Source organism: Oncorhynchus clarkii, chromosome 20 (genome assembly GCF_045791955.1).
Source record: "Oncorhynchus clarkii lewisi isolate Uvic-CL-2024 chromosome 20, UVic_Ocla_1.0, whole genome shotgun sequence".
NCBI lineage: Eukaryota > Metazoa > Chordata > Actinopteri > Salmoniformes > Salmonidae > Oncorhynchus > Oncorhynchus clarkii.
Window position 1 is genome coordinate 58,313,165 of NC_092166.1, and position 288,358 is coordinate 58,601,522.

The window sequence follows — 288,358 nt, forward strand, 5'->3', positions numbered from 1 at the left end:
GCCCTCTCTTTGTGTGTCCAGGAAGCGTTTGTACATGGAGGTGTTTGAGTACACACGTCCCATGATGCACCCTGAGCCAGGAAAGTTCTACCAGGTCAGCCCTGAGGAACACGACCACCCCAATCCCTGGAAGGACAGCTTCCAACAACTGGTGGGTAAAGTGTGTGTAGTTAGATAAACGTTGTGTTAATGTTATTTTAACATTGTTTTAACATTTTTGCAGTATAAAGGAGCCCATGTGAAGCCAGGCTTTGCTGAACATTTTTACAGCAACCCTGGGAGGTACAAAGGCAGGGAGAATATGCTGGTAAGACACGTGCGCGCACACACTCATGGTCCATTGAAAATACATTTTCAATATGGCTGCCTGTCGGCTCCAATTTTGCGTAAATGTGTTTCTGTATTTCCAGTACTATGACACAATAGAGGATGCATTAGGAGGGGTGCAGGAGGCTCATTTTGAAGGGCTGATCTTCGTGCACTCTGGGATCTACACTGATGAGTGGATCTACATCGAGTCCCCCATCACCATGATCGGAGCAGGTATTGTGTGTGGTCTGTCTGTGCGTGTGTCTTGCTCTTTCTAGTCTGTGTATGTATGCTCTACTACTTATGGTAGAAACAGACTTTCTTTTTGTGTGTATGTAGCTCCGGGTAAGGTGTCTGATAAGGTGGTGATTGAGAACACCAGAGACTCAACGTTTGTCTTCATGGAAGGATCAGAGGACGCCTACGTGGGATACATGACTATCAGGGTACGCTGCAAACACAGACCCAGCAAACACAGACCCCATTACACACACACACACCTCCCCTCTAACCTCCTGTGTTTCCTATACAGTTTAACCCAGATGATAAGTCGGCTCAGCACCACAATGCCCACCACTGTCTGGAGATCACTGTCAACTGTTCTCCCAACATAGACCACTGTATCATCAGATCTACCTGCACAGGTAATGCAAACAGTCTGCAGTTGGGCATGTTTGTTTCTCCTGTGAATAATGTAGTTCAGGGTTCCCTTTTTATTTATTTATACACTACCGGTCAAAAGTTTTAGAACACCTACTCATTCAAGGGTTTTTCTTTATTATTTCTGCATTGTGGAATAATAGTGAAGACATCAAAACTTTGAAATAACACATGGAATCATGTAGTAACCAAAAAAGTGTTAAACATATCAAAATATATTTTATATTTGAGATTCTTCTAATAGCCACCCTTTGCGTTGATGACAGCTTTGCACAGTCATGGCGTTCTCTCAACCAGCTTCATGAGGTAGTCACCTGGAATGCGTTTCAATTAACAGGTGTGCCTAGTTAAGTTAATTTGTGGAATTTCATTTTTTCTTAATGCGTTTGAGCCAATCAGTTGTTGTGACAAGGTAGGGATGGTTTACAGAAGATAGCCCTATTTGGTAAAAGACCAAGTCCATATTATAGCAAGAACAGCTTAAATAAGCAAAGAGAAACAACAGTCCATCATTACTTTAACACATGAAGGTCAGTCAATATGGAACATTTCAAGAACTTTAAAAGTTTGTTCAAGTGCACTCACAAAAACCATCAAGCGCTATGATGAAACTGGCTCTCAGGAGGACTGCCACAGGAATGGAAGACCCAGAGTAACCTCTGCTGCAGAGGATATGTTCATTTGAGTTACCAGCTTCAGAAATTGCAGCCCAAATAAATGCTTCGCAGAGTTCAAGTAACAGACACATCTCAACATCAAATGTTCAGAGGAGACTGTGTGAATCAGGCCTTTGTGGTCGAATTGCTGCAAAGAAACCCCTACTAAAGGACACAGATAAGAGGAGACTTGCTTGGGCCAAAAAAACACAAGCAATGGACATTTGTCCTTTGGTTTGGAGTCCAAATTGGAGGTTTTTGGTTCCAGCTGCCGTGTCTATGTAAAACGCGTTGTGGGTGAATGGATGATCTCTGCATTTGTGGTTCCCACCGTAAAGCATGGAGGAGGTGGTGTGGGGGTGCTTTGCTGGTGACACTGTCAGTGATTTATTTTGAAGGCACACTTAAACAGTATGGCTACCACAGCATTCTGCAGCCATCCCATCTGGTTTGCGTTTAGTGGGACTATCCTTTGTTTTTCAACAGGACAATGAGCCAACACAACTCCAGGCTGTGTAAAGGCTATTTGACCAAGAAGGAGAGTGATGGTGTGCTGCATCAGATGACCTGGCCTCCACAACCCCCCGACCTTAACCAAATTGAGATGGTTTGGGATGAGTCAGACCACAGAGTGAAGGAAAAGCAGCCAACAAGTGCTCAGCATACAGTTGAAGTTGGAAGTTTACATACACTCAGGTTGGAGTCATTAAAACTAGTTTTTCAACCACTCAACAAGAAATTTGTGAACTATGGTTTTGGCAAGTCGGTTAGGACATCTACTTTGTACATGACAAGTAATTTTTCCAACAATTATTTACATACAGATTATTTCACTTATAATTCACTATCACAATTCCAGTGGGTCAGAAGTTTACATACACTAATTTGACTGTGCCTTTAAACAGCTTGGAAAATTTCAGAAAATTATGTAATGGCTTTAGAAGCTTCTGATAGGCTAATTGACATAATTTGAGTCAATTGGAGGTGTACCTGTGGATGTATTTCAAGGCCTACCTTCAAACTCAGTACCTCTTTGCTTGACATTATGGGAAAATCAGAAGAAATCAGCCAAGACCTCAGGGAAAAGCCGCCTCAGGCTAGACCTCCACAAGTCTGGTTCATCCTTGGGAGCAATTTCCTCACGCCTGAAGGTACCAGAGAAAAGTGCAAATCAATCCCAGGACAACAGTAAAGGACCTTGTGAAGATGCGGTAGGATACAAAAGTATCTATATCCACAGTAAAATGAGTTCTATATCGACATAACCTGAAAGGCCGCTCAGCAAGAAAGAAGCCACTGCTCCAAAACCGCAATAAAAAAGCCAGACTACGGTTTGCAACTGCACATGGGGACAAAGATCGTACTTTTTGGAGAAATGTCCTCTGGTCTGATGAAACAAAAATAGAACTGTTTGGCCATAGTGACCATCTTTGTGTTTGGAGGTAACAGGGGGAGGCTTGCAAGCTGAAGAACAACATCCCAACCGTGAAGCACGAGGGTGGCAGCATCATGTTGTGGGGGTGCTTTGCTGCAGGAGGGACTGGTGCACTCCACAAAATAGATGGCATCATGAGCAAGGAAAATTATGTAGATATATTGAAGCAACATCTCAAGACATCAGTTTGGTCGCAAATGGGTCTTCCAAATGGACAATGACCCCAAGCATACTTGTAAGGTTGTAGCAAAATGGCTTAAGGAGAACAATGTCAAGGTATAGGAGTGGCCATCACAACGCCCTGACCTCAATCCCATAGAAATTTTGTGGGCAGAACTGAAAAGCATGTGCGAGCAAGGAGGCCTACAAAGCTGACTCAGCTACACCAGCTCTGTCAGGAGGAATGGGCCAAAATTCACCCAACTTATTGTGGGAAGCTTGTGGAAGGCTACCAGAAATGTTTGACCCAAGTTAAACAATTTAAAGGCAATGCTACCAAATACTAAATGAGTGTATGTTAACTTCTGACCCACTGGGAATGTGATGAAAGAAATAAAAGCTGAAAGAAATAACTCTTTTATTATTCTGACATTACCCATTCTTAAAATAAAGTGGGGGGGCTTCCCGTGGCTAAGGGCGCTGTACTGCAGCGGCAGCTGTGCCACCAAAGACCCTGGGTTCGCGCCCAGGCTCTGTCGCAACCGACTGGGAGGTCCGTGGGGCGACGCACAATTGGCCTCCGTCGTCCGGGTTAGGGAGGGCTTGGCCGGTAGGGATATTCTTGTCTCACCGCGCACCAGCGACTCCTGTGGCGGGCCGGGCGCTAACCAAGGTCGCCAGGTGCATGTCGACACATTGGTGTGGCTGGCTTCCGGGTTGGATGTGCGCTGTGTTAAGAAGCAGTGCGGCTTGGTTGGGTTGTGTATCGGAGGACGCATGACTTTCGACTTTCAACCTTCGTCTCTCCCGAGCCCGTACGGGAGTTGTAGCGATGAGACAAGATAGTAGCTACTAAAACAATTGGATACCACGAAATTGGGGAGAAAATTAAAAAAATATATATATATAAAAAAAAAAAAAAGTGGTGATCCTGACTTAAGACAGGGAATTTTTACTAAGATTAAATGTCAGGAACTGTGAATTTGAGTTTAAATGTATTTGGCTAAGGTGCATGTAAACGTCTGACTTCAGCTGTAAATGGGAACTCTTTCAAGGCTGTTGGAAAAGCATACCAGGTGAAGCTGGTTGAGAGAATGCCAAGAGTGTGCAAAGCTGTCATCTAGGCAAACGTGGCTACTTTGAAGAATCTCAAATATAAATTATATTTTGATTTAACACTTTTTTTTGGCTACTACATGATTCCATTTGTGTTATTTCATAGTTTTGACGTCTTCAATATGATTCTACAATGTAGAAAATAGTAAAAATAAAAAGCCTTGAATGAGTAAGTGTTCTAAAACTTAACTGGTAGTGTGTATAACAACAACAAAAATACACTTTTCTGGACATAAGACTTAGAGGAAATCAGCTCCAAATGATTTTCATTTTTGATATCTGTTCTAAAATATTCCCACGCTTAGTTAGATATGGGATTGTATATAAATGTAATCAAGGTTTAAAATGGTGTTTTAGTCAAATATCTGTTTGGGCTTATTGCGGGCAATTTGCATTCTACAAAAAAAATGTAATTATTTTCTGTCCTCCAGACCAGCTGCTCAAGAAGAATTAGGCCTGTGGCTGAATCTAGTTGATGATCCCTGATGTAGGTTGTCTCCAGTGGGGCATGTCGGGTAATGTAGTTTGTCCCTATTCTAGTTGGCTCGGCTGTCTGTGTGAGCGGCCAGGGGGCGTGTCCTAGCATCAAACACTGCAACATCAGCGACTGTGAGAACGTTGGACTTTACATCACCGACCATGCGCAGGTAAATGCACACTTCATCACTGACCATGCACACACATCACTAACCACACTTAAACACCCTCTCTGACTGTGTATCCCTGCATGGTATCTATGACAATAATGATGTGATAATGTATTACAGGGTATCTATGAGGATAATGAGATCAGTAATAATGCATTGGCGGGAATCTGGGTAAAAAACCACGGCAACCCCATCATCAGACGAAACCACATCCACCACGGCCGAGATGTAGGAGTCTTCACCTTCGACCATGGAATGGTATCTCACTTTGACCTTTAACGTCAAACCTCTTACAACTGATATCCACAGCCACGGTCAAAATTGGCTATATTGTAAAAATGTATGAAAACAAAAATTTGCTTTTTGATCTTAACGGAAAAATCCACCCAAAAACACTTGGTATTTGTTTCATTCGTCAATTGCAAAACGCAGCATCATATGATTATTTTGAAAGTAACATATCTTAAACTTGATTGCTGACATGCAAAACATTTTGGGACTATATAAAAAATGGACTAATGAAACAAATGGCAAAACACAGTTTTGGGTGGTGTTTTCCTTTAAGGTTAGGCGTAAGGTTAGCTGTGTGGTTAAGGTTAGGTTTAAAATACAATTTTAAGATGCAGTTCATAAAAATGCATGGTTTATGATTTTGTAGCTGTGGAAGCTAGTGACAGCCTTTACCTCTCACCCATCATTTTGGAGATCTTTACAGTTGTGCTGAACATGGCAATGATGATAGTATCGCTCTCTCTCCTTCTCCCCCAGGGTTATTTTGAGAGTTGTAACATCCACCGGAATCGCATAGCAGGCTTTGAAGTGAAGGCGTATGCTAACCCTACAGTGGTTCGCTGTGAGATCCACCATGGCCAAACAGGGGGAATCTATGTGCATGAGAAAGGACGGGGACAGTTCATAGAAAACAAGATCTACGCCAACAACTTCGCTGGAGTCTGGATCACCTCCAACAGTGACCCTACGATACGGTACACACACACAATCAGTGGTGTAGAATACTTAAGTAAAAATACTTTAAAGTACTAATAAGTCATTTTTGGGGGGTACTTTACTATTTATAGTTTTGACAACTTTATTTTTCTCTACTACATTCCTAAACAAAATAATGTACTTTTTACTCCATACATTTTGAATGCTTAGCAAAAATGGTCAAATTCACCCACTTATCAAGAGAACATCCCTGGTCCTAATGATTTGTATTGCTTTCAAATAGGCACATTCTTCTCCTCTCCCCTGCAACTCCTCCCCAGGTCCTTAGTGTACAAGAGAAAGTATTGCATTATGTTTGCTGTCAGTATACCTGGTAAAATAACGGTTTATAAACCACTCTAAGGGGGCCCTATAAACCCCCAATTCTGTTGTATATTTTCCTATAATATGTTTCCTCTGTTTTGTTTTAGATTCGTTTTTTTACTCTCAAAATTACAATTGTTCATAAAGAAAGAACAAAATGGAATGTTCTGAGTTCATGTCAATGCTTAAATCACATCAGAAGACTAGTTTTCCTCCAGACCCCCACAAATATCAAATAGATTTGAGTGTAATTCCCCTTCAATTCCGCATCTGGCCCTTTTTTAATTGCGCATCTAGTGAGTGAGGAATGTACCATCTGTGAAGGTTCTGTACTGCTGCCCCTGATTTCATGGCAAAGTTTGCAAATAATATATACAGATTATATACACTCAGCACAAAAAAAAAAAAGAAATGTCCTCTCACTGTTAACTGTGTTTTTCAGCTAACTTAACATGTATGAATATAACAAGATTCAACAACTGAGACATAAACTGAACAAGTTCTACACACATGTGACTAACAGGTATGGAATGTGTCCCTGAATGAAGGGGGAGTCTAAATCAAAAGTATCAGTCAGTATCTGGTGTGGCCACCAGCTGCATTAAGTACTGCAGTGCATCTCCTCCTCATGGACTGTGCCAGATTTGACAGTTCTTGCTATGAGATGTTACCCCACTTTTCCACCAAGGCAAGTTCCCGGACAGTTCCCTAGCCCTCACCCTCCGATCCAACAGGTCTCAGACGTGCTCAATGGGTTTGAGATCCGGGCTCTTTGCTGGACATGGCAGAACACTGACATTCCTGTCTTGCAGGAAATCATTCACAGAACGAGCAGTATGGCTGGTGGCATTGTCATGCTGGAGGGTCATGTCAGGATGAGCCTTCAGGAAGGGTACCACATGAGGGAGGAGGATGTCTTCCTTGTAACGCACAGCGTTGAGATTGCCTGCAATGACAACAAGCTCAGTCCGATGATGCTGTGATACATCGCCCCAGACCATGACGGACCCTCCACCTCCCTATCGATCCCACTCCAGAATACAGGCCTCGGTGTAACGCTCATTCCTTCGACGATAAACGGGAATCAGGGACCATCACCCCTGGTGAGACAAAACCGCGACTCTTCAGTGAAGAGCACTTTTTGCCAGTCCTCTCTGGTCCAGCGGCGGTGGGTTTGTGCCCATAGGCGACGTTGTTGATGGTGATGTCTGGTGAGGACCTGGTGCCTTACAACAGGCCTACAAGCCCTCAGTCCAGTCTCTCTCAGCCTAATGCGGACAATCTGAGCACTGATGGAGGGATTGTGTGTTCCTGGTGTAACTCGGGCAGTTGTTGCCATCCTGTACCTGTCCCGCAGGTGGTATGTTCGGATGTACCGATCCTGTGCAGGTGTTACACGTGGTCTGCCACTGCGAGGACGATCAGCTGTATTTGTCATCAACTGGCTACACACGGAGTGATAGAGCAGTGTGCACACCACACAGAGTGGCAATTCATTGGCTTAGGTTTAGCTTTTTAAGACAAAAGTGGCTAACCAGGGGTGGGATAATGTTGATGTTGCGTTGATTAGATAATAGCTGGGAGCTTGCCGTGTCTAGTACTTGTAAGATTTGTTTGACAGTTTGCAGTCAAACACTTAAGCTACTGGTAGTTTGCGATCGACCTGTTGGAGACCCCTGCAATAACTCCTCTCAGTATTATGGGCTGTTTGTTGATGTTCCGTTCTGTTATTCTCCAGGGGCAATGCAATCTTCAACGGTAACCAAGGGGGCGTGTACATATTTGGCGATGGGCGTGGCCTGATCGAGGGGAATGATATCCATGGCAACGCTCTGGCTGGAATCCAGATCAGAACCAATAGCTGCCCAATTGTACGCCACAACAAGATCCATGACGGACAGCATGGTGGCATCTATGTGGTAAAGACACACATAATGTTTAGATTTTTTCAGTCCTATAGATGTTGATTAAACAATCTAATCGTGTGTGTGTTTGCAGCATGAGAAGGGCCAGGGTGTGATCGAGGAGAACGAGGTGTACAGCAACACGCTGGCAGGTGTCTGGGTGACCACCGGCAGCACACCTGTCCTCCGCAGGAACCGCATCCACAGCGGCAAACAGGTAAAACACACTCATCTGTTACCGTTGTTTAAAAAAAATAAAAAAAAACTTTCTGTGAAGATTGGAGGCCTGTCTCATTGTGTCTACATGATATATTCTGTAAAAAGTCAGAGTTAACCCTCTTTCTCCCTCAGGTAGGGGTGTATTTCTATGACAACGGTCATGGGGTGTTGGAAGACAACGACATCTACAATCACATGTACTCTGGCGTTCAGATACGGTACGTCCTGCCTCTTCTGTCAAATGCAGGACACAGTGGTTATGATAACGTTTGACTAACGTTCGATGAAGGCTTCACTAATATTGTTGGTTGTTTTACAGAACTGGCAGCAACCCCAAGATCCGACGCAACAAGATCTGGGGAGGGCAGAACGGAGGCATTCTGGTCTACAACTCGGGTCTGGGTTTCATCGAGGACAATGAGATCTTCGACAACGCCATGGCGGGCGTGTGGATTAAGACGGACAGCAACCCCACGCTGCGACGCAACAAGATCCACGACGGGAGAGACGGAGGCATCTGTATCTTTAACGGAGGGAGAGGTCTTCTGGAGGAGAACGATATTTTCAGGAATGCCCAGGCAGGAGTTCTGATCAGCACCAACAGCCACCCTGTGCTCCGCAAGAACCGTATCTTTGACGGCTTTGCTGCAGGTCAGCTGCCCATGTGTACACTAACTTTACCATGCTGTACTGACTGGTCAGTACTGTTATCTACTCATCCACCTGTGTTGATAATGTCATTTCCTGTCTCAGGTATCGAGATAACCAACCATGCCACGGCGACTCTGGAGGGAAACCAGATCTTCAACAACCGTTTCGGTGGCCTGTTCCTCGCCTCGGGGGTCAACGTCACCATGAAAGGTAACTAGTTCTACTGTAGCGCTAAGGGTCAGAGTATGTGAGGAGTTGGAACGATTGGAAATCTCGCTCATGGATGTTAGCTCCTTGCTTTAGCTACTGTCATGCACATGGCTCCAGCGCTCCACGTCCTTTCCAAACGCCCAGCTGAATACTGCTTCGCGCTCGCAGGAAAGAAAACTGCCGTTCCAAATTCGCACCATTCATTAAAATCACAATTGAACACATTTATTTTTGTGACTACCTGAATGAACATAAAGGTGAATGAAAGAGGCGCATATCATTTCAAATAGGCTACATGTCATAGTAAACACTCTAAATAGGACAGGAGCCAGACAGGGAGCCTAAGAAGGAACGAAAATGAATTATTTAGGCTATATTATTTCAAGGGTAATAGCCTACAAATTAGGCTGGCAGGAACAAAGCGCTCAGCATTTAAACGTTTTGTTGTATTAAATCATTTAGTCTATACATTGCACATATAGGCTGTGACTAACTTAGAATAAAGGAAAAATGCCCTTGAATTTATTTTTAGAAACAAGCGTTTGGCCAGTCTGCGGCTTCAGGCTAATCTAGACAATGTGTCAAGAAGCGAAGGTGCCTGGAGAGCCAGCCAGCAGTAGAGAATATCCTGTCCACACTTGCAGAGCCCCTCGGGATGCTAGACGTCCTTTTGGCCATCCTTGACAGGTTGGGCATGGTTGTTTATCTAATCAGGCCTCCCGAGTGGCATTGCATTGCTTGAGGCGTCACTACAGTCCCGGGTTCGATCCTGGGCTGTGTAGCAGCGAGACACAATTGACCCAGCGCCGTCCGAGTTAGGGCATCGTTTGGCTTGCCCTGGATGTCCTTGTCCCATCGTGCTCTAGCGACTCCTGTGGCAGGCCGGGCGCATGTATGCTGACACGGTTGCCAGGTGTATGGTGTTTCCTCTGACACGTTAGTGCGGCTGGTTTCCGGGTTAAGTGAGCAGTGTGTCAAGAAGCAGTGCGGCTTGGCAGGTTGGTGTTTTTGAGAACACATGGCTCTCGACCTTCACCTCTCCCGAGTCTGTACGGGAGTTGCAGCTATTGGACACGACTAACTACCAATTGGATACCACGAAAATGGGGTAAAAAGTAAACAGACAAATGTCCTGATCGAAACGGAAACCTCCTTGAATCAATTATGGCCTAGTATAGATAATACATCAAAAATGAACAAAACGTTTAAGAGATCTGATTTTTAGTTTAGAAATATTTTGCTACAATGACACATTTAGTTATCTACCCATCTCATTCCTTTTAGCATGTGCAAGTAGTAAGTACACCATGTTTTTGGAATATTTGTCTTTTCATATTCCACTATGATTCTTTAGTTGTGGACACTACATCACCACACTCCCTCTCTTGCTCTTGATCCTCATCTTTATAAGTCACCTTGATTTAGCACCTGTGTTTTATCAGTTTCTTTATGAAAATATTTAGCGAACTCCATGACAGTAGCTAAAGCAAGAGGCACACAAGTAGACTACAAATGCATGCTGAGCCGGGTGTGACGTTAGCGCTATTGGAGCGGGCAAGAAGGCCGGCACTCCAGTCAAATTGTGATCGCTCCGCTCCAGCTCCCTTCCGCTCACATACTCTAAGAGCTAAAAACACTGCTATTACGTTATTGGACATTAGCCTAGCCTGTCAGCGGCACTAACGTAATGTAGCACTTGGGCTAATGCTAATATTATTTCAGTCTGTCAGTTCTTGAAATAGACCAGTGGTAGTCACTAATATTTCTGAAGGAGGCACTTTTGTGAAACAACCTATATATCCTACCCTTTGGAGAAGGGGGGTTGGGGGGGGTCACGAATTCAAACAGATTCATACATGATATTTAAGATACATGGCCCATCAAGCTATTTCAATCTCTATTGTAGGACACTTGAGTATCAAAAACCAATGTGTAAAATACATTTGAGGCATCTTTTGAATATGGCCTTATTTCCATTAACTTAAAAGTTATGGCACAAGATCTGTTAAACCAGGTAATGGAAGGAAGTATAGGCTTTAATCAATTCATTTCCCCAGTCATTCATTCTGTGCAGATTCATCACTCTACCTTCTAACGAGTCTTACACAGCTTGTGTGTGTCAGAGATGGAAACAGAAGACTCGTACGAGTTCCTGATGAGTCTTGGCTTTCGGGAATGGGGTCATATTCGCTAATAGCTTCAACTGTTGAAAAGCTTTAACCACATTCGTATTACCGCTCCGTTTGGCCCAGTTGCTAATAGTGGATATCGAAGGTTACCTACGTAACCACTGTTCTATGAACTAAATCAGTGGCACATTCAGCGACTGAGGAAAATAACTTGCACAACACATTCATTCAGATTGTTGCTGAGAGACGCGCAATGACTGTTTGGCTTAGACTATATAAAATAGGTTCTTGGTCAGAGCAGTCTCTTCCTCTCTTCCAGATAATAAGATATTGAATAATCAGGATGCCATAGAGAAAGCTGTGAGCAGAGGACAGTGTCTCTACAAGATCTCCAGCTACACCTCCTACCCCATGCACGACTTCTACAGGTACACACACTCAACTAGCCAAAGCATGACTTTCAGTTAGTTACACAGCAGTTACATCAGTGCTGATTTTCTGTGACCTATGTGTGGTGTCAAGGTGTCACACCTGCAATACGACAGACAGGAACGCCATCTGTGTGAACTGCATCAAGAAGTGTCACCAAGGACACGACGTGGAGTTTATACGGCACGATAGGTGAGTAGCGCACACCAACCATTTATTACTGACTAGACGCTCCCATTTGTGGCTTGCCATGACTGTGTCTTGACTATAGAATTTTTTCTAGAATACCAGGCTGACCACTCAATTATATATTTTCCTTGTTTTGTCCTGTATTCCATGTTAACCCTCATCTCTCTGTAGGTTTTTCTGTGACTGCGGAGCGGGAACTCTTTCCAACCCCTGTACGCTGGCTGGAGAACCAACGCATGACACAGACACACTCTATGACTCCGCTCCGCCCATAGAGTCCAACACGCTGCAGCACAACTGAACACAACACACACCCACACTACATAAACACACACCCTATAGTCTACACACATACCACACTCTGTCACACACCACTCGCAAACACTCAGAACTGTGGCCATAAGGAGGCAGAATACGGTGTTCTCAGCAGTGACGGTTATAGGGACCCTGAAGCTCAGACACTGCTGTACTGGGGGGGGGGGGGGGGCTCTTCTAAAGGGATTTGTCTGGTCTACTGTAATGAGAAATGGACTCTTAACGGCCACCAAATGGACGGGTAGAGTGAGCTGGAGTGGGTTATGGCTGCTCTGTTGGAGAGTGGCCAATGAGAGACTTCCTTTGCCTGTGGCCCTTCACCTCTCTGCGACTCGCCGCGGTCCTGGAAAACAAACTTCCTCCCCAGACAGGAAGAGGATTATATTTAGCCCTGCCCACTGAGAAAGACACTTCTGGTCCCAAGGCATTGTAATCCTTGTTGCAACTGTTACTCTGCAGTGGATGGCTGATGTACAGCTGTACATGTACAGCTCACGGGAGAGAGACTGATCGAGCACTTCAGCTTTTATATTATTTTAATGCTTTCTCATGTAGTTTTGTATTTTCAAGCAAAAATCTTACTGTACTTGAATGTCTTTATATATTATGTTAATTATTATTTTTGTTAGCCCCAGGCTTGCTGCAGTAGCTCTTCATGTCCCAGTTCTTTCTGTGAAAGAGAATCGCGTTTAACACTAATGAAGACCCTCTCCAGGTTATAGATATATATAGGACCGGTGGAACAAGGTAGGTATGGCTGGCTGTTGTGCATCTGTGTGGATTGTTGTTTAGTGGGTGCATGTGTATGGTTGTGTTCATATTCAGCCACTGGAGAGGGTCAGACATGAGGTATCGGGACATGAGTAATTCTGCAGTCTCCCACCCGCTCCCTACTTCCCTCCCTGTGTATTGTGGTGACTGTGGCTCTTCAGGCAGCCTGGATTGTAAGCATGTGTACCATAACATCTAGACTTAATATATTGTGAAGTATTAAAACCATTATGTAGATGCTAGTATGAATTCAAAAAGGGTTTTAATTTCCTAGAAAGAAAAAAAAGAAAGGAAACTGGTCATTTGTAAGAAAATAAAACTATTAGATCAGTGTTGTGTGTCTGATTAACCTCTACGGTTGTTGCTAATGTGACTGGAATGACTTATGGGCAGAAAGGTTCTTGTTAATTGCTAACTGCACTGTCCAATTTAGTGTGGAAAAAATACCATGCTGTTTGATTTGTCATCATGATGGTCCTACAGTTTGAATCCCAGCTGTCTCCCCACCCGGCCATCGAGATGTGAAGGTTAGTGTTTTCTATGGGGAAGTTAATTACTACCATAGTATTATGTTCTCCAGTACCAATTTAGCAGACACTGATCCAGTGAAGCATTCAACTATTAGACAGACTTTACGCATTTCAAAGATGGAACAAAAAATTATTTACATTTGTGTTATTCATTTCACATTGCCACAAACGGTATCAAGAATATGCAGAAATTTGAAAAGGATTCTGTATCATTTTTAGCCAGAAGCGCTTAAGACAACCATGGTACCTAGAAATTGTTTTGACAGGTGCTTTCATAAAATATTCAGATCCCTAGACTTTTTCCACATTTTGTGATGTTATAGCCTTGTTGCAAATGTTATGTAAATAAGGTGTTTATTTTTTCATAAGTATCCAGATGCTAGGAAACTTGAAATTGAGCTCATGTGAATCTTGTTTCAACTTCATTGGGGAAAGGCAAGTCTATAATTGCAAGTCAGAGCAAAAACCAAAGTCAAAGGAATTGGCTGTAGGGCTCCGAGACAGGATTGTGTCGATGCACAGATCTGGGGAAGGATACCAAAACATTTATGCAGCATTGAAGGTCTCCATTTTTAAACAAAAGAAGTTTGGAACCACCTAGAGCTGGCCGCACAGCCAAACTGAGCAGAAGGGCGACGAAGAACTCAATGGCTGTTCTTCTGGAATGTACTCCTATGCAGCACTCCACCACTCAGGCCTTTATGGTAGAGTGGCTAGACATGTCACTCCTCAGGAAAAGGCACCTAAAGGACTGACCATAAGAAACAAGATTTTCCTGTCTGACAAAACCAATATTGAAACCTGGCCTGAAGGCCAAGTATCACAGTCTGGAGTTAACCTAGCACCATCCCTACGGTGAAGCATGGTGGAGGCAGGATCGAGGGAAAGATGAACGGAGTAATCCTTGATATAAGCCTGCTCCGGAGCGCTCAGAACCTCAGACTGAGGTGAAGGTTCACGTTCCAACAGCACAACAACCCTAAGCACACAGCCAAGACAACGCAGGAGTGGCTTCGGGACAAGTGTCCCAGCCAGAGCCCATCTCTGGAGTGACATGAAAATAGCTGTGCAGCGAAGCTCCCCATCCAACCAGGCAGCTTAAGATATGAAGAGAAGAATAGGAGAATACATGTGTCAAGCTTGTAGCATCATACCCAAGAAGACTTGAGGCTGTAATTGCTGCCAAAGGTGCTTCAACAATGTACTGAGTAAAGGGTCTGAATATTTAAGTTATTTTTTTTTCATTGTCATTCTGGGGTATTGTGTGTAGATTGAGGGGCATAATCAATTTTAGAATAAGGCTGTAATGTAACAAAATGTGGAAAAGGTCTAGGGGTCTGAATAGTTTCAGAACGCTCTGCTGTGGGTGCAGGCTGATCCTCATGGGTGGAACTCTAATCGCTAGGGGCTGGCCCATGTGGTGGGAAAACAATTTCTTGTTTGAAAGCAACGGAGATTAAACTAATTCTGCTCATAGGTTACACATGAACCACACATCAAAATCAAATGTTATTGGTCACATACACTTGGTTAGTGAAAGCCTTGCGCTTCTAGTTCTTACAGTGCAGTAATAGCTAACAATTCCAGAACACCCTAATATACACATCTAAAGGGGTGAATGAGAATATGGCCGAGCAGCATAAAAAGGTGCAATAGATGGTATAAAATACAGTATATACAGTGGGGAGAACAAGTATTTGATACAAAGCATGTAGAGGTCTGTAATTTATATCATAGGTACACTTCAACTGTGAGAGACGGAATCTAAAACATAAATCCAGAAATATCACATGATTTTTAAGTAATTAATTTGCCACATCAGAAAAGCAGAACTTAATATTTGGTACAGAAACCTTGGTTTACAATTACAGAGATCATACGTTTCCTGTAGTTCTTGACCAGGTTTGCACACACTGCAGCAGGGATTTTGGCCTACTCCTCCATACAGACCTTCTCCAGGTCCTTCAGGTTTCGGGGCTGTCGCTGGGCAATACGGACTTTCAGCTCCCTCCAAATATTTTCTATTGGGTTCAGGTCTGGAGACTGGATAGGCCACTCCAGGACCTTGAGATGCTTCTTACGGAGCCACTCCTTAGTTGCCCTGGCTGTGTGTTTCGGGCTGTTGTCATGCTGGAAGACCCAGCTTCAATGCTCTTACTGAGGGAAGGAGGTTGTTGGCCAAGATCTCGCGCTACATGGCCCCATCCATCCTCCCCTCAATACGGTGCAGTCGTCCTGTCCCCTTTGCAGAAAAGCATCCCCACAGAATGATGTTTCCCCCTCCATGCTTCACGGTTGGGATGGGTGTTCTTGGGGTTGTACTCATCCTTCTTCCTCTAAACACGGCGATTGGAGTTTAGACCAAAAAGCTCTATTTTTGTCTCATCAGACCACATGACCTTCTCCCATTCCTCCTCTGGATCATCCAGATGGTCATTGGCAAACTTCAGATGGGCCTGGACATGCGCTGGCTTGAGCAGGGGGACCTTGCGTGCGCTGCAGGATTTTAATCCATGACGGCATAGTGTGTTACTAATGGTTTTCTTTGAGACTGTGGTCTTAGCTCTCTTCAGGTCATTGACCAGGTTCTGCCGTGTAGTTCTGGGCTGATCCCTCACCTTCCTCATGATCATTGATGCCCCACGAGGTGAGATCTTGCATGGAGCCCCAGACCGAGGGTGATTGACCGTCATCTTGAACTTCTTCCATTTTCTAATAATTGTGCCAACAGTTGTTGCCTTCTCACCAAGCTGCTTGCCTATTGTCATGTAGCCCATCCCAGCCTTGTGCAGGTCTACAATTTTACCCCTGATGTCCTTACACAGCTGGTCTTGGCCATTGTGGAGAGGTTGGAGTCTGTTTGATTGAGTGTGTGGACAGGTGTCTTTTATGCAGGTAACAAGTTCAAACAGGTGCAGTTAATACAGGTAATGAGTGGAACAGGAGGGCTTCTTAAAGAAAAACTAACAGGTCTGTGAGAGACGTAATTCTTACTGGTTGGTAGGTGATAAAATGCAAATTAATTTCTTAAAAATCATACAATGTGATTGTCTGGATTTTTGTTTTAGATTCCGTCTCTCACAGTTGAAGTGTACCTATGATAGAAATTACAGACCTCTACATGCTTTGTAAGTAGGAAAACCTGCAAAATCGGTAGTGTATCAAATACTTGTTGTCCCCACTGTACATGTCATGAGTAATGTAAGATATGGTGGCATTATTTAAAATTAATAATGGATCACCAGCCAAAGTGTCCAGTGATTGGGTCTCAATGTAGGCTCCAGCCTCTGAGTTAGTGATTTCCGTTTAGCAGTCTGATGGCCTTGAGATAGCGACTGAAGTACAGCTTCTCGGTCCTAGCTTTGATGCACCTGTACTGACCTCGCCTTCTGGATGATGGCAGTGCCTCGGGTGGTTGTTGTCCTTGATCATCTTTTTGGCCTTCCTGTGACATCGGGTGCTGTAGGTGTCATGGAGGGCAGGACGTTTGCCCCCGGTGATGCGTTGTGCAGTCCACACCACCCTCTGGAGAGCCTTGCGGTTGAGGACAGTGCAGTTGCCGTACCAGGCTGTGAAACAGCCTGACAGGATGCTCTCGATTGTGCATCTGTAAAAGTTGGTCAAGGGTTTTAGATGACAAGCCAAATTTCTTCAGCCTCCTAAAGGTTTGAGGCGCTGTTGCGCCTTCACCACACTGTCTGTGTGGGTGGACCATTTCAGTCCGTCTGATATGTACGCCCAGGAACTTTCCACCTTCTCCACTGCTGTCCCTTTGATGTGGATAGGGGGGGTCCTCCCTCTGCTGTTTCCTGAAGTCCGAGATCAACTCCTTTGTTTTGTTAACGTTGAGTGAGTGGTTGTTTTCCTGACACCACACTCCGCGTGCCCTCACCACCTCCCTGTAGGCTGTCTCGTCGTTGGTGATCAAGCCCACTACTGTTGTGTTGTCTGCAAACTTGATGATTGAGTTGGAGTCCTGCATAGCCACTCAGTCGTGGGTGAACAGGAAGTACAGGAGAGGGCTGAGCACACACCCTTGTGGGGTCCCAGTGTTGAAGGTCAGCGAAGATGTTGTTTCCTACCTTCACCACCTGGGGATGGCCGAGTGGCACAGGGTGGGGTTGGAACCCAGGGCCTCCAGCTTGATGAGCTTGGGAGGGTACTATGGTGTTGAATGCTGAGTTGTAGTCAATAAACAGCATTCTTACATAGGTATTATTTTTGTTCAGATGGGATTGGGCAGTGTGATGGCGATTGCGTCTGTGGACCTGTTGGGGCGGTATGCAAACTGGAGTGGGCCTAGGGTGGGTGGCGATGATATGATCCTTGACTAGCCTCTCAAAGCACTTCATGCACTTCATGATGACAGAGTTGAGTGCTACGGGGCGGTAGTCAGTTCAGTCCTTGGCCTTCTTGGGTACAGGAACAATGGTAGCCATCTTGAAGCTTGTGGGGACAACAGACGGATAGGGAGCGACTGAATATGTCCGTAAACACACGAATGAGCTGGTCTGCGCATGCTCTGAGGACACGGCTAGGGATGCCGTTTGGGCCAGCAGCCTTGCGAGGGTTAACACATTTAAATGTCTTACTCACGCTAGCCACGGAGAAGTAGGGGGGGCGCAGTCTTGGTTAGTGAGCCGCGACAGTGGCAATGTATTATCCTCAAAGCGGGCAAAAGTGTTTTAGTTTGTCTGGACGAGTGACGTCGGTGTCCGTGACGTGGCTGGTTCTCTTTTTGTAGTCTGTGATTTCCTGTAGACCCTGCCGCATACGTCTCGTGTCTGAAGCGTTGAATTGCGACTCCACCTTGTCCCTGTACGCTTGTTTGATTGCCTTGCGGAGGGAACAACTACACTTTCTATTCAGCCATATTTCCAGACCTCTTTCCATGGTTAAATGTGGTGGGATCGCGCTTTCAGTTTTGCACGAATGCCGCCATCCATCCACGGTTTCTGGTTAGGGTAGGTTTTAGTCGTCACAGTGGGTACAACATCTCCAATGCACTTCTTTATAAAAGCACTGAGTCAGTCGTTTTAGGTTAATGTTGTTCTCTGAGGCTGACCGGTACACAGAAAACAGTGTTGAATGGTTCTCGTCACTGGTACATCCTGTTGGGAGTTTCTGCCTATAAGATGGCGTCGGGGTCAGATTTGCTGAGGGGAGGGTTTTGTATGCATCGCGGAAGTTTGAGTAGCAGTGGTCAAGTATTAGCCCTGTGTGTTCTGCAATCAATATGGTCATAGAATTTAGATAGCCTTGTTCTCATTTGCTTTCTTAAAATCCCAGCTACAATAAATGCAGCCTCCGGATATATACAGTCATGGCCAAAAGTTGAGAATGACAATAATATTAATTTTCAAAGTCTGCTGTCTCCGTTTGATGGCAATTTGCATATACTCCAGAATGTTATGAAGAGTGATGATTAATTGCAAAGTCCCTTTTTGCCATGCAAATTAACTGAATCCCCCAAAAACATTTCCACTGCATTTCAGCCCTGCCACAAAAGGACCAGCTGACATCATGTCAGTGATTCTCTCGTTAACACAGGCGTGAGTGTTGACGAGGACAAGGCTGGAGATCACTCTGGCATGCTGATTGAGTTCGAATAACAGACTGGAAGCTTCAAAAGGAGGGTGGTGCTTGGAATCATTGTTGTCATCATTGCTTTGCACAAAAAGGGCTTCACAGGCAAGGATATTGCTGTCACGATTGCAACTAAATCAACCATTTATCGGATCGTCAAGAACGTCAAGGAGAGCGGTTCAATTGTTGTGAAGAAGGCTTCAGGGCGCCCAAGAAAGTCCAGCAAGCGCCAGGATCGTCTCCTAAAGTTGATTCAGCTGCGGGATCGGGGAACCACCAGTACAGAGCTTGCTCAGGAATTGCAGCAGGCAGGTGTGAGTGCATCTGCACGCACAGTGAGGAGAAGACTTTTGGAGGATGGCCTGGTGTCAAGAAGGACAGCAAAGAAGCCACTTCTCTCCAGGAAAAACATCAGGAACAGACTGATATTCTGCAAAAGGTACAGGGATTGGACTGCTGAGGACTGGGGTAAAGTCATTTTCTCTGATCAATCCTCTTGCCGATTTGTTTGGGGCATCCTGAAAAAAGCCTGTCCGGAGAAGACAAGGTGAGCACTACCATCAGTCCTGTGTCATGCCAACAGAAAAGCATCCTGGAGACCATTCATGTGTGGGGTTGCTTCTCAGCCAAGGGAGAGGGCTCACTCACAAGTTTGCCTAAGAACAAACACACCTATGAATATATTATGGTACCAACACATCCTCCGAGAGAAACTTCTCCCAACCATCCAGGCACAGTTTGGTGATGAACAATGCCTTTTCCAGCATGATGGCGCACCTTTCCATAAGGCAAAAGTGATAACTAAGTGGCTCGGGGAACAAACATCAATATTTTGGGTCCATGGCCAGGAAACTCCCCAGACCTTAATCCCATTGAGAACTTGTGGACAAACAGAAACCAACAAATTCTGACAAACTCCACACATTAATTATGCAAGAATGGGCTACCATCAGTCAGGATGTGGCCCAGAAGTTAATTGACAGCACGCCAGGGCGGATTGCAGAGGTCTTGAAAAATAGTCAACACTGCAAATATTCACTTCATGTAATTGGCAATAAAAGCCGTTGACATTTAAATGCTTGTAATTGTACTTCAGTATTCCATAGTAACATCTGACAAAAATATCTTGAGGCAGCAGACTTTGAAAATTTATATTTGTGTCATTCTCTCAACCTTTGGCCACGACTGTATAGTTTACATAGAGTCCAGTGAAGTTCCTGGAGGGCAGTCTTGGTGTTCGCTTGAGGGGGGAATGTCCACAGCTGTGATAACTGAAAAGAACTCTCTTGGTAGGTAAAACGGCCGGCATTTGATTGTAAGGAATTCTAGGTCGGGTGAGCAGGACTTGGGTACCTGTATGTTATGATTACACCATGAGTCGTTAATCATAAAGCATACACCCCACCCTTCCTCTTTCCAGAGAGGTGTTTCTCTGTTGGAGAGATGCATGGAGATTCCGACAACATATCCCGAGAGAGCTATGGTTCCGTGAAACAGAGAATGTTACTCTGGAAGACAACCCTGGCTCGAATTTCGTCTACCTTGTTGTCAAGAGACTGGACATTGGCGAGTAGTATACTAGGGAGTGGTCTACGGAGCCTGACCAGGAGGCCGCTCCATCTCCACCTTCTGCGGCTCCATTGTTTTGGGTCGGCTCCTGGTATTAGATAATTTGTCCTGGGTGGTGGTCCGAACAGAGGATCCACTTCGGGAAAGTTGTATTCCTGGTCGTAATGTTGGTAAGTTGGCGGTGCTCCTATATCCTATAGTTTTTCCCAGGGTAGAAAATGTAAGAAATAGTACAACAAAAATACGGCATGGTCGCTTCGAGTTCTTAGGAAACTATCTGTCGGAGTTATTCTTACTATCCAGCACAAAGAGTGAAAAAAACAACTTAGTTGCCAAAGTTTCAGGCCATGTCTTTTTTTCTGTCAGGCATCCGGAGCTAATCTGGTTGAAGCCAAATTCAGTATTTCTGACTTCCAAGTCTGGAAATGCTCCTTGATGTAGGTGTGAAGCTTCTAATGAAGGGACCTGAGCTTTCTTACTAATTGTTTTGCCCACCCCCCCTCGGTCTCTCACTCGAGCGCTGCCCTATACCAATCCAAAGCATGATAGGTCTTAACCCCACCCCCAGAAAGAAAAACAATTTCAGAGAAAAAAGCTGTGTGTCGCTGGTCATGGCTAGAAGGGTCCAGATCGTCAAACTAAGGGCAAAATTCTACTTTTGCCGTTAATTTGACAAAAGCTGGATCCCTTCTAGCCATGACGAGTCATGTCAGCCAGGCTAAATAAAATCTCACTCAGATTTGATGCGTGTTAAAACCCACACCAACATTATTTATAGCTTGAACTTGATCTGAAAAAAGATGTATTCTGTTAGTGATGTGTTAATGACTTGTCTGTATGATTTACCCAATGTATTTATTCATAGACTTTCAATAAATAGTTTCTTCAAATTTGAACTGAAATGCAGTGTGCCTATAAAACTGGAGGGACCTACCCGAATTAGTTCAATAGAAACTAATGATTTCAGCTACCATCATTACTTTCAAGAAAACACAATGATTTGCACTTATTTAAAGAGGTTTATTTTATTGGTAACATAACGAGAAAGATGGTAAGGGAAAATTGACCAAACTACTGTAGATGACACCTCACTAGGGTATGTGTGTACCGTACGACCGGTCTCAGGTTGTGTGTAGCGTACGACTGGTCTCAGGTTGTGTGGATAGGGGTGGAGCGTGCCAGGAGCTCAGTGATGTAGGCGTTGTTATGGGCAACAAGCTCCTGCTTCATGGCTCTAAGCTCCGCCTTCACCTCCTGGTCAGTCATGGTGACTGCCGGCAGAGATTTCACCTTCTCCAGAAACGACTGGATCAATACCTCTCCCTCCTGGAAAGAGATGGTATTAGAAGGTTGGAGTAATTATGAAGCCAAGTCATTCTACACCGAACAAATACATAAAAGCAACATGTCGTATTGGTCCCATGTCTAATGAGCTGAAATAAAAGATCCCTGAAGTTTTCCATTAGCTTATTTCTCTCTCATTTTGTGCAAAAACGTGTTTACATCCCTTTTAGTGAGCGTTTCTAATTTGCCAAGATAATCCATTCAGCTGACATGCGTGGCATATCAAGAAGCATGATTTTGTGCTGGGGACAAATGTCTCAGGTTGAGGGAGCGTGCAATTGGCATGCTGACTGCAGGAATGTCCAACAGAGCTGTTGCCAGAGAATTGAATGTTAATTTCTCTACCATAAGCTGCCTCCAACGTCATTTTAGAGAATTTGGCCTCAACCACTAACCACGCCAGCCCAGGACCTCTACATCCGGCTTCTTCCCCTGTGGGATTGTCTGAGGGGGGTTGGGGGGGGGGGGGCGGTGGTGCTGAGGAGTATCTGTCTGTAATAAAGCCCTTTTGTGGGGAAAGACAAATATGGATTGGCTGGGCCTATGCCCTCAAGCTACACGCCTGCCCAGTCATGTGAAATCCATATATTAGGACCTAATTGAATTGACTGATTTCCTTATATGAACTGTAACTCAGTAAACTCTGAAATTGTTGCATGTTCCATTTATATTTTTGTTCTGTATAGTTCTACATGCCAAAACGATCTTGTCTTAGTGTGTGCGTTTACCCGTTTATCGCTGCGTCGTTTCTTGGCCTCTGGCCCCTCCTCCCCACTCGGCTCCTCCTGAAACTCCTCCAGTTCTGCAGCCTTCTGCTTTGCCATGGCAACCACCGCCGGCGGGAAACACGCCAACTCCGCCACATGGATCCCAAAACTCTGGTCACACACACCTAAACACACACATACTTTGTCAACCGCTGTTCTGATGTTGTGACGTTTGTGTGTATATACTGGATACTACAGTGTCGTGTGTGTGTGTACCTGGTTTGACCCTGTAGAGCATGGTGAGTGTGTGTTGAGTGGTCAGAGCGGTGACGTGCAGGTTGCGGACGGTGGGGTGGTGTGTGGCCAACGCCGTAAGCTCATGGAAGTGAGTGGCAAACAGACAGAAGCAGCCAATCTTCGAGGCGATGTGTTCACTGATGGCCCAGGCCAGACCAAAGCCATCGAATGTAGATGTTCCGCGACCCAACTCATCGATTATTATTAGAGAGTTCTTCGTGGCAGCGCTAGGGAGAGAAAACAGTGTAACAGTTGAGTCAATGTACAGGCAACTGCCAAAAATAATGGATACAAAGTACATTTAAAACAGGTGTGGTTGCTGAATTAAGCAATTAACATCCCATCATGGTTAGGGTCATGTATAAAAAAATGCTGGGCAGGCTATTATTTTGGCTATGCCCCCACAGGATGACAATGCCTCCTTCCACAGGGCACTAGTGGTCACGGAATGGTTTGAGGAGCATGAAAATTATGTAAATCATTTGCCATGGCCATCTCAGTCACCAGGCCTCAACCTAATTAAAAACATATGCACGTGACAGCATTTTCTACCACCATCAAAAAAAACATACAATTGTGGAACAAATGGTGTCGCATCCCTCCAATAGAGTTTCAAACACTTGTAGAATCTATTCCAAGGTACAGTGAAGCTGTTCTGGCTCGTGGTCCCCCAAAGCCCTATTAATACACTATGTTGCTGTTTCCTTTATTTTGGCAGTTACCTGTACATGTTCATTATCAATGATGCACACTAAGCACTTTGATCATGTAATCAGGGAGCGCAAAGGATTTGACTAAACTAAAAGAGCTGCAGAGATGGTGGCGTGTGCGTGCGTGCTCTCACCGGAGAATAGCTGCAGTCTCCAGCATCTCGGACATAAATGTAGACACGCCCTTGAGCTGGCTATCCCCTGCCCCCACACGGCACAGACAGCTGTCAATCATGCTTAGCTCCGCCTTCTCACAGGGGACAAAGCAGCCAATCTGAGCCATCAGAGAGATCACGCCCACCTGCCTGATGAAGGTAGACTTCCCGCCCATATTAGGACCTGTGGAGGGGAGGGTTAGTGTATGTAAATCTGTACGTCAGGCCAGAGGGGTGTGTGTTTATACTAAAATGAACGTAGTACAGAAGAGCATTGTGCATTTCTCGGGCTAAATGTATCAAGACAAATGCACACGTCTCCATGGTGTGCTCAGTTTATGGGTATTGACCCTTATAAAGTCTATGGTATGGACACTAGTGTTGTCCTGATACCAGGTTGACTATTGGATTTAGAATTTTAAGACTCCTTAAGATACAAAAATAAAAAAATGATTGGATGAAACATTGAATTTGGCATTACTGCCATTAGCCAATACAAACGCAATGAATAACAGATGTCAGTCCAAAACAAAGTTTGTTCTGAAGTGTCTGTCCTATGTCTGAGATAAGATCAGGAAACCATGTGTTTATTTTCATTTACATGTACTTATTTTAGGCACTCATTCATTTTTTAAAATCTGGTACCGGGGATCTTAAGACGAGTTTTGTTGGCATCCTAGAGCAAAATGGAGAACACCATCGTGTTCTTGAGGGTCATCTTTCAATAAAGTGGTCATAAGTTATAGGCCAAACCGTTGTTCAGACGCCACAGACGTTTTCGTGAGAAAATAGATTTTTCGTTATGTCTCACGGTCGGACAAACACTGCTCTAGCTCTGCCACCTTTCACCACAGACGCGGAAAGGCAATATCGGCAATTGAGACGCAGCCATGCAACAACAAAAAAATAAGATTTCCATCTTAAACTGACAGATTTTGATGGCGATTTTTTTTTATGATGTTACTTTGATTTCCGATTGTAGTCCACGGGTTAATTCATCAATTATCCAGTCAATTGACTTTTTACCAATCTAACTCCAAAACATAACGATAATCAATTATTTGAATGGTACATCCCTTGATGAACTGGGTAAATCAAGATGTAGCCTAGGTCTACTCACAATACAGGTGAAGGCATATTATTGAGTTTGTTTTAGCTAATTTCATGGGGCTACAGATGACAAATAGTCCCTTCCATTTAGGATTTATTTAATTGGCAACTGCCAGGAGAACTTATTGTGTTGTCCTGACCAACATCATTTGCATAGAAGAAGCACCCTGATAAAACTGTGCGCCGGCTCTAACTCGGACTTTATGGGAACCAGAAGGCGAGGAAGATTAAGCAAATTTGTTTTTGTTGGCGAGGGAGACCAAGTGAATTAATAACGCTTTTGGTGGCAATCAGCTTTGAAAATCAGCATATGTTGCTGATTTTATGGTTTCACAAACAAAGTACGAGGGTAGTGAATTCAGCTGTAAATTAGCAGAGAAAGTTAGCCTACAATTAAAGCTGGAAGCTACCAGTATCTTCTTGCATTGTGAAAGTGTTTTAGCCAGTGTGAACATTGTTTTGCGAACAGTAATTAACAGTTTCAACATTTCTACATGCCGTGTTGCATTATCCAAGTGTGCCAACTTGCGTGCAGCAGGAGTTGGGGGCTAACAATGCAGCCCAGACAGCTCTAGCAATGAATACGTGTAGCGGGATCTTACCTCTTCGCGCTATAGACTTGATCCTCTCAATCGTGTGAGAGACGCGTGACAGAAGTACCAAACGCAACAAAAATTATAGTACAGAACCGGAGATTGCGAATGGAACTTAGCCCTTGTTTTCAATGTCCTCCGACTTGGTGTTCAGTCAAATCCTGTTTAAACGGGTGAATGAACGGCTTGCAGCCTCCTCTGAAATCCTCTCAAAATAAAAGAGCTGTGCATGTGTACCTGTGATGATATAGAAGCTCTGCTCCCCCTGTATGAAGGATATATCATTAGGTATGAAGGCTGTGTCTGCGTCCGACTCCAGGCAGGGGTGTCTGGCCTGTTGGAGCTCCAGGCGCCTGCGGTCCGCAGCCAGGAGGCGTGGCCTGACGTAGGGGATGGGGGCAGAGACTGACGCCACAGAGAAGCTGACCACCGCATCCAGCTGGGCAATGACGTCACTCAACGACTGCAGGGGGTCCACGTAACCTGGGGACGTCCATGGGTATATTTAAGAAACGAAAAGGGATACTGTTCCAACATTCATTTCTACTAAAAATGCTACATCAAGCCTGATAGGAAGTTGCAGTGTGTGTGTGTGTGTGTGTGTTTGTGCCATCACCCGCGGCGATGCTGATGATCTCCTTAACGATGGCGTTCTGAGCCTCCTCATACTCCTCTCTGTTCCTGGTGTAGTCTTCATTCAAAGAACTCAGCTTACTACACACGCACAAAGAAAGTTAGCTCACCGCGGGGCAAATTGTGTGTATGTGTGTGTGAGCGCGCCAGACCTGTTGGTGAACCGGACTCCATTCTTCTGGACGTCCAGCGTTGTGAACGTTTTGTTGTTCCTCAGACTCTTCTCCTCTTTACAGGTCACCCTCAGGTAATACCCCAACACACTGTTACACTCCAACTTCACCGTCTTACCAGCATCCAGACCTATACACACACACACACACACACACACACACACACACACAATTAAATACACTGGTGTGCATCTATTCTGTGTGTGTGTGTGTGTCTGTCTGTGTCGTGTACCCAGTTCCCGTGCTGCGCTGTTCAGTACGCTCTGCATGCTGTTCTCCAGTGTGTCCATCTTCTCCCTCAGCTCAGAGAGCACCGGGTCAAACGACGCCTTCACCAGGAACTCATGGTGCTCCACCTACAAAAACACACACGGTTGGTTCACATCTAGTGTATTCTAACACGGAACACACACACACACACACACACACACACACCCTACCTGGTTCATATCCAGTGTAGTTTCGATCATCTCCTGGTACTTAATGAAGTCAGCCTGCAGGTCTCTGAGAGGAGAGATGAACACGGCCTCCAACAGCATCTGGTGACTTCCTACAACACAGGATGGTGCTAGGGAGTTAGTGTGCGCGCGCGCATCTTAGTATGTGTGTGTGTGCGTGCGTGCATGTGTGTACCTTGGTGTTTCTCCAGAGCCAACAGAAGTGCAGGGATCTGGCCCACAGCCTGGTAACCGCGGTAACAGTCCTGCAGTGTTGCCGAGAGCCGGTGAAACTTTTTGGACAAGCGGTGGAGATCTGGGAACCGCCGCAACAGATCGTCCTGAAGAGTCTGTCTGGCCTCACCGTCATTCACGAGGCACTCTACCAGGTCCAGTCTACACACACACACACACAATGAGAATTCACAGGTAGTGTCTGCAGTACTAGGAAAGACCAGAAGGTGGAAGCAGAACAGAGGGCTACAGGAAACACTGCTAATACTTCTGGGAACGCCTCGGAGCAGGCTCGACAGACCAGGGGGTTGGGAAGTCAATAGGAGAAGTGAAAAATGTATCCTTAGTTATTTTTCTCTCAAATCTAAAAAGGCACGAGCCAGTAGCTAAGTTTCCATTAACTTGTCCAGTGATTTTTTTTTGACATTTAGAAAGTTTGCATAGGAAGTAGATGCGACAATTGCCTGCCATGGTGCGTTTCCATTGAACTGTTATCAAAACATAAAAAAAATTTAAATCTAGAATGTTGAATAAAATTAAAGTGGTTTAAGTGTTTCCATTTCAGCAAATTGTGCATTATATGCCCTGCCCACCCATCGCAAAAGCCAGCATGGATACAATGCAAGAAAAGCCTAATATTCATGGCGTACCTTGCACTCATGAAGGCCTAGTAAAAATCTAACAATTTGATTGGTGAAACTTTGAAATGCAGTATAAAGCATTTGGAATTAAATGTGGAGCTTCATAGTTACAGTTGAAGTCGGAAGTTTACATAGACCTTAGCCAAATACATTTAAACTCAGTTTCACAATTCCTGACATTTAATCCTAGTAATAATCCCATTTTAGGTCAGTAAGGATCACCACTATTTTAAGAATGTGAAATGTCAGAATAATAGTAGATAGAATGATTTATTTCAGCATCACATTCCCAGTGGGTCAGAAGTTTACATACACTCAATTAGTATTTGGTAGCATTGCCTTTAAATTGTTTAACTTGGGTCAAATATTTTGGGTAGCCTTCCACAAGCTTCCCACAATAAATTGGGTGAATTTTGTCCCATTAAATCCTGACAGAGCTGGTGTGACTGATGTTTTGAGATGTGGATATATTGAAGCAACATAATTTTCCTTGCTCATGATGCCATCTATTTTGTGAAGTGCACCAGTCCCTCCTGCAGCAAAGCACCCCCACAACATGATGCTGCCACCCCCGTGCTTCACGGTTGGGATGGTGTTCTTCAGCTTGAAAGCTTCCCCCTTTTTCCTCCAAACATAACGATGGTCATTATGACAAACAGTTTTTTTTTTGTTTCATCAGACCAGAGGACATTTCTCCAAAAAGTATGATCTTTGTCCCCATGTGCAAACCGTAGTCTGGCTTTTTTATGGCAGTTTTGGAGCAGAGGCTTCTTCCTTGCTGAGCGGCCATTCAGGTTAGGTCGATATAGGACTCGTTTTACTGTGGATATAGATACTTTTGTACCCGTTTCCTCCAGCATCTTCACAAGGTCCTTTGCTGTTGTACTGGGATTGATTTGCACTTAACCCACTAAAGTACGTTAATCTCTAAGAGACACAATGCACCTCCTTGTTGTTTATATTTGCGTACTATTGTTTATACAGATGAACATGGTACCTTCAGGCTTGAGGAAATTGCTCCCAATGATGAACCAGACTTGTGGAGGTCTACAATTTTTTTTCTTGGCTGATTTCTTCTGATTTTCAAATGATGTCAAGCAAAGAGGCACTGAGTTTGAAGGTAGGCCTTGAAATACATCCACAGGTACACCTCCAATTGACTCAAATGATTTCAATTAGCCTATCAGAATCTTCTAAAGCCATGACATACATTTCTGGAATTTTCCAAGCTGTTTAAAGGCACAGTCAACTTAGTGTATGTAAACTTCTGACCCACTGGAATTGTGATAGTGAATTATAAGTGAAATAACCTGCCTGTAAACAATTGTTGAAAAAGGTATTGTGTCATTCAAAGTATATGTCCTAACCAACTTGCCCAAACTATAGTTTGTTAACAAGACATTTGTGGAGTGGTTGAAAAACGAGTTAATGACTCCAATAAGTGTATGTAATAACATCAATTACAAATTGATTTGTCAATCATCAGTCGCAGGGTAGCCTAGTTAGAGCGTTGGACTAGTAACCGGAAGGTTGCATGTTCAAACCCCCGAGCTGACAAGGTACAAATCTGTCGTCCTGCCCCTGAATAGGCAGTTAGTTAACCCACTGTTCCTAGGCCATCATTGAAAATAAGAATTTGTTCTTAACTGACTTGCCTAGTTAAATAAAGGTTAAAAAAAATAAGTAAAAAGTTGGACGATAGAATCCACCGGTCGAACGGATAACAATGTATTCTAGCTTTAGAAAATGTATCCTACATCTGTGGCTTCCATTACAATTGACGCGATGATATTTTGTGACATTGCTTTTGTTGAATAAAACGTGTCAATGTACTAATGTTGGACGTCCACTCACAGCAGGGCGACATGACTTGCTTTGAAGATGTCATATTGAAGGCCATGTTAGCATATTCAAATGCTGCAGTTAACTTGATTTTCCTGTGTTTTATATATTCCACACTATGGAGGTTGGAAGAACGCTGTGAAATGGCGAAAATGCCCTTTTAGTTTAAGAGCCGTTTGAAGAGACAGCCTGAAATGTCAGCCTGTTCAGTTGAGATGCAGTATTGACCTGCCTGGTGACATTAGTTGATAGATCAATAATGCCGCTTTCAAAACAACTGGGCACTCGGGAACTCTCCGACTTTGGTGCTTTCAAGACAACTTGGGAACTTATAACAATTAACTCTGGGAAAAAAATATCACTTTGAACTGTCATCCAACTCGGAAATTCAAGCATCTTTCTAGAGCTCCGACTTTGCAACCTGAAGATCACTGACGTCATAACTTGATGGCACACACCCCTGCATTGGTCCTTAAAAGAAAGATGAACCCATTTTGAATGTTATATCATATGTGAATCTCTGAGTGGTGTTCTATCGATTCCAGGGGTCATTTCATGTGTATTGGAGCTATTCACCATTCAAGCAGGCAGTAAGTTGGTATGATACATTTTTTATCATATGATTAGTCATTACTACAACCTTGACAAAACGGACTCTTCCAGTCAAAAACAACTTCATATCGAAGGAGTGCCTTTTATTTGATGGCTTGCACAACACAACCGTTAGACCTGATGACACATTCATGCGCATGAGCTTAGCGAGCTAAAGTCGCCATGACGCCGCCTACAAACCTGATCAGGGATTTCTATTGTCGAAGCAGTTTCTGGAGTTGTTCATGGACATTCTCTTTGGTACAGTACTGAGATGAGTGAAAGAGAAAGGAAGAGAGGGTTGAAGAGATGTTGGACCTCACCTCTCCTCAATCCTGTTCTTATCCATGAGTGGCTGTTTGATCCACTGGTTGACCAATCGCTGGCCCTGAGGGGTGCGGCACTTATTCAGAAGCCCGGCCAATGAGTGGGCTCCACTGGCGTCATCGGGAGAACCCTGGGGAAAGCGATCCTATCAGGACAGACTCAGACTGCTCGGAATCAAGACAAATACCAGGAGCACAATGTTTGGGGTTCCCCGCACACTGTACTGCAACGTATACTCACTAAGTCGATTAAATAGTATGTAGTAACCATGGCTCGAGACTAACGTTTTTTCCTCAACGTCCCGGTCCCAAAGCGCAATTTCACCTGTCCCCAAATTAAAGTACTTTTTTTATTTATTTTTTATTTTTTTATATGCCAACATGAGTCTATGTCCTTGGCAGTGCTTTTAAAGTAATTGGTGCATTTCTGAGACATCTATATTACATAAACTTAATTTGTTACAAAAAATAAAACTTTTTGCATCTTAACAAAAAAATACATTACAATAATAATTATAATGTACTCATTGAACATGCTGACCACATGTACATCTAAGAGAGAACAATGTTATTGTGAACTGGTTACTGAAGGAAATTAATTTAGAGACCTTACATTCCACCACCAGCTGCCCCTTTAAAACATAACAATATACCATAAAGAACAGGTGTGCGGGTTCCCCACCCTTCAATTTCTCTGCTTCACCCTCCTTCAGTCACTGAAGAATGGTCGCCTTGACCTTTTTGAGCACCACCGCTTGCTAACGGCCAGGGCTTAAAATGTACTTTTTGGTAGACCAGCCACCGTGGCAGATAGATTCAAAAATCTACCAGCCACTCAGATTTTTATCAGTCAAAGAAAAACATTTTGCAAAAATTAGAACACTAAAAAAAGTTGAGCTTTGTAATGTTTCTAAAACAATAAATGTATTACTAGTAAGGAGTAACGTTGTATATTGTTTAATTTCATTTTTTGTGACCTAAGATTTTTATCCAAAATATCAGATGAGACAAATGCTCACCTGCTCACCTGTGGAAGGTTACCGGGGTTGAGCAACTTGTCATGTTTGTGCCCGTGGGATTGAGAATCTGACTAGTATCCGTGTTGCTTCGCTTCTGGAGGTCGACCGATTATTATTTTTCAACGCCGATACCGATTATTGGAGGACAAAAAAAGCCGATACCGATTAAATCGGACGATTTTTAAAATGTATTTGGACTGTGAACACTTATGAACACTTATTTTAACTTAATATAATACATCAATAAATCAATTTAGCCTCAAATAAATAATGAAACATGTTCAATTTGGTTTAAATAATGCAAAAACACAGTGTTGGAGAAGAAAGTAAAAGTGCAATATGTGCCATGTAAAAAACTAACGTTTAAGTTCCTTGCTCAGAACATGAGAACATATGAAAGCTGGTGGTTCCTTTTAACATGAGTCTTCAATATTCCCAGGTAAGAAGTTTTAGGTTGTAGTTATTATAGGACTATTTCTCTCTATACCATTTGTATTTCATATACCTTTGACTATTGGATGTTCTTATAGGCACTTTAGTATTGCCAGTGTAACAATATAGCTTCCGTCCCTCTTCTCGCTTCTCCCTGGGCTCGAACCAGGAACACAATGACAACAGCCACCCTCGAAGCAGCGTTACCCATGCAGAGCAAGGGGAACAACCACTCCAAGTCTCAGAGCGAGTGACGTTTGAAACGCTATTAGTGCGCACCCCGCTAACCATTGCACATCGGTTACCGAATCGCAGGGGTTGATAGGCTTGAAGTCATAAACAGCAGAGCTGCTGGCAAAACGCACAAAAGTGCTGTTTGAATTAATGCTTATGAGCCTGATGGTGCCTACCCATCACTCAGTCCGACTGCTCTATCAAATCATAGACTTAATTATAACATAATAACACACAGAAATACGAGCCTTTAGTCATTAATATGGTCGAATTATTCTTTCAGTGAAATACGGAACCGTTCTGTATTTTATCTAACGGGTGGCATCCATAAGTCTAAATATTCCTGTTACATTGCACAACCTTCAATGTTATGTCATAATTACGTAAAATTCTGGCAAATTAGTTCGCAATGAGCCAGGCAGCCCAAACTGTTGCATATACCCTGACTCAGCGTGCAATTAACGCAAGAGAAGTAACACACTTTCACCTGGTTGATATTGCCTGCTAACCTGGATTTATTTTAGCTAAATATGCAGGTTTAAAAATATTTACTTCTGTGTATTGATTTTAAGAAAGGCATTGGTGTTTATGGTTAGGTACACATTGGAGCAACTACAGTCCTTTTTCATGCATGCGCACCGCATCAATTATTTGCAACGCAGGACACGCTAGATAAACTAGTAATATCATCAACCATGTGTAGTTATTATGCCCAGTGATTATGATTGATTAAGTTTAATGCTAGCTAGCAACTTGCCTTGGCCTCTTACTGCATTCGCGTAACAGACGGGCTCCTCGTGAGGCAGGTGGTTAGAGCGTTGGACTAGTTAACAGTAAGGTTGCAAGATTGAATCCCTGAGCTGACAAGGTAAAAATCTGTTGTTCTGCCCCTGAACAAGGCAGTTAACCCACTATTCCTAGGCCGTCATTGAAAATAAGAATGTGTTCTTAACTGACTTCCCTAATTAAATAAAGATTAAAGGTGTACATTTTTTTTAAATGAAAATAAAAACTTTTTTTTTCCCCCCGGCAAAATTCGGCATCCAAAATGACCGATTTCCGATTGTTGGGAAAACTTGAAATCAGCCCTAATTAATCGGCCATTCCGATTAATCGGTCGACCTCTAGCAGTTGAAACTCAAACATCGAAAAACAACCTAGCTTGTGAACAAAACAATGTAAATAGCCAATAATCACAAGGACAAAGTCTCACTTCAGTATATTAAAAACGTTTATGCCTGTGCACAGCGCTTCTAAAAATGAATCCGTCACTCAGCTCTTCACGTGTGCACGCACAGCCCCCAGCCAGGCAATGTTGCAGCGTGATGCAGAAATACTTAGCACATTTTACAGTGTGAATTCAGTTCAGGGAGATACAACCATATTTTCTACAATACCCTAGTAGCTAGTCACAGCCTACAGCTAATGCAAATGCCATAGCAACTCCCGGCACAAAACCTCAATTCTGGGCCTGCTGGAGGCAGGTAGCCTAGTGGTTAGAGTCAAATCCCGAGCTGACAACGTAAAAATCTGTCCTTCTGCCTCTGAACAAGGAAGTTAACCCACTGTTCCTAGGCCATCATTGAAAATAAGAATTTGTTATTAACTGACTTGCCTAGTTAAATAAAGGTCAAATAAAATAAAGAAATACAGGCTGGGAGAGAGTCAAAAGTGCATTCTAATAGGCCTATTTGCTTAACATTGGAATGATATTCTAAAATTACATTTTTCCATAACCAAAATAATTACATATGCCATGACTAACCAGCCATATCATTGATGGAAACCTGGACATTTTACATAGCCTATAGCATAGCCTATAGCTTCTTCTGTCAGTAAGGCACAATCCTATTGTTACATCTTCAGATATTCCCTCCAAGTTTCTACTATTACGCTGTATATCCATCTCTGACGCATTATTTAAAAAACGTGCGCATCAGGTGCATGTTTGAGAACGGTGTTCGCCCGTAATAGCATTTTGGAACATTGACGCATTTGGCCCGCGCTTGTGAGGGGAATTATTCATAGTTGATCAACTTAAATGCTAAATGTTACCTGAAATGTACCTGAAATAGGTTGAGGGCTTGTACAGCAGCGTTGTCCAGCCTCATGTACTGGCTCAGGTCAAGGGTCGTCAAGCTGAAGGAGCTGAAGTTTGATTGGTCAGACAGCAACTCCAGGTAACGAACCACTGCTGCCAAGCATGACATTGCTACCTGGAACACACAGACATGTCATTTTACTACTAACAGAGTGGGTTGTGTTTGGAAACAGTCATATTATCCCATGTGCGACGCAGTTCTATAAATAACTTTACTAATGGCAATGCACACTGGCATAACAAACTGCTGCAACCCGGACCGACCCACAGCGTTAACAACAATTGTTTATTAAGACTCATCCTATACGAGTAGGTTTGTGTGTGTTACCTGTTTGTCTAGTTCAGGCAGAACGTTGCAGGCGTTGGCCTCCCCTTTCCTGGTCCGTAGCAGTCGGTTGAGGTCCTGGGTCATGTCTTTACTACTGAACTCTGTTCTCTTTCTGTCTGACAGCAACACACCGCCACGCTGCACCACCTACACACATTATATACACAGTGCCATCAGAAAGTATTCAAGACCCCTGGACTTTTTCCACATTTTGTTGGGTTACAGCCATCTCCTCTACAATGGCTCCGAAGGAGATGGCTGTCATTTCACAGTCTCCTAGCCAATTGTGCTTGTGGGTTTTCGCATTATTTGTAACTTGTAACTTGTTTTTAGATAATGTTTCTAATGATGGAAAAGAGCTTCTAGATATCAGGACAGCGATTACTCATCTGGAAGACATTTTTATCCTTAAAAAGAGTGATGCGAAGGATTTACTTCAGACAAAGGCCTTCATCCCCCGTCATTCGCAGGAGAAAGAGAGATATCGGGACATAGGTCGGGGTGCCTTGGAAGGATCCGACGGCGAGTGGTTAATCTGCCTTCACCATCCGTCCTATTAGCCAACGTACAATCATTGGATAACAAAATAGACGAACTACGATCACGTATATCCATCCCATCAACGGGACATTAAAAACGGATATCTTATGCTGAACGATGACATGGATAACATACAGCTGGTGGGTTTTACGCTGCATCCACTACAGCCCCGTCCATGAGAGTATGGGCGTGCTCGGTCCTCCTTTTCCTGTAGTCTACAATCATCTTCTTGATCACGTTGAGGGAGAGGTTATCCTGGCACCACACGGCCAGGTCTCTGACCTCCCTATAGGCTGTCTCACCATTGTCGGTGATCAGGCCTACCACTGTTGTCGTCGGCTAACTTAATGGTGTTGGAGTTGTTCCTGGCCATGCAGTCATGAGTGAATAAGGAGTACAGGAGGGGACTGAGCACGCACCCCTGAGGGACCCCTGTGTTGAGGATCAGTGTGGCGTATGTGTTGTTGCCCACCCTTTCCACCTGGGGCTTTGTACGCGCCTCTGTGTGTGGAGTAAAGGTGGTCTAGAGTTTCTTCCCTCTGGTTTCACATTTAACATGCTGATAGAAATGAGGTAAAACTGGTTTGTGTGCCTGCATTAAAGTCCCCGGCCACTAGGAGTGCTGCCTCTGAGTGTTTTCCTGTTTCCTTCTGGCCTTATACAGCTTGTTGAGTGGGGTCTTAGTGCCAGCATCGATTTGTGGTGGTAAATAGACAGCTACGAAGAATATAAATGAAAACTCTTGATAAAAAGTGTGGTCTACAGCTTATGAGATACTCCACCTCGGGCTAGCAAAACCTTGAGACTTCCTTACTATTAGATTTTGTGCACCAGTTGTTGTTTACACAGACCGCCACCCCTTGTCTTAACGGAGGCAGCTGTTCTATCTTGCCGATGCAGCGTAAAACCCACCAGCTGTATGTTATCCATGTCATCGTTCAGCATAAGATATCCGTTTTTAATGTCCCGTTGATGGGATGGATATACGTGATCGTAGTTTGTCTATTTTGTTATCCAATGATTGTACGTTGGCTAATAGCTGTGCAGCAACGCACCCCATCCAACCTGACAGAGCTTGAGAAGATCTGCAGAGAAGAATGGGAGAAACTCCCCAAATACAGGTGTGCCATGCTTGTAGCGTCATACCCAAGAAGACTCGAGGCTGTAATCGCTGCCAAAGGTGTTTCAACAAAGTGCTGAATGAAGGGTCTGAATACTTATGTAAATGTGATTTCAGTTTATTTTTACTAAATTAGCTAACATTTCTAAACTAGTTTTTGCTTTGTCATTAATGGGTATTGTGTGTAGATTGAGGGGGGGGGTCCCTCCAGAGATGTTTGATCGGTTTCAAGTCCGGGCTCTGGCTGGGCCACTCAAGGACATTGAGACTTGTCCCAAAGCCACTCCTGTGTCGTCTTGGCTGTGTGCTTTGGGTCGTTGTCCTGTTGGAAGGGGAACCTTCGCCCCAGTCTGAGGTCCTGAGCATGTTTTAATTAAGTATCTCTGTACTTTGTTCCGTTCATCTTTGCCTCAATGCTGACTAGTCTCCCAGTCCCTGCCGCTGACAAACATCCCCATAGCATGACGCTGCCACCACCACGCTTCACCGTAGGGATTGTGCCAGGTTTCCTCCAGATGTGACGCATGGCATTCAGGCCAAAGAGTTCAATCTTTGTTTCATCAGACCAGAGAATATTGTTTCTCATGGTCTGAAAGTCCTTTAGGTGCCCTTTGGCAAACTCCAAGCGGGCTGTCATGTGTCTTTTACTGAGGAGTGTCTTCCGTCTGGCCACTCTTCCATAAAGGCCTGATTGGTGGAGTGCTGCAGAGATGTTCTTCTGGAAGGTTCTCCAATCTCCACAGAGGAACTCTGTCAGAGTGACCATCGGGTTCTTGGTAACCTTCCTGACCAAGGCCCTTCTCCCCCGATTGCTCAGTTTGGCCGGGCAGCCAGCTCTACGAAGAGTCTCGGTGGTTCCAAACTTCTTCCATTTAAGAATGATGAAGGCCACTGTGTTCTTGGGGACCTTCAATGCTGCAGAAATGGTTTGGTACCCTTTCCCAGATCTGTGTCTCGACACAATCCTGTCTTGGAGCTCCACAAACAATTCCTTTGACCTTATTGCTTGGTTATAGTTCTGACATGCACTGTCAATTGTGGGACCTTATATGAAACAGGTGTGCCTATCCAAATAATGTCCAATCAATTGAATTTACCACAGGTGGATTCCAATCAAGCTGTAGAAACATCTCAGGGATGATCAATGGAAACAGGATGCATCCAAGCTCAATTTTGAGTCTTATAGCAAAAGAGTCTGTAAATAACATACACCCCAAAAAAACAAAAACAAAAAAATTTAAAAAATTTGCTTTCTGATTATGGGGTAGTGTGTGTGGATTTCAGAGTTGGTTTTATTATCCATTTTAGAATACGCCTCTAACGTAACAAAATGGGGAAAAAGTCAACTTCGTCTGAATACTTTCCGAAGGAAGGACGAACACACACAGGTATATACAGTTCCAGGGAAAAGTTTGGACACCTACTCATTCCAGGGTTTTTCTTTATTTACACTATTTTCCACATTGTAGAATGAATAGTGATTACATCAAAATGATTAAATAACATATGGAATCATGTAGTAACCAAAACAAAAAGTGTTAAACAATTCTAAATATATTTTATATTTGAGATTCTTCAAAGTACCCACCCTGTGCCTTGACAGCTTTGCACACTCTTGGCATTCTCTCAATCAGCTTCATGAGGTAGTCACCTGGAATGCATTTCAACTAACAGGTGTGCCTTCTTAAAAAGTTAAATTTGTGGAATTTCCTTCTTAATGCTTTTGAGTCTATCAGTTGTGTTTAGACAAGGTCCCTAAGCCCCATTTGGTAAAATATCAAGTCCATATTATGGCAAGAACAGTTCAAATAAGCAAAAATAAATGACAGTCCATCATTACTTTAAGACATGGTCAGCCAATGTGGAAAACTTCAAGAACTTCCTTCAAGTGCAGTCGCAAAAACCATCAAGCGCAATGATGAAACTGGCTCTCATGTTACCTCTGCTGCAGAGGATAAGTTCATTAGAGGTAACTGCATCTCAGACTGCAGTGCAAACAAATGCTTCACAGAGTTCACGTAACAGACACAGCTCAACATCTACTGTTCAGAGGAGACTGCATGAATCAGGCCTTCACGGTTGAATTGTTGCAAATAAATCACTACTAAAGGACACCAATAATAAGAAGAGACTTGCTTGGTGCCAAGAAACACAAACAATGGACATTAGACTGGTGGAAATCTGTCCATTGGTCTGATGAGTCCAAATTTGAGATTTTTGGTTCCAACCACAGTGACTTTGTGAGACACAAAGTAGGTTAACGGATGATCTCCGCATGTGTGGTTCCCACCGTGAAGCATGGAGGTGGTGGTGTTTTGCTTGTGACACTGTCGGTCATTTATTTAGAATTCAAGGCACACGTAACCAGCATGGCTACCGCAGCATTCTGCTGCAATATGCCATCCCACCTGGTTTGTGCTTAGTGGGACTATCATTTGTTTTTCAACAGGAGAATGACCCAAAACAAACCTCCAGGCTGTGTACGGGCTATTTGACCAAGGAAATTGATGGAGTGCTGCATCAGATGATCTGGCCTACACAATCATCCATCCAAGAGTGTGCAAAGTTGTCATCAAGGCAGAAGGTTTGAAATAACTAAAAATATAAAATAGATTGATTTGTTTAACACTTGTTTTGGTTACTACATGATTCCATGTGTGTTATTTCATAGTTTGGATGTCTTCACTATTATTCTACAATGTAGAAAATAGTAAAAAATAAAGAAAAACCCTTTAATGAGTAGGTGTCCAAACTTTTGACTGGTACTTTATATAGACTCACACACACACAGACACTTACACACACTCACTCCCTTCCTTCCTTCCTCACCTCACACAATCACTCACTCCCTTCCTCACCTCACACAGTCAGTCACTTTCTCACAGACTTCATTCACCTCCCACAAAGACATTTTCTCTCTGTTGCATAGACACACGCACACCTACCTGTCGTATGTTATCAGTGTTGTCACCCTGTGGTAGCAGACATTCCTTAGGGCTCAGCTGCACAAGCAGAGCCTCCAGGTTACAGAAAGTCTCTCCATCAAGGAACTCGCACACTCCCATGGTCCTTAGGGACGCGTCCACATAGCCCACGCCCACCACGCGCTGTCCGTCACCCCCGACAGCCAACCGTACGGCCACAACCCCCGCTGAGCCAGCCCCTCTTCCCTCAGCCCCGCCAAATAGAACCTCCTCAAACTGGCTCAGATTCCCTGGAGATGCCTGGAGAGAGAAGTAGTGAAAGAGAACTATTACAAGACTTGCAAATGTAACCTTCAGATTGTGTCTATGGCTGTGTTTGTACCTTGTACTCCAGTTGCCAGTTGTGATCCTTGGTTTTGCTTTGGTTCCTGTAGACTTCCACTCTGTATTGTTTCACCAGCAGCAGGTCTCTGACCAGAGCCTCAAAGTTTGTCTTGCTGAGAACCACACTCTCCAGCTTGCGGCTACCTACACACACACACAATAAATACAGGTCTAAGGTCTTCGAAAGCCAAGTTAACAACCAGATTACTGACCATGTTGAATCACATCGTACCTTCTCCGCTATGCAATCTGGTTTCCGAGCTGGTCATGGGTGCACCTCAGCCACGCTCAAGGTCCTTAACGATATCATAACCGCCATCGATAAGAGACACTACTGTGCAGCTGTATTCAGCGACCTGGCCAAGGCTTTTGACTCTGTCAATCACCAAATTTTTATTGGCAGACTCAACAGCCTTGGTTTCTCAAATGATTGCCTCGCCTGGTTCACCAACTACTTATCTGATAGAGCTCAGTGTGTCAAATCGGAGGGCCTGTTGTCCGGACATCTGGCAGTCTCTATGGGTGTGCCACAGGGTTCAATTCTCGGGCCGACTCTTCTCTGTATACATCAATGATGTCGCTCTTGCTGCTGGTAATTCTCTAATCCACCTCTACACAGACAACACCAATCTGTATACTTCTGGCCCTTCTTTGGACACTGTGTTAACTAACCTCCAGACGAGCTTCAATGCCATACAACTCTCCTTCAGTGGCATCCAACTGCTCTTAAACGCAAATAAATCTAAATGCATGCTATTCAACCGATCATTGCCCGCACCTGCCCGCCCATCCAGCATCACTACTCTGGACGGCTCTGACTTAGAATACGTGGATAACTACAAATACCTAGGTGTCTGGCTAGACTGTAAACTCTCCTTCCAGACTCACATTAAGCATCTCCAATCAAAAATTAAATCTAGAATCGGCTTCCTATTTCACAACAAAGCTTCCTTCACTTATGCTGCCAAACATACCCTCGTAAAACTGACCATCCTACCGATCCTTGACTTCGGCGATGTCATCTATAAAATAGCCTCCAACACTCTACTCAGCAAACTGGATGTAGTCTATCACAGTGCCATCCGTTTTGTCACCAAAGCCCCATATACTACCCACCACTGCGACCTGTACACTCTCGTTGGCTGGCCCTCACTTCATACTCGTCGCCAAACCCACTGGCTACAGGTTATCTACAAGTCTCTGCTAGGTAAAGCCCCGCCCTATCTCAGCTCGCTGGTCACCATAGCGGCACACACTAGTAGCACACGCTCCAGCAGGTATCTCTCTCTGGTCACCCCCAAAGCCAATTCCTCTTTGGTCGCCTTTCCTTCCAGTTCTCTGCTGCCACTGACTGGAACGAACTGCAAAAATAAATCACTGAATCTGGAGATTCCCATCTCCCTCACTAGCTTTAAGAACCATCTGTCAGAGCAGCTCACAGATCACTGCACCTGTTCATAGCCCATCTGTATACAGTCCATCTATCTACCTCATTCCCATACTGTATTTATTTATTTTGCTCCTTTTGCACCACAGTATCTCTACTTGCACATCCATCTTTTGCACATCTACCATTCCAGTGTTTAATTGCCATATTGTAATTACGTCGGCCTATTTATTGCCTTAACTCCCTTATTTGCACTCACTGTATATAGACTTTTTTTTTTTTTTTTCCTACTGTATTATTGACTGTATGTTTTGTTCTTTCCATGTGTAACTCTGTGTTGTTGTATGTGTCAAACTACTATGCTTTATATTGGCCAGGTCGCAGTTGCAAATGAGAACTTGTTCTCAACTAGCCTACCTGGTTAAATAAAGGTGAAATACATTTTTAAAAACTAGAGGAAGCACACTGGCTGGCAGAAGATGGAACTAGAGATTTTGGTCGACAATCTTCAAATTCTCTCAACGATTAAACATTTGATCTCGATACAGTTCCGGTCTCAAAAGTACAATCTTATGAACAGAGTGGACTAAGGTTTGTTGACTTTAGCAAAATACATATATTTTTTAAAACGCGTTGTTTAGGAGTGTAACGGCGAATTCGTGCTTCGCTCTGCCCCCCATGGCTCATTTATTCCCATTGGAAACGACAGACTGTGGTCCATCTTGGTTTAGTTATATAAATCTTTGGCTGAAGCACATTTGTTGTAGTGACTTTCACCGAAACGGACTACTGCGGGAATAACGTCTGACGTTAAATGATTTATTTTTATTTTTTTTAAAGCGTCCCAACAATTATGTCAGGCATGTTCCTTGACAAATACTTTGATAAACGAGGCCCCTGCTGTGTAAATTCTCATAACATACTACGAAAAGCTCTATTCCGGTCGTAAAAGTATCGAAGTGGCGTGATTTTAGGTTAGCTCAAATTGGGATTTAGCTAGCGTCATATGTATCAAGCTAACAATAGCCCACGCAAATATTGAAGTAGTTAAGCATCTAGCTATCGGGATTAGCTCATCTAAAGTGGAAAACCATGCAGATGGCTAGCTTTGTGAGCTAAATAAGTGTAGCTACCTGAGCCCAGGGTCTTGATCACTCCGTTGGTCTTGAAAATCTCCTTGGCGGCGAACAGCGCTTCGGTCCCGTGCACCGTGTAGTAGTCACCCCGGTCGAAGACCCTGAAGGTGGTGTCTGGCTTCTCCGGCATGGAAAAGTAGTAGGTAAGGAAGCCATGTTCGGCAGCAGCATCCATGGACAAGCTCTGTTTAGGTTGCACCGCCATGCTGGAATCTCCCGCCACAGACTGGAGAAACGGGAAGTTACGTCAGGGCACAGATAGAACTATGAGACAGATATTTCACCGGATGTATAAATGTGAAGCATCCGGTTGGCGTTTCAACGCAGTACCAAATATGGTAGTGAGAGGAAGCCCAGGCAGTGTGAAAAGATGGAACAAAATATATTTGGGCCGACATTCTGTAAAAAAAAATATATTTTTATTATTTAACCTTTACCTAGACAAGTTAGTTAAGAACAAATTCTTATTTACAATGACCCTAACCCGGACGACGCTGGGCCAATTGTGCCCCGCTCTATGGGACTCTCAATCACGGCCGGTTGTGATACAGCCTAGCCTCTAACCAGAGACAACACCCTTGATAGGCGCCCTGCTTCGAAGATCCACACACAACAAATTCCAATCCCACAACTTCCTGAAACAAAATAAACACACCTCTCTTTACTCTCATCGATGCCACCTCATTCACAATTTTAATAGAGACTTCAAACGGATCTCCCAGGTAACATCATCGATTCAAAACCCTTATTCCAACCAAAAACGACTAGTTTCCACTACCATTTTACTTATCTTATTTCCTTTTGCATTCACCACTGTAATATAATTCTTCTCACTCTCATCTCCACTCGACACGCCATCTGAGTTAAACAAAACATCCGCTTCCGCCACTTTCCCTGGCCCCCGAGTTGGCAACTTTAGTGCCAAAGTGTCGCAAAAAGATTCAATGTGGGCCTTCCGAGTGGCACAGCGGTCTAAGGCACTGCATCGTGGTCTAAGGCACTGCAGTGCTAGAGGTGTCACTACAGACCCGGGTTCGATCGCGGTCGATTCCCATAGGGAGGCGCACAATTGGCCCAGCATCGCCCGGTTTTGGGGAGGGTTTGGCCATGGGGCTTTACTTGGCTCATCGCGCTCTAGCGACTCCTTGTGGCGACCAAGTTTGACTGAGGTAGTCAGTTGAACAGTGTTTCCTTTAACACAGTGGTGCAGCTGGCGGCGCGGTGTTAAAAAGCGCGGTTTGGCGGATCATATTTCGGGGGACGCGTGACTCGACCTTCGCCTCCCTAGCCTGTTGGGGAGTTGCAGCGATGAGACAAGATCAAAATTGGGGAGAAAAAGGGGTAAAATACAAAAAAAGATTACATTTGTTTTTATAGCTACAGTAGTTACAAATCATAAGCTATTCTAAAAGTGTTGTTGGTTGTAAAAGAAAGGGTCCCACACCTGGATTATGGTTGGAGTTAGCCTGGAAATCTGAAGTTAAATTTGATTGGATTCTACAATGAAAATGAGCGTTTTGATCAGGAAAGTTTCCTCTCACCACCTCCACAAGCCAGGATGTTGAATAAAATCATATTTTAACTTACTTTACCGGTTGTCCGTGCGGTTGGTCCTTTTGCAGGTGTGATGCAATATATCCACAGGAAAGTATAATTACATGAACTTTTCAAAGTGCTGGTACGTTCAGATTTCTCTCCTGAAGCATCCAATGTAATTCAACGTTGGTCTTCAGGCTGGGTTGGGGTAAGGCTTGGGCCTCCTTCCTCAGAGCCTTTGTAGTGGTAATATCATCATTAGAACCTTCTTACAATGTATCTAGTAGCCGAGGTGTTTCCCATAGCCTTTGTTAGTAAGGTGGCTCTTAAAAACCTTTGCACATCTACAAGTGCTTTTTTTGCCCTTCCACTTAATTTTATTCATAGAAGATCTCTGCTCAACATAGCCTAAACATCTTGATTCTATCTGTCTGCTGATTATGGGTAATACGGACTTTCAGCTCCCTCCAAAGATGTTCTATTGGGTTCAGGTCTGGAGACTGGCTAGGCCACTCCAGGACCTTGAGATGCTTCTTATGGAGTCACTCCTTAGTTGCCCTGGCTGTGTGTTTCGGATCGTTGTCATGCTGGAAGACCCAGTCATGACCCATCTTCAATGCTCTTACTGAGGGAAGGAGGTTGTTGGCCAAGATCTTGCGATACATGGCCCCATCCATCCTCCTCTCAATACAGTGCAGTCATCCTGTCCCCTTTGCAGAAAAGCATCCCCAAAGAATGATGTTTCCACCTCCATGCTTCACGGTTGGCATGGTGTTCTTGGGGTTGTACTCATCCTTCCTCCAAACACGGCGAGTGGAGTTTAGACCAAAAAGCTCTATGTTTGTCTCATCAGACCACATGACCTTCTCCCATTCCTCCTCTGGATCATCCAGATGGTCAATGGCAAACTTCAGATGGGCCTGGACATGCGCTGGCTTGAGCAGGGGGACCTTGCGTGCGCTGCAGGATTTTAATCCATGACGGCGTAGTGTGTTACTAATGGTTTTCTTTGAGACTGTGGTCCCAGCTCTCTTCAGGTCATTGACCAGGTCCTGCCGTGTAGTTCTGGGCTGATCCCTCACCTTCCTCATGATCATTGATGCCCCACGAGGTGAGATCTTGCATGGAGACCCAGACGGAGGGTGATTGACCTTCGTCTTGAACTTCTTCCATTTTCTAATAATTGTGCCAACAGTTGTTGCCTTCTCACCAAGCTGCTTGCCTATTGTCTTGTAGCCCATCCCAGCCTTGTGCAGGTCTACAATTGTATCCCTGTTGTCCTTACACAGCTCTCTGGTCTTGACCATTGTGGAGAGGTTGGAGTCTGTTTGATTGAGTGTGTGGTAAGGTGTCTTTTATACAGGTAACGAGTTCAAACAGGTGCGGTTAATGAGTGGAGAACAGGAGGGCTTCTTAAAGAAAAACTAACAGGTCTTTGAGAGCTAGAATTCTTACTGGTTGGTAGGTGATCAAATACTTATGTCATGCAATAACATGCAAATTAATTACTTAAAAATCATACAATGTGATTTTCTGGATTTTTGTTTTAGATTCCGTCTCTCACAGTTGAAGTGTACCAATGATGAAAATTACAGACCTCTACATGCTTTGTAAGTAGGAAAACCTGCAAAATTGGCAGTGTATCAAATACTTCTCCCCACTGTATAGATAGATGCAGTTGTGGGTTAACAGGGAGTACAGGAGGGGACCAAGCACACACCCCTGAGGGACCCCCGTGTTGAGGGTCAGTGTGATGGAGGTATTGTTACCTACCCTCACCACCTGGGGCTGGCCCGTCAGAAAGTCCAGAATCCAGTTGCAGAGGGAGGGGTTCAGTCCCAGGGTCCCAAGCTTGGTGATGAGCTTGGAGGGGACTATGTTGTTGAAAGCTGAGCTGTAGTCTATGAACAGCATTCTCGCAGAGTTATTTCCCCTCTTGTCCAGGTGGGAGAGGGCAGTGTGAAGTGCAATTAAGATTGTGTCATCTGTGGATCTGTTGGGGAGGTATGCGAATTGGAGTGGGTCTAGGGTGTCTGGGATGATATAGGCTTTTTCAATCATATTGAAATCAATTTCATGTTCAATGAATTGAGTTCTATTTTGCAAATAGGTTACTGTCTGTAATTTTAGCCTCAATGTGTTTCATGATGTGTGACAACGTGCGTAATGATAGGACCAATCTGTGATTTAGTGCATTATTCTTATTGGGTAATCACAATAAGCCCCCTCAATAGCCTATTTGCAGCCATAGGTGGAAATATGTTGCTAGGATCTAATGCATCTTTAGTATTGTGGAAGAATTCTAATGTTAAGGTAAGATTTGAATGGAGAAAGCTGATCCGAGAGCAGCGCTGCTTTTCTTTCGATACTATCAGTATCGACACATGGTCTAACGACGCACTTAGCCAACCTTCTTCTCACTATGTGCTTGTTTGGGAAACACTTTTAAAAAGTTGGTTCGTAAATAGCGACGCATCTGGTACGATCATCGTAATGCTTAAGTTAGTTACAAGGCAAGTGGGAAACGAGGCCCTGGACATTTCTGCTGATGGCTGGCTCTGTTTTCACAGTTCTCTATTCTTCTTTTTTTTAGTGGTCTCTATATGTCTTGTGTTCTACTTGGTGTGTGTGATACCTATTTACGGGTGAGAAATGACAGATCTCTTAATGTTGCCAGGGCGACCAATGCCATGGCAACACAGATGATATCAGGTGTGTGCGTTTCAACCACCTACGTCTGTGCTGGCTGCAACGCCCTCTTTTATTCTCCCTCTTGCTCTCTCTCTCCCCCATATTGCCCCAGGGTATTGTGGATCACTCATCTCTCTGTTACAGAGATGAGTGACCCAACACTTGCCTTTGTCTAACCAAGACAGAAGTGTGCGTGTGTGCTGGATGGTAGATGTCTGTCTATCATCACTGGACAGCCCAACAGACAGACACACACACATTGACCAGACCTTTTCAAACCGTTTCTATTTCAAACCTTTTCATACAGTGTGCACAACACTTCATTCACTTTCACTCACAGCTAAGTTGTATCTGCATGTAAGGGGATTCTGAAAGTGTACTCCCTGATAAAGGCAGATAACAAGCCCAAAACATGTTTTTAAATACAGTATTTCTACCTAAATAAATAAAGGCATTTTAAATAAATGTGTTCATCCTTTTGTTTTTCCTCAAGAGTGCCTTGAAGGGAAAAGGCCCACAACAAAATGTTCTACATTTGTTTTACTAAGTGGTGGCCATTATCCCCTTTGTTTTTCTGAATGATTTTTAAGTCAACGTTAAAGAACCGTGTGATTGTGCAAGGTCGTTTAAAAAAAAAATGGGCACAGGAACATTGTGGTCTTAGCCTACATTTGATACTATCACTGTAATAAGCAAGCATTGCTTTATCCATTTTCTAGAACATTGTGTCTATTTCCATAGATAAAAAATAATTGTGTCCTTTTATTGCTGAGGGGAAATACAGGCAACATCGTCCAACAACAAAAAATTGGTTGTCAAAATCATCCCACCACTTCCCTTCACTTTTTCGATGTCATTCTTCATTCAAAATAGCAGTCAGTTTCCATTTTGTCAATACACACTATGTGAGGTCACTGCTGTTACACCTAAGATAACCCTTCATACAACACAAGTGCTTTACTCATCAAACATGACTCCAGAAATAGCCTGATGACTATTCTACTATATGACAATACAGTATCCTGCTTTGTTACTTTTGTGGACCCTCACACTGAATTGCAATACAACATAATTTCCCTTACCAGATTAGTGGGAAACTAAATTGAACTGCAACACACACGCACACACTCCGATGCCGGAGTTCTGACAAATATGCCTGTTCTGCTGTTTGATAGATGCCTGAAACTCATATAACGACAGCAAATGTGTTGATTACAACATAGCAGTGATTCACCTGAGAGGCCCAGAGTGACAGACTACAGTAGATTACTACTGCAGCATCACACACAAACACACATACACAAGCTCACACACGCTGACACACACGCACACACATACACTCAGACCTAGGATAACTGTAGTTTTAACTATGCTTTGTGGAAGGTAACTATTTTTAGTGGCGAACAAATAGTTACTTTGGAGCTGACTACAACTATTTGAATACAGATCCCCAAAAAGCACTACTTTTTAAAACTATTTGAATACAGATCTGAGAATGCAACTACTTTATTTTTGTTTATATTTGAATACAGATCTCAGGAAGTGACTACTTTTCAGAAACTATTGGATTGGATACCTTCAACTAATGCCAGGGCTGTATCTGGAACTGCATGTTGAAAACAGAAATACAATGAATAGAGCACACACAATGTCCTATTGTAAGGGATTTCCTCCTCTTCTTCCAAAGATGAGAGGTGAAAAGGATCAGAGGACCAATATGCGCCGGACAGGAGGGGGACTCCGGCAGCGCCGGACAGGCGGGACCACCTGTAGGGAGGAGACAGAGAGACAGCCTGGTGCGTGGGGCTCCCACAGGACAATGAAGAAATACAATGAATAGAGCACACACAATGTCCTTTTGTAAGGGATTTCCTCCTCTTCTTCCGAAGATGAGAGGTGAAAAGGATCAGAGGACCAATATGCGGCGTGGTAAGTGTCCATGGTTCTTTTAATACGAAAATGTACACATGAACAACTGAATACAAAAACAATAACCGTGGAATGAACGAAACCCAAAACAGTACCGTGTGGTGAAAAACACAGACACAGAAACAAACACCCACAAACACACAGTGAAATCCAGGCTACCTAAGTATGATTCTCAATCAGAGACAACTAATGACACCTGCCTCTGATTGAGAACCATACTAGGCCGAAACATAGAAATACCCAAATCATAGAAAAACAAACATAGACTGCCCACCCCAACTCACGCCCTGACCATACTAAATGATGACAAAACAAAGGAAATAAAGGTCAGAATGTGACACCTATGCTATTCCAATCTATCTCACAGTAAATTTGATCTACACAATACATTTCTATCTAAACATTCTGTAAATGCCCATTCTCCTTAAAACCTCTTCAGGATTGGTGGGTCCCTCGTGGGACGGTTGAGCTAATGTAGGCTAATGCGATTAGCATGAGGTTGTAAGTAAGAAGAACATTTCCCAGGACATAGACATATCTGATATTGGCAGAAAGCTTAAATTCTTGAACTGTCCAATTTACAGTAGCTATTACATTGAAATAATAACATGCTATTGTTTGAGGAGTGCACAGTTATGACCTTCAAAAGTTATTAATAAACCAGTTAGGCACACTTGGGCAGTCTTGATACAAAAGTTTGAACAGAAATGCAATGGTTCATTGGATCAGTCTAAAACCTTGCACATACACTGCTGCCATCTAGTGGCCAACATCTAAATTGCACATTGGCTGGAATAATACATTATGGCTTTTCTCTTGCATTTCAAAGATGATGGTACAAAAAATTACAAAAAAGCATGTTTTTTTATTGTATTATCTTTTACCAGATTGAATGTGTTATATTCTCCTACATTCATTTCACATTTCCACAAACTTCAAAGGGTTTCCTTGCAAAAGCCATGACAGGGAGACATAGTGGAGTGGTAACGTGCATGCAAGCAGTTGCTCCCGACGCCACTTGGGTACACTGCAGCATCCACCAAGAGACTCTTGCTGCCAAGGGAATGCCTGACAGCTTGAAAGATGTTTTGGACACTACAGTGAAAATGGTGAACTTTGGTGTTTATTAAAGCAAGGCCTCTGAACTCTTGTGTATTTTCTGCACTATGCAATGATATAGGAAGCGACCATGTAACGCTTTTACAACATACAGAAAGAAGTAATCTGTTTATCAAGGGACAAAGTATTGACACTATTTTGGAATTGAGAGATGAGCTTAAAGTTTTCTTTACTGACGATAATTTTCACTTGTCTGACGTTTGCATGATGGCGTGTTTCTCAAATGACTGGCCTATCTGGGCGATTTTTTTTCTTGCCTGAATGATCTGAATCAAGGATTACATCTCCGCAACTATATTTTATGATTAAGAAGTTGAAGCTCTTCTCTGTCTACATTAACAAGGACAACACACAGGTCTTTCCATCATCGTATGATTTTTTTGTGTGCAAATGAACTCAAGCTTACGGACAATGTCAAATGTGATATAGCAAAGCACCTGAGTGAGTTGGGTGCACAATTACGCAGGTACTTTCCCCGAAACGGATGACACAAACAACTGGATTCCTTATCCCTTTCATGCCTTGCCTCCAGTCCATCTGAACAAGCGGTTCTGTGAAAATTGAATTTAGTCAGAAACCACTGTCAGATTTCTGGATTGGGCTGCGCTCAGAGTATCCTGCCTTGGCAAATTGTGCTGTTAAGACACTGATGCCCTTTGCAACCACGTACCTATGTGAGAGTGGATTATCAAGCCTCACTAGTATGAAAGCTAAATACAGGCACAAACTGTGTGCGGAAAATTATTTAAGACTGAGACTCTCCAATACAACCCAACATTGCAGAGTCATGTGCATCCTTTCAAGCACACCCTTCTCATTAACCTGTGGTGAATTATTCACCATTTTCGATGAATAAATAAGGTTTTATATGTAAGATGGTGAAATAAAGAGCAAAATTATTGATTATTATTATATTATTATTTATACCCTGGTCCTATAAGAGCTCGTTGTCACTTCCCACGATCCGGGCTGTGAATGTCCATTGCCCCAGGTAATCAAGTCAAACCAATTATATTTTTTATTGATAATTAAAAATCAGTTGTGATGCGCAACTACTATACACACACAAAATAATGGTTATATATAGTGTCAAATAAGGGTTATTTGGCTTGTAACCATAGCAGATCCCTTTTTCGTAATATAATATGTTTTTTATAACATTGCTGTTAATAGATCGCAAAGCATAATACAACTGAGCTAACGTTTGGAAATGACAAGTTAACTTTCTCATCCATAGACTAAAAATGCATATCAAGGGCGCTGTTGGGCTCACATCTGAAGACGAGGGGACATTTAGGACGTCTTCTATTGTGGATCGCTAAAATGATCACAATTCCTCAATTCAAATATTATGGCGACACTATCTATACCAACGATTGTTTGGTATGGCTTATATACAACAACAAAAATAAAGAATTACATGGGGCAGTTTGAAAAAAACGAATCCCCTCCGAATCGTTATCTGGAATAACAGACATTCTGGGATAATATTACATAATCAACGTTCTGTACTAATACTCGTTCCGTGCGAATATGGGCTTATTATCGATAATGACCGATGATCAAGTCATGACAATCCTTTTTTTAATCCAATCAAATATTACAATCAAACATTCAGTTAAAGAATTGATAACAACATAACAGACAAGCAAGCTTTTCTAGTCGTGACAATTCATACGAACTAACCCCTTGGAGCGCAGGATGGCGTCACCCAATGTTTTTCATTAGCGTGGCGAAATGGGGAGCGAGGTTTGTTTTAGCACCGTGCGCACGCGGCTGCTGTAGGTCTGGTATATAAACGGAGCGCAGGTCAGGGCCATGGACAATCTGCTGCTGGTCACTGCTTGGCGGACAACAAAACGACAACAAAACGACAATCAGCAACTTATTGAGTTAGAAAGGCTGTATATTGTTTCTCCCTCTGCCAGATCGAAGACCAAAAACCAGCGGCGATGAACAGCCATTGTAACGGGACCGGGAAGCAGCTGGTGACAGATTTCTACTATAATAACGGTTTCAGTGAGCCGAGCCTCGAGACCAAGAAGACCACCGTACAGCAGCGAAAACAGCATGAGACGTCCGGTAAAGACGCTGAGGATGAGTCCCGGTTACCGGCACTCGAAGCAGCGTACAGCAGCATCTTGCGGGGTCTCGGGGAGGACACGGACCGGCAGGGGCTCCTGAGGACGCCTCTAAGAGCCGCCAAGGCAATGCAGTTCCTTACCAAGGGATACCACGAGGACGTGTACGGTAAGACCCGGTGGGGACTCAGTATTTGGTCGATTAATAGTTGGGGGGAATATGCTAAAAGAAAGGGCACATCCAACTTGAATATCAGTACCCTGTTTTTGCCATCCATTTAAAAAGCCGATGCAAAAGCAATGCAAACCTATAGGCCTATAGGTTTTTGTTTTGGATGCAGAAACAAAATAAGAATACATTTATCAAAGATGAGCAGCAGGAGAGTGCCAAACGTAGGATAGAGAGAGAATAGAGAGCTAGGAACACATTCCTTCCTACACTGTAAATTGTAAAAAAAAAATAAACATTTGTTGAAACCAAATATATGATTCGCTGCCAACTGTTATTTGATTATTAGCAAACCTATAGTTCAGCTGCCTACTTCTTTAAACACTCAATTTAATTTTCCCCTTTGGTTAAACCTAATAAATACAAACCTTTTAAAAAAAAAAATATATATATATACATATATATATATATATATATATATATATATATATATATATATATATATATATAAATAAATAAATACACTTTTTATTTAAAAACATATATATATATGTATTTATAAAAAGTTTGTATATATTACAGTTGAAGTCGGACGTTTACATACACTTACATTGGAGTCATTACAACTTCTTTTTCAACCACTCCACAAATTTCTTGCTAACAAACTATAGTTTTGGCAAGTCGGTTAGGACATCTACTTTGTGCATGACACAACATTTTCCAACAATTGTTTACAGACCGATTATTTCACATACAATTTCAGTGGGTCAGAAGTTTACATACAATAAGTTGACTGTGCCTTTAAACAGTTTGGAAATTTCTAGAAAATTATGTCATGGCTTCAGACGCTTCTGATAGACTAATTGAAATCATTTGAGTCAATTGGAGGTGTACCTGTGGAGGTATTTCAAGGCCTACCTTCAAACTCCGTGCCTCTTTGCTTGACATCATGGGAAAATCATAAGAAATAGGCCAAGACCTCAGAAAAAAAATTGTAGACCTCCACAAGTCTTGTTCATGCTTGGGAGCAATTTCCAAATGCCTGAAGGTACCACGTTCATCTGTACAAACAATAGTTTGCAAGTATAAACACCATGGGACCACGCAGCCGTCTCTTAGAAATTAACATACTTTGGTGCAAAAAGTGCAAATAAATCCCAGAACAACCGCAAAGGACCTTGTGAAGATGCTGGAGGAAACAGGTACAAAAGTATCTATATCCACAGTAAAATGAGTCCTATATCAACATAACCTGAAAGACCGCTCAGCAAGGGAGAAGCCACTGCTCCAAAACCGCAATAAAAAAGCCAGACTACTGTTTGCAACTGCATTTTGGAGAAATGTCCTCTGGTCTGATGAAACTAAAATAGAACTGTTTGGCCATGATGACCATCGTTATGTTTGGAGGAAAAAAGGGGATGCTTGTGTAACGAATGTGAAACGGCTAACACTTGCAAGCCGAAGAACACCATCCCAACCATGAAGCACGGGGTGGCAGCATCATGTTGTGGGGGTGCTTTGCTGCAGAAGGGACTGGTGCACTTCACAAAATAGATGGCATCATGAGCAAGGAAAATTATGTTGATATATTGAAGCAACATCTCAAGACATCAGTTAAAGCTTGGTCGCAAATGGGTCTTCCAAATGGACAATGACCCCAAACATACTTCCAAAGTTTTGGCAAAATGGTTTAAGGACAACAATGTCAAGGTATTGGAGTGGCCGTCACAAAGCCCTGACCTCAATAGTATATCAAATGTGTGGGCAGAACTTAAAAAGTGTGTGTGAGCAAGGAGGCCTTCAAACCTGGCTCAGTTACACCAGCTCTGTCAGGAGGAATGGGCTAAAATTCACCCAACTTATTGTGGGAAGCTTGTGGAAGGCCACCTGAAATGTTTGACATAGGTTAAACAATTTAAAGGCAGTCCTACCAAATACTAAATTTGTGTATGGGTTAAAGCTGAAATAAATAATTCTATCAACTATTATTCTGACATTTGACATTCTTATAATAAAGTGGTGATCCTAACTGACCTAAAACAGGGCATTTTTACTAGGCTTGAATGTCAGGAATTGTGAAAAACTGAGTTTAAATGTATTTGGCTAAGGTGTATGTAAACTTCAGACCTCAACTGTGTATATACAACCGTGGGTCTAATCCTGAATGCTGATTGGTTAAAACCACATTCCAGCCTGTGTCTATTCCGCAAGTTAACACACAATGCCTATTTACTCTGACTGAGCAATCCACTGTCTCATCAACCCACTATAAAAAAACATCTAGAAATTATCTCACATTTCTTTTAGACTAACATTTAGATTTCAACAGCGGAGATTTGTATCAACATTGCAACATAACTGTCACTAGAAAACAGCTTAAACAAACGCAAATGCAGCTACTTTTCTGTTATTTTGGCTGCACTCTTTGACGAGACTAAGTTATCCATAGTTTTTTATTTTATTTATCTGTTATTTTACCAGGTAAGTTGACTGAGAACACGTTCTCATTTGGAGCAACGACCTGGGGAATAGTTACAGGGGAGAGGAGGGGGATGAATGAGCCAATTGTAAACTGGGGATTATTAGGTGACCATGATGGTTTGAGGGTCAGATTGGGAATTTAGCCAGGACACCGGGGTTAACACCCCTACTCTTACGATAAGTGCCATGGGATCTTTAATGACCTCAGAGAGTCAGGACACCCGTTTAACGTCCCATCCGAGAGACGGCACCCTACACAGGGCATTGGGATATTTTTTTTTAGACCAGTGGAAAGAGTGCCTCCTACTGGCCCTCCAACACCACTTCCAGCAGCATCTGGCCTCCCATCCAAGGACTGACCAGGACCAACCCTGCTTAGCTTCAGAAGCAAGCCAGCAGTGGTACGCAGGGTGGTATGCTGCTGGCTGCTGACATACAATAGTTGGCTAGCTAGCAAGTATGGTATAAGAACATTGCCAGCCAGTATGGCAATGGAACATTTAGAACGAACGACTAGGTCGCGTCCAAAGATGTAGAACAAAAAAAAACAGGCAACTGAACCGACAGAACGAACGACGAGCCAGTTTGGGACTATATCTTGTGGAAGGATGAAATAGTATGAATTAATACATTTTTTAAAAAAGGAATGAAAATATATCAATAATTATTTGAATATGTTGGTAACCCGTTGTATAAAAGTGATAATGCCCTCAAGCCGGTGTTTGGAAGATATATTGGCTGGCCCTGGCCCTCGATAACACCCATCCCAATATATCCTCCAAACACCGGTTTCTCAGGCATTATCACTTAAATATACATACAAACCATTTAAAAAAAAAATTGTACCAAGTTGATTTTTCACTTTGGAATCACCTATACAAGTGTATTTAATTGGGTAATAAGCAATTCAACAATATCCTGTTAATCAAGATATTACGTTAGATAAACACTTTCTGTACATAAGACATTCACATTAACTGTTTACAATTTTGTAACCAAATGATGACCACCTGATTATGAGCGATGGCAGTACTTAGGCAGATATCAGTGCTGGCAGTGAACATATAAAGTAGTAAATAAAAAATAAAAAAACATATTACCTTGAATGACATTTACGCTCACGGGTGGACTAAAATAACAAACCAAAAGCCAGACCCACAATAGGCCACGCCTTCAACTCTTCTGATAGGCTGCCATCGCAAGATTGCACCCACCATCATGCAATGCGAATGTGCATGAGATGTTGAAAGCAATTTAGAAGCTTTCCTATCATTAAAAAATCACATTGATCTGTCAAATTCGTTTTTTGATTTCTGACAAATTGAATAGAATAGGTTTAATGAACCACAGCGTAATTTTGGATTGTACACATCAGAAAAAGCACTTCAGCTGAACGAAAGTGCTATCCCACTTTTTACAGTGTTTATGTTTCTCTCAAATCTTTGAACAATATATTTTTGGATCCAAATTACATAATTGAATTGAACTCAACAGCTATATGCATAATATGTTATTTATCTCGTTATCAGGCAGTTGCGTGGGTTAATCGAAACCCAACTTTTAGTTATGTGTTAACAAGATGGCCAATTCTCATCAAGACAGATGTTGCTGTTAGCGCTAAAGCCGGTGACTCGTGCTTATCGGTCCTGGCTGTAGGAGCTCGCCAAGACCGCGTGCGTCGTCTTTATCCGCGTGTGGTGCGGTTATATAATCTGACCATTTTTTTTTCCAAAACACCACTCTAACCTGTAATCTAAGAATGTGTGTGTGTTGGTGTTATGTCATTGATACGTATTTTCGTTCACGATCAGTTTTTTGTATTTTTTTGTAATTAGAATGGAGCAGTCTCTTGTTTGTATGGTCTAAATCAGGGGTGTCAAACATACAGCCTTTTTCAGTGCGCCCCCCCCCCCCCCCCCCCCCCAGACCTAGTTGAAGACCAAATGCTGCCTCCGAGGGAAATTTAGTTTGACACCCCTGGTCTAAGTCTTTTCCCCACCTCCAACCACCTGTTACTCAACTGTAGACCAGAGGTTGAACAATACTGATAGACTTTTATAACAATTTGATGAACTTTCTCTCTTTCTCGCTCTCTCTACAGACATCCTGAATGATGCCATATTTGACGAGGACCATGACGAGATAGTGATAGTAAAAGACATTGAAATGTTCTCTCTTTGTGAACACCACCTTGTACCCTTTTTTGGCAGGGTAAGACTGGGGCTCTAAAGACAGAAAGTGGGGTGGGGAGTGGCTGACAGAGAAGAGCAGAGCAAAGAATGGTAGAGAGAGAGAATGTGTTCTGTTGGAAAGAGAGTATGGGGGGGGGGGTTATTGGGTTCTTTGTCCTGGATAGGGAGCAATGGGACACACTCACATGCGCACGTACACACACACACACACACACACACACACACACACACACACACACACACACACACACACACACACACACACACACACACACACACATACACACACACACACACAGAGTGAGTTGGCTTAGCACACAGTAGCTTTGATGCCAGTCTGGTGTTGTGTGTAGAGTTTACAAACAGTATGAAGATGCTGTATGTGTGCTGAGCAGGTCACATTTGAAACTCTGCTCTGGTTGTTTGAACTCTGACCTGTATTTCTACTCTGTTGCATTGACCCAGGTACATATCGGATACCTGCCAAATAAGAAGGTGGTCGGGCTTAGCAAACTGGCTAGGTGAGTATACAGTACAAACACACACACACAACTGACACACAGTCCATACGTAGTGTGTGTATTGTAGAAGCTGGTTGGCTCATGACAGGGGCAGGGAATGGTCGGGCTACCCGAGTGTGTGTGTGTGTTAGTGCTGGGTGGCTGAGTTCTTCTGTTATTTCAGTTCTTTGACCTGGAGGCTTAGACTGTAAGCCCTACTGCTAATATCCTGTCTCACCCCAGACACACACACACACACACACACACACACACACACACACACACACACACACACACACAATACCCAGACCTAGCCGCTCCCAGACCATGAGAAAATCCCTCCAGACCAGTGGGAATCATTCTTCTATTATCACAGGCTCTCTCTGTCTCTCTGTCTCTCCCTTGTCCTCCCTCCCTGTCTCTATTTCTCTCCCCATACTTTATAGCCCTTCAACCCTTTTGTATATTTCACTCCAAACATGCACATTGATCAGATGTTGCCTAACAATTTCAGATAATGTTTTGGCAGGCAGTGAATGATTGACAGGTTGATAGAGTGATCGACAGGTTGATAGAATGATTGACAGATTGTGTATCGGGTCATCTCTCTATTTATGAAGACATTAATCATTATCAAACCTGATCACCAATTAGCTATATGTTTGATGGTCTTCTACTGTATTATATTATTGTTCTGTGTGTGTGTGTGTGTGTGTGTGTGTGTGTGTGCGCGCGCGTCAGCGGAGGCTGTTGGGAGGGGGTATAGGAGAACAAGCTCTGTGTAATGGCTGGACTAGAATAAATGTAAACGGGATCAAACATATGGAAACCACATGTTTGACTCCGTTCCATTTTTTTTCTTTCTCCCAGAGCACATCCTCCTATAGCTCATTCCACCAGCCTCCACTGGTGTGTGTATGTTCTTACTGTGATAGTAACTGTTTGTTTGTTGTGTGTGTCTGTAGGATTGTTGAGATGTACAGTCGGAGGCTCCAAGGTAAGAATGGCAGAGGGCTTACTCAAATATACATACACAGTACGCATACTGTAGTTCAAAGGACATATACGAAACATTACTGTAAGAAATAGGCAACATTCTGTGCGTGTTTCTCTCCCCAGTCCAGGAGCGTCTGACCAAGCAGATTGCCATGGCGATATCAGAAGCTCTACAGCCAGCTGGTGTGGCTGTGGTTATAGAGGCAGCGTGAGTACTACACACTCTCACCCCCTCTGAATGTTTATTAGGTGCTTGAAGTTCCAGACTTAAAAATCACATGTTAATCATGAGAGTAAAGCGGGGCATTCTTGTGTTGGCTTGTATTTAATAATGTGTTCCAGGCACATGTGTATGGTGATGCGTGGGGTTCAGAAGATGAACAGTCGAACTGTGACCAGCTGCATGTTGGGGGTGTTCAGAGAAGATCCAAAGACTCGAGAAGAGTTCCTACGACTCACCAAGACTGCTTAGCAACCATCTCTGACCCCTGACCTCTAGCCCCTGCCCTGACCCTGTAAAGCACATGTTCTAGGGTAGAGTTCCTAAGACTACTCCACACACCTCACAGAAGCCTTATATACACAAAAGGCAATGCAGGCTATAATTATGAGAGGCTATAATTATGGTGCCTTCAGCTAACCTCAGCTGGAAAACCTGACAGTCTTAAAACATGATCTCTGCTGTATAGAAATGTATATATATACACTAGTTATACACTAGTTATAAGCACTAGATAGGACTTGTTAAGACTGAGATTTATTGTGATACTGCGAGCAGGAAAGTGCCCTACCTCTTATCTTTTTTAATGCAACTCATGAACCAGGTTTCCACTCAACATTTTTATGTGAGTAAAGTACATGTCGGATAAAAAATGTCACAACAGACCTGATGGAAATAGCAAATTTGTCGGTAAACTTTCCAAATGTCGACAAAACAAAATACGCTAGACAAGGTGGGGTCTTTTTGTGGCTGTAAAAATAGTTATGTGAGGAGTTGCGGTGGGAAACGCCTTTATGCGCAAATATTGATAGAATAACCATATTATCTCAAGTAAATTTGGAGTCACGCAATATGTTGTGTGGTACTCCCACTACGTCTCAGGAAATCATGCAGTTTATTAGGCTACAGATAAAATAAGTAATGAAATTCACTCCTTTATATTAAATATCAAGTCTTATTCTTGTGATATGACCAGAGTGGGCACATACCGGATATAACCTAGCAGTTTTGTGACAAGCATCAGTAGAGTTGAAAATGCAATGGAAACCCATTTAACTTGTATTTTTTTAACTTGTATATTTAACCACAAAAGTTATTTTGATGTGCACTACGTCATCATGCACAGCCTTTTATCCGCAACAAGTACATTTGATGGAAATACATCTCTGGTGGGAAAATGTGCATATTGTTTATATGCAGATTTTTGAATATTCACATGAAAATCTGTCACACCGATTGGGTGGAACCTAGTTACTGTCATCAAGTTGCACTTTTTTAGGACCTCTTATTTTACTTACAGAATGTAGAAACAAGCTGTTTTCACATATGTAGACACTGGTATGGTGCTGGAGATTTTTTATTTTTTATTTACTTAACCTTTATTTTGACAGGGAGTCAATGTTAAGACCGAGGTCTCTTTTCCAGATGAGCCCTGTTTAGCACAACAATGCACATTAAACTACACAACAATTAAATACATGTTATTATACACAAAAAGAAAAACACAATCATAAAAAACAGACATTCTTCAGTAAAAAAGTTCCGGAACAACCATCTGAAATGCTCTAGAGGTATCAATTCCTCCAAGTTTGAAGTGGATTGTATGTAGATCATTCCACACTTAAGGTGAAAGGAAATTAAAGGCTGATTTACCTAACTCTAAAAGCCAAAGGAATCTCCAGAGTTAACCAACCCTGTGAATGGGTTTGATAACCTTTCATTTATAGACATAATGACTGAGGTTGAAAAGTGGTGGAATGTCCCTTTTTAAAGGGACAATCTGCAGTCACTACATACATTTTTGGACTTGTAAATTAATTATTTTTACCCATTGATTCTTGAGAAATATAACTTATATGCCTAATGAGCTTAGTTCAACTGTTACACCCAATCAGAACCCAACATATATGCTTGTTTTACTCCAATGTTTGTAAATATAAACAAACACTGTATAGTCTCAAAACAACCTATTAAGGATCTGCCCCTTTTTTTCAATTTTCACCTTAAATGACATACCCAAATCTAACTGCCTGTAGCTCAGGCCCTGAAGCAAGGAAATGCATATTCTTGGTACCATTTGAAAGGAAACACTTTGAAGTTTGTGGAAATGTGAAAAGAATGTAGGACAATAACACATTAGATCTGGTAAAAGATCATGCAAGAGAAAGGCCATAGTGTATTATTCCAGCCCAGGTGCAATTTAGATTTTTTTTCCCACTAGATGGCAGCAGTGTATGTGCAACGTTTTAGACTGATCCAATGAACTATTGTATTTCTGTTCAAACTTTTGTGTCAAGATTGTCCAAATGTGCCTAATTTGTTTATTAATAACTTTTCATGTTCAAAACTGTGCACTCTCAAACAATAGCATGGTATTATTTCACTGTAATAGCTACTGTAAATTGGACAGTACAGTTAGATTAACAAGAATTTAAGCTTTCTGCCAATATCAGATATGTCTATGTGCTGGGAAATGTTCTTGTTACTTACAATCCCATGCTAATCGCAATAGCCTATGTTAGCTCAACCGTCCCGCAGGGGACCCACCAATCCTGAAGATTGATTTTAAAACTATAATTGTGATATCGTGGATGGTCAGTCCTTGCATACATAGCTCGGTCTATACATTTTTAGAGCGGTTTGATTTATCCAGCCCCATCCCTCATCTTTTTACCGAAAGTTATTTTTCCAACAGCAGATTAGCCTGTTAAGACTCCATAATGTTTCATCTGTATGTAAAATAAAGGAAAATATCTGTTACCAACATTTGAAAAAAAGTGTATTTCAGCACTGGTCAGCAAAAGCATCTCTACAGTTTATAAGCCAACACCTGTTCTAGATCTATATTTCCTAGTATGTGTCTAACAGTGTTTTACTCTGTCTATGTTGCCATTTGTTTTCATGAATCATCATTATGTTGTGTGTTCTCTCAATTAAACTAGATCACCACAATAGAGTGGCTCTTTGTTTCTGTGTAATGGGCTGGGTGTGTGTTTGCTGGGGTAGAGCCTGAGGGGAGACGGTGCCTTTAAATGTCAGTGGGCAGCTGCAATGACTCAGCCAACCTCTGTTCTCCTGCCGCGTTCACATGCTAGTCAGAACTCTGACATTTCAGACTTGCTAACTGGTTGAAGTTGTACACGTGCCATTGTACACGTGCCACGTTCAACCAGTTAGCAAGTCGAACATTTCAGAGTTTCCAAGTTCCGACTAGCACGTGAACACGGCATCTAACCTGAATCCTGGGTCACACAGGAAGTTACAGCATGCCGTGTCACATCATGATGATGTCAGAGGTTCTAAACCAATCACTGCAGCATGTACAGGTGACCGAGCGATACAGAGAACAGGGTCGTGACTTGTCTTCAAGCCTATTGAATAAGACCATGTACAAAACAAAGTTGATGAACAATAATTTAATTGCCATTACATATTTATTATTTTAATGCACTCAAAAAACATGACACTTGATATAATTCCCAATGAATTGATAAAAGGAAACTCCTGTATCAGAGCAGGTTTGACACGACCGGAGAGAAACCATCAGTCCAGGTATTAAAACTAAAAGTAGTCTCGGATTTGGTGTGTGGAACAGTACTGGCCACTTATTGCTGAGGGTTATAGGATCTGTACAATAGGGAGGGCTCCATCTCTCACACACACACACACACTCACACACGAGAGAGAGCTGGAAAGAGTAAGAACCCTTTGACTGTATCTCTGCTACGAGAGATTTAGACGGGGTCCAAGCAAGCCTGCTACACAATAAAGCGGTCATTTCTCGTGCCCGCCCTCCTTCCCCTTTCCCTCATTTTCTTTCTCACTCCTCCCCTTCTTTCTCTGGTTATACTGGTGGCCTGTCAGAAGACTATCAGACGGAGGTCTGCTTGTAGTTCTTGGTGTCCAGAACCTTCTTCCCACACATGGCACAGATCCCTAAGAGAGAGTGAGAGAAAAAGGGGGAGAGAAGGGAGATTGTGAACATTATTACATCTTCACTGAATGACAATTTGCTTCTTAGAGAGTGTTGTGGAAATATTGAATCAAATATTTCTCAGATACCGGAACTTGTAAATTCAAATAGACTTTATTACAAATTAACAGAAGCCGAGCAATTCCATGGAACAAGTTAATTTTCTTGTTACATTCAAGCTTTATAGGTTTCCAACTTCAAATAACACACATGGTCATTCCCCTCTATGTAGATGATTAACTCCCCTTGGCCTTGAGCCACCATTATCTTGCTGTCCCAATAATTGTTTGTTAATGCCCACATCTGCTCAGTTTAAATTATATTGGTGGCGGCGCCATAGTGTTAATACAAATAAATAATACATTTATTGCATATATACACTTTCTTAATATAACTTATTTTCTAAAAATACTTGATTAGTACAAACATATGTTATTTTTACAGATACATGGCTTTTGGTGCCTATATTAATTAAGGTACACATTTTCTGCTTCAGTTCTGTTTTTATCTAGTGATTAACTCCATGTTGACCCAGTCTGTACACTCCCATGGATTCTGCTTCCGTTCTGTTTTTACATGTCCAATGGTTAACTCTTTGTTTATCCAGCTCTGTCCAATTACTTGAGCTCAGCCTTTATTCTGCTTACACATGTCTATTAATTAACCCTATGTTTTCTGTTTTCCCAGAAGTATTGAGACAGTCTAGATACTGGAACATCAAACATTGTCATGAATTTTCACCTACAAGAGCAACCAAAATGGCAGACAAGATGGGGTGTGTAGTAGTGATGCGCGGGTCAGCTGTTTGTTCATCCACACCGCCCGACTATATGTGATAAACTGAAAATCTGAGGTCCGCCCCCGACCTTAACCCGCAAATATAGAAAATGTGCTGTACAGTCAGAGATGCGCTAACTATTTTTTGACAGGGGTTGCAGGTTGTTGATTTTTTTAAGCCCAATTAAAGACACGATTCTGCTTATAATTTCCGACATTTTGGTAGGCTATTTGTTAGTCAACTTGTTTAGATACATGCAGCTTCTCATCTGTAATTACTTGTTGCCCTAGAAGACTAAATAAACCCTTGCTCACCAGAAAATGTCATAAATCGATAGAATGAATGCATCAATCTAGTTTGATTTTTAATGCATCTAGTTGACATTGGTAACGTTCACTTTCATCTCTGCTTCTCTCCTGCAGCAAAGGCATTTAGGGAACGGGGAGAAAATGAAAAAATGGGAATGATTTTGTGTGTAAAATTGACAAATGACATCAGTTTGACTGGTTTTAATAGAATTAAAAGCTGTGAAAACAACCCAACATGTTTCTGATAAGATTTCCCTTCAGCTTGGATGCATATTTTATCAGCTTTTACGATGGTGATAAAGATAGCACCTTTACAGACGGTCCCTAATCGCAAAATTGAATAATTTTGCACGCCCAATTTTTCAGTTTTTGATTTGTTAAAAAAGTTTGAAATATCCAATAAATGTCGTTCCACTTCATGATTGTGTCCCACTTGTTGTTGATTCTTCACAAAAAATACAGTTTTATATCTTTATGTTTGAAGCCTGAAATGTGGCAAAAGGTCGCAAAGTTCAAGGGGGCCGAATACTTTCGCAAGGCACTGTATAATACTTCTGCAGGAGTTAGTATTATAATAGGCTATGTGAGAGGTTATAGACCTAAAGTCAGTGTCCAGATTTCAGTTAGGACTACTATTCCATTTAACCCATCTGAACTTTTCAGTTATATTGATGTGCCATATTTGAAGTCCCTGTCGAATTTGTATAGCGCCTCACAATCAACATATTTCCCAAACATTAGGCTACTGTTCTGGCCCTCCCTTCTCTTTATTTTCAACTCTCCATTTTGCAGCTTTTCTCTTATTGAATTAAACTACGACATTGTCCTTTTTGCCTCAGTGGATCAACTTGAATTTTTTCTGCCCAAGTTCCCAAAAGCATTTGGCAATTGGTGTGTATTTGGCAAGTGTACAGTTAGTGCGTAAGCCTAATTCAGGGCCTAACGCCTGATAAATATAATTAGAATAAAAACCTCAATGTAGCCTATAGAATTGTACAAGTATACATTTTTATTTTTATTTTACCTTTATTTAACTAGGCAAGTCAGTTAAGAACAAATTCTTATTTTCAATGACGGCCTAGGAACAGTGGTTAGTTAAGGGGCAGAACGACAGATTTGTACCTTGTCAGCTCGGGGATTTGAACTTGCAACCTTCCGGTTACTAGTCCAACGCTCTAACCACTAGGCTACCCTGTCGCCGCATTTATGGATTTTTAATGCATTGTTTTCTCTTTATACATCGCGCCCACCCTTCATCCACACAATATTTTATGACCCCAAACCCGCTCGACCCGCACATATAACCCTGGGGGCTGCAGGTTATGAGTCAACCCACGCATCACTAGTGTGTAGGCAGATATAGTACCTTTCTTGTAGGCACAGCCCTGGCAGTAGTGAGATCCTGATTGGTGAACAGAGCTCTTGCAGATTCGGCAGATGCCAAAGCCCGACTTTCCTGATTTTCCTGGCTTCCCATAAGGATCAAACCTGTTGACAGAATCATATTATCGTAACATAACCATCATCTGACCATATACAACATCAACTGTCTTACCTAGCCTTCTTAGATGTCAGAGCCTTGTTCTCATTCAGCTTCCTCCCACCGCTCTCTACAAACATAATACAGTATACTGTTGTGAATACATAGTTGTGAATAGTTTGATACTATGTGTAATACACAATTCTGTATCTATAATACGAGTCCTATATCTCTACCTGTAGTGTTCCTTGCTCCATCCTTCCAGGTGTCTGGAGTTATCACCCTGCCCAGCTTCTTCTCACCTGAGATAGAAAGAGAAGCAATAGAGGCCGAGGGTGAAGAAAGAGAGAAGGAAAGGTCCGAAATAGGAGTAGATGTTGAAAGGAGATGGGGAGAGATGAGAGATAGGAATTCATTGTTAGCTGCAGGACTCACACAAACACTTACCGTTCGGTCTGTGATACACAATAGGGCATGTTAACTAGGTAACGTTAGACTAAACAACAAAACAAGCCTTCTGCAACACAACAGTTAGCTGAGATAAACACAATTAGACAGCTAGCCAGTTAACGTTAGTTATCTTCTTACAACTTCTAATTATCCAGAACTTACTTACAATTGTCGCAAACCATAGTTTCTTTGTTTTGTACAACACTTTTTGCTAACACCACTAATAAACTGGACCTAAATGTGTAGCTAGTCAGTTGTAAACTTCCTGTTTCCGTTTTCAACCTCTGGGACCTCAGAACCTGATTGGTTGGTTTCGCAGGAGTGGTAAACCGTTATTGGTTGACAAATATGTTAGTCAACGTAAGCGTCTGACCTTGCGCGGCTGAATGTTTACGGAAGGGAGTCTGATGAATGACCACCACAATATCGGTGTGAAATCTTGAAAAACAGCCACGCAGGCCTCTAGTTGACTTGTCTCATTAAGAATAGTAAACTCCTGTATTATTTCGAAGGATACAGCTAGCTAGGCTACAAAGGCCGTAGCTAGCTAGACAGCAAAACTTGACTCAACGTCATATCTCAGTACGAGGAAGGGGTTCTCAAGGTAGGCTATTCAGACTATCCACCCGAGTAGTTGGTTTTGTGCTAAAAAATAGCTGTTGGGTTATTGCTAGGGGTTTTAGTGGTTCAGACTATTATGATGATGATTAACAATGCATCCAGCCTGGTCTGACATATTTATATATTTTAGTAATTTAGCAGACCCTCTTATCCAGAGCGACTTACAGAAGCAATTAGGGTTAAGTGCCTTGCTCAAGGGCACATTAACATATTTTTCACCTAGTTGGCTTGATGATTTAAGCTAGCAACCTTTCGGTTACTGGCCCAAAGTGCTTAAGCACTAGACTACCTGAGTGTCTGTATCTGCTAACCATGCCTTTATAGCACAGTCAGGTGGTAGTGCACTCGCCCTGTAACTGGGGTTGCTGGTTCAAACCCTGCTACGGCTTTTCCTCTCAAATACTGCAACAGGATACTATGTTTCCAATTTCAGTACAGGTAGTCCTGACCAGACCTCTCTCCAGCACCATGTGGGACGAGGAGATCAGACATATGGCGTCCAGCCACGCCATCATGGCATCGGGGGTATTTATGGCGACAGTGGTGCCGGCGGTGCTAGTGCCGGGTTTCTCTGTGTATGGGACACACCTGCTGTGGCAGTACTCTGTTGCCGGGGTTGTCGCTGTGGTCAACATCTCCCTGTTCTGGCTGCTGGGGGTCAGCCCCCCTACCAAGAAACACACTATCACCTACAAGGTACACACACAGTCACCTAAAGAAACAGAAACGCACACACTCACCTACAAGGCATACTCACTATGAAGATATGATCAGTTTTATACGAGAACTGAATGGTATGAGGTGATCATCTCCCCCCCCAGGTGTCTAGGTTGGTGCGTTCCTGTCTCTACTTGCTCCTCTCCTGTCTGTTCTTCCACACTGTAGTGGTCCTGTATGGAGCACCGTTACTGGAGTGAGTTCTGCCAAGACAGTGTGTTTCCACCTGCCAATATTGAGTGTGTCAGATTGTGTTGTAAGTCGTTGTGTTGAAAGTCTTTGGAAGTCTTTGTTTTTGAATCTTTCACTGTGTTTGTGTGTTAGGTCTGCGTTGGAGACGTTCTCTCTGGCGGTGTTGTTGACCAGTCTAACCACTCTGAGGTGTGTGTGTGTCCTCGGGCCCAACGTCCAAGCCTGGATAAGAGTCTTCAGCCGACATGGGTACTACCTCTATCTACGTCTACCTCTGTCTCTCTTGGTCTCTCTTTAAGTCTCGCATTTCTGTATTCTCTTATTCTCTCTCACATTCTAGTCAAACTCTCTCTCCAACTACTTCTTTATCTACTCTCTCTCTCTCTCTCTCTCTCTCTCTGACAGAGACAGTATGTCTGTACTGTATGTCCACTGGGAGACAGTCTCTACCACTATGTCACAAGCTTCACAATGTCGATGCTATGTGTGTGTGTGTAAAATGTGTATATGTATACATGTGTGATTTGTTTTAGGGCCATGTCGGTGTGGGACACTTCTCTGCAGATGGTGGTCGGCTGCAGTGTTGTGGGAGCCTGGCTGGGAGCCTTCCCTATCCCTTTGGACTGGGACCGACCCTGGCAGGTCAGATCACACACACACACACACACAGAAAGGCAATGAGTAGAGCTGACACAACTCCTTACTTTGTATATCAGTAAGCCGTGTTTGTTCTACACAATATATTTATATCACAACGTTGTTTCCTGTAGGTGTGGCCTGTGTCCTGCAGTCTGGGTGGAGTGATTGGTTACCTGACTGGGCTAGTCGTCGCCCCCGCCTGGATACACTGGCACCGGAAACACCTCACCTACAAGAGCAAGTGATGGGCAGGGAGGGAGGGAGGGAGTGTGGGTGGGTGTGAGAGAGTATGTTGTATGTATGTATGTATATTGTATTTTTTATTTATTTTAACTAGGCAAGTCAGTTAAGAATAAATTCTTATTTACAAAGACGGCCTACCAAAAGGCAAAAAGCCTCCTGCAGGGACGGGGACCCGGGATACATTATTTTTTTAATAAATATAAATACAACACTACATAAAGAGAGACCTAAGACAACAACATAGCAAGGCAGCAATACATGACAAAACAACATGGTAGCAACACAACATGGTAGCAGCACAAAACATGGTACAAACATTATTGGGCACAGTCAACAGCACAAAGGTCAAGAAGGTAGAGACAACAATACATCACACAAAGCAGCCACAACTGTCAGTAAGAGTGTCCATGACTGAGTCTTTGAATGAAGAGATAACTGTCCAGTTTGAGTGTTTGTTGCAGCTCGTTCCAGTCGCTCGCTGCAGCGAACTGAAAAGAGGAGCGACCCAGGGATGTGTGTGGGGACTTTTAATAGAATGTGATTGGCAGAACGATTATCTCAGATAAGGGGGAGTGAGGCCTAAGAGGGTTTTATAAATTAGCATCAACCAGTGGGTCTTGCGACGGGTATACAGAGATGACCAGTTTACAGAGGAGTATCGAGTGCAGTGATGTGTCCTATAAGGAGCATTGGTGGCAAATCTGATGGCCGAATGATAAAGAACGTCTAGCCGCTCGAGAGCACCCTTACCTGTTGATCTATAAATTATGTCTCCGTAATCTAGCATGGGTAGGATGGTCATCTGAATCAGGGTTAGTTTGGCAGCTGGGGTGAAAGAGGAGCGATTACGATAGAGGAAACCAAGTCTATATTTAACTTTAGCCTGCAGCTTTGATATGTACTGAGAGATGGACAGTGCACCGTCTGTCCATACTCCCAAGTACTATGTATGTGTATTGTATGTATGTGTATTGTATATTGGGGTGAAAGAGGAGTGATATTGTATGTGTGTGTGTGTGTATTGTATATGTGTATGGAAGTGTGTATTGTATATATGTGCATGCTTGTTATGTCACTCCTCCAGGCTGCTGTTAAATTATCCAAGTAGTAATCCTGCTGTATTCCTTTGGTATCTGAATATGTATTGGGCTGTTGGTGGACAGGCCCTCTCCTGTAAAATATGATGTTGCCATGTAAAAATATTCCAGATTTCCTCTTTTTTTGACAAATAAAGTCTTAGTTTCTTTTTATTCTTCTGATTGTTTTTCCCTATAGGCTTCTAATAGGGTTTTTACAGACAGAAACCACAGAGCTGTACCGCCACAGCTGTGCATTTCACACACACACACACACACACACACATATACACACACACTGACACTATACCATGAATTCCAAGGAACTGGCTGTAGATCTCTGAGATAGAAATTGTTTTATAACCATCCCCAGATATATGCCTCATCACAATTTACCAAGAGCACAGTGTTCTCCATCATTGGGAAATGGAATGGCCCAGCCAAAGCTCAGACTTGAATCGCATTGAAAATCTGTGGAAAGATTGCTGTTCACCACCACTCCCCAGCTAATTTAAGAGGTTGATCAAATCTGCCGATACAGATTGCTGTCAAAGGTGCTTCTATGATTTGTTTAGCACAGCAACGTCGAATGAATGTAATTATTATAATTAACGACTTGGTCAAAACATGAGAAATTAACTTAACGACCAGCCCGCTTGGGTAGCAACTTAAGAACGCAAAAATCAATTTACTAATTTAAAATGTTTGGAAAACAAGACCTCCGATTTGACACACTGAACTCTATCTGAGAAGTAGTTGGTGAACCAGGCGAGGTAGTCATTTAAAAAACCAATGCTATTGAGTCCAGTGTTGCCAACTCCTCAGTAAGGAAAGTAGCTATTGGCTGTCCTAGAAGTCGCTAAATTATGTCATCGCATAATTGGCCATGTGCATGTAATTGTGATGGATGCTGTAGGAAAGAGAAACAACGTCGTGGGAGAGACAAAACGTGAGTAAAAAACACCCTAAATATGTTTAGAACTACAAATTAACTTTCTTCTGACGATTCTTTTTTTTTATGGCACAATTCCAACCCTCCTTTATCCGGGCTTGGGATGGCAAAAGTTTAGTTTTATTCATTTGGTTTGGTTTTTAACCTTATGATCCACTTAGGAGCCTACAACAAGTCACAGTAAAACATGAACATTTTTAACCATTTTTTTTTTTTGTATACAATCTACATTAACAATCTAAATGGACCAAAAAGAGACAATAGAAAAAACTGTCATTGGCAATGTGAGAAAATTATGGTAACTAGTCTGGCCCTAGTTCGGGTTAATTGTTTTTTTAATGTAAGCCAGGGCGGCATCAGCCAGCGGTGGCTTCCCGCATGCGCGATTCATTTGCAGTCTGGACGCGGAGGGGTGAACATCTGCTCTGACTGCAGCTGGGAGGGATTTCTGCACGAGGACTGGGCCGCCTGTGAGTGCTTTGGGACAGGGTGGGGCCCACGGCCTCGCTGCTTGTTGAGAAGAGTAAGAACGATACATGCTTTCATGTCAGAGTCTCCAATAACACCAGAAAAAGTTGCTAGATTTGTTGCTAGTTGCTTTTTTGAAAATGTGTCGCTAGAGGGGTCTAAATACTCGCTAAATATAGCAACAAAGTCACTAAGTTGGCAACACTGATTGAGTCTGCAGATAAGAATGTGGTGATTGACAGAGGCGAAAGCCTTGGCCAGGTCGATGAAGACGGCTGCACAGTACTGTCTTTTATCGATGGCGGTTATGATATTGTTTAGGACCTTGAGCGTGGCTGAGGTGCACCCATGACCAGCTCGGAAACCAGATTGCATAGCGGAGAAGGTACGGTGGGATTCGGAATGGTCGGTGATCTGTTTGTTAACTTGGCTTTCGAAGACTTTAGAGAGGCAGGGCAGGATGGATATACAGTGGGTCAAAAAAGTATTTAGTCAGCCACTAATTGTGCAAGTTCTCCCACTTAAAAAGATGAGAGAGGCCTGTAATTTTCATCATAGGTACACTTCAACTATGGCAGACAAAATGAGAAAAAAAATCCAGAAAATCACATTGTAGGATTTTTTATGAATTTATTTGCAAATTATGGTGGAAAATAAGTGTATGTCCAGGGCATAGCTGTGGGCTGAGGGGGGTCTATAACAAGCAGCAACAGTGAGAGACTTATTTATGGAAAGGTGGATTTATAAAAGTAGAAGCTCAAATTGTTTGGGCACAGACCTGGATAGTATGACAGAACTCTGCAGCCTATCTCTGCAGTAGATTGCAACTACGCCCCCTCTGGCAGTTCTATCTTGACGGAAAATGTTGTAGTTGGGGATGGAAATTTCAGAATTTTTGGTGGTCCTAAGCCAGGATTCAGACATGGCTAGGATATCAGGGTTGGCGGCGTGTGCTAAAGCAGTGAATAAAACAAACTTAAGGAGGAGGCTTCTGATGTTAACATGCATGAAACCAAGGCTTGTACGGTTACAGAAGTCAACAAAAGCACCGCCAGCATTCAAAAGTGACCAAAACATCAGCCAGGAAGCATAGGAACTGAGAAGTGGTCTGTGGTCACCACCTGCAGAACCACTCCTTTATTGGGGGTGTCTTGCTAATTGCCTATAATTTCCACCTGTTGTCTATGCCATTTGCACAACAGCATGTGAAATTTATTGTCAATCAGTGTTACTTCCTAAGTGGACAGTTTGATTTCACAGAAGTGTGATTGACTTGGAGTTACATTGTGTTGTTTAAGTGTTCCCTTTATTTTTTTGAGCAGTATATAACATTCTATTGGTTCCAAGAATTTTGTATAGTAACTTAAATTGGAAATTTCGAAGTTTTGAATCCGTCGTTGTTTTGCGTATCAATTCATAAACCATGTGCCATGGAATGGGTACATCAAAAATCTCTTCCCAACTATTTTGCCATTTATATGGCACAGCTGTCTGTTTTCTGGTCCTTAAATGAAATTGGTATATGTTTGTGTTTATCACACTTTTCTTTAACCATTTATGTTCTTTAATACAGGGCCGACATACAACTTCCTTACTTTTTTCCCCTTCTACTTGCCTCTTCCATTTTTGTGGTAATGCTGCAATTCATTTGTTGTAATTTTGGGAAGAGCAGACATGTCCATATGTCTGTGTTAGCTGTATGTGTGACATAACTCCACCAGTCCTATTTATGATATCATTCACTAAAATTATATATATATTTTTTTATTATTCGAAAAATATGTTTTTTTAAATCAATTAGTAGTATATTTGAGTTTAACCACAATATTTGTTGTATTATTTGTTCTGTCTTTTCAGGTGGATTAAACTGAAAGTGCAACCAACTTTCTAAGGCTTGTAAAAAATAACGATATTTTGGAGATTATTTCCTTTTCAAACAATCGAAAGTGGGCCGGTGTAATCTGAATAAAGGGGAAAAGGCCCTTCTTGAACATAGGATGAGACATTCTTACCAATTTACTAGAGAACCAGTTTTGATTTAAGTATAACTTTTGTATGACTGATGCCTTTAGTGAGAGGTCTAATGCTTTAATATTTAATAATTTCTGCCCTCTGAATTCATATTCGTTATATAAATAGGCCCTTTTAATTTTATCTTGCTTGCCATTCCAAATAAAATTGAATATTTTTGGTTCATATAATTTAAAAAGCAGGTCACTCGATGTAGGCAAAACATTGAGCAAATAGATAAACTGTGATATGACTAAAGCGTTAATCAGGGTTATTTTTCCACAAATAGACCGGTATTTTCCTTTCTATGGTGGCAAGATCTTATCTATTTTTGCTAACTTTCTATAAAAATTATTGGAGTGAGATAATTTCTTTCTTTTGGGATTTGTATACCGAGTATGTCCACATCTCTGTCATACCATTTAATTGGTAAACTACATGGTAATGTAAAATTAGCATTTTTTTTGTGATCCAATACGTAGTATCACTTATCATAATTTGGTTTTAATCCAGAGAGGATAGCAAAAGTATCTAGTTCCTCTGAGGCCGTGGAGAGATTCTAATTGTGTTTTTTAAAGAAAGCATGAATCATTGGCGTACAATGGTACCTTAGTTTTTAAGCCACGGATTTCTAATCCCTTAATATTATTGTTTGATCTAATTTTAACAGCTAACATTTCGATTGCAATAATAAATAGATATGCCGATAGTGGACAACCTTGTTTTACCTCTCTAGATAGTTTAAAACTTTCTTAGATGTAGCCATTATTTACTATTTTACACCTAGGGTTACTATACATAATTTTAACCCATTTTATAAGAGATTCCCCAAAATGTAAATATTCTAGGCATTTATATATAAACTCCAGTCATACTTTATCAAAAGCCTTTTCAAAATCAGCTATGAAAACCAGGCCTGGTGTCCCCAATATTTCATGGTATTCTATTGTTTCCAGTACTTGTCTTATATTATCTCCAATGTAAAAAACGTCCATGTAAAAAACCTGTCTGATTAGGATGAATAATATCTGACAATACTTGTTAATTCTATGCGTCAAGCATTTTGCTAGGATTTTTGCATCACAACACTGAAGCACGTTGTGTTAGCTAATCCAAGTTTATCATTTTAAAAGGCTAATTGATCATTAGAAAACCCTTTTGCAATTATGTTAGCACAGCTGAAAACTGTTGTTCTGGTTAAAGAAGCAATAAAACTGGCCTTCTTTAGACTAGTTGAGGATCTGAAGCATCAGCATTTATGGGTTCGATTACAAGCTCAAAATGGCTAGAAACAAAGACATTTCTTCTGAAACTCATCAGTCTATTCTTGTTCTGAAAAATGAAGGCTATTCCATGTGGGAAATTGCCAAGAAACTGAAGATCTCAGTGTGGATTTAACACTCAGAATTTGCTGTGTGGCTCCCTGATGAGAAAAAAAATAACATTCATTACTGTAATAACATTCATTACTGTAGTTTTAGTCCTCACGTGATTACGTGAGTGAGACAGAGAGATTATTCATAAGGAGGGATTGAATAGTAATAGAGAGATATATGGGTGGTGCTAATTGTTACAGCAGCTCTTACCTCCCCAAGTATCTAAGCCTGCTTCAGACTGGGTGGGGACAGCAGTAGTTGACAGACAGTTTAAACAGCACAGTCTGACTACCACAGAGGAAGATACCTGGTCCTGCTCTTCTACCGCCTGGACCTGTAAGTCTTACCACTGGCCTGCTGGTTTCAGCTCATCTCCTCGAGACGAAGTGAAACCAGAGTCCCAGATAACATTCATGAAAGTTGAGGTGTAATGGTGCTTCGATAATTCCCTGTCTCTATACCCTTTTTTCAATAGTTTTTATTGAATCATGTCAACGGCAGTACAATTAATAAGAAGCAGTAGTTGTTGTTGTTGTTGTTATGTCTCCATTTATGAATCGTTTGGTTCCATTTTGTATGATAAAGCATTTGCCTTTTTTTTTTCATAATGTTACTAAGTCGTTTTTTTTGTGTGATAACATAATTAACTGCAGATGTGATTATCTTGTATTTAAAGCACACAAACGGACAGGCAGAGCAGGGATTTTGTATTATGTTTATTGAGGTGAATATGTGCATGTCCTACAGACTATTCTACTATAAATGCTAACGATATTCATAGAATAAAAACAAACGAAACATTCCACAAGGTCTAATGATATTGCTTTGGAAATCATCTAGACAGTTACAAAGTGAGAAAAGACGTTCTGTAAGATTGCTTTAAAAGTTACTCCAAAAGCTCATGTGGTATCCCTAAAGAGTGAGGTAACAAAATGTAAATAAAAAAAATAGTATCGGGAGCCTGGGTTGTAATCATTAGCGCACTGCGCACACCGTAGCAAACTAGCGAAACATTTGCAACGGAAACTGTTAACTCCAAACGCTTTACAACACGACACAATTCCATTGAAACACATTTCACTAGTCTACACTAATGAATATGTCCCTGGAGTAGCAAGTTTGTTTACAGCTCATGAGGGTATTGGTAACCGACAAAAAAACAAATGCAGTGGTAGAGTAACCTTAATACACTTGGGCCCTGGTCAAAAGTAATACATTTTTATAGAGAATAGGGTGCCATTTTGGACACATCCATGGCTTCATTCTAAGTGGTATGATAGTGTGGATATTGGAGTAGAGCCTATATGTGCATAGATGAAGGAATGAGAGGTAGAATGCCAACTCTGGTTCCTTGGCAGTGTCACATTGCAATGGGGTTGAAAGATGACTAACGACGATGTAATGATGAGAACAAAGAACTAGGCCAGGAAATTTTTCTGGTCAGGTCACATGGTCTGGAAATGCTCGTCGCCCGTTAGCGTAAATGTCATTGCTGTTCATCATGTTAAGTTTGTACACCGCAAATTAAAATGTTCCTTGAATATTTATACATACTACATATTTTAACATAATTAATATTCATATATTAATATAATTCATATTAACATGGCTGATTATATACAGTAATAAAGTGGTAACTATTCCAACTTTGTGATTTGCATAGGCTCTTGTGGAACTCATAAGCCTCTGTTAGCCTTGTTGACGCTACAAAACTGTCCGTGTTCAACCTAACGTGATGACAATACAAGAGAACAGATGCACAGGAATGACATTTACTCGGGTCAAAAGTAGTTCACTATGTAAGGAATAGGGGGCTATTTGGGCCTAATAGAATAGCACCCGCTTCCCAATTGTTTTTAATCATAAGCTGCCAAAACAGTTAATTAACTCTGCATACCCGGTTGAAATGACAGTAGTTTCATATAAAGTACTAAAATGGTCCATCATGCATATAATGACAAACTAAACTTTGGAACATAAAGGCATTTGTGATTGTATTTACATGTATATACTTGTTTATAGAGAGCTTTGCTTTGTCTATCCAGAGTGATGATGAGTTTTCCTGGTACCATCTGATTGGATCATGGCTGGGTGTGATGTAGGTTCTCTGGTTGGATAATGATCGTGTTTGTTTTTTTGCGAGATGGTTGGCAGTTGGAGTGTTTCATAGATACCATCTTTACTGTTGAGTTTAAAAAAAGACAAGTTAGAAAAATCTAAGGCTACACGATTAAAACAATAAATGTAACATAACCAACCTTTTCTACTGCCTTCCCAACCCTCGCCCCTAGACTCTGGCTACATTCCAATTTTCTACCCTTCTCCCGAAGTGTGCACTCGTACAATCCCCCTAGTATATTTAAAATAAATGGACAGGGAATATGGTGGTAACTACCTTCAGCCATTCTTGCACCAATCCCATGCTTCCATTGTCCGTTTCAGCCATTTTGACAGGCTCTGTATCACAGCTAATGGACACTTCCTGTCCCTATACAGGAAATAGGGGCATATTCCAATTGCCTACTTTCCTTATCTCCTTTCCTTCACTAATACCCCATTTACACAGAGACAAAACCCCTTATTTTTACATTTTGTTACCTTTGTTTGTTTATGTGAAAGGGGTAGGGGGTAAAAAAAACCACAGTGAATAAAAACACAGCCCTAGTTATGTCAGCTGTTTTTTGTTGTTGTTGTGAGAATGGATCACTGCATTTTCGTTGGTAAATTCATTAGCACTTCTCTTGTTTAACACCTCCCTAAATTGAATCGCAAACAGCCCCCATGGTTTATACCTCCCATTAATATCAGTGGTCACACAGGGAAAGCAACGAGGAAAGGAGACGAGGAAAGGAAGCAATTGAGACGTATTGGGACGAGCCCCCATTACGTTGAAAAGGCCGCTCACTCCTGATTGGGCCATTGGGTGGTGTTCTACAGGAAGTTGGTGGTGTTGGTGGTGGTGTTCTTTCCTGTGTCGATGTTAAACTGGTAGGCTCTGTCCGAGGAGTGGAGGACGTCAGAGGCAGGCACGGGGGCGGAGGGCGATGACGCCTAAGGAGTGAAGGTTGAGAGTTGAAAACCATGTATCGATAAAGTAAGCAAGTGTGTATTTGTGGGACGGAGAGAGAGCGAGCAAGAAAAAGACAGAGAGAGAGAGAGGACTGACCTGGGGGGGTTGTGGGGGGTGGGCGAGGAGGGGATCAGCAGGAGACATGTTCTCCATCTTTATCTCCTCCTTCACTGGCTCACCTGGAGGCATGGCACTATACATCACTGGAGCATACCCCTGAAACACACACAATTAGTCACACAAATACAGGTCATGTACACACACACACACACACACACACACACACACACACACACAAACTACACACTGAGATGAGAAGGATCCAAACCGGAGCAGCGTATGACAGATACAGATGTCAGTTCTTAACTTGATCACTCTTTTGTCGCTAAGAATTTTCCTGCTGCATCAAAAAATTTGAATGAGCCTCGACAGTCCCTGAAAAAAAGAGCAGTAATCTTTCCTTCCATGAGGGGACAGTCCAGTCATTGGGATCAGAGTTTGCTATCAAAATCATTTTCTCTCTCTCGCTCAAACGCTAGACCTAGGCCCTGTTACTACAACATTCAAATGTAATGAAGCCATACACATCAACATCTGTCGTTTTATATAGCCTAATAACACAAGATAGATATTGGTCTCTACTTGGCGACGACGTACAAGTGTCAAGTTTATCAGGTCAACATTTTTAATTGTGCCCTGGGGTGGTCTAACGGTTAGGGCTGCTTTCTTCAGTGCGTACATAAATGTCTATGGTGTCGGCTTGGGTTTGATTCCCGGCCCACACTCTGATGGCACAAAGAACTCAATCCCCCCGATTGACTTGATTTATTTACCCATTTCAAGGACAGTCGATCGTGATAACAAATGACCATACCAGACACTTTTGGATAACCTACATAGGAAACAAATAAAATAATAGCAGTCGGCTACACCAACATTAGTTTTCCGTTCATTCAAAAAGTGTGGGGTAAAATGCCACAGTAGATTTGCCGTGGTAAACTATGAAATACTTTCTTTTTATCGTACGGAATGCTCGTTAAATAGATACATCGCCCTTAGTCTGTTCAAAAATAACTCAATTGTTCCGATTACAATACCAACCAGAGGGAAACATATCTCGAAAGACTTTGATTGCAAGCAGGACTAAGGACCACCGATCCTTTAGGGAACAGTAATGAGGTGACTACTAATGGTTGCAATTGCGATCAGCTGTGCGGGGGAATTTAGCGCATATTGATGGTATAACAAGACATCCGCTGGCGATAATCTAGTGCCATTGACGGTTGCAATAGGATTATATTCCAATAGGCTACATTCTGTAGACTACCCATTAGCCTATCCATTATCACATAATGAAAGAGTGGAGTGGAGTGGAATGGAGTGGAATGGAGTGAGAACTGATAACAGGCTTCTGTGTTTCCCTGGCTGAGTTGATCAGCTGATTTGGGCCATCAGTTGATTGACAGATGTAAGACTACCTACCGTATGTTCGCCCTCTCATCCACGTTTTATAGTTAAGCTATGTATAATTTGTCAGTATAGTTCTGGTCTTTGGTGTGGTTTGAAAGCCTGTATTGTGTGGCTTTAATATTTAACTTCGTAAAGCTGTCAAGATGTTTAGGCATTTGAGCCTATCCAAAGATGATTTTTGTTGAGCTGAGATACTTTTCTATAATATGTAAATGATTAGACTATTTGCTTTACTTATTGAAATAAATGCAATTCACTTGTGGGCCTAATGTAGGATCAGGTCACTATCTCACCCAGCACTGGGCACAAACTCATTAGGTTCAGAGTTGGAGCATGCTGCTTAGACCACTGCAGTTCACTATACTTTCACAGGCACGAAGAATACTATAAATACTGATGAAACATCGCCGCGTAGTTTTTCATTTTTTTTGTTCTTTTAAGCCTTTCCTCAACCATAGCCCTAACCGTAACCACTCAGAAAGAATGCCTAAACTGGTAACCTTTGAATTATTTCTGCTTTAACGTGTCAAAAATAGACATTCATCCATTTTTTTACCTTTATTTAACTAGGCAAGTCAGTTAAGAACAAATTCTTATTTTCAATGACAGCCTAGGAATGACAGCTCAGGGGTTTGAACTTGCAACCTTCCAGTTACTAGTCCAACGCTCTAACCACTAGGCTACCCTGCCCCATATGCAGCGGGCCGGATTAAAACCCATGCCGACTCTGGCATATGTGTGCTATGGTCAGTGGCTGTGACCTCTGGACCACACAGACACTGAGGAAATGTATAATTTATTCTGCCTATTGCTTGCCTTCAACATATAATAAAACAATTAATCTGAAAAATGATTTTCCCAAACTAAAAATACATCTACCCCCTACAAATGTCAATTTATTATAATTCACATAAGAATTCACACGAGATGCCCTGTAGCCTGTACGTAGCCTACATAAGGTACAATGTAGGTACGTACGGTAAGGCATTGCTCACAAACACCGCTTCCAGCTGCCCCCTGGTGGCGATTCTAAATATTTATTCAGATATTCAAAACCTACTGCTGGATTATTTTCCTCCAGCGACGAATAGAGTCAAATTAAGATTTGACATCTGTTGACACAGAGGACAAGGGTGATGGGGAGGACTGGGAAGAGACACTAGACTATGGTTAAGTAGAGTAGATATATACCATCGGAGCCATGGGATACTGATACTGGTTAGGCGGCCCACTCCACTTAGGGGTCAGAAGGAAGGCAGCGTGAGATAGATTGTAGAATAGAGGGAATAGGAGTAGAGGCTGAGTAGAGTTTTCAATAATATAACCAAATATGGTAGAATAGGGTATAGAAAGTAAAGTAGAATAGAACGGAGTAGAGTAGAAAAGATTAGAGTAGAATAGAACAGAGGTAGAATAGAATAGTAGAATAGAATATAGTAGGGTAGAATAGAACAGGATAGAAAAGATTAGAATAAAGTAGAACATAACAGAGTAGAGTAGACTAGTAGAATAGAATATAGTAGGGTAGAATAGAACAGGGTAGAGTAGAAAAGATTATAGTAAAGTAGAATATAACACAGTAGAGTGGAATAGAATATAGCACGGTAGAGTAGAATATAACAGAGTAGAGTAGAAAAGATTAGAGTAGAGTAGAATAAAACAGAGTGGAATGGTACAATAGAATATACACTGCTCAAAAAAATAAAGGGAACACAAACAACACAATGTAACTCCAAGTCAATCACACTTCTGTGAAATCAAACTGTCCACTTAGGAAGCAACACTGACAATAATTTTCACATGCTGTTGTGCAAATGGAATAGACAACAGGTGGAAATTATAGGCAATTAGCAATTAGCAAGTTCTGCTGCCTGCAACATCCTCCAGCATGACCAGTTTGGTGGTGGGACAGTCATGGTGTGGGGTGGCATTTCTTTGGGGGGCCGCACAGCCCTCCATGTGCTCGCCAGAGGTAGCCTGACTGCCATTAGGTATCGAGATGAGATCCTCAGACCCCTTGTGAGACCATATGATGGTGTGGTTGGCCCTGGGTTCCTCCTAATGCAAGACAATGCTAGACCTCATGTGGCTGGAGTGTGTCAGCAGTTCCTGCAAGAGGAAGGCATTGATGCTATGGACTGGCCCGCCCGTTCCCCAGACCTGAATCCAATTGAGCACATCTGGGACATCATTTCTCGCTCCATCCACCAACGCCACGTTGCACCACAGACTGTCCAGGAGTTGGCGGATGCTTTAGTCCAGGTCTGGGAGGAGATCCCTCAGGAGACCATCCGCCACCTCATCAGGAGCATGCCCAGGCGTTGTAGGGAGGTCAGACAGGCACGTGGAGGCCACACACACTACTGAGCCTCATTTTGACTTGTTTTAAGGACATTACATCAAAGTTGGATCAGCCTGTAGTGTGGTTTTCCACTTAAATTTTGAGTGTGACTCCAAATCCCAATTTTTTTGAGCAGTGTAGTATTGTAGAATAGAACAGAGTAGACTAGAACAGATTATAGTAGAATAGAACAGAGTAGAGGAGAATAATATAATAGAAGAGTGTATGGTAGAGTAGAGAGACATACCATAGGAGGAACACCAGGGTTATACTGTGGCTGGTTGGGCGGCGGGCCGTTCCACTGCAGGGGCTGGGCGGGGGGGTACATAGGGTCCTGTGGGTGGTAGCCTGGGTTGAACCCCTGAAACAAAACACAGCAAAACAACACCGTCTCACACACACAGAGGAATATTGCTTGTTGATGAATATTGGCCAATTGAGAGTATTAATCAACTGGGACAGACAGAACCTTATTCCTGGAAGGTTAGTGTAGAGTCACAGCCCCTAACTCAGCCCCAATCCTCCTGTACAGAGAGTGGATGTGTCACAAATAGCACCCTATGGGCCCTGGTCAAAAGTAGCACACTATAAAGGGAATGAGGTGCCATGAGGCCAGACATTTTCTCCCCAGCTCCTTTGTTTTCAGACCTTACAGTTGTGCTGCTAAGTGATCAAATGTACAGATGGAGAGAGAGAAGGCGTGAAGGAGAGAGAGGAGAGATGAATGGATTGACTCACTGGTTGGAATGGGGGTCCAGTCCACTGAGGCTGGCCAGGCATCCCAGGGTTGGGGGGAGAGTAGACCTGGGGGTAACCTCCCTGTACATGGAGGAGCACCACAGTTCCTACAGTTAGACAGAGGGACTGAAATCTACTTTTATATAATCATATTCAGGGATGGAATTTAACGATTTGGGGTCCAAATCTGTGCCATGCAATGTTTGGCCTATTTACTACTAGCCCAGTCTGAAAAGTACTAGACTCGGGCTAGCTTAATTTCCATCCCTGCTTAGACTACATATCCATGACAGTATATACTCATACACAACCTGAACATACACAGATACTGTACATGGATACCCACAGATAGACATAGGGACTTCTACTCCAATACACGCATGCTACACGCACAGTGCTCATGACATGACTAAGACGGAAATAAGAAAATGATGTACATACGGAAGGCATTATTGCTTGTCGTTCAGATTAGTGACACAAAGCCGATAACCAACCACACACACACACCACAGTGTAGTTAATTGAGTAATAATAAATTGCATCACGTACCATGTTAGGATCTGGGCCTGGGCCATGATAAAATACCTGCAACCATCACAACAAAAACACAATTTATGTTATTATCGACCGTTCATTCACAAAACCTTACTGCGATCGTACATCAAGGAGTGAGAGGGGAGACATGAGGAACATAAAGGCAACGTGTGGTCCTCTGTAGCTCAGTTGGTAGACCGTGGTGCTTGCAACGGCAGGGTAGTGGGTCTGATTCACGACACCCCCCCCCATACCTTAAAATGCTTTGGATAAAAGTGTCGGTAACACTTTACTTGACACCCAGTGTCATAACACGTTGTGTCATAACACGTTATGACACAGTCATAACAGATTACATAACTTGTCATATGGTCATAACACTTTCATGACGCATATATTTACACCTGTTCTGACAAGTATTTATTTCAATAATTTCCCCCCCTGCCAACAAGTTTCCCTTCGTTTGAAAGCTTGTTCCTTAAATCATTTGTTGTTGTTGTACTCAATTCTTTACAGTCGTGTTTTTTTCCAACATATTTTATATAACTAGATAATACACTGTATGACGCTGTCAAAAAAGCATTATGACCATCCTGTGTCACTTTACTTGGACTAAGAAAATACACTTTATGACACTGTCCAAGAAGCATTATGACATCATAATCATGATTAACCAGAGAGGCCTATCACGTACATGCCCTTATATCAATTAGTATTCAGTCAAAAAGAGAGTCTTGTCCTGCTCCTGAAATCTGCTACTGCATTCATCCTAGTCATCATTCATGTGTGCGCAAGAACAATGATCATTTAATATGGTCAAATAAAAACAATATATATATATATATATATATATATATATATATATCACATAAACATACTGTTGACATGTAGGCTGTGGTGTAATGGAATGTTTTGCCTTGTGTGGTAGGTTTTGACACTCTTATGTAGGTGTCATAACCAGCCATAAAATAACGCAGTATATGTCACAACAAGTCTAAATATATGGATCATGACATACAAACAGTGTTCCATACATGACAGTGTTATGACCATATTATAATGTGTTATGACACATAACGTCAGTTGTTATGACATGGTTATGACCATAAAGTGTGACCAAAGTGGGTACTACATGGCATGTAGTATTATGTACAGTGCATTTCAGAAAGTATTCACAGCCCGTGACCTTTTTCCACATTTTGTTGTGTTACAGCCTGAATTTAAGATGGATTAAATTGAGATTGTGTGTCACTTGCCCACACGTCAAAATGGTATTATGTTTTCAGGCATTTTTACAAATGAATAAAAAATGTATTCAACCAATTTGTTATGACAAGCCGAAATAAGTTAAAGAGTTCAAATGTGCTTTAACAAGTCAAATAATAAATTGCATGGACCCTGTGTGCAATAATTGTGTTCAACATACTTTTTAAATGACTACCTCATCTCTGTACCCCACATCTACAATTATCTGTTAAGGTTCCTCATTCAATCTGTGAATTTCAAACTCATATTCAACCACAAAGACCAGGGAAGTTTTCCAATGCCTCGCAAGGTAGGGCACCTATTGGTAGATGGGTAAAAAAAAAAAAAAAAGCATAAGTTGAATGTACGCTGGGGCGGCAGCGTAGCCTAGTGGTTAGAGTGTAGGGGCGGCAGCGTAGCCTAGTGGTTAGAGTGTAGGGGCGGCAGCGTAGCCTAGTGGTTAGAGTGTAGGGGCGGCAGCGTAGCCTAGTGGTTAGAGTGTAGGGGCGGCAGCGTAGCCTAGTGGTTAGAGTGTAGGGGCGGCAGCGTAGCCTAGTGGTTAGAGTGTAGGGGCGGCAGGTAGCCTAGTGGTTAGAGTGTAGGGGCGGCAGCGTAGCCTAGTGGTTAGAGTGTAGGGGCGGCAGCGTAGCCTAGTGGTTAGAGTGTAGGGGCGGCAGCGTAGCCTAGTGGTTAGAGTGTAGGGGCGGCAGCGTAGCCTAGTGGTTAGAGTGTAGGGGCGGCAGCGTAGCCTAGTGGTTAGAGTGTAGGGGCGGCAGGTAGCCTAGTGGTTAGAGTGTAGGGGCGGCAGCGTAGCCTAGTGGTTAGAGTGTAGGGGCGGCAGCGTAGCCTAGTGGTTAGAGTGTAGGGGCGGCAGCGTAGCCTAGTGGTTAGAGTGTAGGGGCGGCAGCGTAGCCTAGTGGTTAGAGTGTAGGGGCGGCAGCGTAGCCTAGTGGTTAGAGTGTAGGGGCGGCAGCGTAGCCTAGTGGTTAGAGTGTAGGGGCGGCAGCGTAGCCTAGTGGTTAGAGTGTAGGGGCGGCAGCGTAGCCTAGTGGTTAGAGTGTAGGGGCGGCAGCGTAGCCTAGTGGTTAGAGTGTAGGGGCGGCAGCGTAGCCTAGTGGTTAGAGTGTAGGGGCGGCAGCGTAGCCTAGTGGTTAGAGTGTAGGGGCGGCAGCGTAGCCTAGTGGTTAGAGTGTAGGGGCGGCAGCGTAGCCTAGTGGTTAGAGTGTAGGGGCGGCAGCGTAGCCTAGTGGTTAGAGTGTAGGGGCGGCAGCGTAGCCTAGTGGTTAGAGTGTAGGGGCGGCAGCGTAGCCTAGTGGTTAGAGTGTAGGGGCGGCAGCGTAGCCTAGTGGTTAGAGTGTAGGGGCGGCAGCGTAGCCTAGTGGTTAGAGTGTAGGGGCGGCAGCGTAGCCTAGTGGTTAGAGTGTAGGGGCGGCAGCGTAGCCTAGTGGTTAGAGTGTAGGGGCGGCAGCGTAGCCTAGTGGTTAGAGTGTAGGGGCGGCAGCGTAGCCTAGTGGTTAGAGTGTAGGGGCGGCAGCGTAGCCTAGTGGTTAGAGTGTAGGGGCGGCAGCGTAGCCTAGTGGTTAGAGTGTAGGGGCGGCAGCGTAGCCTAGTGGTTAGAGTGTAGGGGCGGCAGCGTAGCCTAGTGGTTAGAGTGTAGGGGCGGCAGCGTAGCCTAGTGGTTAGAGTGTAGGGGCGGCAGCGTAGCCTAGTGGTTAGAGTGTAGGGGCGGCAGCGTAGCCTAGTGGTTAGAGTGTAGGGGCGGCAGCGTAGCCTAGTGGTTAGAGTGTAGGGGCGGCAGCGTAGCCTAGTGGTTAGAGTGTAGGGGCGGCAGCGTAGCCTAGTGGTTAGAGTGTAGGGGCGGCAGCGTAGCCTAGTGGTTAGAGTGTAGGGGCGGCAGCGTAGCCTAGTGGTTAGAGTGTAGGGGCGGCAGCGTAGCCTAGTGGTTAGAGTGTAGGGGCGGCAGCGTAGCCTAGTGGTTAGAGTGTAGGGGCGGCAGCGTAGCCTAGTGGTTAGAGTGTAGGGGCGGCAGCGTAGCCTAGTGGTTAGAGTGTAGGGGCGGCAGCGTAGCCTAGTGGTTAGAGTGTAGGGGCGGCAGCGTAGCCTAGTGGTTAGAGTGTAGGGGCGGCAGCGTAGCCTAGTGGTTAGAGTGTAGGGGCGGCAGCGTAGCCTAGTGGTTAGAGTGTAGGGGCGGCAGCGTAGCCTAGTGGTTAGAGTGTAGGGGCGGCAGCGTAGCCTAGTGGTTAGAGTGTAGGGGCGGCAGCGTAGCCTAGTGGTTAGAGTGTAGGGGCGGCAGCGTAGCCTAGTGGTTAGAGTGTAGGGGCGGCAGCGTAGCCTAGTGGTTAGAGTGTAGGGGCGGCAGCGTAGCCTAGTGGTTAGAGTGTAGGGGCGGCAGCGTAGCCTAGTGGTTAGAGTGTAGGGGCGGCAGCGTAGCCTAGTGGTTAGAGTGTAGGGGCGGCAGCGTAGCCTAGTGGTTAGAGTGTAGGGGCGGCAGCGTAGCCTAGTGGTTAGAGTGTAGGGGCGGCAGCGTAGCCTAGTGGTTAGAGTGTAGGGGCGGCAGCGTAGCCTAGTGGTTAGAGTGTAGGGGCGGCAGCGTAGCCTAGTGGTTAGAGTGTAGGGGCGGCAGCGTAGCCTAGTGGTTAGAGTGTAGGGGCGGCAGCGTAGCCTAGTGGTTAGAGTGTAGGGGCGGCAGCGTAGCCTAGTGGTTAGAGTGTAGGGGCGGCAGCGTAGCCTAGTGGTTAGAGTGTAGGGGCGGCAGCGTAGCCTAGTGGTTAGAGTGTAGGGGCGGCAGGTAGCCTAGTGGTTAGAGTGTAGGGGCGGCAGCGTAGCCTAGTGGTTAGAGCGTTGGACAAGTAACCGAAAGGTTGCAAGATCGAATCCCCAAGCTGATAAGGTGCTAAATCTGTCATTCTGCCCCTGAACAAGGCAGTTAACCCACTGTTCCTAGGTCTTCATTGAAAATAAGAATTTGTTCTTAACTGACCTTCCTAGTTAAATAAAGGTTAAAAAAAGATATAAGAAAAATGTCCCTTTGAGCATGGTGATATTAATTACACTTTGGATGGAGTATCAATACACCCATTTTCTTCAACGGAATGGAGCTAAGCACAGGCAAAATCCTAGAGGAAAACCTGGTTCAGTCTGCTTTCCAACAGACACTGGGAGATGAATTCACCTTTCAGCAGGACAATAACCTAAAACACAATGCCAAATATACACTGGAGATGTTTACGAAGACGCCATTGAATGTTCCTTAATGGCAGAGTTACAGTTAACTTGAAAATCTATGGCAAGACTTGGCTGATCTATGGCTGTCTAGCAATGATCAACAACCAACTTGACAGAGCTTGGAGAATTTTAAAAATAATAATATGGTAATATTGTACAATCCAGGTGTGTAAAGATCTTAGACTTACCCAGAAAGACTCACAGCTGTAATCACAGCCAAAGGAGATTCTAACATGTATTGACTCAAGGGTGTGAATACCACAATATGTAAATTAGATATTTTTGTATTTCATTTTCAATAAATGTGGAAAAATGTCTAAAAACATGTTTTCACTTTGCCATTATGGGGTATTGTGTGTAGATGGGTGAGAGAGAAAATAATATATATTCAATCCATTTGGAATTCAGGCTTTAACACAACAAAAGTCAAGGAGTATGAATACTTTCTAAAGGGGTATATAACAAGGGTTGTGTCCCAAACGACGCCATATTCCCTATAAAGTGAACTACTTTTGACCAGAGCCCATCGGTGCAGTACTTTTGACCAGAGCCCACTAAATAGGGAATAGGGTACCATCAGCCATGGTCAAAAGTAGCGCACTACAGTATATAGGGTAGCATTTGGCACTATTCCCTACATAGTGTACTACTTTTGACTAGAGCCCTATGGGGTGCTTGGTCAAAAGTAGTGCACTAAATAGGGAATAGGATGCCATTTGGTATTTCGCCAAGCCACCATCAAACTACCCCTTACCGGGCCACCAGGTCCAGGGGACACCCCTCCAGGGATATTGTAGCCGGGAGGAGGGTGCAGAGTCTCGGGGGTCCCCTGGAGGACGGCTGTGGGGTGGGGGGCTTTCTTCTTGAAGATCTTCTTCTGGCAACAGCAGCAGATACCTGCGGGGATCCCCAGCAGGAGGAGAAGTGCCATGAGGGGGTTAGCCGCTTCATAGTCATGGTGGTCTGGAGGGGGAGAGAGAGGGGACAGAGGAGGGAGGGAGGGGGGAGAGAGGAAGGTGGGATGAAATGAGAGTAGGAGGCAGGAGAGGGAGGAGGACAGAGAAAGAGTGCGACAGAATAAGAGAGAGTCGGTGTGAAAGACAGGGAGAGAAAGGGGAGAAATCAGGAAAGCAAAAATAGAGAAAGAGTTCAGAGAGTCAGTTACTGTAGGTGCCTATGAGGTCTTTCTCAAATAGCCCCAAAAGCATACAACTAAAATACAGACTGTGATAATTTAGCGCAAAGGACACAACAAGCATGTTTATTAGAAGACTATGCTTGATACATGCTTGGGGGAGGCAGGTAACCTAGTGGTTAGTGTGTTGGGCCAGTAACCTAACGGTTGCTAGGTCGAATCCCCGAGCTGACAAGCTAAAAATCTGTTGTTCTGAACAAGGCAGTTAACCCACTGTTCCTAGGCTGTCATTGTAAATAAGAATTTGTTCTTAACTGACTTGCCTAGTTAAATATAAATAAAATAAATACAAGTACAGAAACACAGTAGAGACCAGTAGAAGTGAGACTGGTGGCCATTTGAAGTGTGTGTAGGTGCCTTATCAGAAACAACCACTTGGGTTCCAAAAGGCTTCTTCAGCTGTCCTCATAGAACCCTTTTTGGTTCCAGTTAGAACTCTTCGGGTTCCGTGTAGAATCCTCTGTGGAAAGGATTTTACATGGAACCCAAAAGGCTTCTTACCTGCAAACAAAACAAAAATGTTCTTCAAAGGGCTCTCCTATGGGGGCAGCCGAAGAACCGTTTTAAGGTTCTAGATAGCAATTATTTTCTAAGAGTGTAGGGTTGTAGGGTAGTTAAAATAGGTTGGAATTCCATGTCACTCATGGCATGTTTCTGATGTATGCATGGTTTTCTTACATGACCAGCAAAACATATTGAGATTAAACTGAGCCATACATAAATACTTGACTCTTTATATGCACATTGTTGAAGAAAAGTTTCAAATTAAAGCACGCTCATTGGTCCTGCTTCGTAGTATACCCTTCAGGGCCCATAGGGACGCAGACGAAGTGAAAAGTGATGGCAGAGTGAACAAGCATAACAGGAGAATAGGAGTGCTCAGTCAGAATGAATTCAGCTCTTTGCTATCCTTTTTGTATGCAGAGCAGACCTACTATAATTAAGCAATAAGGCCAGAGGAGGTGTGGTATATGGCCAATATACCATGGCTAAGGGCTGTTCTTACGCACAACGCAATGCGGAGTGCCTAGATACAGCCCTTAGCCGTGGTATATTGGCCTAAACCACACCTCCTTGTGCCTTATTGCTTAATTATACCAGGCATTTCAGCCTATCCTGTACGGCTCAGTTGGTACAGCATGGCGCTTGCCACGTCAGGGTTGTGGGTTTGATTCCCATGGGGGACCAGTACGGAAAAGTATGAATATGTATGTACTCACTACTGTAAGTCGCTCTGGATAAGAGCGTCTGCTAAATGACTCAAATGTATTCAGGGCTCTAACTACCCAGTTCATAATAACAAATAAACCCCTGCCCTTTGGCCCTATCCCTTCCCTGCAAGTCAGCAGATGGAATATTCAAAAGATTTGGAGGCCTGCTGGTGGGCAGAAGGAGTGAAGATGGCAAATTCTATGGAATTCTGATTCCTGCGAATGGACACAGTAGTTGAGTCAATTCCAGAATGGATTCCTTGTCCCTCTATTTCAGTTTGTACACTCATGGAATGTGTCCCAAATGTAACACAATTACCTATGTAAGCATTACATTTGACCAGTAGTGCACTTAATAGGGAACAGGGTGCCATTTGGGACACATATTGCAGTCTGAGTGGTGAAGACCATTGACAGGGTAATAAGATACTTGGATAGCCACTTAAAGCCAGCCAGTGTCTGTGGAGACCAAATGGCACCCTTTTGCATATTTAGTGCACTCCTTTTGATCAGGGCCCATAGGGCTCTTTAGAGGAAATAGGGTGCCATTTGGGACATATCCAGCGTATATGCAGACCAAGGTTTGGAGAAACTAACAATGCCAATAATTCTTTCAGAACTATCCGTAATCATGGTAGCATCCACATTAATGTAGAAGTTTCATCGTTGTATCATTTCAAATCCAAAGTGCTGGAATACAGAGCCAGAACAACAGAAAATGTGTCACTATCCCAATACTTTTGGAGCTCACTGTAAATAGCACAATTTATATTCTAGAATAAAATCCCTTCTATGTCTATGATGAGAACCATATATACACACACCCTACTGTTGCTGCTCCCAGGCAGGGTTGAGGTTAGGTATGTGGGGCTAGGCCATTTGGGAAACAGCCAGCATATATGCAGACCAAGGTTTGGAGCAACTAACAACGCATGGTGACACAGCAAAAAAAACACACACACACACACACACTCCCCTTACACACGCCCCCCACACACACTCCCACCTGTGAGTTCCATCCTGATGATGGAGACCACCCTGTCTCTCCTGTCCCTCAGCGTGTAGTAACCCACGTCCGTGGTGTTGACGTTCTCGATGGTGATCTTGGTGGAGTAGGTCTTGACCCGGTTCCAGTAGTCCGGGTGGTCCTGGGCAACCACGGCCCCATCATGCACCAGGGTGACATTGGCGTCGGCGCCAGAGAAGGAGAGTTGGGCGTCGGCTAGGTCAATGCCCTCCAATGAGATGTAGAGGTCCTCGCCCGCCACACACTTCGGGTACTCATGCCTGGCTGGTGGGGCGAGAAAAGGTGTGAGAACGTGTTACGAGTGAGAGGGGTGTTGGAAACAGAGATGGGGCAGGCACATGAAGGGGTGAGAGGGGTGTTGGAAACAGAGATGGGGCAGGCACATGAAGGGGTGAGAGGGGTGTTGGAAACAGAGATGGGGCAGGCACATGAAGGGGTGAGAGAGGTGTTGGAAACAGAGATGGGGCAGGCACATGAAGGGGTGAGAGGGGTGTTGGAAACAGAGATGGGGCAGGCACATGAAGGGGTGAGAGGGGTGTTGGAAACAGAGATGGGGCAGGCACATGAAGGGGTGAGAGAGGTGTTGGAAACAGAGATGGGGCAGGCACATGAAGGGGTGAGAGGGGTGTTGGAAACAGAGATGGGGCAGGCACATGAAGGGGTGAGAGGGGTGTTGGAAACAGAGATGGGGCAGGCACATGAAGAAGGGGTGAGAGAGGTGTTGGAAACAGAGATGGGGCAGGCACATGAAGGGGTGAGAGAGGTGTTGGAAACAGAGATGGGGCAGGCACATGAAGGGGTGAGAGGGGTGTTGGAAACAGAGATGGGGCAGGCACATGAAGGGGTGAGAGAGGTGTTGGAAACAGAGATGGGGCAGGCACATGAAGGGGTGAGAGAGGTGTTGGAAACAGAGATGGGGCAGGCACATGAAGGGGTGAGAGAGGTGTTGGAAACAGAGATGGGGCAGGCACATGAAGGGGTGAGAGAGGTGTTGGAAACAGAGATGGGGCAGGCACATGAAGAAGGGGTGAGAGAGGTGTTGGAAACAGAGATGGGGCAGGCACATGAAGGGGTGAGAGAGGTGTTGGAAACAGAGATGGGGCAGGCACATGAAGGGGTGAGAGGGGTGTTGGAAACAGAGATGGGGCAGGCACATGAAGGGGTGAGAGAGGTGTTGGAAACAGAGATGGGGCAGGCACATGAAGGGGTGAGAGGGGTGTTGGAAACAGAGATGGGGCAGGCACATGAAGGGGTGAGAGAGGTGTTGGAAACAGAGATGGGGCAGGCACATGAAGGGGTGAGAGGGGTGTTGGAAACAGAGATGGGGCAGGCACATGAAGGGGTGAGAGAGGTGTTGGAAACAGAGATGGGGCAGGCACATGAAGGGGTGAGAGGGGTGTTGGAAACAGAGATGGGGCAGGCACATGAAGGGGTGAGAGAGGTGTTGGAAACAGAGATGGGGCAGGCACATGAAGGGGTGAGAGAGGTGTTGGAAACAGAGATGGGGCAGGCACATGAAGGGGTGAGAGAGGTGTTGGAAACAGAGATGGGGCAGGCACATGAAGGGGTGAGAGAAAGTAAGGAGGAAAATTAGCATTAGAGGAAGAGAGTGAAAGAAAGAGAGGGGTAGTACATGAGAGACGAGAGAGGGGGGTGGGTGAGAGCGAGTAGGTGGAAAGAGAGAGAAAGAGTGAAGGAGCAAGCAAGAGTGAGAGCGAGAGAAAGGGAGAGACAAAAAAGGCAAGAAGGATCTGTACACCAACTGACAACAACAAAGAAGGATCTGTACACCAACTGACAACAACAAAGAAGGATCTGTACACCAACTGACAACAACAAAGAAGGATCTGTACACCAACTGACAACAACAAAGAAGGATCTGTACACCAACTGACAACAACAAAGAAGGATCTGTACACCAACTGACAACAACAAAGAAGGATCTGTACACCAAAGGATCTGTACACCAACTGACAACAACAAAGAAGGATCTGTACACCAACTGACAACAACAAAGAAGGATCTGTACACCAACTGACAACAACAAAGAAGGATCTGTACACCAACTGACAACAACAAAGAAGGATCTGTACACCAACTGACAACAACAAAGAAGGATCTGTACACCAACTGACAACAACAAAGAAGGATCTGTACACCAACTGACAACAACAAAGAAGGATCTGTACACCAACTGACAACAACAAAGAAGGATCTGTACACCAACTGACAACAACAAAGAAGGATCTGTACACCAACTGACAACAACAAAGAAGGATCTGTACACCAACTGACAACAACAAAGAAGGATCTGTACACCAACTGACAACAACAAAGAAGGATCTGTACACCAACTGACAACAACAAAGAAGGATCTGTACACCAACTGACAACAACAAAGAAGGATCTGTACACCAACTGACAACAACAAAGAAGGATCTGTACACCAACTGACAACAACAAAGAAGGATCTGTACACCAACTGACAACAACAAAGGACAATATTTCAATAACATGCAAAAGAAAAAACTCCCCACCACCCCACCGTGCACCCCCTCCTGCACTCACTGTTCACGGCCACTTTGAGTGAGGAGATCTCCTTGTTCCAGTGGTCTCTCTGGACGTAGGTTCCCTGGTCCTCGTACGTCACCTTCAGAGGGCAAAGATCAAATCTAAGTGCATTTAAAATTGCTTCACAATAAAAACAATGCAATTAAATTAAAGAGATAGATAGAGGATGATAATCACATTAGCGGAGGTTGTGTAAATGTATTACTAATGGTCAAAATCAAGTGGACCTTTTTGTTAAGAGGCGGACACCCCCTCCCCCCCCTTCCCCTCTCTCAATTGGACGTCTGGTAGTATGATATGATATACTTTATTGTCTCCTTGGGAAGATTTGACTTGGACAATTGAAGAGTCAGTCAGTCACCTTGTCCAGATACCAGCGCCTGTCAGTCCCTGTCCCAGACACCCGGCCCTTGTTGGTCCGGGCACCATGGTCCCAGTACAGGTAGGTCTTCGCAGGCTCTGCAGCAGGGGTGAACTCCAGCTTTGAAGAGCTCTTCGGGAGGTAGATCTTCAGCTGACGCCCGTGGGACAGACGCTCGTGCAGGTCGTGCATCGCATAGCCATCTGAGAGACAGAGAGAGACGGTGGGGAGATAGGGAGGCAGAGAGAGATGGTGGGGAGATAGGGAGGCAGAGAGAGATGGTGGGGAGATAGGGAGGTAGAGAGAGATGGTGGGGAGATAGGGAGGTAGAGAGAGATGGTGGGGAGATAGGGAGGCAGAGAGAGATGGTGGGGAGATAGGGAGGCAGAGAGAGATGGTGGGGAGATAGGGAGGCAGAGAGAGATGGTGGGGAGATAGGGAGGCAGAGAGAGATGGTGGGGAGATAGGGAGGCAGAGAGAGATGGTGGGGAGATAGGGAGGCAGAGAGAGATGGTGGGGAGATAGGGAGGCAGAGAGAGATGGTGGGGAGATAGGGAGGCAGAGAGAGATGGTGGGGAGATAGGGAGGCAGAGAGAGATGGTGGGGAGATAGGGAGGCAGAGAGAGATGGTGGGGAGATAGGGAGGCAGAGAGAGATGGTGGGGAGATAGGGAGGCAGAGAGAGATGGTGGGGAGATAGAGAGGCAGAGAGAGATGGTGGGGAGATGGAGTGAGAAAGACAGGATTAAAACACTGTAAATTGAAACCCTTTTAATTATGTATTTTCTCTGTTTCCAATATGGACCCTGGATAAAAGTAGTGCATTATACAGACCCTATGAGCCCTATGCTGCTGACTAATGCCGAATGTGAGGTGAAAGTTAACAGGTACAATAATGGTGTAGGTTAGGCCTTATTGTACACAGTAGTTTACCTTTTAACATTGCAGCCTATTCATCTTGAAATGTCAACAGACCTCCTCCTTGGCTATGTACCATACCCCCTCGGGCTTTATTGCTTAAGGAATTTGTTCATCGACGTGTTTTCTGGATGACATTTCATTGGAATGTAAAAGAGCTAATACAGTAAGCTAAAACTTCCACATACGTCTTTAGGTTCGAAACTTGTACCACATTTTGTACTTCAAAAATAAAACATTTTAAATTATGGAAAATAAATGACTCACCCACACCGAGAGTTCCCAACAGGATCCACAGACTCCACATCATCTGCGTGGGAAATAGAGATTTTTTTTGTGAACAAATTACCAGAAATATAATTAATTATAGTGTGAACGGGTCGTTGTGGGGGTATAACACAGACAGATGATGAATCAATAAAGAACGACCAAATGAAGAAATCAGTGAAAAGAACACGCTCTGGGGTTGTTTGCTGCCTCTGGTACTGGGGACCTTGAACATGTGCAACATACAGCCCTTAGCCGTGGTATATTGGCAATATACTACAAACCTCCGAGGTGACTTATTGCTATTATAAACTGGTTATAAACGTAATTAAAAGAGTCAATCAGCATTCAGGGCTCGAACTACCCAGTTAATAAAATATTTTATAAACAACTTTATAAACTGGGTTGTTCGAGCCCTGAATGCTTTTGGCTGACAGCCGTGGTACATCAGACCGTAAACCAAGGGTATGACAAAACATGTGTTTTTCTGCTCTAATTATGTTGGCAACCAGTTTATAATAGCAACAAGGCACCTCGAGGGTTTGTGGTATATGGCCAATCAGTATACCACAGCTATGTCATCATGAATTCAGCAGATCATCAGGTGTTTTGGACTCCAATGTTCAACACAGGGTCCGAAAACTGGGTCTCCATTGAACGTTGTGGGTCCAGCAGGACAATGACCCCAAACACATGACAAAAAAAGAGCAACCAGGAATGGTACAAGATGAAACACTGGACTGTTCTGGAGAGGCCAGCGTCTAGTTCAGACCTGAATCACATTCAAAACCTATGGCAAGATCTGAAAACAGCAGTAGGTGGAGGGCAGCCCTCAAACGTGGAAGAATTCAAGCAGTTCGCTGCTTAAGAGTGGGCCAAATTACCAGTAAAAAGGTGAAGCAAGCTCATCAATAGCAACAATAAGCATTTGACTGCCGTTATCTTGGCCAAAGTGCTCCGGGTGGCAATCATTTTGTCCATGTCATTTGTCTTTATTTTCTAAAATAAAACGTAAGTTTACAAAATAGTAGTGCACTACTTTTGACCAGAGCCCATAGGTCCAGGAGTTCGGCTACCTGGTTAACGTTGGCCAGTCAAACAACTACCTCCCCTCCACTGTCTCCGACCAGACTTTACAACCATTCATGTTATTGTAATGTTGGTGGTCCTTTCTCTCACACAACCACCTTGCGCGCACGCGATCCGCATCCTTTTGAATTTGGAGCGCATCCGTCAAGTCAAGGGCGGTGTGGGGTCGTGCGCGTTTCATAAATGTGTGGGCCACAACAATCGTTTAATAATTGTCACACAAGGCCCGCCATTCAATTTTACATGCAATTGAGATTTGTTATTTAACTAGGCAAGTCAGTTAAGAACCAATTCTGATTTACAATGACGGCCGAGGAACAGTGCCTTGTCAGCTCGGGATTTCGATCCAGCAACCTTTCGGTTACTGGCCCAACGCTTTAACCACTAGGCTACCTGCCGCACCGATTAGAGATAATGATTAGAGATAATGAAACAATGATTCCATGATTACATAAAATTCTACAATAGGCCTACAGGGCCACAACAGCCCATGCAATTTATAACGTTATATATATATTTTTTTTTACAATTATTACTATGTATTCATTTGTATTATTATTGTAAAGCCATACATACAGCTAGCTATTCTTTGGCATCTCTCGCGCCTGATAAGCCTATATGAAACATTTTCAACCTGTTGAGGATCCACAGAATATCAGGCTACAGTGAGGAGCCTAACGGCTATCTCTCCAGAGAGCTAGCGGTTCACGTGGGGCCGTAAAATCTACGGAGGGTGCCGCGCCTTTCATTTGGGAAGGGGAGAACGACGACAATAACTCTCGGGAAAAAAAACAATAACAAAAAAAATAACAAGGATGAACCATATCGAGATGATTTATATAAAATAAGAACATCTACTATATGATGATCTTTTCAGCAATGAAAAGCTAAACATGATGTTAGGGGTAGATAGAATACGATTAAATCGCTGTGTGACTCGGTGCAACCGGTAGAAAGCAATCCCAACACAAAATAATATGCACACGCATACGGTATATAACCGCACACACCCACAACCACCTCTCTCCTCTCCTTGCTAGACAGAGGCTCGCACGCAAGCGCCCAGACCACAAATCACCATGCGACAAAAATAACAAACATCACTAACCGAGGCAATGCAACAACAAAACATGATCAACGGAGGAGAGTTTATTGTTCGCCTGTGTTGCCAAAAAAAAATAGACAAAATAAAACTAAAAGCCGCTACTGCTGCATGGAAAAAGCAGACAGCTGCAATGAAAAATCGAATTATGAGCCATGAACATGGCCATCGCACAAACATTCTTATTGTGCATGCAGACGATATGTAGTAGGCCTATAGGCTACATACCTTGATAGGAAAGAATGTAGTTGATTATTTCCCTGTTTTTCTCCTCGTAACAATGTATCTATGACGGGAGTGTCACGCGGTGACTCGATAGGCAGCGGATAGTAAGTAGTAGGCCAAGTGTACGATTGATGCCGGAGCTCTGATGCTCCGAAGCGGTTTTCAAAGCACTTCTCATCCGACCAACGAAACTATAAACCCTAGATGACAATCCACTGTTTTGAAGCAACTGCGCTGCCAGTAGGTTATATATTGGGGTTGTAACTCGTCTAGGCAGTATTATATATTACTGTTTTTTTAAACCACACAGCTGCACATTGGTGTTAAATTAATTTGTTTTATGTGCTATAATGTTAAGCTATTCGTCTTTATCATGCAATAGATCCACAGAAGCTAGGTGGTAGTTTAACTAAATTCAAATCTCCATAGTATTTTCATTAGCTAATTACTTTTTTGCCATGTAGCATTGTAGCTAACTACTTGAACTACCCACACAATTGTTAACCCCCAAAGAATAAAAAACTACAATCATAATTTTCGCAAAAAAACGATCCCCTATTTTTCTCTCTCTCCCTGACAACTGGGCTAAGCCAATTGCACTCACTCTATGGCTGTCACTGATACCTCACTACACTGTTAACATCTGACTCCAGAGTGATGTGTTCGGTTACACTTTATTGTAGGGTACACATATTAGCCACTAATTTGTAATTTATGCCATGACTCCACTTTCATTAATCTGATGACAGTTAGTTAATTAGATAAATAACAATGTTTAATTGTTACCCGGTTAAATTAATCATGTAACAATTAACCAGGGTTGGGTAGGTTCATTTCTAAATGTAATCCATTACAGTTACTAGTTACCTGTCCAAAATTGTAGTCAGTAAAGTAACTTTTGGATTATCCAAACTCAGTAGCGTAACATTCAGTTACTTTTAGAAAAAAATGTATGTCACCAATTGAACGACATCTATTGCAGGATCAATCAATGTTAAAGTTTACATAGCTGGCCATATATGGATGTTAAATTTTACTTTATGGGTTGGTTATGTAGGCTTCTTCCAACCCATCACTTTCTACTACATATAATAATACGATTAAATTCTTTCTTTACATTAAAAACCAAAGTCTATCAGAATTCTAATACATTTTATACCCCTTGATGTTCAAGAATAGGACGTGGAAATATGGAAGTATAGATTAGCCAAATTGTTTTACCTGAACATAACCTCAAAACTAAGGACTTAATGTATTTATTGTCATCTCCCTATCAGGCCACTGCATGCTGTGACAAGGGCCTGGATGGTGATACACATCTGCTTCAAGCTGCCTGCCTGAATACTGGGGCCTTCAGTAGTACCTTCCCTTTGATTACAGCAAGAGTTTCCTTATCTCTGTCTAATAGCCATTTAACATGTGGTGTATGTAACCACTCAAATTCATGGAAACTGCTACGAACACAAGAACTGATTTGTATTCACTTGTCCCTGGCTGCATTTAGACAAGCAGCTCAATTCTGATATTTTTTTCCGTGAATGGACTCGTAAATGGACTTACTATACTTGAAAATCGTATTGAATGTATTCAAATGTCAAGTTACAAGTTTGCCGCCGTTGTTAATCATGATACAAGCTTGCAAAAATAAATTACACGTTTGCAAATCGTACTTGCAACCACAAAACTCAATGTGCGACCACGTAATTGAATATACAAACTCACGTAGTTCTGTCATCATTATAATCCCATAATAGAATGGTACCGGAGGGGATGGCTGCTGGAGGGAATGACTCCTAACCAATTGTGCTATTTTGTGTGTTTTTTCGCATTGTTTGTAACTTATTTTGTACATAATGTTGATGCTACCGTCTCTTATGACCGAAAAGAGCTTCTGGATATCATAATAGCGATTACTCACCTCAAACTGCACAATTATTTTTTCTTTAATGAGTCTGACGCGAAGGATATAATTATTGTCCTTCGCATGAAGAAAATAAGGAAATACAAGGGGCACAGATCACGCCCTGACCTTAGAGAGCCTTTTTATTTCTCCATTTGGTTAGGTCATGGTGGGATTTGGGTGGGCATTCTAGTTTTTCTATTTCTTTGTTGGCCGTGTATAGTTCCCAATCAGAGGCAGCTGTCTATCGTTTTCTCTGATTGGGGATCATACTTAGGCAGCCTTTTTTCCACCTTTAGTTTGTGGGATCTTGTTTGTGTGTAGTTGCTTTTTGCACTGCATGTAGCTTTACGTTCGTTTTTGTATTTTGTTGTTTTTTCGGTGTCATTTAATAAAAGTAAAATGTACGCCTACCACGCTGCACCTTGGTCCAATCCATCTCTAAACGATCGTGACAGAACATCCCACCACCCATGGACCAAGCAGCGGGCCCAGGAGGAGTGGAGGACACCCTGGACATGGGACGAAATCATGGCAGGAGACAGATGCCTGCCATGGAAGTAGGCGGAGGCAGCGAAGGAGCAACAGCGACGACGCTGGGGTTCACGGCCACAAAGACAGCCCGAAAACATTTTTTGGGGGGATGCACACGAGGTGGTCGGCGGTCCCGAGGTGTGAACAAGAGACAACCTGGGAGGAGGTAGAGAGATGGCCGGTTGACCCTGAGAGAGTGCCAGAGCCCGCCTGGGATTCAATAGAACAGTGCGAGGAGGGATACCGGAGAATGGAGTTGGCGAGGAGTATGCGGCAATGTAGGCGTTTGGAGGAGCGTGTCACCAGTCCAGTGCAATCTGTGCCGGTCCCACGTATCAGGCCTCCAGTGTGCCTCCCCAGTCCGGTACGTCCAGTGTCTCCTCCTCGTACTCGCCCTGAATTACGTGTCCCCAATCCGGTCCGTCCTGTGCCTGCTCCCCGCACTCGCCCTGATGTACGCCTCCACAGCCCAGTACGTCCTGTGCTACCACCAGCACTCGCCCTGAGGTGCGTGTCACCAGCCCGGTGCCACCTGTGCCGGTCCCACGCATCAGGCCTCCAGTGCGCCTCCTCAGTCCAGTACGTTCTGTGCCTCCTCCCCGCACTCGCCCTGAGGTGCGTGTCACCAGCCCGGTGCCACCTACCGGCCCCACGCATCAGGCCTCCAGTGCGCCTCCCCAGTCCAGTACGTCCTGTGCCTGCTCCTCACGCTCGTCCTGAGGTGCGTGTCACCAGCCCGGTACCACCAGTGCCAGCCCCACGCACTAAGCTTCCGGCAACAGTTCCTAGTCCAGAGCTTCCGGCGACGGTTCCCAGTCCAGAGCTTCCGGCAACGGTTCCCAGTCCAGAGCTTCCGACGACGGTTCCTAGTCCAGAGCTTCCGGCGACGGTTTCCAGACCAGAGCTTCCGGCGACGGTTTCCAGACCAGAGCTTCCGGCGACGGTTCCCAGACCAGAGCTTCCGGCGACGGTTCCCAGTCCGGAACCTCCAACGACGGTCCACAGTCTGGAACCTTCTGCGACGGTCCACAGTCCGGAACCTCCTGAGAAGGTCCACAGTCCGGAACCTCCTGAGAAGGTCCACGGTCCGGAGCCTCCAGTGATGATCCACGGCACGAAGCCTCCAGTGATGATCCATGGCCCGGAGCCTACAGTGATGATCCACGGCCCGGAGCCTCCAGTGATGATCCATGGCCCGGAGCCTCCAGCGACGGTCTGCGGTCCAGAGCCTCCAGCGACGGTCTGCAGTCCAGAGCCTCCAGCGGGGGTTCCCAGTCCAGAGCCTTCAGCGGGGGTTCCCAGTTTAGAGCTTCCGGAGACGATCTACGGTCCGGAGTCCCCGGCGACGATCTACGGTCCGGAGTCCCCGGCGACGATCTACGGTCCGGAGTCCCCGGCCACGATCTACGGTCCGGAGTCCCCGGCCACGATCTACGGTCCGAAGTCCCCGGCCACGATCTACGGTCCGGAGTCCCCGGCGACGATCTACGGTCTGGAGTCCCCGGCGACGATCTAAGGTCCGGAGCATATGGCAACGATCCACAGTCTGGTTCCTCCGGCGACGATCCACGGTCTGGTTCCTCCGGCGACGATCTACGGTCCGGTTCCTCCTGCAACGATCCATGGTCTGGAGCCTCTGGCGACGATCCACAGTCCGGTTCCACGAAAGCAGAGGGATCAACGAGCGGAGCGGGGTCTACGTCCCGAACCGGAGCCGCCTGTCTATCGTTGTCTCTGATTGGGGATCACACTTAGGCAGCCTTTTTTCCTCCTTTAGTTTGTGGGATCTTGTTTGTGTGTAGTTGCTTTCAACACTGTATGTAGCTTTACATTCGTTTTTGTATTTTTTTTGTTTTTTTTGTGTCATTTAATAAGAGTAAAATGTACGCCTACCACGCTGCACCTTGGTCCAATCCATCTCTAAACGATCGTGACAGGTGCCTTGTGAGAATTCGTCAGCGAGTGGGTAACCCGCCTCTACCATCCTTTCTATTGGCCAATGTGCAATCACCGGAGAATAAACTCGATGAGCTCCGTTTGAGACTGTGCTACCAACGGGACATTAAAAACTGTAATATCTTATGTTTCACCGAGTCGTGGCTGAACGATGACACGGATAATATACAGTTGGCTGGCTTTTCCATGCATCGGCAGGACAGAACAGCTACGTCCAGTAAGACGGGGGGGGGGGGGGGGGGTCTATTTGTCAATAACAGCTGGTGCGTGATGTCTGAGGTAGAGTAGCTCATAATAAGCTGTTGACCACACTATCTACCAAGAGAGTTTATCTATTTCGTAGCTGTCTATTTACCACCACAAACCGACGCTGGCAGTAAGACCACACTCAACGAGCTGTATAAGGCCATAAGTAAACAAGAAAAATGCTCATCCAGAAGTGGCGCTCCTAGTGGCCGACTTTAATGCAGGCAAACTTAAATCCGTTTTACCTCATTTCCTCATGGGTGGCAGGTAGCCTAGTGGTTAGAGCGTCGGGCCAGTAACCGAAAGGTTGCTAAAGCGAATTCCCAAGCTGACAAGGTAAAAAAATCTATCGTTCTGCCCCTGAACAAGGCTGTTGTTGTAAATAAGAATTTGTTCTTTCCTGACTTGCCTGGTTGAATAAAAAAATACATAATAATTTCTACCAGCATGTCACATCTGCAAACAGACTCTTGACCACCTTTACTCCACACACTAAGATGTGCATTTGGCAAATCTGACCATAATTCTATCCTCCCGATTCCTGCTTACTAGCAATAACTAAACAGAAAGTACCAGTGACTCGCTAAATATGGAAGTGGTCAGATGACGCAGACGCTATGCTAAAAGACTGTTTGGCTAGCACAGACTGGAAAATGTTCCAGGATTCATCCAATGGCATTGCGGAGTTGTTCAGTAATTTTGTAATCAATGTTAATAAATTCCAATTATCTTTATCTGTCTGATACCCAGAGGTTGTAAAGTTATGGTCTTAAATAAAACAGACAGAATTCCCAGCTCACAATTGATCAGATCCAGGTTAATTTGCGAGAGCTCTCCCGTGCATACACAAATACATTCCTTTCATACCATTCTAACCTAAGCACATGCATACACACCAACATAAGGATTTTCTCATGAGTCACACCACAGTTTATAACCACTCAGCTGACAGTTCCAGTCTCCCCCAGATACTAGAGTTCAGGGGAGGGGCTCTCCCTGTCTGTCACGCCCTGGCCTTAGTTATCTTTGTTTTCTTTATTATTTTGGTTAGGCCAGGCATGCAGAATACCTGCTGTTAACTTTTAAATGATTGGAATGAATTATCCAAAGAGAGTATAAAGTTTTTCATGGGTGATTTATGTGTTTTGTCTTGTCTAGGGTTTTTTGTAGATTTATGGGGTTGTGTTCTTTTAGGTGTCTAGGTAAGTAAGTCTATGGTTGCCTGGATTGGTTCTCAATCAGAGGCAGGTGTTTATCGTTGTCTCTGATTGGGAGCCATATTTAGGCAGCCATATTCTTTGGGTATTTTGTGGGTGATTGTTTCCTGTCTTTGTGTTTTATGCACCAGTTGGGACTGTTTCGGTTTTCACGTTTATTGTTTTGTAGTTTGTTCATGTTTGAGTTTTCTTATTAAAGAACCATGAACTATAACCACGCTGTGTTTTGGTCCGCCTCTCCTTCCCAGGAAGAAAGCCGTGACAGAATCACCCACCACAACAGAACCAAGCGGCGTGGTGACAGACAGCGCCAGCAGGAGCAGCGCAATCAGGACTTCTGGACGTGGTAGGAAATCCTTGACGGGAGAGGACCCTGGGCAAAGCCAGGGGAGTGTCGCCGCCCCAAGGTGCAGCAGGAGAAGCGGCAGCAGGAGCAGCGCAAGGAGGAATGGACATGGGAGGACGAGTTGGACGTGATGGACCCTGGACACAGTTGGGGGAATATCGCCGCCCCAAGGCAGAGCTGGAGGCAGCCAAAGCGGAGAGGTGGCGGTTTGAAGAGGCAGCACGGAAGCAGGGCTGGAAACCCGAGTGTCAGCCCCAAATATTTCTTGGGGGAGGCACACAGGAAGTATGGCGAAGCCAGGTAGGAGACTTGCGCCAACTTCCTGTGCTTACCGGAGAGCGAGAGAGACCGGGCAGGTACCGTGTTATGCTGTGGAGCGCACGGTGTCCCCAGTGCGGGTGCATAGCCCGGTGCGGTACATACCAGCTCCTCGCATCGGCCGGGCTAGAGTGGGCATCGAGCCAAGTACCATGAAGCCGGCTCTACGCATCTGGTCTCCAGTGCGTCTCCTTGGGACGGCGTACATGGCACCAGCTTTACGCATGGTGTCCCCGGTTCGCCTGCACAGCCCAGTGCGGGCTATTCCACCTCGCCGCACTGGCAGGGCGACCGGGAGCATTCAACCAGGTAAGGTTGGGCAGGCTCGGTGCTCAAGAGCTCCAGTGCACCTGCACAGTCCTGTCTATCCAGTACCACCTACATGAACCAGCCCACCGGTGGCAGCCCCCCACACCAGGCTTCCTGTGCGTGTCCAGAGCACAGTACTCCCTGTTCCTCCTCCCCGCACTCGCCCTGAGGTGCGTGTCCTCGGCCCAGTACCACCAGCGCCGGCACCACGCACCAGGCCTACCGTGCGCCTCGCATGTCCAGCGCTGCTAGAGCCTTCCTCCTCTCCAGCGCCGCTAGAGTCTCTCGTCTGTCCAGAGCCGCTAGAGTCTCCCGTCTGTCCAGAGCCGCCGGAGTCTCCCGTCTGCCCAGAGCCGCCGGAGTCTCCCGCCTGTCCAGAGCCGCCGGAGTCTCCCGTCTGTCATGAGCCGCCGGAGTCTCCCGTCTGTCATGAGCCGCCGGAGTCTCCCGTCTGTCATGAGCCGCCGGAGTCTCCCGTCTGTCATGAGCCGCCAGAGCCGCCAGTCAGCCAGGATCAGCCAGAGCCGCCAGTCAGCCAGGATCAGCCAGAGCCGCTAGTCAGCCAGGATCCGCCAGAGCCGCCATTCAGCTAGAAGCTGCCAGAGCCGTCAACCAGCCTGAGCTACCTCTCAGTTCTGAGCTACCTCAGTCCGGAGCTGCCCCTCAGTCCAGTGGGGCCATTTAGTAGGGTTGCCAATCCTAGGTCGGAGGCGGGGGTCGCCGTTCCTAGGATGCTACAAAAACGGACTAAGACTATGGTGGAGTGGGGTCCACGTCCCGCGCCAGAGCTGCCACCGTGGCCAGAAGCCCACCCAGACCCTCCCCTATGGGTTTAGGTGTGCAGCCGGGAGTCCGCACCTTTGGGGGGGGGGGGGGGGGTACTGTCACGCCCTGGCCTTAGTTATCTTTGTTTTCTTTATTATTTTGGTTAGGCCAGGGTCTGACATGGGTGATTTATGTGTTTTGTCTTGTCTAGGGTTTTTTGTAGATTTATGGGGTTGTGTTCTTTTAGGTGTCTAGGTAAGTCTATGGTTGCCTGGATTGGTTCTCAATCAGAGGCAGGTGTTTATCGTTGTCTCTGATTGGGAGCCATATTTAGGCAGCCATATTCTTTGGGTATTTTGTGGGTGTTTGTTTCCTGTCTTTGTGTTTTATGCACCAGTTGGGACTGTTTCGGTTTTCACGTTTATTGTTTTGTAGTTTGTTCATGTTTGAGTTTTCTTATTAAAGAACCATGAACTATAACCACACTGCGTTTTGGTCCGCCTCTCCTTCCCAGGAAGAAAGCCGTGACACTGTCTTATCTTATCTCCCCAGATAACACATAACACATAGCCAGGTCGGTTCAAAAATATGTTAATGAGCCCCTTCATTCTCTTTCTACACCCACAAACATTCCTTTCTTCATAGATCTATGCTACATGACCCCTTCCTAATGAACAAACATTATTTAACACTGCTAGAAAGACAGGGTAAAATTCTGTTAGTTATAATTCTACGTTAAATGTATACATAATTTAGTCATTATTCATAAAAATCCCATAACAGGAGTATACCACCTTAGTTACCGGCTTCATGATTAAGTGCATCGATGACGTCATCCCCACAGTGACCGCACGTACATATCCCAACCAGAAGCCATGGATTACAGGCAACATCCGCGCCGAGCTAAAGGCTAGAGCTGCCGCTTTCAAGGAGTGGGACACTAATCCGGACGGTTATAAGAAATCCCACTATGCCCTCAAACGAACCATCAAACAGGCAAAGCGTCAATATCGGACAAAGATTGAATCCTACTACACCGCCTCTGACACTCGTCGCATGTGGAAGGGCATGCAAACTATTATGGACTACAAAGGGAAACCCAGCCGCAAGCTGCCCAGTGACACAAGCCTACCAAATGGGCTAAATTCCTTTAATGCTCGATTCGCAACAAGCAACACTGAAGCATGCATGATAGCACCAGCTGTTCCAGACGATTGTGTGATCACACTCTCCGTAGCCTATGTGAACAAGACCTTTAAACAGGTCAACATTCACAAGGCCGCAGGGCCAGACGAATTACCAGGATGCGCGAACCAATTGGCAAGTGTCTTCACTGACATTTTCAACCTCTCCTTGACTGAGTCAGTAATACCTACATGTTTCAAGCAGACCACCATAGCCCCTGTGCCCAAGAAAGCAATGGTAACCTGCCTAAATGACTCTGCCCCGTAGAACTCACGTCGGTAGCCATAAAGTGTTTTGAAAGGCTGGTCATGGTTCACATCAACAGCATCATCCCAGAAACCCTAGACCCACTCCACATCTGCCACGCTGATCCTCAACACGAGGGCCCCTCAGGGGTGCGTGCTTAGTCTCCTCATGTACTCCCCGTTCACCCACGACTGCGTGGCCAAGCATGACTCTAACATCATCATTAATTTGCTGACAACACAACTGTGGTAGACCTGATCACCGACAATGATGAGCCAGTCTATAGGGAGGAGGTCAGAGACATGGTAGTGTGGTGCCAGGACAACAACCTCCCCCTCAACGTGAGCAAGACAAAGGAGATGATCGTGGACTACAGGAAAAGGAAAAGTTCCTTGGTGTCAACATCACCAACAAACTATCAAGGTCCAAACACACCAAGAGAGTTGTGAAGAGGGCACGACAACACCTTTTCCCCCTCAGGAAACTGAAAAGATTTGTCATGGGTCTCCAGATCCTCAAAAAGTTCTACAGCTGCACCATCGAGAGCATCCCGACCGGTTGCATCAGCGCCTGGAATGGCAACTGCTCGTCATTTGACCGTAAGGCGCTACATATGGTAGTGAGTATGGCCCAGTACATAACTTGGGGCCAAGCTTCCTGCCATCCACGACCTATATACTAGGTGGTGGAAGGCCCAAAAAATTGTCAAGGACTCCAGTCACCCAAGTCATTGGCTGTTCTCTCTGCTACCGCACGGCAAGCGGTACCGGAGCGCCAACTCTAGGTCCAAAACACTCTAGGTCCAAAACACAAATTACATCGACTAACCTGTACCCCCGCACATGGACTCGGTACCGGTACTCCCTGTATATAGCCTCATTATTGTTATTTAAAAAAAATGTTTTTAACTTTAATTTATTTTGTAAATGTTTTCTTAACTCTACTTTCTTAAAACTGCATTGTTGTTTAATGGCTTATAAGTAAGCATTTTATGGTATGTTGTATTTGGCGCATTTGATAAATACAATTTGATTTGGATCATATTTCAACACTGTGTAATCAGGCAAATTTGCAGAACTGCTAAACCCAGAACCAATCAGAACTCCCATACAAACCCCTGGTGATGAAGGAAGCTAATGGCCTGCTTCTATATAGGATGTAAACACAGCCTCAAATGAAAACTGGAGCCTGTTTCTGTATCATGTGTGATGAGCTCCCAAAGACTGAAATAAGATACCTGTTTTTGAGTGCACTTGAAATATACAGCATGTGTTACCAATTGTCTTGATCATATGAAGAGGTAACTCCGTTAAAACGATCATATGTCTCATTTCAAGGCTTAAAGAAACGCTCAATCATATACTTTGTATATAAAACCAAATAAAAGCATGTAGATAGAAAGATGTGTGTGTCATGTATGCTGGAATGGAGGTTTAAAAACTACAGCTGCATATACATATTAGCCAACACAGCATATCCTACACATATAGCGTACCTTGCAATACAATCTTCTCTTAAAAACAGCTCAGCAAAAAATGATACAATGTGCTCTGCAATACGATGACCAGCTTCCTTTCCCTTTTAGTTTCTAGACCAGATGAGTTCTCAAATGTCAGAAGCTGCCCAATAGCATGGTGGGCATGCATAATGTTGGATGCACTGGAATATAAGGTATGGAGAACGATAAAGAGTCTGCAGGAAAGATGATAGAAAAAGCAGCTGAAGAATTCATGTTTTGCGTTCCAAAATACTAAATGTTCAGTGAATGTGAATATATTTAGGTGGTTAAAATGATGAACTTTCCTACTAACCTTCTAAAAGTTGCCTGTGTCAAATTCTTGCCAATCCATTATTCCGACTACCAAATAGGAAGAAGAATCTTGAAGAATCTACAGCAGCGTTTTGTATAGTTAAACCTGTAAGGTCCCGCAATGGATACCAATAATCTTTGGTTATATCACATTATCAGGTGTAGCTACAATCTGTAGCTAACTCCAACTAGACCTATTGGCAGGGATAAAGTGGCATTTCTTATTTGTCAGGATAAATACAATTTGTGAGTCCTGTCTTGATGACTGTATGAGCTATGAAATACCAATACCTAGCTAAAGCTTCCTGTCCCGGAATGACATGCTAATGATAAAGCCAGATAGAACAATGAGTAAGATACGCTCAGTGTTTCCATTCACTACTAAATATGGTAGTGAGAGGAAGCCCAGTGGCCGGTAGTGGGAAAAGATTGAAGGAGATGGATTTTGGCCGTCATTCTGCAACTTCTCATCGATGAAACATTTGATCTCAATACAGTTTTCTGTTCCCAAAATTAGAACCTGTTATTTAAACATAGTGGACTAAGTTTTATAGTACTTTACCCATTGCTCTATGTCTTTAATGATGTTGTACTCTTTCAACTAATTTCCTGCATTCCCTTCTCCCTCATACTAGATCTCATCCTCTCTCTTTCCCTCTGATACTGCCCACACTGTAGCAATACATGCTCCACGGTCTCTGTTTCCTGGCAATAATCACACTTTCCTGTTGGATGCTTTCCTAACACATTTAAAGTATTACTCAAACGGCTGTGTCTCACCCTCAACCTTGTAAAAAAAAGCCTCCTCTCTTCTGTCCCTTCCTGCCGTACTCCCCTCCCCCGACTTTCCTCTGCACTTGAAATAAATGCCTGCCCTTAGTATCTCTATTCCACTGCTCCTGCCATCTCTGCACCATCATGGTACATGGCAGGTGCCTTGCTCATTGAAACTACAACATCCCCACTACTAAGTGCCTTTTGAGCCAGTATATCAACTGCCTTGTTCCCCTCCTCCCCCACATGGCCTGGGACCAAAGTAAATCTTATCTGTGTACCCATCTGTCTAATCCTGCCATGGGTTTGTAGTACATCATAAAGGAAGTCTTGTCTGCTACGTGAGCTAAAGGACTGGAGACTCATCAACACTGCACATGAATCAGAGCAAATAACTACTCTGTCTGGCTTCCTTCACCCACTGCAAGGCCAACAGTATGGCCATCAGCTCTAACGTACAGTATATACAGTCAGATGATCTGTCAAACGGTTCCTGACTGACACCCCACATTCCTGCACTACAAATGCTGACCCAGTACGTCCTGTCCTTGGATCTTTTGAACCATCTGTGTAAATGGCCACAAAATCTTGATACACAGTATCCAGATGTCTCTTAAACCAATCAGATGGATCTACACCCTCCCAATCTTTCCGTAGTCCCTCCAACACTTCTAGATCAACTAGGGTATTACCCACCCACCCAAAGCTTGTGTTCTGTCCTCGCTCATGTACCCAGCAAGCCTGTAAAATTATTTTTGCAGGATGAGGCACACCATGTCCCTGTAGGTTGACCCAATCATTCTTTGCCAGCTGCTGTCTCCTAATGTGCAATAGCATATCCCCCATCTCCACCTGTAGTGCAGCCACTGGGGAGAGACGAAACGCCCCACTATATATTCTGAGTCCTTGGCTCTGTATGAGCCTATCCAATAAGGTTGGGGCTGCGGAACCATATGCTATACTGCCATAGTCTATTACAGATCAGATCAATCTAACATTCATGGTCCTCAATGAAGAACGCCCAGACCCCCACTCCTTCCCTGTCAGACAGCACATCACATTTAGTACCTTCGTACACTTTCCCACCACTCTCTCAATGTGTTCTGCTCAGGTCAGCCTAGTGTCAAAGTATACCCCAAGGAACCTGAAGGCCCCCACCCTCTCCAAGTTTCTCCCATATAACCTCAAGCGTACCTCATCTCCGACCTTCCTCCTGGTAAAGAACACTGTCTGAGTTTTCTCTACAGAGAACCTGAATTCCCACATTAATGCCCACCACTCTACCTCATCAATTGCTTCCTGTACCTTCCTGATTATGCATGGCACATTTCTTCCTCTTTTCCCCTTCATTAGGCCCCATCATCTGCAAATAACAACCTTCCAATATCCGTCCGGACCTGAGAGTAAACATCAACGATCATGATTGAGAACAACAGAGGACTAATCACGCTCCCCTGCAGTGTACTGTTATCCACCAGGTAGCTAGCTGCCTGATAGAGACTTCCCCACACTCACCTGGATAGACCTTCCAAACAGGAAATCCTTTATCCAGTTGTACGTTCTTACTCCAACCACCATAATATCAAGCTTGATTAACAACCCTCCTTCCATATCATATGCCTTCTCCACATCAAAAAAGACAGCTACAACAGTCTCCTTCTTGACCTCTGCTTCTAAGCAGAGTGCTGTGTCCATAGTACCCCTCCCCTTTCTGAACCCACACTGATGTGGCGATAATAGCCCTCTGCTTCCTTGTCTAGTGCCTCATCACTAAGATGGGCCAACATAACATCGCACACCTCATCTTTCTCAGGTGAAGTTAACCCAGCGTTACCTATTGAACTTATCTCTGCCATGGTAAAGGGTGCATTCAATGCATCATTTACATCCTTCCTCCTATCCAGCACTCAAGGGTGCTCCTCTCTCATTCTCTCTCTCCCCCCTGCCCCTCCTCTGACAAATTTGCTGAGCTATGCACTTCTACAAACGCTTCGGCCTTCATCTCTTACTGCCACATCCTCCCCACTCGTCAACACTGGATAATCCCACTCCCTTCTGACCCCACTCATCCTCTTAATCATCCCCCACACTTCTCCCACTGGTGTCGCCCTTCCAATGGTGTCACAGAACCGACGCCAAAGTGACCTCTCTGCCTGACAGATAGTTCTCCTCACCAGGGCCTGCTCATACTGAATCAGATGTTGGAAGTTGTAAATGCCCTGTTCCTACTCCTCACCATTGCCCCAAACTCCTCCATCCACCATGGGACTGCTTTCCTCCTTCTCCTCCCTGAACTATTAGGTATAGCCTTAGTAGCTGCCCCCACTAAAGCTGTTATCACAGCTCCTGAAACTGATCGCTCTATGTGCATTCGAAAGTGTCACATAAACTTAAAAATGTAATGCTCAAGGGGGGCCGTTCTTGCAGGAACCAATTGGGTGCTGGGAGGGAGGAAGAAGGGGGGGTGTTCCTGCAAATAAAATAATGCCCACATGCAGGAACGCCCCTAATTGCGGGCTGCATTTGCACACTATTGGTCCAGCTAGCGAACATACAAGTATTTTGAAAAAATGGGAAAGAATTGACATTGCCAGCAAACGGAAACGTGTTAAGAAGAAATACATATACACAATATTTAAAAACCAGCTCTTCCCTCTCCAGGGACCGATCATCTCGAAAACTAAAGCATATACGATGCTTCGGCCCACAAACAATGTGGTTTCGGGTTGATCAGAGTCTTTTGGCTGTGTGTTGGGCTGTCTGCCTACTGTATTGTACTGTGAGAAGGCAGGCAGATAGGGGGCACCTCACCAAAATCTCCCGCTCAACTCCACATTCAACCCCCCCACCAATTTACCTTCTAACGTCAACGCATTTTAAAACCGACCACAGCATTTAAACATCTGATTGCTTTATTTATTGATTCTATTTTCGGTTAGTTTATGGTTTGTGTTTTTACACTCCGGGAGGGCAGAAATGGCCGCCAACATGTACCGGGTCGGAGGTATGTCACATTGTTATTTTTTTTTTATGAAGTCGAAACATGCAGATTTATCAATGCAGCAAATGTGTTATTTTATCTTATATATATATACCTGTGGTGTCATTTCTGATATTATACTTGCAAACGTGTGCTGTCATTTCCCGGAGAAACGCATGGATTTCCCAATATTTGCGATTCTAATGGGTCAGGCCTCGCGACTATCGTGGCCATACCAGTTAGCCCTTAGCTCGCATGCTACACCATAAACATGTACTATTTTCTTCTTTAGCTTTATGCACGTAGTTTCACTTTATATCCCATTTAATCCACACATGCACGGGCCATGCATTGCATGATTTGCTGTGTGGGTGTTTGATTTACTTTGTTATCTGGAATAGGTGCCTTTGTATTTGGCTCCTTTTTGGCACGCATCCATGTATTACGGCTCCTTATTGCGTTAGCTAGCAACTAGCCAACTACCCCCCCCCCCCCCCCCCCTGGTTAGAAGTGCAGGCTTTGTTGCCAATGCAATTAATTATCGTAACCGTTATAATAACGCTCTATTGTTTGACAGTGTGAAGGAAATGTCCCATACATCTTTATTTGGTCGTCTTACTGTTGCTCATATTCAGATGGCTACATAACTAGCTATGTGGTTAGCTTTACCAGGTTAGCCACCTAACAGTTAGAAAGCTGTTGATGGCATCCGACATTGTCTCATGATGGCGTCGCGGGAATGACTCTTTCACGTTTGCGAGGATAGCCAGCTACTGTTTTATGATACTTATCCCACAACATCTGTGCAACAAAAGTCGGCGGTAAAGGAAATTGTATTTCATGTATATATATATATATATACACACACACACACACACACACGCTTCTGGGTGAAAAGATTTACTGGCAACAATGTAACGATTTTTTTTCTACTTGGCTACAGAATATTGGAATGTGTCACGTGATGTCTAATTTGTTGTCATCTTGAAGCTAGTTATTGGTGATATGTTTTCCACCGGATGTCACTGTGTATTTTTCATATTGCATCAATATGATTGCTATGATATCAACTCTGTTAATATGTAATCTGGCTATGGGTTGAGAGTGGTTGTCTGTGTATGGTCTGTCTTTCTGAGTAGAGATGTGAACTGTGTGTGTGCAGTATGGTAGCAAGCCATTTTGATAACGGTTGACAGGCATCTCTATAGGTAGAGGTGCCGCTCAGATCTGATTGACTTGTTTAACTCTGACCTGAACCACCAACTCTCGGAAGTAATTCGTGTGTGTGACTGTGTACCCTGGCTCCCAACATTTGACTACTGCAGCCTCTGCCAAGGGTTCTGGATCTTTATGGCACAGACAGGACACAGTGGCCTGGCCCCTTAACTGCAGGGTCACTGGTTTAAGCCCCATTAGGTTTGTTCCACCCTGTTGTTGAATTTGGTGTTAGAACAGGGCTGGAATAAAAGCCTGCACACCTAGTAGTTGTAATGGATATATGTAATGGTTATATGGCAGGCTGTGTGTTAATGTGATGTTATTCTGTTCTCTTCCAGACTATGTATTCTTTGAGAATTCCTCCAGCAACCCTTACCTGATCCGCCGGATAGAAGAGCTCAACAAGGTACTGCTCGCCCTGGAGTGTGTGTTTGTGTGTGTAATTCAAGTACTCTGGCCGATGTGCCTGAGGAGGGAATAGGTGGAATGCCTGTCTGTTTTGTGACTTTCCCTCTCCTCCCCTGCGCTAGTGTGTGTGCGCATGTGAGATTGTGTGTGTAATATGATGCGTAGCAACAGATGTTACCTGTCTACAATTGTCATTTTCAATCGGCAGGTGAGAATGGGCACACTTCCTCCCTTCCCCCTCGCTCTCCATCAGTATTAGAGATGTGACCAACGGAAACATTTTATTAACACTTAAACCTCCATTTTCCTATCGGTTTTCCGCTAAAACGATACAAATTCATAAAATTCCACGTGAATTCACAATGTAGATGGGCTACATCACGCTTCCCTTAGAGAGAGACAGATTTATAATATATGCTGCTGGTGCTCTTGCTTTTAATGAGTGTAGCTTGTTTGTAATCACAAGTCATCAAACCGGCACTGGGCTATGGTCATAGAGCCTCCGGGTGGCAAGTTATTAGGAGATATCTAGGCTAATAGATGGAATTAAAATGACAGAACTAAAAGTTAAAACAATAAGGACAAGCTACAACACCAAGAGCCAAACAGGTAGGCTGCTATTGAATAATCTGAACGTAGTTATTTACTGTAGGAGAAGGTGCACAGTTCAAGTTACAATATGTTGTCTCAATTAGCCTGGCTAACGCTAGCTAGCTTAACTAGCACCACTCCGTTTGATGCGGTCAAGACGGGTCCTATGTATTGAGATGATAAATAACTAGCGATTAATTAGTCTACCAGCGTGAGTCAATTTTGTTGCAATCTCTCTCTCTCTCTCCCCCCCTTCCCTGCTCCCCTCGTCACTCACAATTGAGCTGCTTCTCTGCTTCAAGCCTCTCACTCTACCTTGTACATTACAACTCTGGTTAGTAAAGTAGCTGAACATACACTGCTCAAAAAAATAAAGGGAACACTTAAACAACACAATGTAACTCCAAGTCAATCACACTTCTGTGAAATCAAACTGTCCACTTAGGAAGCAACACTGATTGACAATAAATTTCACATGCTGTTGTGCAAATGGAATAGACAACAGGTGGAAATTATAGGCAATTAGCAAGACACCCCCAATAAAGGAGTGGTTCTGCAGGTGGTGACCACAGACCACTTCTCAGTTCCTATGCTTCCTGCCTGATGTTTTGGTCATTTTTGAATGCTGGCGGTGCTTTCACTCTAGTGGTAGCATGAGACAGAGTCTACAACCCACACAAGTGGCTCAGGTAGTGTAGCTCATCCAGGATGGGACATCAATGCGAGCTGTGGCAAGAAGGTTTGATGTGTCTGTCAGCATAGTGTCCAGAGCATGGAGGCGCTACCAGGAGACAGGCCAGTACATCAGGAGACGTGGAGGAGGCTGTAGGAGGGCAACAACCCAGCAGCAGGACCGCTACCTCCGCCTTTGTGCAAGGAGGAGCACTGCCAGAGCCCTGCAAAATGACCTCCAGCAGGCCACAAATGTGCATGTGTCTGCTCAAACGGTCAGAAACAGACTCCATGAAGGTGGTATGAGGGCCCGACGTCCACAGGTGGGGGTTGTGCTTACAGCCCAACACCGTGCAGGACGTTTGGCATTTTCCAGAGAACACCAAGATTGGCAAATTCGCCACTGGCGCCCTGTGCTCTTCACAGATGAAAGCAGGTTCACACTGAGCACATGTGACAGTCTGGAGACGCCGTGGAGAAAGTTCTGCTGCCTGCAACATCCTCCAGCATGACCGGTTTGGCGGTGGGTCAGTTATGGTGTGGGGTGGCATTTCTTTGGGGGGCCGCACAGCCCTCCATCTGCTCGCCAGAGGTGGCCTGACTGCCATTAGGTACCGAGATGAGATCCTCAGACCCCTTGTGAGACCATATGCTGGTGTGGTTGGCCCTGGGTTCCTCCTAATGCAAGACAATGCTAGACCTCATGTGGCTGGAGTGTGTCAGCAGTTCCTGCAAGAGGAAGGCATTGATGCTATGGACTGGCCCGCCCGTTCTGGGACATCATGTCTCGCTCCATCCACCAACGCCACGTTGCACCACAGACTGTCCAGGAGTTGGCGGATGCTTTAGTCCAGGTCTGGGAGGAGATCCCTCAGGAGACCATCCGCCACCTCATCAGGAGCATGCCCAGGTGTTGTAGGGAGGTCATACAGGCATGTGGAGTCCACACACACTACTGAGCCTCATTTTGACTTGTTTTAAGGCCATTACATCAAAGTTGGATCAGCCTGTAGTGTGGTTTTCCACCTTAATTTTGAGTGACTCCAAATCCAGACCTCCATGGGTTGATAAATTTGATTTCCATTGATAATTTTTGTGTGATTTTGTTGTCAGCACATTCAACTATGTAAAGAAAAAAGTATTTAATAAGAATATTTCATTCATTATTCAGATCTAGGATGTGTTATTTTAGTGTTCCCTTTATTTTTTTTGAGCAGTGTATATATATATATTTTTTTTTTCCTCCTGCTAAGGTCACAGCATTATTGCATTAGGTATTTGTCCATTTTTTTAATGTTCCCTCTGATGATGATTGGGACCTGTTAGTGGTAGTTTTGTGATAACTGCACTGTGATTTTAATTTGTGAAGGGGGAAAAAACAGTTTTTCGGTTAGGGAATTTGTCGTCATGTTAAGACTCCCAATTTTGTTTAAAGTTCACACCCCTAATCCGTACCTCCCTCCCCTCTCTCCTCCTCCATGCTTTTCCTCCAGTGTGTTTAATCTCAGAGGAGACAAAACATCTGTCTGACCAATCAGGCAATCAATCAATGTATAGTATCGTTTTTTGTATATAATGTATGTAAACCTTTGTGTAAATTCCTCTGTCTGTTTCTGTCTCTTTGTTGTCTTTTGCTAGTAGCGCCATATTACCGGGTAACATTCTGGGTATGCGTAAATGTAAAATGTACTTTGCAAATAAATCATCTTTCAGTCAGTGTTGTGGCTCCTGGGCCAGGGAGCAACGTCTCAGACTTGTTACTTAGTCCCAGCCCCTCTCTCATTTCAAATCAAGACACTGTTTTTAAAGTGTGTATACTCTCTCTCCCCCTCCCATAGACAGCCAGTGGTAATGTGGAGGTGTATCATTTAATTGTGATAAATCTGTTGTTTTAAGAGTTCACTTTACATGTCTCTCTCCCTCTCCCTCTCCCTCTCCCTCTCTCTCTCTCTCTCTCCAGACGGCCAGTGGCAATGTGGAGGCCAAGGTGGTGTGTTTCTACAGAAGGAGAGACATCTCACACAGCCTCATACAGTTGGCTGACAAACATGCGAGTAAGTGGCTCTGTGCGTGGGGCCGGTCCGTTCGTCCATATGTGTGCTTTTGTGTAGTAGTGTAACAACTGGCGGTAGCTGAATGTCTGGAGAGTTTCCTGATCCTTACAGCAGGGGTCCAGGTTCAGACGGTCGTGTTTAGTGTGTGTGTGTGTGTGTGTGCGCAGAGGACTTAGAGGAGGAGAAAGAGGAGGAGAAAGAGAGTCCGTTGGAGGCAGAGCTGACAGACAAACAGAAACATCAGTTACGCCACAGAGAACTGTTCCTCTCCCGTCAGTATGAGAGTCTACCAGCCACACACATCAGGTACACACACACACCCTACTGTAACAGGCAGTACCCCTGCATACCCACTCACCCAGCCATAAAACCATGTTAACACAGACAACGGTGCTCGTTTTCTCTCCTTTCACTCCCCCATCTCTTTGTCTCGCCCCTCGCCATCCCTCCTCTTTCTGTCTTTTTTTTTTTTTTTCCAGGGGGAAGTGTAGTGTGGCATTATTGAATGAGACTGAAGCTGTCCTCTCCTACCTGGACAAAGAGGTAAGAGGGCTTGTGTGTGTGCACCATGCATCCACATCTGCCATTAAAATGCCTACCATGTGTCATCTGTGTGTGTGTGTGTGTGTGTATAATGTAAAACGTGTGTGTGTTTTATGTAGGATACGTTCTTCTACTCGCTGGTCTATGACCCTACCCAGAAGACACTGTTGGCTGATAAAGGAGAGATCAGAGTGGGACCACGCTTTCAGGCCGATGTACCTGACATGCTACAGGAGGGTAGGCACACACACACACACACACACAGACATACTTACCATACGTTCTTTACACACACTCACACCCTCTGACTGTATTCATCTCTTTGTAGGGGAATCAGATGAGTGGGACCAGTCAAAGTTAGAGGAGAAGCTGTGGGATCCTGATTGTCCTCTCTCCAGCAAACAGATTGACCAGTTCCTGGTGGTCGCCCGGTATGACATTTATCCCCTGACCTCTCAGTTCCTTGATCTCCTTGATCTCTAGCCCCTGACCTCAAAACTGTGTTTGTAGGGCGGTGGGGACGTTTGCCAGAGCGCTGGACTGTAGCAGCTCGGTCAGACAGCCCAGTCTACATACGAGTGCAGCTGCCGCCTCCCGAGACATTACACTGGTAACACACACACACCATTTTTAATTGTCCTGGGTTTGGCTGTTCGTCTACGGCGGTAACCTTCTCTCACATCCACTGATCAACTCTATAACGGTCGATCTGCCTGTGTGTATGTGTGTGTCTAGTTCCATGCGATGGACACGCTGCATCGTCATGGTTACGACCTGTCCAGTGCGTTGAGTGTGTTGGTGCCGTCCGGTGGGCCGGTGCTGTGTCGGGACGAGATGGAGGAGTGGAGCGCCTCGGAGGCAGCCATGTTTGAGGAGGCTCTGGAGAAATACGGAAAGGACTTCAACGACATAAGACAAGACTTTGTAAGTGTGTGTGTGTGTGTGTGGAGGTCAGGTGCTCATGAATAGCCATACATGTGAGATTGCCTGTGTATATAGTAAACTGTGTTTTGCGTCTGACACGTTGGGTTCAGAATTACCCTGGTCAGCCTGCTCAACTTTTTTTTGAGGGTTCTGACCCACAGACATCAAAAACACGAGTTAATAGTACTTTTCCCCCACTTTAGCTACCGTGGAAGTCTCTGACCAGTATAATAGAGTATTATTACATGTGGAAGACAACAGACAGATACGTACAGCAGGTAAGTCTCGGTATCTCTACACCACTCCTGCTAACTAACTAGCTAGCTTAGCTGTTAGCCACAACGTAGCATCCAGTGCCAAGCTATCCTCTGGTGTTTCCTTGGCTTGCAGTCTAACTCTCCTCTCTGTTTCTCTCCGAGCAGAAGAGACTGAAGGCAGCAGAGGCAGAGAGCAAACTGAAACAGGTTTACATCCCCACATAGTAAGTGTATGTTTTAGAGGTCGACCGATTATGATTTTTCCAACGCTGATACCGATTATTGGATGACCAAAAAAAGCCGATACCGATTTTTATATATGTGTAATAAATGAAAATTACAACAATACTGAATGAACAATGAACACTTTTATTTTAACTTAATATAATACATAAATAAAATCAATTTAGTCTCAAATAAATAATGAAACCTGTTCAATTTGGTTTAAATAATGCAAAAACAAAGTGTTGGAGAAGAAATTAAAAGTGCAATATGTGCCATATAAAAAATACTAACGTTTAAGTTCCTTGCTCAGAACAAGAGAACATGTGAAGGCTGGTGGTTCCTTTTAACATGAGTCTTCAATATTCCCAGTTAAGAAGTTTTAGGTTGTAGTTATTATAGGACTATTTCTCTCTATACCACTTATATTTCATATACCTTTAACTATTGGATGTTCTTATAGGCACTACAGTATTGCCAGCCTAATCTCGGGAGTTGATATGCTTGAAGTCATAAACAGCGCTGTGCTTCAAGCATTGTTAAGAACTGCTGGCAAACGCAGTAAATTGCAGTTTGAATGAATGCTTACGAGCCTGCTGCTGCCTACCATTGCTCAGTCAGACTGCTCTATCAAATATCAAATCATAGACTTAATTATAATATAATAAACACACAGAAATAAATACGAGCCTTGGGTCATTAATATGGTCAAATCCGGAAACTATCATTTCGAAAAAAGACGTTTATTCTTTCAGTGAAATACGCAACCGTTCAGTATTTTATCGAACGGGTGGCAACCCTAAGTCTAAATATTGCTGTTACGTTGCACAACCTTCAATGTTATGTCATAATTATGTAAATTTCTGGCAAATTAATTACGGTCTTTGTTAGGAAGAAATGGTCTTCACACAGTTCGCAACGAGCCAGGTGGCCCAAACTGCTGCATATACTCTGACTCTGCTTGCACGGAACGCAAGAGAAGTGACACAATTTCAGGCACCGCATCGATTATATGCAACGATGGACAAGCTACATAAACTAGTAATATCATCAACCATGTGTAGTTAACGAGTGATTATGTTAAGATTGATTGATTGTTTTTTTATAAGCTACGTTTAATGCTAGATAACACCTTACCATGGCTCATTGCTGCCTGCGCTCTCGTAACAGGTGGTCAGCCTGCCACGCAGTTTCCTCGTGGAGTGCAATGTAATCGGCCATAATTGGCGTAAAAAAATGCCGATTTGTTATGAAAACTTGAAATCGGCCCTAATAAGTCAGCCCTTCCGATTAATCGGTCGACCTCTAGTATGTTTGAGTGTGTGTGGGTGCACAATGTCCATATACACTACGTGACCAAAAGTATGTGGACACCTGCTCGTCAAACATCTCATGGGTATTAATATGGAGTTGGTCCCCCCCTTTGCTGCTATAACAGCCTCCACTCTTCTGGGAAGGCATCCCACTAGATCTCGGAACATTGCTTTGGGGTCTTGTTTCCATTCAGCCACGAGCATTAGGGCACTGATGTTGAGCGATTAGGTCTGCCTCGCATTCGGTGTTCTTTTCATCCCAAAGGTGTTGGATGGGGTTGAGGTCAGGGTTCTGTGCAGGACAGTCAAGTTCTTAGATTCCCAGATTCGTGCCAGATAGCGAAGCTTGATTCATCACTCAAGAGAACGTGTTTCCATTGCTCCAGAGTACAGTTGTGGCGAGCTTTACACCACTCCAGCCGACACTTGACTGCTCGGCCATGGAAACCCATTTCATAAAGCTCTGAACGAACAAATCTTGTGCTGAAGTTGCTTCCAGAGGCAGTTTGGAACTCTTTAGTGGTTGTTGCAACCGACAACAGGCGCTTCAGCACTCGGCGGTCCCGTTCTGTGAGATTGTGTTTCCTACCACTTTGTGGCTGAGCCGTTGTTGCTCCTAGACGTTTCCACTTCACAATAACAGCACTTACAGTTGACCGGTGGCAGCTCTAGCAGGGCAGACATGTTTGTCTTTAGTCGTTACATAGGATTGAGAGATTGTAAGCTTTGTTGTCTCCACTTTCCTCTCGTTTCGCAGCAATAAGCCCAACCCTAACCAGATCTCAGTGACCAATGGGAAGATGGCGACGGTGAATGGGGCGGGGCCTGGAGCTTACCATGCAGCGGGGGGAGGACGGGCCTGCGAGAGCTGCTACTGTAAGTACACTTTCCTCCCTTCATCCATCCATCCATCCAGCTCTCCATCCCTGATGAGAGACTGATGAACAGTGTTTAAGAGGAAACCATATTGATGGACTGTTAGATATTGATCATGTTTATTGATTATGCATTGATAAGGTGTATGAGTCCTTATATACGTGTGTGTGTGTGTGTGTACAGCAATGCAATCAGCCCAGTGGTACTCGTGGGGGCCGCCCAACATGCAATGTCGCCTGTGTGTCTCGTGCTGGATGTACTGGAAGAAGTACGGTGGCCTTAAGATGCCAAGCAGAGCGGAGGCGCCTGAGGAGAAGACCCCACCAAGCCCAGTGCCCAACGTAAGACTTCACCTTTAACTACCCCCACACGTCCTCTTTAACATTGTACACCACTCAACATAAAACCAAATTCTGCTTATACAATGTTACTGAAAGTTCAGAACAGTTGATCTTCTTGGTCATGGAGAACAGGTATTCATGTGAGCCTTCTCTCCTTCTCTAGGAGCCTCGGTCGCGCGGCCATGGCCCCCGCCAGTCCAGTCACATGGTGCCGGTGCGTAACAGCGGCAGCCCCAAGTCCTCCACAAAGACCAAGCAGGCCTTCCTGCTGCAGGCCACCCGCCTCACCAAGCTGGCACGCCACATGTGCCGCGACATCATCAGACTGCGACGCGCTGCGCGGCGCCCCTTTGTGCCCATTAACTGTGGCGCCATAAAGGCAGAGTGTAAGAGCTCCTTCAATTCCTAACTTCTGCCTCATGACACACACACACGCACGAACACACACCGCCCCCCTCCTTCACCTTGACACCCCCCTTTTCACCCCACCTCGCTGTCTCCACCCCCCCCCCCCCTCCCTCCCTGTCTCTCTCTCTGTTTTTGTTATATTGTATTATATTATTATTATTATTTTGGTTTTTGTATTCTCCCCGGTTTCAATAAAGACTGCCTGTCCTCATGACTTTTGGGTTTCATCATCTGTTCGTTTGTCTGTTTTTGGTTCGTTTTTAATTTTAATTTTTTAAGCCACTGAGCCTTTTAGAGCCGTTTGGAATCCATACAAGCACACAATCTTCTCCACACCTTTTCTCAGAAGTCATTTTCTATACATGCATGCCATGCACTATTACATGCCCACCCATAGACAAACATGGATGCATATAATTGATGCTCTTCCTACTTTCCAGGCCAGGGTACATGATGGTTGTCGAATGTACGCGTATATTTAAGGTTGGTTAGAAGTAGAGGAGACGTATTTTACTAAGAGAAGCTCTATTTTGCACAGTGCGTGTTACACTTAATGAGCCTTTTTGTATGTGTGCTTTTCTGCGTGTGTCGGTGCCTTTTTCGGGACAGTAATTGTGTGTGTGATTTGCTTGAGAGCAGTTTGATTTAGAGCTCAACTGACGACCAAGGAGGGCGATAAAGCGGAATTGGACATAAAGGAGGGAGGGGGAAGTTCAGGCAGTAGTGGATTCTATGAAGATGGTGGTAATCAGATCTCCATTCTCTGCTTTTCTTTCTGAGTTTGAAGCTTGTTTATCATTTCCTGTTTCTGTGTTGCTCAGCCTACTCCCATTCCCGTCCTATAAGCAACTCTCACATGCCCATATCGGGACTTTCCTCTGTCCCAGTCATATGGACTCATCTCTATTTCTCCTACCTTGTCTTCCTCTCTCTTGCTCTTCAACTGTCTCTCTCTTCCTCTCTCCAGCGCTCTCTCTCCATCTCCCTCTATGAATGTGACGGTGGTTAACTAATAAAGTCACAGCTGAAACCATCCTCTCTTGAGTCCTTGTGCTTCATGTGTCTGTGTGCCTGTCCATCACGACACCAAACATACCGATTGGCCAGAGGACCCGACGAGGCCTGCCCCAACAGCATGGACTCAGCCTCCCTGCCTGCTTCCATCACACCCTCAACATGCTGTGTGTATGTGCATGTATGTGTTTTTTTTTTTAGGTGTTGTGTTTATACTTATTCAGTTTGTGGTAGCAGTGCTTTCTCTCACACGTCTCCCCATAACCATCTTATTCAGAAAGTTGTCTATAAAACACGCGTTTGTCTCAAACTGACTGCTCTCAACTCGGACGGAAGCTAGATAGTTGTGTTAGCAGATCAGTAGTTGCACAGCTATTATTGGTGGGCTACAGTTAGTTTCGAAGCCTTCAGGTAAATTCCGCCTTAAGAGATGAAACAATACCAGGAAACTGCACCGCTTGCAACAGGCACTGGTAAATAAACTGATGTTCACACCTTTAGTCTCTGAACATGTCTCCATATTCCTGACTGAATGACAGTACAGCTGCTTTGTTTGTCACTGGCGGTGTGGTTGGTCAGTAGATGAGCTGCTGTTTGGTGATTGGTCTAGATATGTTGCGGGTGTCGGAGGGGCAAGTCGGGCGACCACCTAGAATCCGGACTGCCCAGAGGAGCACCCTGGCCAGCGTCTTGCAGTTTCTGGGTAACACACACACACACCGACTCACAATACCTAAATGATGGAGCAAATACGTCCCACGGCGTGTTCCTATGACATGAAGTAATCCGTAAGGAATGACACACTCCTATGATAACAAGAACCTAAAATAGTTGGTAATATGGGTGTCAAATCTGTGATGTAATGTGTTCCAGAGTCCCGCCCCGCGATACACGCGCCCCGTTCTCACCGAACCCTCGGCTTGCAAGCCCCTCCCCCACGCCGCCTCCTCTCTTCTCTCCCTTACGGTCCCCACGGCCTTCTGGGTAAACGCAGCTTCCACCACCACACCAGAGCCGAGCCGGAGAAACGCCCAGGTACACACTCACACACTTACACGCACACAAACAATCGCACACACTCCTATTCATCTCTATCGTTTTGTCTCCTGTGTCCTTCTGTAGAAAACCCAGGGCAGACAACGGGACCAGTGGTGAGTAACAGTCTTTCTTTTACGTAACACTTTACATACTGTAGGTGGCGCTCCTACTTGACTTCATTGCAGACTCATCCCAGATCTCAAAACACCTGGAAAGGTTTTTAATATATCTGCTAATCACATCATATGACATACCAATCTGCCCAATTGCTGCCAAGTTGATGACGAAGCAACTCAACCATTGGTTGATGATGCAATGCAACGTCTGCAATGTCGTCGGGCGGCAATTCAACCACAGACTTCAAATACAGCCATTTAAGGTTGTCTCCGCAATATTACATCATTTAACATGGTAGTTTTTTCTTGGATGATTATGAGGTGCTTGTATTTGATTGGCTCATTCTAATTGTTTATGATTGGTTCTTCCCAGCACAACGGCCGCAGCAGTGGTAGCGGAGGGACCAGGGGCAGTGCTAGGGGCGGAGTCATGATTAGGAAGCGACGCCCAAACTTGATCGATGCCCCTGACGACAGCTTTTTCGTCGTCTCCCGGGAGACCAGGTAGGCATGGCCTCTGATTGGCTGCTGGGCTAATGATACGTTAGACTGTCTTATATGTGATTAGAGCGTGACGGCTGATTATGCCTGGGACTGACAGCTGATTGGGTTGAAGAAGCCATGTCCTGACAAGCTTCGACAACCATGACTCACCGAGCACAGAAATAGAATAATAGAGATCAGGACGTAGAAATGAAATGAATAAACAGGCCACTGCTGAGGGTTGAGATGCATCAGAAGTTGAGTCTGGGTCAAAATGGGTCAAATTGGTCTGTAGATGCACACTAGGAAATGAGGGTTCCTCAAGGGTTCTTTGGGAAGGGTGATGGTTCTATGTGGAACCATACTGACCGAAAGCACCCTTTGAGCTCTTCAATGGTTCTTTGCACTTCAAAAAAGGGTTCTTTCCTCTTTTAGTGATAATTCAAATGTAGGGGTGGCGGCTCATTCAAATATTTTGGGTCGAGGTTTGCGCACACAGCTATTTTTGTGCAACCGTGAGTGAGTGTCATTACAGTTTATCTAATCTGTTATGTTATGCTATTTCATTTTGACTTATGACTATGGCCAATGATGGTGTCGTGTGAAAGACTCACATAAAACTCACGGTTGACTACACCAGTAGTTCTCAATTCTCTCCTCAGGGACCCCCAGCCGTTCCAGAGCTAGCTCACCTAATTCAACTTGTTCATGCACACAATAATAAAATGTGTGGAATTTTAACAATTTAATATGGCTAATAAACCAGAATTAAAACCCTGCATGGTTCTACAAAAAAACGTTTGTATTGAGAAAGGTTCTTTATAGAACCGTTCTCCATAAAGGTTTTATAAAGAACCATAAAAAGGGTTATTTTTAGCTCCCAAAAGGGTTGTACCCATAGCGGAACCCTTTTTTAGTGCTCTACAGAACCTTTTTCAATTGTTCTTTATAGAACCTTAGGAAAGGGTTCTTTATAGCACCATACAGGTTCCATTTAGAACCTTACGAGCGGGGTTCTTTATAGAACCTTCAAAAACCTTCCGCTATGGTTACAAGCCAAAGAACCCTTAGTTGCCACTATATAGAACCATTTGTTTTTAGTGTGTGGTCTATGGAAATGGTTTTGCTATGCATCAACTTGCTAGGTTAAGGGATAGTTAGTTGAACATCCTTTACAGGGGATCATAATTGTAGGGTAGACAGGGCTGAGACTGAGGCCACTGCCAAGCTGATGAATGGGACTCCACAGGTAACCAAATAGGCTCATCTCATACAAAACACACTCACATAATGTTATGTATCTTAATGTACACACACACACACACACACACACACACCTGGGCCCGTATGCAAAAAGTATCTCAGAATAGAAGTGCTGATCCAGGATCAGTTCCATATAAAGTTGTTACGACCTCAAATGCAAAATCCTACTCTCTTAAGAAGAAAAGGGTTCCAAAAGGGTTCTTTGGCTGTCCCCATAGGATAACCCTTTTGGATTTCATGTAGAATCATCTGTGGAAAGGGTTCTACATCGAACCAAAAAGAGTTCTACCTGAAACCAAAAAGGGATCTTCAAAGGGTTCTCCTATGGGGACAGCCAAAGAACCCTTTTAGGTTGTAGATAGCACCTTTTTTACTAAGAGTGTACATTAGCACTCCTGCTCTGAGACTCTTTGGGAATACAGGCCCTGACCTCTCGTGCCCTGTTGCATCGTGGGTCGGCGTGTGTTTCCCTTCGTGTCAGTGACTGGCTGCTTGTTTCATTTCAGTGCTGCAGCCGTTACACACCTGCTCACGGTAAGCCCCCCCCACACACACACACACTCACGTACACACGCACGTGCAAGCACACACATACACACGTGACCTGGGTTACCTGTGGAGTCTGTTTCTCACTTGTGGATCGTACAGTCCAGTCAACGGGATAATGCACTCACACACAGACAGGCACACACACAAACAGGCACACACACTCACTGTGTTCATGAAAAATTGCCAACCGCATCACCCCCCTTGTTCCCTGGATGAAGGGTTATTTTAGTCTAACTGTCTGAAATTGACCAGGCTTCAGTGGAAATATCATTACTGCACCACTGGAGCATCCACTTACATGCCACTGTGTGTGTGTGTGTGTGTGTGTGTGTGTGTGTGTGTGTGTGTGTGTGTGTGTGCGCGCCAGAATACTTCCTCTTCCCAGAATCACAGCTGGAATATGCTAATGAGTCTCATCTGATTGGCTGACACTAACGACAGATGATGGAGATGCTCTATGCTTTATTAGACCCAATTAGAGCTCAGGTAGAGGTCAGGCTGGTGGTTTGTGTGTGTATGTGTGTGTGTGTGAGAGATTACATATGCCCGATATTTCTAAACAGGTAAAGATTAGTCTCCCAAGGGCCGGCAGACAGCTTGTCTCCCACAATGACAGTGTTCCAATTTACAGGTGTGCCAAGGTTCATGCGTAGATTGGGCAAGGCAGAAATGGACATACAGGAAATCCGTTCTGAGCCTTATGCCTTAAGCATCCCCACCGGACACAACATTTGTAACTAGCCCGATGGAGCTTGCAGACAATATTTGTATTTCCCAAGTAACTAGTTTGCATGCACCATGACAGCTAACGTTAGGGTAACTAGCTTACAACCAATATAATAAGCCTAACTACTGTATGTGCACCCGCGTTGTGTCTACCTCTGTCATGTTTCCGAGATCATCATTGTTCAAGAGCAAGAATTACCATTCACATTTTTTTTTTCTCCCCTTTCGAAGTTACCGAGAAAATCCCCCATATTCCCCAGACCTAATGCTGTTGCTCTAGGTCTGGGATTTTCGAGACTATGAAAGAATATATTCAGTAAAAGACTGTGTGTGTGGAACACATACATTTTCCATGACTCTGTGACTGGTCCTGCCTCACTAGATGGAGTGATCGATATTACTGATTATATCACAGAGAAATTCTCTAATAAACACTCAGACATTCACCAGACAGCCCTGCCCTCAGGACCCATATCTCTCTTCATCTCCCTCTCTCTTTCCTTGATGCAGTAAAACACAATGGACAAAACAACATAATATGCACGCACACACTCACACATAGTGCCTATATTAGCCTAATTAAATCCCAGCGTGCGCTGTACTGAAGGAAATTGATACATTTTTCTGTTCAGAGAAATGATGAACAACCCTGAGAGACCGAGAGAGATAGAGAGAAATGCTGTAGTAATAGACTCCCTGCAACAACTGCCCTTTACTTCATGTATCCTTCTCTGTGTCTCTTTCAATGTTTTGGCAGAATAAAAGGTTAGAGTGAGACGTGTGTTCTAACGTTCTGTTGAGTTCCCTTCTGATGTCATATCCTGTCCTCTCTGATGTCATGTCCTGTCTCTCCAGGAGGGCCAGGCGGCTGCTGTCACGGTCCCAGCTGAGGCGCGCCTGTCGGCAGCCCTGTGAGCAGATCACCCTGCGCAAGGCCTCCCAGGCACTATCGCAGGGGCCGCTCCTCGCCCCTCCACACCCCCACCCCAGCCTCAGGATGAGGGGACCCATCGTTATCCACGACTGACCACTGACCTCTGACCCTATCTCTCTGCCATGCTTGTCACCTGCCTATGCTCTACATGCAAGACCCCAACCCTAGTTTCACCTGGCCCCCGACCCCCGCCCTGCCCATCGCCCACTTAAAAAAATATATTGTGAACCTCCCCACCCTACGGAGTCTGACCCTTCACCTCGGGAGGAAGTGATGTGCTGTGTTGCCGTGGGGACAGACAGAAAGTGGTTCCCCCCTGTACAGATTAAACTTCCCTGGGACAGAAACCAGTGTGTGCGTGTGAGAATTGATGTGTTTAAGCACGAGTGTGCACGCGCAAGGATATGAGCGTGTGCACGAGTGTGTGAACTTGATGTTTTTTCTTCTTCTGTACCTGCTACATGCCAGTGAGTGGGGGTTATGAGATATATATATATATATATATACACAGTGCATTCGGAAAGTATTCAGACCCCTCGTTTTTCCACATTTTGTTATGTTACAGCCTTATTCTAAAATAGATTAAATAAATACAAATCCTCATCAGTCTACACACAATACCCCATAATGACACAGTGAAAACCATTTTTTTTTAAAGTGTACATTTATTACAAATAAAAACAGAAATATCTTATTTACATAAATTCTCAGACCCTTTGCTATGAGACTCTAAATTGAGCTCAGGTGCATCCTGTTTCTATTGATCATCCTTGAGATGTTTCTACAACTTGATTGGGGTCCACCTGTGGTAAATTAAACTGATTGGACACGATTTGGCAAGGCACACACCTGTCTGTATAAGGTCCCACAGTTGACAGTGCATGTCAGAGCAAAACCCAAGCCGTGAGGTCAAAGGAATTGTCCGTAGAGCTCAGAGACAAGATTGTGTCGAGGCACAGAACTTGGGAAGGGTGCAAAAACATTTCGGCAGCACTGAATGTCCCCAAGAACACAGTGGCCTCCATCATTCTTAAATGGAAGAAGTTTGGAACCACCAAGACTCTACCTAGAGCTGGCTGCACGGCCAAACTGAGCAATCGGGGTAGAAGGGCCTTGGTCATGGAGGTGACCAAGAACCCGATGGTCACTCTGACAGAGCTCCAGGGTTCCTCTGTGGAGATGGGACAACCTTCCAGAAGGACAACCATCGCTGCAGCACTCATGTATTCACAAATTTGTATAAGCCATTTCTCAGTAAATTGCACATGACAGCCCGCTCGGAGTTTGCCAAAAGGCATCTAAAGGACTCTAAATGACCAAAAGGCATCTAAATGACAAACAAGATTCTCTGGTCAGATTAAACTAAGATTGAACTCTTTGGCCTGAATTCCAAGCATCATGTCTGGAAGAAACCTGGCCACCACCCCTACAGGGAAGCATGGTGGTGGCAGGATCATGGGGATATTTTTCAGCAGCAGGGACTGGGAGACTAGTCAGGATCAAAGGAAAGATGAACAGAGCAAAGTACAGAGAGATCATTGATTATAACCTGCTCCAGAGTGCTCAGGACCTCAGACTGGTGCGGAGGTTCACCTTCCAACAGGACAATGACCCTAAGCACATATCCAAGGCAATGCAGTAGTGGCTTCGGGACAAGTCTCTGAATGTCCTTGAGTGGCCCAGCCAGAGCCCAGACTTAAACCAGATTGAACATCTCTGGAGAGACCTGAAAATAGCTATGCAGCGACACTCCCCATCCAACCTGACAGAGCTTGAGAAGATCTTCAGAGAAGAATGGGAGAAACTCCCCAAATACAGGTGTGCCAAGCTTGTAGCGTCATACCCAAGAAGACTTGAGGCTTGTAATCGCTGCCAAAGGTGCTTCAACAAAGTACTGAGTAAAGGGTCTGAATACCTATGTAAATGTAATATTTGATAAAATATCTAAATACCTGCTTTTGCTTTGTCATCATGGGGTATTGTGTGTAGATTGATGAGGGGGAAAGGTATTTAATCCATTATAGAATAAGGCGGTAATGTAACAAAATGTGGAAATAGTCAAGGGATCTGAATACTTTCCGAATGCATGTATATATACAGTGCCCTCCATAATTATTGGGACAGTAAAGCATTTTTTATTCTTGAAATCAAACAAGGACTATGAGGTTAAAGTGCAGACTGTCAGCTTTAATTTGAGGGTATTTTCATCCATATCGGATGTAAATACCCTCAAAGAATTACAGCACTTTTTGTACATTTTGTACATCCCCCATTTTAGGGGAGCAAAAGTATTGGGACAAATTCACTGATATGTGTATTAAAATATTCAAAAGGTAAGTATTTGGTCCCATATACTCATAGCTCGCAATGACTATATGAAGCTTGTGACTCTACACATTTGTTGGATGCATTTTCTGTTTGTTTTGGCTGTGTTTCAGATGATTTTGTCCCCAATATAAATGAATAGTAAATAATGTATTGTGTCCTTTTGGAGTCACTTTTATTGTAAATAAGAATAGAATATGTTTCTTAAACACTTCTACATGAATGTGGATGCTGCCATAAACTGACCTTCTCACTCATCATTATTCACGAATGTGTCACAAGCTAGATGTAATGCTTTGAATATGGGACCAAATACACTTTTTACTACTTTAATACACATAAGTGAATTTGTCCCAATACTTTTGGTCCCCTATAGTGGGGGGATTATGTACAAAAAGTGCTGTAATTTCAACAACAAAAAAGCACAAATATCACCCCCCCAAGACATGCTTACCTCTCACCATTACAATAACAGGGGAGGCATTTTTTTCTGGCCAGGGGGGGGGGGGGGGATGATATTTGTGCATCTGTAACTTTCTCACTCATCATTATTCATGATTCATTCAGGATGATCCATAATCATGGTAGCATCCACATTCATACAGAAGTGTTTAGAAACATATTCTATTCTTATTTCTATTCAATAAAAGTGACTCCAAAATGACACAATACATTATTTACCATTGGGAGCAAAATACACAACCAAAACAAACAGCAAGTGCATCCAACAAATTTGTAGTCCCGAGCTTGATGAGTCATTGTGTGCTATGGGACCAAGTATTTAACTTTTTACTACTTTAATACACAAAGTGAATTTGTCCCAATACTTTTGTTCCCCTAAAATGGGTGGACTATGTACAAGAAATCGCTTTAATTTCTAAATGGTTAACCTGATATGGATGAAAATACCATAATATGCTTCACTGTCCCAATAATTACGGAGGGCACTGTATATACTGTATAGCTCTCCTCCGTGTGTCAGAGAGATCTAACCAGATATCAACTAACCAAATCGGATCAACTAGATTTAAAGGGATGGTTTGATCACAAACTAAATGGTTAAAGGGATTGTTATCATTTAAAAGGATAGCTGCATCATTCTGTAGCCTACAGTTCCATGACACTGCGAACCTCTGAGGCAACAACATAGATATACGCTCCTCACCCTCAGAGTCATTGTATATTACTATACCCATTGCAACACTGTACAGTCTAGCCACTCTATTTCTATGCTCTACCTAGCCCTGCTCTAGGTAGAACGCTTCCTCTTTGCTCAACAGAACCTGGGACTGTCATGACAGATCTAATCTGATTTGGCACCCTATTCTACTTTTGGCCAGAGCCGTCTGGTGCACTAGGGAATAGGGTGACTTTTAGGACATGTCTCCTGCAGCAGCATGCCTCTGAGGTCAAACCTCCTGATCAGCTGATCTTTGATTACTTCTCCACTATGTTTATGTTGGTGTTCATGTACGTCACGTGTTCCTGTACGTCACGTGATTAAAAACAAAACACATTACAGATTTTTCTCTACTCGCCTCCTTTATGTTTCCTCGTCTCCTTTCCGTGTCGCTTTGTGTCCTTTCCTTCAGAGAGCCTGACGGTTGAATTCATTCAACTGTTCTATTCCCAGGGGTCAGTGTGTGTGTGTGTTTTGCAAATTCATTACATATTGTACAAATTGTAATTAGTAACATATCATAAAAAATGAATGATAAATTAATACGAAACGTAACATATTAGACTGTCTCGGATTTACTACACAATAATACAAAATGCTCTGAGACCACATTTGCCACAGGGATGTGTGTGTGAGTGTTGGTCTGAGAGAGAGAGAGAGAGATACTGAGATATTTAGGAAGAATATTTTGAATATTATTAGCTAATTGTTCATAACTTTTATTTTCCATTAGCCTCATATGTTATCTGACCCAACATTCTCCTGTATCCTCCTCTTTTTTCATTTTTCCTCTCCTCCCTTGTTCCTCCCTGCCAGTGATTTCACTGCATACCGTCGTAGTCAGTTATTGTCAGCCACACAATTAGCTGCAAGCTACTCGGTTGGATGTTGAAAAAAGGAAAAAAGAAAAAGTCGTCTCCCTAATGAACAAACATGACATTCTTAAACGGTATTCCTAGTCGGCAACATCGGGGCTCCAGTGGCGCAATCGGTTAGCGCGCGGTACTTATACAGCAGTATTTCAGTTGAGCTATGCCGAGGTTGTGAGTTCGAGCCTCACCTGGAGCAGAGAATTTTTAACTGATCCGGCTTGACCGAACGGCGGAGAAAACAAATACACAACCAATTATTTATATATACACAGGATCAATGACCAGGTGTGCTGTTTTGAAGTCACCTAGCCTCCATCTTGGAACTCCCCAAGGAGTTGAGACAAATATTTTGGGAACTATAGAAAAGCATTTATTAATGTCTACATTCATTTTTTCCACGTTTATGATATTACAGACACTTTAATGCTTACATTAAAAATAATATTATGTGAGCTAAACATAGACATAAAACATATATAAAACAATTTTCCTTAAATCATACTTTTTCTAATGTTACTGTGGCCACTACTACAAAATAATACCTAAATACATGTAATTGTGTCCTTGAAACATTTAATTGTGCAATTGAATTGCATATGTAACGTATATTTCTTGCGCAATACTGTAGATTTCCATTCATTCCTATGGAGACTGCTTCTTCTGAGCAGGGCTCTCTAATCGTGTTCAGCTAAGTACCCTCTTACATGTTTTCGCTCCAACCTCAGCTGTAACTAACCTGGTTCAGTTGATCAACCAGCTAATTATTAGAATCAGTTGCGCTAGATACATTTTGGAATGAAAATCTGTTGGTTGCTCTCCAGGAACCGGGTTGGGGAGCCTGGGAAGTGCTAATATGGCCGACCAGTGGCTTCAAAGTCTCTCATTGGCCAACACATACCATCAGCAATTCAGGGTTTATTGGTGCTTTCGAGACAACTGGAAACTCGGGGGAAAAAATGGGTCAAATCATGATGTCAGCGATCTTGCGGTCGTATGGCGGATCGACTTGAAATTCCGAGTTGGGTGACCATTCAAAAATATTTTTCCCAGGCAGAATTATTTTTTCCCCAGTTGTTTTGAACGAGGCATAATACATAATTGATAACAATGGTGTCATCTCTGTATTTATGATGTTTTCAATGCCGAGTTCAAAACAACTTGGAACTCGGAAATCTCTGACTTCCGACTTCAGTGCACTCAAGACAATTGTGAACGAGCTGCAACGGTGAAAAATAGTTTTTTACGTTCATCCAAGTCAGAATTCTAACTCGAGAACTCGGGCCTCTAGAGCTCCGACTTTCCGACCTGAGGATAACTGATTTTATGATTTGACCTCGTATTTTTCCGAGTTCCCAGTTGTCTTGAACGCACCACAAGACAGCTGTGAACTCCGGAAAAAAACGAGGTCAAATCATTACATCAGTGATTTTCAGTTCGGAAAATTGGAGCTCTCGAAAGATGCCCAACATTTTGCGTTGTGCGTGTTCAAGTAGTGCTTTAATAGCTGCTCAAGAGTACACCCTACTGGTAAACAAGCAACTGACTAGCAGAGGGTCTCTCTACCCGTTGGAAATATGTTAAAAGGTTTACTTAAAAAGTTGAAAGGAAACATTGTTTTGCTGTTGCAGATGTTAGATGTTTCCATTGTGCATCTGTCGTAATGAAAGTACTGTATGAAACGACTGTTTCATAATCATAACAATGCAAAATGCGTGTGATCTGTACTTCTCCACCAGAGGGAAGCATATATCACAACCAGCCCCAACCCAGTCTTCCCAAATCTTTGTTCTTTGTCCCTTTGCCACGGTATAGTAGCATCTTATTACATGCTACTTACATCTTATTTTAAATCAAATCAAATTTTATTGGTCATATACACGTGATTAGCAGATGTTATTGCAGGTGTAGCGAAATGCTTGTGCTTCTAGCTCCGACAGTGCAGTAATATCTAACAAATTACACAACATATACCCAATACACACAAATCTAAGTAGCAATGAATTAAGACTATATACATATATGGACGAGCCTACTCATTCAAGGGTTTTTCTTTATTTTCACTATTTTCTACATTGTAGAATAATAGTGAAGACATCAACACATATGGAATCATGTAGTAACCAAAAAAAAAGTTAAACAAATCATAATATACTTCAGATTTTTGATTCTTCAAAGTAGCCACCCTTTGCCTTGATGACAGTTTTGCACACTCTTGGCACCGCCCACCACTAGAGGGATATCTTCAACCACCAACTTACCATCCTGAGACAAGGCCGAGTATAGCCCACAAAGATCTCCGCCACGGCACAACCCAAGGGATGTTTTTTTAAGTCAGTTAATTCGGGTAGTTAATTGAAATTCAATTGATGAAATGAAAACTGACCAGTAATTTCTATGAATACATTTAAATGAATGAATTAAAGACTCAGACTTTTGTGTTTCCATGGCTGAGGCCAGGGCCACCCAAAAAAGATTGGAGCCAGGTGAGGGCAGATTGCAATGTAAAGCTTACAGAACATTGTTTAAAGGGGCTAGCCACCAAGCAACTGTTAGACCTTTTACATATTTGTGACATTTCTATTACCAATGTTTCATTGTGCAAATATGTCAAATCAAATGTCAAATCAAATATGTGTATAAGAGTGTGTGTGTGTATGTGTGTGTGTGTGTGTGTGTGTGTGTGTGTGCACGCACATGTGTGTGTGTGTGTAAACTCTGTAAAATGTGTTAACTGGGAATGAACAAGAATAATATTGTAGTAATGATGTGACATAGATATCTGATATCTGGACTGAACATGAGACTGTAAATCTGTGTCCCTTACCTATCCTTCATTCTTCCCTCCCTCCCTCTCTTCCTCTTTCTTTCATCCGGCCAAGGACACAATCACTGATCACAGTTTATCAGTGCTCAGATTTCAGTGTGTGTGTGTGTCACACTATTTTCTCCCTGCAGATTAGACAGGACAGTTTTTAATTTAGGATTCTGATCCGCTGCTATAAGACTCTAAATCCCCTGAAGGGGCCAGAGCAACACAGCCCCTGACCCCCGGTTTCTTTCACACACACACACACACACACACACACACACACACACACACACACACACACACACACACACACACACACACACACACACACACACACACACACACACACACACACCCCTAACCTCCAAGCTGACCAGAGCCTGCGTGTGTTTGTGTTTGTTCAGGGGAGTAAACTGAGATTGAGCATCCTGAGAACAGAGAAAAATTATAAAATTCTACCCACGCTAATCCTGCATTTTAGCAAATGAAAATACCCACTCTACTTACTCACTCACTCACTCACTCACTCACTCACTCACTCACTCACTCACTCATGCCTGTGGCTGAGTGTCATAACGCTTGTTGTCCTCGGGGGAAAGCTGCTGTGATATCTGATGGGTTGTCCATTAATAAGACTGAGATTAATCCTGCTGAAAAAGACAAAGAAACACTACATGAAAACAAGCTCCCCTGGTCTTACAAGGAGGAGTAATTGCTGATTATCACCCTAAAGACCCCAGACTGTCTGTCTGCACAATCTATTGTCGACCTCCCTCATCCTACTTCCCTATAACTCTTCTCTTCTCTCCCTCTCGTTTCTCTTTCTTTGGGGCTCCTGGGTGGCGCAGTGGTCTAAGGCACTGCATTCTGGTATCATAACTGGCTGTGATTGGGAGTCCCATAGGGATTCACAATGATGCACAATTGACCCAGTGCTGTCTGGGTTTGGCTGGTGTAGGCTGTCATTGTAAATAAGATATTGTTTCTAAATGGACTTTCCAAGATAAATTCAATGTTTTAAATGTATTTACTGTCACTCCCTCTCCTATGTGTGTATGTGTGTGTTAGGTGTTTTGAATCATCTAGTTGTAAATATTTTGAAGTATGGGAAGATCACATCATTGTCTAAAACTAAAAACTATTTTTTTTTTTTTTACTGACTTTCAAGCCCTGAGCTCATCTGCTGATTTCGGGACATGCCAACGGGGAAAACGAGCGCACATTTGCGAAACGTCAGACGGTTACACATCAACCAATGAAACGGCAGATTTGAACGGGGGCAGAGCTGATTGAAAGCAATGTCAACCAATCAATGTTAGCACCCTCGATAATTCTTGACCAATCACCGAACAAGTACCAAAAATAGCACCTCCTCTTGTTCAGCACCCAAAGGACGAAAGTGCGAGATTCGCCTGTGTTGTCTATTATAACCAATTCTTACTGTCCATATTTGTGTAGAAACGTACTGAACAGTTTTTTTTTTGTTGATGTGAGAAACCTATTTGGTGTCAAACATGCGTAAAAACCTACGCCATCCAAGCAGGGAACCGCCGAGAAAGGAATTATCGCCGCTCATCTGAGGCCAAACTCGCATATTTTGTTTTGTCAAGTAAGGAAACAAAACAATATATCACCACGACGATACCCACTAGTCAGGGACCTAAAAAACATCTACATTCGTTTTACAGTTGGAAACGTAAGTATAAATTAAGAGGTTTAGCTAGGGGGCAATCGTTGTGTTGGCTAGCTTGCTAACGTTAGCCTAGCATGGCCTATTCGCATTTAACTAGCTTACAACTGTAGCTGACGTTATCGTCACCAGTGATTGATTCTCGCATGAATTTGTGTGACGAATAGCAGCTAACGTTTAACCTTAGTTACATGCTTTTGACTGTCAACGTCGTCTAAAAGGTACATCACTTGTTTTCAAATGCTGTGCTTGGGCAGGGAAAAGTCATTATTTTGACAACTATTTAGCTAAATAGCTAGCCGCTTATTTTTTTAGGTGACACCTTCCTAACTAACGTCAGCTATCTAGCTAAATGTGGCGTTTGGTTTGTTGTCCGTTTTAACGCAACCAACAAACATTCGTTTGTGGAAGAAATAATCTAATCTGATCAAACGTAATATTAGCACAGTTAATTATATAATCCAGTGGTTCCTAACCTTTTTCGTTTACTGTACATTTACCACCAACTGAATTCTGCTCTAGCCGAAGTATCCCCTCATGTTCTTTTTACCTGTAGTAAGCATATTGTCTCATGAGTCTTAGGTACTCCCTGTGGCTAGGCTAAGTACCCCCAGGGGTCCTAGTAGCCGGCTATATCGTTGTAGGGTTATTTAACGTCGCCGCACACCAAAACGATGCACAACGCAGGGAGTCAAACCAACAGACTCCCGACGTTGTCCCATTCACCTTGCCAGAAGATACTGACCCTACCGGTATACCTACTTGTTTACACTGAGCTGTACTGAGTTCGGAACACAATCATGGTTACATGACGTAGAGCACACACACAGAGTAGTGACACTAGGTGCAATGATGTTAATTTAGACAGAACCTTGTCATTTACACATCCCTATCTTTATTACTCTAGGAGACTGATAAGTATATTTATTATTTAGAATATTCATGTTTAATTGTGTCTATTCAAAATGTACATAATGTTTTTTTTTACATTAAAATACTACTCATACTACAGAGCAAGCGGACAAGCTTAATATAACACCAATTTTGGCTTTGTAGCATCTACAGATGAAACATGGGGTCTTAAAGGAGGCCTGGGTAAGGCCAACTTTGATTCATTTTTTTCTCAATTATGCTTTTACATACAGTGCTCTCCACTTATATTGGCACCCTTGGTAAATATGAGCAAAACAGGCTGCAAAAAAATGTCTTTGCTGTTTTTCCTATATGTCTTTCATTCCAAATATTCACAAAAAAATCAAACTTTTTAATTGAAGTAAAATTATTGGAAAAAAAATAAATGTGAAATAAATATTTTTCTCAAACGTGTGCCACAATTACTGGCACCCCTAGAAATTCTTATGAGTAAAATCTATCCAAAAATATCCAAGGATCACAGCTGGAGAATTGCAGATGTTAGTTGGGTCTTGGGGTCAGAAAGTCTCAAACTACGATCAGACGCCACCTACGTAACCACAAGTTGTTTGGGAGGGTTGCCATAAAAAAGCCTTGGCTGTCATAAAACAACACTCAAGCACCTACAGTTTGCCAAACGTTAATGGAACTTTCAATGGGACCGGGTTCTATGGTCAGATGAGGCCAATTTAGCTTTTTGGAAACAAACACAGTAGTGGGTTTGGCGTAGACAGAAAGATATCCATGCAGAAAAGTACCTCACCACCACTGAAGTATGGTGGTTTATCTTTGCTGTGGGCCTGTTTTTCTTCCAAAGGACCTGGACAACTTGTTAGGATACATAATATCATGGACTCCAAGTACCAGCAGATATTAAATCAAAACCTGACTGCCTCTGCAAGGAAGCTTTAACTGGGCTTTGGTTGGATCTTCCAGCAGGACAATGAACCAAAGCACATCTCAACATAAACACAAAAATGGTTCACTGACCACAGAATCAAGATTTTGCTTTGGCTGTCCCAGTCCCCTGACCTGAACCCCATAGAGAACCTGAGTTGAAGAGGAGAGTCCACAAGCGTGGACCTCGGAATCTGAAGGATCTGGAGAGATTCTGTATGGAGGAATAGTCTCATCATAGTCCAACCTCATTACCCATTACAGGAGAAAACAGCTCTGAGTTATCTTGGCAAAGGCAGATTGCACAACGTATTGAATGAAGGGGTGCCAATAATTGTGGCACACATATTTGGGAAATATTTGTTTTATGTTAATTTATTTGTGTAAATGATTTTACTTTAATTGAAAGTTAGAGTTTTGTGAAATTTTAATGAAAGATCTAGAGCCTGTTTTGCTCATGCTGTTGAAGTCGGAAGTTTACATATACTTAGGTTGGCGTCAATAAAACTCATTTTTCAACCACTCCACACATTTCTTGTTAACAAACTATAGTATTGGAAAGTCGGTTAGGACATCTATTTTGTGCATGACACAAGTAATTTTTCCAACAATTGTTTACAGACCGATTATTTCACTTATAATTCACTGTATCACAATTCCAGTGGGCCAGAAGTTTACATACACTAAGTTGACTGTGCCTTTAAACAGCTTGGAAAATTCCAGAAAATGTCATGGATTTAGAAGCGTCTGAAAGGCTAATTGACATCATTTGAGTCAATTGGAGGTTCACCTGTGGATGTATTTCAAGGCCTACCTTCAAAGTCAGTGCCTCTGCTTGACACCATGGGAAAATCAAAAGAAAGAAATCAGCCAAGGTCATAGATTTATTTATTTTTTTGTAGACCTCCACAAGTCTGGTTCATCCTTGGGAGCAATTTCCAAACGCCTGAAGGTACCACGTTCATCTGTACAAACAATAGTACGCAAGTATAAATACCATGGGACCACGCAGCCGTCATATCGCTCAGGAAGGAGACCTGTTCTGTTTCCTAGAGATGAACGTACTTTTGTGTGAAAAGTGCAAATCAATCCCAGTACAACAGCAAAGGACCTTGTGAAGATGCTGGAGGAAACGGGTACAAAAGTATCTATATTCGCAGTAAAACAAGTACTATATCGACATAACCAGAAAGGCCGCTCCGCAAAGAAGAAGCCTCTGCTCCAAAACTGCCATAAAAAATCCAGACCACGGTTTGCACATGGGGACAAAGATCATACTTTTTGGAGAAATGTCCTCTGGTCTGATGAAACAAAAATGGAACTGTTTGACCATAATGACCATCGTTATGCTTGGAGGAACAAGGGTGAGGCTTGCAAGCCGAAGAACACCATCCCAACTGTGAAGCACGGGGGTGGCAGCATCATGTTGTGGGGGTGCTTTGCTGCAAAAGGGACTGGTGCACTTCACAAAATAGATGGCATCATGATCAAGGAAAATTATGTGGATATATTGAAACATCAATCATGAAGTTAAAGCTTGATCACAAATGAGTCTTCGAAATGGACAATAACCCCAAGCATACTTCCAAAGTTGTGTCAAAATGGCTTAAGGACAACAATGTCAAGGTATTGGAGTGGCCATCACAAAGCCCTGACCTCAATCCTATAGAACATTTGTGGGCAGAACTGAGAAGGCGTGTGCGAGCCAGGAGGCCTACAAACCTGACTCAGTTACACCAGCTCTGTCAAGAGCTTATTGTCGGAAGCTTGTGGACGGCTGCCAGAAATGTTTGACCCAAGTTTAACAATTTAAAGGCAATGCTACCAAATACTAATTGAGTGTATGTAAACTTCTGACCCACTGGGAATGTGATGAAAGAAATAAAAGCTGAAATAAATCATTCTCTCTGCTATTATTCTGACATTTTCACATTGTTAAAATAAAGTGGTGATCCTAACTGACCTAAGACAGGGTATTTTTACTAGGATTAGATGTCAGAAATTGTGAAACTGAGTTTTTACATCTATTTGCCTAAGGTGTATGTAAACTTCCAACTTCAACTATATTTACCAAGGGTGCCAATATTAGTGGAGGGCACTGTACAAATGTCAAAATATGTCAACAATCCTTCCTCCAAAAGACTATTGTATGGATTACATTTTGTGAAAGTCCCCTAAATCATTTTGTTGTCTGGGTTTCATGAGGAGTCACTCGTAGGGAGAAGACGGACCAGGAAAGTAGGGCTGTGAATTGCCAGGGACCTCACGATATGATCATGATACTTGAGGGAATTTTTATTTTATATATTTTTTACATCTATTGCGATTCTCACGATTTTACACTGAACAAAACTATAAATGCAACATTTCAAAGATTTTATACTGAGTTACAGTTCATGTATGGAAATCGATAATTTAAAAAAATTCAATATGCCCAATCTATGGATTTCACATGACTGGGATACAGATATGCAACTGTTGGTCATAGAATACCACAAAGTAGGGGCGTGGATCAGAAAACCGGTCAGTGTCTTGTGCTACCACTGTTTGCCTCATGCAACGTGACACATCCCATTTGCATAGTGTTGATCAGGCTGATTGTGGCCTGTGGAATATCGTCCCACTCTTCAATGGCTGTGCAAAGATTGCTGGATATTGGCGGGAACTGGGACATTCTGTCGTACATGTCAATCCAGAGCACCACAAACATTCTCAATGGGTGACATGTCTGCTGAGTATGCAGGCCATGGAAGAACTGGGACATTTTCACATTCCAGGAGTTGTGTTCAGATCCTTGTGACATGGTTGTGCATTATCATGCTGAAACATGAGGTGATGGTGGTGGGTGAATGGCATGACAATGGGCCTCAGGTTCTCGTCATGGCATCTCTGTGGCCATCGAAGGTGAGCAATTTCCCGCTGATCCTGCAGGGGAAGAAGCTGGATGCGTTTCACTACACCCGCAGTAACATGTGCTAAATATGTGGCCAATAAAATAAGATTTGATGTGAAGGACCTGGGCTGGTGGTCTGCGGTTCTTAGGCCGGTTGGACGTACTGCCCAATTCCCTAAACCGCGTGATCATTACACAGGTGCGCCTTGTGCTGGTGACAAAAGGCCACCAAAATGTGCAGTTGTCACCACATAATGCCACAGATGTCTCAAGTTGAGGAAGCGGGCATTTGGCATGCTGACTGCAGGAATGTCCACCAGAGGTGTTGCCAGAGAATTTTATGTTAATTTCTGTACCATAGGTTTAATCCGTTTGTTGATATGCCACGCCTGTCAGGTTATTGGATAATCTTAGCAGAGGAGAAATACTTACAGGGATGTAAACGAATTTGAGCAAAATAATATTTTTGTGCGTATGGCACACTTCTGGATCTTTTGTTTCGGCTCATGAAACATGGGACCAACATTACATGTTGAGTTTTCTATTTTTTTTCAGTGTATGTGTTGCGATTTCGATGTTCCAAAGATATTTCTGCAGCAGATGGACGAGGGAGCAATGAGAAAAAATAGTTTTGATCAGTCATGGAAATAAATGCTAAAAACAAATTGGCTCCCTATTTAGAAAGATGGAGAACAAGCTATGACATTTGATACAGTTAACTAGATCTCTTTCTCCCATCACTGAGGGATTGAGGGAAGTGGAGTGCGAGGCTGAGTGGTTCAGTACAGGGGCGTGTTCAGATGGTGTGACTGGTTTGCTTCTGTGCGTCTTCTTGCCCCAATCGTCACCCACGAAGCGTCGTTACCTATTGCTCCACAAAAGCCTAGTAAAGCCTTTGCATAGCAAAGGAAACAACTACTTCAAGTTTTCAGAGCGGGTGACGTCACTGATTTAAATGCTACTAGCGCGCACAGCTAACTGGCTAGCCATTTCACAGCGGTTACATCTGCACAAAAATATTTTGGAACAAGACTTTGTATTTCTTATTGGATAGGTAACAATACTTGTTTTCACCCCTGGTCCTGGAGAGCTACAGTTTCAGCAGGCTTTAGTTCCAGCCCAGCACTAACAGGTGTGATTTTAAACTAATCAATTCATCAAGATCTCTGTTAGCTATATCAGGTGTGCTGGGATATCGATCTGAATGGACTGGATAGGTTTCCACCCATTTTGAGGGCAAGCTGAACCAATTGTCTTAATGCTTAAAAATCCAATCATCCTACCTAATGAATATCATATGTTTGTTACATTTATTCAGTCTTTTTTTGTTTAGTTACTACGGTTTGAGGAGTTGATTTGGGACAGCTACGTCCGCTACAGTTCTATGTCAAATAAAACGTTCAATGTGGCACTGTCATAGGATGCCACCTTTCCAACAAGTTAATCAAATGTCTGCACTGCTAGAGCTGCCCCGGTCAACAGTAAGTGCTGTTATTGTGAAGTGGAAATGTCTAGGAGCAAAAACGTCTCAGCCACGAAGTGGTAGGCCACACAAGCCAACTCTAAAGTTTGGTGAAGGAGGAATAATGTTCTGGGGCTGTTTCATGGTTCAGGCTTGGCCCCTTCGTTCCAGTGAAGGGTAATCTTAACGCTACAGCATACAATGACATTCTTTGTGGCAACAGTTTGGGGAAGGCCCTTTCCTATTTCAGCATGACAATGCCCCTGTGCACAAAGGAAGCTCAATCCATACAGAAATGGTTTGTCGAGATTGGTGTGGAAGAACTTGAATGGCCTGCACAGAGCCCTGACCTCAACCCCATCGAACACCTTTGGGATGAATCGGAATGCCGACTGCGAGCCAGGCTTAATAGCCCAACATCAGCACCCGAACTCACTAATGCTCTTGTTGAATTGAAGCAAGTCCCCACAGCAATGTTCCAACATCTAGTTGAAAGCCTTCCCAGAAGAGTAGAGGCTGTTATAGCAGCAAACGGCGGACCAACTCCATATTAATGCCCATAATTTTGGAATGAGATGTTCGACGAGCAGGTGTCCACATACTTTTGGTGATGTAGTGTAATTAGCACATTATCGCAGGTGCAGTGAAATGCATATGTTTCTAGCGCCAATAGTGCAGTGTTTACCTACCAATACACACAAATCCCCAAAAATGCTTTCTTAAGATTAAGAAATATCAGAAAGGGCAATCTCCAGAAATGATCAAATGACAACCCTGTTTGTAAACCTTTTAAATATCAATCTCAACTGTATCTTTTCCAGTGATGAAGACATGACTGTCTCATGGTGGGGTATGAAAAAGTCACTTTCTGAGCACTTATACAATGGGGAAATATTTATGGAAGGTTTTGATCAAATCAAAAGGGGTTCTGTCAAATGATTTGAATTGAATTGAATAGGTTGTAATGTCACATGCACAAGTACAGAGAAATTCCTTTCTTGCAAGTCTAATGGAATCCTCTAAATGGATCTGTGAACAGTTGGAAAAGTGACGTATGTGTGTGACCACAGAGCTGTACTCTGCGCTCATTAGAGTTATGTAATCACTGGCCTCCACTTCCCTCTGCAGAGCCAGTGGTTCTTGACAACCACGTGTGGCTGTGGGAGATCTGAATCCTGGTTTCGGCTTGTGGTTTTAAGTTGGGTGACATCAGTTTCGAGGGTTGAGTGGTCGAGAGTCTGTGGTTTCGTCCCTGAGCTGGGGTGTATGTGTCTCAATAACACCTATGTCTGTCTGTGTGTGTGTGTAGCAGTCCATCCAAATGTCACTGGAGAATAAAGGGGATACTAAGAAGGAAGCTGGAGCTTTGTGATTCCCTGCCGTTTCAGGCTGGGCAATGTAACTAGTTCCTCATCGAACACACACACACACACTGCTCCCATTTTTTTTTGAGAGTGTGTGTGAGGTAGCTGAATGAAGCCTAGACTGCATGTTTGGTTGCATGTTTGGGGTAGGGGGCTAGTAGGAGGGGTAGTAGGAGGGGTAGTAGGAGGGGTAGGGGGCTAGTAGGAGGGGTAGGGGGCTAGTAGGAGGGGTAGTAGGAGGAGTAGGGGGCTAGTAGGAGGGGTAGGGGGCTAGTAGGAGGGGTAGGAGGGGTAGGGGGCTAGTAGGAGGGGTAGGGGGCTAGTACAGGGCTAGTAGGAGGGGTAGGGGGCTAGTAGGAGGGGTAGGGGGCTAGTAGAAGGAGTGATGGGGGGCTAGTAGAAGGAGTGATGGGGGGCTAGTAGAAGGAGTGATGGGGGGCTAGTAGAAGGAGTGATGGGGGGCTAGAAGGAGTGATGGGGGGCTAGTAGAAGGAGTGATGGGGGGGCTAGTAGAAGTATGAATGGAGTGTCTTTCCCACCTTGAGCTTGAAACCCAAACCACACACTATTAATAGACTGTTTTTACAGAGCATCATGACTTGTGTGCTCCCCACTGGCTCTCACCCACCCGCACACACACACACACACACACACACTCTCATTCTTCCGAGGCCAGCTGGGGAGTCATTCTTTACCAACCTTTTTTTGGGCACATGCCTGTCGTGCCATGTGTGTGTGTGTGCTCACGATTTAGGGCTGGTCGATATGGCATATAAATCTTTTTTTTTCAAACTTAATATCTCAGTTTTATTTTTGTCTATAAGCTTTATTGCACAGTTTTTAAAGGTCAATAGACTGCATTTTCAAGCAGTCAGCAATCTAATGAATTCAGGGCTTGTATAATTATACCTAGGCTACATATAGGCCTTCCACAACCATAAGACCCACTAATAATTGTATCAAAATGCGTTTATCTGTTTTTTTGTAATCACTGATCTGGCTTTCAAGTCTCTCTGAAAATGCCCTTTTTGTTACAACTTTAGCCAGAACCATGCATAATTCAATAACAATGACCAACTTCTTATAGCAGGCATTTAGAAAATCAACAAATATCTAATAAACAATTTCCAGCACAAGCCCATGTTCTAGTGAGTAGCCAACTCATCTTTATTTCAAGTCGAGTCAACTTGGATCTATTTGCAAGCTAACAAGGCAAAACAGTTGAACTGTTATGAACACACCCTCCTGTCCGAATCTAGCTTTTTGAAATTTGAACAGCATGCTAGCCTGTCCACTTTTCTTAGATGTTGAAATCAATAAATGCATATTTGTTTATATTCATTGCAAATGTATAAAACGCAAACTAGAAAGCCAGAAAATAAGTCTATGGCTATAATCCTGCTGGCGATACGTGGCACTGCACTGCCGCGCTCGACAAATGTAGAATACTTTTTCCAGAATCAACGTTCATGGATACTCCAGTGTTAGTAGGGTCTGCTCTGCGCTAACATTCTCATCCTATTACAGTAAAATAATATCTTTGTTTCATTGTCTACATGACCTATTCCGATGGACCAAACCTCAAATGCAAATACCGAGATGAAACGGCTTTTCAGAGAAGAAGAAGTGATCTTTTATCTCTGTTGTGAGTGGCAGGGGAAGTGGCTTGGCGTGTGTGAGAATGGGAAGGTACACACAGCACAGGACGAGCGAATGAGACAAGTCAAAAAATACATAAATGCTCCATGAAAAACACATTTTTTTTTCTTGTGATACAGGCATTTGGAATTTTGTGCTAAAACAAAAAGAGATTTAATCAAATTAGTTCAATACAGTGCCTTCAGAAAGTGTTCATACCCCACACGTTGTTACAGCCTGAATTTAAAATGGATTAAATAGATTTTTTTCTCTCACCCCTCTATACACAATACCCAATAATGACAAAGTGAAAACTTGTATTTCGTTTATTTTTTAAATAAAATACTTAAATCTATTTACATAAGTATGCACACCCCTGAGTCAATACTTTGTAGAAGCATCTTTGGCAGTGATTACAGCTGTGAGTCTTTCTGGGTGAATCTTTAAGAGCTTTCCACCCCAAAAAATATTTTCAAAGTTCTTCAAGCTCTGTCAAATTGCTTGTTGATCATTGCTAAACAACCATTTTCAGGTATTGCTATAGAATTTCTAGTAGATTTAAGTCTAAACTGTAACTCGGCCACTCGGAAACATTCACTGTCTTCTTGGTAAGCAACTCCAGTGTTGACTAGCTAGCCCCACATCTTTTTCTGTTGGGTTTATCGGCAGTTGGCATCCAACTTTCTGATGCGTTGCCGCCACCTACTGTACTAGAGTGCCCCCACCTCCCACCTGTGTACAGGAGTCCTAGCATACAAATTGACCAATAGAAGTATAAAGAGGGGTTCCTGCAGATGCAGGAATGTCCACAAGCAGGAATGCTCCAAATTGCAGTCCTCAGTTGCATCTTTCTCAAGCAGATCATGCAAGCCCAGTAGTGTGTAATTTAGACCCACAGTTCGGGGTGTTCAATGTGTGTGGGCTTTCCTGCTAGCACCCAGTGTTCGCTAATGCCTGCCGAACACCTACCCTGTCCGTCGTTAACAGAACTGCGGGAAAACAGTGCCCAGCAGGCGGGGGCAAAGTGCACAGTCTACAAGTGTGCTAGCTAGCTACGTGTCTTGCCTCCGCCTGCTGTGTACCGGAGTTCTTGCACAGCGTTTCCACATGCCGCTCCGGAGCCAGTTCTCTTCTTCCTTTGCTTGTAGTTCAGGTTTTCACTCTTTAATCACACACAAAAAAAAAAAAAAAAAAAACATGTAAAAATAAAAAAAATGTTATGGTTTATGCATTGCTGTAGACTTAAAACATATCAGAAGACCGCTCTTGAGGTCTCGAAACAATCAAATACATCTTTGGGGGGGGGGTGTAGTTGCCCTTTTATTCAATTGTGCACCTTCCAGGAGAATGTTGTTAGGCTAGATGTATTTTTGTACGCTGTAGGCTACATGTAATGGCAGAATGCCCTGTGATTTGATACTAATTATCATGATATCATTCTGCCAGGGAGGGCCTACTTTGCAGTGGGTTTTTGGGAAAGCAATTAAATGTTTTTCAATCAGCGCATGATAACCGAGTTGCGTATTACAAAGATTCAACCAAGACTTCAGACCAAACTTTTTGAATACCTTGTCTGCATACCCAAATTGTGACGATGATAATAAAATAGGGAACCAAAAACTAACCTGACCAGCTGAAAAACATTTCAGTGGCACCCTAGCCACCATTGGCCTATTGAAGTATGACTGCGTTGATAACGTAGCTTCGTGTATTTTTTTCTCTCCTGTCAGCAGTTTGTAGGTATGGGGGCGTTCCTGGACAAGCCTAAGACAGAGAAGCATACGGCCCATGGTGAGGGCAATGGGCTGCATTACGGCCTGAGCTCCATGCAGGGCTGGCGGGTGGAGATGGAGGATGCCCACACCGCCATGGTGGGCCTGCCCCACGGCCTCACCGACTGGTCCTTCTTCGCCGTCTACGACGGGCATGCCGGCTCCCGCGTCGCCAATTACTGCTCCGCCCACCTACTGGAGCACATCCTATCAGGGGGGGCGGAGTTCACCCCGGGGACGGGCTCAGTGGAGGGTGTAAAGGATGGGATCCGCACGGGCTTCCTGAAGATCGACGAATACATGCGCAGCTTCACGGACCTGCGACAAGGGCTGGACCGCAGCGGCTCCACGGCGGTGGGTGTGCTGCTAAGCCCTTTCCACCTCTACTTCATAAACTGTGGCGACTCCCGGGCCGTGCTGAGCCGAGATGGACGAGTTGGATTCTCTACACAGGTACAATATATTACACTAGATTAGGGATGCAAATTAGGGATGCAAGCTATGATCCCTTATTGATGTCAGTCAGTGTAGATGAAGGGGAGGAGACTGGTTAAAGAAGGATTTTTCAGCCTTGAGACAATTGAGACAGATTGTGTATGTGTGCTATTGAGGGTGAATGGGCGAAACAAAAGATTGAAGTGCCTTTGAACGGGGTATGGTAGTAGGTGCCAGGCGCACCGGTTTGTGTCGAGTCTTTTAATCAAAATATCACAGATTAGACAAACATTTTCACCTGCCCATTTAAGTGTGGGAGGTTACTGAGGTTGCGCAACTCGTCATGTTTGTGCCTGTGGAATTGAGAATCTGACTAGCATCCGCATTGCTTCTCTTCCTTAGCAGTTGAAACTCAAATGTAGAAAGAAACCCAGCTTGTGAAACATCTATTTTTTGTTTAAATAGCCAAGGAAGGACTAAGCCTCACTTCAGTAGACTTTAGTTTCAAGTCAATTTGACCAACTTTTATACCTGTTCATAGCGCTTTAAAAATATATATTTTTCACCCACCTTCACATGCACACAGCCCCCAGCCAGGCATTGTTGCATAATTCGTAGTTATTTGACTTAGTGGGATTAATTTACTAGCTATGATGCTAAACAGCAGAAATCATTTTTATAAAGCTAGTGCAGCATTTATTTTACTTTAAATGGGTTCATACTTTACTATTTTTATTCAGAAATGTGAGTGAAATGATCGTACTGTAGAGCCCTGACCACCCGCCAACGTGGATGGGGAAATAGACAAATAGACATCTTACCCGCCTGTGGCGGTGGGCGTTAGGCCCTAAAATTACGTTCAATGTTCTCTCTCTCTCTCTATATATATATATATATATATATATACACACACACAGTGCCTTGCGAAAGTATTCGGCCCCCTTGAACTTTGCGACCTTTTGCCACATTTCAGGCTTCAAACATAAAGATATAAAACTGTATTTTTTTGTGAAGAATCAACAACAAGTGGGACACAATCATGAAGTGGAACAACATTTATTGGATATTTCAAACTTTTTTAACAAATCAAAAACTGAAAAATTGGGCGTGCAAAATTATTCAGCCCCCTTAAGTTAATACTTTGTAGCGCCACCTTTTGCTGCGATTACAGCTGTAAGTCGCTTGGGGTATGTCTCTATCAGTTTTGCACATCGAGAGACTGACATTTTTTTCCAATTCTCCTTGCAAAACAGCTCGAGCTCAGTGAGGTTGGATGGAGAGCATTTGTGAACAGCAGTTTTCAGTTCTTTCCACAGATTCTCGATTGGAGTCAGGTCTGGACTTTGACTTGGCCATTCTAACACCTGGATATGTTTATTTTTGAACCATTCCATTGTAGATTTTGCTTTATGTTTTGGATCATTGTCTTGTTGGAAGACAAATCTCCGTCCCAGTCTCAGGTCTTTTGCAGACTCCATCAGGTTTTCTTCCAGAATGGTCCTGTATTTGGCTCCATCCATCTTCCCATCAATTTAAACCATCTTCCCTGTCCCTGCTGAAGAAAAGCAGGCCCAAACCATGATGCTGCCACCACCATGTTTGACAGTGGGGATGGTGTGTTCAGCTGTGTTGCTTTTACGCCAAACATAACGTTTTGCATTGTTGCCAAAAAGTTCAATTTTGGTTTCATCTGACCAGAGCACCTTCTTCCACATGTTTGGTGTGTCTCCCAGGTGGCTTGTGGCAAACTTTAAACAACACTTTTTATGGATATCTTTAGGAAATGGCTTTCTTCTTGCCACTCTTCCATAAAGGCCAGATTTGTGCAATATACGACTGATTGTTGTCCTATGGACAGAGTCTCCCACCTCAGCTGTAGATCTCTGCAGTTCATCCAGAGTGATCATGGGCCTCTTGGCTGCATCTCTGATCAGTCTTCTCCTTGTATGAGCTGAAAGTTTAGAGGGACGGCCAGGTCTTGGTAGATTTGCAGTGGTCTGATACTCCTTCCATTTCAATATTATCGCTTGCACAGTGTTCCTTGGGATGTTTAAAGCTTGGGAAATCTTTTTGTATCCAAATCCGGCTTTAAACTTCTTCACAACAGTATCTCGGACCTGCCTGGTGTGTTCCTTGTTCTTCATGATGCTCTCTGCACATGAATTAACGGACCTCTGAGACTATCACAGTGCAGGTGCATTTATACGGAGACTTGATTACACACAGGTGGATTGTATTTATCCTCATTAGTCATTTAGGTCAACATTGGATCATTCAGCGATCCTCACTGAACTTCTGGAGAGAGTTTGCTGCACTGAAAGTAAAGGGGCTGAATAATTTTGCACGCCCAATTTTTCACTTTTTGATTTGTTAAAAAAGTTTGAAATTTCCAATAAATGTCGTTCCACTTCATGATTGTGTCCCACTTGTTGTTGATTCTTCACAAAAAAATACAGTTTTATATCTTTATGTTTGAAGCCTGAAATGTGGCAAAAGGTCGCAAAGTTCAAGGGGGCCGAATACTTTCGCAAGGCACTCTGTGTATGTGTGTGTGTATATATATATATATATATATATATATATATATATATATATATATATATATATATATATATATATATATATATATATATATATATTCTGAATATCCCAATTCATGTTAAGTTCAAAAGAATACAAGATCAAAATGGCTGACTTCATTCAAACAAATGGGGGTTCTCAACTTTAAAGACATATCTCTGGATCATCTTTTGCAGATAGAACCTTAAGGTATGATTTTGATATTGAGGTAAAAACGGCTGCATTGGACCTTCTTTTGAAGAGTTTAATTGTAAAGTGACAAGCCTATCGTCTCACAGTGCCTTCAGAAAGTATTAATTCTCCTTACGTATTTCAAATGTCACAGCTTGAATGAAACCACACAATACCCCATAATGACAAAGTGAAAACATGTTTGAATTTTTTGCAATATTTTTTGAACTGAAATACAGAAATGATCTAATTTACTTAAGTATTCACACCCCTAAGTCAATACTTTTGTAGATGCGCCTTTGGTGGTGATCACAGCTCTGAGTTTTTCTGGGTAAGTCTCTAAGAGCATTACACACCTGGGATTGTGCAACATTTGCACCATTTATTAAATGTTTATTTCTAAAAGCTCTGTCAAATTGGTTGTTGATCATTGCTAGACAACCATTTAAGTCTTGCCATAGAATTTCAAGCTTATTCAAATCACAACTGTAACTCGGCCACTCAGGAACTTTCACAGTCTTCTTGGTAAGCAACTCCAGTGTATATTTGGTCTTGTGTTTTTAGGTTATTGTTGTGCAAAAAGGGGAATTCATCCCCCAGTGTCTGGTGGAAAGCAGACCAGGTTTTCCTCTGTTTTTGCCCGTGCTTAGCTCCATTACATTTCTTGTTTATCCTGAAAAACTGCCTAGTCCTTAACAATTACAAGCAAACATTGGGTTGTTATTTTAACTTGAAGTGCACAAAGTCCTCTTCTCTGACAATTAATCCATAGATAAAAGTGTAAACCGAGTTTTTCTAGTAACCTCTCCTCCAGGATTCTTCTTTGGAGTTTATATGGCGGTTGGCAACCAACTTTAAGGTACATTACCACCACCAACTGGACTGGAGTATGGCCCTCAGTTCATCTTTCAATCACCCCTGTGGGAATACTCTCCTAAAAACCAATTAGCTGGGATAGGCGGGAATTGCAGCCCGTCAAGCGTCACAAATAGAAGCAAGTTCTATTTTAACGCCTGACTACAGACACGCGTGAGCAGTGTGGGTGCAATGATTGAATAACATGTATGTGTACATTTATTTAGCCGAGTATGCGACGCAAGCGGTGTGGTCAGCATGTTACTTTCGTGCCTTGTTGCAAACAGGATGGATGTTTGAAATGTTTGTATTATGTACAGGCTTCCTTTTTTTCACTCTGCCAATTAGGTTAGTATTGTGGACTGACTACAATGTTGTTGATCCATCCTCAGTTTTCTCTTTATCATGATCACCATTGGCCGTGTTAAACACTATTATTAACCCCCTAGAGTCGATTGACGCACCAGTGCGTTCATCTAAGTTACATGAACAAAAAATCTCCATCAAAATCAGTTAGTTTAATGCAACCGCTGTGTCATATTTCAAAATAACTTTACGGAAAAAGCAAACCATGCAATAATCTGAGTATAGCGCTCAGACAACAAAGCAGCCAAAAATATATCCGCCATATTGGGTGGTCGACATTAGTCAGAAATAGCATTATAAATATTCACTTACCTTTTGATCTTCATCAGAATGCACTCCCAGGAATCACAGTTCCACAATAAATGTTTGTTTTGTTCGATAATGTCCATCATTTATGTCCAAATATCTTCTTTTGTTAGGGCTTTTGGTAAACAAATCCAAAGCGTGTTCAGGTCCAGCCGAACGTCGGACAAAAATTTCAAGAAGATCCGTTACAGCCTGTAGAAACTTGTCAAACTAAGTATAGATTCAATCTTTAGGATGTTTTTGGAACGAGAGCTAACTCTCTCGTGACCGCGCCTCAAAGCCTGTGGCAATCTGCCAGACGCCTGGCTCATTCTTCTCTCATTCGGTCCCACTTCACAGTAGAATCCTCAAACAAAGTTCTAAAGACTGTTGACATCTAGTGGAAGCCTTATGAAGTGCAACAACCAATTTCCCACTGTATCTGCAATAGGGGCTGAGTTTAAAAAAACTACAAGCCTCAGATTTCCCACGTCCTGGTTTGATTTTTCTCAGGTTTTCGCCTGCCATATGAGTTTTGTTATACTCACAGACGTCATTCAAACAGTTTAAGAAACTTCAGTGTTTTCTATCCAATACTACTAATAATATGCATATATTAGCATCTGGGACAGAGTAGCAGGCAGTTTACTCTGGGCATCTTATTCATCCAAGCTACTCCATACTGCCCCCCTGTCACCAAGAAGTTAAGCTAGAGATGAGTTTTTTTGCATTGAATGCATCTCTATCCACCTCATCTGCCAGTGTCGCACTTCCGCATCTGCGGTGAAAGGTCTCATGGTGTGATAAACACTGCTCTAGCTCTGCCACATCTGAAAATCACTCTTGTTACGAAATTGTTTGTAGCGTCCTAAGGGGGAGCCTCTCACAAACACAATGGTGTTCTCCGTTTTGCTCCACCACCCCCACAAGTGTCGTGACTCGTCTGAAGGTAACCGGTAATAAAAAAATAAAAGTTAAATATGTGTTAACAAAATGTATATGTATTTACATTTCCCAAGTTGTTTTTTTTTATCCTAGATTTAGGACAGACATGTGTCGGGTTCAAGTCTGGGCCCTGGCTGGACCACTCAAGGATATTCAGACACTTGTCCCAAAGTCACTACTGCATTGCCTTGGCTATGTGCTTAGGGTCATTGTCCTGTTGGAAGGGGAACCTTCGCTGCAGTCTCAGGTCTTGCGCGCTCCGGAGCATGTTTTCATCAAGGATCGCGCTGTACTCCGTTCATCTTTCCCTCGATCCTGTCTCCCAGTCCCTGCCGCTGAAAAACATCCTGACAGCATGATTCTGCCACCACCATGCTTCACCATAGGGATGGTACCAGGTGTGACGCTTGGCATCTAGGCCGAAGAGTTCAATCTTGGTTTTATCAGACCAGAAAATCTTATTTCTCATGGTCTGAGAGTCCTTCAGGTGCCTTTTGGTGGAGTGCTGCAGAGATGGGAGAGCCTTCCAGAAGGTCAACCATCTCCACAGAGGAACTCTGGAGCTCTGTCAGAGTGACTATTGGGTTCTTGGTCACCTCCCTGACCAAGGCCCTTCTCCCCCTGGCGGCCAGCTCTAGGAAGAGTGTTGGTGGTTCCAAACTTCTAACATTTAATAATGATGGAGGCCACTGTGTTCTTGGACCTTTTAATGCTGCATAAATGTTTTTGTACCCTTCCCAAGATCTGTGCCTCGACACAATCCCGTCTCGGAGCTCTACGGACAATTCCTTCGATCTCATGGCTTGGTTTCTGCTCCAATCAAGTTGTAGAAACTTCAAGAATGATCAATGGAAACAGGATGCACCTGAGCTCAATTTTGAGTCTCATGGCAAAGGGTCTGAATACTGATGTAAATAAGCTATTTGTGTTTATTTTTATTTTTAAGATGTTTAAAAAAATCTAAACCTTTTTTCACTTTGTGACTATGGGGTAATGAGGGAAAATGTATTTAATCCATTTTAGAATAAGGCTGTAACTTAACAAAATGTAGAAAAAGTCTAGGTCTGAATACTTTCCGACGACACTGTATATGTACATGCAAACTGCCTCCAGCGCATATTGAAAGGTAGTGGGTGACTCACTGATCCTACCGTATCACGCAGTGCGCACTCAAATGGCGAGTTGAGGATGTTTCCAACGGTCTTTTTAACCAAGGGCTACTCCCCTTGTAAAAAGGTGCAGTTGCTTTAATATAAGGAGGGAAGAAAAATGTGTAGCAGTAGAAAGCTGTTTTAATAGGCTGGTGGCCAACATCGTTTTCACTCAAAGTGCATTTAGAATTGTTGTGCGACGACTGGGTTTATGTGATTACATGTTTCATTTCAAGCTGCAACCAGCTGGAGGAGGAGCTTGCACAACAGGTGATTGTTGCTTGTGTGATAAATAAGATACATTATTTCGTAAATGCACACCGGACAATTTCATTCCACGAAATTATGCAAATTAGCCTATAGACCAATTGGTCAACTGTGTTTTCGGCAGCTAACCGCTTTTAATGGTAATCATCTCTACACTGGTACAATATGCAGTGCCTTGCAGAAGTATTCGTCAAAGCACTTTTTTCACATTTTATTGTGTTAAAGCTGGATGACAATGTACACAAAATACTTTTTTTATTTTTTTTATTCTTACCCCGTTTTCTCCCCAATTTCGTGGTATCCAATTGTTTTAGTAGCTACTATCTCGTCTCATCGCTACAACTCCCGTACGGGCTCGGGAGGGACTAAGGTTGAAAGTCATGCGTCCTCCGATACACAACCCAACCAAGCCGCACTGCTTCTTAACACAGTGCGCATCCAACTCGGAAGCCAGCCGCATCAATGTGTCGGAGGAAACACCATGCACCTGGCAACCTTGGTTAGCGCGCACTGCGCCCGGCCTGCCACAGGAGTCGCTGGTGCGCGATGACTCAAGGACATCCCTACCGGCCAACCCCTCCCTAACCCGGGCGACGCTAGGCCCATTGTGTGTCGCCCCACGGACCTCCCGGTCGCGGCCGGTTACGACCCAGAGTCTCTGATGGCAGCGCCCTTAACCACTGCGCCACCCGGGAGGCCCCCGCAAAATACTCTTGTCCAAGTGGTATATTTGTTTTGATTTTTTTGGGATGAATAAAACATTTCAATAACTAAAATAGTTGTTGCATAAGTATTCAGCCCCTTTGTTTAGGCAAAAGTAAATTAGTTCAGAAGTCAAATGACCAAATCACAAATAATAGGGTTTGACATGATTTAATGACTAACCCTTACTCTGTCCCCCATACATTAAACACCTGTAAGGTCTCTCAGTCAAGTATTGCATTTCACACACACGTTCATCTACAAGACCAGGGAGCTTTTCAAAAGCCTCATAAAGGGCAGTGATGGGTCACAATAAAAAATCTGACATTGAATATCTCCTTAAGCATGGTCTAGTTTATAATGATGCTGAGGATTATGTGTTAAACCACCCAGACACCTCGGATACAGTCGTCCTTCTGAACTGTGCTTTAGGACAGGAATGAAACTGCTCAGGGATGTCACCATGAGGCAATTGGTGATTTTAAAACGGCTACAAAGTTCAATGGCTGAGATGGGAGAGGATGAATTAACATTGTAGTGACTCCACATTAATGACAAAGTGAAAAGATTCCAAAACATGCATCTTGTATTTAACTTTAAAAAATTTTTTTAACTAGGCAAGTCAGTTAAGAACAAATTCTAATTTACAATGACTGCTTAGCGGGGAACAATGGGTTAACTTCCTTGTTCAGGGGCAGAACGACAGATTTTTACCTTGTCAGCTCTGGGATTCGTTCCAGCAACCGTTCGGTTACTGACCCAACGCTCTAACCACTAGGCTACCTGCCGCCCCTACACTCTAACCACTAGGCTACCTGCCGCCCCTACACTCTAACCACTAGGCTACCTGCCGCCCCTACACTCTAACCACTAGGCTACCTGCCGCCCCTACACTCTAACCACTAGGCTACCTGCCGCCCCTACACTCTAACCACTAGGCTACCTGCCGCCCCTACACTCTAACCACTAGGCTACCTGCCGCCCCTACACTCTAACCACTAGGCTACCTGCCGCCCCTACACTCTAACCACTAGGCTACCTGCCGCCCCTACACTCTAACCACTAGGCTACCTGCCGCCCCTACACTCTAACCACTAGGCTACCTGCCGCCCCTACACTCTAACCACTAGGCTACCTGCCGCCCCTACACTCTAACCACTAGGCTACCTGCCGCCCCTACACTCTAACCACTAGGCTACCTGCCGCCCCTACACTCTAACCACTAGGCTACCTGCCGCCCCTACACTCTAACCACTAGGCTACCTGCCGCCCCTACACTCTAACCACTAGGCTACCTGCCGCCCCTACACTCTAACCACTAGGCTACCTGCCGCCCCTACACTCTAACCACTAGGCTACCTGCCGCCCCTACACTCTAACCACTAGGCTACCTGCCGCCCCGTATGGAACAAGGCACTAAAGTAATAATGCAACTAAACATGGCAAAGGAATACACTTTTTGGCCTAAAAGCAAGGCCCTATGTTTGGTTCAAATCCAACACAACACATTTACTAAGCAACTGCCTCCTTATTTTCAAGCATGATGGTGGCTGCATCATGGTATCGGTATGCTTGACATCGTTAAATACTGGGGAGTTTTTCAGGAACGAAAGAAAGAATTGGGATAGGGCTAAGCACCGGCAAACTCCTAGAGCATAACCTGCTTCAGTCTGCTTTACACCAGACACTGGGAGAGGAATTCATCTTTCAGAATTACAATAACCTTCAACACAAGGCCAAATCTACAATGAAGTTGCTTACCAAGAAGACCGTGAATATTCCTAAGTGGCCAAGTTACAGTTTTGACTTAAATCTGCTTGAAATACTATGGCAAGACTCAAATTACTGTCTAGCCATGATCCCCAACATCTTGACAGAGTTTGAAGACCCACAGCTGTAATTGCTGCCCACAGTGTTTCTAACATGTATGAACTCAGGGAGCTGAATACTTATACAATATACTGAGTGAGAGGGAGGGAGTGATGGAGAGAGACAGCAGGGGATCAGTTTGAGCCTGGCAAGACGCATGATCTCTGACCCTGATCATGTAATGAGTAGTTATTTAGAATGCAAGGTCATGTTGTAGATCAGCAGCCTCTTATCTCAAACGCTTTCTATTTCTCACTGCAGGACCACAAGCCGTGCAACCCCAGAGAGAAGGAGCGTATCCAGAACGCAGGGGGGTCAGTGATGATCCAGAGGGTCAACGGTTCCCTGGCCGTGTCCAGAGCCCTGGGGGACTATGACTACAAGTGTGTGGATGGGAAGGGTCCCACAGAACAACTGGTCAGCCCAGAGCCAGAGGTGTGTGTGTGTTTAAAATGACTTTATTACTGTGCACAGCTTGTAGTAAACTCAAGGTCTTTCTCCTACTTGAGGTGTGTGTGATCTCTCCAGCTGAGGTGTGTGTTCCTCCCACAGGTGTGTGTGTTGGAGCGTGCTGCGGAGGGGGATGAGTTTGTGGTGCTGGCGTGCGACGGGATCTGGGACGTGATGTCCAACGAGGAGCTGTGCGAGTTCGTCAGGTCCCGGCTACAAGTGTTTGACGACCTGGAAAGAGTCTGCACTGCCGTGGTGGACACCTGTCTGCACAAGGTACATACACACTCTAACTCACCCACACTCTAACTCACCCACACTCTAACTCACCCACACTCTAACTCACCCACACTCTAACTCACCCACACTCTAAGCCCCAGTCTCTATGTGTGTTTCTCCAGGGCAGCAGAGATAACATGAGTGTGGTGTTGGTGACTTTACCGGGAGCTCCCAAGGTGTCTGAGGAAGCCCTGAAGAGAGAGGAGGACCTGGACAAATACCTGGAGACACGTGTAGAGGGTGAGAACACGCACATACACCCCCATCCTTTCTAAGAGCTTAGACACACTACATGGACAAACGGCTAATAGCAGCGAGAAGCTGTCGCCGCGGTGTGTAATAGTGACCACCTGCTGGGTGTCGACGGGTAGAGGCTCTTTCAACGTGGACATGACGGCCAATATTCTGGTCAGAGGCAACTTTCAACAAGTCTTTTATTCTGTTGCCTTTCCACTCTAACCCTGTGTCTGTCTCTAGATTTGCTGGGTAGCTGTGGAGAGGAGGGGGTTCCTGACCTGGTGTCTGTTCTGAGGAACATCGCCTCTGAGAACATCCCCAACCTTCCACCTGGAGGAGGCCTGGCCTGCAAGTAAATACTACACACACTGAAGACAACTGCTTTATTGTCCATGTCTCCCCCTTCTTTCTTCATGAAAGTATGAGAGACTGTCATGATTTATTGATCCAACTTCTCAATAAAGCTTCACACAAGTTCACAAATAAGAATGTCTAATTGTGTGTGTGTGTGTGTGTGTGGGGTCAGGCGCAGTGTGATCGAGGCGGTGTACAGCAGGCTGAACCCACAAAGAGAAGAGGAAGGGGTGAGTAACTCTTCTTTGACCGCTCACCCCTGACCTCCCACTTCCACAATGACCCCACTCCAGCCCAGTCACAACAGCACCACTCTTCTGGCGTGTGAATGGGCTTCGAGGACCGTCAAAATACCAAACATGATCAAAATTGAATATTTCATCTAGAGTCAAGACTTGGTTTCACATCACATGAATACTGCTCCCTGATGTTTCTTCCTACCGTGTCCCAACCTTTTATCACACAAAAGTCCTGGACGTCTTTTGAACATGAACTATTTTGCCTAGTCTAGTCTGTGTTTGTGTTGTGTTTGGGGTGTTGGGAGTTGTAGGGGGGAACGGGAAGGCATTGTTGTATTCTCCTCTCCCTCACTGGACAAAGACAATGTCACTACGGGTAGCTGGCCACAGGGGTAGGGGTAGTATGGTGTGAGACAGTGTGTGTGCCTGTGTGTGCGTGTTTGACGCTGGTGTGTGTCTGACACTAGCTTGTGTGTGTGTGTGTGGCGTGGTGTTGCCCCGGCCAGGCCTGTGTTGGAGGTGGAGGAGAGGAGGAGAGTGAGGAGGGAGGAGGCAGCAGTACGGCGACCAACCTCTTGGAGGCGCTGCGTCAGTTCCGCCTGCACCACCGGGGGCAGTATCGCTCGGTGCTGGAGGAAGCCCTGGCAGTCTACCGTCTGCCTGGGGAGAATACAGCCGACATGGGAGAGGAATCCTCCTCTTTTACCGCCGACGACCTCCCTGACTCCCCCCGGCCCTCACCCCCCTCTCCCCCTCCCTCACCCGTCGTCATCGAGACGCCCTCATCCCCGGAGACAGAGAAAAGCAAAGACACGCCCTCTCCAAACATCGACCAACAACCACCTCCGGCTGCAGACATCGACCAACCTGAACCTCCAGCGGTAGACACTGACCAACCTGAACCTCCGGCGGCAGACCTCGTCCCACTATATCCTCCAGCTGCTGAGCTTCGCCAACCAGATCCACCCCCCTCCTAATTCACCTCTGATCTCTGTTGTTGTTGTTGACCCCCCCCCCCCCCCCCCCCCCCCCCCCCCCCCCCAATCTAGTCTAGTCCATGCGTGCTCTCACAGCGTCTAGTCCATCCGTGCTCTCACAAACGCCATAATGGGTAGATATAAAGATGAGTGGTCTAAGTCAATGGACCGATCATGTCTGGACCTCTACTTGACAGAGAGAGAAGACCGACTGGACTGTCCATATAAAAACACAAGTTCCCATAAACCACCTATACTTGTTCTCACAGTACCCACACACAACACACTCACTCTCTGTGTGTCTCTGTGTGTCTGTGTGTCTCTGTTTGCCTGTCTCTGTCTCTCTGCGTCTGCCTGCGTGTCTCTCTGTCCGTCCGAGAGAGAGAGACGAGTCTTAGCAGCCAGCTGAGGTGTGTGTGTGTGTGTGTGTTTGTTTGGTAGAATTTGTTAAGGTGTGTGTCCACTACAGTACTGTAACTACTTCAAAATTCTGGAACAGTATACAAAGTTCTAAAAAGTTCAAAATACCAAAGTAAAAAAAGTGTGTGTGTCATTGTATTGCTAAAGACTGAGTTGTGTTTCTCTCTGATGAATGGTGGCACTTACTGAATGCAACAAGACACAATTGTGTGTGTGTGTGTGTGTGTGTGTGTGTGTGCTGAATCTGTTCCATACAGCAATATGTGAATGAATAAAATAATCAATAAAAGTGATTTGAATTAATAATAATACTAAGATCTGTCCATCTGATTTGGTTTGTCTCTTGACTGTCAGATTTGGTCAGTGTCTGACTGTTATGGTATATGATCACTTTTTCCTGTGAGCATTCCATTGTGGGTCTGAAATTGCTTTTCATGTCCTGAATAGTGCACAGAGATTTCCTGCTACATGGCACCATGGCATTTATAGCATCTACAAATGTTTAATTCTTGACAACCAAAAAAAGCCTATTACATAGGCTGTAGCCTAGTTTAAGAATTGGGACACAGCCGGTCTTTCAGTAGGCCACCAACAGGTGAGTCCAAGATCGGCTCATCCCACAGATTGACCCACATACCAACCCCTCACATTCTCAGCTCCCGGTCCACTTGCACACCCACTTCTCAACATCAATACTTTAATAACAGTTTTATATTGTATGCACTATGGCGCCTCATAAACATTTCTCTCTCTCGTTCTCTCTATCTCAGTGTGATCTGGAGGACCCCTGGTAGTCGTGGTAACTGCGACCCCGGTCTCCTCCTGTGATTGGTCTAGCCACCCAGAGGGAGAATTGCCTCCTCCACGTGCCCAGTGGACGACGTGTGTGTGTGTGCGTGTGAGGATGAACACACCCACACACACACTCTGCTTTTCCTTGGGAGGAGTGTGTCTTTGGAGGTGTTGCGGTTGTTGTAAGGACTGATGAAGCGTCTGGATGGTAGATGTTTTTTTACCATCCAGGTTTTCTGGTGTTACATTTTTTTGTTGTTGTTGACATTGATCACCTGACTACATGGACATGACCTGGGGTGGATTTATGTGTTTGTGTGTGTGAGGGAGAAAGGAAATTTGGAGGTGGGGATTGGGACCCAGACTGGTTCAATCTGGTACTTGTCTTGGACTCTGTGCTGCCGGAAAACCCCAACCGCCCGAACACACACACACACACACACACACCCTAAAACCTGACACACCAAGCCCTGCAAATGTACATTGGGGAGAACAAGTATTTGATACACTGCCGATTTTGCAGGTTTTCCCACTTACAATGCATGTAGAGGTCTGTAATTTTTATCATAGGTACACTTCAACTGTGAAGTGAATTAATTACTTAAAAATCATACAATGTGATTTTCTGGATTTTTGTTTTAGATCCCGTCTCTCACAGTTGAAATGTACCTATAATAAAAATTACAGACCTCTACATGCTTTGTAAGTAGGATAACCTGCCAATTTTGCAGGTTATCAAATACTTGTTCTCCCCACTGTATCTCTCTCTCTCTCTCACACAGAGGGTGGGGGGTCCACGTGCTACATGTTGCGGTTTATACACCACCCCCCCCCCAACATCCCTCACAACCCTCTCTGCTCCACGCCACAGCTACTGAACAGGTATTGGTTAAAACTGATCCCACCTGACCCCCTATGTGCCACGCCACAGCTACAGGGTGGGTATTGGTTCAAACTGATCCCACCTGACTGCCTCTGATTGGTTCCTCCTGATGGAAGGAGATTTCTGATCATTTTTATTTTCTGTTTGCTGTAGGATAAACAAAGGAGAAGAGCAGTAAAAAGGAGAGGGAGAGGAGTGCTGAATCCCAAACCAGTCCCTTCCACTCGCTCCAATGCCCTCGATTTGTGCATTCATGTGAGCCCGCCATATGCACGTGTCCCAAAGCCGAGGGAGTGGAAATATTGAGGGGTTTAGGTCTAATTAGTCTCTCCGATAGACACTTCAACCTGGCTTCACAGCAAAGTAATATTCCAACACGCACCACAAAGTGCAATTTCATAAATAACATTAAAGTCTTGCCTAATGATAAGGCACGTGCATTTATTTTGTGAAGCAGTGACATACATCCCAAATGAAATGTTCAACTGTTAGTGTGGTTTAAATCTCGTTAAACAATGGGGAATTTCTCAATTTGACTTGCATGTCCATTTTTACATGTCCATTTTATTGAACTTGAAATGAATCGTTCAAGTCATGACTTTGTCCCGAAGTTGGTTGGGGTTATTGATTTGACACGCTGGAAACCAGCATCAGTCTTGTCAGGAAGTGTGACAATGGAGTGATTTCCGAGAGTTGGTAGAGGCGAGGGACTGGTTTGGGACTCGGCAGAGGACTACAGCGGTTTCTGTTCTCTCTGGTAGGGGTGGGCTCACAATGGTGGACTCTGGGCGTGGTGGGGTTCCGTGTGATGATGTCTGTGTCACAGGCTGGACTGGGGGAGGGAGGGATCAGGGGTTATGGTAGAGTTTCTCAAACTGTGGCATGGGGACCCCAAGGGGAGCACATTTTAGTTTTTTGCACTAACACTACACAGATGATTCAAGCAATCAAAGCTTGATGATGTTCATTATTTAAATCAGCGGTGTGGTGCTAGGGCAAAAAACTAAACGTGGACCGAGTTTGGGAAACACTGGGGTTAGGGTGTCACGGTTGGACCTGCTGCATCAAAAACAGACCGCTCCTGAACCTCACCTACTCCCCTCCGCTCTTCTGATCAAAGAGGATCAATAGTTAACCTGATCACTTTGATCAAAAACGGACATCTCCTGGACCCCACCGTCTCACCTTATTCCCCTCCGCTCTGCCCACCTGAGTAAAGCAGGATCAATAGTTAACCTTGGCCCGGTTTCCCAATAACGTTAGATACGTTGTCGTTAAATCTGTGAGCCGTTTCCCAAAACCATCGTTATTAACGTTGCAATTGAAGATGCTCGTAATCTAACGCAGGCATCAGATCACCTCAGAACAGCTGGGTTAGATGCTTTTTTTTGCCCTCCCACGTCACTTTATACACAAGATCTCCGCTAAACATAATCACATGGTATGTCAGTCTCTGACCACCTATAACTTCAGAACAAAGTTGACTACAAATACAAAGTTGCCATTGAAACAGTGGGAGGCGACATATAAAAAGATGCTTCAAATGTACTGTACTGTAGGATACTGTCTGTAATTTGTATCAATATATTTCATCACGTGTAGCCTAACAAATCAGTGATATGGTGCATTTGTTATTGGGTAAGCGTTAAAAAAATAACCCGCCTCGATATTTGCAACTGTAGGTGGTAATGTGTCTCTAGAAGCTGATCCGTAGTCAGTTTTGTGAAAGAAATATAATGTAAAGATTTGAATGGATAAAGCTGATCTGAAAGCAGCACTCCCGTTCGATCCTATCAGTATCAACACATGCTCCAACGATGCATTTAGCGACCGTTCTCTACGCGTGTTGTTTTTGGAAACGCATGTTATATCTTCGGCGGTTGTAGGAAAGTTGCATCGTTAAAACACTTGTAAGCCTAAGTAAGGTCCATCGCTATCGTGAAACCGGACCCAGATCACATTGAGCAACATTCACGCGCGTAGCTGTTGATTTTTACGGAGTATTACCAAGTTAAAGTTGAATTCAAATCAGTCTCTGTAAACTAGGAAATGTGGAGTTTTTTAAGAATATTTAGGAGCTTTAGCTAAATATTTGGTCCTGCTTTGTGACATCAACCCCTGGTTGGCCGCCAGACGCCCTACTCCACAATGTGATGTCATCATAGACTGCAGGGCAACTTCCTGGTTACGGAAATCACCAACACAATTCAAATTTGCCAAAACTGACACTTGACTCTTCCCAATGTGATCAGTCTTCTTGGCAGATAAAAATGTTGCTGTTGTCTGTAAAGCAGAGCGCTGCCCCATTTTGTGTATGATGTCATATGGTGGAGTGTACCTTTTTTAAACCCAGGTAGAGTCCTAGTGTTAATCCTGTGTACCTGGTTAAGACTACATCGGTCATGTTTGTATTTGCTGTTGTTTGATTGCACTCACATTTGATTACAGAAAGCGTCTATATATGAAATAAAATACCTGCCAAGGACCAGTGGTCAGTGTCTCTGGATTGTGTGTACATGTTTCTGCGTCTGCCTTAGCGTATGAAAGAGGGCACCCTGTTTGCTTATTTCATACACCAATCCATTCCATTTAAATCCACGTGGGACAGCGAATGAGTACACTTCAGGGAGAATCCAGCTGCTGCCCTTCTTCCCCCTATACCCTTGGCTAAACCCCCTCTCTCGGGCCTCTCATCACTTCATCATAATCTCCAATCACAATTTTCTCAATCTGAGCTTGATTAAGACATTATGGGCATTATGGGTCATAGGTGTGTTTTTTAATTTGGTGATGGGTTACTTCTGCTATTGGCTGCTTTTACATCCTCCGTTCAATGTATCTGCTTCTCATGAACCCCGGTACAGTGCATTCGGGAAGTATTCAGACCACTTGACTATTTCCATATATTTTTTTACGTTACTTCCTTATTCTAAAATAGATTAAAACAATATATCCTCATCAATCTACACACAATACCCCATAATGACAAAGCAAAAACAGGTTTTTAGAAATGTTAGCAAACTGAAATATCACATTTACATAAGTATTCAGACCCTTTACTCAGTACTTTGAAGCACCTTTGGCAGTGATTACAGCCTCGAGTCTTCGAGTATGACGCTACAAGCGTGGCACACCTGTATTTGGGGATTTTCTCCCATTCTTCTCTGCAGATCCTCTCAAGCTCTGTCAGGTTGGATGAGGAGCATCGCTGCACACACATTTTTAGGTCTCTCCAGAGATGTTCCATTGGGTTCAAGTCCGGGCTCTGGCTGGGCCACTCAACATTGAGACTTGTCCTGAAGACTCCTGTGTTGTCTTGGCTGTGTGCTTTAGGGTCATGCTTCACCGTAGGGATGGTGCAAGGTTTCCTCCAGATGTGACACTTGGCATTCAGGCCAAAGAGTTCCATCTTGGTTTCATCAGACCAGAGAATCTTGTTTCTCATGGTCAGAGTCCTAGGTGCCTTTTGGCAAACTCCAAGCGGGCTGTGATATGCCTTTTATTGAGGAGTGGTTTCCGTCTGGCCACTCTACCATAAAAGCCTGATTGGTGGAGTGCAGCAGCGATTGTTGTCCTTCTGGCAGGATCTCTCATATCTACAGTGGAACTCTGGAGTTCTGTCTGAGTCACCATCGGGTTCTTGGTCACCTCCCTGACCAAGGCCCTTCTCCGATTGCTCCAGGCAACCATTTCTAGGGAGAGTCTTGATGGTTCTAAACCTCTTCCATTTCAGTATGAAATTATGGCCTTCAATGCTGTATAATTTTTTTTTTTGTACCATTCCGTAGATCTGTGCCTCGACACAATCCCGTCTCTGAGCTCTCCTGACAATTCCTTCGACCTCGTGGCTTGGTTTTTCTCTGACATGCACTGTCAACTGTGGGACCTTATATAGATACTTATTATACTTATATACATATTATACTTTCCAAATCATGTCCAATCATTTGAATTCACCACAGTTGACAGTGCCTGTCAGGGCAAAAACCAAGCCATGAGGTCGAAGGAATTGTGAAGTTGCAGAAACATCTCAAGGATGATCAAAGTAAACAGGCTGCACCTGAGCTCAATGTCGAGTCTCATAGCAAAGGGTCTGAATACTTATGTAAATAAGGTATTTACTGGTATTAACTGACTAGGCAAGTCAGTTAAGAACAAATTCTCATTTACAATGACGGCCTATCCAGGCCAAACCCGGACGACGCTGGGACAGTTGTGCGCCGCCCTATGGGACTCCCAATCACGAGTGGGGTCATTTAGCAGATGAGGGCAGGCCATTGTTAGAGGGATAATCTGCTCTGACTGCTCAGATGGGTTAACACGCTCCTGATTAGTGCAGATTATTATCCGCGCGCTCACACACACACACACACACACACCATGCCCCCATCTGGCCTTTCTCTCTAACCCTAGTCCCCTCCCTCCAAAGCTCCCATTTCCTGTGCCTCTCTCGGTCCCTTCCTCCTCTTCCCGTCTCACTCCTTTTTGTATAAGTCCTGTACTTTTTCCCCTGTACATTTCTCTCCTCTCTCTCTCCTTTCCTCTGTTTCTCTTGCTTTTGCCAATTTGTGAATACTGAAAACAGACAGCTGTTTGTGTTTTTGGCTGCTGGTGTCTTTGTCAGGCCAGTTGTATGTGACAAAAGACATACATACAAAAGCATACATCTACACACGCTTAACCATTTAAAAACAACCTGGTTAATGTGATGTCACCACATTTTACTGGATAATGATTTAAATACAGAGTCAACATCTGCCCAGCTCCCCTCTCTCGCTCTCACTCTCTCGCTCTCTCTGTGTGTCTGAGAGAGAGGGTTTGGATCAGAGACGAAGGCTTGTTTGGGAGGAAATATCTTATAATAATCTTGTGATTATGTTAATAGGGGAGTTCCTGTACAGTATTTTGTGCTTTTGGGTGTGTGACGGGTGTTTGTGTGTAATTGAGTGGTAACACCTCTCCTCTCTTTTTCCTCTTCATATTTATTTATTTATTTATTTAACCCTTTAATTCACCAGGTAAGTTGACCGAGAGCACGTTCTTATTTACAGCAACGCCCTGGGGAATAGTTACTGGGAAAGATTAGGTGACCGTGATGGTATGAGGGCCAGATTGGACATTTAGTCAGGACACCCGTTTAGCGGCCCATCCGAAAGACGGCGCCTTACACAGGGCAATGTCCCCAATCACTGCACCTGGGGCGTTGGAAGCTTTTTTTTACATATTTTTTTTAGACCAGAGGAAAGTGTGCCTCCTTTTGGACCGCCAACACCACTTCCAGCAGCATCTGGTCCCCCAATCTAGGGACCGACACCGCTTAGCTTCTTCGGCAAGCCAGGAGTGGGATTCAGGGTGGTATCCTATATTGCTCTCCTGTAATAATGTGCTGTATGTTCCTGTACAGTTCCTATTTCTCTACGGGGAGATTGAGGGGACAATATATGTGTTTTGAAGAGAGAGTTAAGAAAGCCCTGAGAACCAGCCCTATATACAGCTATAAATACACATCATTGATACCTGGTATAGAAACCCTGACGTATGTTTAGCTGGTGGTCCTGTTCTGTTATAGAGACCCACCAGTCTGCTTTAGGCACCACTTAGTCATGAAGTGGATCTGTGAACAACAGCTAAGGCATCTCGAGTAGTAATCGTGTTAGAGAGTATGGAATGAATGGAACCAGCCTTGACATGTCCTGACCCAGAAGTATCAGCCTGAGAGAATAAACCACCAACACATTCCTAGAGAATAGAGAAGCACTCCACACACAGTGTGACTGGGCTCAGACAGATCCATCTGCCTGTGGGTGGTAATTGGCATTATTAATTGAGCCCAGGCAGGAACCCCAGCTTTTTTGTTTCCACGGATGTTTTTGTCGTTGGTCTTCGTGTCAATCACCTATCTGGTATACGGTGGTTTTTGGACAGGGCACAACAATCTTGCCCCATCCCAAATCAACCCCTAGACCTCATTGGCACTCCTGTAGATCTGAGAGGATTGGACAGGTACAATAGCTTCATCTTGCCCTCTGAAATCAAATCCCGCTGTGTGATCTCTGAAGGCAGTGGACACACTGGGCACTCTGGACAAAGATAAGCACACACACATAGCAGTGTTATTACGGCCCTCCGGTCCAGGGTGTGACTTTTTTTGTCCACCGTATCGCCGGTAGGCTGCGTATGTTTCTATAAGTGGTTTTCCAATGATATAAACCATTATTCTCATCACTGTTCTGCTTCATCATATTTACCATTTGAGTGTTAAGCCACACTACATTCTAATATAGTCAGATGATCATATCTAACAGTCTGATAGACAAACACATTCAATCTGCATTAGCACAGATTCAGTTAGGCTCAGCCATATGGTCATGGTTCGGGTTTCCTGATAGCCATGGATCAAATGCATACGAGTGTTTTTAAAAGATGGATGTGAAGTTTTTATGTAAAAAAAAAATATCACGGTTTTCTGGGCATCCGTGGCTTCACTAAGTAGGAGCCAAGTGCAATCCCAGAGTATATTTGGCTGAAAGAAGAGCACATACCTTGACAGCTCTCTCTTCTGAAAGATGTTACTGCCAAAGGTCCAATGGGAGCCTTTGCACATCTTGTAACATTGGTGTTTCAAAATGCGGGCGTATCACATAACAGGACAAGCTTCTTTTTTTTTTTTTTACAAACAAGGAAATGGTTGAGCTGTTTTGCTATCAAAATGCCATGGAGTGAGACCTACGTCATCAAATAGTGAGCAGATGGATGTTCATTCTATTCAAGAATTTTATGAAACCGTAATTGTACGAGAATGCCCAGTTTGTAAGAGATGCATAAAACACCAATCTAGCCAAGACTTAACATCTCAAACTTTCCTAAGATTTCCTAAGATACTCTTTGAAGAGGCAGGGTTTCAGATGTTTTCAGAAGATGGGCAGGGACTCAGACATCCCAGCTTCAGGGGGAAGCTGGTTCCACCATTGGAGTGCCAGGACAGAGAAGAGCTTGGACTGGGCTGAGCATGAGCTGTGCCCTTCTATAGGGGTGGGAGGGCCAAGAGACCAGAGCTGGCAGAATGGAGTGCACGGGTTGGGGTGTAAGGTTTGAGCATAGCCTGAAAGTAGGGAAGGGCAGTTCCTCATGCTCCTCTGTAGGCAAGTGCCATGGTATTGCAACGGAGGCGAGCTTCGACTGGAAGCCTTTGGAGTTTGTGGGGGAGCGGGGTGACATGGGAGAACTTGGGAAGGTTGAACGCCAGGCGGACTGCAGCGTTCTGGGTAAGTTGCAGAGGTTTGATGGCACAAGAGGGGAACTCAGCACATTGCACTAGTCCAGGTGGGATATAATTGCCTGGATTAGGACCTGTGCCACTACTTGTCTGCAGTAGGGTCATACTCTACGGATGAACCTGCAGGAGTGAGTCGCTGCTTTGATGTTTGCAGAGAACGACAGGGTGTTGTCTAGGGTCACGCCAAGGTTCTTTGCGAACAGCATGCGTACAGCACTACCCATTGTTTACACTGGCAAGGCAAGACAGTGAACTTGGGGCTTGTATTCCCTGAAACCTGAGAGAGCTCTTCATGACAAAATGTCATTATTCAGTATACCAATACCAGAGATTTGTCTCTACCATTCATTCTGACCATGGTTTGTTTCTCCTGTGCTGGTGTTATATATAAGGAGTTTGATAAAAGGTGAAGTTATAATGTTCTTTCGAGAATGTAATCGTCTAACAGTCAAGGACAAGGTCAGTCTATTAGAGTATATTATAGTGCTCCGAATGGCATCTCCCGTAATAGCCTTTATGGTTGACGAGTTTCATGTGAAATGACCATTCAAGGCAGCTGCAGTGCAGAACCTTTGCTCTATAAACATAATTAATCTACACTGAACTAAAATGTAAACGCAACATGTAAAGTGTTGGTCCCATGTTTCATGAGCTGAAATAAAAGATCCCAGAAATGTTCCACACTCACAAAAAGCTGCATTTTTCTCAAATGTTGTGCATAAATTTGTTTACATCCCTGTTAGTGAGCATTTCTCCTTTGCCAAGATAGTCCATCCACCTGACAGGTGTGGCTGATTAAACAGCATGATCATTACACATCATTCTGCACCTTGTGCTGGAGACAATAAAAGGCCAGACTAAAATGTGCAGTTTTGTCACACAACACAATGCCACAGATGTCTCAAGTTTTGAGGAAGTGTGCAATTGGCATGCTGACTGCAGGAATGTACACCAGAGCTTTTGCCATAGAATTTAATGTTAATTGCTTTACAATAAGAGAACATAGTTTTAGAGAGTTTGGCAGTACATCCAACCGGCCTCACAACCGCAGATGTGTATGGTGTAGTGTGAGTGGGCGGTTTGCTGACGTTGATGGCAAAAAATAAATATGTAAAAAAAAATGTTTTAAATGTTTTTTTTTTTTACCCCGTTTTTTGTGATATCCAATTGCAATCTCGTCTCATCGCTGCAACTCACTAACGGCCTTGGGAGAGGCAAAGGTCAAGTCATGCGTCCTCTGAAACATGACCCGCCAAACCGACTCTCCTTAACACCCACCTGCTAAATCCAGAAGCCAGCTGCACCAATGTGTCAGAGAAAACATTGTTCAACTGACAACCAAAGTTAGCCTGCAGGCACCTAGCCCATCACAAGGAGTCACTAGAGCGCAATGAGCCATGTAAAGACCCCCCCCCCGGCCAATCTTCCCCTAACCCGGACGACGCTGAGCCAATTGTGCACCGCCCTTTGGGACTCTCAGTCACAGCCGGTTGTGACACAGCCTGGGATAGAACCCAGGTCTGTAGTGACACCTCAAGCACTGCGATGCAGTGCCTTAGACCGCTGCACCACTTGAGAGGCCCTTATCGATGTCAATTTGAATGCACAGAGATACTGTGACGAGATCCTGAGGCCCATTGTCATGCCCTTCATCCGCCGCCATCACCTCATGTTTCAGCATGGTAATGCACAGCCCCATGTCGCAAGGATCTGTACACTCAATGTCCCAGTTCTTCCATAACCTGCATACTCACCAGACATGTCACCCATTGAGCATATTTGGGATGCTCTGGATCAACGTGTATGACAGCACATTCGCAAGCCATTGAAGAGTGGGACAACATTCCCACAGGTTACAATCAACAGCCTGATCAACTCTATGCAAAGAAGATGTGTCGTGCTGCATGATGCAAATGGTGGTCACACCAGATACTGACTGGTTTTCTGATCCATGCCCCTACTTTTTTTTTTTTAAAGGTATCTGTATTCCCAGTCATGGTACATCCATAGATTAGGGCATAATGAATTCATTTCAATTGGCTGATTTCCTTATATGAACTGTAACTCAGTCAAATCGTTTAAATGGTTGCATGTTGTGTTTATATTTTTGTTCAGTGTGTATATTCCATGCACTGAGAACCACCTCTGCAGCTTACATGTTTACAGTAAAGTCGTCACTAATGACTTTTCAAGTCCATGCATGCTCTCGTGTGTAGACCCATGTCTGTTCATTCCACTTTCTATGATCAGTATGGTGTGTTCAACACACATCGGGGATTATTGAAGATGTTAGAACCGTCCACATGAACTTTTCGTCAGCCAACAAGATCGGTGACAAACAGCAAAAGCACTAGCCTATGTCATTCTACTATCCCCCATAGTACAGAAGTTGACCTATTTCTATTGGTCAGCTTGTTGTTCTGTGCCGAGCAAGAAATATTCCTAACATACTCTGGGACAGTTGTGGGACGTCGTGATAGATCCCAAATTAAAACAACCACTGTATCAAAATACATTTTAAAAGGCAATGAGGCTGATGCAACTTTAGATGCAAATGTTGATCAACTATTAGGCTATTTCTTTGCATTAAGCACAGCATGCACAAATGGCAGTAAGCCGAATGTTCAAAAAAGCAATTAGCTGTAAACGCTACTCTCAAAAGTGAATCGCAAATGCGAGCACGCTCATGTGACAGAGATTGGAATATCCTTTGGAAATTTAGAAAGAGGTCATCCGAAAGACGCAACAACAAGCATGGGTTGTTAATATGACTATGATTGTGTCTTTGGCTGCTGGACACCGGAAGAAAGTTGAGAACATGAGAGAAATACTGGTTTCAATGGCATATGAGGAAGTGTTTATAAGAGAATCCCCTTTGCATTCCTATGGTCAGAACTTGGTAAGACATGCCTCATAAAATGACAAAAACGTCCAGGTTTTAAACAGTTAGGTTTCTGGTTAAATAGTTTCAGAATGTTGACTGCCTCGACTCAGATTGCAAGGCGGATGGCCTTTCTCCCTGGTCTTTCTCATTTCCAGGTGCCTCCCTCATGTCAGCATTGATCTGGACATGACAGGCTGTAGCTAATATGCATAGGCTATCACCTATGCAAATAATTGATGTACATTTAAATACACTTATGTTTTTCTCAACAGAATAGCTAGTGTTTTTTTTCGATTTTCAAATCAATTAAATTGGCTATTTTTGTTAAGGGCCTTGGTGCCCTAGCAGATGGCCTGGGTGCCCTGGCAGATGGCCTGGGTGCCCTAGCAGATGGCCTGGGTGCCCTAGCAGATGGCCTGGGTGCCCTGGCAGATGGCCTGGGTGCCCTGGCAGATGGCCTGGGTGCCCTGGCAGATGGCCTGGGTGCCCTAGCAGATGGCCTGGGTGCCCTGGCAGATTGGACACCTCGAACCGCTGAACAGTTAATCAAATGGCCACCCAGACTATTGCATTGACCTTTTTTTTTTTACACTTACACTGACTCTATGTATGCACACTCATTGGACTCTATCCACACACTCACACATGCTTATACTCCAACACACACACTACATACGCTCACAAACACAAATCACACACACACACACACTATCCACATAGCTGCTGCTACTCTGTTTACTATCTATAGTGATTGCCTAGTCACGTTTACCCCTACCTACATGTACATATTTCTTCAAATACCTCGTACACCTGTTCATTGACTCGGGACTGGTACTCCTTGTATATAGCCTGGTTATTGTTATGTATTGTGTTCCTGTTTTCTATTCTAATGGGTAGGAGAGGGGAGGTCTGACGCCTTCTAGACTGTAATTGGCATCACTGTTTTTACAGCCCCGCCCCCTCCAGTAGGACACCCAATGGAGATGCAGATTAAGGGTCCCATCCTGCCCTTCAGGTGAGCTATAGAAAGACTCCAGACCAGCGAGCTCATAACAGAAAACTGTATTTTTCCTCTCTTCTTCTTCTCTATTCTCTTCATTGAACCGATGGTGTTCAGGTCTCCGCTCGAGCTCTTTCACGCCCATCTCTTCCTGCCCCGTGTAAACGATGTGAAATGGCTATCTAGTTAGCGGGGTGCGCGCTAATAGCGTTTCAATCGGTGACGTCACTCGCTCTGAGACCTTGAAGTAGTTGTTCCCCTTGCTCTGCAAGAGCCGTGGCTTTTGTGGAGCGATGTGTAGTGATGCTTCAAGGGTGAATGTTGTTTATGTGTGCAGAGGGTCCCTGATTCGAGCCCAGGTAGGGGCGAGGAGAGGGACGGAAGCTAAACTTTTACATTGATCATGTTGACCGGTTGCTGCGGAAAAGGAGGTCAAAGGGAGGTTAAAAAGTCATTATTCTCCCAGGCGCACTTCCTCCTTGTGGCCACGAGATGGAGACAACAGACTGTAGAATGCACTGGGGATAAAACAAATGTGGGATGCATGCCTGCAAAGCCACAACACAACACTAAACAATACATGAATTGCACTATAACGGTGCCCACAAACTGTTAGGGCCTACATAAAGCTGTCCCAACACCTTACCACTGCTACATCTGGCTATCAGCAGAGCCTTGTCTGGTAGTGAAACAGTTAATTCAGCCTCATTTACTGCCTTTCAAAAAAATAGCTGATATGGCTGACTTGCTTAAACAAATGTGGTTTCTACTGACAATTGAAATGTACTAACTATGGCATAAGGGGACAACAAGCAGATAAGAGGCAAACCATAATTTCGATTAAGAAATGAATGAGCGAGCTAGGACGGACATCGTCAATATAACTTTGTTTGGCACTTTTGAAATGTACAGCGACAGAATTCAGAACATGGGCCATTCTTACTGTGTTCTCCCTGTACACCAAGTCAGAACAGTAGGATAAATATAGGGGACAATTAAGCAGCCAGTGTAAGCTCTTACAATATTTGACGACTACATTTCTAAAAAACAGGTTATAGGCTACATGTACACCACCAAGTCAGAACAGTAGGCAAAATTAAGAGGTGAAATAGACCAAATTATTTGTGTAAGGCACATGGGCTACTAACAGCTTACTACACAACATACACTTAGTATTACTTTCTTAGCTACAGTATACATACCTCCCTGGCATATTACCTAATTTATGCAGCAGCATACAAGACATTTTTTGGACTCACCTTGTTGTGCTGTGCTCACTTGAAAAGGAAGGTGGCGTGGCTGTCCTCCGTGGGAAAATGTTGTCATCAAACTTTGTAAACAAAGTCTCAAAGTCTCTGGATTTATGGTGCTTTTAAGACAACTGGGAACTCAGGGAAAAAGGTTGAATCATAATTATGTCAGTGATTTTCAGGTCAAAGCTTTAGAAAGAGGACTGAGTTCCGAATTTACAATTCCGAGTTGGATGACAGTTCAAAACGTATTTTCCCAGTCATAGCTCATTTTTCCCGAGTTCCCAATTGTTTTGAAAGGGAAAGTGAAAGGGAAAGGGGGATACCTAGTCAGTTGTCCAACTGAATGTATTCAACTGAAGTGTGTCTTCCGCATTTAACCCAACCCCTCTGAACTCACTAAAGTCAGATTTTGCAGTTCCGAGTTAACAGTTGTTTTGAGCGCTGCACAAACCATGCTTCATTGACAGCATGGCCAATGTTGAATGTTTATCATTTTAAACTTGGAAAATAGACCCTTAATCTTAGACTTGGAACCACAAAGCCACTACACTGAATAGCAGGCTAATGATTGCTTTGCAATGCTTGAGGTTAGCCACTGATTCCTTCCAAACCTTTTGCGATTTCCAACTTGTTGTGTAATGTTTATGTCCAATGGCCGATGAGCAATGATACGTTTTATCTTTACTTTCTCTTCATTATTTATCTTCTTAGGATTCAAAAGGATTTGCCAGTAGATTGTCAACTTGATTCATGATGATGACTGCTAGCTAAGAAGTTGAAAGTATGATGTTGACAGTCCAATCAAAGCTACTGTAGATATGTGATTTGATGTCATTTTATCTGTGGCCAATGACATTGAGCCTTCTTGGATGTGCACTTCTAATGTAACTCTATGGCAGCACCCAATCGGCTTGAATTTTCTAGCTCCACCCTTAGACTTGGCGGTGAAGTAGTGTCCCCATGAGTGACAGAACACTGGGCCAATCACGGTGCAACGTTCCGTATTTTCTGCACTATCACCACAGAAAGCACTGAGCTAGGTTGTAACACTTGCATTTTGGTATTGCCTTAATAATCAAGAAAACAAAAAAGAGACCATGTTTGTATGCGGCTTTATTAACTCAATGATATATATTTTTTTACATTGTTTGCAAACTGATATGTGACACATATTAACGCCTCACAAGTCCTCAACTGGCAGCTTCATTAAATAGTACCCACAAAACACCAGTCTCAACGTCAACAGTGAAGAGGCGACTCCGGGATGATGGCTTTCTAGGCAGAGTTGAAAAGAAAAAGCCATATCTCAGACTAGCCAATAAAAATAAAAGATTAAGATGGGCAAAAGAACACAGACACTGGACAGAGGAACACTGCCTAGAAGGCCAGCATCCCGGAGTCGTCTCTTCACTGTTGACGTTGAGACTGGTGTTTTGCGTGTACTATTTAATGAAGCTGCCAGTTGAGGACTTGTGAGGCGTCTGTTTCTCAAACAAGACACTCTAATGTACTTGTCCTCTTGCTCAGTTGTACATCTGGGCCTCCCACTCCTCTTTTAATTCTGGTTAGAGCCAGTTTTCCCTGTACTGTGAAGGGAGAAGTACACAGCGTTGTACAAGATCTTCAGTTTCTTGGCAATTTCTTGCATGGAATAGCTTTAATTTCTCAGAACAAGAATAGACTGACGAGTTTCAGGAGAGGGTACTTTGTTTCTGGCCGTTTTGAGCCTGTAATCGAACCCACAAATTCTGATACTCAACTAGTCTAAAGAAGGCCAGTTTTATTGCTTCTTTAATCAGAACAGTTTTCAGCTGTGCTAACATAATTGCAAAAGGGTTTTCTAATGATCAATTAGCCTTTTAAAATTATAAACTTGGATTAGCTAACCCAACGTGCCATTGGAACACAGGAGTGATGGTTGCTGATAATGGGCTTCTGTACGCCTATGTAGATATTCCATTAAGAATCTGAGGTTTCCAGCTAAAATAGTCATTTACAACATAAAAAATGTCCCCACTGTATTATTTTAATGGACAAAAACAGGAACATTTCTAAGTGACCCCAAACTACCGGTCAAAGGTTTAGAACACCTATTCATTCTAGGGTTTTTCTTAATTTTTACTATTTTCTATTTTCTATTTTCTAGAATAATAGTGAAGACATAAAAGCTATGAAATAACACATATGGAATCATGTAGTAACCAAAAAAGTGTTAAACAAATCAAAATATATGTTATATTTGAGATTCTTCAAATAGCCACCCTTTGCCTTGATGACAGCTTTTCATGCTCTTGGCATTCTCTCAACCAGCTTCACCTGGAATCCTTTTCCAACAGTCTTGAAGGAGTTCCCACATATGCTGAGCACTTGTTGGCTGCTTTTCCTTCACTCTGCGGTCTTACGCATCCCAAACCATCTCAATTTGTTTGAGGTCGGGTGATTGTGGAGGCCAGGTCATCTGATGCTGCACTCCATCACATTGCTTCTTGGTTAAATAGCCCTTACACAGCCTGGAGGTGTGATGGGTCATTGTCCTGTTTAAAAATAAATGATAGTCCCACTAATCCCAAACCAGATTGGATGGCGTATCGCTACAGAATGCTATGGTAGCCATGCTGGTTAAGCGTGGCTTGAATTCTAAATAAATCACTGACAGTGTCACCAGCAAAGCTCCCCCACACCATCACACCTCCTCCATGCCTTACGGTGGGAAATACACATGTGGAGATAATTCTTCATCCACACTGCGTCTCACAAACACATGGTGGTTGGAACCAAAAAATCTCAAATTTGGACTCCAGACCAAACAACACATTTCTATCGGTCTAATGTCCTTTGCTCATGTTTCTTGGCTCAGGCAAGTCTCTTTTTCTCATTGGTGTCCTTTAGTTGGGCTCCCAAGTGGTGCAGTGGTCTAAGGCACTGCATCTCAGTGTAAGAGGTTCGAATCCAGACTGCACCACATCCGGCCGTGATTGGGTGTCCCATAGGGTGGTGCACAATTGGCCCGGGGTAGGCTGTCATTGTGAATAAGAATTTGTTCTTAACTGACTTGCCATGTTAAATACATTAAAAAAAATACAAAAATTAAATAGTAGTGTTTTCTTTGCAGCAATTCGACTATGAAAGCCTGATTTACACAGTCTCCTCTGAACAGTTGATTTTGAGAAGTGTCTGTTACTTGAACTCTGTGAAGCATTTATTTGGGCTGTCATTTCTGAGACTGGTAACTCTAATGAACTTACACTCTGCAGCAGAGTTAACTCTGGGTCTTTCATTCCTGTGGCGGTCCTCATGAGAGCCAGTTTCACCATAGTTTTTGCGACTGCACTCAAAGAAACGTTCAAAGTTCTTGAAATGTTCCGTATTGACTGACTTTCATGTCAGACTGACTTTCATGACTTTCATGTCTTACAGTAATGATGGACAGTAATGATGGTATTTTACCCAATAGGGCGATCTTCTGTATACCCCCCTACCTTGTCACAGCACAACTGATTGGCTCAAACGCATTAAGAATGAAAGAAATTACACAAATTAACTTTTAAGAAGGCACACCTGTTAAAACCTCTTACAGCTACCCCCTACTTTTTTCAATTTCTGCCTGAAGACATACCCAAATCTAACTGCCTGTAGCTCAAGCCCAGAACCAAGGATATGCATATTCTTGATTTAATTTGAAAGAAAACACTCTGAAGTCTGTGTAAATGTGAATTGAATGTAGGAGAATATAACACAATAGATCTGGTTTAGATAATATAATGAAAAAAAGCATGTTTTTTATTTTTATTGTTGTATCATCATCTTTAAAATGAACAAGACAAAACAAACATTCAGATAGAATGATGGGGACAATTTCAGTGAAAAACATAAGAAGGCAACAGTACTTGTGCAAAGTTTCAGAATGATAACTTCCAAAATGAGTGTGTTACATGACATTTATCATGAAGTCACCCAGGTGTCCCACACAAGTAGGCCAAATGTACCCAAGTGGCCAAATTGGTGGTTATACATTTTGAATGGAATAACTATATACAAAATACCAAAATGGTACTCTAACACGCACCCCAAAAAATGGAGAAAAAACATGAAAAAAATATATATAAATTCACAAAATAACACTTTCAATATTTGGAAGACCCTCAGTCCTCTACTCAATATTGTGCTGCTGATGTCAGGTGCCATAGCAGTCTCTTTCTGCTGTAAAGCAGAGGGTCACCAAGCATGTGGTGCAGGTGATGGGGGACTTAATTTTGCAAAGAACACAGCGACGCCTCCACGCTGTGCCCTTTTGGCCCTAAGGCACATCCATGCCTGCAGAAATAAATTTGGGCAGATGAACACCACTTGTGGCAGGAGCAGAAGGGACAGAGGTAGCGGGGCTAGAACGTGGTATAGTGGTGCTGTAGCCAGCAAGCTCCTTGATGAGCTTTCCACAGCTCTTAGTCATTTCCTTGTGTAGGATGAATGCATTCACCACAGCAATGTCGATGAAATTATAGAATGTCTTGTACCATTTCTTTTATTTATTTATTTATATATATATTTTTTTGAATTTTACCCCTTTTTCTCCCCAATTTCGTAGTATCCAATTGTTGTAGTAGCTACTATCTTGTCTCATTGCTACAACTCCCGTACGGGCTCGGGAGAGACGAAGGTTGAAAGTCATGCGTCCTCCGATACACAACCAACCAAGCCGCTGCTTCTTTAACACAGCGCACATCCAACCCGGAAGCCAGCCGCACCAATGCGCCGGAGGAAACACCGTGCACCTGGCCACCTTGGCTAGCGTACACTGCGCCCAGCCCGCCACAGGAGTCGCTGGTGCGCGATGAGACAAGGACACCCCTACCGACCAAGCCCTCCCTAACCCGGGCGACGCTAGGCCAATTGTGCGTCGTCCCACGGACCTCCCGGTCGCGGCCGGTTACGACAGAGCCTGGGCGCGAACCCAGGACTCTGATGGCACAGCTGGCGCTGCAGTACAGCGCCCTTAACCACTGCGCCACTTGTACCATTTCATCATCTTATGGAGAACATTGTAATAGCCTATCAGTGCATCTGACAGGTCCACACCTCCCATGCTCTCGTTGTAGTCCTTTATTGCAGTTGGAATGGGGACATTTTTTGCGGCCCATGCCCCAGTAGCACTGAGGCAACAGGTGTCTGGCTGGATGAACCAGCTTCAGTGGGGGATGGACACCTTGGCACTGGGGGCTCCCATTCGGAGTCAGTGTCACTGTGAAAGAAAATGTTCAGTTAGAATAGTTTCACATATGAGCTCTGTATCAACCGGTATAATTAACAGATATATATAGAGTACATGGAACATAAGGTTGAATATATTATTATAGACCTGCTAGATCTACTGTCTCGTTTATATTATGACAGACCAGCTAGATCTACTGTCTATTTTATATTATGACATTTCAGCTAGATCTACTGTCTCCATTATGTTATGACAGACCAGCTAGATCTACTGTCTTTATTATATTACAACAGACCAGATGTATCTACTGTCTCCATTTCACTTTGGCCATTGTTGTGGGCCTGCCCTCCCCTCAACAGCCTCAAATAGGCTATTTCATGTGGGGGTGGGGGTGGGGTGGAGCGGCAGACACACGCATCTCGGCCATACTCCCTCTAATCCACAATATGTATATATACACACACAAACATAGGCTATGGGTCATACATGTACATACAAACATAGGCTATGGGTCATACACATATATACAAACATACCCTCACCCACAATGTATAGCCAACGTGTACTTTACACATTTCATTACATTTTTATATAGTGCAACTAAAATTTTTAAAAATAACAAATAATATTTTATATTATTAATTTCAAACAACGGCATTAGCATGAGAAGAACTTACCAGTCCAAAACTATGTCCTCTCCGTTCAAAAAATATTCCTCCATTTGGGAATCAAAGCTATGCTAGCTAAATGAATCGTCCTCCAACAATCTCTGTCTCACTTTCCCGATCAATTTTTTCAAAAATTGTGTGTACATCTGTATATCTAGACTTAGATTTAGCTTTCCCTGACTTAGTCGCCATACTGATTTATATATAAACAGCTGAAGATGCGCTTTACCAAATAGTGCTGTGAGTAACATGCGCTCCTTCCAGTATGAATCTTCAATGGCGAATGACCCTCTTTACGCCGGAGTTTACTACATGGGTTGGTCTTCCAACACATAAACATTACATATTGCCGTTTACCTCAGCTCATTGGCTATCTACCCAGCTAGATTTCAAGACGATCAGTGGTAATTGGGTTAAAATACAGTCAATCAATGAAACAGCGGTCATATCATTGGTGCACAATGATGTCATTACTTGTTGTCTTCAAATCGGTTTCTTTCAGTCAATACGTCCCGCGAAATGACCCATCATGTTTGGTTTTGTTAAACCAGTTGATTGCAATGAAACCAAACATGACTGGAAAAGTCACGTTTAGTGTGTGTATTTACATCGAATGTGTCGTCGAAAATTGAATGAGACGGAATTCACGACACAAGCGGTTCACAAAATGTTTCGTGTTAGACTATAAAAATGGATTTTATCAAACAAAAGACTATTTATGTAGCGATCACCGTATGTTGTCGAATTTAATCCCGCTAACGGGTTCAGTGCGCAGAGAGGTTAATTGAAATGTATTCCAGGTGACTACCTCATGAAACTGGTTGAGAGAATGCCATGAGTGTGCAAAGCTGTCATCAAGGCAAAGGGTGGCTATTTGAAGAATCTGAAATATACAATCTATTTTGATTTGTTTAACACTTTTTTGGTTACTACATGATTACATATGTGTTATTACATAGTTGTGATGTCTTCACTACTATTCTACAATGTAGAAAATAGTAAAAATAAAGAAAAACCCTTGAATGAGTAGGTGTTCTAAAACTTTTGACCGGTAGTGTATTTCTTTTTTTTTGTTGATTAAAATGTGGGGCGAAAAACCCATCTGCCCTTAATGACGGGTCGCAACTGCACACATGCATGGCTCCAGTAGAATGTCCTTGGCCATTTACATCGCTTGCAGATGAAAATCTAATCTCCAAAACAGAACATTTTCAGGAAATCAAAAAAACGGCCATATTTTTCCATGAACCAATATACAATTATAAAACTTCAGAAGCTATTTCAAATAGGCCTACATTTTCTTGGTCCCAGAGTCATGAAATGTTCAGAGTAGGCTACATTTGAGCGGAGTTAGCCAACTGCTTTCAATAGCCTATCCCTGCATGTAAAAAAGGAAAATAGGCTAAAATTGAGTAACATGGTTTTCATCCAACAGCGATGGGATGAACTAAAACCCCTTTGCGGATTCCCTGTGTGTGTGTATATATATGTGTGCGCGCGCATGGCAGTAGACATCACTGACAACACGGAGATGGATATAATGTATGACATCATAGCAAGGACACAGTCAAGCTTTCATCAACACACTCTTGTGTCCTTAGGTAAACCACTGGATTTGAACCGTGGTTGTCTGCGCAGTCAGTGCGCCACAATACTGTTAGTCCGCTGAGCTAAAGCCAAACCATTAGGCTATTCATCAGTGTACCGAACCATCTCTTCTACACGCGTTTGTGTGTGTGTGTGTATCGTTTCGTTGGGCAGAGAGGCTGTCTGATTGACCATATTGGGTGTGGTATCTTGCACACACAAACACACACACACACAATCCCTTATCCGGCGCAGAGGGCAAGCGGCGCGGCTGACGCGTTTTGCGCATTTCCTGAAGCTCGCGCTCACACTGGGAAACCGCTGCTGGCTGGAGAAACGGGTGAACGCGCACAGGGGGAGATATAGGGAGCGAAAGAGAGAGAGAGGAAAACGACAGACAGATTGAGGGGGACCGATAGCCTGTCACTGGTTAGCACTGTAAACCGTGGGACCCACCGGATAAGCAGACAGACATCCCGGGAAAAAAAATAACCAGACATATTCTGTCGGAGCTGTTTACTGAGTCGAGCTGCTTACAGCCGGCACGAGACACCGTGGAGGGATCGCGGATGTCTAGGTCTCCTCCCCCGCCCTGAGCCCGGGACAGCAGCTGCTCTACCGGGTACAGTCTCTGATCAGATGATCAGGACCGGAGCCGTTCTCTGTGATTCATCATCGGGCTTCTCTCCTTTCCTCCCACCACCGAGACCTATTCTATAGCGTCGTTATTCGTTATTTCTGCTAACGACAACCCTCTCTATCTCTGCCATCTGCACGGGACGGACTGTAAACAAACAGAGGGCACCGTCTGTCGTCTGGCCCGATCTGGTTTGGCGCAAGCAGGCTCGGTACCTGACTGTGGGGTGTGTTCTATAGACTATATTAAGAGCGAAGAGGGGTGTTTTTACCCATGTTTACGTTTTAACATGGCCGTGTGTGTGAGGCAGTGTGTGTAGGCTATGTGTGTGTGTATCTGTGATAGTGTGTTGTAAATGTCTGACTGTTTGAATGGATTCTGGGATGTAGGATTACCTATCTAATATGGTGACTAGTTAGAAAGAACAGACTTACAGACAGACGGACCATCTGCACACACATACACGCCACCATGCCAGTGTTCAGTGGGGTGTTGAAGGTGCGTGTGTGTGAGGCGGTGGATTTGAAGCCCACCCCCTGGGCACTCCGCCATGCAGGGGGGAAGAACTCATCCTCATTCCTCCTGGACCCCTACCTCACCCTCAACCTGGACCAGACCCACCTGGGACAGACCTGCACCAAGAACAGAAGCAACTCACCTGCATGGAACCAGGTACTGTACCAGATCCACTTCTCCAGGGCAGGGCAGCATTGGTGGCACACTTATAAATGGACAAAATATATATTATTCTAGTCTATTTTTTTTTGTAGGACTTTACAGCCCAGATGACAGACGGACGGAAATTGGAGATGTCAGTGTTCCATGATGCACCAATTGGATATGACGACTTTGTGGCAAACTGCACCATACAGCTGGAGGACATTCTGCAGAACGGCAGCACGCACTACCAGGCCTGGGTAGGAAGACGTGTGTGTGTGTGTGTGTGTGTGTGTGTGTGTGTGTGTGTGTGTGTGTGTGTGTGTGTGTGAGAGAATCATGACTATCCTTGCCTGAAACATTAATATATGCGTTAGCTCCTCAAGCTAATGCATAGGCTTTAGCTCTGCAGGCTAACAGAGTTTGTGGCACACAGGCCAAATTAATTTCGTAACATTTGTGTCTGTCCGTACCTGTGTGTGACGTGTAGAGGTTGAGGGGGCCTGCTGAGGGCTGGGCTGGTGAGTATGTACAGTGCCTGCAGAAAATGTTCATGCTGCTTGATTTATTACACATGTTGATGTGTTACAGCCTGATTTCAACATGGATTGATATTGTCTGCACACAAAATCCCATAATGACAAAGTGAAAACCTGTTTTTTAGAAATGTTTGTAAATGTATTGAACATGAGATACACAAATATAATATCTCATTACATAAGTATTCACACCCCAGAGTCAATACCTGTTAGAATCACCATTGGCTGTGATTACAGCTGTGAGTCTTTCTGGGTAAGTCTCTAAGAGCTTTGCACACCTGGATTGTACAATATTTGCACATTTTTTTATTTATTTTTTATTCTTCAAGCTCTATCAAGTTGGTTGTTGATCATTGCTAGACAGCCATTTTCAAGTCTTGGCATAGATTTTCAAGCTGATTCAAATCAAAACTGTAACTAGGCCACTCAGGAACATTCAATGTCGTCTTGGTAAGCAACTCCAGTGTCTATTTGTCCTTGTGTTTTAGGTTATTGTCCTGCTGAAAGGTGAATTAATCTCCCAATGTCTGGTGGAAAGCAGACTGAACCAGGTTTTCCTCTAGGATTTTGCCAGTGCTTAGCTTTATTCCGTTTCTTTATAACCCCCAAAACTTCTGAGTCCTTGCCGATGACAAGCATATACCCATAACATGATGCAGGCACCACCATGCTTGAAAATATATAGAGTGGTACTCAGTGATGTGTATTCAGGACATTTTTTGCAGTTTTACTTTAGTGCATGTTTTGTCATTTTTATTCCGTACCGGCTTCCTTCTTTTCACTTTGTCATTTTTATTCCGTACCGGCTTCCTTCTTTTCACTTTGTCATTTAGGTTAGTATTGTGGATTAACTACAATGTTGTTGATCCATCATCAGTTCTTTCCTATCAAAGCCATTAAACTCTGTAAAAGTCACAATTGGCCTCATGGTGAAATCCCTGAGCGGTTTCCTTCCTCTCCAGCAACTGAGTTAGGAATGCCCTTCATTGGAAAACTTCCCTGGTCTGTGTGGTTGAATCTCTGTTTGAAATTCGCTGCTCGACTGAGGGACCTTACAGATAATTGTGTGCGTGGGGGTACAGAGACGAGGTAGTCATTCAAAAATCATGTTAAACATTATTATTGCACACAGAGTGAGTCCATGCAACTTATTATGTGACTTGTTAAGCACATTTTTACTCCAAAACGTATTTAGGCTTGCCATAGCAAAGGGGTTGAATACTCATTGACTCAAGACATTTCAGCTTTTCATTTTCAATATATTTCTAAAAACATAATTCTATTATGGGGTATTGTGTGTAGGCCAGTGACACAAAATCCAAATGTAATCTTTTTTAAATTCAGGCTGTAACACCCCCCCCCCCCCCCCCCCCTCCCTCCCAGGGTTTCCTGTCCTGCTCTGTCAACCAGTATGAGGTCAGAGTGTACAGATCAATGGATCACTCTGATGATCGATCAGTTTTTATTGAAGAGCCAGCCAAGTCAATACTCTCTCTCTGTACTGCTACAGCTAGTTACCCTCTCCCCTCCTCTCCTGTCTCTGTGGTGACATCACTGACTATGGCCTCCTGGGTAATAACTGGATGGTTGCCGGGCAGTGACATCACTGGCTACGCCCCTCAGTGACCCTCTGTAGAAGTAGGGCAGACTGGGCTTAAGATGCCCTTGTAAACACACACACACACACACAAATGGGCCAGTGCATTCACAAGCACAAACGCACTGGAAAAGGAAACCTGATCAACAATACAATGTGTGTGTGTGTGTGTATCTAGTGTGTGTGTATCTAGTGTGTGTCATATATGGCCTTAGTGAAAGGGAAGCAATAGGGTGAAATTTGAGAACTCTCTTTCTGTGTGAGTTGACGTGTGCGTATATAAGTGTGTGTGTTTGCTGAAAATGCTGAAATCTCAATTCTGAGAATTTGTCTTTGATGTTGGAGGCTGTCATCGAACCCAAACTCTCCAGAGAGAGGGAACGGATGGATCTTTATTCAGACATTTTAATTGATCTATTTAAACAACGTATCAACATTTCTGTTGCCATTATTACAAATGTACCCACTAATGAATTTCCCTATTATATCTCGAGATGTACTAGTCATCAGTAACAATGCATGTCATTTTAATATGATGTTATTGGGATTTCACTGTGATTTTTAAAAAGTGATTTTATTAATAAATAGCATTTGAAACTGGAGGGAGAAGAAGAGGGACAGAGAGATGATGACAGGAAGGGGTGCAGACACAGTGGAAGTGTAACGTGAGGTGTGTGTGTGTGTGTGTGAACTGCCCGTGTGTGTGTGTGAACTGCCAGTGTGTGTGTGTGTGTGTGTCAGGTAGTGAGAACTCAGATGTGTATTTAATGCTGGCCTCAGTCTCCAACCTACTTTAGGTTCCCTAGACACCAGACACTTACAGATCACACTCAATGATACAGTGTGTGTGTGTGGCTAGGGCTGTATCCCTGCATTCTAATTGGCTAACCGGATTAATGAGGTGAACTAATTTTTCCATGTCCATGGCGACAGTAAAGTACTTAAAGTCTCAGCCAGGCAATGTCTCTGAATGTGTGATTCTAACTTAGCCATATTGTTGTATGTGTGTGTGTGTGTGTGTGTGTGTATGTGTGTGTGTTTATATTAGGTCTACATATGTATTGTTCTGTGTGTCTGTGTGTGGTGGCAGATCTGCTGTATGACAGGCAGAGCGTTGCGTAAGAGGATCTACGGCTGTCCAGAGCTTAACCTAGGATTTAACCCCCATCCCTCTCTAAATCTCTATCCCTCTCTATCACTCTCTATCACTCTCTATCACTATCACTCTATCATACTCTATATCACTCTCTATCACTATCACTCTATCACTCCATCCCTCTCTATCACTCTCTATCACTATAACTCTATCACATTCTATCACTCCATCCCTTTCTATCACTATCACACTCTATCACACTCCATCCCTCTCTATCACTCTCTATCTCTATCACATTCTATCACTCTCTATCACTATCACTCTATCACACTCTCACTCTCTATCACTATATCACACTATCACACTATCACTCCATCCCTCTCTATCGCTATCACTCTATCACTCTCTATCACTCCATCCCTCTCTAAATCTCTATCCCTCTCTATCACTCTCTATCACTATCACTCTATCACACTCTATCCCTCCATCCCTCTCTATCACTCTCTATCACTATCACTCTATCACACTATCACTCTCTATCCCTCTCTATCACTCTCTATCACTATCACTCTATCACACTCTATCACTCCATCCCTCTCTATCCCTCTCTATCACTCTCTCTCTATCACACTATCACTCTCTATCACTCTCTATCACTATCACTCTATCACACTCTATCACTCCATCCCTCTCTATCACTCTATCACTCTCTCTCTATCACTCTCTATCACTCTCTAAATCTCTATCACTCTCTATCACTATCACTCTATCACACTCTATCACTCCATCCCTCTCTATCACTCTCTATCACTCTCTCTCTCGATCACTCTCTATCACTATATCACACTCTCACTCCATCCCTCTCTATCACTATCACACTCTATCACTCCATCCCTCTCTATCACTCTCTCTCTCTATCACTCTCTATCACTCTAAATCTCTATCACTCTCTATCACTATCACTCTATCACACTCTATCACTCCATCCCTCTCTATCACTCTCTATCACTCTCTCTCTTGATCACTCTCTATCACTCTATCACACTCTATCACTCTCTATCACTATCACTCTATCACACTCTATCACTCCATCCCTCTCTATCACTCTCTATCACTCTCTCACTATATCACACTCTCACTTCATCCCTCTCTATCACTCTCTATCACTATCACTCTATCACTCCCTCCCTCTCTATCACTATCACTCTCTATCACTATATCACACTCTATCACTCCATCCGTCTCTATCACTCTCTATCACTCTCTCTCTCGATCACTCTCTATCACTATATCACACTCTATCACTCCATCCCTCTCTATCACTCTCTATCACTCTCTCTCTCGATCACTCTCTATCACTATATCACACTCTCACTCCATCCCTCTCTATCACTCTCTATCACTATCACTCTATCACACTCTATCACTCCATCCCTCTCTTTCACTCTCTATCACTCTCTCTCTCTATCACTCTCTATCACTCTCTAAATCTCTATCCCTCTCTATCAGTCTCTATCACTATCACTCTATCACACTCTATCACTCCATCCCTCTCTATCACTCTCTATCACTCTCTCTCTCGATTACTCTCTATCACTATATCACACTCTATCACTCCATCCCTCTCTATCACTATCACACTCTATCACTATATCACACTCTATCACTACCACTCTATCACACTCTATCACTCCATCCCTCTCTATCACTATCACTCTCTATCACTATATCACACTCTATCACACTCTATCACTCCATCCCTCTCTATCACTCTCTATCACTCTCTCTCTCGATCACTCTCTATCACTATATCACACTCTATCACTCCATCCCTCTCTATCACTCTCTATCACTCTCTCTCTCGATCACTCTCTGTCACTATATCACACTCTATCACTCCATCCCTCTCTATCACTATCACACTCTATCACTATCACTATATCACACTCTATCACTATCACTCTATCACACTCTATCACACTCTATCACTCTCTATCACTCCATCCCTCTCTATCACTATCACTATATCACACTCTATCACACTCTATCACTCCATCCCTCTCTATCACTCTCTATCACTCTCTCTCTCGATCACTCTCTATCACTATATCACACTCTATCACTCCATCCCTCTCTATCACTCTCTATCACTCTCTCTCTCGATCACTCTCTATCACTATATCACACTCTATCACTCCATCCCTCTCTATCACTATCACTCTATCACACTCTATCACTCTCTATCACTCTATCACACTCTATCACTCCATCCCTCTCTATCACTCTCTATCACTCTCTATCACTATATCACACTCTCACTCCATCCCTCTCTATCACTCTATATCACACTCTATCACTCCATCCCTCTCTATCACTATCACTCTCTATCACTCTATCACACTCTATCACTCCATCCCTCTCTAAATCTCTATCCCTCTCTATCACTATCACTCTATCACACTCTATCACTCCATCACTCTCTATCACTCTCTATCACTATCACTCTATCACACTCTATCACTCCATCCCTCTCTATCACTCTATCACTCTCTCTCTATCACTCTCTATCACTATGACTTTATCACACTCTATCACTCTCTCTCTCACTCTCTATCACTCTCTCTCTATCACTCTCTATCACTATCACTCTATCACCCTCTATCACTCCATCCCTCTCTATCACTATCACACTATCACACTATCACTCTATATCACTCTCTCTCTCTCCTACTCTCTCTCTCTCTCTCTATCACTCTCTATCACTCTCTCTCTATCACTCTCTCTCCCTCCTACTCACTCTCTCTCTCTCTCCTCCCCCCCTTGGAAAATGTAAAATACTTGTGTGAGGCCAGCTGCCATTGACGCTATGAAGGGTGGCAGGTAGCCTAGGTTACAGAAGCAGGTTCAAATCCTGGTGTGGGTAATAAAACATGTGAGAATTAACTGACAACACTTACCTGTCTCCAGGAGCTATAGGTTCTCCTCTCAATAATATGTTTTTGAATGTCTGGATGTTGGAGATACATTTCCGTCATAACGGTTGGACTATGCTACTATTCTTTGATGTCATTGGTATGTGTGTGTGGGTGTGTGTGCATACAGTGTGTTGTACATCAAAACAGACTGTCTTTCTCTCTCCAGGTTGATTTAGAACCAGAGGGGAAGGTCTATGTGATTATCGATCTGTCAGGATCTTCTACTGAAGGTAAAACTACTCTACCCACAACCCTCTGCTTCACCCACAGCCTCCTGTTCTACCCACCATCCTCTGCTCCCCCCACAACCTACTGTTCTACCCATAGAGAGCGAGGTCAGACACCAGCCCTAGGGCTATTGTTGGAAGGCCAGTCAGCAGAGCTCTGTGTGTGCGTGTGTGTGTGTGTGTGTGTGACTCTCAATCGATTCTCACCCCTTTGTCCTACACCCCGTCTCACACAAGCTTTGACTCTTTCTCTCTCTCCCTCTCTCTCTCCCTCTCTCTCTCTCTCTCTCTCTCTCTCCCTCTCGATCCCCCTCAACATGTCAGTGACTAGATCAATATGATATTGCAGTCTGATGCCTGACAATGTAGATGTTGTGGCGTTTAATCATTGGTTAATTTGTGCAGCTGCTTCCCTGACCCCCCCTCACACCTGAACTTCCTCCCAGTTCAGCTAGCTAATTTATGCTAATATATGCGTATTATTCATTTGTAATATATTTGAATATAAGGATGGGCAAGAACTGGAGAGTCAAAAAGAATGAGAGAGAGAGAGAGAGAGAATGGTGAGTGAGAGAGAGAGAAGGGTAAGTGAGTGAGGAGAGAAAGAGGAGGTATTTTTAGGAGTTATTTTCTCTGCAATCTGTTCTGTGCTGCTCAGGGGCCTTCTCTCGTCCCCTCCCTTCCCCCCCTCCATCATCTCTCTTTCTTCTGCTGCGTATCCTCCTATAATTCTTCTACCTCTACTTCACCATCCGCTCTTCTTCGCTCCCTTTACCCTGGTTGTTGAGCTCTTCTTTACATTTCCCCCCCCCATCACTCCTCTCTCACTTTTCCTTATTTGAGATCCTCTGTGATTGCGTGTGCTTGTGTGTGTGTGCTGTGATTGGTCAGTAAGTGTTCTGTGAGTTCATAGTACACCCGTCTCCACGGCAATCACTCACACCTGCCTAACCCCGCCCCTCTGTGTGGTGTGTGTGAACAGATGGATGATGTATTATGTAAAACACACTGATCTCAGTAATGGCCTGTTTAGCTGCTCCACTTTCTTGTTTTCTCTCTCAAACACGCACACACACACGCAACAATGCACGCACAAATGCACGCACGTATGCGCACACACACACACACACACACACACACACACACACACACACACACACACACACACACACACACACACACACATACTGTACACACACACAGTAACCACCTCTGCAAGACAACCTAGAGAGAGCAAGAGAGCGACAGACAGAGAGAGTAGGAGGAGTGGAGGTGGTTCTCTTGTCTCATAGGGCTAATTCGGTCCTAGGGACACAGAGAGAGGGAGAGATGGATGGAGGTAAAACGATGGGACTGGAAGAGAAGAAAATGTACATTTCTTCATATTCTGTCCTTTGTTGTAGTGCCCACACAGAAAGACATAAAGAGAGGTAGAGGAGGACGGAGAAAGCGAGGGAGAAAGATACTGTACTTTTAGGAACGATCTCGTGTGCCCAATCCACAATCGGACCCGAGCCTCTACCCCTACCCCTGACCTCCCTTAGGCACTGGTGGAGATCTTACAGGATAAGTAATATGGTGCATGGAGTGATTTGGGATTTGCGAATTGGACCCTTCTTTAATGCTGCCTGTCTGTTCGTTAGCCTCGGCAGCCAATGAGAATGAGGAGCGTGTGTTCCGAGAGCGGATTGGTCCTCGGCGGCGGCAGGGGGCCGTCCGGAGGCGTGTTCACCAGGTTAACGGACACAAGTTCATGGCTACGTATCTACGGCAACCGACCTACTGCTCACACTGCCGAGACTTCATCTGGTGAGAAACACATACACACACAGCATCAGCCCTCTGTTCCATCCTAGAGCTTCCTCTGCTGGTGAGACCCAGATTAAGCAGCTCAGAAATCAGCCCCAGTAATTATCATAGAATACACTACATGACCATAAGTATGGGGACATGCTATAACAGCCTCTACTCTTCTAGGAAGGCTTTCCACTAGATGTTGGAACATTGCTGCGGGGACTTACTTCCATTCAGCCACAAGAGCATTAGTGAGGTTGGACAATTAGGCCTGGCTCACAGTGGGCATTCCAATTAATCCCAAAGAAGTTTGATGGGGTTGAGGTCAGGGCTCTGTGCATGCCAGTCAAGTTCTTCCACACTGATCTGTACAAACCATTCGTGTATGAAGCTCGCTTTGTGCACGGGGGCATTGTCATGCTGAAACAGGAAAGGGCCTTCCCTAAACCACTGCCACAAAGTTCGATGCACAGAATCGTCTAGAATGTCATTGTATGCTGTAGCACTAATTTGAAAGCGTGTCCATATACTTTTGGGGATGTAGTGTATTTACATTTTAGTCACTTAGTAGACACTCTTATCCAGAGCTACTTTCAGGAGCAATTAGGGTTAAGTGACTTGCTAAAGGGCACATCGGCAGATTTTTCACCTAGTTGGCTCAGGAATTCAAACCAGCTGCCTTTCGGTTTCTGGCCCAATGCTCTTAACCGCTAGGCTACCTGCCGCCAATATCCCTGTTTTCTCTACAAAATGCTGACTTTCTCTCTTTCTCACCCTCTCTCTTTGATTGGATAGGGGAGTACTGGGAAAGCAGGGTTACCAATGCCAGGGTGAGTACAAGTCGTCTGTGTCTGTCTTTCTGTGTGGGTTCTTGAATTATTATGCTGGTTCTAGTGATACCTGAGCATTCTAGAATGAATCGAGACATTATTGAGTTGTCTTTCTGTTGTATTCATATTGTGTGTTGTTCAGTGTCCACTTAAAAGTGTGCAATTGTGGAAGTGTGTAATTGTGTGTTTGTTGCAGTGTGCACGTGTGTGGTCCACAAGCGCTGCCATGAGCACATCATCACCAAGTGTGCCGGGATGAAGAAGCAGGAGGATACACCGGAGGAGGTATTGTGGACTGTTATTGGTCAACATGGCCACCATAGAGTTATGGCCACCATGATGTCATTTGGTTTGGAAACACAAACTTCTGTCAATTATAAACTATAGGCCTAAATTCCTCTGTGCACTGGGCATAACTGTGTGCAGAGAGATGCTCCTATATACTAGGTGTAGATTCCAATCACAGCTCCAAACTCTCCCTAACTCTCCCACCCTCCTTCCCTTTCTCCCTCCTTCACTCCTCCCTCTCTCCAGGTTGGTGCCCAGAGGTTTAGTGTCAACATGCCTCATAAGTTCAGCAACCACAACTACAAGGCCCCTACCTTCTGTGACCACTGTGGATCTTTACTATGGGGACTAATGAGGCAGGGTCTGCAATGCAAGGGTATGGCACCTGTGTGAGTGTGTGAGTGTGCGTGTGCGTGTGTGTGTGAGTGTGTGTGTGTGTGTGAGTGTGTGCGTGTGTGCGTGTGTGTGAGTGTGCGTGTGTGAGGGTGCGTGAGTGTGTGCGTGAGTGTGCGTGTGAGTGTGTGTGTGTGAGTGTGCGTGTGTGTGTGTGTAAGTGTGTGTGCGTGCGTGTGTGAGTGTGTGTGAGTGTGTGTGTGCGTGTGCGTGTGTGGTAGTATGCAAGGTGGGTGTTCATTGTCAACAGACGGTGTAAGTCTAATGTAGCTCCTAACTATGACGTGTGTGTGTGTGTGTGTGTGTGTGTGTGTGTGTGTGTGTGTGTGTGTGTGTGTGTGTGTGTGTGTGTGTGTGTGTGTGTGTGTGTGTGTGTGTGTGTGTGTGTGTGTGTGTGTGTGTGTGTGTGTGTGTGTGTGTGTGTGTGTGTGTGTGTGTGTGTGTGTGTGTGTGTGTGTGTAGTGTGTAAGATGAATGTCCACAAGAGGTGTGAGGCCAACGTAGCTCCCAACTGCGGGGTGGATGCCAAAGGCATCGCCAAAGTCCTGGCTGAAATGGGAGTCACCCCTGACAAGATCTCCACTACCGCACAGCGCAGGAAAAAGGTATACACACACACTGACGATGGCAACGATGACAATGTTGACGATAACCGTCTCTTTCCCCTCTCTCTCTCTAGTTACCCCCAGGGTTAGACTCCCAGTCACCTTCAGAACTCTCAGACGAGCTTCCCCTCACCTCCCCCTCACAGCAAGGTAATACACAAACACACACACGCTCACACACACACACACACACACACACACACACATGGTCACAAACATACTCGAAGACACAGAGTTGTCTGACTTCCTTTATGTGTGTGTGTGTGTGTGTGTGTGTGTGTGTGTGTGTGCGCAGAGCTGTCCGAGTTGGAGCGGCTACAACAGGGGACGTCGCTAGAGATGCAAGGATCTCCCTCTTCCTCCACCTCCTCCTACGCCTCCTCTACCTCGCGGGAGAACGGAGCAGTGAAGAGGACGCTCAAAGACTTCAGTTTCATTAAGGTCCTGGGGAAAGGAAGCTTCGGGAAGGTGAGAAGGAGGGCGAGGGAGGAGCGTAGGTCTGTGGCGGTCGTGACATTTTGTCAGCCGGTAACTGTCATGTAAATAACTGCCGGTCACATGGTTAATTGACCGTTAAATTAACGTAAACACATTTAACATCTGCGGGCACTGCCTGCGAGCCACCGATGCAGACCTTTTGAACATCTACATAAAATGTAAAAAACAACGTAATAAATCCATTTAATACAGCCTACACCAGAGATGGGCAGCTCCACTTTTCCCCCATCCCTAGTGGACACCGCCGGTTAAACTAATTGCCTTCTCATCTGAAGATCATAATTAGGCGATTATTGGAGTGTGTGTTAGCTGGGTCCAGGGCAGAAGGTGTGACACCAAATCAGGCCTCAGAGGACCGGAGTTGCCCATCCCGATCCTACACCATCGCAATAAATCCGTCATTTACTTTAGGCAGGTCTAAAGAAAACATGATGTGAAGGAAATGTAGCCTATTTCAGATGAACAAAATAGCGTATTCTGAGTCGTTCTTATGTTTGGCCCTGATCTGGCTATGCCATATGGCTACGGGCTCCACTAGTTGATTTAGCAGACAATATTAGCTTATAATTCCCGTGGCATTATTATTTTATATGATTTTATAGTAAGAACAATACAATTGAACATAGCTGAATAAAATAGAAAGGATATTTTTCTCAGGTAGTGCGCACATGCAGCTATTCTGTGTTGAGCGGTTAACAAAGAAACAGGTCTCCTATATGCTTCATTTAGAGTTATTTATGCAACTTTACTTGTGATACAAACGTTGGGCTATATGTTTTGATTTCTAACACATTCTAAGGCTGCATGATGCTACTCTAATGATGATTTGAAAAAAGTCACATGAAAGGTTGCTCCAATGCTTTTTTGGTTGCTACATGATTCCATATGTGTTATTTCATAGTTTTGATGTCTTCACTATTATTCTACAATGTAGAAAATAGTCAAAATGAGGAAAAACACTTGAATGAGTAGGTGTGTCCAAACTTTTGACTGGTACTGTAATTACAAATCATTTGTAGACTGAAGATTGACCGCAAGAAGCCCAAACAGATATAATGTTTGACTGAAACATAATCATTTTAAACCTTTCTTACATTTGTATACAATCACCTGTCTCTCTATTATGCGTGGGCCCTCCAACCCTGTTCCTAGGCCTTTAGGTTACACTTGGGAGTTATTTGGCCACTTGAGTTGTGATACAAACCTTATCAAAACATATAGGCCTATGGATCGTGCTGTTTCTGGCCTTAAGGCTGCACACGCTGGGCGTCATTCACATGTGAAAATATTCTCACCCACTATTCTCAATTCAATCTTGTCTTTACATATACTAAATAATACATGTGTGAAATTATACTGAACAAAAAATATAAACGCAACATGTAAAGTGTCGGTCCCATGTTTCATGAGCTGAAATAAAAGATCCCAGAAGTGTTTCATATGCACAAAAAGTGTATTTCTCTCAAATTATGTGCACAAATTTGTTTACATTGCTGTTAGTGAGCATTTCTCCTTTGCCAAGATAATACATCCACCGGACAGGTGTGGCATATCAAGAAGCTGATTAAACAGCAGGATCATTACACAGGTGCACCTCGTGCTGGGGACAATAAAAGGCCAGTCTAACATGTGCAGTTTTGTCACGCAACACAATGCCAATTTACTGATGGACAAAAATGCATGTCATCCGTATGCACTTGAATAGCTTTTCCCACATCCCATTTTCATGCCATCAAGGTAGGCTACTCTGTTGTAAAGCAAAGCCACGTGCTTAATATTAGGACAGTTGAGAAATGAATATAGTAGGCCTAGCTTATAGAAAGCTGATGGGATCCTCCTCTTTTTAGTGGAGGCCATCAAAACTCTGTTTTGTCACACAATTACATAGCATAGCCTATAGAAATATTGCACAACATGTGCTTATAGGAACGATAATTGAATTCCATCAACCAGCTATGAGGAGCTGGCTCTCGCTGCTCAACAGGTGATCCGATTTTGCTCAAACTCTGATGAAGTGTTTGATGTGATTTTTGATTGTATTTGCATTGATGTCAGTGTGATTAGAGGGACAATAGAGCGCTGAGTACCAGGCCATTAGCGTCTGGCCATTAGCGAGGTCAGGTAGGCTACTAATGACCATCAGCGGCATCAGAGTGCAGTTTTGGAGAACCCTAGTTCCCGTGACTCAACTGGCCACCGTAACAGCCCTAGGAGGAGGGAAAGAGGAGGAAGGGACGGAGAATGGACATGGGGAGGGAGCTGGTGTTTAAGGGCTGTGAGGAAGTGTAAAGTCTCTCTCTTTTTCTCTCCCCCCCCTCCCCCCACTCCCTCTGCAGGTGATGTTAGCAGAGCTGAAAGGCAGTGAGGAGGTGTTTGCAGTGAAGGTGTTGAAGAAGGATGTGATCCAGCAGGATGACGATGTGGACTGCACCCTGACAGAGAAGCGAATCCTGGCCCTGGCACGCACACACCCCTACCTCTGCCAGCTCTACTGCTGCTTCCAGACCCGGGTACACACTACACACACCCCTACCTCTGCCAGCTCTACTGCTGCTTCCAGACCCGGGTACACACTACATACTACACACACCCCTACCACTGCCAGCTCTACTGCTGCTTCCAGACCCGGGTACACACTACACACACTACACACGCACACACCCCTACCTCTGCCTGCTCTACTGCTGCTTCCAGACCCGGGTACACACTACACACACACACACCCCTATCTCTGCCAGCTCTACTGCTGCTTCCAGACCCGGGTACACACTACACACACACATATACACTCACACCCCAACCCTCTCCCTGCTTCTCCAGGACCGTCTGTTCTTCGTGATGGAGTACGTGAATGGAGGTGACCTGATGTTTCAGATCCAACGCTCCAGGAAGTTTGACGAGGCTCGCTCGCGCTTCTACGCCGCTGAAGTTACCTCTGCACTCATGTTCCTGCACCGCAACGGGGTCATTTACAGGTAACGTCCGACCTTTAACCCCTGACCTTGAGCCACAGCCCACACGTGCCGGCACAACATGAGAATTATATCGTGGCAACTGCTGTTGTTGTACCAGTGTTATGTTTTTTGGTTGTTGGTGGCAACCATGTCCTCTCTCTCTCCCTCTCTCAGGGATCTGAAGTTAGATAACATATTGTTGGATGCAGAGGGACACTGTAAGCTGGCAGACTTTGGCATGTGTAAGGAGGGCATCATCAATGGAGTCACCACCACCACATTCTGTGGCACGCCTGACTACATAGCCCCTGAGGTGAGCTGAGCCAGTGTTACACACATTTCTGCCCCCTACAGTGTTTTTAAAGCCTCAGATGTTAAAGCGAACGATGATTGTGTGTGTGTGTGTGTGTGTGTGTGTGTGTGTGTGTGCGTGTGTGCGTGCGTGCGTGCGTGCGTGCGTGCGTGCGTGCGTGCGTGTGTAGATCCTGCAGGAGTTGGAGTACGGTCCATCAGTGGACTGGTGGGCTCTGGGAGTGTTAATGTATGAGATGTTGGCTGGCCAGCCTCCGTTTGAAGCAGACAACGAAGACGATCTGTTTGAGTCTATCCTCCATGACGATGTCCTCTACCCTGTCTGGCTCAGCAAGGAGGCTGTATCCATCCTCAGAGCTGTACGTACCATCCCTCCATCATTATACACCTTTGTCTATCTCATCCCTCCATCCATCCCTCTTACATCTGTGTGAACGAATATCTCCCTTTCTGTTTTTCTCTATTTCTCTCTTTCTCACTCTTTCTGTCTTTCTCTAACATCTTTGTGTCTGTACTGATCTCTCCCTTACTGTGTGTGTGTGTGTGTGTGTGCGTGCGTGCGCACGCGTGTGTGTGTATGCGTGTGTGTAGTTTATGACAAAGGCTCCAGCCCAGAGGTTAGGGTGTGTGTTGTCTCAGGGCTGTGACGAGGCCATTAAGAAACACTCATTCTTCAAAGACATCGATTGGACCCTGCTGGAGCAGAGACGACTCAAACCCCCCTTCAAACCACGCATTGTAAGTCACAAGCACACGCACCTGCACACACACAAACACGTGTCTCCTGGTTGACTCTGCCTTCTCTCTCTCTCTCTCTCTCATTCTTTCTCCTGCTCGCTCTCTCTCTCTCTCTCTCTCCTGCTCTCTCTCTCCTGCTCTCTCTCTCTCTCTTTCTCTCTCTCCTGCTCTCTCTCTCTCTCCCGCTCTCTCTCTCTCTCCTGCTCTCTCTCTCCTGCTCTCTCTCTCTCTCCTGCTCTCTCTCTTCTCTCTCTCTCCTGCTCTCTCTCTGCTCTCTCTCTCTCTCCTGCTCTCTCTCTTCTCTCTCTCTCCTGCTCTCTCTCCTGCTCTCTCTCCTGCTCTCTCTCTCTCCTGCTCTCTCTCTCTCTCTCCTGCTCTCTCTCTCTCTCTCTCTCTCTCCTGCTCTCTCTCTCTCTCTCTCTCTATCTCTTCTCTCTCTCTCCTGCTCTCTCTCTCTCTCTCTCTATCTCTTCTCTCTCTCTCCTGCTCTCTCTCTCTCTCTCTCCTGCTCTCTCTCTCCTGCTCTCTCTCTCTCTCTCCTGCTCTCTCTCTCTCCTGCTCTCTCTCTCTCTCTCTCTCTCCTGCTCTCTCTCTCTCTCTCCTGCTCTCTCTCTCTCCTGCTCTCTCTCTCTCTCCTGCTCTCTCTCTCTCTCTCTCCTGCTCTCTCTCTTCTCTCTCTGTAGAAGACGAGGCGTGACGTGAATAACTTTGACCAGGACTTCACCAGAGAAGACCCAGTGTTAACTCCCACAGACGAGGCTGTTATCAGGCAGATCAACCAGGAGGACTTTAAAGGCTTCTCTTTCTGTGCAGAGATACAGACTTGATAACTCTACGGTTTAGGTGTGTTGTATAAAGCCTGTGTTGATTGGTTACAAAGTGTTGTGTCTGTAGAGAAGTCTGAAGCATGGACCGGTGCTACTGGTTACTATTATTATTACTGTCCACTGTAGTGAGAAAAACTATACCTTGGGTCAAGTACATCTGTCAAATACATTCGTAACATACCTGTGTGGTGCTTTATTTGGTTTGTCTGGTACAAAGGAACCAATAGAATAGTCCCAAAATTGCAAACTCCAATGTGAAAGAAACGCACCGCCTGACCCTGATTATATATATTTTATCGGTGTGTTTATTTCTTGGCTGGATATGTATTGTATTGTTTCTTTTCTTGACTGGCGATGTATTTGATTGGTTAATATTGTTTTGTTTGTACAGTTTGTTTCATTTGCTTATGCGTCAGCGTCCCACTGGTTCATTTCAACTACTTTCACCCAATCAGAGATGAGTAGTCCTCAATGTAGTACAGACTACCTCACTCTCACACTCCGTGTGTTTGTGTGTGTGTGTGTGTGTGTGTGTGTGTGTGTGTGTGTGTGTGTGAGCCATTTCTTTCAGCCAAAACGACTTTTAGTTCCTGCTGCTTTTCTACTGATATTTCCTTTTTATGTTCTGTTTTGTAAATTGTCAACAGTAGCTAGTGGAGGGAATCGCACCCTTCCCTATATAGTGCACTACTTTATGTACACACACAGGCGCACACACACACATCCACACACTCTCTAAGAATAATTGTGTATAGTGTACAGTGTTAAATACAGAGGTGGTTCATATAGCAGGCCTGTTAGAGGCGATGTAGTGATGCTATGTGCACCCCGCGGTAAAATTGTTCCTGGTCACACTATTTCACTGTGCCAAATGTAGTGTAACAGCAAGAGGGGTGTCGGTTTGTCTGTCTGCTTATAATAAATACTCAACTGTCAACATGAAACTACCTCTCTCCCGCTCTCTCTAACTGAGCTGTGTGTGTGTGTTGAAAGGTGCTGCACAGTGGTAATAAATTTCACATAAAATAATTTCTGAGTAACAATAACGTCCCTTACACCGAGTGCACAAAACGTTAGGAACACGTGATCTTTCCATGACAAACTGACCAGGTGAAAGCTATGATCCCTTAATGATGCCATTTGTTAAATCCACTTCAATCAGTGTTGATGAAGGGGAGGGGACAGGTTAAATAAGGATTTTTCAGCCTTGAGATAACTGAGACATGGATTGTGTTTGTGTGCCATTCAGATGGGGAATGGGCATGACAGACATTTAACTGCTTTTGAAGGATGTATGGTAGTAGGTGCCAAGCGGACTGGTTTGCGTTAAGAACTGCAACACTGCTGTTTTTGATGCTCAACAGTTTCCCGTGTGTATCAAGAATGGTCCACCACCCAAAAGGGCATCCAGCCAACTTGACTGTGGGAAGCATTGGAGTCAACGTGGGCCAGCATCCTTCTGGAACGCATTAGACACCTTGTAGAGTCCATGCCCCGACGAATTGAAGCTGTTTTGAGGGCAAAAGGGCGGGGTACAACTCAATATTAAGAAGGTGTTCTTAATGTTTTGTACACGGTGTATAATTGTTTGTTTGACTATAATTGATTTCAATTAAATGAGCCAAAAAGAAACAAAATCAGTGTTTGTGCAAACCACAATATGGAACAAATGGATCCTTTGCCATTTTCTTGTGTAAGTAGCATTTGAATTGTTGTGTACAAGGAATTACATTTGTGGTTCTGATGATGTTAGACAGTTCTACTAATCTCTGGTCCTCAATAGTACAATATGACACAGGTTGTGTTATATTCTGCCACCGCAGCCCAAAGGACCCACTGGGCACACACTGGTTGAATCAACGTTGTTTCCACGTCATTTCAATGAAATTACGCTGAACCAACGTGGAATAGATGTTGAATTGCCCAGTGGGGAAGTTATCAGAGGGATACTAGCTTAACTAATACGGCAGAAGGTAGAGCTGTTGGGCTCTGCGGGGCATGTGAGGACATGAAAAAGGCACCCATGATTCAACATAACATGGTAGAGTCTGGGGAAATGACCGTTTTTAGCAATGAACATCAAACCACAGACAGACAGCTCCCTGTTTCCATCTGCAGCACGCCACCAAGCCCATCATACAGGAAACTGTTTCCCTGACTGGTACACTGGCACGAAAGGACATTTGCATGAGACAGAAAACAAAGAGATGACTAACAGAGAGAGACAGCGAGAGAGAGAGGGAGATGTAGTGATGCAAAGTAAAGGAGTGATGGACATTTCAGAAGCTAGACCGAGAAATAGTTGTTCCATTTCTGCAGAGAACCCGCCTGAATAGATGCACAACGTTCAGTTCAACACGTTTTGAACATGTCCGTGCCTGAAGTGTTCTGTGCTTACTGTGCTCTACGATGGCGACACCTGCTCCTGTCCCCGAGCTGCCACGGGCTACTCTGAAGGAGCATTTCACACACATGGTTGGACATTTCACTGGTACCTGACTCAGAACGTACCAGATGGCTTTCATCTCATCCCCAAGGGCCATCTGGAGAACGCCGACAGGCAAGACACCGCGGATACCATGGTGAACTCCCACGGCCACGATGGAGCTATGACGATCTCCCTGGAAATCATGAAGATGAATCAGAAGTGAATGGCAGATCACCAAGGTGGGTATACCATATTCTTTCACTCCTGCACTGCTTAGTATTGCTTGAGAAAAGAAATATGCTGGAAAAATCTGTGTAGGAGTCGAGAAAAAAGCGATTCTCTTTCGCTCTCTCTGTAAAGGCTGAGATTGATGGAGCAGCTGCCTCAATTCCGGTTCCTGCCTCTCCTGTCTACCTCACCTGTACATCTCAGACTGGCGGCCATGTTGTGGCCCCTTCACACCCTGGCTGCTATATTGATGGTCCAATTCACTTCAACATCAGCGTCAACTCCATAGATGGTAAGCAGCCTACATACTTCTAAAGTATTGATGAGTTCTAAAAATTTAAATCCCCTTGCGTTAAGTATTTCAAGTCATTTATCTTGTTCTTTCCTCTCTCCACATCTCTGTCTCTCTTCTCAAATCTAAAGCATCACCTGCCTGTCTCACCATGTTTCAACCTGTTCCTGTAAAGACTGAGGACAACGGTAAGACAGGTAGAATGGGGTGTTTGGCAGTCTTACTGGAGATCTGTATGGAGAAGGTTGTTCGGGCAGTGGTAAGAACAGGGAAACGCTTTGGAGCTGAAGTTGATTTTGGTATGAGGAACCACAAGATTGCAACGTTGTCCAGTAACCTGTATTTAGAGAGTGCAAGATCAAGCAGCCCTTGTCGTGGCAATTTCCTGTATTACCAAATGAGGAGAGTTACAAACCACACACCAGTCAGAGTTATACTTAAACTTCATCTTTAATAATATGAGCTTTACCATAGCCCTTTTGATTCTCAGATCAATTCTGTGTCAATAATGAATTCTGAGAGTGCCTACAGAATAATACAAAGATCTTTTATAGCCAAGATACACCCCTCTCAACTTACATGACGAACCACAGATCTTAGGAACAGTTCACAAATAAATACTTTTTGACTTGAGAGAGGAGTATCCCATAGCCAGATAGCATTCGCTATAAATTGTCGCTCTGTTTGGTCTCTAAGACGGAGGTTCAAATCTCGTTCCTGGTACTTCATAGTACAAAAACATTACCTCATCCAAGGCATGACTCAATTGTCAATTCTAGATGGGAGTATCTCAAGTAAACCCCCTCTTGACCCCACTCCTGGACAAGCTCACTGAGGGGAGTGATTTGTGCACAGACATTGTGTAGACAAGTAATTGGTTCCCCCTTAATCACGCCATCCCTTCACATGGTTTAACAGATACATTCACATATGAAGACAATGTTCCATTCTGTCCTCTTCCCTTTCTGATATTCTGCATAGCACGAGTGACATACTAAAGATAAGCCTGACCTCTCCCCTCTCTGGGCCCCAAATGACTGAGCCCCAAATGACTGAGCCCCAAGTGACTGAGCCCCAGCTGAGAAAAAAGTGCAACTGCCAACACTATAGTCCAAACGGATACATTCTAATGACCAGTATCTCACATAAGCATATTATGTAAATAAAACGTTATTTATCTATGTTACCCAACTCATTCTGATTCATCCGCCACACCCTAAACCTGCATTATTATACTGCAGTCTCGAAACAGTTTCAGTTTGAGTGGAATATGTACAGGATAATCCACAGAACCATCTATTTTACAAACAGGAACCTTTTTATACTGTGTTTGTCAATTGTTTATTTTACCAGATGAGCGAATCTAGAGGTGCCAACTTTTGTATTATTATTATTTAAAAATATATATTTTAACCCATCAGGGATGACACGTTTTAACATTTTTTATTTATTTACAGCTTTTCTGCTACATGTACATACATTTTACATATACATTTTACATACACATATACATTTTACATACACATATACATTTTACATACACATATACATTTTACATACATGGAGAGGTGCCAACTAAAACTCAAACTCAATCTGAAAAGGAGGTTCTACTGTGTGTTTGAAGCCTGTTTTGCATGTCACATACCTGTCACATGTCAGTTTGCAAACAATGTCTGAAAAAAAATCATTGAGTTAATAAAGCTGCATACTAACATGGTCTCTTTTTTTGGTGTTTTTTTTTGAGAAAGGCAGCTACAAAATGCAGGTGTTTCAGCCTAGCTCAGTGTTTTCTGTTGTGGTGGGGCACCCAAAGGGAAATACGGAGTGTAGGTTTTGGTAATGTTCTCTAGTTGCGCTGTGATTGGCTCAGTGTTCTGTCACTCATGGGGAGACAACGTCACCGCAAAATCTACGGGTAGAGCTCAAAAAATTGAAGCCCCTTGGGTGCTGCCATATATTTACATTAGAAGTGTCCATCCAAGAAGGCTCAAGGTCATTGGCTACAAGTAAAATTACGTCAAATCACATTATATCTACCGTAGCTTTGATTGGACTGATCATGTCAAAATCTTACTTTCAAAATCTTAGTTAGAAATCCTCTCATAACTTAGCCTACTGTTCTGACTTGGTGGTGCACATGTAGCCTATAGCCTGTTTTATAGAAATGACATCATTTAATATTGTATGAGCTTTCACTGTTTGCTCATATGCCCACTTTTTTTATCCTACTTGGTGTACAGAGAGAATATTGTAAGAATGGCCCATGTTCTGAATTATGTCGCTGTACATTTAAAAAGTGCTGAACAAATAGTTATATTGACTACGTCCATCTTAACTCGCTCATTAATGTCTTAATCAAAATTACGGATTGCCTCTTATCCGCTCATCGTTCCCTTATGCCATAGTTTGCACATGTCAATTGTCAGTAGAAGCCACATTTGTTTAAGCAAGTCAGCCATACCAGCTATGTTTTTTTAAAAGGCAGTAAATAAGGCTACATGAACTATTTCGCTGCCAGACAAGGCTCCCCCAACAAATCGCCACTGGATGTCGTGGAAATTTCCTGTATTACTAAATAAGGAGAGTTACAAACCACACACCAGTCAGAGTTATACATAAACTTCATATTTTAATTAAATAAGCTTCACCATAGCCCTGTGACTCTCAGATCAATTCACTGTCTATAAATTAATTCTCTGAGAGTGCTTACAAAATGGCAACTGAGATCTTTTATAGCAAAGATCCACCCCTCTCAGATCTTAGAAACTTCACAAAGTGCCTTTTACTTGAAAGAGGAGTATCCCCATAGCCAGATAGCATTAGCTATAAATTATTGTTCAGTTTGGTCTCCTAAACCGAGATCGTAATCTCGTTCCTGGTACTTCTTAGTACCAAAACATTACCTCATCCAATGGCATATATCAATTGTCAATTCTAGATACTCCCATCTCAAATACACCCCCTCCTGGATAAACTCACAGAGGGGAGTGACTGTCACACAGACATTGTGGAGCCCTTCACATGGTTTAACTGATACATTGGAAGACACTGTTCCATTCTGACTTCTCCCTTTCTGATATTCTGCCTATTACCAGACAGATAAAAGACAAGCCTGACCTCTCCCCTCTCTGGGCCCCAAGTGACTTTTCCCTGGAGAAGAAAGAGGAAAATGCAGCTGCCAACAGTATTATCCAAAAGAAGACATTCTAATGACAAATATCTCACATAAGCATTATTATGTAAATAAAACATCTTATTTATCAGTGTTACCTAACTAATTCTGATTCTGCTACGACATGGTCTACACAGACGTACAAAGCTCAGTAATGAACATGAGGTGAGACCGATGGAGACAGCATCCAGGAGACCAGCAACACCAATCCAATGCAATGACATCTTTCAACCATTCACCTGGACAAGATCAACCTATCAGAACTGTTCTGACAAAAGGGAGTTGCTGGCATCGGGAACAACGTCTCAGTGCAGAAGTTCATTCTGGACTGAGCTGAAGGAAAAGCCAATCAAGATCTACAGTTGATATGTCCTCTTTCTTTTCGACAGCTGAATTTGATGAGCTTCTCTACTGATTTTTAAGGAAACAAAAGAATCAGAGATATCAAACTACAAGAAGAATCAGGTTTTATTTGTGTTCGGTGGTCTGGATGAGTGTCGACTTCCTCTAGACTTCCACAACAATGACGTATTGTTTGACAGAACCGAGTCAACCTCAGTGGACGTACTGCTAACCTCTGCTCAACTTTGGATAACCTCCCGACTTGCAGCAGACAATCAGATCCCTTCCTGAGTGTGTTGACCAGATGACAGAGGTAAGAGGGTTCAATGACCCACAAAAGGAGGAGTACTTCAGGAAGAGAATCAGTGATGAGAACCTGGTCAGCAGAATTATCACACACATAAAGACATCAAGAAGCCTCTACATCATGTGCCACATACCTGTACTCTGTTGGATCGCAGCCACCGTTCTGGAGAACAAGCTGGTAAAAGCAGAGACGCCCAAGACCCTGACACAGATGTACTCACATTTCCTGGTATTTCAAGAGAAAGACATGAGTCATATGCTTCACAGAAGAGGAAACCTTGGCCCTGACTCGATGAGAAAAAGCATCAAGTCCCTGGGAAAAACTCCAGCTTTCCAACAGCTGGAGAAAGGCAACCTGATCTTCTATGAGGAAGACGTGAAAGAGTGTGGCATAAATGTCAGGGAGGCATATGCGTACACAGGAGTGTGCACTGAGATCTTCAGTGAGGAATCGACCTTGTGCCAGGGAAAGGTTTTCTGCTTTGTCCATCTCATTACTCAGGAGTTTATGGCTGCTCTGTATGTGTTTCTCACATTCTTCGGTGATCATTTGAATCTATTAGCCAAACAGCAATCCTTTTTTAAAACATTTTCCATTCAGAGATTCATCTTCAACCGGCTTTTACAAAGCAGCAGTGGAAAAGGCCATACAGAGTGAGTGGACACCTGGAACCTTTCCTCCGCTTCCTTCTGGGCTTCTCTCACTGGAGTCCAATCAGATTCTCCTACGAGACTTGCTAACTCAGAGGATAAGCAGATCACAGACCAACAAGGAAACAGTCAAGCCCATCAAAGATCATTTCAAATGAGAATCCCTCTCCAGAAAGATGCATCAATCTATTCCACTGTCTGAATACATGAACCACATGACCATTCTCTAGTGGAAGAGATCCAAAGCCACCTGAGCTCAGGAAGTCTATCTAGAGCCAAACTGTCACCTGCACAGTGGTCAGCACTGGTTTTTGTGTTGCTGACTTCAGAAGAGGAGCTGGGTGAGTTTGACCTAAAGAAATACTCCAGATCAGAGGAGGGTCTTCTGAGGCTGCTGCCGGTAATCAAAGCCTCCAGAACAGCCATGTGAGTACAAAATCAATAGCAATACCTCAGATCACATCAACAGACACTGCACACACTCTTCTCACTCTTTCAGTTTAGTCAGGTTAAGAGTTGAGTTTATCCATTATATTTCTTAGGCTGAATCGACGCAAACTCACAGAGAGATGCTGTGAAGCATTGGCCTCAGCTCTTAGTACTCCTCACACCAGAGAGAGATGGACATGAGTGACAATGACCTGTAGGATTCAGGGGTGAAGCTGCTCTCTTCTGGACTGGCAAGTCCACACTGTAAACTGTAAACACTGGGCAGTCCAGACAGTAAACTGTAAACACTGTGCAGTCCAGACAGTAAACTGTAAACACTGGGCAGTCCAGACAGTAAACTGTAAGCACAGGGCACTGTAAACACTGGGCAGTCCAGACTGTAAACTGTAAACACTGTGCAGTCCAGACAGTAAACTGTAAACACTGGGCAGTCCAGACAGTAAACTGTAAACACTGGGCACTGTAAACACTGGGCAGTTCAGACTGTAAACTGTAAACACTGTGCAGTCCAGACAGTAAACTGTAAACACTGTGCAGTCCAGACAGTAAACTGTAAACACTGGGCAGTCCAGACTGTAAACTGTAAACACTGGGCAGTCCAGACACTAAACTGTAAACACTGGGCAGTCCAGACAGTAAACTGGTGATAGTAAGGTGAGTGTTTTATAAACATTCTGGTTATACTGGTAGAAAACAAGTATATACAGTGCCTTGCGAAAGTATTCGGCCCCCTTGAACTTTGCGACCTTTTGCCACATTTCAGGCTTCAAACATAAAGATATAAAACTGTATTTTTTTGTGAAGAATCAACAACAAGTGGGACACAATCATGAAGTGGAACGACATTTATTGGATATTTCAAACTTTTTTAACAAATCAAAAACTGAAAAATTGGGCGTGCAAAATTATTCAGCCCCTTTACTTTCAGTGCAGCAAACTCTCTCCAGAAGTTCAGTGAGGATCTCTGAATGATCCAATGTTGACCTAAATGACTAATGATGATAAATACAATCCACCTGTGTGTAATCAAGTCTCCGTATAAATGCACCTGCACTGTGATAGTCTCAGAGGTCCGTCAAAAGCGCAGAGAGCATCATGAAGAACAAGGAACACACCAGGCAGGTCCGAGATACTGTTGTGAAGAAGTTTAAAGCCGGATTTGGATACAAAAAGATTTCCCAAGCTTTAAACATCCCAAGGAGCACTGTGCAAGCGATAATATTGAAATGGAAGGAGTATCAGACCACTGCAAATCTACCAAGACCTGGCCGTCCCTCTAAACTTTCAGCTCATACAAGGAGAAGACTGATCAGAGATGCAGCCAAGAGGCCCATGATCACTCTGGATGAACTGCAGAGATCTACAGCTGAGGTGGGAGACTCTGTCCATAGGACAACAATCAGTCGTATATTGCACAAATCTGGCCTTTATGGAAGAGTGGCAAGAAGAAAGCCATTTCTTAAAGATATCCATAAAAAGTGTTGTTTAAAGTTTGCCACAAGCCACCTGGGAGACACACCAAACGTGGAAGAAGGTGCTCTGGTCAGATGAAACCAAAATTGAACTTTTTGGCAACAATGCAAAACGTTATGTTTGGCGTAAAAGCAACACACCATCCCCACTGTCAAACATGGTGGTGGCAGCATCATGGTTTGGGCCTGCTTTTCTTCAGCAGGGACAGGGAAGATGGTTAAAATTGATGGGAAGATGGATGGAGCCAAATACAGGACCATTCTGGAAGAAAACCTGATGGAGTCTGCAAAAGACCTGAGACTGGGACAGAGATTTGTTTTCCAACAAGACAATGATCCAAAACATAAAGCAAAATCTACAATGGAATGGTTCAAAAATAAACATATCCAGGTGTTAGAATGGCCAAGTCAAAGTCCAGACCTGAATCCAATCGAGAATCTGTGGAAAGAACTGAAAACTGCTGTTCACAAATGCTCTCCATCCAACCTCACTGAGCTCGAGCTGTTTTGCAAGGAGGAATGGGAAAAAATTTCAGTCTCTCGATGTGCAAAACTGATAGAGACATACCCCAAGCGACTTACAGCTGTAATCACAGCAAAAGGTGGCGCTACAAAGTATTAACTCAAGGGGGCTGAATAATTTTGCACGCCCAATTTTTCAGTTTTTGATTTGTTAAAAAAGTTTGAAATATCCAATAAATGTCGTTCCACTTCATGATTGTGTCCCACTTGTTGTTGATTCTTCACAAAAAAATACAGTTTTATATCTTTATGTTTGAAGCCTGAAATGTGGCAAAAGGTCGCAAAGTTCAAGGGGGCCGAATACTTTCGCAAGGCAATGTAAATGTAATATTTGCTTATCACCACTTTTAGAGGCAGCTAAAATGTTAAACGTTTTTCTCTTTTTGTTTATAGGTTTTCACTTTGTACTTTCACAGTGGAAGGATGTGGTTTTATGGCCTCCCCTCTCAATTCCAACCACTCACACCTGAGAGAGCGGGACCTGAGCTACAATCACCCAGGAGACTCAGGAGTGAAGCTTCTCTCTGCTGTACTGGAAGATCCACACTGTAAACTGAGGAAACATAGGAAAGAATGAATGTGTAAAAAACAGTAAAGACATTAACTCGGTTTGGGATTGAGTGAGACTGTGTGAATCCCAGCCCTGTTTTACTGCCTCTCTCTCTCCGACAGTGTGGCGTACTGCGCTGAGTTCAGGATCAGACCAGGACCACAGAGATGTGTGTACTGTATGGGTGTGATATTCTACTATGAGTTTCATTTTTTTCTCTCCCAGATACCCGTGACCTCAGACTGGACCCAAACACAGCACACAGAGGGCTCTCGCTGTCTGCGGAGAACAGGAAGGTGATGTGAGGGAAAGAGCAGCCGTTTCCTGATCACCCAGAGAGATTTGACTGCTGGAGGAAGCTGCTGTGTAGAGAGGGTCTGACTGGGCGCTGCTATTGGGAGACAGAGTGGAGTGGGATCAGAAGGAGAGGAAAGGGACATGACTGCTGGTTTCGGATGAAATGCTGTGTCCTGGAGTCTGAACTGCTCTAATGACAGTTACACTACATGGCACAATGACAAGTGCACTGACATAACCACCCCCTCTCTCTCTAACAGAGTAGGAGTGTATCTGGACTGGCTGGCTGGCACTCTGTCCTTCTACAGTGTCTCCCCTAACACACTGACCCACCTGCACACGTTCCACTCCACATCCACTGAGCCATTCTATCCAGGATTTAGGCTAGGCTGGGTGGACTCGTCAGTGTCCCCGTGTCAGGTAGAGTAGCCTCCCTGGAGGAACAGCTGAGACTTCAGGGAGATCACACACGTTTTTGTGTGTGTAACATACAGCAGATGACAAAGATAACGTAACCCCTAAACCTATATTCACATATGTGCTTTGAACCACTCTAGACCTGACTGATGTGATGATAAATGAATGGTAATCGGATTAAAGTGCATACTTTTAAACAAGCACTATTCTATTTGTACTATTCTTCTGCAACATTGTTTATTAGCTCCACCTGGTCCTGGACTAGTGTTGGATTTAGTAGCAGTGCTCTGCCTGACCTTTCACCCATCTGTTACCTACTAGGATACCTACACAGTTGCGGCCAAATGCAGTGAGCTCGAAAAGGTACTGGGACAGTGACTCATTTTAGGTTGTTTTGGCTCTGTACTCCAGCACTTTGGATATGATACAATGAATACAAGGCTAAAGCTCAGACTGTCAGATTTCATTTTAGAGTATTTTCATCCATATCGGGTGAACCGTTCTGAAATGATGGCACTTTTTGTACATAGTCCCCCCCCTATTTTAGGAGAGCAAAGGTATTGGGACAAATTCACTTATATGTAGAGTACCATTCAAAAGTTCGGACACACCTACTCATTCAGAGGGGTGGGGTTAAATGCGGAAGACACATTTCAGTTGAATACATTCAGTTGGACAACTGACTAGGTATCCCCCTTTTGTTCTTTTCAAGGGTTTTTCTTTCTTTTTACTATTTTCTACATTGCAGAATAATAGTGAAGACATCAAAACTATGACATTACACACATGGAATCCAAAATGACAATACATTATTTGGTCATTTCTATTGGATACAAAAATAATCTGAAACACAACCAAAACAAACAGCAAATGCATCCAACAAATATGTAGTCACAAGCTTGATGTAACCATTGCATGCTTGGAAAATATGGGACCAAATACTAACATTTTGACTACTCTAACACACAAGTGAATTTGTCAAAAAAAATGTATCCCCTAAAATAGGGGGGACTATGTACAAAAGTGTTGTAATTTCTAAAAGGTTCACCAGATATGGATGGAAATGAAAGCTGTCAGTCTGCACATTAACCCCAGTCATTGTATCATTTCAAATCCCAAGTGCTGGAGTACAGAGCCAAAACAACAAAAATGTTCACGCTCTCAATACTTTTGGAGCTTACGGATTGACACTTCTAAAATAGGGAATTATTTATTTTCAAATAACTTGAAATCGGAAAAAAGCAACCTTACAGAACCATTTCACTTAGTAAACTTTATTTTCTAAATTAAAAATGGTAAACTTAAAACCATTGGCATGGACAAAATCATTGGCTCCACTGTAGCTAGTACTTGGTTGCACAGCTTCTGGCAAAAATAACTGCAAATGATTTGCTGCACCTTTTTACAAGCAATTTGTCCCAGTCTTCAGCAGCAAACTGCTCTAATTCGTGAACGTTTGCGGGGTGTCCAACACCAACTGCTTTTTCCAGCTCTCGCCATAGATGTGATTTAGATCTGGACTCTTCGCTGGCCACTCCATCCTCCAACAGAGACCCCGTTTTTGGACACTGGGTTGAACATTTCACCCCCAAAACACCTTGGTAATCTGTTTTCATGATGTCTTGCGTATGTTCAAGGCCCCCAGTACCAGAGACAGCAAAGAAACTCAACATTATCAAACCTTCCCTATGTTTGAATGTAGGGAGGGTGTTCTTTTCTTGAATGTTTGTTTAATTTGATCGTTGGTAGACATAGGAAGCTCCTCCTGCTGAACTTCTCAAAATCCCACCAAAACAAATCTAAAGCCTGTGGAAAATGTTCTTTGAGTTCTTTGACAACACAGATCAGAGCAGTGTTTACAATGACCAAATGATGCATTCAATGAAAATAACACCCTCCCCACAATCAAACATAGGGGTGGTTTGGTAATACTGTAGGGTTGATTTTCTGCCTCTGGTACTAGGGACCTTAAAACGTGAGCAAAGGCATCTTGAAACCAGCAGAATATCTGGTGTTGAGTCCAATGTTCAACCCTGTGTCCAAAAACGTGGGTCTCCATTGAAGGCTGTGGGTCTTCCAGCAAGACAACCCCAAACACACATCAAAAAGTACCCAGGAATGGTTCAAGAAGAAACGCTGGACTGCTCTAGAGTGGCCAGCCAAGAGTCCACATCTAAATCTATGGCGAGAGCTGAAAGCAGCAGTTGGTGGAGGGCAAATACCATCTCCGGGTTGCCAACAACTTAAGTAGACAAAATTTTTTTTATATGGTTCATCCAATAAGGTATGGAAACCAACATTTTAGAATAGGGAATTATTTAAGAAAAGCTCAAGGGTGTCAATGTATTTGGCTGCAACTGATTATGGTGCACTACTTTTGGGCAGTCTTATCAGGTGCAATTTATGAGTGACAAACAGTTTGGCTAGGAGAAAGTCCCTTACTGTAACCATAGTACCAACAAGCCAATGAGAGCAGGGATGGGAGAAGCATGGCATGGTGATTCAATAACTTTATTAACAGTCCAGGAGGCAATGACAAAAACACAGAGAAAAGGAAAAACGGTCAGATCACGGTCAGTCAGAAAGAAAGTCCATTCAACAGAGATGGGTCAGAGAAGAGGGCAGCAACACTTGTGTTAAGACACGAAAACAAATGCAAAAGTCAGGGTGTATCGACGGATCCCTCTTTTCCTTTAGAGAAATTCACCAGGATCTGCCTCCAGAACCCCACACATCCACCCTTCCTCCCACCCACACACACCACACACACACACACACGAAGCTGCACACAAAAAAGCAGGATTGCTTTTGTGTGAGCGGCGGCGACGGAGAGGACTGACAAACCACAGCATTTGACACAGGTGTTTAAAAACCGGAGGATTTAATTCTGTACAGGTTATAGACGTAGGTTATATGTGTAAACGAACCAAGGTTCTATAGCAGACCGTCCGCAGTGTGGGACAACTCGGACACAGCTGTGTGTAGAGCACAGGGTCATGTTCAGCAAAAACACGTAGCAAAAACATTCTGCTACGGAAACCAAAAACACAAGTGTCCCCCCCCCCCGCGTTTCAAATAGTTCTCTCCTGTTTTCGTGCCTACGGAACATGACTATGCCCAACATTATTCTCATCACACTTTCTCGGACTGACCTCAATTTTGAGAAGCACAGCCAGTTACTCCTTCCCTTCAGACAGGAAGACAAACAGGCATCATGTCAGAATGGTGTCAAGCTGATACAGACGTTAGTAAAACAACATGACACACACACACACCTCAACCAAACAGTCTATACTGTGTGAGTCATAGTGGGACCCCCACGCTGGTTGAACGTTCAAACCCCGTGCCTCTGGATGATTAGATGCATAGACTTTTATTGGGAGTTTAACCTCAAATCACAGATCTATATATACTCCTCCCGCTCTCCTATTGCCTCAGTAGTGTTTGTAAGTCAGCGCACACACACACACACACACACACACACGAGGAGGTCATGTCTGAGAGAGAGAGAATAAGACAAATAGAAAAATAATTCTAGAGATGAAAAAAAAAAAAACATTTATTTCATGTCATGTATAGTTTGTCATCTTCAGCTCTACTGGGTCTGAATCATACAAAAAGAGTTTCTACCAGCGGCCGGTACACCCACAACAGCCTTTCAGTGCTAGTGTTACAGACAGAACACCTACTACAAATCAACAGCAACTCTCTCCCTCACAAACATACTCACAAAAGACACATACACACTTCCATTGGCCAGTGGATCAGCTCCAGCTGTTTTAGAGCCTGACGTTTGGAATAGTAGAGTCGTATGAGGACAGACACACGGAATCTGCCACGAGGCTGTGTATACGTCTCCGGCCTCTCGCTGACAGAGGGGGAGGGGTTAAGTTTATTAGGTAAATAAAAGATAAAACGCATCGGGGGGGTGAGAGGTGCCGGGGTCAGGTTTGAAGGGTCAGAAATCAGGGCCCTAGCTGAGTAGCTGGCGGATCTCCTTGTGCATGTGACACAGGAAGTCGACATAGGAAGCTCCTCCGCTGGTGCCCTTGTCCTCACACAGGAAGTGCTTAAAGATTAGCTCCGCCTTGTCCTCCTGCTTCACCACCATCAACTACAGACATGTGGAGAGAGAAAGAGATGTTAACACACACACACACACCTTATGCTTCTGTACTACAACCAGGGATCTCCACTTACTTTTTGTAGTTGGTGGCACACGCACATCAAATTCATTTATAAAGCCCTTTTTACAGCAGCAGATGTCACAAAGTGCTTATACAGAAACCCAGTCTAAAACCCCAAAGAGCAAGCAATGCAGAAGCACATGATTTAGTAGATAATGACGATTGATGACAATGAGCCTGTCGCCCATAATGTGCCTGCATTCCTTCCAGAACCTGGCTAACATCTTGTAACCTGTGTTCTTACATTGATTTGGATAGATTTACTGTAACAGCAAAGAAGAGAGGCGTAAAAATAAAGTGCCAAATGTATTGCGTTATTGCCATGTGTTCTTTTCTGCAAAATCCTCTAGAGGTCAGAAAAAAGAAAAAAAAACGATACTTCGAAAAAAGAATTAAACTCGGGAGGACTGATAGTCCTCTTTTTTCTTCATGTTTTCACTTTAATAGAAAAAACAACAAAATTGGACGTTGTAAGTCCACAACAACGCTTAAACCACATCAGGGGACAATTTTTTAGGTCTGGGGAAAAAGAGAAATATATCCATTTCAGTGTAGTTACCCTTTAATTCAATGACGTGATGTTTCTGTAGGGCACTTGTGGCGATGTCAAAACAAACAGTGACTGGATGGTGCAAATCATCCTGAATCTGCCAGGGATGCATAGGCTACTTTGTAGTTACCTTTTAAGTGTTTTTTCCATCTACCCGAAAACGGTCTGGCTATCATTAGCATCGCTAACGGTTTCTCAACATAGTAGACATAGGCCCCACTCACACACGCAGGGCTCAACATTCATTCAAATTTACTAGTGACACACCCAGGCCAGTGCAAACAAAGTTACTGGCCAGAATACATTTTTTAAAGATCTTACAGGAAAGAGAATGATGCGTGCATCATTTCAATAGCCTGTGATTTTATTTTTCATTTGCGGGCCATGGGCAAGCAGCCTATACAGGGTTCATACAGACATTGGCAAGTCAAATTCAAGGACTTTAGGACTTTTTCAAGCACTTAATTGTGACAACTGCTGATGTGGAGAAGGGCTTTATAAATACATTTCATTCATTGATTTGTAATTTAAGGTCCTACATTTTATATTTAAATGTAATAGCCAATATAATTTTTTTTAACTCAAATTGCATGTGTTCCTACTAAGAATAATGCTGGTTTTAATAGGATTTACCAACAGTATTATGCATTGACACTCATCATTTTAATCTGTTAGCATAATGCGAGCATTGCCTGACTAAATACAATCTAAATCTAATTTATTTGTCACATGCACAGGACATAACAGGTGTAGACTTCACAGTGAAATGCTTACTTATGATCCCTTTCCCAACAATGCAGAGTTAAAAAGAAAAATGTGCATGTGTGTGTGAGCGTATGTAGTGTGTGATGGAGTGTCAGCGTAGTGTGTGTGATGGAGTGTCAGCGTAGTGTGTGTGATGGAGTGTCAGCGTAGTGTGTGTGTGGGTCAAGTTCAGTGAGTGTGCATGGAGTCGGTGCTAAATTAAAAATAAATTTAAAAAGGTAGCCATTTGATTAACTGTTCAACAGTCTTATGATTTGGGGGGGGGTAGAAGCTGTTCAGGAGCATTTTGGTCCCAGACTCGGCCCGAGTGATGTACAGGACCGTACACACTACCCTCTGCAGGTCAGACGCCAAGCAGCTGCCATACCAAGCGGTGATGCAGCCAGTCAAGATGCTCTCAATGGTGCAGCTGTAGAACTGTTTGAGGATCTGAGGGCCCGTGCCAAATCTTCTCAGCCTCCTGAGGGGGAAGCGGCATTGTCGTGCCTTCTTCGCGACGGTGTTGGTGTGTTCTGACTACCTCCTTATAGGCTGTCTCATCATCGTCAAATCAGGCCTCCCACCGTCGTGAATGTTGGCAAACTTAATGGTGTTGGAGTCGTGCACGGCCACAGTCATGGGTGAACAGGGAGTACAGGAGGAGACTAAGCACACAACCCTGAAGGGCCCCCATGTTGAGGGTCAGCGTGGCAGATGTGTTGTTGCCTACCCTCACCACCTGGGGGAGACCTGTCAGGAAGTACAGGATCCAGTTGCAGAGGGAGGTGGTCAGTCCCAGGGCCCTGAGCTTGGAGGGCACTACGGTGTTGAACGCTGAGTAGTCAATGAACAGCATTCTCACGTAGGTGTTCCATTTGTCCAGGTGGAAAAGGGCAGTGTGGAGTGTAATAGACATTGCGTCATCGGTGGTTCGTAAACTGGACTGGGTCTCAGGTGTCTGGGATGATGGTGTTGATGTAAGGGATGGCCAGCCTTTCAAAACATTTCATGGCTACAGATGCGAGTGCTACTGAGCGATAGTCATCTAGACAGGTTACCTTGGTTACAGGGACGATGGTGGTCTGCTTGAAATATGTAGTTATTACAGACTGGGTCAGGGACAAGTTGGCAAGTTCAAGACACTTGCCAGCTGGTCAGCGCATGTTCTGAGTACGCATCAGGGTAATCCGTCTGTTAACCTGTTTAAAGGTTTTACTTGCATTGGCTACAGAGAGCGTGATCACACAGTCATCCGGAACAGCTGGAGCTCTCATACATGGGTCGTTGTTGCTTGCCTTGAAGCGAGCATAAAAAAGGCATTTAGATTTGTTTGTTAGGCTCACGTCACTGGGCAGCTCGCAAGATAGTTTTCCCTTTGTAATCTGTGATAGTTTGCAAGCCCTGCCACCTCCGTCGAGCATCAGAGCCGGTGTAGTACGATTCGAACTTAGTCCTGTATTGACACGTTGCCTGTTTGATCACTCCGCGTCGCTGGTACTTCCTCTGAGTTTTTGCTTGTAAGCAGGAATCAGGAGGATAGAGTTATGGTCAGATTTGCCAAATGGAGGGAGAGCTTTGTATGCATCTCTGTGTGTGGAGTAAAGGTGATCTAGAGTTTTTTTTGCCTCTAGTTGTACAGATGACATGCTGGTAGAAATGTGTTAAAAGGTTTCAGTTGTCATGCATTAAATAGACAGATTTATCCAAACAAACACACGCATGAAGTGTGTCCATGTGGTAGTTAGTCTCACAAAAGGTGTAACGTGTGCCAATTAAAAATGTGTGTTGCACTGCCAAGTCAAACGGTTGCAACGTGACTGTTTTGGTCGCAGTATTGTTCCCTGACAAAACAGAAATCGAGATGGAAAGATACAGAGGGAAGAAAGGAGAAAGAGAGAGACAGAGAGGTAGTGGAGTCTGACCTTCATGTATCGTGACCGTTGTGACCTGAAGGAGTCGATGATCTCTCGGAGTCTCTGGGAGAACGGGTTGTCCAGCTCCGGCAGACTCGTCTGGAACACAACACACACATTTAGGAGATAGCAACACACCCACACACTTCAAATCAAGACAATGATTTGTAAGAGGTTGAAGTCTGTGTGTGTGTGTCTCACCATGTTGGGGTCTATCTGGCTGAAGGTGGGCGTTCCAAAGATGTTGCTAAGCAGCTCCTGCTGAGCATTGGCTCCCACCCACAGGAAGAGGTGGAGCCCTGTCTCCAGGAGGTAGACTCCGCCCTTCGACAGGCGCTCCTCTGAGTTACGCACTGCCATTGGCAACGACCCTCCATCCAACTTCACCTGAGATGGAAAGGTACTTGATTAACACACGATTTAACAAACTGATTTCACATTGATGTAATATGTTCTTACATGTTTGCTTCAGCAAAGTAAGATGGTGCCTTGTCATGCCAAATGAGGCTGATTGAAGTGAATTCGAGAGACAGAAAGAGAGCGAGTTGGAGAGCAGGGCCTCTCACCAGGGGCAGTAGGCGGGGATAGAAGAAGATGTGGCTCTCTGATACGTCCATACAGCTGAGCAGCTGTCTCAGGTAGGCTCTGTCGTCCAATGAGATGTCAGCTCCCGGCTGCAGCACGTCACTCTTCAACACACAGTTCAGATAGACCGGCAGCAGCTTCATACACTCTGGTAGGATCAGCTACAAAAGGAGAGAGGGGAAGCGATTGAGTGTGTACATTTTTGGGGCGTTGATTTGTGTGAGAGACTGACTGCAGTGTGTGGGTGGTAATGGGGTGAATGTATAGTGTTTGTGTATGTATGTGACAGTGTCTGAATGGTGTCGGGGGGGAATGTGTGTCACTTGTCCAATTGGGGGGGGGGGGGGGGGGGGGGGGTGTGTGTGTGTGTGTGTGTGTGTGTGTGTGCGCGTGTGTGCGCGTGTGTGTGCGAGTGACCGACCTGTCCGGCAGACGAGGGGCTGGCACAGTTCTTGCGGTAGCAGGCCAGAATCTGGGCACACTGGTTCACCATGGTGTCTCTCACTGTCTTGGTGGGGGTGTTCAATATGCTACGGTACGCTACACACAGAGAGAAAAGGACCATTGGTTTCCATTTCCGGACATAAAGACCTTAAGTTGGTTTGAATCCTACTGGTATCAATCAAATCTACAGCATCTCACACCTAAAGTAGATGTAGGTGTTCGGTGATTGGACCCCTGCTGATCTTTATACATTCTCTCTCTTAGTAACAATCTCGAAACATACTACACAATTTCACAGCTGTGTAGACAGATAGTGAGCGTGTGATACTGACCGTACTTGGAGAAGAAGTTGATGATTGTGTCCGTCTCGCAGTTCCGGTAGAGGTCGGCGAGCTGGGAGCAGCAGTTGACCGCCATGTTGTGGACCCGCAGACGCCGCTGACCACTACAGCTGGTGTACAACACCGCGCACTGCATGAGCGCGCCGGTGTCCTCGCTGAGCTTGTCGTCGTGGCGGAATTCCACGGTGACAGTCTTGTCACAGTCCAGGCCTGCCAGCTCCACGTCTGTCGTGTTGCTCATGAAGAACGAGCCGAAGAAATCTGTCGCTCTGATACCTGGAGGAGGAGAGGACGTTACGACAGCAGTAAATAAACACCACTAGGTGAAGAGGAAGTGAGTCCACAGACAGACGGCAAAATACAAAATGGTTCCAGAGAGACACAGAATGAGTTATCTTCGTCATAGAAATGCCACCAAAAAAGTATTTCATGAAACTTAGTTCACCAAACAATATTTTGAAAGAAGAAGCAAAGTACTTGAAGCATTTGGTTCTTTTCAGTCTCTTCCATCTCCACTAAACAAAGTTCAACTGTATCGATTTTGCTTCTTCTATGAAGAATGTAAAAATGTACGGAAAGACTCATGCGAAGGCCAAATTACAGAGGAGGAACTTCTTGACGCAATTAAAGCCTTTAAGTCTGGGGCTGGATGGCATACCAGTGGAGGTATACCAATCCTTTGTTGATGTACTCAGGGGACCGTTGTAAGCATGTTTTAATCTACTATTTTTTATTGGAGTGGTTATCAGATACTCAACAAGGTCTGATCACCAAGTGGTAAGTATAAAGACTTGGAGGTCCCTTTCACGGTGACCGTACTACCGCCACACCGGTGGTCACGAGTCGTGAAGGTAGTCAAATTCCATGTGACCGTTTAGTCACGATAATTAGGCTTCTCCAAGCGCTGATGCTGGTCATTAGTAGCCTATCAGAACAAGCTAGCGCTCCAATGCCCCTCTAGTCACTGACATCAATGCAAAATCTAATCAAACACTTACTGAGAGCCCAAGAGCTCATGTTGCGCAACATTTATATAGGCTATGCAATTGTGAGAGAAAACAGAGTGAGGATCCCATCAGTTTTCTATAGGCTAGGCCTACTCATATATATATAATAAGCACATTGCTTCTTTTACAACAGGAGTAGAGCCTATCTGTCTGGCATGAAAATGAACAATTGGAAAAGCTTCCTCCATTTGCTGTTTAAGTGCATATAGACGACATGCATTTTTCCCCCTTTATAATAAAAGCATCACATGGATATTTGCATTTGCGGTCACTTTAGATAATGGGTTATAGCCTACTACCACGTGTGCATTGCGGCGCTTATAATGTGAAGAAATAGCCTAATAGTTTATCAACATTTTAAGCTAAATGTTCTGATCTGTTGCATCAGCCACATTGCATAACAAACGTTTTGATTCTAGTGGTTGTATTCATTTGGGCTCTATTGCATCCCACAACGGTTCCAGACTATGTTTGGAATATTTATTTCTCGCATAGAATGTCAACTTTTGTACTATTGGGGACAGTAGATTGACATGCTGGTTTAGGGGAACATAAAGAAAAACAAACTGTGTGTACACACACACACACACACACACACACACACACACACACACACACACACACACACACACACACACACACACACACACACACACACAGTGCCTTCAGAAAGTATTCAGACCCCTTAACCCTTTCCACAGTTGTTAGGTTACAGCTGATCTAGCCCCCCCCCCCCCCATTTTTTTTTTTTTTGAACAATTGTGAGTGTGTGAGACAGTGTGAGCGAGAGAGAGCAAGTGAGAGAGAGCAAGACACTTACCTGTGCTGGTTCGGACTCTCATGACAGCATCGAAGCCCATCGGCTTCTGAACGTCTCGCCGCAGATCATTCAGGAACCGCTCACGGTCCGTCTCGGCCTGACAAACCACACAGACAGCGAGTGAAGGTAGGTAACAGGTGGACGTGGTTACACCCAAACGAGCCCCGCCGCGTTGCGTGCACGAGCGTTGTAAAATAAAATGTACTCAAACGTTATTCAAACATTTCATCCACACCGCTCGTGAGCGTCAACAACGTAGCCTCGCGGTAAAAACAGAACTTGGTTCCATTTGAGACGCTTGGCGCACTGCAAGTCCCACCTCTCCCATCTAATGATTGGTTTTCAGGAGAATTCAAACCCACGTGGGTATTTGAAAGATGAACCAGGAGTGATTCAATCGTAGGTAACTTAGGGATGCGGCGGTCACCAAATTGTGTCAGACGGTTATCGTCTCGAAAATTACTGCAGGTCTCATGGTAATTGACCATTCATTAACATAAAACACATTTAGCATCTCCAGGCCTCCATGCACACAAGCCGCTGCTGCACGCCTTTGGAAATCTACATAAAAGTCCATCACAATAAATCCACGTATTTTAGGCACGTCTAAATAAACATGATGATATTTGTCCCTATTCCCGGAGCGAGTGCGCATATGAAGTGCCTATGTTGACCATAAGTGATCATTTGAAAACGGGTACTATACGCTAGATTGAGCTGTGAATGATACAAACTAGAGGTCGATTGGCATGGCCGATTTCAAGTTCAGAAATCGGTAAATCGAGTATATCCACGAGGATATTGCGTGGCGGGCTGACCACCTGTTACGGCAGGCTGACCACCTGTTACGCGAGTGCAGCATCAAAAGGACCTTGTGGCTGCAAGGAGCCAAGGTAAGTTGCTAGCTAGCATTAAACTTATCTTATAAAAAACAACAATCTTCACAATCACTAGTTAACTAAACATGGTTGGTGATATTACTAGGTTAACTAGCTTGTCCTGCGTTGCATATAATCAATGCGGTGCGGTGCCTGTTAATTCATCATTGAATCACAGCCTACTTCAACTTCGCCAAACGGGCGATGATTTAACAAAAAGCACAATCGTACCTAATCATAACCATCAAAGCCTTTCTTAAAATCAATACACAGAAGTATATATATTTTCAAACCTGCATATTTAGTTAAGAAATTCATGTTAGCAGACAATATTAACTAGGGAAATTGTGTCACTTCTATTGCGTTCAGTGCAAGCAGAGTCAGGGTATATGCAGCAGTTTGGGCCGCCTGGCTAGTTGCGAACTGTGAACTAATTCGCTAGAATTTTACATAATTATGACATAACATTGCACAACCTTCAATGTAACAGCAATATTTTGACTTAGCGTTGCCACCCGCTCGATAAAATACGTAACAGATCCGTATTTCACTGATGGAATAAACATTTCTCGAAATGATAGTTTCCGGATTTGACCATATTAATGATCAAAGGCTCGTATTTCTGTGTTTATTATATTATAATTAGTCTATGATTTGATAGAGCAGTCTGTCTGAGCGGTGGTAGGCAGCAGCAGGCTCGTAAGCATTCATTCAAACTTTACTGAGTTTGCCAGCAGCTCTTAGCAATGCTTGCTTCACAGCGCTGTTTATGAATTCAAGCCTATCAACTCCTGAGATTAGGCTGGCAATACTAAAGTGCCTATTAGATCATCCAATAGTCAAAGGTATATGAAATATAAATGGTAGAGGGAGAAATAGTTGACGCGTCATAATTCCTATAATAACTACAACCTAAAACTTATTAACTGGGAATATTGAAGAACTGGGAATATTGAACCACCAGCTTTCACATGTTCAGAGCAAGGAACTTAAACGTTAGCCTTTTTACATGGCACATATTGCACTTTTACTTTCTCCTCCAACACTTTGTTTTTGCATTATTTACACCAAATTGAACATATTTCATTATTTATGAGACTAAATAGATTTTATTGATGTATTATGTTAAGTTAAAATAAAAGTGTTCATTCAGTATTGTTGTAATTGTTATTATTACAATATATATATATATCTATATTTTTTTAAAGCCAATATCTGCTTTTTTGGGTTCTCCAATAAATCGGTATCGGCGTTGAAAAATCATAATCGGTCAACCTCTGCAAACCTTACAATGTCTTAGAAACCAAAATATATCCTGTATGGGCTGCATGCTGCAACAATGGGCTGCATGCTGCAACAATGGGCTGCATGCTGCAACAATGGGCTGCATGCTGCAACAATGGGCTGTTGACAAAAAAAGCTTGCTCTCCGTTCCTGGACTCAGGCGGCGAACGCTGTTCTCTCAAGTGATCATATTTTCACCCAACAGACTATTCTCAAATGTAATATTGTCTTTATTAATATGTAACATTTGTTTTGATTTAGAAAAGCCAAATTATCAAATGGGCAGAAACGGGGCAGGGGGAAAAATATATATATGTCATCTGTATGCACTGGAATAGCAAATGGAGGCTGCTTTCACGCAGTTGGATACTCTGGTTTTATAGCGGAGCAGCAGAGAAATAAATAGAGTAGCAGTTGGGATCCTCTTTTTAGTAGCAACCATCAAAACTCTGTTTTCAACACAGGATTGCATACAGAAATATCTGGGCTTATAAAGAACACTGATTTCACTTCACGCGTCGACCACTGAGGAGCATGCAGCCTCTCGCTGCATGATAAGTGATACACCGCGCAAAATCTGTATGCCAAGGGCTCTCCAACCATGTTGGGCGGCAGGGTAGCCTAGTGGTTAGAGCGTTGGACTAGTAACCGGAAGGTTGCGAGTTCAAACCCCCGAGCTGACAAGGTACAAATCTGTCGTTCTGCCCCTGAACAGGCAGTTAACCCACTGTTCCCAGGCCGTCATTGAAAATAAGAATTTGTTCTTAACTGACTTGCCTGGTTAAATAAAGGTAAAATAAAAATAAAAAAAATGTTCCTGAAGCCATCCAGTGCTTAAATATGGGAAACCAACAGAAATCTGTATGCCAAGGGCTCTCCAACCATGTTCCTGAAGACATCCAGTGCTTAAATATGGGAAACCAACAGAAATCTGTATGCCAAGGGCTCTCCAACCATGTTCCTGAAGCCATCCAGTGCTTAAATATGGGAAACCAACAGAAATCTGTTCGGGAGCATCAATAGTAACATGTTTTCACAACGAAACATAAATAAACTGCTGACAGGCCCGCTCTCTGCACACTCGAGAAAGGAATGAAGGCAAGAGATGGAAACGCACAGAGGTGAGATATTCTGTATAGCTGAAGGTATATACTATATATATAATATATAATATATATATTATATATTATATATTATATTATATTATATATATATATATATATCATTAAGCCTATTAGTTATGAAAATATTAAAATTCCCCATTACTAGGCTATTCAAAATCTAATTATTGTAGGCTAACTCTGTAAGCACAATCAATGAACCAACAGCATCGCCTAGGCCCGTATGTTCTCTCCCAGACTCATGGATAGAAAGTTGAGTGCAGCAGAAGATAACCAGTTTGTTTTACACGGTTTTCCCGCCACATGTAATATGCAGTAGGCTATTAGTCAATGGACAAATACAGGTCATTCAGAAAGTTTCCAGACCACTTTTTACAGCCTTATTCTAAAACGGACTAAATACCTTTTAAAAATTGTTCCAATCAAGTTGTGGAAACGTCTCAAGGATGATCAATGGAAACAGGATGCACCTGAACTCAATTTTGAGTCTCATAGCAAAAGGTCTGAGTACCAAACCACTAGCGGGTCGTTACCAGGATGGGTACTACCAACATGTCCAGAGTGCAAAAATACAGCGACTTTTTACCCCTTTTTCTCCACAATTTTGTGATTCCAATTGGTAGTTACAAAGGAGAAGGTCGAGAGCCGAAACACGACCCTGCCAAGCCGCACTGCTTCTTGACACACTGCTCTCTAAATCAGCCACACCAATGTGTTGGAGGAAACACCTACAACTGGCGACCAAAATCCCTGTGCATGCGCCCAGCCCGGCACAAGGGGGTCGCTAGAGAGCGATGGGACAAGGACATCCGGGCCGGCCAAACCCTCCCCTAACCCGGACGACGCTGGGCCAGTTGTGTGCCGCCTCGTGAGTCTCCCGGTCGCGGCCGGCTGCGACACAGCCTGGGATCGAATCCGAGTCTGTAATGAAGCCTCAAGCACTGCGAGGCCCAAGTCACGTGGAATTTGACTGTGGTCATGACTCATGACTGCCGGTGTGGCAGTAACACTCACCACAACAGCCCTCTAGACAACTAACTAAAGACTAACCAGGTGTCCCCTTTTATCTGTGGATTAACACTAGGAGCTCAGAGAGCATCATTGAGGTTAAGAATTTAACATTTGAATTACCCTAATTTTCAAAGTCATGTCTCCCCCATGCTTGGCTTGTCCTAAATAAGTTGATTCAACACAGTCGTTGCTAGAATTTCAATAACACAGAGTTGTGTTATAAGCAGTTTTAGGAGGACATAGCCATTTCCCCCCCTGCCTGCCCTTCACCCCGATAGTTGGCTGCCATCTGTCACTGGCCAATTGAAACTAAACGTAAACTATATCGAAACTAATTTCACACATAATAGATGTAGCCTAAAGACGAGATTAAACTGACAATCTGATGGGTGACATTATCTTCAATTGCCCTGTTAAAAACCTCTTAAGGAGGGTGGCGCAGTGGTTAAGGGCGCTGTACTGCAGCGCCAGCTGTGCCATCAGAGTCCCTGGGTTCGCGCCCAGGCTCTGTCGTAACCGGCCGCGACTGGGAGGTCCGTGGGGCGACGCACAATTGGCCTAGCGTCGTCCGGGTTAGGGAGGGATTGGTCGGTAGGGATCTCCTTGTCTCATCGCGCACCAGCGACTCCTGTGGCGGGCCGGGCGCAGTGCGCGCTAGCCAAGGTTGCCAGGTGCACGGTGTAGCCTCCGACACATTGGTGCGGCTGGCTTCAAGGGTTGGATGCGCACTGTGTTAAGAAGCAGTATGGCTGTCTGCCACAGCAGTATGGTTGTGTATCGGAGGACGCATGACATTCAACCTTCGTCTCTCCCGAGCCCGTACGGGAGTTGTAGCAATGAGACAAGATAGTAGCTACTACAACAATTGGATACCACGAAATTGGGGAGAAAAAGGGGTAAAATTAAATAAATAAGAGGTTTTTTATTTTTTATTTTAAGGATCCACCCTTTCCCCCCCTAATTTTCACCTAAAATGACTCAAATCTAACTGCCTGTAGCTCAGGACCTGAAGCAAGGATATGCATATTCCTCTCTCAATCAAGAGAGAGGTGTGTCTCTCACCTGGAAGTAGGTGTATTTGTAGACGGAACCCCCGGTGGAGACGGGCACCACGGCAAGCGTTGCCACGTCGACGTACTGGTTGGGAAACAGGAAGAGGTCTACACAGCAGCCCTGTGCTACACACTCCTTAGAGAGGTTACTATAGAAACCAGACTGGGGCTGGAACAGAGACTGGACAGAGAGAGACGCATAGACCGAGTCAATGACACAACCACTAGCAGATAGAACACTTTCTCCAGAATGAGGGTTCTTTACATGTTCTGTGTCTAATTGCAACAGTATCTGCCACACAGTTGCCATATCAGTTTATCTTGTACTTATTAGTATGTGTGTGTGTGTGTGTGTGTGAGAATACATGTGTATGAGTGTATCAGTGTGTTTGTGTGTACCTTCTCCTTGTCTGTTCCCACTAGTTTCTTGTCCTCTCTATTCTTCAGTTTCCCAGGAGCCTCAGCGATAGGCAGAGTGGAGTGGAACACAAACAGCTTCCCGGCACAGTCTGCAGCCTTCAGTGCCTCCAGTCCTGCCTGAATGACTGGTCCAAACACCGTCTCAGTCTCCCTGGTGTCTGCAAACATCTCCGGAATCTGGTCTAGCAAACTGACACACACACACCAAATGAGTCTACACAACTTAAACCAGTTGCAAAGTCTGGACAGATGAGACATCTGCTTCAATACATGTGATGGATATAAATGTTCATGTGTGTTTACCAGGGCTCCAGACAGTGACCCGTTGGCTTAGCTGTGCGATTAAATGAAATGTGATATTTCGCAATCTTCCTATTTTTGGGGGGAGGCTTAAGCCATTATTTGGTCAAACAGTAAAGTGCATTATCCTGATGATTCATCTAATGAAAGTTCATGCCCTGCGGCTGCCTCCTCTGCCGCCTGCCACTGTGACGAGCGAGCCTCTCACGGCCTTTCCCAGGAGGAAAAAAAAAAGCATTCTGATTGTATAACATTTTCAAATCCAATTGCAGGGTAAAAACAGAGGTATCTTGTGTAACTCTGAGAGGAGGTTCTGAGCTTTATGTAGGTACACTTTCTCAACTTTGACTATTAAGCTAAATAGCAACTATTTTACAACCCTGGTATTTGATATGGCTTTGAGAGCAGCCATTACATTTGCTGTTAGATTAACATATGACTACCAGCAGTGGGTTTTATACTTCGAGTTAGCGATCTAGAAAATGTGTTTTGAGTTTCCACTTCGAGGGTGAATTAGCCCCCCCCAAAAAGTATCCAATGATATTAGTGCACATAAAAGCCTAATTGTCAACCCAAAATTCATGACAACCACTGGATTAGGATGCGCATCAAAATAGTTTGAGTCACAACATGCTAGAAGAAACAATTAATTTCTTAAATGTCATCTCAGTTGTTGATTGCACTCCTTAATAAAGCACTGAATTACTTTAGAAGATGACTCCTGTCATGGAATAAGTTAATATTCAGTTAAGAGTCATTTACACAATGCTTAGCATATTTATGCGTTTTCCCCTTTACGTAATACACATGATTTCCAGTGTTCCATTTGAGACGATCACTTGTGTGCAGGTTAATGGCCACTTAAGACATTAAACTGAATGTTATGATTGTTGTCATATCCGTTGATTGACTCCAGACCGGGGACACAATGTTACTGTATTCTGTGACACTCGGATTCTGTAGCAACTGATAGTGACTTCCTACTGTTTTACAGAACATTGGCACTGTAAGTTTAGATCACGGGACAGGTGCCACGACGGGAACCTTAAATCTGGAGGCCTAGTGGAGATGTGCGCTTGCGTACCTCTCGATGACCATCCGGCTGTCGTTGACGCCGACCAGGAAGCCGTCGAGCAGAGGGAGGAACATGTCACTGACGTCACTGACCACCATCATCTGGGGCTGGGCCAGGCTGGACTTGACGTTGTAGAAGTGCAACACCTTGTTGTAGGTCACAAAACCCACACGCACCACCGAGTCTGCCTCTGGATTCTCCCTGGAGGGTGAGTTGGGGGGGAGGAGAGCAAATGTCATTAATTAGCTAGTGGGTGTGTTTACACATGGGTGAATAGTGTGTGTGTGGGTGTACCTGGGCAGGTAGTCCAGTAGAGTCTTGAGCTCCTGACAGACGATGTTAACCATACCGCTCTTCACGGCGTTGTAAGACACATCGATGAAGAAGATGAACGACGGGGGCTGGGGGAGCTTATTGTTCTGAGAGAGAGAAAGGAGGAGAGAGAAAGGAGGAGAGAGAAAGGAGGAGAGAGAAAGGAGGAGAGAGAAAGGAGGAGAGAGCGAGAGCGTGAAAGGAGGAGAGAGCGAGAGCGTAAAAGGAGGAGAGAGCGAGAGCGTGAAAGGAGGAGAGAGCGAGAGCGTGAAAGGAGGAGAGAGCGAGAGCGTGAAAGGAGGAGAGAGCGAGAGCGTGAAAGGAGGAGAGAGAGAGCGTGAAAGGAGAGAGAGAGAGAGCGAGAGAGAGCGAGAGAGAGCGAGAGAGAGCGAGAGAGAGCGAGAGAGAGCGAGAGAGAGCGAGAGAGACGTATTTAGACGAGACAGTTCGCATATTACATAACGGCACAGCCTTTCTTTGGTCGAGAATCTCTGTTATGTGCCAAACCTGGTCATTGTGACGGCAGAATCTGGCTCTTCATGAAAATCTCCTGCTCCAAAATAGCACAACGCTACAGGCCTCCAGTCTTGTCTAAAAGTAGACGCCTACCTTACAGTAGTCGACGGTGGCCACAAACTCGTAGCTGCCCTGAGAGAGCTCTGGCCGATCGTAGCAGTCCACCCTCTTCCCTGTGTGGTCCAGATGCTGGAAGTAGTGGGGAGGAACTATGGGAGAGAGAAAGAGGGAGTGTTATAACAAAAAAATAACGTTGACTTCAGACACACACAATATCACCCACGCGAACATACCCTCTGTGACGCAGCTGCAGAAGCCACACTGGAAGCGGCGTCCGCCCTCGATGAACTGCATGTAGGGACACATGTAGGCCTTACAGCGGTTACAGCGGATAGGACCGCCTTCCCCATGGTCCACAATGTACGGAGGGGTCTGAGAGAGAGAGGGGGGGGGGGGGGGTGTCTGTTTAGCATCTTATACCGTAGTTCAAACCCAGAAACGGCAGAGGCCTCCGATTCGTGCGAACAAATTAAACACATACGAGAGAGACAGCGAGCAAGACGTAAGAGAGTGTTTTGAGAGGAGGCGAACAGACCAGAGGAGATTGAGGGGGTGTGTGTCTCACCTCGTCGGGGGGCAGCATAGCCAGGGGTTTGATTACAGCGGCCAAGGGGACCTGGGACTGTTTGGCCATGTCGGCGGTGCAGGGCATGTTGTAGGCTGTACAGCGGATGAACCGCGGGCTGGCATTGCCCTGGTCTTTCACCTGGAAGTTGGTGGTGACCAGGGGTGGAGCCTGACCTTTGACCCCAGTGGTGAACGGCTCACTGCTCTTGTTGACCCGGTCATCCTCAATCACCTGAATCTGAGGTAGAACGAGAAAGTGAGTTTTACAGACACACTAATGTTAATTTGATAGAGGGTGGAGTATAAAAGACATGCAGGGGAAGAATCTATCCACCACACACAAACCTATTCTCCTGCAGGAGAGTAAAAAATAACAGATCTCCCAAAGAGAACAGACAAGATGAACCAAAAACCATTCTATAATATAAACACAATGACACAGCAACCATGGCAACAGTGCACAACACACCAACACTCCTATGGAGGGCTTAATACGCAGATGTAGCGTAGCATGATTGTGGATAACAAAAAAATGCAAGGAATTTGGGCTAATTTCAGGGTGCTAGGAATTATGGGTGAGTCGTGTGTGAGACACTGCAGGCTGGCATGCGAGGAGGAAGAGAAGAGAGGGGGGGGGTCAGAACGCACCAATGACCTGCTGGTCAGACATAGTAACATTGGTATGCTTCAGAGGGTCTGGGTTCAAAGGTTAGGGGTTGTAGCAGTTACAGTGAAGACTGCTGGGCTGGAGATAGGGTAGTGCTGAGCTGTGTGCTGAGCTGTGTGCTTTTTGAGGTTCTTTAATTTCAGTTCCCCCACAAAAATGATGCATTATGTGGGTTCAATGCTGTAACAGCATAGCATAAAACAATTGATGGTAAAACAACTTATTAGGCTCCAACAATCACTTATTCACATTACTTTCCTTAAATAAAATATTTGGGTGGTGTACAGCGCATTTGGAAAGTATTCAGATCTCTTCCCTTTTTCCACAATGTTACATTAAAGCGTTACAGGTTGACATTTTTGCAAATGTATACAAAAATCTAACAGAAATACCTTCTATAAGTATTCAGACCCTTTGTTATGAGACTTGAAATTGAGCTCACATGCATCCTGTTTCCATTGATCATCCTTGAGATGTTTCTACAACTTGATTGTAGAATTCAATTGATTGGACATGATTTGGAAAGGTACACACCTGTCTATATAAAAAGGTCCCACAGTTGACAGTGCATGTCAGAGCAAAAACCAAGCCAGGTTGAAGGATTGGCCGTAGAGTTCCGAGACAGGATTGTGTCGAGGCACAGATCTGGGGTAAGGGTACCAAAACATTTATGCAGCATTGAAGGTCCCCAAGAACACAATGGCCTCCATCATTCTTAAATGGAAGACATTCGGAACTCTTCCTAGAGCTGGCTGCCTGGCCAAACTGAGCAATCGGGGGGAGAAGGGCCTTGGTCAGGGAGGTGATCAAGAACCCGACGGTCACTGACAGAGCTCCCATCTCCACAGAGGAGAACCTTCCAGAAGGACGGCTATCTCTGCAGCACTCCACCAAATCAGGCCTTTATGGTAGAGTGGCCAGACGGAAGCCACTCCTCAGTAAAAGGCACATGGACTGCCTGCTTGGAGTTTGCCTAAAGGCACCTAAAGGACTCAGACCATGAGAAACGAGATTCTCTGGTCCGATGATACCAAGATTGAACTCTTTGGCCTGAATGCCAAGATTCACATCTGGAGGAAACCTGGCACCATCCCTAAGGTGAAGCATGGTGGTGGCAAAATCATGATGTGGGGCAGGGACTGAGAGACAGGATCAAGGGAAAGATGAACGGAGCAAAGTACAGAGATCCTTGATGAACCTGCTCCAGCGTGCTCAGGACCTCAGAATGGGGCAAAGGTTCACTTTCCAACAGGGCAAAGACACTAAACACAGTCAAGACAACGCAGGAGTGGCTTTAAGACAAGTCTCTGAATGTCCTTGATTGGCCTAGCCAGAGCCCAGACTTGAATCCAACCAAACATCTCTGGAGAGACCTGAAAATATCTGTGCAGCGATGCTCCCCATATCCAACCTGACACAGCTTGAGAGGATCTGCAGAGAATAATTAGAGAAACTACCCAGATACAGGTGTGTCAAGCTTGTAGCATCATACCCAAGAAGACTCTAGGCTGTAATCGCTGCCAAAGGCGCTTCAACAAAGTACGGAGTAAAAACTCTGAATAGTTATGCAAATGTGATATTCCACTTCATTTGATACATTTTCAAAAAAAGTCAAAAAATGTGTTTTTGATTTGTCATTATGGGGTTATTGTGTGTATAATGATGAGGGGGGAGATCTTTTTTTTAAATCAATTTTAGAATATAAGGCCGTAACGTAACAGAATGTGGAAAAAGTCAAGGGGTCTGAATACTTTCCGAATGCACTGTAAATTACATGTATTTTTAGTACGCTGACTATTTCATCAAACTCCAATGAGAGCAGACTGCCCATTACATTTATCACTTAATAATAAGCTTTTTTTTCTCACATTACTTTATTCAACGGTGGATTACCTTTCTCTCACTTTATTTGAAGACTTACTATTTCATTCCAAGTCATCATATCATCTGTGCTCAGGTAGTAGCAGCCAGCCATCTACACTACATGACCAAAAGTATGTGGACACCAGCTTGCTGTACATTTCATTCTAAAATCATGGGCATTAATATGGAGTCCCCCCTTGCTGCTATAACAGCCTCCACTCTTCTGGGAAGGCTTTCCACTAGATGTTGGAACATTACTGCGGGGACTTGCGTCCATTCAGCCACAAGAGCATTAGTGAGGTCGGGTACTGATGTTGGGCGATTAGGTCTGGCTCGCAGTCGGCATTCCAATTCAAAGGTGTTCGATGGGGTTGAGGTCAGGGCTCGGAGCAGGCAAGTCAAGTTCTTCCACACCGTTCGAAAAAAAACATTTCTGTATGTACCTCGCTATGTGCACGGGGGCATTGTCATGCTGAAACAGAAAAGGGCCTTCCCCAAACTGCTGCCACAAAGTTGGAAGCACAGATTCATCTAGAATGCTGAAGCGATAAGATTTCCCTTCACTGGAACTAAGGGGCCTAGCCCAAACCATGAAAAACAGCCCAGACCATTATCCCTCCTCCACCAAACTTTACAGTTGGCATTATGCATTGAGGCAGGTAGCACTCTCCTGGCATGTGAAAAAAACATTTGTTAGTCGGATTGCCAGATGGTGAAGTGTGATTCATCACTCCAGAGAAGGCGGTTCCACTGCTCCAGAGTCCAACGGCGGTGAGCTTTACACCACTCCAGCCGACGCTTGGCATTGCGTATGATCTTAGGCTTGTGTACAGCTGCTTGGCAATGGAAACCCATTTCATGACGCTCCCTACTAACAGTTATTGTGATGACGTTGCTTCCAGAGGCAGTTTGGAACTCGGTAATGAGTGTTGCACCCAAGACCGTGGAAATCTGTCCTTTGGTCTGATGAGTCCAAATTTGCGATTTTTGGTTCCAGCTGCAGCGTCTTTGTGAGACGTATAGTAGGTTTACGGATGATCTCCACATGGGTGGTTCCCACCGTGAAGCATGGAGGTGGTGGTGTTATGGTGCTTCGCTGGTGACACCATCAGTGATTTATTTAGAATTCAAGGCACACATAACCGGCACGGCTACCACAGCATTCTGCAGCGATACGCCATCCCATCTGGTTTGCACTTAGTGGGACTATCATTTGTTTTTTTAACAGGACAATGACCCAACACACCTTCAGGCTGTTTAGGGGCTATTTGACCAAGTAGAAGAGTGATGGAGTGCTGCATCAGATGACCTGGCCTCCACAATCACCTGACCTCAACACAATTGAGATGGTTTGGGATGAGTTGGACCACATAGTGAATATGTTTAAGACCGCTAAATAAGAACCATCAATCAATTTGATGTATTGTCAGGTAGAGATACCTAAGCAACTGCTCTCTATCCCTCGTGTCTATCGCTCTTCCTCTCCTTGTCTTTCTGCTGGACCCACAGGCTTGCCTGGGGCAAGAACCAATGAGAATAGGCAGCTGGAGGCACATTGGATTCTGGTCATTGTAGTTAATTGCAACGTTTTCTGCGCTTAACTATGATGAGTTGGACAACATGAAATCTTTATAGAGATATAGCACATTGAGCTCAGAAAAAAATAAAACAAATGGAATTCAAATAATTTAACCAATGTCGGTCAATTAGTTATTTAAAAAACGTAAATAAACACATTTCAGTTAATCGCTCAGCACTAAGGATAATGGGTTAAGGGGAAGGGCATAGGGGTTAGGAGGTAGACAGGACTTACTGGGCTGGGGATAGCGTCTGGATCTATTCTATGTCTCGATTTCTGCACAGCCGGCAGCTCAGACGCTTGCTTTACATTCACAACAGAGATTTGTCCAGCAAATTATCAAATCAAACAAAACCAACAGAAAACAGGGGACAGAGAGAAGAGGACGTAAATAACTCAGTAGCAGGATTATTAGCTCCCTGACTGATTCTGTGATTATTGGTTATAGATTAGTCAGTCCTCAGAGAGAAGGCAAGCAAATCATCTGTGTTTGATGCACATGCTCAACAGACTGGGTTAAACTGTTAGACTGTGCGCGCACACACACACACAACATACAGTCCAATACCTAACATCCTTATCACCAATACACTATCACAAGATAAAGTGAGCATGTGTTACCGGGACGGGTTGTGTGTGTGCCTTACCGGGCTGGGGATGGAATCAGGGTCCAGTCTCTTCTGTGCAGGGGGAGCGGGTGCAGGGGCAGGGCCTGCTCCGTAGTTCTGTTGCCCGGGATATTGCGGGCCTGCATAGCCGGGCTGGGGCCCTCTAGGCTGCCCAAACGCACCTGAGGAAGAAAGTATTGATCGATTATAAACTCTACAGGGTGGGCTTACGTTCATTAGCTGGCAGACGTGACGTCCCAGACACCCTGGACCCACTCTCTAATTCGCATACCGCCCCAACAGAGCCACAAGCTGATATTGCACTCCACACTGCCCTCACCCACATGGACAAAAGGAATACCTACGTAAATGCTGTTCATTGACTACAGCTCAGAATTCAACACCATAGTCGCCTCCAAACTCATCACTAAGCTCAGGACCCTGGGACTTATCACCTCCCTCTGCAACTGGATCCTGGACTTCCTGATGGGCCGCCCCCCAGGAGGCAAGGCTAGGCAACAACACATCCGCCACACTGACCAACACGGGGGCTCCTCAGGGGTGTGCTTAGGCCCCTCCTGTGTGCCTGGTTCACCGACGACTGCGTGGCCGTGCACGGCTCCAACACAACATCATTAAGTTTGCTGACGATAACGGTTGTAGGACTGACTGATCACCGACGGCGATAAGGCAGCATATAAGGAAAAAAACCTGGCAGTGTGGTGCCACGACAACAACCTCTCCCTCAATGTCAGGAAGACAAAGAAGCTGATCGTGGACTACATGAAACAGAGCACACCCCCACCCACATTGATGGGGCAGTAGTGGAGCGGGTTGAGAGCTTCAAGTTCTATCCATGTCAACATAACTAAGGAACTACCATGGTCCACACACAGTTGTGAAGAGGGCACGACAGCACCGCTTTGCCATCAGGAGGCTGAAAACATTTGCCATGGGTCATCAGATCCTCAAAAAGTTCTACAGCTGCACCGTTGAGAGCATCTTGAAGGGCTGCGTCACCACTTCGTACGGCAACTGCAAAGCACCCGACTGCAAGGCGCTACAGGGGGTGGTGAGTAAGATCCAGAACATCACTGGGGCCGAGCTCCCTGCCATCCAGGACCTCTATACCAGGCGTTGTCAGAGGAAGGCCCGAACGTTTGGCCCGCGGGTGGTTTATTTGGCCCCCAAATTTGAGCAAAAAGAATAAATATTTATTCATTTTATTATTGTTGAACAAAGACTAAACACACCATGAAATCAGCTCCAAGTGACTTCAATTTAAGAAATCTGTTGCCAAGAATTCCCACGCATAATAGAGAGACGTGATCATATACAAATGTAAGAACAGTTTTAAATGATTATGATTTAGGGAACATAACTATTTGGCTTCTTGCGGTCAATTTGCAGTCTACAAACTATTTGTAATTATGTTCCTAGTCACTTTACCCCTACCTATTTGTACATATATACTTGAATTACCTAGTACTCCAGCACATTGACTTGGTACTGGTATACTGTATATAGCCATGTTATTTTTTACTCGTGTTATTCACCATGTATTTATTCATAGTGTCACTATTTCTATGTTTTATTTTAAATCTTTAACTCCGCATTGTTGGAAATGGTCCTGTAAGTAAAACACTTCACTGTTCGTCTACACCAGTTGTTTACGAAGCACGTGACAAATAACATTAGATTTGATTGATTTGACTAGAATGACATTAGATTTGATTGATTTGACTAGAATGACATTTGACTTCCACTTCCATTCTGACTGCCAAATACATTCTATTACAAAAACTCCAGACTTGCCAAAAGCAAGCTAGTGGTCTAGCAGAAGATGAACAGGGGTTTGAACATGGTGTACTCACCATTTTGCTGGGTTGGGTATCCTCCCTGCATGCCAGGCTGAGGAGGCTGCTGTTGCTGCATGGGGCCAGGGGGAAGGTGATTGGCCTGCTGCTGGGACATGGAGGGGGGTGGAACGGGGCCTCGAGGAGAGGGCCCAGAGTGGAAGGGAGGGGGTCCGGGTTGGGACTGGGGCTGTGGACCTGGGTACTGGGAAGGGGATATAGAGATAGGTGGGAAGGGGCCAGATTGGGAGGAGGGAGGGAAAGAGTGCTGGGTGAGAGGAGGGGGACCAGAGTAGGAGGCCTGGGAGACTGGAGGAGGGGCAGAGTTGGGGAAGGGTTGCTGAGCAGGGGGGCCAGGTGGGAAGGACTGCTGTTGGGAGACTGGAGGGGCCTGAGGTTGGCTGGGAGGGCCCAAGTATGGAGAGGAGGAGACGAAGGGTTGGGAGGGATGGTGGGCAGAGGGGAATGGTTGTTGTTGGGGGGGAGGGGGGCCACCATAGTAAGGCTGGGAGGCTGCAGGTTCACTGGGAGGGGGAGGCTGGGAGGGGGCAGCAGACAATGGGGGAGCTTGCGTATAGGAGGGTGGGGCTGCAGAGGAGTATGCAGCACTGATTGGAGGCTGGGTGCTGGGATGGTGAGCTGGAGAAAGAAAATTCAGGTAACTAGGATTGTGTTTAGCAGGCGCAAAGTTTGGCACGAAATTCGTCAATCAATCCATTTCTTACCATATCCCGGCCCAACAGAGGTGGGGGGACCGGACCCGATCTGCATCCCTGACATCTGATTGGTAACCTGTTGCATGGGGGGTGGAGCACCATACTGCTGGGAGTAGGAGGGGTGTGGCCCAGACAAGTTCATAGCACCTTGGCTATATGGCTGAGACACTGGCGACCTGGACACACAAACAACTTGTCACATACACACCTTCACACACACATACACAACGCTGTCTATTATATATACTGTGTGTGTGTGTCTGTGTGTGGTCTGACCTGTGAGCTGGCTGGGCCATAGAGTGATCCATAGGTGGGGGTCCGTTCTGAGAGTCTCCCTCGGGATACTGGGAGTACGCCTGGGGGGTGGAGACTGGACGGGGGGCAGAGGTAAGGGGGCCTCTGGCAGGTCCTGAGAGAGAGGGGGGAGTTAGGCACCTGCCTGCAAATGACCACAGGTTTGAAGCACAGCGGATGGCATTCAGAACATCCTAACGATCAGCTAGGATGACCATTACGTCATCAACTTTAAAGATATGATTAGGCCAACTCCCAGACAGAAAAACCTGCATAGATTCACACCACTCGTTGGTCAAATGAGTCATCTTGAAGCTAGTCATCTCAGGTGAGAAACCGAAACCTTAGATTTTGAACTTCAAGTGGGCCATGGGAACCCTTGCTCTCAATCAAATGATCAGCAGGCTGTAGAAGCATGTAGGTAGGGGAGAGGGGTGGCAGAGAGAGAGAGCGAGCGAGAGCAGTTACCTAAGTCAAGAGGAGAGGACAGGTCAGAGACAGGGTTAGCTGCCACAGCCTTAGAGGGAAAACTGGCATAGGGAGAGTAACCTGAAAGACAAGAAAGGAAAGAGACAGTGTACAGAGGCAAGAATAGGAATGTAGAAAGCCAGGGAGAATGGAGGAACACATACACGCATAATATGCTTATTCACGCAGGTCTCCACACACACACAAACAGGAGTAGGAGCAACTAGAATCCCTATGGTTGTTGATGCATTCACACTACAAGCAACCACATCCAAACACACACAAGCTGCCAGAAAACGATGGTGGGAAAGGCAGGGGGTGGACTTTGCGATGGGTTCAGAGAAAGAGGGACAGAGACAAGTTTTACCTTGCAGAATGTAAGCCAGCTCGTGGGAGGAGGGAGAGAAACAGAGACAGTCGCTTGCGAGACAGAAGAGGTGGGTTAGGGTTAAGGAAAGAGAGAGACTTACCTTGTGGTGGAGCCCCAGGCTGGTAGGCTGCAGCGGGCCCGTTGTAGGGTCCGTAGGGGCCAGGGTAGCCCCCTCCCAGGGGAGCGTAGCTGGGCTGGCCATAGCCAGGCTGGGGCGGGCCGTACGGAGACGCCATGGGAGTCTGCTGGTTCACATTCATTCTCAGTTCATACCTGGAGCTGGGAGAGGTTAACATGCATTTAGCACTCCAAGCAGGGTTTGATTTATACCTTTGACTTCACTGCCCTAACAATACTAGTCTGGGCCAGCGTGGATCTTTTGAAGTTCCAGGGCGTGCCCTGCTTTGTGCCCTGTCGTTGGAAGTGAACCCTGGCTATCTGAGCCGAAGAATTTAAAAGCCAAGGTGGGAGAAAAAAAAAGGTTGATGTAGAATCCATAAAGGTTCCCCTAGAGGGAAAATATGCCCATTCAGCACAACCAGGCCAGCCCCTGTGTACTGGAGTCAGTATAGTACTTGTAGGGCTCCGGGCCAACACCTAAGACATGGGCTCCATCTCAATAGCGTTCTCATTTCTCTCTCCATCAGTGCCGATGTGAACGATCTGGACAGCTGAGAGCAAATTCCTAGAGAGCATCCACCTATCATGTGTCAGATCACTGCAGTGGAGAGAAAGACACTAGAGTTATGAAACATTTAAACTACTAATTGACCAACATCTGTTCAAATAGTTCCATTCCATTCAGGTCAGGTTTTTTGTGAGCCAACACCATTTCTCTAGAGAGAAATCGAATCATTCTCAAGAGAAATCAAGTCAAGAACTAAGTGGGACACTGAAAGGCGTTCTTTTCATTAAGCAAATATTCAACCTAGTTCAGTGCAGAAATGTGGTAATTAACTACAACGACCATACTCCACTGCACCTGTTTCTGGCTCGGGCAGAGATGGATCAGAGAGGAAGAAGCAATGCGAGAGGTTTAACTCTCGGCGAAATCTGTCCAAAATAAGCCCAATGCTTTTCTATGGTCTTATTTTGGACCTAATCTTGTCGCCTGCATTCCCGCCTTTGGGACAACAACTCCTATTGTTGGGGCGGAGACATGAACATCTCGTAATTTTATACAGATCTCTGGGGGGATACACTTTTATGCCTGCTACGTTGGTCTGTGTTAATCTAAACTGATTGCATGAGAGCGGAATGCATGATGAGAAGGATAGAGAGAGCTTGTGAAAGGATGCCTTATCTACTTCGAAGAACTAGTCAAATGACTGGGAGACAGCTCTGCAGCATTCTAAGGCAGGCTAGCCTTGCTAAATAGGATGACCCAAGACAGTACAGTATGGGGAGCACAGAGATAACAGATTGTCTGGCTGGCTGGCTACTACCTGAGCAGAGATGATAACTAAGGAATTCAGAATATTCAAATAAAAACCAATAATATTCACAACTGAAACATTTCATTATTTTATAGTTAAGTTCCTATTTTTCTATTGATGTCTACCCAATGTGGACCAGACAGAGACAATGGAATGTGTTCTGTTTCGCCAATTGAATATTCACTATTTTGGGCTTTAGATTTTCCATTAAAAAGCTCTAAAATCATTTTAGTGTCATTATTTCATAATGCATTTAATGTTTAAAAAATATATAGAATCGAACCGAAACCAAACAGACCTCAAAAAGCACTAAATTGCTCAGCACCATTAGCTAAATAGTCACAGCCCCAAACCTGCACAATGTGTCCAGAAAACATTCTCTTTCTGCATATTCTAATGTATTTTTGGTCATAACTTCTTCCTTCTGCTGCGTCTGTCCACCATCCCATTTACACACAGACAGCCATGTGTTTGACCTTAAAATTGTGACAGCAAAGCTTAGAGAAAACATGAAAACAATTTAGATATATCGTAAATTGCCCGTAAGGTTGAAAATATGATTTTAAGGCCATATCGCCCAGCCATACTTAGTACACACTTGGCCCTGCCTACATCGCCCTACTACAGGCCTGACAAGGCAATCTGATTTTGGCAAACAGGTCAGGTTTTCCCCAATTCACCTTCTTTAAAAACACACCTAACCTAATTTCTCTTTACGTGAGCAAAATTCAACCCTAGCTATACAGCACAAGTAGGATCAATCGACAGACCTTGTTGACACACAAGGCTCAATCAAATATCATGTGACTGGCTATAACCAAGCTGACAGCCATATGATGGATAGAATATTGTCCTGTCCTCTGTACACTGACACTAGAGGCCAAGCTACACCACCCACTTGTCAAAAAGCCGGTTAGCTAGCTATTGAGCACCCATTCACTTAGCTACCTCACCAACAACACATCTTTCTTTTAAAGATGCAATATGTTCGTTTTTGGGCAACCCAACCAAATCCACATAGAAATGTGAGTTCTAGATCTGTCGTTCTCATTGAAAGCCAGTCTAAGTGTTAGATATGATAGATATTTGGAGATGTCTACCAGCTTCAAACAGCTGAAAATAGAATATTTGTGGTTATGGAAAATAGATCTCACAGCCGTTTATGACTGCTTGTTTTGTCAAATAAGCTGAAATTAGGGGAACTAGTAGAATTTTTGAAACCAGGAAATGGAGGAGCGATTTCTGCATAGTGCAACTTTAAAACATCAAATGTGGTTACATGTAATCTAAATGTATCAAATTATTTCTCATGAGAGGGCCATAAAGAATAACTAGTAATGCTGCATACTCCAATAAAGTTAATCTCACCTTTCTGGTTAAAATAGTTTTGAATTGCTGGGGTGTAGCCACTTTTGGAGGACACAAGCTCAAGTACACAGTAGAAATGTGATAAAAATAAGAAATATTTGATGACGCATTTCCTATTCAACAAAACTGTTTGAATAAGGCTTGAAATGACATATGCTTTCTAAATAAAGCACAAGCAAATTATAAAGCCACCAACTATACGCTTTCTCCTCCCTTATAACTGTAAAATACACATTTACATGTTCGGTGTTAGAGAAAATGTGCTAATTCTCTAAATGTCTCTCTTGATCAAAACATCTGCCCTGACCTGAACGTCACACAGAGCTAGCTCTTGCCTGGCTTCCTGAACTCGTCCAGGAACTTGCCTTTCACCTAATATTAATCTCGTCCATCTCTGACAAACAGAAAGGGTTTGTTAAAAATCCATGACTTATTTTTATTCAAATAAAATTCTTTGTCACTTACCGTGAAATGCTTACTTTACAAGCCCATAACCAACAGTACAGTTAAGAAAACAGAGTCCAGAAAATATGTACTAAATAATCTAAGTACTAAGTAAAGTGACTGTGCATAGATGATACAGTGAGTAGCAGCAGTTTAAAAACAAAGGGGGTGTGGTCAATGTAAATTAATCCTGGGTGGCCATTTGATTAATTGTTCAGCAGTCTTATGGCTTGGGGGTAGAAGCTGTTAAGGAGCCTTTTGGACTTAGACTTGGCTACAAATTGATCTCTGAATGTGCTATAGTGATGAAACCACTTGACTGCTGCGCTATGGTGTAAGGATTGCAGGCATGTGCTTTGTCAGTGGCTGTGATATAAGGTTCAGCCAGGAGTTGGACAGTCGGAAGAGCAAATTAAATGGAAGGAGGGACATCCCAGTGTTTTCATATTTCACATCCCACGTCACACAGGCACAACAAAAATATACTACTGTGTCTGTGGGAACCAGGGCTATCGCTCAATGCAAGCTGTGGTGTCCACAGATCGATTTATAAGCAAAAATGACAGTCGGAACCGGTACCAGAACCACACAGGTCCCCTAAACAGGGGACTTTACATCTAAGAGGTTAAATTTCTGGTTAAAGGCATTAACCTAGTCTGCCTAGACCTGACCTGGATGTTAACTCATTGACTTGCTGGCCTCATCTAACAGAATTTGCATCTATTAGCTAGCTAGCTAGCCACTGGTTAGCCACTGGTTAGCCACTGGTTAGCCACTGGTTAGCCCAATATTGAACTAAAGGTGCCTTAAAGTCACTCCTTAGTCCAAGGACCTTACATGTTCGATTCTCAATTGCGATGTGGTTCTAGAAACATAAATCCCTATACTTTCATATTACATGAAAAATAATTTCACAAACTACACACTTAGTGTACACCGTTTAAACACAGTTTCAGCCGACAGTATTGTTCGGTGACAACAGACTGCATTTACACAGGTGTTCGGGGGAGGAAGCAGATAGCTAACGTTAATTACCACATGCAGTCCACTCTGTCTTTCCTAAGCAATCCTGTAACATGGAAATATATACCTGTGTGGGAACCCTAACCATATATTTTTTAAGTGTGTATCAATTTAACCTATTGTTTTTAGATTTTTTTCTTCTTTCTTGTCAATATTAAAATATAAGGTCCTTATGCTTCTAAATCCGTACCGCAGCCTTCATCCAATGACTTGTGTAGTGTAATGGCACTGAGAGTCATTACTAGCTAGTCAAGGACTAGCCACTGCACTGGTTACCTTAGCTAACTAGCCACCTCGGCTGTAGCATTATTATATGATGACAAACACGGGTTCATTCGACACAGCTCTTTAAATAATTCAAGGTAACAGGTGCCACGGCTAGAAATACAATACCGTTGGATCTGTGTACTGTAGCTATTAACAGTTAGCGTTAGCTACCGAGCGTAACGGGCCCGTTGAAGGAAGAAACTGTCAAACGTGCTGAGCTACGGTTGGCTGGCTGACTGACTGGCTAAAGTTCATTGGATAGCCTACGTCTGTTTAGCAACTGGTTATCGTTCAAACCGCTAATTTGCTTGATCTATACAGCCCGTTAAAGTGTGTTCAACTTCAATGGACAAGAGAGGAGAAGTATTTTAGGTTGTTGTCCCGTGAACTAACGTTTAACTACCAGCTAGAGACAAGCAGTCTCGTTGCGTTAACTAGCGCGGGTAACTAAGGCTAGTTCTAGTTGGCTAGCTAACCCATGTCGCATTTCACCGGGCTACGGTAGCTAAATCAATATTCATTTTTGTGATCAGAGAAACAATCAGCTTCTATACACGGCCTTGAGTAAAACACCACTAGCTAGCTAACCTTCATGTCAGTTGACGTCTTTGGGCCTACATACACGGAGTTGATTCATGACAAGAATCAGCACTCGCAGCAACTGAATCAGCTAAATAATGGAGCGTATAGCCAGTATCCTGCTGACGTTAGGTAGCTAGCTATGCTACCACCGATTTCTAATGTTTTCTTTAATAAAGGAACTGAAATACTTCACCAAGATACAACTCGACACTCACCTCAAATCTGGATAAAATAACGAGTTAGCCAAGAGATCGGTTGTCCCTGCTCACAACCGGTTCCGAAGGCCAGTGGCCGTCAAACTATTGCCGATGTTCGTCCTGAGGTGTTTCGCTAATCCTTTCCTCTCTGGTTTCTCTCCAAGCGGACATTCGCACCGGAACTGTCGTAGATAGCTGTCTGCCACGTCCACATCCGGACACTGCGTCAGCTGAGCGCTCAATAACAACAGGGATGTTAAGTTAAGGTTGTGAATTATGTAAATCTATGGTTTATTACACCTTTAACAGTGTATGGAACATACATTTTCCTATTGCAGTTATCAATCTCCCTAAAATCTTATCTAACATTTTATTGTTTCGGTCTCAGAGGTTGATTCTACTTCATCATGGTGCTGTCCTTATCTACTAAACAAAAATTGTTAAATCTTTTTTAGGCCTGCTTATTTCCGAACTGAATATGTATCTGCTGTCTGTCTTGGAAAGTTGTAACTTGTTTTGTACAGTAGGGACACTCATGTGGAGTTGAACGTCACTGGTCACATGTTTGTCAGGCCTACTCAGGTGACAAGGAAGTGATGGCACAGATGAGCAGGTGGAGTTAAACATTTTTTTTTATTAACAACAAATCAATACATAAAGCACATGAGGGAACACAAGCATACATTGATTACAAACAATGGACAATCGAGCTAGGGGTACAATTTCACATTACAATTACACAAGGACCTTAAGGGACATACATATACTTACAATTCTAACAGCTGTTTTGTTAGTATGAGCAGGTGGAGTGTGACTTGCAGTATTGGGTGAGATGACACGAGGCGGGATAGGCGCCAGGTTCAAACCCAAACTGACGTCTGTGAAATACAAGCCAAATACTTTCTCATTTTAGTCAAATACAGGAGAGATAATTACATGTTACGGTCCTAAAAACCCTGAGCAGTCGACGGATAGTAAACTCTCGGGAAATTGAACCTGTGCAACAGGTGAGGTGAAGGCTTCTGAGCCTAACCCCAATGATCAGGAAAATGCCTGAGATTACTCTGGCCCAGTGGGAGTACGATTCATGGATAAAGTGGATCCATGCCTTTTGGTCAATGCATTTGTGGTACCAGACTGGGTAAAGGAGTTGAGTTTTGTCAAAGTATCCAGAAGGTGATTTGTGTGTCTGCTGCACAGATGGAGAGGGTACAATCGTTTCGTGACGAGAGCTGTGTTCTGCTTTGCTCTCCGAAACAGAGCCACTGAAAATAGTAATAACTGGGGTGGCATTGAGTGTTCAGAGATTCAGATTCAGGGTGTTTAGTAGTCACATATACAGGGTTGCAGGTGTGGAAATCTTAGGCACAGGATGGTAAAAAACAACAATAGAAATAGCACTACATATACTGAACAAAAATATATGAGCTGAAATAAAAGATGCAAAAAATCTTATTTCTCTATTGGCCAATCTAAAATGTTGTGCACATATGTTTACATTCCTGTTAGTTTCTCCTTTGACACGATAACCCATCCACCTGACAGCCGTGGCATATTAAGAAGCTGATTAAACAGCATGATCATTACACCTTGTGCTGGGGACAATAAAAGGCCACTCTAAAATGTGCAGTTTTATCACACAACACAATGCCACAGATGTCTCAAGTTTTGAGGGAGCGTGCAATTGGCATGCTGACTGCAGGAATGTCCACCAGAGCTGTTGCCAGATAATTGAATGTTCATTTCTTTACCATAAGCTCCTCCAACTTCATTTTAGAGAATTTGTCAGTACGTCCAACTGGCCTCACAACCGCAGACCACATGTAACCAGGACCTCCACTTCCGGCTTCTTCACCTGCGGGATCATCTGAGACCAGCCACATGGACAACTGATGAAAGTGAGGAGTATTTCTGTCTGTAATAAAGCCATTTTGTAGGGAAAAACTCATTCTGATTGGCTCAGCCTGGCCCACCAATGGCTGCGCCCTTGCCCAGTCATGCGAAATCCATAGATTTTGGCCTAATTTATTTATTCCAATCGACTGATTTCCTTATATAAACTGTAACTCAAAATCTTTGAAATTATTGCAGATTGCGTTTATATTTTTGTTCAGTGTACATCATAACTAGCAGTGATGAATAAATACATGTCCATTGGGGTGAAGGCAGAGTAAAGACTGCTTAGGGGGTGTTGGGGAATGACCATAGGGGGGAGCAGCATGACCATTGAGGGGGTGTGGGGACCAAGTGAAGTAAACACTACAATTCTAATTTTTAAAAATCCACAATATACATACTAACAACTGCAATAGGGATGAATGTCGTTGGGGTGGGGGCAGAGTAAAAGTAATTTGGGGAGGTGGGGGGAAAATGTCCATGGGGGAGCAGCATGTAAGGTCTACCGCTGAGGGGGTGTGGGGGGAAATGTACATAGGGGGAGTGGGGAGCAGGTAGCTGACTAGTGGTGGCTATTTGGCCGCCTGATTGTCTGAGGGTAGAAACTATTGGCCAGACTACCAGTTTTGTCCATGAAGCTCCTGTACTGCCCGCGTCTGAATTATTGAAGTGGGAAGAACAGGGCATGGCTTGGGTGGCTGGGGTCCCTGAAGATCTTGGGCTTCCTGCAGCACCTGTTGTTGTAGGTGTCCTGTAGGGCAGGCAGTGTGCACCCAATGGTGCGTTCGACTGCACGTATCACTCTCTGAAGCGCTTGCAGTCCACGGCAATGGAGTTGCCGTACCAGGCTGTGATGCAGCCTGGCAGTATACTCTCAATGGTGTTCCTGTAGACACTGTGAGGGCCCTCGGAGACAGGCCAAATTTCTTCAGCCTCCTGAAGTTGAAGAGTCACAGTCGTGCCTTCTTCACCGCAGTATCCGTGTGGTTAACCCATTTCAGCTTCTCTGATGATGGAGTTGGAACTGTGTGAGGCTATGCAGTCGTGGGTATACAGGGAATAAAGGAGGTGACTGAGGACGCACCCGTGTTGAGAATCAGTGTCAAGGAGTTAATGTTGCCTATCTCCACTACCTGGGGGACGCCCATCAGGAAGTCCAGGACCCAGTTGCATAAGGGAGGAGTTCAGAACCAGGGCCGTGAGCTTTGTAATGAGCTTATAGGGAACTATGGTATTGAAGGCCGAGCTGTAGTCGATAAACAGCATCCGCATATATGCAATCCTTTTGTCCAGGTAGGTAAGGGAAGTGCAATAGCAATTGCATCGTCCGTGGATCTGCAAGGCCGGAAGGCCTGAGTGTGTCGGGGAGGGAGGAGGTCATATGGTCTTTGACTAGCCTCTCGAAGCACTTCATGATGACGGAAGTGAGTGCTACTGGTCGATAGTCATTCAGTTCAGTTACTTTCCCTTCCTTTGGCACAGGTATGATAATGGACATCTTGAAGCAGGTGGGTATAGTGGCCTGAGCTAGGGAGCGATTGAAAATGTCCAAGAACACAATAGCCAGCTGGTCTGCACATGCTCTGAGGGCGCGGCTAGGGATGCCGTCTTGTCCGGCAGCCTTACGAGGGTTAACACGTTTGAATGACTTACATACGTCCACTGTGGAGACTGCGTGTGCAACCCACGTTGTCATTGGGGGCTCTCCTCGCCAGCTCAGGGTCATTGTGCTCGAATCGTGAGAAAAAGGGGCTTAGCTCCTCCAGTAGGGTGGCGTTGGTGACCGCGATGTGGCTGGCTTTCTTTTTGTAATCTGTGATCGTTAGGAGCCACATACGCCTTGTGTCCAACCTGTTAAATTGCTCCTCCACTTTGTCCCTGTACGTGTTTCGCCATCTTGATTGATCTGCGTAGGTTGTATTTATACTGTTTAACCAAACTATTGTTCCCGGTCACCTTGCCCTGTTTATAATCAGCATCTCGCTCTTTCAGTTTTCCTACAAGGCTGCTATCAATCCACGGTTTTTGATTCGAGAACAGTTTTTAAAGACATTATCAGTGCCATGTCATCTATGCATTTTTTTATGAATCAGGTGACTGAGTCAGCGTATTCATTGATATTATCTCCAGAGGTGACATGGGACATATTTCAGTCCATGTGATCAACAGTCTTGGAGCGTGAATTCTGATTGGTTCGACCAACGCTGTACAGACCTGACCACCGGAACATCCATCTTGAGTTTTTGTTTGTAGGCGGGAGAAGCAAGATAGAGTCATGGACAGAAGGGGGCCTTATACCCGTGACGAAAAGACGTCTAGCAGTGGTCAAGAGTAGAATGTCCATGAGTTAGACAGTCGATGTGTTGGCAATAATTTGGGAGCACGGGTTCTCAAGTTACTTTTGTTAAAGTCCCCTGCAACAATGAACACTGCCTCCAGGAATGCAGTCTCCAGGTCCAATGAAGATCTTTGAGAGCCTTTTTGGCGTCGGCTTGGGGCGGAATGTAAACAGCCATGGTGATAATCCCTGAGAGGTGGATCGACTGAAGTTGAGGACCCTCAGTGTTTTGAGTGTTTGCTGGATAATATCATACTAGAGTATATCAGTTATCCCGTAAGAGCTTTTGTTCCGAACCAACTACGGTGTTTCAGGTTCCAAGGTTATGGTCATGTTGCATCAGTATGTAGTAGGGAGATTCCGAGGTGTACGAAGTGTGCAGGGTGGCATGGGACAAAGGAATGTGTAGTTTGGGTGGAACACGTGGAGTGTTTTAATTGTGGGTGTGGCCATGATGCTGGGGATCAGTAATGTGCGAGTGAGACAGGTTGAAGTTTCAAGGGTGAGAGCAGTGTAGAAAGTGTCATATGCTGAGTCAGTGAGGAAAGTACAGGATGATGGGCAAAGGGTGAGGGAGCCTGAGAGGATCCCAATGAGTAGTAGACCAGTACAGAGTGACTTGAACAGTTTGTGCTTTAGTAAGGTTGGGTTTTTGGTGTTTATTGCTATGGTCATTAATTGTACCGCACAGATGGAAAGGAAATCGCAGAAGATTGAATTGGTAGTAGCAGCAGATAGCTTTTTGGGTGTCAGAGATTTTAAGTGCAGAAGAACTACAGGAGGTTTGAGAGAAGGGATTCCACCCTCCCAGGCCGACGGCTTGGTGTATGATCTGTTAGCGCCAAAGTAGTGGGAAGGGGTGTGTTGGGGATAGTGGTATATATGCAGAAATATACAGTTGAAGTCGGAAGTTTATATACACTTAGGTTGGAGTCATTAAAACTTGTTTTTCAACCACTCCACAAATCTCTTGTTAACATACTATAGTTTTGGCAAGTCGGTTAGGACATCTACTTTGTGCATGACACAAGTCATTTTTCCAAGAATTGTTGACAGACAGATTATTTCACTTATAATTCACTGTATCACAATTCCAGGGGGTCAGAAGTTTACATACACTAAGTTGACTGTGCCTTTAAACAGCTTGGAAAATTCCAGAAAATGATGTCATGGCTTTAGAAGTTTCTGACAGACTAATTGACATAATTTGAGTCAATTAGAGGTGTACCTGTGGATGTATTTCAAGGTCTACCTTCAAACTCAGTGCCTCTTTGCTTGACATCATGGGGAAATCAAAAGAAATCAGCCAAGACCTCAGAATTTTTTTTGTAGACCTCCACAAGTCTGGTTCATCCTTGGGAGCAATTTCCAAACACCTGAAGGTACCACGTTCATCTGTACAAACAATAGTACGCAAGTACAAACGCCATGGGACCACGCAGCCGTCATACCGCTCAGGAAGAAGACGCGTTCTGTCTCCTAGAGATGAACATACTTTGGTGCGAAAAGTGCAAATCAATCCCAGAACAACAGCAAAGGACCTTGTGAAGATGCTGGAGGAAACAGGTTCAAAAGTAACTATATCCACAGTAAAACGTGTCCAATATCGACATAACCTGAAAGGCCGCTCAGCAAGGAAGAAGCCACTGCTCCAAAACCGCCATAAAAAAGCCAGACTACGGTTTGCAACTGCACATGGGGACAAAGATCGCACTTTTTGGAGGAATGCCCTCACGTCTGATGAAACAAAAATAGAACTGTTTGGCCATAATGACCACCGTTATGTTTGGAGGAAAAGGGGGGAAGCTTTCAAGCTGAAGAACACCATCCCAACCGTGAAGCATTGGGGTGGCAGCATCATGTTGTGGGGGTGCTTTGCTGCAGGAGAGACTGGTGCACTTCACAAAATAGATGGCATCATGAGGCAGGAAAATGATGTGGATATATTGAAGCAACATCTCAAAACATCAGTCATCAGACAGGGAAGTTAAAGCTTGGTCGCAAATCAGTCTTCCAAATGGACAATAACCCCAAGCATACTTCCAACGTTGTGGCAAAATGGCTTAAGGACAACAAAGTCAAGGTATTGGAGTGGCCATCATAAAGCCCTGACGTCAATCCTATAGAAGATTTGTGGGGAGAACTGAAAGTGTGTGCGAGCCAGGAGGCCTACAAACCTGACTCAGTTACACCAGCTCTGTCAGGAGGATTGGGCCTAAATTCACCCAACGTATTGTGTGAAGCTTGTGAAAGGCTCCCCAAAACATTTGAACAATTTAAACAATTTAACGGCAATGCTGCCAAATACTAATTGAGTGTATGTAAACTTCTGACCCACTGGGAATGTGATGAAAGAAAAAAAGCTGAAATAAATCACTCTCTACTATTATTCAGACATTTCACATTCTTACAATAAAGTGGTGATCCTCACTGACCTAAAACAGGGAATTTTTACTAGGATTAAATGTCAGGATTAGTGAAAAACTGATTTGAAATGTATTTGGCTAAGGTGTATGTAAACCTCCGACTTTAACTGTACAACAAAGTGTCTTGTCTGCCGGAAAACCACACAAAGAAGTAGGTGAGCAGCATCTGCAGTGACTTGAAGGCATCTTCATCAAAAAACTGCATGACCTTTCATCATATGGGTTTTGCAAAGTTCACACTTTAAAAGTCGGTGACCAATGATGGTCACTGACTAGACAAATATGTTTCCGCTTGAATGTGCCCTCAGTTAAGCTCTGGCCTGTCTGCTGATGAATTCCTCTCCTGCAGGCAACAACATCTTTGTAGCTGAGATCTGTCAGTTACTAGTGGAGGGTGTGAAGCAGAGCACTGAGAGGATGGCCTATATCAGGGGTAGTCTACTCAACTACTATTGGAGAAGGTCCTAGGTGGAAAAGGTCCGGATGGATATTGTAATTTATCATCATAGTAACAAACCCCCACCTCTCAACCCCAAACTGTTCACACCCCTGTTGTTGGTTGAAAGAAAATGCAAGCCTTAAACAGGAAGCTCACCACGCAAAGCACAGATCAGTGACATATTTTTATTTTTTTGATGTTAAGGTTATAAAACTGTCAAATAATACACTGTCCCAAATTGTGATGTAATGCATAATAAAGTTGCCCATTTTTTGTTGTTGATGTCCCACTTTACCAATCATACTGTAGCTAGCTAAAGTAGGACAGCTTGGAGTAGCTAAAGTTGGACAGTCTTATAGGCTTTTCCAATGGAGGAAAGAGATCCAGCTTACAATAGGGACCCCCTGTGCAATAGTATCTAATAATTCACAACAATACACACAAATCTAAAAATAAAATAATGGAATTAAGAAACATATAAATATTAGATCGAGCAATGTCGGAATGGCATTGACTAAAATACAGTAGAATAGAATACAGTATATACATATGAGATGAATAAAGCAGTATGTAAACATTATTAAATTGACTAGTGTTCCATAATTAAAGTGGCCAGTGATTCCAAGTCTATGTATGTAGGGCAGCAGCCTCTAAGGTGCAGGGTTGCGTAACTGGGTGGAAGCCGGCTAGTGATGGCTATTTAACAGTCTGATGGCTTGAGATAAAAGCTGTTTTTCAGTCTCTCCGCCCCAGCTTTGATGCACCTGTACTGACCTCGCCTTCTGGATGATAGCGGGGTGAACAGGCCGGGGCTTGGGTGGTTTATGTCCTTGATGATATGTATTCCTCTTGTTCAAATGGAATAGGGCAGTGTGCAGTGCGGTGAAATGGGTCTAGGGTGTCAGGTAAGGTAGTGAGTGATATGATTCTTAACTAGCCTCTCAAAGCACTTCATGATGACAGAAGTGAGTGCTACGGGGCGATAGTCATTTAGTTCAGTTACCTTTGCTTTCTTGGGTACAGGAACAATGGTGGACATCTTGAAGCAAGTGGGGACAGCAGACGGGGATAGGGAGAGATTGAATATGTCAGTAAACACTCCAGCCATCTGGTCTGCGCATGCTCTGAGGAAGCAGCTAGGGATGCCGTCTGGGCTGGCAGCCTTGCAATGGTTAACACACTTAAATATCTTACTCACGTTGGCCACAGAGACGGAGAGCCCACAGTTCTTGGTAGCCGGCCACGTAGGTGGTACTGTGTTATCCTCAAAGCAGGCAAAGAAGGTGTTTAGCTTGTCTGGAAGCAAGACGGCGGTATCCGTGACATGGCTGGTTTTCCCTTTGTAGTCCGTGGTTGACTGTAGACCTTTCCGCATACAGTATGTCTTGTGTCTGAGCCATTGAATTGCAACTCCACTTTGTCTCAGTACTGACGTTTTGTCTGTTGCCTTACGGAGGGAATAACTACACTGTTTGTATTCGGCCATATTAAATGAGGTGGTTTGTGCTTTCAGTTTTGCGCGAATGCTGCCATCTATCCACGGTTTCTGGTTTGTGTAGGTTTTAATAGTCACAGTGGGTACAATATGTCCTACACACAGTGATGTAAAGTAATTAAGTAAAAATACTTTAAAGTACTAACCTACTTATGTAGTTTTTGGGGGTATCTGTACTTTACTAATAATATTTTTGATAACTTTTACTTTAACTCCACTACATTCCTAAAGAAATAATGTACTTTTTACTCCTTACATTTTCCCTGGCACCCAAAAGTACTCGTTACATTTTGAATGCTAAGCAGGACAGGAAATTTGTCCAGTTCACACACTTATCAAGAGAACATCCCTGGTCATCCCTACTGCTTCTGATCTGACAGACTCATTAAACACAAATGCTTAGTTTGTAAATTATGTCTGAGTGTTGAACTGTGCCCCTGGCTATCCGTAAATTTAAAAAACAAGAAAATTGTGTCTTCTGGTTTGCTTAATATAAGGAATTTTAAATGATTTATACTTTTACTTTTGATACATACAGTAAGTACATTTAAAACCAAATACTTTTAGACTTTTACTCAAATAGTATTTTACTGGATGACTCACTTTTTTTTGTCATTTTCTTTTTAAGGTATCTTTATTTTTACTCAAGTAAGAAAATTGGGTACTTTTCCCACCACTGCATACACTTCCTGATGAACTCAGTCACCGTACACGTGTATTCCTCAATGTTATTCTCAGAGGCTACCCGGAACATATCCCAGTCCGCGTGGTCAAAACAATCTTGAAGCATGGATTCTGATTAGTCAGACCAGCGTTGAATAGACCATAGCACGGGCACTTCCTGTTTGAGTTTCTGTCCATAGGAAGGGAGGAGCAAAATTGAGTCGTGATCAGATTTGCCAAAGGGAGGACATTTTGAAAAGTTGAGTAGCAGTGGTCCAATGTTTTTCCAGACGGAGTACTACAGTCAATGTGTTTGGTAGAACTTCGGTAGCGCTATTCCTCAAATTTACTTTGTTAAAATCCCCAGCTACAATAAATGTGGCCTCAGGATATGTGGTTTCCAGTTTGCATAAAGTCCAGTGTAGTTCTATGAGGATCGTTGTGGTATCTGCTTGAGGGAGAATATACAGTGCTTTGCGAAAGTATTCGGCCCCCTTGAACTTTGCGACCTTTTGCCACATTTCAGGCTTTAAACATAAAGATATAAAACTGTATTTTTTGTGAAGAATCAACAACAAGTGGGACACAATCATGAAGTGGAACGACATTTATTGGATATTTCAAACTTTTTTAACAAATCAAAAACTGAAAAATTGGGCGTGCAAAATTATTCAGCCCCCTTAAGTTAATACTTTGTAGCGCCACCTTTTGCTGCGATTACAGCTGTAAGTCGCTTGGGGTATGTCTCTATCAGTTTTGCACATCGAGAGACTGAATTTTTTTCCCATTCCTCCTTGCAAAACAGCTCGAGCTCAGTGAGGTTGGATGGAGAGCATTTGTGAACAGCAGTTTTCAGTTCTTTCCACAGATTCTCGATTGGATTCAGGTCTGGACTTTGACTTGGCCATTCTAACACCTGGATATGTTTATTTTTGAACCATTCCATTGTAGATTTTGCTTTATGTTTTGGATCATTGTCTTGTTGGAAGACAAATCTCCGTCCCAGTCTCAGGTCTTTTGCAGAGTCCATCAGGTTTTCTTCCAGAATGGTCCTGTATTTGGCTCCATCCATCTTCCCATCAATTTTAACCATCTTCCCTGTCCCTGCTGAAGAAAAGCAGGCCCAAACCATGATGCTGCCACCACCATGTTTGACAGTGGGGATGGTGTGTTCAGCTGTGTTGCTTTTATGCCAAACATAACGTTTTGCATTGTTGCCAAAAAGTTCAATTTTGGTTTCATCTGACCAGAGCACCTTCTTCCACATGTTTGGTGTGTCTCCCAGGTGGCTTGTGGCAAACTTTAAACGACACTTTTTATGGATATCTTTAAGAAATGGCTTTCTTCTTGCCACTCTTCCATAAAGGCCAGATTTGTGCAATATACGACTGATTGTTGTCCTATGGACAGAGTCTCCCACCTCAGCTGTAGATCTCTGCAGTTCATCCAGAGTGATCATGGGCCTCTTGGCTGCATCTCTGATCAGTCTTCTCCTTGTATGAGCTGAAAGTTTAGAGGGACGGCCAGGTCTTGGTAGATTTGCAGTGGTCTGATACTCCTTCCATTTCAATATTATCGCTTGCACAGTGCTCCTTGGGATGTTTAAAGCTTGGGAAATCTTTTTGTATCCAAATCCGGCTTTAAACTTCTTCACAACAGTATCTCGGACCTGCCTGGTGTGTTCCTTGTTCTTCATGATGCTCTCTGCGCTTTTAACGGACCTCTGAGACTATCACAGTGCAGGTGCATTTATACGGAGACTTGATTACACACAGGTGGATTGTATTTATCATCATTAGTCATTTAGGTCAACATTGGATCATTCAGAGATCCTCACTGAACTTCTTGAGAGAGTTTGCTGCACTGAAAGTAAAGGGGCTGAATAATTTTGCACGCCCAATTTTTCAGTTTTTGATTTGTTAAAAAAGTTTGAAATATCCAATAAATGTCGTTCCACTTCATGATTGTGTCCCACTTGTTGTTGATTCTTCACAAAAAAATACAGTTTTATATCTTTATGTTTGAAGCCTGAAATGTGGCAAAAGGTCGCAAAGTTCAAGGGGGCCGAATACTTTCGCAAGGCACTGTACATGGCTGTGACTATAACCAAAGAGTATTCTATTGGGAGGTAATACGGTCGGCATTTGATTGTGAGGTATTTTAGGTCGGGTGAAAAAAAAGGAATTGAGTTTCTGTATGTTATCACAATCACACCATGAGTAGTTCATGAAACATACACTCCCTCCTTTCTTCTTCCCAGAGAGTTCTTTATTACTGTCTGTGCGATGTACTGAGAACCCAGATGGCTGTATGGACGGGGACAGTATATCCAGAGAGAGCCATGTTTCCGTGAAACAGAGTATGTTACAATCCCAGATGTCTCTCTGGAAGGAGATCTTCGCCTTGAGCTCGTCTACTTTATTATTCAGAGACTGAACATTTGCAAGTAATATGCTTGGAAGCGGTGGATGGTGTTCACACCTCCTGAGTTGGACTAGAAGTCCACTCCGAATACCTCTTCTCCGCCGCCAGTGTTTTGGAGCAGCCTCTGTAATAAGTTCAATTGCCCTGGGGGGTACAAACAAAGGATCCATTTCGGGAAAGTCATATTCCTGGTTCGAAGTGCTGTTGAGTTACGCGCCGCTCTGATATCCAAAAGTTCTTTCCAGCTGTATGTAATAACACACAACAATTCTGGACATGGTGCTAAATGAGTATGATGGACAGACATCTGCTGAGGACCAAGAGTGATGAGCTCAGAATCACATTAGTGGAAAGCAAGACTGTTCTCCAGTGGTGTAAAGTACTTAAGTACGAAATACTTTAAAGTACTACTACCCTGGTCATCCCTACTGCCTCTGATCTGGCAGACTCACTAAACAGGTGCTTCGTTTGTCTGAGTGTTGGAGCGTGCCCCCTGGCTATCCATATATAAATATAAAAAAAACATGAAAATGGTGCCACCTGGTTCGCTTAATATAAGGAATTTGAAATTATTTATACTTTACTTTTGATGCTTAAGTATATTTGAGCAATTACATTTACTTTTGATACTTAAGGATATTTAAAACCAAATACTTTAGACATTTTACTCAAGTAAGATTTTACTGGGTGACTTTCGCTTTTACTTGAGTCATTTTCTGTTGAGGTATCTTTACTTTTACTCAAATGACAATTGGGTACTTTTTCTACCACTGCTGTTCTCAGGGCAGGCCTGGTTGTAGCTAGACATGTTTGAGTCGCTTCAGGGACAATTTATTTTACATTTTAGCTAGCCCTAACTCTTTTCCTAACCTTAACCCAATTCTCCTAATGGAGGTGTGGCGGAGAGAGTGGCAGTGCAAGACAATCCACTCCTCATCTGACCTGCACTGCCCTCTGTCACATTACTAGAGGAACTGCACAGGACGGTAACGATAAGTGCCCTTTGACCACAGAGAAAATTGCTGCTCCCCAGCTAAAGTAGATTTTTATTTTACCTGGTTTTGACTGTAGAATCAAACATGTGCTCTTATTGCTTGTGTAGATCAAGAATGAGCCTGATGGAGGAAGGAAAGCAGCGAGCGGTTTGCTGATGTCAACGTTGTGAACAGAGTGCCATATGGTGGCAGTGGGGTTATGGTATGGGCAGGCATAAGGTGCAGACAACGAACACAATTGCATTTTATCGATGGCAGTTTGAATGCACAGAGATACCATGACTAGATCCTGCAATTCATCCGCCGCCATCACCTCATGTTTCAGCATGATAATGCACTGCCCCATGTTGCAAGATCTGTACACAATTCCTGCAAGCTGAAAATGTCCCTGTTGTTCCATGGCCTGTATACTCACCAGACATGCCACCCATTGAGCATGTTTGGGATGCTCTGGATCGACGTGTACGACAGCGTGTTCCAGTTCCCGCCAATATCCAGCAACTTTGCACAGTCATTGAAGAGGAGTCGGACAACATTTCACAGGCCGCAATCAACAGCCTGATCAACCCTATGCGAAGGAGATGTATCGCACTGGATGAGGCAAATGGTGGTCACACCAGATACTGACTGGTTTCTTGATCCATGCCCCTACTTTTCTTTTAAGGTAGGCCTATCTGTGACCAAAAAAATGCATTCTGTATTCCCAGTCATGTGAAATCCACAGATTCCTAATGAATTTATTTCAATTGACTGATTTCCTCATATGAACTGTAACTTAGTAAAATCTTAGGAATTGTTGTGTTCATATTTTTATCGGTATACTTTCAATCTGTTTGTCTGCATATTTCAAGACATGGCATAAATATGAGGACGATTCTCTTTATTTTTGGGGGGACCAAAGACGTGGAAATTAATCAATCCGTCATTACTAACACAGTGTAAAAATCAAATAGTTTATTATTGAAATAGCATGAGCGACCGAGAAAAATACATGTATACAATTTAAGGCCAAGTGGCAAACAATAATGCAGGCACTAGGGATGGGGGTGTGAGCATGTGGGTCTGGGTAGATTAGATGTAGTCACTGATTGTGTGAGTCTGTAAGTTGTTGTTCGCATGTAGAAGTTAGTATATGGAATGAATAAAAAACTGAAAAATTAAATATGATCAAATAAAGTAATGAGCCTAATAGAGTGTTACTACTGCAATACATTTGGATCACTGCCAGTTCCACTAAGCAAAAAGTGTGTAGTATCCTATTCTAGATATTGCGCAATCAAACAGAGAATCTAAGTGATTTCATCACAAAAGAATAGAACAATTGCAGTATGTGAACTCTCTAAAGCTGTCACGTGTGATATTTTAACATGATATTATAAGGGAAGTCTAAAGAGGAAGACCTAATATTTGTAAAGTAGATAGTAATATAAAGATACACTAGTTAAATTGTTCACGTTTTTAAAATGCATGGCTGTTATGTAGTCTAATATGACTGGCCTTCAAATACATTGGTGCAACTTTGGTTTTAGAAGTGGGAGGGACATTATTATTATTATTTATCCAGTCAGATAATCACTCCAAACAGCCTACCCGGTCGCTCTGAGGCGGCCGCATGGTCCTAAAGCACATTGTTGACTAGTTAAAAAAAAAAATCACATTCCAATGATACAACTGGGGTGGGGTGGGGTGGGGTGGGGGGCAAAAATCCTATTCCAATATACCGTTGGGATTTGATGCAAAAAATCAAATTCTATTTCATGAACACCAGATGAGACATGAAAGGAACGCAATGCAAAAAATATTGATTTGTATTTACAGATTTTCATGCGAATATTCTAAACTCCGCATTAAAACAATATGCGCATTTTCCCACAGAGATGTTTCCATCAAATTGACTTGTTGCAGATTAATGACTGTGCGTGAATACGAGGTGCACATTAAAATACATTTTGCAGTTAAATACAAAATACAAGTTAATTTGTTTTTCCATCGGATTTTCAACTCTATTGATGGTTTTCCTACAAAAAAATGTGTGCCCACTCAGGTATTGGCACGTGCGCTCTAGCCAACAGCGCGCAGATTACATAGTACGGTATAATCTCCATGATGAGATTATTTTTATTTGTCAAACGGCAGCCCAGCATCGATGATCATGTCACCAGAATAAGACCCTCGATATTTATTGGAAAGGAGCATCAAGCTTATCAACGTTCACTTTCACCGCCCTGTGAAGTTCATCATAATCAGCATGATTTCCTGACAAGTCGTAGTGCGAGGACCACACGTCATCGTGTCACTCCAAGTTGAATTCGATATGATTGTTATTATATCCACCGACATTTCTCGCATAATTCGTTTTACCGACACAAAAAAATTCCACCTTGTCTAGCGTATTTTGTTTTGTCGACATTTTGAAAGTTTACTGAACATTTTTCTGTTTCCATCAGGCCTGGCCTGTCATTACATTCGTTTCATCCGACATGCATATACTCGCATAAAAATGTTGGATGGAAACCTGGTTAATCACATAGCATTTGACCCCAGGTTTTTAAATCCGAAAAACGTGTGGCCAGTTTAATGTGGCCACGAGTTGCTGACGTCACGGTAAAAAAATATGATCAGTAGGCTACTGTTATTACCAAAACTGGTATGCTTCAGACACAAATCTCTGGTGTTATCATAACAGCAGTGTAATAGCACCCCCTAGCAACACTGACCCGCTATGACAGGCGGGCCTTAGCTCACTGTGAATGTGGATCACGATATGTAGACCTATGTTCTGCTCTTAAAATACCCCTCACCCTCTCCTTTCCAACCTCACTCTGTCCTCTTCACTCAGGGCAGTTGGACACAAAGCCTCGGAGAGGGCTGGTTTGGGGGTCGGGGCAGTATGTGTGATGGGGTCAGGGGGTTATTTTGGGAGGATCTATCAGCATCCTGCAGAGTGACATGACAAGTGTGGTGGATATAAAACACACACACACACACACACACACACACACACACACACACACACACACACACACACACACACACACATACACACACACACACACACACAGACACACACACACACACACCCTGTGCCCCCCCTGACAGTCGACACAGCATTCCACTGTTAGCAGACGGAAACCAGTTCCTCCCTCTCTCTCTCTCTCTCTCTCTCTCTCGCTCTCGCTCTCTCTCTTTCTCTCTAACCCTTTCCCTTTCAACCCCCCCCCCCCCCCCATCTCTGGGTGGAGTGGGCTGGGTCACAGAGGAACTATGTCAGACCAGAGAGACTGCAAATACACAGAGCAGTCGGAAGAACCAGAGAGACATACTCCCTGTGTGCAGTGTGACTCAGCGTGTGTGTGTGTTACTAAGTCGTGATGGTAGCAGAGGAGGTGGTGGTCACTCTCTCAGGAGGGGCTCCATGGGGCTTCAGACTGCAAGGAGGAGTTGAGCATCAAACACCACTGCAGGTGTCCAAGGTACGACTTGTGTGTGGGGTAGAGTGGGGTAGGTGGAACAACAGGCTGTGTGTCTGTTGTACGGTGGGCTGTGGGCTGTAGAATGAGTATGTGTGGAAAAGAGTGGAGCACGGGGGGGGGGGGGGGGGCAGATCATGGAGTAACAGTTGCAGGAGAGGGCTAGGGAACAGCAGGTGTATATTGATGGCGGGCTCAGGCCGTCAGAGTTCTGCCCTCCTCTGTGTCCTGCGCTGCCTGCCTGGTCATGACTGGTACGATAACTGAACCCTCTGGCACAAAAATGACTGCTGGGGCATCAGCCAGGTGGGTGCTACACATTGGTAGAAGCCGACAAGTTCCCCCTTCCCCTCCCATGTAATGTAAAGCACGTTGAGCTGCTGGGCAAGTTCTGTATGGAGTCGTTATATTCATGACTTAGCTGTGCAACCCTTCCTAAATAACAGAGTCTGTTTGCTTGTCATGGTGATTGGATTTTAGGCACCGTGGGTCATGGGCTGACCCTGATGGACACATGCTCTATGAACTTTCTTGGTGTTTAAGTGTGTTTCATCTCTATGTATTAATGTGTGTGTGTGTGTTTGAGATGGTGTGTGATCGGAATTATCTCTGTCGGTGTCGTGTGCTAGCAAGACACGAGCACAGGAATTGAGGGCATGCTCTCTTAAGTGGACACACAGAAACACACACACACACACACACACACACACACACACACACACACACACACACACACACACACACACACACACACACAGACACATTGGTGTTGACAGAGCAGAATGCATTTAATCTAACCAGAAAATATATTGTGAAAAGATGGGCCATGAACTGACTCTGCTTGGCATAGATGTTCGTACTGGGTTCTACTTTATTCTATTCTATAAACCAGGGGTGGCCAACCCTCCCCATGGGAGAGATGCAGGAAATGCAGGCTTTTTCTCCATCACACCTTTCAGCTAAACAAGGTCCTGATGAGCAGCTAACCACTGTTCTGTTGCCAAGGTCACCTCCAGTTTTATCTGTAGTTGTGTGTGTGTGTGTGAGAGAGAGAGAGAGGCCTTTTTTTCCATGGCCTGCTCCAGCTCCTCTTAAATGAGCTATTCTGATCCTACGGACCTCTCTACTCCTAGCTGGGCTTATCTGAGGCACGTCTGCCCTCCACATACACACACACACACACACACACACACTCTGTCTGGTGTTGTTGACCGGTAGAGGTGAAAGGCGGTGAGTAAGGTAAATGCTAACCAGGCTCATTTGAAAAGTAGGTTGACATCATTCACCATATAAAGTGTGTTAAAAGGCTACATCCCTGGTTAGCTGCTCCGTGGGTCCGTCTAGACATGTGGCTGGTTCCTCTGCTGGGGTTTATTTTGGGGTGTATGGGGAACACATGGTGAATGTGATGCTTGCCCTCTGCCCAGGGCCTGCAATGTGTGTATGGAAAGGGGGGGGGGGGGGGGGGGGGGAATCTGTCTAATACCCCCTCTTTCACTGTGTTTTCCCACAGTGGCTGGGTGTGTGTGTGTGTGTGTGTTTGTCAATGGGGTAGAGGTGTCTTATTGGAGGGTCTGTGTAGTACCAGATTTTGTGTGTAGAGACTGTGCTCAACAGGTGCTTGTGTGTGGTTGGTTTGAGAGTCTTTGAGAACAGCAGTTTTTTTGAGAGGGTTTGAATCCCTTAGATATTCGGCTGTTTAGCATGACATGTCTCTGCTATCTGTCGTCTGTCACCTGCTCTTTCTTTCCCTCCCTCTCTCTTTCTCTCTCCCCCTTTCTTTCCACACCCCATCTCTCTCCCTGTATCTCTCTTAACCAGCTCGCTCTATCCTCCTCATTTCTCTCTCTCCTTCTTCCCCTTTCTCTCCACCTCTATTCACCCCTTCATTCTCTCTCTCTTTCTCTCACTCTCTCGCTCTCTCTCGCTCTCTCTCGCTCTCTCTCGCTCTCTCGCTCGCTCTCTCTCGCTCTCTCTCTCTCTCCATGTCTATAGAGCTCTGCTTCCACCCCCAACCCCCCTTCAGTAAAGATAGGTTTATGACATCATTGCCTAAATTGTACCACCCTTCAGCCCCCCCCTCCCCCTCCCCATATCCCAGAAGCGATAATGACCTCACACCCCATAACCTCGTAACTGAGTTGTCCCCCCATGTGATTCCATGCTGCTGGATTGAGGCTGTGTGTGTGTGTATATGTTAATGTGTGTGTTTCAGGTGCGACGGCGCAGTAAGGCATGCAGGGCTGGCCTGAGGGAGGAGGATGAGTTGGTTGCCATTGGCGACTGTGTGTGTGCCGAGCTCAGCCACGCCCAGGCCATGACCCTCATCGACTCCCACCGGCACACACTCAACCTCAGGATCAAGAGGTCAGAGCACACACACAGACGCACGCACGCATGCACACACATGCAAGCAAATACACACATACACTAGACTGATACAAGTATATAATAAACAAAGCAGATACATACATGAACACACACACACACACACACACACACACACACACACACACACACACACACACACACACACACAGCCTGACAATCTTTCTCCATTTCTTTCTGTCTCCAGGTTTAGGTCTGGGGTCCACACTGTGGCCCTGTCAGGTCGTACACCTACACATATAGCTACACACATACACACACCCACACACCCCGTTCTCTCCCCCACTGACGGGCCAGCCTGCCTCACCATCACCTCCCCCCCTGACAGCGAGGCCTACTATGGAGAGACGGACAGTGACGCGGACACACACACACACACACACCGCCGCCAGCGACGCACACCTCCGCACACGCGCTCTCCAGGCCGCCAGCAGCAGGAGGAGGAGACCTCGGAGTTGAGCGGGTACGAGACAATAATCATCCCCAACCTTGTTTCCTGGTTTGTATTATGACAGCTTGACCTATCCAATCCCTCTCTCTCTCTTCCTCCAGGTATGAGAGCGCTCCAGATGGAGGGGTTTCCCTGCAGGGGCCCTGGGAGCAACTACCCACATTTGGAAACGGTGTGATCCAACAGTGGGAGCAACCAACAGGATTGGGAACAGGGGGGTTTCAACCTGGAGTACCACGCAGGGAGGTGGTCTACCAACCCCCCCAGTCCCAGTCCCAGCCAGAGTGGACCCACCCAGCCCAGCACGTCCCACATCCTGAGCAGGGGGAGCCGACGGGGGGAAGAGAGGCGGAGGGAGAGGGAGACAGTGGTTTCCAGGAGGCAGGGTTGTGTGTGGGTCTGGCCTGCTCACCCCTGGTGTCTCCAGAGCGGGCTAAAGGAGCCATGATGCTGGGCTCCAGCCGACAGATGGTTCCCATGGTGGGCGCCCAGCTGACCCCACTCAGTGATGATCTATCTACTACGTACAAGGACAAGGCCAGGCAAGCCAGTGAGTGCACTATACCAGATACCCTACACACTATACACACTACCGCCGACACGTGAACAATTCAGCTGCTTTGAACGGTCTCCGTGAAGCCTGTGGATTGTCTGAGTGTTACGGGTGTGTGGGCGTAAAGGTGTCTGAGCTGTGATAGGACTCCCTCTGGTGTTGTTCTGCTGTAGGTTCAGCCTCTCACCTTGTGGTCAGCTAGGAGGGGGTTGTTAGAGAGGGAGGGAGGGAGGGAGGGAGGGAGGGAGGGAGGGAGGGAGGGAGGGAGGGAGGGAGGGAGGGAGGGAGGGAGGGAGGGAGGGAGGGAGGGAGGGAGAGAGGGAGGGGGGAGAGAGAGAGAGGGCTGAAGGGAAGAGAGGAAGAGATATTTCCAGTTGCTGTCTATCCTATGAATCAAAGCCTTCATCTCCTATTTTCATCTCCTATTTCTGCCCCTTCGTCTCTCCAGTCGGTATTCTAAGCCCTGGTCTCTTCCAGAGTATTTATAGTTGGGCAGCTAGCATTCCCATCTGGTGTTGATGGACACACGGACACAACTGACCTCACATTTAGTGATCCACACAGCTGAATGTGCAATTGGGGAGGGGGCAGCATACATGATCAATGAGATATACCCTATTTATATGATCAATGATATATACCCTATTTATATGATCAATGATATATACCCTATTTATATGATCAATGATATATACCCTATTTATATGATCAATGATATATACCCTATTTATATGATCAATGAGATATACCCTATTTATATGATCAATGAGATATACTGTCATGTATTGTCATGTTGTGTCTTGTTTCTGTCCTTTCCCTTCACCCTGTCTCCCTCTGCTGGTCGTTATTAGGTTACCTTTTCTCCCCCTCTTTCCCCCAGCTGTTCCTTGTCTCCTCCTAACTACCTCGTCACCCCTTTTCCCACCTGTTCCCTTTTTCCCTCTGATTAGTCCTCTATATCTCTCTCTGTTTTTGTTCCTGTCTTTGTCGGATTCTCGTTTGTGTTACTCATGCCTGAACCAGACTATCGTCGTGTTTGCTGCAACCTTGTCCTGTCCTGTCGGAATCTGCCTGTTCATCTAACCTTGTCCTGTCCTGTCGGAATCTGGCTGTCCATCTGAGCCTACGTGTGTTTCATCATTAAAGTAACTCTGTTTTGTTAATTCGCTTTTGGGTCCTCATTCACGCACCGTAACAGAAGAATCCGACCAAGAATGGACCCAGCGACTTCGGATCCTCTCCACTCTGCCGTCGAGATCCAGGGAGCGATGCTAGGCAGACACGAGCAGGAATTGTCTGCTGCTCGACATGCCGTTGAGACCCTGGCCACCCAAGTCTCCAACCTCACAGAACAGGTTCACCATCTCCGCCTCGATCCACCGGCCACTTCCAGGGCTTTCGAATCTCCGGAGCCCAGAATCAATAACCCGCCGTGTTACTCTGGGGAGCCCACTGAATGCCGCTCGTTCCTCACCCAGTGTGATATTGTGTTTTCTCTCCAGCCCAACACTTACTCCAGGAGCACTGCTCGTGTCGCCTACGTCATATCTCTCCTTACTGGACGGGCTCGTGAGTGGGGCACGGCAATCTGGGAGGCAAGGGCTGAGTGTACTAACCAGTATCAGGACTTTAAGGAGGAGATGATACGGGTTTTTGATCGATCTGTTTTTGGGGAGGAGGCTTCCAGGGCCCTGTCTTCCCTATGTCAAGGTAATCGATCCATAACAGACTACTCTATTGAGTTTCGCACTCTTGCTGCCTCCAGTGGCTGGAACGAGCCGGCTTTGCTCGCTCGTTTTCTGGAGGGTCTCCGCGCAGAGGTAAAGGATGAGATTCTCTCCCGGGAGGTTCCTTCCAGCGTGGATTCCTTGATTGAACTCGCTATTCGCATTGAGCGACGGGTTGATCTTCGTCACCGAGCTCGTGGAAAGGAGCTCGCGTTCTCCGTTGCCCCCCTCTCCGCATCACTACCATCTTCCTCTGCCGGCTCGGGTGCTGAGCCTATGCAGCTGGGAGGTATCCGCATCTCGACTAAGGAGAGGGAACGGAGAATCACCAACCGCCTCTGTCTCTATTGCGGTTCTGCTGGTCATTTTGTCACTTCATGTCCAGTAAAAGCCAGAGCTCATCAGTAAGCGGAGGGCTACTGGTGAGCGCTACTACTCCTGTCTCTCCTTCAAGATCCTGCACTACCTTGTCGGTCCATCTACGCTGGACCGGTTCGTCAGCTTCCTGCAGTGCCTTAATAGACTCTGGGGCGGAGGGCTGTTTTATGGACGAGACCTGGGCTCGGGAACATGACATTCCTCTCAGACAGTTAAGGGAGCCCATGGCCTTGTTCGCCTTGGATGGTAGTCCTCTCCCCAGGATTCAGCGTGAGACGCTACCTTTAACCCTCACTGTCTCTGGTAATCATAGCGAAACCATTTCTTTTTTAATTTTTCGTTCACCTTTTACACCTGTTGTTTTGGGCCATCCCTGGCTAGTTTGTCATAATCCTTCTATTAATTGGTCTAGTAATTCTATCCTCTCCTGGAACGTCTCTTGTCATGTGAAATGTTTAATGTCTGCTATCCCTCCTGTTTCCTCTGTCTCTTCTTCACAGGAGGAGCCTGGTGATTTGACAGGGGTGCCGGAGGAATATCACGATCTGCGCACGGTGTTCAGTCGGTCCAGGGCCACCTCTCTTCCTCCACACCGGTCGTATGATTGTAGTATTGATCTCCTTCCGGGAACCACTCCCCCCCGGGGTAGACTATACTCTCTGTCGGCTCCCGAACGTAAGGCTCTCGAAGATTATTTGTCTGTAGCTCTTGCCGCCGGTACCATAGTCCCCTCCTCCTCTCCCGCCGGAGCGGGGTTTTTTTTTGTTAAGAAGAAGGACGGGTCCCTGCGCCCCTGCATAGATTATCGAGGGCTGAATGACATAACAGTGAAGAATCGTTATCCGCTTCCTCTTATGTCTTCAGCCTTCGAGATCCTGCAGGGAGCCAGGTTTTTCACTAAGTTGGACCTTCGTAACGCTTACCATCTCGTGCGCATCAGGGAGGGGGACGAGTGGAAGACGGCGTTTAACACTCCGTTAGGGCACTTTGAATACCGGGTTCTTCCTTTCGGCCTCGCTAACGCTCCAGCTGTCTTTCAGGCATTAGTCAATGATGTCCTGAGAGACATGCTGAACATCTTTGTTTTCGTTTACCTTGACGATATCCTGATTTTTTCACCGTCACTCCAGATTCATGTTCAGCACGTTCGACGTGTCCTCCAGCGCCTTTTAGAGAATTGTCTTTTTGTGAAGGCTGAGAAGTGCACTTTTCATGCCTCCTCCGTCACATTTCTCGGTTCTGTTATTTCCGCTGAAGGCATTAAGATGGATCCCGCTAAGGTCCAGGCTGTCATTGATTGGCCCGTCCCTAAGTCACGCGTCGAGCTGCAGCGCTTTCTCGGCTTCGCGAACTTCTATCGTCGTTTCATCCGTAATTTCGGTCAGGTGGCAGCTCCTCTCACAGCCCTTACTTCTGTCAAGACGTGCTTTAAGTGGTCCGTTTCCGCCCAGGGAGCTTTTGATCTCCTCAAGAATCGTTTTACATCCGCTCCTATCCTTGTTACACCTGACGTCTCTAGACAGTTCGTGGTCGAGGTTGACGCGTCAGAGGTGGGCGTGGGAGCCATTCTTTCTCAGCGCTCCCTCTCTGACGACAAGGTCCACCCTTGCGCGTATTTTTCTCATCGCCTGTCGCCGTCGGAACGTAACTATGATGTGGGAAACCGCGAACTGCTCGCCATCCGCTTAGCCCTAGGCGAATGGCGACAGTGGTTGGAGGGGGCGACCGTTCCTTTTGTCGTTTGGACTGACCATAGGAACCTTGAGTACATCCGTTCTGCCAAACGACTTAATGCGCGTCAGGCGCGCTGGGCGCTGTTTTTCGCTCGTTTCGAGTTTGTGATTTCTTATCGTCCGGGCTCTAAGAACACCAAGCCTGATGCTTTATCTCGTCTCTTCAGTTCTTCAGTAGCCTCCACTGACCCCGAGGGGATTCTCCCTGAGGGGCGTGTTGTCGGGTTGACTGTCTGGGGAATTGAGAGGCAGGTAAAGCAAGCACTCACTCAAACTCCGTCGCTGCGCGCTTGTCCCAGGAACCTTCTTTTCGTTCCCGTTCCTACTCGTCTGGCCGTTCTTCAGTGGGCTCACTCTGCCAAGTTAGCCGGCCACCCTGGCGTTCGGGGTACGCTTGCTTCCATTCGCCAGCGTTTTTGGTGGCCCACCCGGGAGCATGACACGCGTCGCTTCGTGGCTGCTTGTTCGGTCTGCGCGCAGACTAAGTCCGGTAACTCCCCTCCTGCCGGCCGTCTCAGGCCGCTTCCCATTCCCTCTCGACCGTGGTCTCACATCGCCTTAGATTTTGTCACCGGACTGCCTTCGTCAGCGGGGAAGACTGTTATTCTTACGGTTGTCGACAGGTTCTCTAAGGCGGCTCATTTTATTCCCCTTGCTAAGCTTCCTTCTGCTAAAGAGACGGCACAAATCATCATCGAGAATGTTTTCAGAATTCATGGCCTTCCGTCAGACGTCGTTTCGGACAGAGGTCCGCAATTCACGTCTCAATTTTGGAGGGAGTTTTGCCGTTTGATTGGGGCTTCCGTCAGTCTCTCTTCCGGCTTTCACCCCCAGTCTAACGGTCAAGCAGAACGGGCCAATCAGACTATTGGTCGCATCTTACGCAGTCTTTCTTTTCGCAACCCTGCGTCTTGGTCAGAACAGCTCCCCTGGGCAGAATACGCCCACAACTCGCTTCCTTCGTCTGCGACCGGGCTATCTCCTTTTCAGAGTAGCCTCGGGTACCAGCCTCCGCTGTTCTCATCTCAGTTCGCCGAGTCCAGCGTTCCCTCCGCTCAGGCTTTTGTCCAACGTTGCGAGCGCACCTGGAAGAGGGTCAGGTCTGCACTTTGCCGTTATAGGGCGCAGACTGTGAGGGCTGCTAATAAGCGTAGAACTAAGAGTCCTAGATATTGTCGCGGTCAGAGAGTTTGGCTCTCCACTCAGAACCTTCCCCTTAAGACCGCTTCTCGCAAGTTGACCCCGCGGTTCATTGGTCCGTTCCGTATTTCCCAGATCATCAATCCTGTCGCAGTTCGACTTCTTCTTCCGCGATATCTTCGTCGCGTCCACCCGGTCTTCCATGTCTCCTGTGTCAAGCCCGGTCTTCGCGCCCCCGCACGTCTTCCCCCCCCCCCCCCCCATCCTTGTCGAGGGCGCACCCATCTACAGGGTCCGTAGGATTTTGGACATGCGTCCTCGGGGCCGTGGTCATCAGTACCTAGTAGATTGGGAGGGGTACGGTCCTGAGGAGAGGAGTTGGGTTCCCTCTCGGGACGTGCTGGACCGTGCGCTGATCGATGATTTCCTCCGTTGCCGCCAGGTTTCCTCCTCGAGTGCGCCAGGAGGCGCTCGGTGAGTGGGGGGGTACTGTCATGTATTGTCATGTTGTGTCTTGTTTCTGTCCTTTCCCTTCACCCTGTCTCCCTCTGCTGGTCGTTATTAGGTTACCTTTTCTCCCCCTCTTTCCCCCAGCTGTTCCTTGTCTCCTCCTAACTACCTCGTCACCCCTTTTCCCACCTGTTCCCTTTTTCCCTCTGATTAGTCCTCTATATCTCTCTCTGTTTTTGTTCCTGTCTTTGTCGGATTCTCGTTTGTGTTACTCATGCCTGAACCAGACTATCGTCGTGTTTCCTGCAACCTTGTCCTGTCCTGTCGGAATCTGCCTGTTCATCTAACCTTGTCCTGTCCTGTCGGAATCTGGCTGTCCATCTGAGCCTACGTGTGTTTCATCATTAAAGTAACTCTGTTTTGTTAATTCGCTTTTGGGTCCTCATTCACGCACCGTAACATATACCCTATTTATATGATCAATGAGATATACCCTATTTATATGATCAATGAGATATACCCTATTTATATGATCAATGAGATATACCCTATTTATATGATCAATGAGATATACCCTATTTATATGATCAATGATATATACCCTATTTATATGATCAATGAGATATACCCTATTTACAGTGCCTTGCGAAAGTATTCGGCCCCCTTGAACTTTGCAAACTTTTGCCACATTTCAGGCTTCTAACATAAAGATATAAAACTGTATTTTTTTGTGAAGAATCAACAACAAGTGGGACACAATCATGAAGTGGAACGACATTTATTGGATATTTCAAACTTTTTAAACAAATCAAAAACTGAAAAATTGGGCGTGCAAAATTATTCAGCCCCTTTACTTTCAGTGCAGCAAACTCTCTCCAGAAGTTCAGTTAGGATCTCTGAATGATCCAATGTTGACCTAAATGACTAATGATGATAAATACAATCCACCTGTGTGTAATCAAGTCTCCGTATAAATGCACCTGCACTGTGATAGTCTCAGAGGTCCGTTAAAAGCGCAGAGAGCATCATGAAGAACAAGGAACACACCAGGCAGGTCCGAGATACTGTTGTGAAGAAGTTTAAAGCCGGATTTGGATACAAAAAGATTTCCCAAGCTTTAAACATCCCAAGGAGCACTGTGCAAGCGATAATATTGAAATGGAAGGAGTATCAGACCACTGCAAATCTACCAAGACCTGGCCGTCCCGCTAAACTTTCAGCTCATACAAGGAGAAGACTGATCAGAGATGCAGCCAAGAGGCCCATGATCACTCTGGATGAACTGCAGAGATCTACAGCTGAGGTGGGAGACTCTGTCCATAGGACAACAATCAGTCGTATATTGCACAAATCTGGCCTTTATGGAAGAGTGGCAAGAAGAAAGCCATTTCTTAAAGATATCCATAAAAAGTGTTGTTTAAAGTTTGCCACAAGCCACCTGGGAGACACACCAAACATGTGGAAGAAGGTGCTCTGGTCCGATGAAACCAAAATTGAACTTTTTGGCAACAATGCAAAACGTTATGTTTGGCGTAAAAGCAACACAGCTGAACACACCATCCCCACTGTCAAACATGGTGGTGGCAGCATCATGGTTTGGGCCTGCTTTTCTTCAGCAGGGACAGGGAAGATGGTTAAAATTGATGGGAAGATGGATGGAGCCAAATACAGGACCATTCTGGAAGAAAACCTGATGGAGTCTGCAAAAGACCAGAGCCTGGGACGGAGATTTGTCTTCCAACAAGACAATGATCCAAAACATAAAGCAAAATCTACAATGGAATGGTTCAAAAATAAACATATCCAGGTGTTAGAATGGCCAAGTCAAAGTCCAGACCTGAATCCAATCGAGAATCTGTGGAAAGAACTGAAAACTGCTGTTCACAAATGCTCTCCATCCAACCTCACTGAGCTCAAGCTGTTTTGCAAGGAGGAATGGGAAAAAATGTCAGTCTCTCGATGTGCAAAACTGATAAAGACATACCCCAAGCGACTTACAGCTGTAATCACAGCAAAAGGTGGCGCTACAAAGTATTAACTTAAGGGGGCTGAATAATTTTGCACGCCCAATTTTTCAGTTTTTGATTTGTTAAAAAATTTTGAAATATCCAATAAATGTCGTTCCACTTCATGATTGTGTCCCACTTGTTGTTGATTCTTCACAAAAAAATACAGTTTTATATCTTTATGTTTGAAGCCTGAAATGTGGCAAAAGGTCGCAAAGTTCAAGGGGGCCGAATACTTTCGCAAGGCACTGTATATGATCAATGAGATATACCCTATTTATATGATCAATGAGATATACCCTGTTTATATGATCAATGAGATATACCCTGTTTATATGATCAGTGAGATATACCCTATTTATATGATCAATGAGATATACCCTGTTTATATGATCAATGAGATATACTCTGTTTATATGATCAATGAGATATACCCTATTTATATGATCAATGATATATACCCTATTTATATGATCAATGAGATATACCCTATTTATATGATCAATGATATATACCCTATTTATATGATCAATGATATATATACCCTATTTATTTGAATCTGTAAATAAGGTTTCAAGGATACTTTATGTGAAAACAACAGTCTTCCCATGAAGCTAGACATACGTACTGCATGTCTGACCTGCATAGATGACTACATGAATGTCTCACAGCTGTCTACCTCACCCTGAACTATAGCAGTTGGTTGGGACTCACTGATTTTCATCCCAAGCACGGTTTTAGCCTGCTGAGCTAAAGCCTAGGCATTCGTTTGAGGCGCTCATGCAAGTAGTCAGGTTTCAGGCAAGGTTACCTCTTGGACAGAGACAATAGTGGCAGACTATTGATTGAGGGGACAAGTGACCTGCCCTTTCTCATAATACACACACAGCTAAGAGTAATGAGTAAGTTGTTCTTGACGACCTAGAACAACACACACACACACACCTTTTACAAGGTTGTTGCGCGTATGTGAGGTGGGTGAAGTAAGGGGGAGAATCCGATAGACTGTGTGTGTGTGTGTGTGTGTGTGCATGCGCGTGCCCAGACAGGTGTGCAAAGGACGTTCCCCCATAATGAAAGGGAGGGCCATGACTGAAAAAGGTTTGGTAAGTGCTGATCTAGTTAATGGTTAGCACAAATACCGATGGGGAACCCCATGCTCCAGTCTATGTATTTATCGACACTATGCTGCATCAGCAGTACAGCAGCCTGATAATATCGACCAATATGTCGTTAGGCTCATTTCTGGACATTCATTTTGAAGTAAAAGTTGCCAGAACTAACTTTCTCACAGTCATTCTACAGACAACATGACATGCCAGGCGTGGTGAAGGGTACACAAATAAGCATTAAGCGGTCAAGGCTTTTACAGGGGTACGGTGGTGACTCTCTGAACTCATTTGGATAGTTTTCCCAATTATTGGCAAAAAAACTCTGAATTGGGCAGACTGTGAAAACACAGCCTTAGAGTTAGACCTACAGTTCAAAAGTAATACGGACATTATTGGTATTTCCGATGAGATTGGGATATATTGACCAACTTATCATGAATGTTTTGTATTTTCTCTGCTAAATTCACCAGGAACAAGCATTTCACAGCCATTTAAAAAAGAAAAGTCTCCTGGGGGGGGGGCATGTCCTCGAACCCCCCTAGAAAGGTGTTGACCCCGGAACCCATTAACCCTGACCACCAAATATGTAACACAAAGTTACGCCCTTGCAGACAGGGATGTGGATACTGACAGACAGTCTAACAGGTCGCTGCTCAACTGGGGAGGAGGGGGAATTTAGAGCTTTGAGCCCTCCTGTCTGTCAGGGTTGAGCCCCTCCCCACTTGTTGATGGTGTCACCTATCATGGTGTCGTCATGGAATTGAGTGACATTCCAGATGCTATGATGTCATTCTGTTGATCACAGACATAATTCTAACCAGACCTTTCTTATTCATTTCAGTTACTTATTTAATCAGGGGCATCATTTCAGCTAAACCTTGGGTACGGCAAAGTGACGGGGATTTCTTCAAAAAAGTGACTGCATTTACTTTGGGACAATGACTCCCATTGTTAGGGCGGAGACACGAGTATCTCATCATTCATTATAGATCTCTGCTCTATATAAAGCCAGACATACAAACAAATACCTATAAACTGCATTTGCATTTTAATCGAGATTGGAATGATTTTAATCGCCTGTTTTAAATCATTGGTGGTGAGCTATGATATGGCGACTGCCATACCCAATTGACACTCCTGTATTTAATCCTCTGTTCTCTCTTACTTGCTCTCCCTCTCCTCTCCCCCTCCTCACATCCCTCCCTGTGTCTCCCAGAGCTGCAGAGAGGAGAGAGTGTGGTAGACAGGCAGGTGAAAGAGGCTCGTACTAAATGTCGTTCCATCGCCTCCCTGCTCACCGACGCTCCGTACTCCAACTCCAAAGGAGTTCTCATGTTCAAGAAGAGACGCCAGCGTGCCAAGAAGTTCACCCTCACCTGTTTCGGCCGCGCGGAGGGGGAGGTGGGTGCTGAGACTGGGGGAGAGACGGAGGGGGAGGTGGGTGCTGAGACTGGGGGAGAGACGGAGGGAGAGGAGGAGGAGGGGAGTTCCTTCCCCACGGGTTCAGAGGTGGATGAAGAGGGCTTCGCTGGAACCTTTGACCCCACCTGGGACAGCGGATACCTGGACCTGCTGGATAGGAGGAGCTCCGCCTGTCCGTCCACATATAACTCAAGGTCCCAAACACCAACCAATCAGAGCTCAGGGTTGGATTCCTCGGCTTATCAGAGCCCAGAGATTAATGTGTCAATCAATCAGGGCTCTGTGGCGAATGCCCCAGCCTATCAGAGCCCAGGGCTGGACTCCATTGCCTATCAGGGGAAAGAGACGGAGCAGTCTGAGCAGCAAAGGAAAAGGGTCACCCATGTCGCCTATAACCCCGCCCCTAACCCCTCCCCGGCCGCAGGTTTGTCAAACGGGGGCCCTGTAGGGGTGAGTCGGGCCAGTGTGGTTCTGACCCCCCCCTCTCACACACCTAACCTCCAGCCCGACCTAAACCCTAACCCTAACCCGCCTGGAGGGATCCATAACCGCACGGCATGCCCCTTCACCTCAGGCCTCGCCCCATCTCGCCCTCCAGTCACCACTGTCATCTTTCGACCCGTCCAGCCCACTCCTGCCGTAACTATGGTTTCCAAACCCACCGCTGCGGTATCCATGGTGACCATTGCCCCTCCTCGCCCTTCAGGGGGGCCCCAGGCAAGGAGAGCAGTCTCCAGTACCTCTCTCTATATCCCCCCTAGACCTGCTGCAGCCATCCTCTCTCCTCCCACTGCCCTCCCTCGTCCTCCGGTTCTATCTCCTCCCTCTCTGGCCTCAGCTCCCTTCTCTCTTACCTACACTCCCTCTCAACCTTTCATTCCTCCCTCTGTCCATACTGCCACCTTCTCTCCCTCTTCTGCCCCCTATTCTCTTCCGAATCATCCTCCTCAACCCACCCAACACTTCTGCTCCTTGACTGCTCCTCAACCTTTCTCTCCACCTCCTCCTGCCCCCACTCAACACTTCTCTGCTCCTCCTCGACAACCTTTCTCCCCTGCTCCTGACGCCCCAGTCTATCCATCCTCTGCTGTGGCTGCCCAGTCCTTCTCTGCTCCTCCTCGACAACCTTTCTCCCCTGCTCCTGACGCCCCAGTCTATCCATCCTCTGCTGTGGCTGCCCAGTCCTTCTCTGCTCCTCCTTCTATTAATCAATCCTTCCCTCCTTCCTATCCCACACCTTACTCTCACCCACCCCCCCTTGCTCAGACCCAACCCCCTCCTCCCCTGACCTTCAACCCCTATGTTGCCACTGCGACCCCCTCCACTGCCCAGCCCCCATCCTCTGATTCGCTGTCCTCCCGTGAGCAGCGTATCGCCGTCCCCGCCTCCAGAACAGGCATACTGGCGGAGGCACGTCGTCGCAGCAACAAGAAGCCAATGTTCCGTCCGTCTGTGGAGAACAAGAAGGACGTGTCTCCCAACCCGGCCCTGCTCGAACTGCTCCAAAACCCGGATGCACCAACCAGGATGGGTCCACGCCCCGGTTCCGGTCCCGGCTCCATGGGGCCTAGTGGAGGAGTGGGAGGTGTGGAGACTGGAGGTGAGTCTGGCCCTGAAGAGGACTGGTTGAGGCTGGGGGCCGAGGCCTGTAACTTCATGCAGGCCCGGAGAGGCCCCAAGCCCCCTCCTGTGGCCCCTAAAACGCAGGGCCCTCCACAGGTACCCCAGTTAGCAGGGAAGGGGGGTCAGCTGTTCGCCCGTAGACAGAGCAGGATGGATCGCTATGTGGTGGAGAGCACCCCCTCCTCACCCCAACCCTCTCCCTGCCACCCCCGCCAGCCCTCTCCCACCCTCTCCCTCCCCTCTCAATTCAGATACTCCTCCAGCTGCAGAGCCCCCCCTCCCATCAGCTACAACCCCCTCCTCTCCCCCTCCTGCCCTCCCCAGGCCCAGCGCCAGAGGGCTGGGGTAGCAGGGCAGGGTGCAAGACCAGCGGGGCATAAAGCCGCTCCTGGGGGTCAGAAGGCTCAAGGCATCAAGGCTTTGGACTTTATGAGTCGCCAGCCCTACCAGCTAAACTCCTCCCTCTTCAGTTACGGGGGCGGGACTCCCCAGCAAGCACAGGCCTATCAACAGCAGCCGCGCATGATGGGCGTCTCCTACGCGCCCATCAAGACGCCACGTGTGTATGAGATCAAGCGCTTCTCCACGCCACCTCCCACAGGCCCCTCCCCTACGATCATTGTCCCACGGTCAGCGACCACACTGGGAGAACCGCTGTGGAGGTCTGATATAATTTCCCCTCTGCCCACAGCCACTCCCTGCTACCAATCCCCCTCTAACACCCCCTACCCGCCTCAGCCCCAGTGGGTCCCTCCTCCTCCAGCCCCCAACGCCCCCCTCCCTCAGCTCCCTAGCTTCCCCTCTGCCCATGTCCCTAACCCTCACCCCTACCCCTCCGAGCCCCACGCCCCTCAACAGGGTAACATGCAGTTTAAGAGTGCCCCTGATCTCAGTCCTCTTGTCCACACCCCACCTTGCCCCGCCTCCACCAAGCCCTCCAGAGTTCCTCGCCCCAGATTCAGCACCTCTAACCTGGGTCTGCAACCCAGTGTCTGGCGCCCCGGATCCACCACGCACTGAGATTGCAGGTCATGGATTGGCACGAAACGACAGGAATATAAATCCTCCCACATTCTGTTGTGATTTAGTTTTTTGGTCTTTGTCACGTCTAAGAAGATGTTAGTATGGTGCATTGCAGGCTTTTATTGATTTCTTGTTTGGGCACTATTGCTCTCTTGGATCACACCACCCATTTCATAATTTGACCACCTCTGTTTCTCTTCGTAAAAAAATATTGTTTGATGTATAGTTGATATGCGTTGTTGATATAGTTGATATGTATGCATATATGAATGTAAAATAAGTATTTAATGACAATCAGAAAGATAAAAAGTGATCTAAAATGAGAACGACATGGAGAGGGAGAGAGAATGGGACACGATGTGAAGTTGAATAAAGTTTATTTAAAGCGATGGGGTCCACAGAATAAAGGTGAAAGTAAAGAATGAAGTTGAGTGATAAACTGATACATGGAGGATGTGCTAAAGACAAGCCTGTGGAACGAGAGAGTGGTGGAGGATGGAGAGCAGAGATAGTTTAGTGGAGAGATAGACTGGAGGACACATAGATTATATGAGATATAGACTGGAGGACAGATAGATTAGAGGACAGATAGATTAGAGGAGAGATAGATTAGAGGACAGATAGATTGGAGGAGAGATAGACTGGAGGACAGATAGATTAGAGGAGAGATAGATTAGAGGAGAGATAGATTGGAGGAGAGATAGACTGGAGGACAGATAGATTAGAGGAGAGATAGATTAGAAGAGAGATAGATTAGAGGAGAGATAGATTAGAGGAGAGATAGATTAGAGGAGAGATAGATTGGAGGAGAGATAGATTGGAGGACAGATAGATTAGAGGACAGATATATTAGAGGAGAGAGACTGGAGGACAGAGATTAGAGGAGAGATAGATTAGAGGAGAGATAGATTAGAGGAGAGATAGATTAGAGGAGAGATAGATTAGAGGAGAGATCGACTGGAGGACAGATAGATTAGAGGAGAGAGATTAGAGGAGAGATCGACTGGAGGACAGATAGATTAGAGGACAGATAGACTGGAGGACAGATAGACTGGAGGACAGAGATTAGAGGACAGATAGACTGGAGGACAGATAGATTAGAGGACAGATAGACTGGAGGACAGATAGATTAGAGGACAGATAGACTGGAGGACAGATAGATTAGAGGACAGATAGACTGGAGGACAGATAGATTAGAGGAGAGATAGATTAGAGGAGAGGAAATAAGAGTCCTCTAAGAGACAAACTGTTCGGTAATATGCTGATCTGTTAAAGACTAGGAGGGACTATATGCCTGCGGTGTGCTGCCATTGTGGCTTTAACTCGGGGGGCTAACACAGTCTCGTGGAGCGATGACAGGCACCGGTTCAAACCCCAGTTGGTCACATAGAGGCCTGAATCTGAAATAGAGATCTGACTCCGTTACAACTATATTGTACTTATTATTGTCATGATTATTGTGATTATATTCTTATTCTGAATATTATAAAATAGCCCGTTTTTTTGGGGGGGGGGGCTTCATGTGATTGTGTCAGAGTATTGCACAGTAGTACATCAGGATGCATTTGTTAGATGTTTTCCCCACTTCATAAAGTGCACCCTTTTATTGTTATAAGGAGGGGTTCTGGTTCCTCTCTAGGTTTCTTCCTAGGTTTTGGCCTTTCTAGGGAGTTTTTCCTAGCCACCGTGCTTCTACACCTGCATTGCTTGCTGTTTGGGGTTTTAGGCTGGGTTTCTGTACAGCACTTTGAGATATCAGCTGATGTACGAAGGGCTATATAAATAAATTTGATTTGATTTGATTTGGGTGGAAGGGACGGGAGGTAGGAGGTTGTGGTGATGATTTGTCTGATTGTTGATATGCGAGCTGTTAAAAGTTGTTATTCTGTGGTACAGAGAAATAAAACTAGACGTGAAACTCTCCCGCTGCCTGTCTGTCTGTCTCTACCTATGTCACTGACATCATGCCACCGTCGCAGACTCCGAAGTCTTGCTCCCAGACAAACTAAACAGCTTCTTTGCTCGCTTTGAGGACAATACAGTGCCACCAACACAGCCCGCTACCAAAACATGCGGGCTCTCCTTCACCGCAGCCAACATGAGTAAAACATTTAAACGTGTTAACCCTCGCAAGGCTGCCGACCCAGATGGCATCCCTAGCTGCGTCCTCAGAGCATGCGTAGACCACCTTGCTGGTGTGTTTACGGACATATTCAATCAATCCGTATCCCAGTCTGCTGTTCCCACATGCTTCAAGAGGGCCACCATTGTTCCTGTTCCCAAGAAAGCTAAGGCAACTGAGCTAAAAGACTACCGCCCCGTAGCACTCACTTCCCCACCATGAAGTGCTTTGAGAGACTAGTCAAGGATCATATCACCTCCACCCTACCTGACACCCTAGACCCACTCCAATTTGCTTACCGCCCCAATAGGTCCACAGACGACGCAATCACAATCACACTGCACACTGCCCTGACCCATCTGGACAAGAGGAATACCTATGTAAGAATGCTGTTCAGCATTTAACACCATAGTACCCTCCAAACTCGTCATTAAGTTTGAGACCCTGGGTCTCGACTCCGCCCTGTGCAAATGGTTACTGGACTTTCTGACAGGATGCCCCCAGGTGGTGAGGGTAGAAAACAACATCTCCACCCCGCTGATCCTCAACACTGGGGCCCCACAAGGGTGCGTTCTCAACCCTCTCCTGTACTCCCTGTTCACCCATGACTGCGTGGCCATGCACACCTCCAACTCAATCATCAAGTTTGCAGACGACACTACAGTGGTAGGCTTGATTACCAACAACGACGAGACGGCCTACAGGGAGGAGGTGAGGGCCCTCTGAGTGTGGTGTCAGGAAAATAACCTCACACTCACACTCATCTTCTATCTCAAGGCCATCAGACTCACTAACACTGAGTGGCTGCTGCCAACATACTGACTCAAATCTCTAGCCACTTAATAATTAAAAATTTGATGTAATAAATGTATCACTAGTCACTTTAAACAATGTCACTTTATATGTTTACATACCCTACATTACTCATATCATGTGAATATACTGTACTCTATACCATCTACTGCATCTTGCCTATGCCGCACGGCCATCGCTCATCCATATATTTATATGTACATATTCTTATTAATTCCTTTACACTTGTGTGTAAAAGGTAGTTGTTGTGAAATTGTTAGATTACTTGTTAGATATTACTGCATGGTCAGAACTAGAAGCACAAGCATTTCGCTACACTCACATTAACATCTGCTAGCCATGTGTATGTGACCAATAAAATGTGATTTGATTTTGAATATGAAGGACTGGGTAAGAGTTGTATTGTGATCATATGGGACAGTCCCTACCTTCATCCACTTGTGGTAATAACTGGTACTGAACTCAGTCCTGTGGCTCCCTTGGCGTTAGGCCCTTTTTGAATCTTCATACGCTGACTATCACGAGCGCCCCTCCTATTTTTAGTCCTGTTGATCTCCAGTCATCTGGTTGAGTGCTGAGTGCTGGACTCTAAACACTGATACATTTTACAATGTTATTAGAGTAAAGACATCAGAAGAATCATTTCGCTCTCTATCTTCCCCCCTCACTCTCTATGTCCCCCTCCCCACTCTCTAACTTCCCCCCTCACTCTCTATGTCCCTCTCTATGTCCCCCCCCCTCTCACTCTCTATGTCCCCCTCCCCACTATCTAACTTCCCCCCTCACTCTCTATGTCCCTCTCTATGTCCCCCCCGTCTCGCTCTCTATGTCCCTGTCTCTCCCCCCCCTCACGCTCTATGTCCCCCCCACTCTCTATGTCCCCCCCTCACTCTCTATGTCCCTCTCTATGTCCCCCCCCTCTCGCTTTCTATGTCTCCGTCTCTTCCCCCCCTCACTCTCTATATCCCCCCCACTCTCTATGTCCCCCCCTCACTCTCTATGTCCCTCTCTCTGTCCCCCCCCCTCTCGCTCTCTATGTCCCAGTCTCCCCCGCACTCTCTGTGTCTATAAAATACATCTCTCTCTCTCTCTCGCTCTCTCTCGCTCTCTCTCGCTCTCTCTCTCTCTCTCGCTCTCTCGCTCTCTCTCCTGGTCTATACATAGACCTCAGGAGCATCTGAGAGATAGTATCAGTCTCCTCGTAGAGCCTTAAGAAGCTCCTAGCCCCCCCTGAACCCTTAGCCTCCAGCCACCCACCCAGGCCTCCATAGCCCAGCTCCTTACTGTGCTAGGGTTTCACTCCCTCTTGGGTGTAGAGGAGGGGAGGCACTTGGACACTCTCTTGAATACTTTCAACTCTTCTCCTTCTTCCCTTCTTCTCTAATTCCTGAGGATTCTACTGAGGTAAGGCTGAGTTTGTGACATGGCTGCCCACACAATCCCACACACACACACACAAGCAGTACATGTCTGTGGCTTATGTTGTTGTGATAATAGGGAAATGAAGCAGGACTGATGATACAGGTCTGAATGTCACCAGGGTAGGGACAAGCTACCAGGCAGGGAGCGAATTGAGCAAAACACCAATTGGAGAGTTGATTGAACATGGGTTTATACCATGCAGGGCCTGCACTGTGCTAGGCTGTGCTGTGCCAGGCAGAGAAGTCCCCGTCCGTGTGAATCATGTGTCATCCACCATATGGCAGCATATCATATCACATCATAAAATGAATGAATTAATGTATCAACGGCATCGTTTCAACTCACATCGGCTAGTAGCTGTATGGATCATGCAACGCTGGCAGACTGATAAGCTCTTCAACACTTACTCGATACACCTTTGACAGCCCCATGTTAAATCATCGGGTACTAAGTTGAATGACTACATGGTCAGTGAATGCAAACTATGCCGTTGGCCTGCTTGTTCCCGAAACCATTCCCATTCCATGTCCATCAGACCAGAGTGAGTTAGGAATGTGAGGTTGATGGGCGGCAGGTAGCCTAGCGGTTAAGAGCGTTGGACCAGTAACTGAAAGGTCGCTGGTTTGAATCCCCAGCTGACTAGGTGAACATTTTGTCTATATAACCCTAAATCCTCATGTAAATAGCTCTGGATAAAAGCGGAGTGAGCGGAGTCTTTTGGGATTTGGGATGTTTGGGAATGTGCTGACTGACTATGTTTGTTGTCCTCCGGTGAGATTTATCTGCAGCTAAATCAGGAATGGTGAGCGGGACAGGAGTCCCTTCTGCTTGGGGTAACCAGACATTCAGGCTCATGTTCTCCTGAAGTTGGGGGACTTTTCCCAGCGCTAACTCAGCAGGAGCTCCATAAGCCTGGCGTTCTCCCACCTCAGTGGGAGCAATATTTAAATGTTGACCTGTAATTGATTGTCTTTATTGTGTACAATATAGGCAATCCATTTTATATACAGTACCAGTCAAAAGTTCGGACACAGCTACTCATAGAAGGGTTTTTCTTTACTTTTACTATTTCCTACATTGTAGAATAATAGTGAAGACATCAAAACTATGAAATAACACATATGGAATCATGCAGTAACTAAAAAAGTGTTAAACAAATCAAAATGTATTTTATATGTGAGATTCTTAAAAGTAGCCACCAGTTGCCTTGATGACAGCTTTGCACACTCTTGGCATTCTCTCAACCAGCTTCACGAGGAATGCTTTTCCAACAGTCTTGAAGGAGTTCCCACACATGCTGAGAGCTTGTTGGCTGCTTTTCCTTCACTATGCGGTCCAACTCATCCCAAACCGTCTCAATTGGGTTGAGGTCAGGTGATTGTAGGGGCTAGGTCATCTGATGCACCACTTCATCACTCTCCTTCTTGGTCAAATAGTTTGACATACATTTTAGAGTGAAAAATCTTAGTCTCAGCATTACTCTGTCACTGTGGAATTGCCCTGTGTGTGTGTGTGTGTGTGTGTGTGTGTGTGTGTGTGTGTGTGTGAGTGGTGACAGTAGCACTCAACAGAGCTGCTGTGGAACATATAGTATTAATAGCTACAGGGTGTTGGATTCCAGCTGGAGCTTCAATTACAGCAGGTTAAATCAATTACACCAACTACAGTATGGAACATAGACCCACAGGCCAAGAGCCTCAGAGTAATGGTTCCCTAGACACCTAAAACCTTTCCTTATCGGGTCAGTCATGTATCATCATCATCATCATCATCATCATCATCATTATCATTTTCAGTCTGATTGGGATTGGTGGATGTCACCGATCGCTCTGTGATTGGCTGTTGATTTGAACTGTGTATTTCTGATTGGTGCAGGCTCTAGCCATGCCTCTCTCAACTCCCGCCCCCCCAAAGAGGAAGAAGGCCAACAAGATCATTACTGATCTGACCAACATCACCCAGGACGGTATGACGCATGCACGCGCACACACACCCACGCGCACACACACACACAGACCACACACACACAGTCCTGATTTACAAGGTACTGCAAGCTACAGCTCTCAGCACAGGATTGCTTTGCCAGCTCCCAGCTTTGTGTGTGTGTGTGTGTGTGTGTGTGTGTGTGTGTGTGTGTGTGTGTGTGTGTGTGTGTGTGTGTGTGTGTGTGTGTGTGTGTGTGTGTGTGTGTGTGTGTGTGTGTGTGTGTGTGTGTGTGTGTGTATTGTGTGGCTGGGCTCCAGGTGTTATGAGTGATATCAGAGAGTGTGTAGCGGATGACGAGGAGAACGTTTTACGGGGAGGAGAGCAGACCAGCCAGCCATCTGTAAAACATATTTGACACTTTTATCAGAGAGAGAGAGAGAGAGAGAAAGAGATATAGGGAATAGGGAGAGAGAGAGAGAGAGAGAGAGATATAGGGAATAGGGAGAGAGAGAGAGAGAGAAAGAGATATAGGGAATAGGGAGAGAGAGAGAGAGAAAGAGATATAGGGAATAGGGGGAGAGAGAGAGAAAGAGATATAGGGAATAGGGGGAGAGAGAGAGAGAGAGAGCGAGAGAGAGAGAGAGAGAGAGAGATAGGGAGTAGGGAGAGAGAGAGAGAGAAAGAGATATAGGGAATAGGGAGAGTGAGAGAAAGAGATATAGGGAATAGGGAGAGCGAGAGAGAGAGAAAGAGATATAGGGAATAGGGAGAGAGAGAGATAAAGAGAAAGAGATATAGGGAATAGGGAGAGAGAGAGAGAGAAAGAGATATAAGGAATAGGGAGAGAGAGAGATAGAGAGAAAGATATGTCGGGAATAGGGAGAGAGAGAGAGAAATATATATAGGGACTAGGGAGAGAGAGAGAGAAAGAGATATAGGGAATAGGGAGAGAGAGCGAGAGAGAAAGAGATATAGGGAATAGGGAGAGAGAGAGAGAGAGAGAGAGAGAGAGAGAGAGAGAAATAGATATAGGGAATAGGGAGAGAGAGATATATGGAATAGGGAGAGAGAGAGAGATATTGGGAATAGGGAGAGAGAGAGAGAGAGAAAGAGATATAGGGAATAGGGAGAGAGAGAGAGAGAGAGAGAGAGAGAGAAGAGAGAGAGAGAGAGGAGAGAGAGAGCGAGAGAGAGAGAGAGGAGAGAGACAGAGAGAGAGAGAGAGAGAGAGAGAGAGAAAGAGAGAGAGAAGGACCATGTAACATTTGAATACTTCCACCTTGCTCTCACATTGGTCAAGTTGACATTTTCGCCATGTTGTTCGCAGCTATCTGCACTTTCAGAGCAACCGTGCTTAGGAGTTGGGAGTTTAGACTAGAGGATGGAGTTAGTGGTGATATGGGTCTGGGAAGAGAATATTGATTGATAATTGAGTGGATTAATATAGCCCGTTTCCAGTGCTCAAATCACTTTACATAGTAAAGGTGGGACTGTGATGCTTTGTGAACTTAGCATTGGAATCAATGCAATCAGGGATATGTAAATGACAGTACATGTCATCTCATTCAATGACATTGTGTTTCCCCCTTCTACAGATGAAGAATCGGACCCAGAGGCATCAGAGTTGGATCTGGGCACCAAGATCAAGACTCCTAAAGACACCATGCTGGAGGAATTGTCTCTTATGACCAACAAGGGATCCAAGATGTTCAGGAGGAGACAACAGAGGGTGGAGCGCTTCATTATCACCAACGAGAATATGGTGGGGGAGAGGGGGGTGGTGTAAGTGTACATGTGTGTGTGTGAGTGTGCTGATCTGGCTGTGTGTGTGTCCTGTCTCCTCTAGCAGAATCTCCAGAGCCTAGTTCCGTCCCTGGGTTGTGAAATGATGGCCCCGCCACCCGAGCCTGAACCTGAGCACGGTAGGACTATGCACTTCTAGGACTTCTCAATTAGTTCCATTGTACCAAGCTGTACTGAACAAAAATGTGAACGCGACATTCAACAATTTAAAAGATTTGAACCATTTTACAGTTCATAGAAGGAAATCAGTTAAATTAAATAAATTCATTAGGCCCTAATCTATGGCTTTCACATGACTGGGTAGGGGTGCAGTCATGGGTGGGCCTGGGAGGGTATATGCCCACCCACTTGGGAGCCAGGTCCACCCACTGGGAAGCCAGGCCCAACCAATCAGAATGAGGCTGGCGTGGTTACACGTGCTCTGCGGTTGAGAGGCCTGTTGGATGTACTGCCGAATTCTCTAAAACAATGTTGGAGGTGGCTTATGGTAGAGAAATTAACATTAAATGATCTTGCAACAATTCTGCTGGACATTCCTGCATTCAGCATGCCAATTGCACTCTCCTTCAAAACTTGAGACATTGTGTTGTGTGACAAAACTGCATATTTCCGAGTGGCCTTTTATTGTCCCCAGCACAAAGTGCACCTGTGTAATGATCATGCTGTTTAATCAGCTTCTTGATATGCCACACCTGTCATGGATTATCTTGGCAGAGGAGAAATGCTTACTAACCGGGATGTAAACAAATTTGTGCACAAAATTTGAGAGAAAAAGCTTTTGTGCATTTGGACAATTTCTGGGATATTTTATTTCAGCTTATGAAGAATGTGACCAACACTTTACATGTTGCGTTTATATTTTTGTTCCGTAAAAATCAAGCACACCTCAAGTATGTAAAACTATTTGACATTCATATGTATTGAAGCGTGTTCTGATGTCAACACCAGGGAAACGTACACACAAGCGAAAACAGTAAGATGATGTAATGTTTGTCTCCCCCACAGTAGAGGAGGAGGTGTTGGATAAGGAGGCGGAGAAAGAGAAGAGGAGGCAGCAGTATGTGCGTACTTATGTGTCTCCATGGGAACGGGCCATGAGGGGAGACGAGTCTCTGACTGCCACCATGCACCACTGCATGGCAGGACCACACCCCCCCCACGAAATGCCCAAGTTTAAGAGCTTCAACAGGTAACGCACACACATTCACACCAACACACATATGCACACAAAAACGCACGCACATAAACACCTGTCGAAAATATCCAGATTCAAGACCTTCAGCAGGTTACTGCTGATGCATTTATTACTATGTAGACATGTATTTTGTACGTTATGATATTCATATTTGATTGACAGGTCGGCCCTGCCCTATGGCGGCTCCGAGAAGGCGAGAGGCCACATGACCTTCGAGCCTCCTGAGATCCCATTTGAGCTGGAGCCTCTCCCTTCCCTGCAGGCAGACATTAGGTCCCGCCCCTCGTTCAATCGCACCCCCATCGGTTGGGTGTGCAACCCGGAGGACAACTCACACATCCACAAGCAGTTGGACGACATGCTGCCCTTCGACGGAGAGACGGACAATCTGTAGACACACACACACACACGCAAACGCACACACACACACACACACACACACACACACACACACACACACACACACACACACACACACACACACACACACACACACACACACACACACACACACACACACTGATGTACTATAGACACACACTGATGTACTATAGACACACACTGATGTACTGTAGACACACACTGATGTAGACACACACTGATGTACTATAGACACACACTGATGTAGACACACTGATGTAGACACACACTGATGTACTGTAGACACACACTGATGTAGACACACTGATGTACTGTAGACACACACTGATGTACTGTAGACACACGCTGATGTAGACACACACTGATGTACTGTAGACACACAATGATGTAGACACACACTGATGTACTGTAGACACACTGATGTAGACACACACTGATGTACTGTAGACACACACTGATGTAGACACACTGATGTACTGTAGACACACGCTGATGTACTGTAGACACACGCTGATGTAGACACACACTGATGTACTGCAGACACACACTGATGTAGACACACACTGATGTACTGTAGACACATACTGATGTAGACACACAGTGATGTACTGTAGACACACACTGATGTAGACACACACTGATGTACTGTAGACACACACTGATGTAGACACACACTGATGTAGACACACACTGATGTACTGTAGACACACACACTGATGTAGACACACACTGATGTACTGTAGACACACACTGATGTAGACACACACTGATGTAGACACACACACAGATGTCGCCGCATGTGACAAACGCAATTATTTGCGTGAAACATAAATGGCTGAAGGGAAAAGAGACAGAAGAGGGTAGGGACGATCAAATCAAATCAACTCAACGTTTATTGGCCGCGTACACAGATCTGCAGGCGTTATGGCAGAGGCAGGGAAATCCTTCTGTCACCAACTCCTGCAGTAAAATAGAATGTCTCGCAAACACGGTATAATACAAAACACACCAATAACCCCACGAATCTCAACGAGAAGTCAAGTAGCAACAATCCAAGTAGATAAGGTGATGTGATGATGAAGGTGAAGAGGAAAGTGATGAAGATGATATGACAATAACCTGGACAGTTGAACATGTAGCCTAGATACTGCAGACATTATAGACACACCTGATGTTTCTAGTAAACTCTGTATTTTATCTAATAAAACTTTCCCTGTACAGAAATCCTGGGTGAGGAACTCTGCTTATTTGCAATTTATCATTATCCCCTCAACACATTGGAATTCAGGTCTGCTCTGCTACAGTAGCTATTGCCATGACGTAATTGGTACATTATCACCAAGGCAGTTCCGCTCATTGACCGGCAGAGGGCTGCAAGGAGCTATTCATTCCCACAGTCTGACGTCACTCACTGTAAGCGAGCTCGGGAAAACCGGCCAGCTATCGCGAGAGCAGGGTGCCGCGGCCGCAGCACTGGATGGAAGGTTGGATTGAGCGCCTCTCCTCTTCTCCCTCTCCTCTCTCTCGTTCTTTTTTTTACCGGGACAGCACGAGACCTGAACGGGACACGAACGGGACCCGAGGTGAGCACGCACAGTTTAAACTCCATCTATGAGAGATTAAGGCAGGGACACGGGGTACTCATTCACCAGTAAAGAACGCACGCGGCAAAGTCAGTTCGAAAGGATGTGCGTGCTTCCGCGCGGCCAGATGTCATCTACTGTGCGTAGGTTTTGCTCTCTCTCTCTCTCTCTCTCTCTCTCTCTCTCTCTCTCTCTCTCTCTCTCTCTCTCTCCCTCTCTTCTTTCTCTCTATCTCTCTCCAGTGTTTATTACGCAGCGCTGCATGGTTCATATGGTTGAAATGGATGTAATCGATGTCCTTTACGCAGGTAGCTCAGAGGCACACACACACACACGGGCAGCATCAGCATCTCCACGAGTGTAGCTTTGTGCATCATTAGCATAATTTTAGAACAGGTGGAGATTCTGAGGACCAGATTGACACTTTCAGAGTTGGTAGATATTATAAAGCATTATACCTAATGCATTAAACGGATTATTGGAAGTTGCTTATTATATTTTATTACAGCTGGTTTGTGTTAGCCGTTAACGGCCCTGGTGACTTGTTGATAGAAAGCCAACCGCAGCCTCGGTATTGATTTACCGCTGCGGTTTGGTCTCTATGATAGATGATGTTGGCTGTTACTCTTCATACCAGCACCGAGGACACCCCTGCTGTGAGCACACACACACACACACACACACACACACACACACACACTAACACACACACACACACACACACACACACACACACACACACACACACACACACACACACACACACACACACACACACACACACAGCTCTTTGCAATGCATGTTCTGACACCTTGCTGCGGTCTGGACCAAGCATGTCTCTCTCTGGCATTCTCTCTCTCTCTCTCTCTCTCTTTCTTGCTCTCTCTGTCACGCTCCCACTCAGCAGAACAGAGTGGTAGCAGTTAGCAGACATACAGTGGGTTGAAGAGAAATATGTGGTCAGGTAGAACTGATGGAATTCCACTTTGGTTTGGTGTAGTTAAATCCTGATAGGCTGGTTTTGGCTTATTGTTGTGACTGTTGTTTATTGCTGGAGGAAAGGACAGGGGGATAGAGGAGAAGGGGAATGGGGAGAGGACAGGAGGAGAGGTGTCTACTTTTTCATTCACTCTCCTTCCTTCCTTCCTTCCTTCCTTCCTTCCTTCCTTCCTTCCTTCCTTCCTTCCTTCCAAGTCTCTCTCTCTCTCTCTCTCTCTGTCCCTCTTTATCCCTCCCTCCCCCTAATCTGTGAATAGTAGAACGTGTGAGGTTTAGTGTGCGTTTGAATTACATTATGTAAGAGAATATATTAACATATTCTCATATTCTCAGCCTTTTTTATCATCCTCATAGAAGCTCTGTGTGCACGTGCACGTGCCTGATAATATGTGCGTGTGAGTCAAGTGTGCGTGTGTGTGTTTTCATGAGGTAGAGTAAAGTGCATAGTGTATAAGCTGCGGGGAATGACCTTGAAGGGGGGGGGGGGGGGTTCAGTCTTAGATCAAACTTCTACTCTCTGTCACACGCATCCATATGTAAATACACACGCGCGAGTCACGACACACATGCACGCACACACGCGCGCGCCTTGTTAGTGACTCCTGCGTCGGCTACTTTGACCAATAAAAGTTCAATGCATTTCCAGAGTCAATAGAACTACTACTTAATAGTGAGAGTTCATTGTGAAAGTACGGGATGTCCTGAGAGGCAGGCTTGACATTGGCCTAACTCTCTAATTGGGATTCCACTCTGAAGCTGTGTGTGTGTCTGGGTGTGAATTCAAATAAAATTCTAGAATATAACGGAGTTTAAGGGGGGGGGGGGGGGGGGGGGGGGGGGTTCTTGTTCGATGAATGAAATGTTCTAAAAACGGAGTGTTCTGTATGTAATGTCTGAATAGAGCTTCAGAGGGGGGGGGGGGGGGGGCTGGTTCTAGAGAATTACTGAGAGAGAGAAAGAGAGAGAGAGAGAGGATCCTAGCCAGCAAACCTCTGAGAATTACTGAAGAAAGAGAGAGAGAGAGGGCGAGGGAAAGGGAGAGAGAGAGAAAGAGAGGGAGAGAGTGGGGAGAATGAACTCTGGGTTCTCCCCCGTTGTCAACCAGTGCTATTTGAGGCTATAACCCAGTTACGGCGCATGCGTGTGTGTGTCAGTGCGGAGAGACTTGAGATAGGGAGACTTAAGGAAAGGGAGAGAGAGAGAGAGACAAAAAGATGGATGAAGGAACTGATGAGAAGGGAGAACAGAGGTCAGAACGAGAGAGAGAATAAAGTATTTCAGCGGAGCGGAGTTTATGAAAGAGACCTAGGAGTCAGGCCATTTGGGAATCCAACTCTAGTTGTTTCCTTTTCTTGTTGGGCTCCAAAGAGCAAAATGCTAACATCTTGAAAATCAATCAATCAATCAAGTAGATTCACCAAAAGCAAACACTGGCCTGTGGGCTAGACTCAGGGATTCTCAAACTTCTTGGGGTGGGGGACTTCTTTTGTGATAGAACCCCTTCATAATCAGAACACAACTCAAGTGCAAATGAAAAAGCCTACAAGGATTTTTACTATGACATCAGCAGTGCATGGCTGGACAAACCGTGGTCACGTTCCCCTGCTTGCGTGCGTAAACCAATGGTTGCATGCCACGTCAACGACTGTGTCATCGACTGACATATCGCTGTAACATATGATGTGGTTAGCTGATACTTAAAATACCTATCCGGGTGTTGGAAGGTCTGGCAGGTATCAGCAATGCCTGGGCAGAGGAACGTGCCTCAAGTCTCGGGCCCGGAGAAAGAACATTTACAAGGCCCACATCTTGGCATTTGGAGAGTAAAAATAGAGCAGTTTTCAAGCTAATTTCCTGCAATTCTATACTTTTTTTCTTGGGGCAGTGAGATTTCTTGTTGTTGCAACTTTAAAGATACACTATATACACAAAGGTATGTGAACCCCCCCCCCCCCCCCTTCAAATGAGTGGATTTGTATAAAATCAAGCACACAGCTATTCAATCTCCATAGACCAACATTGGCAGTAGAATGGCCCGTACTGAAGAGGTCAGTGACTTGCAACGTGGCACCGTCTTAGGATGCTGCCTTTCCAACAAGTCCGTTTTTCAAATTTCTGCCCTGCTAGAGCTGCCCTGGTCAATTGTAAGTGCTGTTATTGTAAAGTGGAAACGTCTAGGAGAAACAAAGGCTCAGCCGCGAAGTGGTAGGCCACACAAGCTCACAGAATGGGACCGTTGAGTCCTGAAGCACGTAGCGCGCAAAAATGGTCTGTCCTCTGTTCTAAACTGCCTCTGGAAGCATCGTCAGCACAGTAACTGTTTGTCGTGAGCTTTATGCAATGGGTTTCCATGGCCGAGCAGCCGCACACAAGCCTAAGGTCACCATGTGCAATGTCAAGCGTCGGAGTGGTGTAAAGCTCGCCGCCATTGGACTCTGGAGCAGTGGAAATGCGTGATGAATCACGCTTCACCATCTGGCA

General features: G+C 44.4%; 13 protein-coding genes and 1 non-coding gene across 29 annotated transcripts in view; 10 read left to right on the forward strand and 4 right to left on the reverse strand.

The window, feature by feature from the left end:
- LOC139376588 (F-box only protein 11-like) overlaps positions 1–13,441 on the forward strand; it is a 16,284-nt gene extending 2,843 nt beyond the window's left edge. For both annotated transcript variants that reach the window (XM_071119354.1, XM_071119353.1), the window contains exons 5-20: positions 22–151; positions 224–307; positions 411–543; positions 649–755; positions 842–953; positions 4,876–4,982; positions 5,103–5,240; positions 5,751–5,968; positions 8,032–8,212; positions 8,292–8,414; positions 8,549–8,634; positions 8,736–9,067; positions 9,170–9,277; positions 11,726–11,834; positions 11,929–12,027; positions 12,196–13,441. In XM_071119354.1, the coding sequence (XP_070975455.1) occupies positions 22–151; positions 224–307; positions 411–543; positions 649–755; positions 842–953; positions 4,876–4,982; positions 5,103–5,240; positions 5,751–5,968; positions 8,032–8,212; positions 8,292–8,414; positions 8,549–8,634; positions 8,736–9,067; positions 9,170–9,277; positions 11,726–11,834; positions 11,929–12,027; positions 12,196–12,325 (2,197 nt within the window). In that variant the 3' untranslated portion in view covers positions 12,326–13,441. The remainder of the gene's footprint in view (positions 1–21; positions 152–223; positions 308–410; positions 544–648; positions 756–841; positions 954–4,875; positions 4,983–5,102; positions 5,241–5,750; positions 5,969–8,031; positions 8,213–8,291; positions 8,415–8,548; positions 8,635–8,735; positions 9,068–9,169; positions 9,278–11,725; positions 11,835–11,928; positions 12,028–12,195) is intronic.
- Positions 13,442–21,789: 8,348 nt separating this feature from the next.
- Positions 21,790–42,459, reverse strand: LOC139375603 (mutS homolog 2 (E. coli)). The gene is made up of 16 exons (XM_071117393.1): positions 42,191–42,459; positions 39,669–39,814; positions 39,308–39,586; positions 34,703–34,849; positions 34,340–34,489; positions 30,586–30,719; positions 27,151–27,350; positions 26,958–27,067; positions 26,750–26,873; positions 26,497–26,647; positions 26,328–26,425; positions 25,949–26,194; positions 23,988–24,192; positions 23,123–23,370; positions 22,868–23,031; positions 21,790–22,121 (listed from the first exon to the last, which is right to left on the reverse strand). The coding sequence occupies exons 1-16, from the start codon at positions 42,396–42,398 to the stop codon at positions 21,945–21,947; spliced, it is 2,787 nt and encodes a 928-aa protein (XP_070973494.1). The 5' UTR covers positions 42,399–42,459; the 3' UTR covers positions 21,790–21,944.
- An 8,829-nt stretch (positions 42,460–51,288) lies between these two features.
- On the forward strand, positions 51,289–61,059 carry LOC139376589 (GTP cyclohydrolase 2). The gene is made up of 6 exons (XM_071119356.1): positions 51,289–51,718; positions 56,301–56,410; positions 56,857–56,912; positions 57,857–57,888; positions 58,011–58,095; positions 58,230–61,059. The coding sequence occupies exons 1-6, from the start codon at positions 51,421–51,423 to the stop codon at positions 58,357–58,359; spliced, it is 711 nt and encodes a 236-aa protein (XP_070975457.1). The 5' UTR covers positions 51,289–51,420; the 3' UTR covers positions 58,360–61,059.
- LOC139376591 (cysteine-rich PDZ-binding protein-like) lies at positions 61,051–65,365 on the reverse strand. Its single transcript, XM_071119359.1, has 5 exons — positions 65,263–65,365; positions 64,883–64,948; positions 64,722–64,776; positions 64,533–64,654; positions 61,051–62,043 (listed from the first exon to the last, which is right to left on the reverse strand). Exons 1-5 carry the CDS (start codon positions 65,276–65,278, stop codon positions 61,979–61,981), a joined length of 324 nt encoding a protein of 107 aa, XP_070975460.1. The 5' UTR covers positions 65,279–65,365; the 3' UTR covers positions 61,051–61,978.
- Positions 65,366–65,466: 101 nt separating this feature from the next.
- On the forward strand, positions 65,467–68,758 carry LOC139376590 (phosphatidylinositol-glycan biosynthesis class F protein-like). 2 transcript variants are annotated; one of them, XM_071119357.1, is made up of 6 exons: positions 65,467–65,700; positions 66,151–66,413; positions 66,539–66,630; positions 66,759–66,875; positions 67,160–67,268; positions 67,397–68,758. In XM_071119357.1, exons 2-6 carry the CDS (start codon positions 66,186–66,188, stop codon positions 67,508–67,510), a joined length of 660 nt encoding a protein of 219 aa, XP_070975458.1. In that variant the 5' UTR covers positions 65,467–65,700; positions 66,151–66,185; the 3' UTR covers positions 67,511–68,758. The 2 variants fall into 2 exon arrangements, with proteins under 2 accessions (XP_070975458.1, XP_070975459.1); XM_071119358.1 differs by having other exon boundaries at positions 65,624–65,700; positions 66,156–66,413; positions 67,397–67,519.
- A 5,333-nt stretch (positions 68,759–74,091) lies between these two features.
- LOC139376592 (uncharacterized) lies at positions 74,092–96,146 on the reverse strand. Of its 2 annotated transcripts, XM_071119360.1 has the most exons (13): positions 95,982–96,146; positions 93,563–93,605; positions 92,379–92,581; positions 92,015–92,096; positions 89,426–89,710; positions 86,768–86,976; positions 81,559–81,594; positions 81,010–81,090; positions 80,519–80,632; positions 79,122–79,166; positions 76,557–76,676; positions 76,278–76,441; positions 74,092–75,572 (listed from the first exon to the last, which is right to left on the reverse strand). In XM_071119360.1, exons 2-12 carry the CDS (start codon positions 93,603–93,605, stop codon positions 76,322–76,324), a joined length of 1,338 nt encoding a protein of 445 aa, XP_070975461.1. In that variant the 5' UTR covers positions 95,982–96,146; the 3' UTR covers positions 74,092–75,572; positions 76,278–76,321. The 2 variants fall into 2 exon arrangements, with proteins under 2 accessions (XP_070975461.1, XP_070975462.1); XM_071119361.1 differs by lacking the exon at positions 79,122–79,166 and having other exon boundaries at positions 74,092–76,441.
- Positions 96,147–110,170: 14,024 nt separating this feature from the next.
- LOC139376593 (metastasis-associated protein MTA3-like) lies at positions 110,171–127,051 on the forward strand. Its single transcript, XM_071119362.1, has 19 exons — positions 110,171–110,588; positions 112,121–112,188; positions 115,414–115,507; positions 115,675–115,813; positions 115,987–116,050; positions 116,170–116,287; positions 116,379–116,481; positions 116,561–116,660; positions 116,786–116,974; positions 117,178–117,252; positions 117,397–117,455; positions 119,524–119,642; positions 119,826–119,983; positions 120,147–120,369; positions 122,016–122,108; positions 122,279–122,440; positions 122,528–122,556; positions 122,933–123,063; positions 126,436–127,051. The coding sequence occupies exons 1-19, from the start codon at positions 110,561–110,563 to the stop codon at positions 126,605–126,607; spliced, it is 2,124 nt and encodes a 707-aa protein (XP_070975463.1). The 5' UTR covers positions 110,171–110,560; the 3' UTR covers positions 126,608–127,051.
- A 3,941-nt stretch (positions 127,052–130,992) lies between these two features.
- On the forward strand, positions 130,993–131,087 carry trnai-uau (transfer RNA isoleucine (anticodon UAU)). Its single transcript has 2 exons — positions 130,993–131,030; positions 131,052–131,087. It is a non-coding gene; the product is annotated as a tRNA-Ile (tRNA).
- Positions 131,088–135,055: 3,968 nt separating this feature from the next.
- On the forward strand, positions 135,056–163,070 carry LOC139376594 (protein phosphatase 1B-like). 6 transcript variants are annotated; one of them, XR_011627940.1, is made up of 9 exons: positions 135,068–135,396; positions 146,287–146,781; positions 156,216–156,389; positions 156,507–156,680; positions 156,806–156,923; positions 157,161–157,272; positions 157,447–157,504; positions 159,681–160,225; positions 160,434–163,070. XR_011627940.1 is itself a non-coding variant. In XM_071119365.1 (8 exons), exons 2-8 carry the CDS (start codon positions 146,299–146,301, stop codon positions 158,488–158,490), a joined length of 1,590 nt encoding a protein of 529 aa, XP_070975466.1. In that variant the 5' UTR covers positions 135,056–135,396; positions 146,287–146,298; the 3' UTR covers positions 158,491–159,219. The 6 variants fall into 6 exon arrangements, 5 of the variants coding, with proteins under 5 accessions (XP_070975466.1, XP_070975469.1, XP_070975470.1 ...); XM_071119365.1 differs by lacking the exons at positions 159,681–160,225; positions 160,434–163,070 and adding an exon at positions 158,020–159,219 and having other exon boundaries at positions 135,056–135,396; XM_071119368.1 differs by having other exon boundaries at positions 159,681–163,070.
- A 17,663-nt stretch (positions 163,071–180,733) lies between these two features.
- LOC139376595 (protein kinase C epsilon type-like) lies at positions 180,734–198,373 on the forward strand. The gene is made up of 16 exons (XM_071119370.1): positions 180,734–181,771; positions 181,870–182,016; positions 188,130–188,193; positions 189,834–189,999; positions 190,780–190,814; positions 191,011–191,099; positions 191,349–191,478; positions 191,958–192,100; positions 192,175–192,250; positions 192,396–192,568; positions 194,935–195,108; positions 195,419–195,573; positions 195,727–195,865; positions 196,035–196,223; positions 196,456–196,602; positions 197,286–198,373. Exons 1-16 carry the CDS (start codon positions 181,571–181,573, stop codon positions 197,427–197,429), a joined length of 2,172 nt encoding a protein of 723 aa, XP_070975471.1. The 5' UTR covers positions 180,734–181,570; the 3' UTR covers positions 197,430–198,373.
- A 12,676-nt stretch (positions 198,374–211,049) lies between these two features.
- LOC139376596 (protein transport protein Sec24C-like) lies at positions 211,050–241,718 on the reverse strand. Of its 4 annotated transcripts, XM_071119371.1 has the most exons (22): positions 241,500–241,718; positions 236,265–236,443; positions 235,795–235,875; positions 235,309–235,441; positions 235,042–235,208; positions 234,335–234,955; positions 232,500–232,642; positions 232,087–232,155; positions 227,742–227,981; positions 227,410–227,548; positions 227,210–227,325; positions 226,583–226,707; positions 226,298–226,489; positions 224,893–225,103; positions 224,504–224,674; positions 219,148–219,244; positions 217,312–217,596; positions 216,957–217,075; positions 216,517–216,696; positions 216,152–216,337; positions 215,960–216,049; positions 211,050–212,670 (listed from the first exon to the last, which is right to left on the reverse strand). In XM_071119371.1, exons 2-22 carry the CDS (start codon positions 236,422–236,424, stop codon positions 212,530–212,532), a joined length of 3,666 nt encoding a protein of 1,221 aa, XP_070975472.1. In that variant the 5' UTR covers positions 236,425–236,443; positions 241,500–241,718; the 3' UTR covers positions 211,050–212,529. The 4 variants fall into 4 exon arrangements, with proteins under 4 accessions (XP_070975472.1, XP_070975474.1, XP_070975473.1 ...); XM_071119373.1 differs by lacking the exon at positions 235,795–235,875; XM_071119372.1 differs by lacking the exon at positions 232,087–232,155.
- Positions 241,719–257,391: 15,673 nt separating this feature from the next.
- Positions 257,392–275,556, forward strand: LOC139376598 (synaptopodin 2-like protein). Its single transcript, XM_071119375.1, has 5 exons — positions 257,392–257,630; positions 259,843–259,994; positions 260,203–260,478; positions 260,568–261,016; positions 270,782–275,556. Exons 1-5 carry the CDS (start codon positions 257,529–257,531, stop codon positions 273,628–273,630), a joined length of 3,828 nt encoding a protein of 1,275 aa, XP_070975476.1. The 5' UTR covers positions 257,392–257,528; the 3' UTR covers positions 273,631–275,556.
- Positions 275,557–277,754: 2,198 nt separating this feature from the next.
- LOC139376600 (myozenin-1-like) lies at positions 277,755–284,519 on the forward strand. 4 transcript variants are annotated; one of them, XM_071119379.1, is made up of 6 exons: positions 277,755–277,972; positions 279,866–279,956; positions 281,512–281,678; positions 281,763–281,838; positions 282,725–282,908; positions 283,077–284,519. In XM_071119379.1, the coding sequence occupies exons 2-6, from the start codon at positions 279,875–279,877 to the stop codon at positions 283,306–283,308; spliced, it is 741 nt and encodes a 246-aa protein (XP_070975480.1). In that variant the 5' UTR covers positions 277,755–277,972; positions 279,866–279,874; the 3' UTR covers positions 283,309–284,519. The 4 variants fall into 4 exon arrangements, with proteins under 4 accessions (XP_070975480.1, XP_070975483.1, XP_070975482.1 ...); XM_071119382.1 differs by having other exon boundaries at positions 281,766–281,838; positions 282,728–282,908; XM_071119381.1 differs by having other exon boundaries at positions 277,757–277,972; positions 282,728–282,908.
- Positions 284,520–284,780: 261 nt separating this feature from the next.
- LOC139376599 (ubiquitin carboxyl-terminal hydrolase 54-like) overlaps positions 284,781–288,358 on the forward strand; it is a 36,538-nt gene continuing 32,960 nt past the window's right edge. For both annotated transcript variants that reach the window (XM_071119376.1, XM_071119378.1), the window contains exon 1: positions 284,781–284,878. The gene's annotated coding sequence lies outside the window, so the exon portion shown is untranslated. The remainder of the gene's footprint in view (positions 284,879–288,358) is intronic.

Excerpts from the sequence above, each read along its gene's own strand:
- LOC139376593 (XM_071119362.1), top strand. The coding sequence starts at position 110,561 with ATGGCCGCCAACATGTACCGGGTCGGAG. Across the intron at positions 110,589-112,120 it reads CAACATGTACCGGGTCGGAG|ACTATGTATTCTTTGAGAAT; the intron begins GTATGTCACATT and ends GTTCTCTTCCAG. Across the intron at positions 115,508-115,674 it reads GTTGGCTGACAAACATGCGA|AGGACTTAGAGGAGGAGAAA; the intron begins GTAAGTGGCTCT and ends GTGTGTGCGCAG.
- LOC139376591 (XM_071119359.1), bottom strand. Across the intron at positions 64,777-64,882 it reads TGGAGCAAGGAACACTACAG|AGAGCGGTGGGAGGAAGCTG; the intron begins GTAGAGATATAG and ends TTATGTTTGTAG. Across the intron at positions 64,655-64,721 it reads CTGACATCTAAGAAGGCTAG|GTTTGATCCTTATGGGAAGC; the intron begins GTAAGACAGTTG and ends TTCTGTCAACAG.
- LOC139375603 (XM_071117393.1), bottom strand. The coding sequence starts at position 42,398 with ATGGCGGTGCAACCTAAACAGAGCTTGTCCATGGATGCTGCTGCCGAA. Across the intron at positions 39,815-42,190 it reads GATCAAGACCCTGGGCTCAG|GTAGCCGCAAGCTGGAGAGT; the intron begins GTAGCTACACTT and ends GTGTGTGTGTAG. Across the intron at positions 26,648-26,749 it reads CAGCGCAGCACGGGAACTGG|GTCTGGATGCTGGTAAGACG; the intron begins GTACACGACACA and ends GTGTGTGTATAG.
- LOC139376592 (XM_071119360.1), bottom strand. The coding sequence starts at position 93,605 with ATGATGTGGAGTCTGTGGATCCTGTTGGGAACTCTCGGTGTGG. Across the intron at positions 89,711-92,014 it reads ACTCAAAGTGGCCGTGAACA|CCAGGCATGAGTACCCGAAG; the intron begins GTGAGTGCAGGA and ends TCGCCCCACCAG. Across the intron at positions 80,633-81,009 it reads CTGGACCCCCATTCCAACCA|GGGTTCAACCCAGGCTACCA; the intron begins GTGAGTCAATCC and ends GTTTTGTTTCAG.
- LOC139376594 (XM_071119365.1), top strand. The coding sequence starts at position 146,299 with ATGGGGGCGTTCCTGGACAAGCCTAAGACAGAGAAGCATACGGCCCAT. Across the intron at positions 146,782-156,215 it reads GAGTTGGATTCTCTACACAG|GACCACAAGCCGTGCAACCC; the intron begins GTACAATATATT and ends TTCTCACTGCAG. Across the intron at positions 157,505-158,019 it reads CACAAAGAGAAGAGGAAGGG|GCCTGTGTTGGAGGTGGAGG; the intron begins GTGAGTAACTCT and ends TGCCCCGGCCAG.
- LOC139376596 (XM_071119371.1), bottom strand. The coding sequence starts at position 236,424 with ATGAATGTGAACCAGCAGACTCCCATGGCGTCTCCGTACGGCCCGCCC. Across the intron at positions 232,643-234,334 it reads ATACCCAACCCAGCAAAATG|GTGCGTTTGGGCAGCCTAGA; the intron begins GTGAGTACACCA and ends TTTCTTCCTCAG. Across the intron at positions 226,490-226,582 it reads CTACTGGACTACCTGCCCAG|GGAGAATCCAGAGGCAGACT; the intron begins GTACACCCACAC and ends CTCACCCTCCAG.
- LOC139376590 (XM_071119357.1), top strand. The coding sequence starts at position 66,186 with ATGTGGGACGAGGAGATCAGACATATGGCGTCCAGCCACGCCATCATG. Across the intron at positions 66,631-66,758 it reads TATGGAGCACCGTTACTGGA|GTCTGCGTTGGAGACGTTCT; the intron begins GTGAGTTCTGCC and ends TTTGTGTGTTAG. Across the intron at positions 66,876-67,159 it reads AGAGTCTTCAGCCGACATGG|GGCCATGTCGGTGTGGGACA; the intron begins GTACTACCTCTA and ends GATTTGTTTTAG.
- LOC139376589 (XM_071119356.1), top strand. The coding sequence starts at position 51,421 with ATGAACAGCCATTGTAACGGGACCGGGAAGCAGCTGGTGACAGATTTC. Across the intron at positions 57,889-58,010 it reads GTACAGTCGGAGGCTCCAAG|TCCAGGAGCGTCTGACCAAG; the intron begins GTAAGAATGGCA and ends TTCTCTCCCCAG. Across the intron at positions 58,096-58,229 it reads GCTGTGGTTATAGAGGCAGC|GCACATGTGTATGGTGATGC; the intron begins GTGAGTACTACA and ends AATGTGTTCCAG.
- LOC139376595 (XM_071119370.1), top strand. The coding sequence starts at position 181,571 with ATGCCAGTGTTCAGTGGGGTGTTGAAGGTGCGTGTGTGTGAGGCGGTG. Across the intron at positions 195,574-195,726 it reads CGCAACGGGGTCATTTACAG|GGATCTGAAGTTAGATAACA; the intron begins GTAACGTCCGAC and ends TCCCTCTCTCAG. Across the intron at positions 195,866-196,034 it reads CTGACTACATAGCCCCTGAG|ATCCTGCAGGAGTTGGAGTA; the intron begins GTGAGCTGAGCC and ends GTGCGTGTGTAG.
- LOC139376600 (XM_071119379.1), top strand. The coding sequence starts at position 279,875 with ATGCCTCTCTCAACTCCCGCCCCCCCAAAGAGGAAGAAGGCCAACAAG. Across the intron at positions 279,957-281,511 it reads GACCAACATCACCCAGGACG|ATGAAGAATCGGACCCAGAG; the intron begins GTATGACGCATG and ends CCCCTTCTACAG. Across the intron at positions 281,679-281,762 it reads TTATCACCAACGAGAATATG|CAGAATCTCCAGAGCCTAGT; the intron begins GTGGGGGAGAGG and ends TGTCTCCTCTAG.
- LOC139376598 (XM_071119375.1), top strand. The coding sequence starts at position 257,529 with ATGGTAGCAGAGGAGGTGGTGGTCACTCTCTCAGGAGGGGCTCCATGG. Across the intron at positions 260,479-260,567 it reads GAGACCTCGGAGTTGAGCGG|GTATGAGAGCGCTCCAGATG; the intron begins GTACGAGACAAT and ends CTCTTCCTCCAG. Across the intron at positions 261,017-270,781 it reads GGACAAGGCCAGGCAAGCCA|AGCTGCAGAGAGGAGAGAGT; the intron begins GTGAGTGCACTA and ends TGTGTCTCCCAG.